The following is a 268,315-nucleotide window of genomic DNA, read 5'->3' as shown; positions in this document are numbered from 1 at the left end:
TTACTACAACTAAAGGAACAGAAGAACCTGAGAATATAGAGCAGCCATTATCAGAAATTCCACCAACTCAAAAGGTAGAAGAAAATGGTGAAATAAACACAGAATATAAAGAACCTGACATGACAATCCTTAAAGAATCTTTGACAGCTGTGAATGAAGAGTATACAGTGACAGAATATTCCCCAATGCTTGAGATAGATGAATACAATCAAATACAGGTAGAACCTCAAAAACCTGATATCACAAATCCCAAACAAATGGTAATACCTGGGAATGAAGAAAAAGGAGAAAGTCAAGGGTCTGATACCATACCTCTTGGGGAAAATATGGAATCTCTCAGTGAGGAAGTGCCAGTGTTAGAGACTCCACATGAAGAGGGAGGTAAAATTAGCATTATGCAAGTCACAGTTAAAACCCCGGATACTACACATATGGGAATACGCAATAAACCTAAAAATAGTAATGAACCAGCATCAGGGAATCTGCCAATGAAAGACATAAATGGAAATGATGTGAACAAAACTAAAATAACACTGTATGAGGAAAACACAACAACAACAATAGGCACTTCAACAGCACACGTAGATGGAAACAATGAAGTCAATGGAGCAGGCAAAGAATCTGATAATTTGCCATTTAAGGAAATACTACAACCTGAGAATGAGGATGGGAAAGAAAGAGCAAGCCCTCAGGCAGAAGTAGATAATAATACTGAGATTAGTGAAATCCAGGAACCTGACATGACTTCTACTGAAGGAACAGCAGAACCTGACAATGAGGAAGAACCAGTATTAAAAACTGCACCAATTCAAGAGGAAGATGTGGAAGGGGAGGAAGTCACAGATGGAAACCCTAATATTACAGCAGCTGACATACACACTAAACCTGAGAATGGGACTGAACCAGCATCAGAGAATCTGACAAAGAAAGACATAGATAAAAATGGTGAAACCATAAAAGAAGAATCACTGGATGAGGACAAGGCAACAGTGGACACATCAACAGAACATACAGATGGAATCACTGAGGTAAATGGAGAAGAAGACAAAGAATCTGATATTCTACAACCTGAGAATGATAATGTCAAAGGAACAGAAATTCCACTGGAAGAAGTCAATGACAATGTTGGGCTGAGTGAAATCCTGGAACTTGCAATCACTCCTACTGAAGGAATGCCAAAGTCTAATGATAAGGAAGAGTCAGCATTAGAGTGGCCTCCAAATGAAGAGGAAGATGAAAAAAGTGAAGTAAACAAAGAAGAGAGGGAATCTAATAGCATATTAATCAAAGAACCCCTACAACCCAAGAACAGGGATGAGAAAGGAACAGAAAGCCATCATACAGAAATAGATAATAATATTAAGATGAGTGAAATCCAGGAACCTGACATCAGTCCTACTGAAGGAACAGCAGAACCTGACAATGAGGAAGAATCAGCTTTAGAAACTCCACCATTTGAAGAGGAAGATGAAAACAGCAAGATGCAAGTCACAGGTGAAAACCCCAATATTACAGTGACTGATATACACCCTAAACCTGAAAGTCAGCCTGAACCAGCATCAGAGAATCTACCAATGGGAGACATAGATGAAAATTTTGTGATAAAAACAGAACAACCACTGGATAAAGAAGAGGCAACAGCTGACACTTCACTCAGCAATAATAGTGTGCTAAGTAAAATCCAGGAACCTGCCATGACTCCTGCTAAAGAACCTTCACAATTTCACATTAAACAATGGTCAGCATCAGAAAAAGAACCTAACATGACAACCCCTGAAGAAACTTTGAGAGATGATAATGAGGAATATACAGACAAGAAATATCCCCAAATGCAAAAGGCAAATAAAAACAGTCAAGAAAAAGCAGCACTTCAAAAACCTGATATCATAAATCCTGAAGAAATTATAAAACCTGAGAGTGAGGAGAAGGGAACTCTACGTGGTCCAGCACAAGAAGAATGGTATGCAAATGAATATGAGCAAGGAGAAGGTCAAGGGTCTGAAACTATACCTCTTGGCCTCTTGGAACCTCTCAATGAAGAAGAGCCAGCATTAGAAACTCCATCAATTCAAGATGTAGATCAAACCAGCAAGATGCAAGTCATAGATGAAAACCCTGATACTATATCCATTAACATACAGCCTAAACAAGGGAATGTGATTGAACCAGCATCAGAAAATCCACCACCAGAGAACATAGATGAAAATGGTTTGATAAAAAACAAACAGAAATTGAGTAAAGTAGAGCAAACAGTAGACACTCCAATAGACTATGGTGATGTTAGTGATGAAGTAACAGAAGGTACAGAATCCCAAATTATGTCACTTAAAGATATCATTCAACCTGAGAATGAGGATGAGAGAGGAACTGAAAGGGCAGGAATAGAGGTCAACAATAATGATGAGCTGAGTGAAATCCAGGAACCCATCATTACTTCTACCAATGGAACAGAGCCAGACAATAAAGAACAGCCTGCATTAGAAAACACACCAACAGAAGAGGGAGATCAACATGGTGAAATAAATGCAAAATATAATGAACCTGACATGATAAACCCAGAGGAAACCGCAACAGTTGGGAATAAGGAATATACAGTTATAGAATATCCCCCAATGCTTGAGATATATAAATACAATCAACTAGAGGTAGAACCTCAAAAACCTGATATCACAAATTTCAAAGAAACTGTAAAACCTGAAAGTGAGGAGAAAGGAGAAAGTCAAGAGTCCAGTACCATACCTCTTGGGGAAATCCTGGAACTTCTCAATGAGGAGGAGTCAGTATTAGAAACTCCACCAATTGAAGAGGCAGATGAAATTGGCAACATGGAAGTCATAGATGGAACCCCTGATACAACAGCTATGAGAATACACACTGAACCTGAGAGTGAAACTAAACTAGCATCAGAGAATCTGTCAACAAAGGAAATACATGGTAATGGTGTGAACAAAACAGATATAGCACCATATGAAGAAAAGCCAACAACAAACACTTCAACAGCACCTGTAGATGGGAACAACAAAGTAAATGATAAAGAAGATAAAGAATCTGATAATTTGCCATTTAAAGAAATACTACAACCTGAGACTGAGGATGAGAAAGGAAGAGCAAGCCCTCAGACAGAAATAGATTATAATATTGCGATGAGTGAAGTCCAGGGACCTGATATGACTCCTACTGAAGGAACAGCAGAATTTGAGGAAGATCCAGCACTAGATACTCCATCAATTCAAGAGGTAGATGACAATAAGGAGATGCAAGTTATAGATGAAAACCCTACTACTACAGCAGCTGACATACACCCTAAATCTAAGAATGGGACTGAATCAGCATCAGAGAATCTGCCAATGAAAGGTATTAATGAAAATGGCTGGATAACCACAGAACAAGTAGAGAATTTTGAAGAGCTAACAGTAGATACTTCACCAACAGAACATACAGATGGAAATGGTGAAGTGAAACAAAAAGAGAAAGAATATCATAATCTGCCAGTTCAAGATATTCCACAACTTCAGAATGCTGTCATCAAAGGAACAGAAATTCCACTAACAGACATTGACAATAATGGCGGGCTGAGTGATTTTGTGGAACCTAATATTTCTACTCCTGAAGAAACTGCAGAGACTGACGAACAGGAAGAGCCAGTACTAGAAAGGCCTTCAAATGAACAGGTAGATGAAAACAGTAAGATGCTAGTCATAGATGGAAACCCCAATATTACAGTGACGGGACTCCACCCTAAACCTAAGAATGGGTCTGAAACAGCATCAGTAAATCCACCAATGGAACCCATCAAAAGTCCTGTTAAAGAAACTGTACAATTTGACATTAAAGAACAGCCAGCATCAGAAATTTTACTGACTGAAGAGGTAGAAGAAAATGATGAAATAAACATAGAATATAAAGAAGCTGACATGACAACCCTTGAAGAAACTTTGAGTACTGGGATTGAGGAATATACAGCCACAGAATATTCCCCAATGCTCAATAATGAGGAAGGAAAAGGTAATGGGTCCAATACCATCCCTCTTGGGGAAATCCAGGAACCTCTCAATGAGGAAGAGCCAGCATTAGAAACTCCACCAATTCAAGAGGAAGACGAAAACAGTGAGATGCAAGTCATAGATGGAAACCCTGTTATTACAGTGGCTGACATGCAACCTAAATCTGAGAATGGGACTGAACTAGCACCGGAAAATCCAGTAATAGAAGACATATATGAAAATGATGTGAACATAACAGAACAGCCATTGGAAGAGCCAACACTACACACTTCAAAAAAACCTCTGTATGAACATGATGAAGTAAACAGAAACGACAAAGAAGTTGATAATATGCCAGTTAAACATATCCTACAATCTGACAATGAAGATGAGAAAGGAAGAGAAAGCCCTCAGACAGAAGTAGATAATAATATTGAGATGAGTGAAATCCAGGAACCTGAGATCACTCCTACTGAAGGAACAGCAGAACCTGACAATAAAGGACAACCAATATCAAAAATTCCACCAACTGAAGAGAGAGATGGGAATGTTGAAATAAAGGCAGAACACAAAGAACCTGACATAACAACCCCTGAAGAAACTGTGACAGCTGGGAATGAGGAACATACACCCACAGAATATCCTACAATGCAAACAGTTGATGGAAACATTTCAATACAAGCAGAACCTCAAAAACCTGACATCATGAGTCCTGTTGAAACAGTAAACCCTGATGATGAGGGAAAAGGAACTGCAGTTACTCCACTACAAGAAGAGGTGAATAAAAATAGACAAGATAAAGGAGAAAGTCAAGGTACTGATACCATACCTCTTGGGGAAATCAAGGAACCTGATAATGAGGAAGAGCCAGCATTAGAAACTTCACCAATTCAGGAGTTAGAGGAAAACCATGAGATGCGAATCATAAATGAAAACTCTGATATTACAGCAACTGACATACACCCTAAACCTGAGAATGTGACTGAACCAGCATTAGAGAAAATGCCAATGAAAGATATAGATGGAAATGGTGTCAATATAACAGAAAAAACACTGGATGAGGAAGAGCTAACAGTGTACACTTCAGTTGATGATAATGGTGAGCTGAGTGAAATCCAGGAACCTGACATCAGTCCTACTGAAGGAACAGCAGAACTTGACAATAAAGATCAGACAGCATCAGAAATGCCACTAGATGAAGAGGTAGAGGGAAATGGTGAAATAACCATGGAATATGAAGAGCCTTACATGACAACCCCTGAAGAAACCTCAACAGTTGGGAATGAGGAACATACAGTCACAGAATATCCCCCAATGCTTGAAATAAATGAATACAATCAAATAACAGTTGAACCTCAAAAACCTGAAATCATAAGTCCCATGGAAACCATAAAACCTGAGGAGCAAGAGGAAGGAACTCCAGTTACTCCACCACAAGAGGAGGTGGATAAAAATAAACATGAGAAAGAAGAAAGTCAAGAGTCTGATACCATCCCTCTTGGGGACATCCTGGAACCTTTCAATGAGGAAGATCCAGCATTAGAAACTCCACTAATTCAAGAGATAGATAAAAATAAGGAGATGCAAGTCATAGAGGAAAACCCCAATATTAAAGTGACTGGCATACACCCTAAACCTGAGAATGAGACTGAACCAGCATCAGAAAATCCAGTAATAGTAGACCAAGATGAAAATAGTGTGAACAGAACAGAACAACTATTGAATGAGGAAGAGCTAATAGTGGACACTTCAACAAAACCTGTGTATGAACATAATGAAGTAAACGGAAAACACAAGGAATCTGATAATCTGCCAGTTAAACAAATCCTACAACCTGAGACTGAAGATGATAAAGGAAGAGAAAGCCCTCAAACAGAATTAGATAATTTTGAGATGAGTGAAATCCAGGAACCTGACATCACTCCTACTGAAGTAACAGCAGAATTTGACAATGAGGAAGAGCCAGCTTTAGAAACTTCATCAATTCATGAGGTAGATGAAAATGAAGAGGTGCAAGTCGTAGATGAAAACCCTGATATTGCAGCAACTGACACACACTCAAAACTTGAGAAAGGGACAGCAGCAGAGAATCTGCTGATGAAAGACATAGATAAATATGGTGTGAACATAACAGAGAAAACACTGGATGAGGAAGAGCCAACAGTGGACATTTCAGTCAACAATGATGGTGAGCTGAGTGAAATCCAGGAACCTGACATCAGTCCTACTGAAGGAACAGTACAACATGACAATAAAGATCAGACAGCATCGGAAATTCCACTAGTTAAAGAGGTAGAGGAAAATGGTGAAATAACCATGGAATATGAAGAGCCTTACATGAAAACCCCTGAAGAAACCTCAACAGTTGGGAATGAGGAATATACAGTCACAGAATATCCCAAAATGCTTGAGATAAATGAATACAATCAAATAACAGTTGAACTTAGAAAACTTGAAATCATAAATCCTGTTGAAACCACAAAACCTGAGGATGAGCAGAAAGGAACTACAGTTACTCCACCACAAGAGGATGTGAATAAAAATCAACATGAGAAAGTAGAAAGTCAAGAGTCCAATACCATCCCTCTTGGGGAAATACAGGAACCTCTCAATGAGGAAGAACCAGCATTAGAAACTCCACCAATTCAAAAGGAAGATGAAAACAGTGAGATGCAAGTCATAAATGGAAACTCTGATATTACAGCAGAAATTCCAATGGCAGAAGTAGATAATAATAGTGAGCAGAGTGAAATTCTGGAACCTAACATCACTCATACTAAAGGAAAAGCAGAACTTGACAATAAACAACAGTCAGCATCAGAAATTCCACCAACTGAAGAGGGAGATGGAAATGGTGAAATAAAGGCAGAATATAAAGAATCTGACGTGACAACCCCTGGAGGAACCTCGACAGCTGGGAATGAAGAATATACAGCCACAGAATATCCCACAATACAAATGGTTGATGGGAACATTTCAATACAAGCAGAACCTCAAAAACCTGAAATCATAAGTCCTGTGGAAACCAAAAACCCTGAGGATGAGCAGAAAGGAACTGCAGTTACTCCACCACAAGAAGAGCTGGATAAAAATAAACATGAGAAAGGAGAAAGTCAGGACTACAATATCATACCTCTTGGGGACATCCTGGAACCTTTCAATGAGGACGATCCAGCATTAGAAACTCCACCAATTCAAGAGATAGATGAAAATAAGGAGATGCAAGTCATAGAGGAAAACCCCAATATTAAAGTGACTGGCATACACCCTAAACCTGAGAATGGGACTGAATCAGCATCAGAAAATCCAGTAATAGTAGACCAAGATGAAAATAGTGTGAACAGAACAGAGCAACTATTGGATGAGGAAGAGCTAACAGTGTACACTTCAATTGATGATAATGGTGAGCTGAGTGAAATCCAGGAACCTGACATCAGTCCTACTGAAGGAACAGCAGAACTTGACAATAAAGATCAGACAGCATCAGAAATGCCACTAGATGAAGAGGTAGAGGAAAATGGTGAAATAACCATGGAATATGAAGAGCCTTACATGACAACCCCTGAAGAAACCTCAACAGTTGGGAATGAGGAACATACAGTCACAGAATATCCCCCAATGCTTGAAATAAATGAATACAATCAAATAACAGTTGAACCTCAAAAACCTGAAATCATAAGTCCCATGGAAACCATAAAACCTGAGGAGCAAGAGGAAGGAACTCCAGTTACTCCACCACAAGAGGAGGTGGATAAAAATAAACATGAGAAAGAAGAAAGTCAAGAGTCTGATACCATCCCTCTTGGGGACATCCTGGAACCTTTCAATGAGGAAGATCCAGCATTAGAAACTCCACCAATTCAAGAGATAGATAAAAATAAGGAGATGCAAGTCATAGAGGAAAACCCCAATATTAAAGTGACTGGCATACACCCTAAACCTGAGAATGAGACTGAACCAGCATCAGAAAATCCAGTAATAGTAGACCAAGATGAAAATAGTGTGAACAGAACAGAACAACTATTGAATGAGGAAGAGCCAACAGTGGACACTTCAACAAAACCTGTGTATGAACATGATGATGTAAATGGAAAAGGCAAGGAATCTGATAATCTGCTTTTTCAAGAAATCACGCAACCTGAGAATGAGAATGAAAGAGGAAGAGAAAGCCCACAAACAGAAGTAGATGATAATATTGAAATAAGTGAAATCCAGGAACCTGACTTCACTCCTACTGTAGAAACAGCAGAACCTGATAATGAAGAAGAATCAGCTTTAGAAACTCCACCACATCAAGAGGAAGACAAAAACAGCAAAATGCAAGTGATAGATCAAAACCCCAATATTACAGCAACTGACATACACACTAAACCTGACAATGTGCATGGACCAGCATCAGAGAATCTGCCAATGAGACACATAGATGGAAATGGTGTGAACATGACAGAAAAAACACTGGATGAGGAAAAGCCAACAGTAGACACTTCAGTTGATGATAATGGTGAGCTGAGTGAAATCCAGGAACCTGACATCAGTCCTACTGAAGGAACAGCAGAACCTGACAATAAAGGACAACCAACATCAGAAATTCCACCAACTGAAGAGAGAGATGGGAATGTTGAAATAAAGGCAGAACACAAAGAACCTGACATGACAACCCCTGAAGAAACTTCAACAGTTGGGAATGAGGAATATACAGTCACAGAATATCCCACAATGCAAACAGTTGATGGAAACATTTCAATACAAGCAGAACCTCAAAAACCTGACATCATGAGTCCTGTTGAAACCATAAACCCTGATGATGAGGGAAAAGGAACTGCAGTTACTCCACTACAAGAAGAGGTGAATAAAAATAGACAAGATAAAGGAAAAAGTCAAGGTACTGATACCATACCTCTTGGGGAAATCAAGGAACCTGATAATGAGGAAGAGCCAGCATTAGAAACTTCACCAATTCAGGAGTTAGAGGAAAACCATGAGATGCAAATCATAAATGAAAACTCTGATATTACAGTAACTGACATACACCCTAAACCTGAGAATGTGACTGAACCAGCATTAGAGAAAATGCCAATGAAAGATATAGATGGAAATGGTGTGAACATAACAGAAAAAACACTGGATGAGGAAGAGCTAACAGTGTACACTTCAGTTGATGATAATGGTGAGCTGAGTGAAATCCAGGAACCTGACATCAGTCCTACTGAAGGAACAGCAGAACTTGACAATAAAGATCAGACAGCATCAGAAATGCCACTAGTTGAAGAGGTAGAGGAAAATGGTGAAATAACCATGGAATATGAAGAGCCTTACATGACAACCCCTGAAGAAACCTCAACAGTTGGGAATGAGGAATATACAGTCACAGAATATCCCCCAATGCTTGAGATAAATGAATACAATCAAATAATGGTAGAACCTCAAAAAACTTATTTTACAAATCCTGAAGAAAGCATAAAACCTGACAGTGAGCAGAAAGGAGAGCGCCAAGGGACTGATAACATACCTCTTGGGTTAATCCTAGAACCTCTAAATGAGGAAGAGCCAGTTTTAGAAACTCCACCAACTGAAAAGGTAGATGGAAACACTGAAATTAAATCTCAATATAAAGAACCTGATAGTACCACCTTAGATGAAACCCCAACCGCTAGGAAGGAGGAAGATACAACAACAGCATTTACAATAGCTATAGAAAAAACACAGAATGCAGGAGAAGTAACAGGAACTTTGTCAACTGAACATGGACATGAATTTGGTGATGTCAATGTAGTAGACCAGGAGTCTTATACTACACTACCTGAAGATGTCTCCAATAAGAATGAGGATGAGGAACCTGAGAAACCAACAGCTGGTAAACCAATGGAATTAGATGAAAATGAGTTACATGAGGACCAGAAGCCCAATGTTGCCCAGCCTACGGAAAGCTCAGAACCTGTGAATGAAGAAGATGCAGAAACAGAATGTCCACCAGCAGAAGGTGTAAATGAAAAAACCACAATAGATAACCAAGAACCTGACATTCCTCAGTCCACCAAAGTCCCAGAATCCTCCACTGAGGAAGAAGCAGAAACAGAATGTCCACCAACAGAAATTGCAGATGAAAAAACCACAATAGATAGCCAAGAACCTAACATTCCTCATTCCACCAAAGTCCCAGAATCCTCCACCGAGGAAATAGCAGGAACAGAATATCCACCAACAGAAAGCGTAGATGAAAAAACCACAATAGATCACCAAGAACCTAACATTCCTCATCCCACCAAAGTCCCAGAATCCTCCACCGAGGAAGTAGCAGGAACAGAATATCCACCAACAGAAAGCGTAGGTGAAAAAGCCACAGTAGATAACCAAGAACCTAACACTCCTCATTCCACCAAAGTCCCAGAATCCTCCACCGAGGAAATAGCAGGAACAGAATATCCACCAACAGAAAGTGTAGATGAAAAAACCACAATAGATCACCAAGAACCTAACATTCTTCATCCCACCAAAGTCCCAGAATCCTCCACCGAGGAAGTAGCAGGAACAGAATATCCACCAACAGAAAGTGTAGATGAAAAAACCACAATAGATCACCAAGAACCTGACATTCCTCATCCCACCAAAGTCCCAGAATCCTCCACCGAGGAAGCAGCAGGAACAGAATATCCACCAACAGAAAGCGTAGATGAAAAAACCACAATAGATAATCAAGAACCTGCCATTCCTTATCCTACCAAAGTCCCAGAATCCTCCACCGAGGAAGTATCAGGAACAGAATTTCCACCAACAGAAAGCGTAGGTGAAAAAACCACAGTCGATAACCAAGAACCTGACATTCCTTATCCCACCAACATCCCAGAATCCTCCACTGAGGAATCAGCAGGAACAGAATATCCACCAACAGAAAGCGTAGGTGAAAAAGCCACAGTAGATAACCAAGAACCTAACATTCCTCATCCCACCAACATCCCAGAATCCACCACCGAGGAAGCAGCAGGAACAGAATATCCACCAACAGAAAGCGTAGATGAAAAAACCACAATAGATAATCAAGAACCTGACATTCCTTATCCTACCAAAGTCCCAGAATCCTCCACCAAGGAAGTATCAGGAACAGAATTTCCACCAACAGAAAGCGTAGGTGAAAAAACCACAGTCGATAACCAAGAACCTGACATTCCTTATCCCACCAACGTCCCAGAATCCTCCACCGAGGAAGTAGCAGGAACAGAATATCCACCAACAGAAAGTGTAGATGAAAAAACCACAATAGGTAACCAAGAACCTGACATTTCTCATCACCCCAAAGTCCCAGAATCCTCCACCGAGGAAGTAGCAGGAACAGAATATCCACCAACAGAAAGTGTAAATGAAAATAAGAAAATAGATGTCCAAGACCCTGCCATCACACGCCCTTCAGAAAAGGAAACACCAACAGAATATGCACCAACAAAGGACACTGACAAAAAAGCTACAGAAGCTACAGAAGCTCTGATACCTGACATTACACCCTCTATAAAAAGCCTACCTTTTGAAACAACAACAGGAGAAAATCCACAAACAGATGTGGTTAAGCCTGGTACTGGTGAAGAAACAACAACAGAAAGTCCACTAATTCAAGGGGGAAATGAAAAAGAAGAACAGAAAATGCCTTGTACTGCAGCCCCTGGAGAATATCCAGAGCTGGACCATGAGGACGACCTGACATCGGAATGTCCACCTACAGAAGAGGTAGATGAAAATGAGAAAGACCGAGAACTTAACAATACACTTCCTGACGAGAATCAAAATGATACAACGCATAAAAATGGAACTTTGTATGATGTACAGAACATAACTCAACCTCAGAATGACAATATGAAAGAAGGGAATGATACCAGCAATAAAAATGTGGTCCCAGATGCAGACAATCCAAATAATTCGTTCCCAGACAGACTTAATTGTGTCGGATTAATTCACCGCACCGAAGAAGGTTTAAAACGATGTGCAGAAAAGGTTATTGCAATGGAATCAAAGAACAATAATACTAGAAATGTCTCTCCAGCAGATAATCAGAAGCATGCTCATTCAGAGAAAAAGGAGGGACAGGAACCCAAACCTGACAGAGAAGATTCAGAAAAAACAAAGGGGCAGGAAGAACCACAAAAAGAACCTTCTAATCAGCCTACACCTCAATCAATCATGGGTAGCTCAGATGGAAAAGAGCAGGTGGAAACACAGACTGATAAACCAAGCTTGGACACTGTGGGGCCACAAGGGGGAGCTGTAGTGCAGGAAAACCTGAATGAACACAAAGATACAACAAGTACACAAGTCCATTTTAACTCTGAGGAGGAGGAGAAGAATAGCCATTTTTATTATTTTGATGGGAAAATAAAGGGGAAAAGACCTAATTTTGAGCCAGAGGTGAAAAAAACATCTCATCCATGTAGGGGGCTTGTTCACCATGAAGGAGACTGTGATAGAAGTGGAACAAAGGATCAGGGAATGTCTTTTGATATTAACAATGTGGAAATCCCAAAAGAAAACCACCCTAGACAAGAGTCACTGCCAGAAAGTAATGAAGAGTCTGAAAGTTATGATTCCTCTCCTGGAGCCCTAAAAGAGTCACAAACTCATGAGAATTGGAGGGTAAAGAAACAGAAACGTGATATGTGGGTCTCAGAGAACAAGGCATACAACATGGAACCATTAGCTATAGCTGCAACAAAGCAGACACAGGCACAAAAGGCTTCAAACCCATCTTTTGAAAAAAAAGCACAATACAGAAAAGATGGACAGTTTGATAGGTCATCACAACTTGTAGATACAGATAAAGGCTTTGTCAAACCTGATGTAGGAAAAGAAGTAGATTATGAAAGGCAACAGAAAGGTACAGAGCAGACATTAGTAAACCAAACTGTAAATGAGGACATAGAGTCTGGGTCAGAGACACCAGCAGAGAGGGTGCAATATACCACGCTTATTAATGAGAAACAAGCTCCAAACCAGCTTAGCAACACAATACCAGGAAGGCAGACATTAAAGATGTTTATATGCCGAGGTCTAATTCATAGAACAGGATCAAGGATGCATTGTTTATGGAAAAAATACAGAGCACAACAACGTATCATCAAATACCAAACAGAGGAAAGTCATTTCCTTTCCAGCCAAGAGGACAACTTGCAAATTCATTACCAAAGCCAAAAGCAAGTGTTCGAAAATAATGTTTCTTACACATTGCAGCAATTGAAAGCAGCAGAAAACGGACAGAGCCTCACACAGCAATCCAGCCCTCCAGCACAGGAAATATCAAAGAGCTCTCTCGAACAAGCCAACACAGCACAGGAGCCACTGGAATTGAGAGGGCAATTCACATCTACCCAACTGAAGGGTAGCACAGGAGCAAAAATGTACAGCAAACAGGACGAAGCTGAAGGACATTCTCACAGCAGGCCCCTCCGTATGGATGGGTTCCGGATTTGCAGAGGCCTGGTCATCCGGGCCACTCTGTCTCTGAAACGGTGTGTCGTGAAAATGAGGGAGCGTAGCGCGATAGAGGAATAACCTCTCACCCTTCAACACCAGTGAGAGAGGAGGCTGATGCAGATTTACCTCTGGTCTACAGCCACATATGAAAAAACGCAACAAAAAATGCACAATGCTATCTGAAGTCACACTATTTACAACATGGATGCACTACTGGACATTTCTCAAGTCCTCCACTCACCACAAGATCCACTCAGGATCATGATGCTTTTCATCAGTGAATGTTTTTTATCTCTTGTTTATAATACTATGAACAGTAATTCTACAGAGACTGATTTCACAGGCCTTGGACAGCTCATTCTTCATTTCAGAAAAGCAAATGATTCATGCAGCCAAAACAGTTCTACATATTAACTACATGAAAGAGGAAGAGTGCAAAAAATATTAAGAATGTTGTAGATTTTGTGTAACCAGTATGCGAATGTAAATACTGTATTTAACAACTGCTAATGCTATGCTAGTATCTAGCTGAAGAGATTCAAGGAGAAGCATGTCAATGTGCATGCAGTAGAGTGCATCATGCTTACACAACTGGTTGTTCTTGTTGATCCTTACACAGCTGGCCTAGTTTCAATGTGAGTGTTTCGTTTGTATTTTGTGTGTCATTATTTTGTTATGTTTGCTTAGCAAAAACCTTCATCCAAAATGACAAATGATGGATTTCATCCATCCACACAGCTGGATATTGAACTAAGCAGTGCAGTTTAAGTACCCTGCTCAAGGATACAACAGCAGTGCCCCACCTGAGGATTAAACCCAACAAACACTTCTATATAGCTGAATGAATGGCTACTAATTAAAGCTGGGACATATGGTTAGCTGGTTTCCATCTTCCTTGCCTGTGCCACCAGATCACTGAAACCCCCATCTGTAAAGCTGCAACCTCCCACAGTGTACCCACACTCTCATCTTCTTTTGATGGGTCCTAATCTCAGCTGTACTCACATTCGAGACCCTGGTGCCAATTGACTGGGCAGTCACAGGCATGGCTCAGTCCTCCCTTGGGTCTATCAGCAGATCCGACACCCCTGCCTCAGCTCTGAAACATCTTACTGCCTGTCGCTTCCTCCTGTGGCCACACCTATTCTTTTTTTCCTTACTGGCCCCTGACCAGTGGACTGATCTGTCTTCAACAAACAGAACTGCAGAACTGCTCACCGTCTTTTGAAGCTGACTTGACAAGAATACTGTGTTGTTGTCCAGAACATTTTCTATGCTTCGATATTCGCTACATTGTAGCGATGCCAAATCTAAACCTGAGACTCAAATGAGATGAAATGAAGATGAACAGTGTGGGGTGAAAACACCATCTCTGAAGTGCTGTGTAGTCAAGGACACATCAATCAATACTGACCGTCGCAAGCCATACTGTTTTTGTGCTCATGCCATCATTGACACCTCCACTGACGGATGCATGGACAGCTATATATACACTACTTTCCCAGATAACACAGCAATTTAGTAGCTAGCTAATTAGCCATCTTGAAATTAAATGTATATCTTATTCTCCATTTACTTGATATTTGTTAGCTGGCTAGCTAGAGGCTTACAACAAGCTGGCATCAATAAAGTGCATTTTGACATTTTAGAAGTATGTAATACTACATCAAAATGATACGGGGGGTAAAATGTGAAAAGAGCATTATTCATTTCAGAACTTGATACCTGATCCCAAAACATCCATGTCAAACAAATCCAACACACATAATAAAACATACAGATCTTAATTAGCTACTCTTCATTTTGTCATAATGTCATGTCACAATTCTTGTACTTAAAGACTATTGTTTTGTCTTTAAGTACAAGAAATGAAATGTACCAATAAATATTTGAAAGACTCAACAAAGTACTATATAGGGTGGAAATAGTGTGTTGTTTTGTTCAGTAAAAAGCTGGATCGAAAAGCAGGACAGGGCATATACCAGTTTTCCTAGAGGTGGAAAAATCCGGGTGTAGAGTAAATTTAAGTTTTCCCAGCATTTTTTCCAATCCTTGGATTTTTCTAACAACTCTTCAGCCAGAGGGGGAACCAATTAGTGAGATCATATTTTGTTATGTTTTGCCCTGTCACACAAGCAAACTCTTAACTAGCTAAAGGATGGCAGAGATGAAGCTGAACAAAGTTTACAGTCCTCAATCACTTAAAAGCTCAATGAACTGATCCTCTTGCAGTTCTGGTGAAGAAAAGTACTTCCTGGCATTTAAAAATGGATCACACATCTATTCCCCTCCAATCCATGGGTCCTAGGAAGACGGGAAGTATGGCCTCAGACAATTATGTTAGGTGGTTGTGTGTTGGCAGGGGGAGTCAATTAGCTTCTCCTAAAAAATCAGGCAAACAGTTAACATGTTAAACGCTCCCACGTCTATGTGCTTTTTCCCCAGTTTTACTTTAGAAGCTGAGGTTTTCTCTTTTCTATTGAAAAACCACTGCTTTTGCAATTTTGCTGCTGTCCATGCCACAACCCATCTGCAGACCTTTGCAGGCTTGCACTGGTTCATGGGCTTGTGACTGGGGTCCAAAGCCTTAAACAAGGTCTGCTAGCGATAAACCAGTTCAGGCAGGTTCTCCTTTACCCAAAGGTAGTGTCCTTTGACCAACAGGTGAAGAAGTGATATACAAAGGATGTTCAGAGGAGAATCTGGGAAAACTGGAGTGTTGTTTCTGCTGCCATACAGGTGTGAGGTTGTCTTTCATAGTAGCTGATAGTGTTGATAGCTGAACCTTTGAGGGACTCTAAAGTGCAACAGTTTCTTTCCCGAGGCTTTGAACTGGGATGCAGATTTAAATTAGGGATGCTAACAGGCTGAACTCTTTACATTGAGCTCTAATTTTGGAAATTGCTGCATAGTTTGATGGTTAGATTGCTATCTTGAATATAAATTGTGATTAAACTCAAAAAATTTTTGCAAGTCCCTGATGGGTATGCATCATGTACAATTAATTTTCTTTCTTTTGGCCATAGAAATTACACTGAAACTAAATGAAAGAAGTAGCTATTTGCAGGATGTTTGAAGTACTTCAAAACCATACCAAAATCCGTCATTAACATAAACGTCTTCTTGCACCACACTTGTTGATGAGTCATAACAATCATCTCAACGTCGCCCATGTGGCCAGTTAAAACTGAAAAGGTATGTAGAGGGGATGCTGTATACAGGCTATAGAGAGACTATCTGGTTCTCTTGTTGTTGGAGACCTTTGATCGTGGGCATCATCTTCAGATTCACACACCACATCTTACCATCTTCTCGATATCGTCTGAGCGCGTGCGTTCAGTTGACCATATACCCGCACTGCTGCGAGGGGCAGCCCGTGCTCACTCTCACCGGAGTGTGCGGAATCACTGCAAGCCCTTTACTATGACAAGCACGCACACATTTAGTTAACTTAAATGTTCAATCTTTTGTTCAGATCCAGGAACTTTATTGTCCGATTACGTGCTTTTTACTTTTTTTTCCCCAAATGAAATGGGCAAAATGAAGTAATGAAAATGAAGTACTCTGAATTGACAATACAGAGGGTAAGTTTGGAAATTTTAATGTATTTTAATCTGCAGGCCGGGCATTGCTTATTTCAGCATCGTTTATTTGGACTTTAATGTGTATTGTTCATTTGATCTAAGTAACAATATAAGAATTTTAGAATCACATGTAGTACACAGTGCTAAAGTTATTCTCAACGATTTTGTATTTAGTACAATTTAATGCTATCTATAACAAACAATATGACATATTATATATATATATATATATATATATATATATATATATATATATATATATATATATATATATATATGACAATATTCTGCAAACGGTATATATTTACAAATGTATTTGTCGACAGCAAACAAAAATAATTAACCTGTGCTCGGTTTGATGGTTAGCGAGAGGTGTCGTCAGCATGATTTATACTGATTTTCTGTAGTGTTTGACACATTTCCTTGTTGTGTATTTAATGCCTCCCGTATCGTTCAAATGATTAACTATGTGTCTTATAATTGACATGGACAAGATAATATAATATACACTTTTATATAATGTTAAGGCAGTTACACAGGATAGAATTCAATTTATCATACAGATCTGTGTCAAAACAGTAATGGATATGTAAAGACTAACTGTTACACCGGTTGAAGCACTTTGACCCATTTTGTTGTTATTTTTAAAAATGAAATAATGAAATAAAACGCACTAATAGCATGCATTCAGAAGTACAGCTAAGTCCAGGAATAGCAGTCACAGCTGCACCAGCCTGAAAACTCATGAAAAGCTCCTCTTCATAAAACTGAGAAGTGTGGAGTCAGACACAACAGGCAGACCAACACAATGACACAGCCTTAAGATTAAGTCAATAATTTTACCTATTAGTCTAAACTGTCACAGAGCAAATGTTACAAGGCAGAAAATAACAAAATGCATCTTTTTTATATTTTTTATGTTTTTTTTTCATCAATTTCACAGTTTCACTGCTTTATGACTGATTGAAATAATGTTTTTTTTTTTCCCTGTCCTATACAACTATTTGGGGTTTTAGAAGGTGTCTTTATAACTACAATGGTTCTTCTTCCTCTTCTTCTTCTTGATATTAGTATTAATATTTATAAATACTAATATACAAATTTAAAGTAATTATTTATTTTATATTTTTAAATATTTTTTCTTTAATATTACATTATTGCATTGCACAATTTCCTCATTTTAGGTATTGTACTTTGAAGTTGTTACTAAATAATTTAATTATTCTTGTCTCAACAGAATCCAAAGGAACCACATTTTCTGAAACTGCTCCAGATTTATATTGTAGTGGCTGCAGTCATTTTTAGAGAGAACACCGCTGTCAGTACATTTTCAGTAAGCAGAAGAGAGACAGCCAGAAATAGACACAATTACTAAGTCACGATGGGTGGTCAGTCCTGCAGGAGCATCCCTAGGGCAAGAGAATATGATGCATTATTATATGAAAGTTGATTTCTCTATGGGTGGATCTCATACCACAGCAAATCAGCTGTTTTTTTCCCCAAGTAATTTAATTTATTCATGCTTATTATTTCATAATTGACTTTCCAGTTGGAACAATGTGTACTGCACTCAGTGTAAAACTAATTTGTAGTCCAGTGTCCATAACATCTGACCTCATATTTCTAAGATAAAGCAGAAGCCCATGGTGGGTGCAAATGAAACAGTAAAGCAAACTGAGCTCCCAAGGTGATGTAACGAATCAATTCAAGGTAAGAAAGTTCAAAAAGCGTAATCAATTCAACAGCTTCAGGGGAAGCTATTACAAAATGCTGTGGACTTAGACCTACCTCCTCGGGCTTGGAACACCTGGCACCAGTAAAATTTATTTCAGGATTAATTCTTGTAAGTTTCTTTCCAAAGTGACCCCCCACCCCCCCCCCCCCACAACATGAATATCACACCCCAAATTTTGGAACACTGGCTTGAAGCCTCCAACCTCTCTAGACAGCAGTTCATCCAGAAGTATGCCATTCCTCCCCTGGTGTATGTGCCCAGGATGCCGGACACCTTGCAGCCTGTCTTTGGCGTTCTGTACGTGCTGATCTTCATCCTGGCTCTGACAGGCAACGCGGTGGTGCTCCTCCTGCTGTGTCAACGCAAAGCTGCACAGTCTCCCAGCACCCTCTTCATCAGCTCCCTGGCGCTGAGCGACATCCTCATCTCCCTCTGCTGCCTGCCCGCCACCTGCTTCCAGAATTTCTTCACCAACTGGCTTGCAAGTGAGCACACCTTGGGTGATTACCCAAAAATTAGACAAAAAAAAAAGAGAGAAAAGGTTGGGGAATGCTGTTCTTTTTCAAGTCATTTTTATGTGTTGATTAAAAAAAAGAGCCAGCTTAAGGTAAGCATAAGTGTTTTTTCTGTATTTCCTGTTTCATTCTTAAGGGCTGTTGCTTATGATATCGGGATTCTGTTGTAAGGTCGCCTTTGAACAATTTCATTAAAAACTATCCGTATTGTGTTTTTCTGTGATCTATTCATTCACGGACAGACTGATCTCGTTATGAGAGTCTTTTCTAAACAAAGCCAGTAGTACGTATTGGAGGTGTTTTCATTGGCAAAATATTTAGTATCCCTTTGTATTGTCAGCATAAAAGATAATGTTTCAAGCAATATTTTTAGAATTGTTATGTTTGGCCAAATGAAAGTAAATGTTGAGGCCATTCAGAGAAATTCAAATAAGAGCACTTACACACTTCAATCAGACCTTTACATCCCAATCCTGTTTGAAGAGTGTCTTATGTATTTTGCTTTGCTGGGTCTTGGTAATTACAGTACTGCTAAACAAAAGGTTATGCAAAGCATAGGTAGTAATGTAGCAATGTATTGTTGGGATAAAAAGAAATGTTTTATTCAAAACCTTACTTTTCTCCTTTGTCTCGCTGGACAATGTATGGTATATATTGTAATATATGGTGCAAGCATGGAAGATAATTACATTGCTATGTGACTGCTGGTGGGTTGCTGTGAAAATGTAAAACCTATTGTCCCCTAGATGTAATCAGGGACACAAAAGCTCTGAGAGACCTTTGTTTAATGAATGGTTCATTATTATGGCTAGATTGAATGCCATGTAGATGACTACTTTTAGGCAATATGTGTGGAGGGAATGGAATCATTTTTTTTCTGTTTGTATTTACAGTAGCAGTTTGTATATAGTATGGTTTTGAGCAGCATCTACATGCTTGCAGACTTGGAACTCCATTTTAGAATTCAAGGCATAGCAATGATTCTTCTACAATACCCTTTCCAGGACTAGTTTTGTACTTAGGTTTACATACTTTTTTGTTATAAAAGGTTTGAATAACTAACACAAAGCTACAACATCTAAATCCTCCATGCCTGTTTAACAAATCCAGCAAAAGAAAATGACTGTATCTTTAGAAAATGTAATAAATAAATAAATAAATAAATGAATAATAAACCAACATACAGAGTACAACAGATTAATTGCTTTTCCATTTGGAAGAATTGTCCAAAATCATTTTGAACAAATGAAAATGGCCATAATGGACATATTTTGGTACAATACAAGATAAAGCAAACACATGCATAATCTTGATGTTACCAGTTTGCATGTATTTTATTTAATTGAAGCAACATATTTTTATCAGGCTCTGATACAATATCAGGACCACTTCTGCTGGCATGGTTATAATAAATACATGTCAGAGCCTAGACTGTAATAATAACAATGATAGCCACTGAGTAACAGTAACAACAACAACAACAACAACAACAATAATAATAATAATAATAATAATAATAATAATAATAATAATAATAATAATATCAACAATCTGTGAACTTTTCAAGTTTTGGAGAGTATGGGAGAGCTCATTTGCAGTTTCTTACAAAATATTACAAGCTAAAATTATGAAACAAGAGATGTAAGAATTTCATATTTATATCCAAATTTATGTGGCGGAGGAAAAATACATCAAATGTAGACACTCTCTTACAAAAGATTGTAGAGATTAGGAGGGATAATAGGTATTTTATGTGCATTCCCATCCAATGCCATATATATTATATCTCCACAAAAAATTCTATCCTCTATAGTTTATGGTTTAATCAAACAAATGTCTGCTATTTAGATTATTGATAGCAAAATATAGCCACAATGCCCCAAACAATTTTGGCCACAATAGCTCACATAAACTGATCAAGCATTCTTCCATAGCAATTATTTTGTGCAACTTTGTCACAAAGATTTCAAAAGGTTGTGCTGGCAGCAGTTACACCACTTCCTTAGTGCTGTGACAGCATAATGCTTCTCCATCTCCATGCCCAGCATTGTCATGAAGTTGTCATTGAATAAAAGTGACATAATTTCTGCTGTGGTTGTGGCTGTGTGGTGTGTGATTGTCATCATCCCCATGCTCAGTGCTTTTGCAATGTTGTCTGAAGTTTATGGGCTTTTAAAATGGCTCACATATAAACTGAGAAGCAGCTTTACAGAAGGAGCTTGAATGCACTCTGGAGCCTCTAGCTCTTACATAAGCATCCATACAACCATCACTGTCAGATTTGAAAGAGGTACACTCATTTATGAAATGCTCAAGTTCACAAAGTATATCATGCACAACCATCACATTCAGTACTATTTATAGTCAACATATCTGTAGTATATTCACTCCATAGATTGGTGGAGGTTTAGATATAGGTTGCCTTAAATTAATATATTAGTTGTATTTACAAAAATGATCAATATAGTTAATACATTCATTACATTAAATAGCATTTGTAATCCCTGTAGACAGTAGGGAACATATGGAGTATTTCCTGAACTGTATTTATTATGTAAGGGAATGCCATCTCTTGTGTGTCGGGCTACCTGCTTATTTAGCTGTCTTGTGTTATTGTAGGCAGCTTTCTCTGCAAGCTGGTGCCTTTTTCGCAGGTGACTGCGGTGACGGCAAGCATTCTCACCTTGACCTGCATCGCCGTGGAGAGGTTTCACGGAATCCTGTACCCAATGCGGTTCCAGAACAGCTGCTCCACGCACCATGCCACCAAGATGCTGTGTGAGTGAGCCGCTTGTGTGTGTACCCACAGCAACTACAATACGAGACACAAAGGATTTTTTTCTTATTCCAAGCCATCATTACTCAGCTTGGTGTAGAGAATTTTAAACGCAATCCAATAAAATATATAAACCTTATTAGAAAACATGCAAACATAACAGAATCACAACAGTGGATCTTAGTTTGGAGCCATGAGGGCCGTGTGCATTCGGAGGTTGTGTGCCTGGTGCTTGATTGCAGTGGTGCCCGGACTGTATTCCCATGTGTACACATTCATATCCTCCTCACTGTTTCCAATTTCCCTTTCAGTGGCCGTGTGGCTAGTTGCTCTAGCAGTTGCAGCCCCAATGGGGTATGCTCAAAGAGTGGAGGTATGTGCAGGTCTCATTACTCATTACTGTCCAATTTACATTTGATGATATTCCGATTCCGATTCTGATTAAGGGCCACACACGCTTGTGCCAGACATGAAATCAGCTGAGTGAAACAGCAAGTCTGTTGTGCTCTTTACATGTCCACCAGATTCCATTAGATTTAAACCTCTGCAAACCTGCAGATTCTTTTAGGGGATGCAGCAATTTTAGCAAAAGCACAAAATAATGATAAAAAGAGGACCAAAAATAAGCACTGAAATAGTCCATACAATTCAACGAATCAATGCAAAGTAGTTGTAATTTGCTCAGAACACACTGTTGGTAATATTTTGTTAATATGTTAACATTTGAAATGTCTGCTTCTTGCCCAATTGTCAGTGGCATTTGCATATATGCTTTATGTCATGCAGGTCAAGTATGACTTCCTGTTTGATGTGCGCTACATCTGCTGCCAGGAGGTCTGGCCGCACAACCAGCAGCGCCGAGCCTACACCACTGTTCTCTCAGTGCTGCTTTTTCTCATTCCCATGGCAACCATGGCGGTACTGTACTTCAAGATCATTAGAGAGCTGTGGGGTAAACACAGGGTTCACGCCATCATGTTAGAGACTCTAGAATCAGAGATCAGTAAGATAACCAGGTAAGAGCTAATCGTGTTTGTTGTACACAGCCCATTTCCCCCCTTTTGTTAAAGAACAACAAACACTATAATTATATGCATCCTTTATAAAGAGCATTGTGTGCAGTCATAACAGTGACTAATGCACTGGAAAGAGTGTCTTCCCTTAAATGAATTTTGTTGTGGCTGTTGGGTCAGTGGTAGTTGCCCTTTGGACTGATTTCAGGTGTGAAATTCTGAAATGTTTACATGAAACAGTACAGTTATTTTATTGTTTTACTGAGGAGTCTGATTTAATTTTGCCTCTCCATTTAACCTCTTGCAGTAGGCGTTAGGTTTAAAGGTAAGAGTACTTGTCTGAGCTTCACTTTTCACAGTTTCAAGATTGAGGTAATTTTTGTCATCATGCTTAAAGAGTGCTAGCAAGCTGGCTTTGCAGAATTGAGGCAAGAGGTCACACACAGCTACCCCAGGAATGGAAGAAGTCCAGTAGTGAAGGTGTGCTGATGGGACTGTTTTTTACACAGTGGTGAAGTCTGTTTCTACCCTCAGGAGGAAGAGGCGTGCTGTGAGAATGATGGTTACTGTCGTGCTCCTGTTCGGAGTGTGCTGGGCCCCCTTTCACCTTGTCTCTCTGCTCTCCGATTATGGTAAAGAAAAGAAAAGACAGTAAAAGTCAGCATCCTTCCAAGTCTTTTTCTTTTTGCGCTTTTTTAAACTTTCATCTGTTGTCATTACTCTAAGCACATGTGTATGAATGCAGCTAGAATCTTTATTCTGTGGTATATGTAACACTCACCCACAGTTCCATGCAAATGGAGGTATGGAACAATGTGTCATAAGACTCTCACATCTGGAATTCAGTTGCTAGTCCCTTGATGTTGCTATAAGTCTTATAAAAGGAAGACCAAAGGCAAAATATGGTTTAACTGGGGAAGTGAAGATCATGCACTCCATTCAAGAAAATAGAAACTTCTGGTTAAAAAAAGAAAAAGAATAACAAATCACTTCCCACGACACTTAATTGCAAGGTGGTTCAGAGAATACGTTAAGAATTCACACTATGGTGTTAGGTTCAGAAGGCAGTCCCAGCCATGACCTACAAAGTGAGGCAGAGAGGGGACAGCTCTCACTTTACAGGAACATTTCAAAGGTCAAATACATGATCAGAGAATGGACAATCTACTGTCATTACTGGAGCTCACACAAGGTTTAGCAAATTTTTTACTCAGCCCCCTCTCTCCCTCTTTCTGCACTCTCAGTACTTTCCCTTCTATTCTTTATCTATGTCAATAACAGATTATTTCCATAGGAGGGCAGGAAATACTGGAAAAGAAAAAGCTGTTCCTGGAACAATGTAGTACCACACAGTCTAACATCATTTCATTTTTATACAACTGATTGTCAGGAGAACATGGTTTGTAGTTTGTAGTACAGTATATTCATATGGTGTTGGCCTTAGAAGTAATTTGTTCCTTTATTAGTGACTTTTGTAGATGACGTTTGAAAAGTAGACATCAGATGAGACTATATAATGAGCTATGTGCCATGTATTAATAAGATACAGTGTTTATAAGATACAGTTGAAACAGAGTGTGTAATGAGTCTGCATGCTTGTTTGCCTGTTATCCTGGCCAGGAATGCTGCACCTGAATTCAGACTCAGAGTTTGTGGTGTTCAGCGTGGTGCAGCTCCTGGGCTTCAGCAACTCCGTCTGCAACCCCGTGGTGTACGTTACCCTCGGCGACAACTTCAAGAAGGACCTGGTGGGCCGGTTGGTGAGAGCCAGAAAAAGGGCATGGCTGCCCACCTGCTGCCTCAGGGGCAGGTCCCGGGTGGACGTCTGGGTGGTGGAGCCGCCCGGCCTGAGGAGACGCTCGGAGCAAAGCACGCTGGAGGTGGAGCTGCATCAGTGGAACAGGGAGGCCTGGGGGCCGGGGCTGGGGCCAGAGCCAGCCTCCTCCAGCCCATTCCCCAGGGTGCACCTCTTCAGGGCCTGCTGCAAAAAAAGTAGCAGCCCCCTGCTTCTCAGTGTCACGGATCCCCTCCACAACAGCACACCAGACATCTGACCACCAGCAGCCTTCATGGTGGGGTCAGAGAAACTCAAGGTCATCCCTCACATCAAATGAAGACACAAATCAAATGAAGACACAACCTGAATTGTTTTAAGTAACAGGAACTGAGGTGTTGAACAGGTCTGAGCATAAAGCTGTTTTACACCAAGGTTACTGCTCGGTAAATATACTGACCCAGATATTTATGCCTGTGAAGCATCTCTCTCAGGCCATCACCACCACCATGTAATGCCACTGAAAATAGAGAGAAGACTGTTAGTTCTTGTCAGATATTTTAGATCAGTAAATTTGTAGTTTGTGCTTACGGATATATATTGGGATTGTGAATTAGTTTTTGTTGAGTGCTTTGTGAATTTAAAAACATGTAATTAAAATTCTGATAGTTTATGTAGAATTAGTAACCTAAATACTAATATTAATGCTGCTTCTAGAAACAGTTAATTTGATGTCATTTTTGAAACTAAGGGAGTAATTCGGACAGAAGGTGAGTCAAATCCATTGCCCCTGCTTAATAAAGTGACACTTTGACCTGCTGCTCAGAGACACTGAAACTCTAATCATAATCAAGAACTGCTACATTATTACATGCATATTCAGATGCGAGACCATTTTCTGTTATTCTGTTTGCATAAATGTTGTTTAATACAGGTTTTATTAACATTTATCACCATGGGACAACAATTGGGAGAGTATGAAACTTTGATTTGTTAATCATCTTTATTTCAAAATTTTTTAAAAAATGATAACCTACCAATGAACAAATACTATATCAATTGTTCTTTTAGTAATGTATTAAGGTAAAGACAAAATGATATCACATAATGTAAAAAATGAGTTATGAGACCAACATGTACCCCAAGCACCTGGGTGGTTTGCTGTTGTGCAGTGGTGGTTATAACTGTACTGATGATTAGGTGCTGTTTGATGTGATCTCTCCATGATGGGGACCCACTGCATTCTTAAGTGGTGAAGTGCTCACACTCACACCAGGGACACAACCTTTCCAAGCCTTTGTCCAGGAACACCTGTTTGTGATATTTTGGTTCACTGTCAGTGTAATTAGAGGCAAAAGAATGAGACACATTTCCTGGAGCTGGTTGTTTCCCCCAGCATGAGGAGGTTTCAGCGTTTCCCTTTCGCCAGTCTCACTTCCTGTGCTTCTCCACGGCTGGCTCCCTGCCAGGAGCCACAGAGGTCAGGGGAGCTGGGAATTGGCTTTTCAGGTAATCTTCTCCAGATCTTCTCTTTTCCTGAGGACTGCCCACCCAACAACACAACAGTGGGAATTTTCAGCGCATAGTTTTGTAACTCACAGTGTTACTGTTTTTTTTTTTTTAATGGGGATATAAAAAGATGGTTGTTTTTCTACTGCTTGCCTTTCCTGAGGTGCAAAATGCCTTTTCATGTGAAAACATTTCCCCATTCCCAACACAAATGCAGTACACTGCTCCAACCCATCTAAGAGCAGATTTCAAAATACAGAAAACTAGAATAGCAGGGCTTAGAGGGGTGCAAAAATGCTTTTAGGATTCTTCATTCACAAAACAAGTACAAAAAATACAAACTGCAAAGTCCATCTGTACACATCATTTATTTAAAATGGGCAGTACCAAAAATGAGCTTTGCTGAGGTGAATATACATTTTGTACAAGACACCAGACAATTGTCTAAGGGTTAAAAGATCAATGTGAGTTAGTTTTCCAAAAGGCATCAGCTCAAAATAATACAAATCACTTAGCTACATTTAAGCATTGCCAAAACTGCGGAGTAGCAAAACATGTGAATATAGCTGGCTAGACTTTAATGTTTTTTTGAAGTTGAAAACTATAAAAGTACAAAACTACACACAAAACCAGCACACTCTCCAGAGAGCCCCCTAGTAATACATCTGTAGGAGCAGGAACAAATGTTCAAGGCCTTTCAATGTATAAATCAAGACATTTTTAAAAATAAATAACATTTTCCAAGAAATAACCTGTCTTGATTGAGTGTAAAGGTTTCTACCAAAAACTGAAAACTGTCCAGCAGGTGGCGATACAGTTTTTTTCTGAAAGGTTCCTTCATCAAACACTTGTACATTACATTACGTTACATTATTGTCATTCAGCAGACGCCCTTATCCAGAGCAACCTACATGGGTTACAATTTTGCATGTTCTTCATTTAAACAGCTGGATATCTACTGAGGCAACAAGTACCATGCCCAAGGGTACAGCAGCAGAGCCCCAGCAGGGAATTGAACCAGCAACCTTACGGTTGCGAGTCCTGCTGCTGATCACATCACACTGCTACCCACTTGTACTCTGAACACTTGTCTGAGCTGGAAAACCTGAATCTGGAAAACCTGGTTTAAGTGCCTCATTAATTTCTTTTGATCACAAGTTACAGATGTCTTTGTAATCTGTTTTCTTTTTTTGTAATATTTGGACATCATTTCAGAAACTCGTGTTTCAGCTGTTACTCGTGCGTGCGTGTTTACATGCAAGGAAGCAAAGTCAATTTCACTGTACTGGGTATTACATTAAATATTACTGACAGCTTGTTTGTCCAATCCTGTCCCTTTTTAGCGAACAGGCACTGATTAACCCTCCTGTGCCATACCTTTTTGATTTTTTTTCTTCTTTTTGAGGGAGAAATCCTTTGCTCCACACTGATCAAGAGAAAGGCTCCTGTTACTATGCCATTTACTCCCCGGCAGATGAGAGCAGGGAATACATTCAGCCCTTTCCTCTTTATGTGCAAATCTCAATCAGGCTTAAATTCATGCTGAAAATGCTGACTGATCAGTGCAACTGAAAATATCACCAATGTGTTGATCTGCTGCTGATTTGTTCATGGTCATTTGATGCCAGTCATTTTACCACTAGGGTAAAGTGTCAAAACTGAACCATCTGAATACTGCAACATCCTCATGATTTTATGATGGCACAATGGAATGAACAACAATAGACAGCCATTTTTTTAAAAATAAATATCTCACAATAAATAATAAACCTATACAGCCAAAGGCTGAGAGAATGGACGATGAACCTGTGGCTGGTGTGGTCAAACAATATATATTCCTTCCAAGAAGTAAAAAGACACTTATGACCACAGTTGTGCTTGTCTGAGAACACCTGATTCTTCTCCAGGAAGTACCAACTGTTCCAGCTTGGGCTCATCCAGTTCCATCTCTCCAGTTAGTGAAACGGCCCAATCACGCGCTCCACAACACGCTATGCGCAAAACACCCACACCGTCTTCCAGATGGATCTGTACATGCACCTGTAGGTGACTGAACCAAGTGTGATCAGTGCAGACATCAGAGTGGAGCCATTACAGCAACCCTTCAAAGCCAGTGTATAGCCAACCCCTTGGGTCATTTGCTAGACCCCTGTTGGGTGCTGCAGGTGGCACAGGTGTATACACCTGGTCGCGTGAACCAGCTGTCCTCTTATACCTGAGGTATTTTTATGTAACCTTGACCCTAGGTCAATTAACATGTCAGAGGTAATTTACAATTACCGACCATTGGTCGCCTTACTATGTAAGTTTTTTTCTGTGATTTGTTTCACTGCTCTGGAAAGACTATTATAATTCATATTTATCCTCATATTTATAATATCTTTTGGCCACTGCCTTACAGCTAATGTTTTCTGCCGAAAGCTTTTGGTCTAAATTAAGCAGCTCCTCAATAAGGTAATTGATGTCAGCTTTTAGGCCCTCCCGCTGCATCCAGGTTTTGAGGAGCTCGTAGACCTTATCGTCAGGGTGAGTGCTCTCTGCAGTTTTGATCATGTTGTCTGTCAGACCGATACTCCTGAAGAATCTGTTGTGGATCTTAATGTCCAGAAATTCGTGGAAAAGGTCAAAGCTCTTCTTCAGCGAATCCTCTCCTGGAAGAGAGCAAGAGGTGCAGTGGAATTATTTGCTGCCCTGCTAATACTGTGGTATAGGTTCTGTAAGCACTCTACTGTACAATATGCATCATACCATTTATGTGAACTTCAGATATTTTCCTAGTAGCAGTTTGCCATTTGCTAGAACACTGCTCTCCAACAGCCACTTTACGTTACACTCAGCTGTAACTACAAAGGCCACAATGAAGACATCCTACCAACACCTCTGATATGCTCTTAGAGCTAAACCTCAGGCTCTTACCATTCAAAGGAATGAGCCTTCTGTGCTGGAACTCACCCTACAAAGATGGGAGAAACACACAGCTGTGACATCACATTAACATGTCTTTCTGACATTTTTCTCCTGAAAGGAACAAATGCGACACTACAGTTATATTTTTGCTCAGCACAATTTCATGTGAAAAGGGACATGCAATTTCTTTAAACAGCACGTCAAGTCATCCTTCATAAGGGAAGGGTTTTCTTTTTGCTTTTTAAAAGAAGCATTGAAGCCTGAGAAAAATAACACTACAGAAACTGAAAACGGATGATTATATGGATAACCAATGAGCAGGCGTAATGTATTAAATCAGTTGGGTTAACAGAAAAGTGCACAGATGACTTCACATTTCTTGTACAAAATCAAGTGGAGGTAAACATGAATATTTCCCCTCTTTGGTAGCTTCCCCATGATGTCCTGTCCTTCTTACACAGACAGGTAAACAGATCATATCTTAGTGTCTTTTTATGGTGAGTGGTATGACAAGTTAATCAAATGATCTGTGTGTTGGTGAGTGGTGGGAAAGGTCGCTGACCAGCCTGACAGTGTTAGCAAAACCACCTCCACACAGATAAAGCCCATTAGGGCAGGAGTCCCAACTATACCCATACCGCATGAAGCAAGGCCAACTTTCAACTTAATAATGAAAAGGAAATATAAATTAAGGGATGGCTGACTGGCCAGGCTTAATGACTATTCTCCATGCTCTCCGATCATACCGGTCATGCATTTCACAGCAGCATCATGTGTCCTATATTGCAGACAGTTACCATTGTGATGTAATTATTACTCTGAAAAACCAGCCACCACTGTAACATAGATATAGGGATAGCTAGTTAGCGTCCTGGCCACTGCTTGTGGTGCCATTTTGGGCATTATTAGGTTGGAGTGTGGCCTGCATGCCGGCGCATCCTGGAGCTCCCAGCATCCATTGGGACCGTGCAGTGCTGCGCCAGGCTCACCCTGCAGGGGGTCTGTCTCTGCGTCTCGGGGCTGTGTCGGGGGGAGCTGCCGCGGGAGGGCACGGTGGGAAGCGCGGACAGGCTCGTCTGAGACGAGTTGGTGGTGTTGGGCAGGCTGTCGCCCAGTCCCTTGTCCTCGTCCTCCATGGGCAAGGGCTTGGCGGCCGTCTCCTGCAGTAGGGGCTGCGACTCCTGCTGCGGCTCCTCGGTGCCGCTGTGCTGGCTCTCCTGCGCCCCCTGTGGTGGGCCGCTGCTCCCGTTTCCCTGAGTGGAAAACACCCACCCGTCAGTGCGGCAGCGAGTGCGTGTGGGGCCTTTACACAGGCCCAACACCATCCCCACTCTGTCCCATCCCATGTGCCTGCTCATCACTAAAGTTATTAGCCAACTTTCGAACAATTCCCAGTGAACTCCAACGACAATATGTCAATAACTAGCGGTGATACAAGTCTTTTTTCTGCTCTGAAATGCCCAAATATGTTTAAAAATAAAAATTTCATGCCAAGCTCAGGGACAAGGATCTGTGATTTTGTTGTTCTGGACAACAAGGCACCCAAAATGCAATACTGGAGATTAATTACTGGAGAGGCCAATAAGTGGGTTCACTTGTAAAAATGGCTGAAAATAAAATTAGTTAATTTAAATACGAAAAGGTTACCAGGAGTGCACTTTAAAGATAAAAAATAAAAAAAACATAATTATAATAATTTAATCCTTCTGCTTGTATCTTTAAACCTCAGGCTTTGTACTCCTGCAGCATGGCTGCTAGTTTCCATTAAAATACCACTGCTGGCATAGCACACAGGTATCTGACTGTTCACTGCTAATGTTCCCTGGATTTTGTACTGTCAGCCCCTCAATTACCTCTGGTAATAGAGGGCAAAAATGGCAGAGATAGAGTGAACCCTTGGGTTACTCATGTTGCAAAGAAATCTTTTTACACTAATTTGATGACACTTAAATGTAACTTCCTCCAACAGACTCCTCTCCCCATTATCACAATATCAGTCTCCGAAACATGCAACATGTCTAAGGCCACATGTCTGAAAGGAGGAAATATCACATGTCAAATTACATGTGAAGGAAGGAAAAAAACAGGAAACTCTGCTGAGTCATGGTGCTCCCCATGTCCGTATGAAACAAGCCGTCTGGATGGCAGGGGACTGCCATGGCCAAATGCAGTCCTTGACAGACAGATTTGCTGTACCTTTCACAGCACTCATTCACTAGATGGAAACTATGGGTAAGACTGGAAAGAGTTTGGAGAACTTACCAACTTATCAATCTTCACTTCATTCGGATCACTTTGGGCATCTGTAACAGAGAGATACATCTTTATGTGTTACAGAATACATCTTTATGTATTCTGTTAAAGCAACTCTTAAATGTTAATCAGCACACATGGATCAATCCTTCTTTCAAAGCTGTATAATATTTAAAACAAATGAAAAACAGCACAACCATTAAAATAACAACAAACTGAAATGTCAACAATTGTAACAATGAGTTACAATTAAACAGCTGTTCTGCTTACTGTGGAATTCCTATGCAAATGATAATTACGCATGGGAGAGTGAGAAAGCATAAAATTAAATCCAGTTTTGATATTACAAAAGACAGGAAGTAATCATCATTCTGGTGCACACGCACTGTCATTACAGCACTGAGGAGTGAAGAATGATCTGAAGATCCTTCCTTCCCACACTGAGAACAACATGTCTACTACACCAGTAAAATGACAGAAAACAGAATTAAGAGGAAAAAATAAGCCACTCGAAAATACACTCCAAATTCTAACCTACTTTACAATTTGGAAAAGCCAGCGTTATCATATTAAATGGGTATTTACATGCTAACACACTTAATTCCAGGTATGAGACTTTCTAGTTTCTCTTGAACATTTATATTTGTCTACATTTAGTCCACAGGAACATGGGCTGGAAGAGAATGAAGGCCTCTGTTTTCACTGTACTCAGTGCTTCATTCCCACTGAAGGTAACAAGTGCTCCTTTGCTTAACAGCATGACTTGGCCCACACTGTAAACAACCTTAAAAAAACAAGAGGCAGAGACAGAGGAAAAGAAATTCCAATGAAAGTGCTGAGAGATGACTAATACTGTAACCACTCCGATCGACGTGGCTTGCTCAGTCCAGCATTTCTTAGCCTTCCCTGCAATAGCAGACAACACACTCTTGGGTGATTCTGTGCTTTGTAAATGGCCACCGTTTCTATTTATCTCATTAATTAAGCACTAGCAATCACCCCTCAGTGACAGTAAACGCACTGGTCGCCCTGTGCTCAACAGTGACGTACTTCAAAAAAAATACAGTAAGGCTGTCTGTAATGAGTGCTCATCACGTAATTAAACTGTACTACTAAAATGCCGCCATTTATAGTTGGTGAGGACAGTCAACTCAATTTATGAGGATGAAAATGCAGACACTACTGGGGGAAGTAAAGTGTAAGAAAAAAAAAAAGGCCTCAGACATTCATTCACCTCTGACCACAGTGCTGACTCACTCAGTCAGATGATCAAAGCGGACTGTATGGAGACAGGCAGAGGAGACACTTGGCTGAGGAAGTTTGGACCTTGTGGAGAGGCTGATGTGCAGAATGACTACACCCACCTACACACTCACGGATGAAGACCACCAAATAAAAATGGGCAGACAACATACATGTTTTACTGCAGGAAAAGACACTTAACTCACCTGCCATTTTCTTGGACTGCCATTTCTTCCAAAGCAACAGGCCACTGAGGAGTAACACGGGGACAAATATGATCGGGAGGACAGTCGCTGTTTGAATGAAACATGTGACATACTGTTATTTCTCCAACAAAATGCACATTAAACTGCACAAATCATGCTCGACACCACCAAAATGTTTCTATCGTTGTTATTATGAGTTTTTCCAACTGTGAATAACAGATGAAAATGCGAGAGTGAGGCTGTGATTTCATATGGGTGAGTCCCAAAAGGAAAATGCGCAGCTTGAATGTGAAGCACGCAAGGGTTTTTAGCTCTGACCAGGTCTGCAAACCGGCAGCAGTACCAGCACACTACAGAGGAGACCGTGCTGCCGAGGGACGTGTATCGTACCGAGAACAGTGGTAACAACGGAGGACGACTCTGGGGTGTCGGTCGGGGATGGGGAAGGGGTGGACTTCTTCCTACAGATGGTTTTGGATGTGGGGGTGCACTGCTTCTCCATCTCCTCATCCTCTTTACATCTTGAGGGAAAAAAATGTGTATTACAGAACAGATAGGAGTGTTCCTGTGAACTGATTCCATCCACATCTCAGGTCTGAAAATATCTTGGCTTTATTATAAAATGATGACTCACTTTTGTCACCACACCAGTAACAACAGGGGGGAGGTTCAACAGGCAGATGAACAAGTGAACAGGTAGGAAGAGCTGTGTAACAGTGCAGGTAAGTTCCTGAACTCACTTAGGGCACCGCTTGCACATCTCACAGGGCTGGTCAGGCTCGCAGTAATAGCCTTTTCGACACTGGCACTGCGTGTCTCGAGTACTGTTGCAGCTCATTGTCACTTCCTGATCTGTAGAGAGAACACACACACAAGCGCGCACGCACACACACACACACACACACACACACACACACACACACACACACACACACACACACACACACACACGCACACACACACACAAACCTCTTAGCATACCCAGAGATCATATACATACACACTGAATACGCTCATCTATCCTCTCGCTAAACTGTATATGGCCACTTTTTCTCCCATTTTTAAACTGAGATCCCTAATAAAAGACAAAGAAAGCCTTACTGCTGAGTGTAAATAAGGAAGCGGTCTCACAAGGGTAGATCCTACAGGGCTGTTTGAAGCACATCTGTCATACTTATTTGGGTTAAAATGGCATTTTACAGCATCTCATGGCTGTGTTACCAATGTCCATAAACAGCTGCGCACCGCCTCAATGAGTCAGCAGTTATCGTGCTTGAGAAACATTCATTGGCTCAGCCCTTGAGGTTAAGCATTTAGATTCTTTTATGACACTGTTTGCCACTGTTCCATGGTAATTGGAGACACAAACACAGCACAATAAGCCCTCCCCCTCACAGGTTCCCCTTGTATCAGTGACTCAGTGCTGGAGTGGCCTCCTTTTCTTCTGTGAATGGATCCTGAGAGTGGGAAATGCAGGCCTCTTTCACCAGGCCCCATGGGATTCGCTGGAGAGGACAACACCGACTGAATGAGGCGAATCTGCTCAGTACCACAAAAACGGCCAAAGGCGTGACACTACACGCTTTTGAAGTGAAATCTCCAAATTCAGCACTGTGAATCAGTATTCCAAACTCAGCCCTCTCAGACCCTCTGAATGAGGAAGGCCATTTTCATGGCATGACATGCAAGGACAAGAAGTGTGCAAACAGCACAGAAGAGGTTTTATGTGAATTTATTAATTAGGGCTATTATTTTGAAGCTACAAAAGAGCATGCTTTTTTGGGTGTGTGTGGGGGGTTCTCTTCTGTGGATATGGTGCCACAATGTATCTGTGCAATCTCACCCCTTTGGCTGTGTGAGGCGTGCTACGCTAGTGCTAAAGCTGATACCAACACTAACCCTAAACCTGCAGTGAGACAATGATGAGGGTCGAGGCATGTGGGGGGTAAGTACCTTCGTGGCGGCAGGACGAGCACGGCAGGCAGCTGGTCATCCCGTTGGGGTGCTCGGTGAATGTCCCGGCCTCACAGGGCACGCAGGTTCCCGCCTCTGAGGCCCTTGTGCAGGCTTTCTTCACATAGGTGCCTGTGGGTCAGACACACACATCATTAACAGGGAGATGTTTTGTGCCTTCGGTCACCTCCATTACATTACATGCATTTAGCAGATGCTCTTAACCAGAGCAACTTCCAGCACAACAGAACAAAAGTGTATCCATTCAATTTAAACCTCCAACATTCAAAACCTGTTCTCTGCCTTCCACAGCTGCCACACAGCTACAGGCATGAATGGGACTGAGAGTATAAGAAATCTGATGGAAGAATGTGTTTTTAAACAGCCATTTCTAATATTACAAATCTGATGATAGAATGTGATTTTATATTTACTTGCAACCACTATCTTTATGTTGCAGGGCAGTTTGTGGAGAGGCTCTGCGATGGCCTGAGCTCATGGCAAACTCGTGCCAGAGACACTACAGTAAGCTTGATCCCTGTGGGCACACAGTCTCCTCCTGTTCATAGACAGACAGACGGACGGACGGACGAGGACACACACACACACACACACACAGGATGGGCTTGGGGCATGTGTGCTATATACTCATACGGCACATCAGTGCACAGGATCCTCATCTCCTTACCGGCTTTACAGTTTTGGCAGCAGAAGCTGCCGTGCAGGTACTCCTGGTTTTCCACGCACTGGATCTGCCGGGCCGTCCTGTTCCCGTCCTCGTCCCTCGACCACACCAGCCCCTGGCCCACTCCATCGGTGGTCACGCGGACGCTCAGGCCCACAATTAAAACTACAACCTAGGACAGAGGAGTTTCAGTCTCAATTACCAACACATAGGAGACTCAGTATTCTTATAACAGACCGTGCGGGAGCAATCACCCGCTTAATTTGAAGCATCTGATCTGGACATCTGCAGGAAAGCGAATCAAGAAAACAGTCTTGCGTCAAAAAATAAAGACGGAACAAGCGAGAAGGGCACAGTTAAGGCCTGACTAAAGGGTTACAAAGATTCCAAGCAGCACAAGAGAGCAAGAAGGCTTCAGTCAAGCACAGGACAGCCGGCCAGGGCACAATCACCTACTGGTGACTGATATGTACCAGAGCACTCAGGGTGGTTAGTCCATCCCTGAACAAAGGGTAAGCCAGAAGCATGTGGGCCCCACTCAGGGAAAACCACCACTAGACAGATCCTTTCCCTTGTGGGGGAAAAAAAAAAACTGAGGAGAAATGGCATCTTCAGTACAGATGAGCCAGCTTAGGACATAACTTCCTTTTCAAAAATGAAAACGCATCTAGTATCAGATTACAAAACACGCCAACATAATTCTCACACTGCTAATGTCAGATAATGCTGTATCACGGTCAGAAGAGTAGTCTAGTGTAAAAATAACTATGCATGAAAAGGGACTAACAAAAATACACACTGTCTGTGCAAATGGAGTTTTCTAGTCCATAGACGAGTTATCTTCTGATCCATATCGAATTGCCGGCTGATAAGTGTACAGCGTTCTCACAGGACTCCAATTCTCCTGCCCTCTTTTCCATGTTCTAGAACTGTAATGGTAGAACCTCGAAATTGTGTCCTAGCAACAATTCTATCTTAACAGCACAAGAAAACGTTTTGTAGAGTGTTCACTGATTGCATAACTCTTTATAAAACAAGAGTTACAGTCAGTCTGGAAGTTGGATGAGTTAGCTAGGCTGCTATACTGTAATTATTTGCACAACAGAGAGCTAGCTAGCAAGCTAAATGACTTTAACGACGTGCAGCTAGGCAGTGAACTATCCAACTCTAAGCATGGCGCTGACGGACGGCAACTCACAGTACCGCGCTATGTTAGCACATGCAGACAGGCGCCGCAGTGACTGCTGTGCACGAAAATGCGCGACAGTCCATGACCACACATTATCACGCAAAATAAACCAAACTAATAAGGCTACCCAGGTCAAAAAGCAAACCATTAGAAGCAGTTATTCTTTCCTCCCCAACAGTTACGCGGCTTGTGATTTAGCCCTGTTAGCCAGCACACGAGGCTGGGGCCAGAACAGCGCCATTGTATGGGACGCGTTCGCTTTTATTGGCGGTTAGCATCATGACCTCGCAAAACAAACAGAGGCAGTGAACAAACCCCATGCTTTCACTACAGGGGACAGATATCACTAATGGACATTACTCGAGCAGCGTGGTATAGTAGTAAAGGACAGGGCGTGTAATACTGGAATCGCTGGTTGGATTCCCTGGTGCAAAGTACTTCATCTGAACTGCTTCAGTGGATATCCAGCTGTATAAGAGTTTAACATGTTAAAAAAGAGAAAAAGTTATGCAACTCACTCTGGAAAATACTATGTGCTCAGCATCTGTAATAATAATAACTGGTGCTTGGAATCAGGGGTCCTGCATGTATGATGGCCGATTCTTGGATCCTGTGCTCTTGTGTCTGATATATAGTAGTATACTTGGCCTCCCTTGTCTAGTCAGGTTGCACAAGTTAACTTAAGGTAAGGCTTTAATAGTGTTATGCTCACACTAACTGGTGTGGGAGTGTTAGCCTGGTCTTACAATCATTCACTGTTGCTGATTCAACTTGAATTGACAGACTTCTCTTGGAGCCAATTCTTCACATGCTACTTAAATGGTAAGAAAATGAGGTTAGGGAAGTAAACATTATCAGGAAAAATATTTGTTTAAATCCCATTTTATTGATCATGAAGCAATCCTAACCACGTGCACACCGACTTTGCTACATTTTACTGAAAGCCAATGTGGAGTGAGATGTACAAGTGCTATTTCTAATATGTGGCGGTAAAAAAAAAAAAAAAAAAAAAAAACTCTTGACATGTCCTATCCAATTTGCTCATTTTGCTTTGTAAGTATGGACAACATCCAAATGTTGGGTTCTACAACAATGAGAACAGAACACATAAATTCACAACCTATGTCCTCTCCGACACAACTTGGGAGAATTACTGCTTTTAGGACAGATAATTTAAGACAATGGTACACCCTGATTATAGGCATAGCTCACTAGCGCTTTAGGTGTGAGGCACAGCAAAGCACACTACTTTCTGCGCTCATCCATAGAAAGCAGGCTGTTTAAAGTTATCACAAATTGATAAAAATGTCATGATGAATGTTGTGCATGCTGAACACATTTTGTGCGACACAATGGTTGCACCCTGTTGCCAAGACAGTTGTGCCAAGACAATATAGACTACAGGTGACTGTCTTTTATTAATTTTGGGGAAAAAAAAGTCCAAACGTAGGACTTTGTACTTTTTCTGACATTAGTCTGTCTGTGACAGTTCACAACATACCACTTAATTTCCCCTGGCAACGTGAAGATCACGCTTCTAACTAATGACAGTTAACATCTATCCTGGGTTAGTCAGAAGAATAACTGTTGTCCTAATTTTGCTAAAGTTTGAAAGCAGTACTGTTCTGTAAATAAGACGTAAATATGCAGGATAATAAAAAAAATGGTTTAACTAGTATGAGAGAATGTTGCCATGGATGTAAACTAATAATTTAAATCAGAACAGTTATGTGATCAACTGAAGAGACGTGCTGCCCTGGCTGTTGGGTGTAACTGAGCTCTACACACCGAGCTTCTGTGTGAGGGCCCCTTCAATGGAGCTAATATTCTTCTCAGTTCTGTATTTATTACACACTCAAAATTCTTGAACTTTAACTGCGTCCAACTATAAAAATCCGCAATGCCGCACGCCGCACCTTGAGAACAACGCCGCGGCTTTAGCGCTGGTGCGTCCCCGGGCGTGAGAGCGCCGAGTTCATCTCAGACGGCAGGGCCTGTTAGCTCTGTGGCTCCAGCGGCATGCTCTGGAATGCTGCCATGCCTTGTTATTGTAAGGGAGTTTCCTAGACAGTAACACCGTTCCCGGCGCTCGGGCAGACGTCATAATTTCCAGAGACCGGGTATGGCGCTGGGACCAATGAGGTTACATTTACAATCGCACCATTTTCATTTATCCAAACAATCTGGGAGTGCAAAGACGCTCGCAGGAGGGGAAAAAAAAGAGCAGCCCAATTTCCTTTCCTGGGCCACTGGAAGCGATTCAGAACAGCTCCAGACGCATGAATACATTGAACTCAAATGCCAACAGCCCAAATGAAAGCACTTGCGTGGGCTGCTCGAGGGAGCAGGCAGAACTTTCTCTTCCTGAAGCTAATGAGCAGTATCTGCATTATCCATTTGGAGAGCTGAGATCTGACAAACATGTAAGGGCTTATGCAAGCAAAAAATAAACTCTCACGTTTTTAGTTGATACAGTACAGCTGAATGAGCCCATTATTCTTGTTCCCACCAAATGAAAGGACCTAGGGCATGTTTTGCACTGCTTCCCATAAATATCAGTGCTTCACCTTACAATTATTATTTTAACTCATGTTCACATTTTCAGTTCAGTGGTTGTCCTGAGCTGAACAGTAAATGCAAAGGTGTGAATTCTCATCTTGTACTGCTGAATCACTGCCCAATGTGGGCATGGTCCACGTGAAGCATCCTCATAACCACCTCTTAACCAAGTGTTTGCGAATCCTACCAGAAATCACTATGTTTGTACTGTGATGCCAATTCCTTGCTTACATTTCCTGATAACTCGGGAAGATGAAAAGATTAATGAATCCTCAGAATACGAAGATTTGTGGATTTGCATGGCACTTGCAAATCTTAAATCAAAAGCTGTATCTCACTCAAAAACAAACAAAAACCATAACATCAAAACAGTCTGGGCGTCACATGACTAGGGGAGAGCACTTCCTGTACTGAGCAACCAGAACCTAAACCACCTTTCACAATCAAAGCTGCCTTGCTCATTTACATCAAACCACTTCAAAAAAAAGCTTCACAACCACACCCACATCAATTTCTTAAAGATAACATCTCAAATTTCAAAAGTTATTGAGACTAATACTCAAAATGATTTCCCTTACGTTACAGTTGCCATTCAGTACCAATAAACAGACTACAATATTTTTCAAGACACTTGCTGATGCTGGAAATGAACCGATTTTGTGAGGTCATCTGGTATACTGAGCAATATGTATGTTGCAAGCCATCTCAAACACATGCAACATGATGAAACTGCATAACATTTTCCATCTTCAGAGGTTGATTCGCTGTAGATTGCCCCATATGAGGCACTTATTAGCAGTTAACTATCAATTAAACTTATGGATCTGCATCCAATAGGATATCAAAAACCTATTACCTTATGCAAATGCAGCTAATCATCTTACAGGAAAAACTGGTTATTAACATTCTGTGTAAACAAGTGCCCATATTCAGTGATGCAAGCAATCAGACCTGTTTGCTTATCACTATTATACAAGTAATAACCAATGCATTAGGCCTAGCAAAAATGTTTGTAAGACAACTATGTATGCCTACAATTAGTCATTATTGGACTTTGGGTCCTTACTCTGAAACAGCTGTATATCGTCACTTATCTTGGGATGATCAGTAGGCTGTACCTTGCCCCTGCTCTCAAGTGAAACTCATTTACATTTCACTCATGGACAGCTACAATAATTTTGGCCTCACTGGTTACTTACACATCCTCCAACTGCCCTCCAAGACAGCATCCCCACTGACAAAACCACAGCCTACACTGTTTTCGGACTTTCTAAACATTACAGCAGTTTGTGTCTCAGAGTGTACTTTGCCATCTTGAAACTAGCTCTGTTGTAGAGCCTTCCTGATTTCAGGCCATTTAACTGCAGCAAACAGGCTTGTGAGGTGACATCACACCATGTCTCCTCACTCCTCTGACTCACAGGGTTCCTTGGCGCTCCCATTTTAGGAAACCTGTTTGTCCAGTTCTGAGGAGAGGTCTGAGCAGTCAAATTTAATAACATATGGAAAAAACAGGAAAAGTCAATTCAGACATGTCATGAGAGGATTTATACACTGGCTGGTCCACTTCAGAATGCCTCTTAGTTAAAGGACACAACTTAGGCACTTCACCCAAGATACCCTAGAAAATCAAGGTCCATTCCACAATGTGACTAGAGATTTTTTTTTCTCTCATTGGGACAGATTAATAAACATGAAGGCCACTGCTTTCAGAAAGGGAGCTGTATTTTCCCTTAAATACAGTTGAGGGATGAATGAACATTAATGAGTACGTAAAGACACATGCACACGTGCACACACTCGCACAAAACCTTTCTCACCAACAGCCGTAACGTGGTATGGTTTCTCTCTCCGAATTGTACATAAAAGAGTGAGAGCTGCAGCCATAACCTCAATGAAAGAGATTCCTCAAACCCACAGTCACTGAGAGCTGGCTCCCTACCACCGTACAATAGTCGTTTTCGGAGTCAAGAGATCTGAATGAATGAGCCACAGTCTAAAACGCTGTACAGTTCTTAACAATTATCTCCTCTAATTTTCTTTTAATTGGTGCTTGGCAATCTTTGGGAAGCCATAGGCTATTCATTCTGCTGCTCTCAATGACAAGACCTGATCCAGATCTCCAGGCCTCTAACCGATTTATTGAATTAACTTTGCGAGCACAGTGAGCTTCTTTAGGCTGCAAAGACTGAGCCCAGCAAACCTACTTTTAATTAGAGACAGATGACTTCAGTCAAAGCAGTGAGATAAGGAAGAGCGTGCAGTACCTCATTGCTCCTTGATTCCAAAATGTCTACAACTCGATGAGCTTTAGAAAAATAAAGTCCATTCTATTAGACTATCTCTTTTGTGAGATATTACACCTATATTAAAACACCTCCCACCATTACTTGTGAGTGAGTAAACCACAAGTTTATAGGAAGCTGTTCCATATTAGGTTGCCTTAAAATTGTACTCATTTGACTGCTGATGGAACAAGATCAAACTGAAATTAAACAATTACCACATTCACATGCCTTCAGTAAATGAATAAATATATTGTGGGAGACTGGACGTCAAGCATGTCTGCTATAAATGAATTTAAAGTTATGAACACCATCACAAAATGGGTTAACTGGACCAGAATCGCAATTCACATGGACTGAGGAGAAGACTGATGCAACTGTTGAGACGTGTGAGACGGTAGATCTTGGATCTGTCGTTACAGGAACACAGGAAACCCTAAAACAATGAAGGTTCCATGAACGGTTCTGGGCAATGGTTCCACGCATGTGTGGAAAGTTATTTATAACTTATGGAAGCAAACATGGAGACGTTATCGGGCTTCCTGCTGAATTGTTCACTGTTTAGTGAAAAAGGGCTAGCGTTAAATGAAATCTCTCAGAGGATGTGGTTTGTGCTTAAAAATACAGCTGGAAGCACACATAAACTGGAATTTAGCTTACAGTACACTATGCTGAATATGATCTAAAGTGTCTGTGACGTATCACATAATCAGCAGTAATCAATAGTGCATCTGGTACTGACACAAATCTGCACCTGTCAAAAACAATTGTTTTAAAAATGGACCTTCAGCATTTAGTCCCTGTTGTACAAATAAAGTCAATTTTTTAACACAACAGCATTATCAAAGCTGGGACTATCAGTTTAAATCCCATTTACTGCAAAAAAAGTAATTTCATTTAGTTAGCTCAAGTTTTATCCAGTTCAGGGTAGTACTGAGCTGGTAAGTTAATTTAGTCCACAGATTTAATTATCTGAAATTTCAATGAGATAATTTAAAGCAGCATGGTCTAAGTAAATTTCAAATGGCCTTTGAGGATGAATCCTCGAAAACAATGAGGAAACTGAACTTCCCAAACTGTGGATATTAGCTAATGGCCTGTCAACCCACAATGCACCAGGGCAAGGATAGGAAATTCCAATCCAGGAAGTGTGAAGTTCCGCTGATTTACAGTGAGGCCTATCCCTCCAGTACAAACGGATACATGGCAATTCAGAGAGGCAACTTCAACAGATGACTTCAATCAAATAATTTTGTGTTGATATAGGATGTACCTACAGAACATGGATTGCTCCATGACTAGAGTTACTTGTGAGGTTCTTCTTATAGACCTACTCCACACAACATTATGGAAAATCATTTTTACAAGTCTTCAGCATCATTATTTAATGTTCAAACACAGTAAACGTGCATGTCTGCTGAAGGTATGAAGAGGTACATTGTGATGGTGTTTTTCATTTTAGCTTGTAAAAGGCTGAAATCACAACTGAATATGTAAGATATTGAGCCCACTTCATATTTTTTCATAGATTAAACTTGCACTACACTGGTACAGTGTAAAAGAAATAATCAATAAAATGTTAGGTGATTTAGGAATTTAATTTATCCTCGATGAACACAATTGGAGAATCGCTAAATATCACTATGACATCTTCATGTAGAAAAATACAAACTCTCTAAATTCAGACTATAAATTTACATGATGGATAGATTGTTCATTGATTTGAACCTTTACAATCATTGATCATTTATGATTTGAATGTCATTTGCACAACAAAACACTACATAAACTCCCTTAAATAACAGGAATGGAAGAGACTGCTATAGAAATCAACAAACAAAAAGTCCTCAAGAACTGATATTCAACCCACACAGGTATGGGTCTACCTGCGTTACGCCGAGCAGTACGTTTTGACCATTTATGGTCTTCCTCCGGAAACGATGACATCAATCATTCGGCCGTCAGGTCTTCATATAATTCTATTAGCATTAGCTTAGAGCTTAAACAACATTACCTAAACAGGTTGTCAGTACTGATGGAAATGCATCTAGCAACTTACAATGATGCATATTTAGCAACGTATGACAGTGAGGCAAACGTAGATCTGTCCGTAATTTTGATTCCTCCCCAGGGAGGTTGGATAAGGTCTGCAGTTAGCATCCAGCGGGCTAGCTGGTGATGCTAGCTATCAAATGAAAGAGCAGGCATACAATGAAGCAGAGGTTCGGGCTAGCGCAAGTAAGCCCTACAGTTTGTTACAAACCACGTTTGATGACCAGCTACTGTTTCTAGCTGCAGTGATGACATTCCGGGACATTTATGCGTTTTACGATGATTACACTTAGCTTGCTGAATTATTTGATAATAACTAATTTACCAACTAAGTTACTTTACAGAAAAACGACAAGAAGGCTATAACATTAGCCACCTAAATTCAAAGTTGTGGCTAGCTAGCTCTAGCCATGTCGATGATGGTTAGCCAACATAAACGTTGCATGAAAAGTTTATTTCAGACATCATTGTTAAAAAAAAATAAATACTGTTATCGTAAAAACTGGCAGACTAGATGTAGTTGGCAGCTGACAGACTAGATGTAGTTGCGATATCTTATCACAGTGAACGCAGCCCGTCTGTCTAGGTAGCGAGCGAACTCTTGGAAAAGTTTAAAGCTAGCTATCGAACAAGGAAAAAGAACCGCCTGTATTATTGTAATCATCGCCGCTTACCAACTACAAAATTATCCCTTAAACATGACATTTTATTATATCTCACCGCATTAAAATAATAACGTAAAATGCACTTACGATATTGTGAAAAAAGCTCATTTTTGAAGTCCTCGCTGCGAACGCCGGTTCAACTTCTCATGTTTCCTTCGTGTAAATCAATTTTAGAAGGAAAAAAATAAAATAAAAACGAAACAAGGACACCAACTACGCGACTTGTTTCAAGTGAATGAAAAGCTTTTAATCCAGTTCAGTCCACTACAGGCTACAGAATATTCCTCGTTAGATGCCGATGCACACTGTAGGCTTGACGCAACCACCCAGCAAACTTCTTAAGTTACTCGGGCGTTCTTAGCACTTTCAGTGACGTCAGGAAATATTACTCCCCTCTGACGCAAACACCATGGGAACGCCTCTCCTGGCTTGCAAAGTGATTGGTCGTAAAATTCCGAGATTACCCCAATTCACCAATAGGATGAGAGTGCGCCACTGATGACAGCGGGACGGGTACCACCCCGCAACATGTTTTACCCCGCGAATTTTTCTTCGTGACGGGCAAAGTACGGGTACTGTCAATCATTAAAAAAGAACACATGTAACTGGTAGGTCAAATAAAGTTTTCTGGTAGACAAATCATTGTTTCTTTCTGCAATTTCATGTATGCGTCCAATGACCTAGTCAGTATGGTCTTGAATGAAGGCTGTCTTCCTCCCCAATACAGAGATAACAGGGTGATGGAGGGGGGTGAGGGATGATACTGTGTACAGGTGGGTATATAAAGAAACTTCAGACTTTGCCTGAACTTCACCAAAGTGAAAGTTCTGGTTTGCGTCTAGATGTGCTCCATATGTACCATAATCTGCAGCAGTTTTGTGTAGCAAATCTGGGTCTATCCATCTCTCTGAGTTGCATTTATATTATGTTACAGTTTCTTAGCGACTCTTATCCAGGGAAAGTTACATAGCTTACAATGGGAGTTCAGGAGGATTGTCTTTCACTGAAAACTCTGATGGAGGGATGTTCCCTCAATACTATATTCCATACCTTTCTAAGATCTCGAGTGCTCACCTCCACCACCACCATCTCTTCAAGCTCAACTCAGCCACCACCTCAATCATCACCAGGTTGTGTGTGGAGTTTGTATGGCCCCCTACATGGTGTTTACATTAACTGGTGCCCCAGACTTGTGTCCTAGCCGCATTGGAGTGTGTACAGTATGAGTGCTCTTGGATGGCCTGGCATCTTATCCAGTGTGTAGAATTGCTTTGCACTCAGTGACTGCTGCCTGTGGCTACAGCACACTGAGACCCTCACTGTAAAAGGACAATGCGATTACTGAGAATCCTTGGATGGATGGATGAACAGGGAGGTAACAACGAGGTTACAAACACTATGGCATTCAGCAGGGTCCTGCTTCAGGCAGGACTGGTAAGGGCACCTGGAGGCCATCCAAGGAGGTGGGCGGACAGAAGAAAAAAAAATCCCATGATTGTTTAAGCTGCCTCCATCCACTGATCTCTGATTGCTTACTGCACTGAGGGTTGACGTCTGACACTGATGCTGCAGATGACCAAATTTTACTGCTCAACAGCAACCGTTACTCTCTTTGAGCAACGTCTTCATCTACTATCCTTTTAAAGATTAAAGTGTGATCTGCAAGCACTTCCTGGAGCTACATGCATTGAGCCTGATAGCAGAACCATGCAGGATCTAATTTAATACAAATCAATGGATCCAACTTACATGCAGCAGTTAAATCTCTTCCTGAAGGGACAATATCAAAATGGCCTCTTCAGCAATGATAAGAGTGACACTAGAGTAAGGCATGCAGGTGCTTCCTGATACACAGTTCCAGTGGCCTTAGTGAGATCTATGCAGGCTTGCCCTGTGGCTGTTGTGGAATGTGTTATTTGCCCTGCCTTATATCATCATACGTCATATTGTGTTACATACATAAAATGGAGCTGGAATGCATTTCTGCACCCACCTTGTTTGACAGGTTATACTACTGCTTGTTTAGCAGAGAGCTACTTAGTCCTTATGTCCCCTTTACAGAGAGCTCTTCAATCTGCATATCATTATGTATGTTATGTTGTACCTCAGATTGGCGCAAGACAGTACTTCCCACGTCCTCACACCAATTTGGTGAGCTCGGCTTTTGATGAAGTAATGAACTTACTGGCTGAATCAAAACCCTTGTATCCCTCCACAGCATAGTCACATTGTAAGGGTTCGCCTCTAAGCAAGGCTGCATTTTGCTTTTAATGGCCAAATGCAATAGAACAAACTGGATTTTTGGATTTAAACAAACTAAATGGATCCATGGATTATGGATTTAAGTCTTTGAAGTTAAAACCTATGGATATTGAACACAATATTTTAAAAACAACAAACATCTGAAATCTGCAGTAAAAACAATAAAATACGCACTTTTCCAGTTCAAACTTGGACAAGTCCTGTCATTACAGATATAATACATTACATTTATTACAAATAGCCTAAATAAATGTAAAAATAATTTTTAAAAATTGGCTAGTGGGGTGGCCCTGCAAGGCTGGAACATATTATTGCCAAGCCTTCTTAGCAATATTGCCCTGTCAGATGGGATGGTTACTGTGCTGATATTCATCATTATATTATTGTTACACAATACCTACTAATCTTAAAATTTTGACATAATATAGAAGTATTTTAGTAGCTTATGATGCTAATTATGTAATGTAATACAATGTAATTGAAATGATATATTTGTATGAAAACATGTGAATACTAGCTGTGATATATGGAATATTGCATTTATTATGGTCAACATTAATGTTTCTCAATGATTCCTTTGGTCTGACACACTTGGGCACATTGTATGGAAGGCTCATGCCAAGGCATGCTATGCAATCCTTAATTCTGCAGCAGAGATTACACCTTTCCATTTGTTTTGTTAAGAAGTAACAAGTGATCATTATACTTTGTTGCTGTCTCTCTTTCTCTCATTTAAGGGGGCTTCAAATGAGGAGCTATATCATCAGTTCCATAAAATAAATAATTAAAAAAATAAAGAGGAAAGTTAAGACATTGGCTTACTGCACAGCTAAATTGCCTCCCAAAGGGGAATTTTCATTCAGTGGCTTTTAGTTATTGCATCATATCTCCTTATTCCACCAACAGTGCCATCCAATAAGCATACAGTATGTTGTGCAATCACCATTTAAGGACTGCCTCCAAACGCACATTTAGACCAAGCACCTCTTTCATCTTCATGCCCTCATGTAGGTCAGTGTCAGGTTTGAAGCATTTATTCGAGTCTGTGATCTCCTGATGTAACGCTGAAACCACAGAGAAAACAATAATCACTTTATTTTTCAGTGAAGAAGCTGCCGGTCACACAGAACACCTGCTGCACAGTCACTTTGAAACAAACAATTACAGGTGTGTCAGTGCATTATCTAGAAAACAACTAGGCCAGGCTACATTACAGTGTAGCTGAGTCATTCAGTCATAAGACAGGAAGGGCTCAGGAAGGGGGCGTAACCAAGGATCACGAGCAAACCTGAAGAGAGTTTTACATGATCATTTATTGGAGGGCAAGAGTAGAATTTGTGGGATACTGTCTACAATTGTGAATTCTCTGCAATGGTGTACTTATTCTAATTTGTTCAAAGAACAAGATAAACTTATATTGCAATCAATGTTTTAAAAGCAATCCTTATTTTTTGTGACTTGTCAGTAAAGCACAGACTCTTAGCCTGCTGATAGGAAACGAGATAAAGTGTTTGCCTGAGTGTTTCAGAGCATTGACCTTATGGAAATGCAGGAATTGTTTCCTCAGCGTCAGGACTTATCTTGTGACGTCTGCTGCACATTGTTTCTGGGGCTTTTTGGGAAGATAAAACACGCAGGCTCTGATTTGTTGTTGTCATTTCCTTGAAATGCTTAAATGTCATTACTGTACCTTCCAGAATGCCATCCTTTGAAATTATCCCTATAGCTTAGGTAATAGCTTGTAATTTTAACAAATGAACAGCTTAGAAATAAGGAAAATCTTACTTAGTGGATTTCATCTGAAGCAGTTTATGAGAAGAAGCCACCTAAGAGTTTCAGGTGACACTGAAAATGCGATATTGAAAATGAATGATGTCTGTATTTCTAAGCACAGAATGCTCTAACATCATTAGAAAACAAATGCAATTCACATGTGAAGTTCGATTCTATTCAGTTTTATTTTGCAGACATCCTGGAGCCTAAGCCTCCAAGAACAAACCTACAATGACAGTGGTATACTGTATAAAACCTGTTTACTAAATGGAAGAAACCTTGAGCAGAATACAACTTAAAGGGAGAACCCATTTGCCGGGCAGGTGAATTACAAGAGTGATAGTGAGGGAAAGGTCTGAGGAGAAGGGAATGGCCAGGTCAGTGGGACTACTGGCTGGTTGGACCAGGTTACTGTGCAGGGTCAGGCAGGAGAGGAGGGGAGGCATCTGGAGCTGGGCCAGTAGAGTAGGGGTGGGCTGCTCCATACTTTCATATACAAGTGTTCACATTGTGCACTGCAAGTTGCATACACTGCTCAAAGTGGCCATGTACTTTACATGATGGATGACAGTGCAAAGGTCACGCAAACAACATCAGGCACAAACTGGTCAAGTGGATATTAATGTGGAAAGGGTCAAGAGGGAGGCACAAAAAAACAGAAAGGAAACAAAATTATTAACAATTTTCTGATCATAATTTCTGACCCCTGGAAACACACAGAGATTTTGATTTTGACTGGCATAAAGCTGGCACATGGAGAGCATGGGCCAGTTGCATTTATAATGCCTGAAGCATGTGTTCTCCCTTTAACCACAGAACCACTTTTAGCCAGCGAAGGTGCAGAGGCTTCACCACATGAAATTCCCTGTTTGATGGAAAACCAAAGAATGAAGCAAACAAACAAAGAAACACATGCCATTAAGAACAGCTCTTCCAAGGTAAACACAGATATCAAGGGTAAATATTGAATTCAAATGAGTTATTATGTTGAACTGTTGGTATCTACAAAAATGTCTGACATAGTGCCGGAACTGGGAGTGATTAGGAGCAATGATCATACTCCACAGGTGCTGCAAACAGTAAGGACTTTCCTTGACTTTGATGTGGTACTTTATTTGGCCCCTGTCACCTGCACTGACCTGGCCCCACCCAAGAGCCTGTGATTTAGTCATTCTGCTGGTGAGTTACTCAACAGGACAGATGCTGGATAGAGTTGGTTTAATGTGACAATTCTTGAGAATAATACGCAGCACAGCCTGAAATCAAAGTGCAAAGCATGCACCTTAAAATGTGAAAAGTTTTTTTGTAGGTTCCAGTATAGACATAGCACTGTGGTTCATTGTGTGGGACCGGATTTGTAACCAGAGTGCTCTGGGTTTGAATCCAGGCTGGGTTATTTCTATTGTGCCCTTGGGCAAGATATTGAAAGTGAACTGCTTCAACAAGTATCCATTTACGCTGTGTAAATGATGCCATGCAAATCTCAGGTATTATCATCTCAGGTGTGTAGGTAAACCTAGATGAGGGTGTCTGCTCAACAAGCAGATATGATGACACGTTTTTATTGCATCTTCATCCAAACACTGCCCATGTAGCACCATTTACTTAGCTTCTATAACATTGTTGGCATTTCTGAAACTTCTCCATTCTTAGGGCACCACAACAAAACTGACTTAAACAACCTTTTCATAGACTACACAGCATTAAAAGACTTGTTGATGTCAGGCTATTCACACTGAATGGTGAGGCCACAAAGGCTGTGTGCTTATCAACCGGGCCAATGTGGTCAATGGTACTCTACAGGAAATGCCATAAAAGAGCAAGAGGATTTTATACAACTGTTACAGCAAGGGATGTGATCACATCATTTTTTTGTTTGTTTTATTTTCAGTATTCATAATTCATTTTTAATACTGTTTACATATTCCTACTGAGAGATATTATGATAGCTGACAGATGATACTTACTGTGTTGAAATTTTGATTGGTGTTGTACTTTGAAATCTGTCTATATTTTCATAATGGCAATAGTGGATGTAAGACTGTGTGATGTATTGATGCTAGTGTAGTCTAATTTGTATATACACTATTGGCCAAGAAGTCTAATCATATATACACTCATATACCTTTGCTCTGAAAGTCACTCTGGGCAAGAGCTTCTGCTAAAGGAATAATATACATGTGATGTAAATGTTGCAATACAAATATTGCAAAAACGGAAAAAATTACATTGTATTTTCCCCAAAACAGAAAGTCAGTAACACAAAGTAATGTAAATACAGGCTGTTGACATAAACCTTCAATGAAAAGGCTTCTCTAACATTTCTGCCTGAGAATCATACTGGACTTCATTTCAACACCCAATGTATTTTATGAAAGTGACCCATGGAAACTGTTGCTGTTGGTTACGCTGTAACAACCCCAGCCTATTTGTCACACTGTAAACTGTATCACAGATGATTCTGATCCTTAACAAATACAGTTGATTCCAAAAGACTTTTTTATTTTTTGGAAACAGCACAGACAAGCCACATTTCCAGCAGCTGTTTCGTGTGGACAGCCAAGATGGCTTGTACACAACCCCTAGCTGAGCTTGTGTCAGATGGTACCCCTATGCCTCAGGAAATGGCCGGGGAGGGGTTGATGGGGTTAAAACTCTGCAACTGTGCTCTGACCCCTCCCCCCAGGCTGCAGGAATGGGGGATGACTCACTCGGGGGCTGCAGATTAGAGCAGTTGGGGAGTGTTGGCAGAGGTCCCTGACTGGCTCTCTCTGGACCGGGGCCAATGGGGTGTGTCCTTTTGAGGTTAAGTAGACCGCAGCACTTACCAGAATTCAACAGCGTTCAGCACTCCAGTATTAGCCTGGCAGGATAGCCTCCTCCTTACACCTCCTTTCACTCCAGAATTAGACTAGCAGGATAGCCTGCTCCTTACACCTCCTTTGACTCCAGGATTGGTGCAGCAGGATAGCCTGCTCCTTACACCTCCTTTTACTCCAGGATTAGCCTAGCAGGATAGCCTGTTCTTACACCTCCTTTGACTCCAGGATTGGTACAGCAGGATAGCCTTTTCCTTTCACCTCCTCTCTCCTTGGACTACATCCAGTTACAGCCTGCTCCTTACACCTTCTCTCTTCCCTGTACCCTGTAAGTACACAAGCATAACTATGAGGAACAGGATACATGCATGATCACATTTTTGCTAACAAGGTATGATCACCCTCCTTATGTTTTTTGTCTCCCAGACTTATATACATCATTTTAAACTCCCCAAGAGCAGCTAGCTCATAAACACTAAAGACGCCATAAGAGTTAGCTTCCAGCTCATGCAGTTGGATTTGCAAACATCAGTTGGCCTGTAACCCCTGGGAGGATGACTAACAAAGCTCAGTCACTCTGAAACAGCGAGGAGCATTGGCCATAATGAAGCAGAAATGCGCTGTGATGTAAAGCATGCGGATGACGCCAGTCTGGGGAATGAGAGCGGTCACATAAGCCCATTACAGCCTGTCTGAACTTCACAGAGACACATGACACACCTCTCCCACAATGCCTTTCTCCCCCACTGTTTACTGCAGCAAATGTGATTGTTTCATTTATTCTTCACAGGATTATGTAGAAGAATGTAAGAATTCCCCCAACGCAGCACCCAAGTCTTCAGCAGATGCCTTGTGAGGAGAGACTTGAGGCACTTAATCTCTTTAGTCTCAGCAGAGGAATCCCCGCAGGGATTTAATTGAGGTATTTAAAATTTCAGAAAGGATTAATAATGTGACCTGCCATTTCAAGATAGATTCTGTGTACAAAACCAGAGGGTACGGGCTGAAAGCAGATTTCACACTGACACTATAAACTGCTGCTTCACACAGAGAGCTGTAAATGCATGGAATAACTTGCCTGGATCTGAAGCAGTCAGGGTCAGACTCTAGTATAGATAAGAGCAAACTCAGTGAGGTAATAGATTCATACTAGAATATAAGCAAATAAGGTGAAATTTTAAGTTTAATGGGCTGTTCTCAGTATTACAAACTATAAGTACTGTTTTGAAAATGGTCGATTGAGAGTAGCCATCACCATTTTTAATCTTATCTTTACAGTAACATCAGGGAAAAGACCCTCTGAACATATCAGGCAACTATATGAACTGAAATGGACCGAACAAAACAATCAGCTATCTGAGAAATGACCAAATTTCTCAGCATCATTATTATATGTATTGTGTAGCATTGGAAGTGATGGTTTCTTATAGGTTGAAAGAGAATTACTGACTCTCTATGAGTAACAGATGAACAGATGAAGATTACAGAACTTCATCAGTTATTGAAAACTATTTTGCTTTACCCTATGGAGTCTTCTCTTACCATGACCTGACCATATCAAAAGCCACAATTAGATAAATTAGGAATGTACTTCTACAACACGATGTCATAGAATATAAACTGCAATAGAGGATAACTTAGATTTGTGTCATAGTGTTCAAATTAGATTTAACAATTTAAAATGTACCTTATTAAAACTGAAATTACAGTAGCATGCCTTTGTTGCAATACACACAAAAACACATACACACAGAAACATTTGCTACTTTCCCATCGATTAAATGCATCAACATAACAAGCAAGAGACTACTCTTGTCCACAGGACAGATGAAGTAAGCAATTACTGACATGGTAGGAATGCCAGCCAGCCAAATTACAAGTAGTATACTTCCCATACCTGCACAGCACCAAGAGTTAAGCTCTTGTGGAGTTTCCTACAGAAATAATGACCTAGAATTTTAAATCCTTACAAATAATGTACTTCTGTACCAACTAAGCTAACTTAAATAACAATACTTCATAATAAATAAAACTTCATAATACCGCATCATACATTGCCAGACTTTGGTGAAAAAACACAGGCCCAGGGTCTGTTAAAACTTTTAGAAAACGTTCAGGAAAAGTTGGATGCTTTGGAATGGTCCCTGTTTTGTTTGTGTGAGGTAATGAGGTCCAAATAACATAAAGCTTGCATTCATTTTCATATCAATACTTTTGATATGCAGACCTATTTTTTAGTGTCCAGTTACTGACTAAGAGGATATATCCTTTGTTCACGTGACATTAAAATATTTGCTTATTGAAAACCTTTATTTTGTAAAGAGTTTTAAATATGTTTAGGACATAACCAGCATTTTAGTCTGCTTGGTTAAAAATGAAAGCTGTAAAAGGAGTGAGTGACTAGCTTTTTGTGTCTGGTTACACAAGACACGCAGAGTGAAGAGGGGCTTCAGTCCTGTTAGAGGGAGGGAGTGGGGCTTTGCTGGCGCCCCCTCCTCCAGGAGTGGACCTCCACTCCTCCCATGAGCTCCTCATGACTCGCATTATTTGTCTCTGCAGCTCTCTCCCCTCTGTCTGGGCAGCAAACAGACTTCCTGTGTGTTCTGGATCGAATGGTATGCGGAGAGAGTGGGCGGCTGGGAGGCCTTTCATTCGCCCCGCATACGAAATCTCCCAGCCCTCCGAGTGAGCGCAGTTGTCCCGGCGATGGAAAAGTATCAAAGAAAGAGGTCTGAATTAACATGGAAGTGTGGAGTCAGGGTGGGGACTCTTGTCTCAACTGGTTTGGACCAGATTTAGAGCTGAGATCATTCCCTCTGACTCGGCAGCAGCAGCAGTGCTTGAGACATCTGGTGAGCAGAGCTCGGTACAGTAAAGCTGCATGCATTAAGGCTAAAAGGCCCGGATTCTGAAAACATGGTAGCCACTGTCAGCACAGGGCCATCTTCAGTGCCACTTCAGCCATGTAAAAGGACCTTTTATTTGGGTATGATGAAAGCACAGGATGTTCTTTCTACTTTTACCTCATGAAAAATATGCACTCAACACAATGTTTAAAAATTCTTCAGCCTTATATCCATTGCTCTCTTCTCATTTTTTTGCTGAATTGGTTTGTACTTCAAGTGCACAAATGTCATGGTGTGCATAGCAACAGAAAAAAGACCTTGGATTTGTCCCTAGAAAAAGAAAAAAAAAATCAGAACCTAACAATGTGTCAGAAATAATAAAACAGAGCCTAATTCCCAGAACAAATTGATAAAAAATAACATCCTATTAAATGGCTAAGCAGAGATACTGTACTCTTGGTTTTATTAATGATGTTAGTGAAAAGTATGCAACAATCACAATACTGCCACCTGCTGGTCATATACATGCAGCAGTTTGTTCATCTCTCATTTGTACTCTACCTCACTTGTAAGTCACTTTGGATAAAAGCATCTGCCAAATGAATAAGTGTAAACGTAAATGTCATTTGAGCTTTGAGCTTGTATTTTAAAACTGGTCCAAATCTGATTTACTGACTGCTGCTTGAGTTAACATTATGTGGCAATGGAGTATGCAGATTGAAAATATGATACTGCGCTGAGACTCAAACTGGAATGCTAGAAAAAAGCTAAAATTTATGGATATTTTTGTTTTACTGTACATTTATTAACAAAAGTGTGCATACAGTATGCATGTACATTTACAAATGCTACTGGAAAGAAAACATTGAAAAAGCCCATAATTATATACACAATAACACTTGCAGCTGCCCTGGTAATACCAAATATGTATCCTCAGAATGAGCTAAGGCCATGAGTGAAAGCTTAAACAAACAAAAAACAATGACTTTTTATGTGTGGGGTGATGAAATAAGTGAACAGCTGTTACTCAAAGATCTGGTTGGTTGTACAATTACACGCTGAAAACCGTGGATTATGACACTGTGCACATGTTTACCAAAGAGAATGCAGCTGTACATCTGGGCCTGTATTTATCAAGCGTCTCAAAGAAGGAAATAGGTTCTATTGCTCAAAAACTGTGAGTAGTGTCGGTTTGGTTCTACTCTTATTCCTAAGAGTAAAAGCAATTTGAGATTCATTCAGTTTAAAAGTACTCCCACCTCTTCAGGTATTGAGGAGTCCTCACGAGCTGTCTTAACTCTTTAGGACTTTCCAACAGGTGGTGCCAAGAAACAAGCTTTAAATTGCTTTTAGTAAACTGGTAAGTGGTGGTGTTCTTCTCACATAAGAATTGACAGTATCTGACTGGGTCAGCTGTCTAATGGGTTTGGACAGCTCACAAGGACTCCTGATTACCTCCCAAGGTAGGCGCAATCTTGATAAATCAGTTTTACTGTTAGAGGTAAGAGGAGGATCAAAATGTCACTCACAGTTTTCTAGCACTAGGACCTATTTCCTACTGGGAGACACTTGATGAATACGGGCCCTGGTCATTTGAAAGCACACAACAGCATTAATGAAGTATGTTGCATTTTTTCCTTTATAAATAAGAAGAGGTGTCTGATGAAATAAGAAATAAATAAGAAGAGGTGTCTGATGTCTGCTTGTCTTGAAATGATATAGTGATGTGCATTTTGACTGGAAATAAGAACGTGTGGGTGTATACAACCAGCAGTCAGGACAAGATATGCCCAGTAAAACACTGGGAAACAACATGCTGAAACAGTAAACATCTGAACTTGTGTATGCAACTACAGGAGCAAATCCAACTTGTTTCCCTTGACACGTTTCTGCAGAGTTAAGCCAGAGGGGGCTGGGAGGCCCTTCCCACAATGCAGTAGGCTGGGTGGTGCTCTGTGAATTTGCCACAGAATGAGTCACAATAAGACATAACAGGTCATGGCCAATCTTTCAGACTCGACAGGAATTCAGGCAACACATGGGGCAATGTTAACCATGGTTACTTTGTAGAGTTCTCTACTATCTGTACTAAATATGAAAATGAAAGACAATAAAATGTCTAAAACACAGTTAATAAAATGTAAAGGCTTTCACATTCAGAGAGAGAACAATTAAGGTCTTGTAGCATACTAGCCAGTGTACTAACCGTTGTGCACAAGACCAAGCATTTGGAAAGAAACTGCACACTGTCCACACATTACAGAAAAAGTCACTGTTTTGAATGTTACTTTTTTCTGTCGTGTCACTGAGCTTCTCAGCTACATTTGAGATACTAATGAAAACACATTCCAGCACACTGTAAAGAGTGTGCTAGACCACAAACAGACCTGTTCCCAGGTAAGAGATGTGGTGGATACATACAACTGAATGAGTCAGACTCAAATGTCAGTCTTACAGTGTGCGAACTGATACACGTTTCAGCATGCTCTTGACAAATGTATGACATTCACTTCAGGTCATCTCCGATAATCATTTGCAAAATAATATTTATTCAGAAATGGTAGCTTGTGAGAGATACACATGATAACATACATAACCTCTTGAATACAATTACTAGGCTGGCTGTTACAAAAGACACAGAAGGAACTCAAAACTGAAATCACACACCATCATATTTGTACCTATTTTTTCTTTCTTTTTTTTTTTTTTTTTGTTTTTTTTTTACAGCAACACACGTTTTTGCCTGTTTTTGCAATGTCAAATCCATTGCTGATTGTTAAATCTGTGCCTGAACCTTGCAGGGGAATCATGTTTAGCTGTAGCAGTTTCAGAACTGTATACATGACATAGAAGTTGATTCATAACCCAGTGATGTAAAACTCACACTGTGTGTAATGGGCTTCATGATCCTTGTTGGCTAAGATCAACGCAAAGTTGTAATGGGTGGCTGTCAGATCAATGCATCATCGTCAGTATAAATCAACAACAGTGCAAACATACAAAGGGATTTATAATTCTGGCAGTTTCTGTCAGATATGTCCTGGGGGAGGGAGGGAGTCTGTTTAGGGTGTTAACAATTCATCAATACTGTATCTGTTTTTAATTTACTCCACTGGAAAGAGAGCACGTTATTAGACACTCAATTTCAACACCCATTACATCAGTATGACAAAGCAGGCCAAGGCCATGAGGCCATCATTTAATGAGAGTTCCATGATATTGTACCAAGAAAGTTCATTTTCTGCAAGAAACCAAATTCCAATGAACGCCAAAGGACTGTACCATCAACTTTGCCACCACACAAATCCTAGGGACTGTTTGATAGCACTTTGATGATGTTTGGATTTTTCTCTTTTTAACAAAGGTGAGATGTGGTCTTCAAACTGCTGGTATCACACTCTCTTAGCTAGAATGTCCGAATGCAATGCAAATGCAATGTCTCCTTCACAGAAGTGAACAGCCGATAGACAGTCCAACTGCCAAGTCCTCTGTTTCCCTAAATATTTAAAAAAGGGGCTCTTGGTGGGTTTCTTTGAATCGTGTACACCAGCGAGCACTGAAATGATTTAAGTGGATAATTTGTTTTACATGGGCGAGAGCCGTGGCACGCTGGGTCTCGGCAGACTCTGGCTTTGGAATTGCTTTTCTGGCTTTGTCTGCCTTTAATTGCGTCTGGCCCTGGCGGCTGCTCCGCGTTCCCATTGTTTGCGAGGCTGAGCTGAGAGAATCAGCCAAGGCAGATAAGCGCCTCTGTCTGACACAGGTGCCCGGGGACGTGGCTCCAGCGCTCCATGTCAGGTTCAAGGCTTGTCTTTGTTGTACTTAGACCAGTGTTTTTAGACACCACAAATCTCTCAAGGCAAAGCTCGGTGGGCAGCTGTGGTGGAGCTCCTGGTGAGTTCCTCACATTAACATTTATGTATCGCGCACTGAGGTTTGGCCCCCCTTTTTTCCTTTTCTTTTATGGCGTGCGCGAGCATTGAATGGGGATTCATGGCTGCTCTGTGGCTTTGATAAAGATGGGTCATCTGTAGCTGTGTAATACAGGTTAATGGCTCAGATGGCATGATCAGAGACAGTGACACACAAGTCACGGTGTTAGGCATGGGTAAACTGGAAAAACCTAAGCCTGCCCATGGTCTTCTACCTTACCTCTCTTGCCCTGGGAGACATGCCCAGCTCATTCTGACACATTTCTGGTATGGTTACCTCAGCAGGACTTGCATGGGTTTACTTCTCTGTCTCCTGTTCCACTTGCATGACTCTATTTGTTGATTAATATCAAAATCAGAATGAAAGGACATGGTTTGTAAGGTCATGTGATTGTCTTTCAGTCCCACAGTAATATAGTTGAAAGTGGAGGGGCAGGAACTGTCACAACAAAAGCAGGAAGTGAAACAGGGAAAACCGAATGGAAAGAACATCTTTGCAGTGCATGAATTGTCCCGGTAGCGTGTGGGCGGGAGGCTGATGGGAAACAGGCCCACCGGACGTAGAGACACTGATCACTCGACAACACCTCCCCCTGTGACCAGCGCTGCATCTCTGTCCATCTCTGGCATGTCTATAGGGTTCATACCTGCCAAATTTCATCTGATACGCCATGGACAACTTAGCGAACTTTCATCAGTATATAGGCTTATGTTTTTTATTTGATCTGAAAAGGTTCCTTTCTCAGCCAATCTTTTTGTTAATGTACTGTCAGAGAGCAGAGGGAGGAGGGGTTCCTCCGTGAGGACTGTGGGCGCTCCCTCTGCTAAGCACAGCCTGAGTTCTTTCCTCTGTTCTCTGACCACTCCGATTCGGCCCGCCCGCTAGGGGAAGTCTGGGCCAGGCTCGTCTGAGCTCTTGCTGTTCCCTGGGCTTTTGGACTGGACTTTGCCAATTTCTTCCAGTGCGCTGGCTAGAGAGTCCAGGTCGCCGCCGTCTTGGTGTTGGGCCTCCCAGAGGCTCAGTATTACCGCTGAAGGGCTCCGCTGCTTGGCAAAATAGGACAGGTTCCTGCACAGCAAGACAAACGGGGAGAGTCAGTCACTGTGTGATTTCTCAATGGATGACGCAGCAGCATAGCTCTGAGCACTGCCAAAAAGCTCTGCCGCCACTACAGTTAATCGCTAGATTTAAACCCATTGATAAAATGCGAATTTTTAGTCTTGCTGCCTTGGAGGGACATGTCACGCTATATGGTTTTGTGTGCTTTTGAACTAAGTACTACTAACCAGCAGAGGGCAGTGTTTCACTACATTAGGAATATTAAGTCACGCATGTTATTCCTTTTTTTTTTTTTTTTACTTCTGAAGTGTCCTCAGACCCAAGGAAATTAATTCTAAATCAGCTTAACAAGGTTGAGACATTCTCATTATTTGCAAGCAGCAGGTTTGACTCAGTTGAAACCTGCCTTTAAATCCCAAATTCCCACACACTAACAGCAAATGATACACTGCACACTTCATCTTCACAGAGGCAACATTAAACAGCACCGCCCAACCTTCCCTGCAAAACTGCTGAGGAAACCAAGCGTCAAACACAGACAGAGAGGTTACGCCCTGATTCACAAAGCAAATTTCTCTCCAGCGTAAAATATTTTCATAAAAGTGGCCTCCGATGTGAACTGAGAGAATGGTATCAGTCTAAGTTTATGTTAAAAAGGGAAGGACTTTGAATGCATGTTCACATCTGCAAGGGAAGAAACCAGTGGACCAAGAACATCCCGTTTTCACATGTGAGCATAACCAAGCCCCGTGTTTTTGGAGATCTATAATTAAATCTACACAGCACCGCTGAGGGGTAGCATCAGCCAGGAGTGTGACTCTGACCGCTGATTGTGATGGTAGATAGGGCTGCTGTATCATTGCAGATAAAGAGGCTGCTGCTACCTATTCCATGGCTGCCCTGGAGCTCTGGGGCTCTGCAGTCAGAGCTCACTCTTGGTTGGTACCAAAACAAGCCACTCTCCATGGAAAGGGACAAGTCCTATAGTTAGTGTTTGCTCTAACTACTGCAGAATGAGCTGGGCATGTAGCATGGCTCTGTCTGTCTACCGTGGGTGTAGCTGATTCAATTCCTGTCTATCTGGGTGTTTTTAAGTCAGTGGAGCTGGATCCTGTCAAAACATGCTAGAGGGCAGGAGGCTTGGGGGAGTAAGGAGGGGAGGCACAGGAGACAGGCAGGCAGACAGAAAGACAGACAGACAGGCAGACAGGCAGGCAGACTGACAGGTAGACAGACAGGCAGGCAGGCAGGCAGGCAGGCAGACATAGACAGACAGAAACACACATACACACATACACACACACACACAGACACACATTCATTGTTTTTCAAATTTGTTTTTCTTAAATAATGATTTCACATAATTTAAGAAACATACAAGCCCAAAGATGCTTCTCCTGGTAGTAAAATAATGACCCTCTTAAATGCCTTTGTTCTCATTTAATTTAATCTGCAACCGTTTGTAAGTAAACATAATCATAATTTAGCAATGCTCGCTCAGCAGACAGGTCACATCTGTTCAAAACTGTATTTTGTATTCATTAAATTTTAGAAGAGTACATATCCAGGTAATGCTAAGAAACTATTACTAAGATAAAACCAAGATTTACTTAACAACTGCATCTGAGCTGCAATAAAAAAGCAGCACTAATGACTTGAAAAACAGTGGGATTTAACGACTTACCCTGGGTTGTCACTGTTTATCTTTGTCTTTAATGCACTAGTATGGTATGGGATTTGTTAAGAAAGGTGTATTTTCCAGAACTTACTGAGGCCTCTGCTAATCATGAGTATTGTAGCTGAGCTGAAATTTTAAAACCTCTGAAACGCAGACAATAACGCGTGCTGCCTGAGCAAAATGTTTCAGTTAATGAGCTTGAAGCGCCATGAAGAAGCTGGGAAAATCTTTTGTAATTTGGAGATCAAAGGTAGCCGTTCTGCAGTTTTGTTGTAAATCAGAAATGCACACGTTTATAGCCCTCTCTGCTCGGCTCAGTCTCTCCACTTCTATCGGGACGAGGGAAGTGGTTCATTTGATGTTGTCATCACATTTATAATGTGTTTGACAAAAGCACAAAGTGGAAGCTATCGTGGAGGACACAGAATACAAACTGATTTACAGAGGGCCTTTACCTTTACCTTACCTTACCTTTAGTAATACCTAAAGGCAATTTGGGAGTCAACTGTCAGCTGAAAAAGCAGTATCTGGAGCTTGAATTCAACAAAATATATAAAGTCTGACCCTCTGATTGGTCCTGACAAAGAGTTCAACAGGAGAAGAATGTGGCAACTGAAATATTGAAAAGCAACAGTCTTAAGGCAAGATCTAGCTACAGTGTACCTAGTATGGAACTGGTATGGAGGGGATGAACTAGATGAACCAAACTGGATGGGGCTAAGCTATGCATGGGTTTATATGTTAGGTCAAGCATATCAGCAGTCATTTTTAAAGATACTGGTGTAAAAGGAGAGAGAAATAACCCTTAGACATTAGCATGGAGAAGAGAGCTGAATTTTCCATAAACTGTAGGTTGATTTTTGACAGACCAGAGAAATTAAGACATTAAAAAAAATCAGACTTTGGATAAGAGTGGCGTATAGCCTGGTAGTGCATATGCAACAATTGTGTTCACTTGATTCAACATATTTGAATACAGATATTATGGCTTTGGTGCATAGATTTGTTGTTATGTTACCACATGTAGCTCCCACTATGATTGGCTAAGCACAGTTAACTTACATTGGTAATCTGAAGCCAAATGACAGGTGGCTTCCATGCTACCTAGGTAGCTATGGGCTAAGCCCTCCTTGTAAAAGAATCCTGGTGTAAAAGCAGACTGACCTCTCTGATTTAGCCAGCTACTTAGTGTTACAGTATGTTTCACCTCTGACTTTCATAATTGCCTGCATTCCTCTCTCTGCTGCCTCTCCCACTCATACAGATATAATGCCTCCCTAAAAATAGTGCTGGAGACATTCTGATCTCATTTTATGTACACATTTTAGAGCTGAAATTATTACATATTAATATTGATGTTAAACTTTTGACGTTTTTACCTTTGATGTAGTTCTCTGCGAAATCTTTCAAAGCTGAAAAAGTAATGAGCACTGGAACAGATGCCCTTTGAGGTAATAGTAGATTTTCTTCTATAACAAGTGTGTGGCTACAAACAGTCTGAAAATGTTTGATACTTCAACATGCAGGAATGTGCTGGGATATAGTCAGGCAAAGTGAATGGATGAAAGGGAAACAGAAAATCAAGCAAGTAAGATTTTCTCTTTCTGTTCATGTTGGGTTTCTCTCTGGTGGAGGCGGACAGTGGGGTCTGACCTCTCGATACGGAGCTTCTGCGCCAGGAGGCGCCAGTCCTTGCCCTTGGCATTGGCTGTGTCGAAGGTGGCACAGATCCTCTGGCGGATGGAAAGGGGGATTTTGAAGGCTTTGGGCCCAGACAGAGAGGTGACGGTACAGTCAGCCTGCGTGAAGAATGGAACCGCCTCCTTTTCTCTCTAAACCAATTGAAATAGTAATATTATACATTACAATGGTAAGCATGACAACATTGTCAAACCTCTGTATTATATTTTGAGAATATTTAAAGTACATTCCTTGCATCTCAGATTTCATTTGAGAACATATTACCATTATTCATTTTATAAAGCCCTGATTTCACTCTATCGGAGTAAATGACAAATGTTTGCTGACAGCAAAGAACTGACACAGTAAGCATTCATCAACATGGACTTTCCCCATAGAACACAGAATCTGAAATGTAGTGCAACTCTAAAGTCCTTGAATTAACAGAGTTCACAAATGCAGTGTCTGCAGCCATAACTCACTAAGATCCAGTGAGCACCTCACCTCCATCACAGAGGTGTAGACCTGGAGGATCTGCTCGTGACCTTTGACCTGCCGCACGCTGATCTTGCAGGAGAGCTGGGTGGTGGTGGGGCTGTATCTCTCCAGAGAGAAGGCACAGTGAAGAGGCTGCTGCTTGCTGCACCACACCTGGGAGAAGGAGAACTCCTGCGGCAGTAGGAAGGGACAGAAGAGAGCCTAAAGGAACACTGGGTTTTAAAAGGCAGCTCTGCCTCTTTCACACAGTCCTAGGCATATGAGTCACCTATTTGACAGGCTAAGCAAAGCAGTGGGCCAGGTTTTTGATGTCAATCATACACCAGGAAAAAGATGAGAGCTTTCTACAGGCCGCTGCCACAGAACTGCGGTACAGCCCTCTCCAATATTCATTCATCTTTTGAAAGGGGATCCTCATTGACATGCTGGACTAGAAATATTGGCCAGCTGTGTTCATAGTGACTTGTCACAGGGTGAACACACACAAGATATTGCAGTGAGAGAACGAGAAAAAATCCCTAAAATGTATGGTACATTTAAGGTGGCCTTGACCTTCTGGTGATCTCTTGCACTGCTCAGTGACCCATATGGATATCGAGGGGGATTCTGATGGAAAGATATGCCCGCACACCTTAAAAGACGGACCTAACCTCCTGAACCTTCCCCAGACCATGGAGTGATAGGGACAATCAGAGACAAAGGGAGCATGGAACTCTTTCACAGTGAAAGCTGGCAAATGGTGCTCTAGATTCTGTATGCACTGAGCTCCTCCTTCTCCTTCCAGTGGTCTTTATAAATATTGCAAGGGATGAAAGGATGTCTTTGTTTTATCATGAGAGGATCTCTCCTCTCTCCTATCCTGTCGTTATTCTGAAATGTACTGTGTGATGGTATATAGCCCTTCAAACAACGATAGAAACAGGATGTTCCAGACAATTTCTGCACAACTTCAACAGAGCCTCATGGCTTAGTATGACATAGGAAAGACAGAGCCGTTACTGTTGGGAGAGGAGATCCCTTACTGTACCTGGCAGGTGGTGAAAGGCTTGATGTTCCACAGAAACTGTGGGACGTCCTGGATGGACACTTGGAGGCTGAAGGTGTTCCCTTTGAAGAGTAGCGTCTTCTGCTCTTCCAGGAGCTGACCACCCTTACCCTTCTCCAAGGCAACCACCCCCTGCAGGTAAAGGGCAGTCATTGACGTCCACTCACTGGCCATACACACCCTCTCAGGGCCAGGCTCACAAACTCCTGCTGACATGCTAAATATGTGGCTATAGAGCCTGTGGCACCATTATAGACAGTATTTGCTCAGTTTCAGAACAGTAATTTAGCAGTTCTTTATGAAAGAAGCACTTAGGCTTTTTAAGAGCTCAACTGCTAAACATGTGGGCTAAAATACTTATGATGTTGACATAGTCAAAAGATGTATGTTGTAATATAAAGAGGGGTGAAAAAAGAGGAGTTTAAATGACTGATTATCTTTCAGGATTAACCAGTTTATCTTAATCCGTGTAAAATACTGTAATGTTCAAACATTAGATTAGGAACTGTGATTCCCTGGATGTTTTCATTTCAGTGCATCAGAGACACACGCACGGTGAAAATGTAACAGGACACAAATTCAGCCCCCTTCCCAAATTGATTTTATATTAATGGAAGGCCTTTCTGATTTCCAGCTCTCCAGTATTCATTCATTCATCTTATTGCATTGTTTTATGCTCCTCAGGGAGGTTTGGGAGCATGACCATCTTTTCTCTGCCATCTCAATCACAGAGAGAGCAGACAGGAGCTGGATGCAGCCGCGGATTACACTGATTGATTCTCACACGGGTAGCTGGCCAATAGAAATCACTTGTCAAATAAATAAATATACAGACAAAAACACAACCAACATTTTGTAAATTTAACTGCTGAGATTCAATTCACTACTTCTTTGTTTGGTAGAATTGAATCTTGGCCATCCCTGGACCAAGGCCACTTCACAGTACATCTTTGCCCTGTTCAAACCTGCAACCTGTCCCAATACATAAAACCCACAACCTGCATCAGGAGACCCACAATGCAGCCATCTGTGTTCCTCAGAAAAGGAAGGCAAACTCCCTGCATGTGGTGATATCTAACACCTCCAGGATCATTTACACTACCACATTCCGTCCAGTTTTACATCCGAATTTTACAACCTGAACATTAAAAAATGTTGCTGCCAAACTTCTTTCAAATACCAGACAAAATCAATCTACAGTGGGCTGGTCTGACAGGTCCAAATGTCTGTATTTTTTCTCGTTATTGCAAGCATTTGCTAAATAAAAGCCCCTCATATATCAGTTAGCACCGAGTCCAAAGAGAAACTGCTCATCATTAATAAATGTACCACAAACAGTATGACCCCAAGAGGAGATAATTGCACAGTGAATGTACAAGTACCAACTAACTGAGCTAACTAGGCTGCCCAACAGACGGTTACACACTATTAGATACTTCCCTCTCAGTCTGGAAAGGGTTGCCGTATGTCAGTTCAGTTTGATACTGCGTAAATAGGACAATGTTTCAGTGTTACATCCCTGTGAAAAGATTACATTTCTGAGCCAAGGTCCAATTATGGAATTACAACAGCAAGATGTCACCTTTTTCTGCTCTTCCCTGCCCTTGCCCTGAGGCATGTATGATTGGCAGGACAAGTCAGATACTTTGTGTAAAATACAAGTGAGGAGTGCACAAGGTTAAATGCTAACAGCCTGGTCCTCACCGGACAGAGAGACCCTGACACATGGCAGGAAGGTAAGCTCTGCAGGAACAGCCATAGAGCCAGATTCTTAGTAACTAACTCACACTACCAAAAAAACACCTTTATCTCAACACAACACAGAATTAATATGCCCTGAGCCAAGTCTCAGTGACACAAACAGGACAGCTGAAAAAAGAGCAGCAAAGGTGAGCACAGTGAGTGGGACTACGGGGAGCCAGAAGTCAAGGCCTATGCTGCACACTCCGCTCCGCAGCTGATTACCGAACACCTGATCAGACTGGACTCTGCATGAGGCTATCTTCCGCACTCAGGCACATGAATATGGAACAGACCTGAGTGAGTCTAGCACACTTCCAAGCCTTGCTGTCTACAAATAAACTTCAGACATACTTGAGCTATTACTATTCTTTCCCTCTGAAATCAAAATATGCTTTAATTAATGGCTCAGCATCTTTCTTCAAACATACCTGAATTAAATCTTTCACACAAAAATCATGATCAGGGTTGAATCTAAAACAGATGAAATACTGTGTGCTGTTTCTCATCTGAAAAAGCACTGACCACACCCTGTGGAGTGGTGTTGAGGGCACTGACCACCAGAACTTTTCAATGCCAATCCCAGGTGGTGGCAGTGACATGACTGCAGTACCCCGGGGCTGGAGGTACTTAACCACAGTTACTTCAGTAAATATCCATCTCTACAGATAAATGGATAAAATATGAAAAAATAATATCAGGACTGTTAAGGATTTGCCTGGGTTTATTATTTTTGCTATTTTATTATTGTTTCTATTTCATATTTTGCAGAAATAAGAGCGGCTACGCAGCTATGCTGAGCACCATTTGAAGGACATAGCTGAGGGAAAAAGCAAACTGCATTATACAGCTTGGAATGTTTCCTTCAAGAACCTGAATCACCGCCTGTCACAAATAATACAATGTTAAATCATGTTTAATTAATGCGGCCAAATCATTCAATTAAACACAAGAACAGAAGCAACCTTGTAGCCTCTCCTGCTTTTGTAATCAAAATGCTCCACCACATAATTGTCATTCAGCATTCTGGGTATCTGCGTGACTGGCCCAGATGATCTTCACTAGAGCACAGAAGGGAGACATAAATGTCCCTGTGAGCTGTTTTAATGGGCGGCACAAAATGTCCCTTCAGCTAACATGCTGTGCAAGCTCAACCGAACCTGCTGAATCTGGTGATGTGCAACCCAACCTCTGTGGATCCACTCGGTTCCAAATTGAGCAAGACATTCAAACACTGTTGTGGGGTGGGTGATATCCTAAATAAACTAAACAAGCCTGCAACCATGAGGCAGCTGACTCTCCCATCCTGGAGGGGTTGTTCCTCTCAGACACAATCCCTGTCTGTACCGATGCAGACTGAAGACCCACCTCTTCAGACCACAGCTCGGTTCCACGTCAATCCCCACCCCCTAACACCTACTACATGTATTTGCAGTTTATTTTATGTGTAGTATAGCAATGTGTTTTGGATTCTGTGATCTAGTGACTGATGTATGGCAGTATACGTGGCTTCCCTTGTCTAGTCAGGTTGTAAAAGTTAACTTGTGGTAATGCTTGAATGGTGTTGTGCTCACACTTTTGTGCTGGAAGTCGCTCTGGATGAGAGTGTCTGCTAAGTGAATGTAATATAATGTATTGTAATGTAATGTAAGCCTCAGTGTGCATGAGTATTGTGTCCAAATGTATAGTGTTTCTCTTGCTGCTCGCTGCTCGCAAGCTAAGTTTGATCTGCATTTGCGGATACTCGTAATCCTATTGATGAGATCCTAACTATGAAATGAATGATGGCCTTTCCTATTTCTATGCTTTACAATACTTCAGGCTTTCTAGAATAGGTAAGGCAGAAGAATGAGGGCCTCTGTAGCTTGAATTCAAAGCAAGCTGGCAGTGGACTGTGGAGCTCTGGCACCTGAAAGGCGTTGGGGGTGTCATCCACGCAGTACACCCGCAGGCTATAGTCCATGTTGGCGCCAACGCTGCCGAACACAGCCAGCTTTAACCTCTTCACGGCCTGCTCAGTGAGGGGCTCCCCGACCAGCGCATAGCAGCCGGGCCGGTCCAGCAGCAGGTGGCAGCTGTGGGAGTCCATCAGGCAGTAACAGGAAGTGGTTTCATCCTCCACCGACATCACTTCCTGCAACATAACCACACACATTGGTGGGCTAAGAGGAAGTTTTTTGAAAATATGATTCCAAAAAGAGGAAAACGTACATGCACACATGAACACACAAATACACTTTATAATATAAATGAGAAAAAAATGTAGCATGTGTTTTCCAATGCTGTGAGTATTGAACCTTGTTTTCTGTAACTGTCTGGCTTATGCTCTCTTCATATATATGCATAAATGCATATATAAGCTGCCTCTTGGCTCTGTGTGACAGACATTTTTGGCATTCTGTTGCGGAGTAAATGAAGGTAGAGACCCAGCCACAGTGCAGGACCCTGCCTGCACAGCCACAGAGCTAACCCGGCTACTGAAAGTCAATGATATGCAAAGCTGGGATGTATAATTTAAACCTTGTGGCAGCTTCAGCTTGAGTCATTAGCACAGTAGACAAGACAGATTTCTATTCTGTAGAAAACTCCTCTAGCAGCTGAAGAGAAATAATGGAGTCAAACACTCTGGCACAAAATCCGTCACAAAAAAAGAACTCAATTTTAAAAACGTCATTTGCACTCTTTTTTTTAGTTTTCAAATTGAAGGAACCGGCCTGACACCCCTCGTCATTCTGTCCCTGAAAGGGCCGGAGCTGGGGCGGCTTTCCATGCTGTGCCCGAGAGAGGCGCAATCCCGCAGGCCCTTGCCTAGCGACCTGCTTGCTTCTTTTGTGTTGTCCATTTTTTCGCTCCAGAATTACATTGTGCAAATGTAAATTACAACAGGTATGACGTTACCAAGACCTGGGTGGAGCCAGCTTAATGGCACCACAGCACGCTGTCTTTGGGGTCACTTTGGCCCGCTCCTTTAAGAAGTTAGTTGAAAATCACACACCAAACCGAAGTGATTGGGAGATAATCTTTTGGATCAAATATGATGCCCGGTGCACCGAGAAACAATATCTTCTAAACAAAGAGCAGTTAGCTGCCCAACAGTCTGCTCAAGTATTTCCCCACTGACTACCCTCTGCACGAACTGCGGGGTATGTAACCAGCAGCCCTGTGCACTGCATGTGTGTGACAGCGAGCCAGACAGTGTAACGTATTATAAAGAGCAGTGGGACCGAGGCGCAAGGCTGTGTTTATGTGTGTCGGGTAAGAACAGAGCAGCTCCTAGGCAAGATAAGGCTCTCTGCTCCTGCCTCTATTAAGCCTATGGTGCATGAAGAGGTCTGTGCCCCAGAGGTGTAATTACTTTACCCAGAACATGCGGCTCGGTTGGTTGTAAAGACATTACTGGGACACAGACAGTATGACACAGGGGTTCAGGTGAAATAAACCCAGCCGTACAGTCTCCGCTGAACTCAAATAAAGACGTAATGGATTAAATAAACAGACAGAGCGGCCCACAATAAAAACAGCAAGGCAAAGTAAGAAATTTCATTGGGCGGTATAAACCGCAGAGGTTTAATATCAACAAGTATATCTATAACACGTACTTACACAGGTTTTTCTCCAAGATTACTTACAACCTCTTATGAACTGAATTAATGGGCAAATTGTCTTTATGACATGCAAATGCTAAGGAAGAGGCTTCAGCCGTTTGGTCCTGGATGTGGCCAGAGATGACAGGGTCTTTCACAGCCTTACCTCCCACTTCTTCTCCTGCGTTAGTCTCTTGAGTCGGATGTTCCAATTCTCTGTGTCAACCTCGGCGCAGTGGGCTATCGTCATGGCAACCGGGCAGGACAGGTCAAGTCCGGGTGGGCCGTAGGTGACCTCTGGGCTGAGTAGCACCTCGTAGCCTTCATCGCTCTGAGCACTGCGAGAACAGACACCTGCAGTTAAAGACCCACACAGGGGCTCCCGGGTGCAGAGCGAGGCATAGTCATTTTCCTTCAGACAGGGAGAAGGCCTTATCTGGATTTTAATAAACACTACAGCACATCAGAAACCTTGCTGTGCTAATTCCTTTCAAGGCCCGGATCCTAAGGTTGTTCTAAGAACAAACTGTACTTATACACGTCACTTGAAGAAACATTTCTTCAAGTGGAGTCACAACAGCCAGGGTCACATTCACTTTAAGCTGACTTCTTCAGAACTACAATTTTGACAGACACAGACAAAGGAAAAAAATCTACCCATTATGTGACTTCAGGGAGACTTTCATCCAAGTCATAATATCAGTGGAATTTCAAACACACAGAATATGAAATCTCTATTAATAATGAAACGTTGGTACTCCCAAGAAGCTCAGCTGTATAAGGCACTCATTCCAAGCATACAGCCTACAGCACCTACAGTCAAAGAAACTGCAAGCCTTTGGCAATGCCATGTAGTGCACTTATAACTGGCTCTGTTCTGCAGGGGTACGGTGGGTTGTGCCAGACAGAGTCAGTTATTCAGATGACATCAGCAGGGGATGCGCCTTTCCTGTGTTCGTTATCTGGATTCCTGTGATATATTGTGGGAGTTATAGTATGGAAAATAGGCTTTGGCAGTATATGAATGTATCAGATAACTACATTCATGGTGCTTCAGCACTCCTGTGAGAGAGCAGAGAATTCTGGGGTGAATCAAGTTTAGCGTGTATACACTGTCAATTCCAAAACTGAATTGGAAATGGAAAAAAATATTTAAAAAAAAAACTGAAAAACTGGACAGAAAACACCCAAAATGAAGATTTTTTAAAATCGTATATATCATAATTGCATCCACCTCTTCCAAAGCATATATGTGTCAACCATGGAAATACCTTTTGTGACAACAGTTTTTGAAGAGTCTGAAAAGGACCCTGTCTTTCATAAACAGCAGATAACCTTTTGAAGGAATGCACTGACTTGTCATTCACTTGTTTGGCATTTGCTCTCATAATGTTTTAGCTTAACTTTAATTCCGATCACGCCTCTTTGGAAAAAAGCAATTAGCAAGAAACAATTGAGCTCGCATTCCACTGTAGAAAATCAAAGTAAAAGCACAGCAACAGTTAGCAGCTATTCCCTTATTCTTCCATTTCACCACTGAGCTGCAACCACCAACCCTACACCTGTAAATACGGCCTCCACTGTTAATATTCAGAGTGACATACCAAAGCCTCCTTGACAGGAAGCCTTTCTCTAAAAGCTTGGGAGAAGCAGGAGAGATAATTAGTGTCAGAGTGCAAAAGAGAGGGGAGAATCCCCTTGTCAAAGCTCTTCCCTGATTGTATAATATTCCAAAAAGGTCAACAGCAGACCACCGGCTTTCTTTGTCTTGCGGTTCTTTAAAGGTCTGAAGCAGTCATAACGACATCATCAGCCAAACTATGAGTACCACACCCTGAGGGCTATTCATACATCTTAAAACCAGCTCTTTAGAAAAGAAAAAGAAAACAGACTAATAGTATTTTCTGATTTATATAACTTCTGTCAGACTGACCTATCTCCACAATCACACTGACTCTCTGCATGAATAAATAACTGTAGTAAAAGACAATGGGAGTATGAGTATATTGTATTTGTTTTTTTGTGAAACGTTTGGAGAAAATTAATCCACAATCAAATACATTAATGACTTTAATCTAATACTTCAGTCTGTTTTAGATCCAGTCACTCTGTCACTAGAGTTAATGAGATCAAGGTAACAAGCAAGCAAGGTAACAGGCTCAGTTTTATTGAGCTTAATTTAGTTGATAATACTGTTCTATCCAAGCTAAAAAATGAAGTGACTGGTCTCTCTGAAAATACATTATACTGATTCCATGCATACTATGATAATAGCTAGCACTTTGCTGTCACAAGAGGATATCACTCAAAACTGTCATCAGTGGAAAAAGGTGTATGCCATGGCTAGACAGAAATATTGGTTAGCACTAGGTATACTGCACTGTTACACTTTAATAAAGCATTACAGAATGCCTGACACAAACACACACAAGCTAAAGCATAACTCTTCACATCTACTAAAAACATCAAGACTTTGCTCAATAACATTACATGATGGCACAACAGCAAAGTGGTGTAGTGGTAAGGAACAGGGCTTGTGACCAAAGCTATATAAATAGATAAAATTATTTATGTCATTCTGGATAAGAGCATCAGCTAAATGACAATAATATAATGCAATAGAGAACATCAACCTAGTTTTAGTCATGTGTATAATTAACCCCCATGCACTTACATGCACATCCATAAATGTACAAATACACGCATACCGACACACACATACACGTTTACAGACACACACACAACGGTCAGCACAACACTGCAGTGTGCAGAGTGGGGAAATTTAAACTAAACAGGCATGTCCTTCACAGCTACATGCACCCAGCATGCTGCTGGTGCAAGAGTCTACACACTGAGGAGATCCCCCCCTCATTCCTGTTCAGCCTTGGCACACTATATCCTTGTCCAGAAGGCAACTGCCCAAAGTAATATGCCAAAGTGTGTGTTCTGTCAAAACCAATGAGCTCATCTTTCATCACTGCCTGACTGCTCTATCTCCCATTTAACCCCTGTATGGCATCCTGAACAGCTCTGATCCTAGAGCCTTGCTCTTCCTGAGTCCTCTCTCACTGACAGGCTACCCTGCCAGACCCAAAACAAGAACGTCATAATGCTGTTAATGTGAAAGACAAGATTAAAAAAAAAAGGTATTTTAGGGTCAACATTCAGTTCCCTAACCCTCTCAGATGGTATGCATGCTGTTACCACCTCTTTGTGATGTTCAGGGTGTCTATGCTAGTAAGGTGCTTAAAGACTGCTTCTCTTCCCGCTTGTCTGTCACTGATGACCAGGTCTACAGGTTCTGCTCTTTCAGAAAATACTTCTTTTCAAAATCCTTGCAAAGTTTACAAAGTATTGTTTGAATGACTCATGTACTAACTTTGCCTCTGTTTCCATGTGGTCCTCTCTATTGGAAGGGTCTCCATGCACTGCACCATCAGCAGACTTCAAAGACACACAACTATCATGCAATCCTCCAGGGTCACTGGTTTATATCAAGGTCAACACAGGAGACTCCTGCTCCCTTAGCAGGTGCCTGTGGATGAACTGACCAGTAAATGAAGAGTCATTCATGGTGACAGACCCCAGTCCATCACTCATGGGGTCGGCCTCTACCATCAGGCGTTAAAGCGTATTACCCTGGACATGCAGCTGCATACAGACAAACAAAAGTCCAGGAAGAGATCAGCATTAGGGCCTGTAATTAAATGCAAGGCATAGAAGAACCTTTCTTTGTTTTGTTATTACCCTGCAGTTCACAGCAAACACCAGCTCTGTCGCAAAACACATCAAGGCTGTGTAAAATCTAAACACAAACAGCAATTGCCCTACTGAAAAAAGCAGTGGGAGTAGCTTCTTCCCCTGATCATGTGATCCCGTTTCAGCTCTGCAGAGCTGCTGCTGAGGTATTCATGGCCCTTAGTGTACTCGGCACATGGAGGACCCTCCCCGCTGATTCTCCCACTTGAAATGCATTGCATCGGGTGCTGCGGAGCACGGACACAATGTGGCGGGACTCAGGGGAAGCGTGAAGCCCCTGGAGCTCTGATCTGTGCTGAACGGCCTGCCTCAGCTCAGAGTGGCTGTGAGCTCTCAGACCTGCGCCCGTCTTCCTCAGCGCCTCCATGGGCCAGCGGCCACACATAATACAAGAGATCTATGCCCATTCACAAACGATGAGAGAAGCACTGGCTGAGGCAACACGACATCATCTCTGTCTACTGTGGAGGTCGAGACAGTGGAGATACTTGTCATGAATGTAGCTGCTGCTTCCTGGGCCAGCCACCAGATGGCCACCTAACTTCCTGTGTTCTCTATGTCTCATTTAGTTCGCTTTTTTCACCTGTGTTAATTAGCTATTGTTTTCATCTGTGTTCCCTGTTGCTCACTCTTGAGTTTCCATGCATAGTGTGTGTGTACTCCTGTGCCAAGCCTGTTTTGTATCCCCCATGTTTCCAGTAAAAGGTCATTTTATTTTCTTTGAGCCAAACCTCTTGTGCCTCATCATCTCTGCATTTGGGTTCAACCTGCTCCTGGTCACAAGACCATGAAAAGGGAGGCATCACTGGTGGTAGCTTTCATTCCAGCAGAAAACCACGGTGAAACGTGCTATCTTTACTCTTCTGCTGGCTCATATTAGCTCCTAGAAGTGTTTGCTTGGCCATGAGCTATTTTGTTGAATGTGTGCACTGTCACACTAACACAATTTTACAGATTCCTCTTCCTTATGGTGAATCTGTGTCACGTGAAATCCACGTGAAGCCATTTAACAACTCATTTTCTTCCCAGTGTATGTGACGTCTAATCGACTATGTCTTTATTGGACTACTAGCCCTAAGCTTGTCAGGGCATCTCTAATGACCATGCTGAGCGCAGTCATTTTGTTTAATGTGGCCTTAAAAAACAGGCCCCTCTTACAGCACAGTGTCCCTATAACAGCTCCAGAGGACTGGCTTTTAGCTTGGCTTAGAAGAAACAGCTCTGTGCTGGCCCTCCCACTCTCCCTTCAAGTAGCGAAATTGTGTTGCATGGAGGTCTAGTGTAACATTCTTATCAGGCCGAGCAGTGCTTTGCTTCAGCCACTTGGAGAGAGAGGGCAGCAAGGTGGTATAGCTGCTGGCAAAAGTGCAAGCAAATTCCTCAAACCTGGCGCCAAATTACTGTATCAAATTGATTTCTATCCTGCCATAGAGAGGACTGTCCAAAATTAGATGGTTGGGCTGAGGAAGAAGAATGGATTCAATTCGCCACTGTCCCCTTTAGCCGTCAAAGATACGCCATGATTGACAGCTCTCTGCCTCGCACCCTCAGAATAACTCGGGATGTGAGCTGGGAGTAAACAGCATTACGCCTATCAGGGGGAAACAGCAGCCCCAAAGTAGGGGGAGCTCAACAAGATTAGGCCTTGCGCAAACTGTCCAATTCTCAACCAGTTAAGCTTTGCAACATAACCAACACCATCAGGAATGAGTTAAGAAATAGTATTTTCCCTTACTTCATATCAGGTGACAGTGAACTGTGTTTGTCTCCCTTAAGCCCACTGACCGGTTAAGAAAGCTGCCTCATTGTTCAATGTAGAATCTCTTGAAAGAGTACAGAAAAAGTACAAAGATGTCAATGCATGTTTGCAGTAATATTGCATTTTTACGTGGTATAATAGAGATTGTAATGGAGGTGAAAATGTTAACTGTAAATGATGCACGTGGATGACATTCAATTGTTTGTCATTGATTTTCGGCAACTAAGTAAAAGAAAACACTTGTGACAGATGTACTCATCCCGTACCTCTCCAAAGTGTTTTGGTTATAATAAAAATAATCTGTTTACTGACCCTGTTTGTGTGGCGGAGGCACTCCACAGGATAAAGGCAATCAGTGGTCTTTGAACAGGACACAAAGGTCCCATGACCACAAAGGCTATTTTCAGCTTTCTGCATGCAGTTGTTGGGTGCTTTAAACACATCAAAATAAATGTAAAAAATGTGACCACACTGAAGCTTGTTCTTTTATGTGGAACAGCCAGATGTCCCATGGACACTGCTGCCATGCTCTATGGAACATATATTAACATAATTATAATAGCGTAGAGCAAAGAGGCAATGGGAAACCATAGACATGCTCTAGTCGTTATGAGATGTACTCGGTAATGGGCTGCTGTGGAAGAATACAGTGATATTCAATGGGGTTTAAAGTATAATGTTATGCATTTATAACCTGTGTACATTGCATTTTATCATTCAAAAGCCTATATTTTATGTATGTGCGAATGGCTTTTATATAAATATTCTCCTCTTCAGCTGTTGTGAAACAGAAAATATTGAGACTGCCCAACTCACAATTTTCAGGTCACAGTTCCTTGGTTGTAATTTGCGATTAAATAGTTTTTTTTTCATCACCCTTCTTGTATTAGTGTGATATTCCCCAGACATAGATTCTGAAAATAGAAATACTACAGCCATGAATACTACAGCCATGAATCTTTTATAAAACAGAGTAATCATCCCTTTGAAAATGTATTAATTGAATGAACAGCTTTGTATTTTGTACCATTTTAAATCACATAGTATAAGGCTTTTTCAAGAGAAGACTATCATTAATAAAGTCTCCTATCTTTCTTAAACACCAGTGCACAGATCTTTGTTCTTTTTCATGGGTCCTGTAAATTGACAGCACCTGGTTGTGCGGTCACTTAAATGCATTCTCATAAACATTAGAAAATGAAAAGAAAAATAGATGCAGACATAAAACAAAGCGTCAAAAAAAAAAAAAAAAAAAAAATGAATCCAAAAACGCTTAGACACGATATCACAAAACCTAATGTGCTCTCCTGGTTCAGCACTAACACACAAACATACCCCTATAAATCTAATAAAAAAGCCCACTCCGGTCTCCGGTGTGTGATGACACGAATGGCACAGCACAGACGCCAGAGGTGAGTTAGTGAGATGACAGGCCAGCGATTCGGCTGCAGGCACATGCTGGTACATGCCCTGGCTCAGCGTCTGGGAGAAGAGAGATCGATTTCCATCATGCCAACTGCTTCTGCACAGTCAGTGCTCTGCGTGGGAGAGGCCTGTCCACATCGATTGAAGACTTTCTTTTGCATTTGATCAGTTAGTCGCAATGCGGAGGAACAAATTAAAGGGGACAGGATCTATTAGAGAGATTAGATCCGACGCTTCAGTGAACACAAGGCCGGGCTCTCACTAGTGGCAGCGACGTCTCTGTGTGTTTGGGAGGCTTTTGTAATATGCCGCTTGCTTTAATTTCTCAGGACTGGTCTGAAGACAGGACTAGCTCCTTAGCTGGCCTGGATACAAAAGGGTCGCAAATAGATGTAAAGGATCTGTTAAACACCTAAAATGAACTTAGTTATATTAGGATAACAGTATAGAATAGTGGTCAGGAGCAGGACTCATAAATGAAAAGCTGCTGGTTCGATTCCCCGCTGGGGCACTGCTGTTGTACCCTTGGGCAAGGTACTTACCCCACAATTGCCTCAGTAAATATCCAGCTGTATAAATGGGTAACATAAAAATTGTAGCCTATGTAAGTCTCTCTAGATAAGGGTGCCTGCTAAGTGACGATGTAATGTAGGGGAAATAATGCTACTGGTCTCATTGCCATTGGTTTGGTGTTACTTAATTTTGGACAAGGCACTACGACATTACAAAGTACATTTTGAAATAATCACACAGATGCTAGCACAGAATATTAGGAGTGTTGTGAAGATGTAGGTTAACCAATACCATTCCTCAGAACAGTTCCAATTCCACCACAGTACCCTTTTTTCTGCTGTCCCAGATGCTCAGGAAGAAGCTGCAAAGCTCTCCAGGAAACAGCTGTCCTATTCTTCACACATATCCCATGGAGAGTGTATGGTGAGCTGGGAAGCCGGGTGTTTCTGCGTGTGTGTGTGTGTGTGTGTGTGTGTGTGTGTGTGTGTGTGTGTGTGCGCGCACAAGACAGAGAAAGACAGAAAGGGGAAGAGGGAGAGAGAGATAGAGGGAGAGAGAGAGGAACTGCTGCCCTTGCTGGGTTCACTGAACAAGCCATCCTCACCTGGACTTGTCCTGATTGATGATCATGTACATCTCCCAGGTGGTGTCCTCACTGATGGCCCCGTGCGGTACCAGCAGGCTGACTCCTGCAAGAGGACACAGAGGACACGGTGCCAAGGCCCCGGTCACACTTCTGGGTGATAACAACAGGCTTATAAATGATGACTACCATAAATCGTTGAATTACGTCACACCAAACAATGTCTATTTGTTCTGCGCATCTATCAATGGTTGCTTTCTAGTCACTTTGGCAGAGGCCAGCAGAGCACAAAAGTAGATAATCTTCACTACTTTAGCCAATAGCTACACGAGTGGCTTTCTGCTACTAATGTACAGGACATTCCAAATTACTGCTCTCAGGTTCCTTTTTTAAAGGCATTTGAAAAGCGGCTGTTTTTTCCCCACAGAGTTCAATTTTTCACCTTAAAAATTTTTGAGTATTTGGTCTTACATTTTTAACCCATACCCTCTGCATTGATGACATTTATTGACTGATCACAATAATTATATTGCAACCATTTTTTTGCATAGTCGTAACAGGTTAGCAATATAATTTCATTGATGATGCAGTTAGAAAAATCAGTGTGACCCCAAAAAAATCTTTTGTTGTTCAAGGTTGTTTTTATAGTTATCATTGTTATGTGACCACCTCCTTTAACCTAACGAACTGATATTTTTGTTTCTATTCCAGGTCCCACCTGGTGCTTTAGACTGTGAGCAGGTGGGTGGGAGTGCCCGTTCATTGACCAGTTGTACCAGTCCTGCATTTTGAATGTCACAACTGTGCCACTTCTACTGATGTAGAAATCATGGCAGATACCGGAGTATAATTTACATTTTACTAACACATGCTTATCAATAGGATGCCAGACTTTTGTGGACTATTTGATTTCAGTGACATGTCTATATACATTACATTATTGGCATTTAACCAATGCTCTTATCTAGTGACTTATTTTTACTTTTTATTCATTTGTGCGGCTGGATATTTACTGAGGCAATTGTGGGTTAAGTACCTTGCCCAAGGGTACAGCAGCAGTGCCCCAGCAGGGAATTGAACCAGCAACCTTTCGCTTATGAGCCCCGCTCCTTACCACTATGCTACACTTCCACCCCTCATATATAAAATATTTACCTTGTCCATTATCATTGCAAATGAAGTACATACAAATGTCATATTTCCTGTATGATCACAGTCGCACACATTACACATAAGCACCGAGCATGAACAGCCAGGCTGTGAGGCTGAGGGAAATAAAAGAAGGAGATGAGAAATATCACCCCTGCTGTGCTTCCATCAGGACACGAGCTCGGGAGAGTGGAGTTCCTGATTTCTCCCCCTGCACTGTGGCGCTCCACCAGTTAGCTGTCATTAAACAGGAAAAAAGTGGAGGTGACAGCGAGAGCAGGCCCCCGGAAACCTCTTAAATCCTCACTGCAGTGCTGACTGCGACAACACCCCAAACCGTTACTCTCCTGGGTGCCAATCTAGTCTGCCAACTGATGGAGGTGCCACAGGGTAGCACAGGTGATGTGTGTGAGTATGTGTATGTGTGTGTATGCCTGTGTGTGCGTGTGTATTTGTGTGTGCAAGCACGTGTCTGGGTTCTTAGGCTGGGGAGTGGACTGACATCTAATCATAACTATCTGCTGCTTCCATCCTTTGCCTGCTTGCTTTCTCGATCCCTGTCAGGTGAAGGATGACTGTTCTGACCCTGCCAATTGTTGTTTTGGTCGTTTTGGTGACCCCCGCTGGTTCTTTCCAAGAAATGTCAATGTGACAGGAAGTGAGAGCACCCAGGAAGTGAGTGCAGTAGGAGCATTGCTAGAGCATGTTGTTTGTATCCAGGGAAAATCCTTGCCATCCTCGCTTGTTATCCCTTAAGAAGGCATTCCCTGTAAGGAAATTTGTTTGTTATCATCCATCTTTAGTTTGAGTACATCTAAATAAGTGAAATGTTAGTTGAGTTGTTATATTTGATAGCACTCTGTCGGGTTCTGTTGAGCGCATGTATATTGCCTTATGCCTTTACAGTATTTTACAGTAGTTTTTACAGAATAACAGTTAATTTCTAAATACTAACCTGGCATTTATGTATGCGAATATGATTTATGTACACGATACTTATCAGTGTATGTATCTGTATTTTCAGTTTCACACCGTTCATATGATAAAACACTCTCAACATCGCATTGTGGTCCCGAGAGTCATTGTATGGAGGTGTTTAACTTTCTGGATAAATGAATGGGAGATTCATTGAGACCAGTACAATGACAGAACTGAAAGGAATATTGCACTTGTGGTGAAGCAGTGGGTCTGGCTTGCGTTTTGCGAGCTGGAGGCCTGTGGGCTCGTCTGATGAGCTCCAGTTGGCAGGTGTAGGCAGAAAACCATCCCTCTCAGCAGCAAACCACATGCAAAGTGCACCCTTTAAAATGCCCTGGAGAGTAGGGCTCCCCCATAGCTCAGTGGCTAAGGCATTTCTTTTGGGCGCAAGCTGAGCTCCATGGCCTTGGATCGATGGTAGCCGTATCATCAGCCGACAACACCCTGGACCCCATGGCGGTGGAACAAATTGGCTTTGTTCCGCCAGGGGATAGGGGCAGATAGGTCGGCCAGGGGTTTGTCCTTCTCATCACTCGTCAGCGACCCTTACTGGTCAATCTGGCACCCGCAAGCTTGTCTGTATGAAGCTGTGAATCCTTTGACTTCCTCTGTGTCTGTGGCTGATGAAAAAAAAGCTGTGTCTTCCTCCGACTCATGTCTGTGCAGGCTTAGCATTGGGACTGTGGTGTGCAAAGAATCAATGCTTGCGGTCATGTCTTTTGGAGGACAGCATGCGTTTGTATGTGCTCCCAGCTTGTTAGCCAGAACTGTAGCACTGAGCAACTGGGCATTCTAAATTGGGAGAAAAAAAGGGAGAAAAAAAAGACTGACAAGCACCATTGTCTGCACACCTCCAGAGTGGCACACAGTCTTCGATTCACAAAGACCTGTGCGGACATGTCAGTAAAGCGCTGCTGACAGACTGTTAACTGTAACAGGAACAGCAGCCTTTGCAAAGGTACCCACTGGATAAATTTGTTTTTATCCTTGAGACACACTCTCAAAAGGTGACCTCTATCACAGAAAGAGAACATCAGGGATAAGAGCGATCCACAAGTATGTGCCTAAGATGTGGGAACAGGAAGAAAGAAGCTTTCTTTCAGCACTTGTCGCCAACACTGTTTGTGTACTGCTGTGATTATGAAAGCAGTGAGCGGAGAGGAATTCTTCTGTAGTGCGTGATGTTTTCTTTGACTTTGAAGGCCATGGCAATACCATGCTCTGCACTCAGCTAAAGCTGCATACAATTAAGCGCAATGAAAGTGCAAACACTTAACAAGGTGCATTCATTATGAAGATGATCCTTGGAACAGGGTGACATTGAAATCTTTGGACCAAAAGAATCGTGCAAATGTCTGCAGCACAACAGAGTTTCACAAACAGGAGCCTGATTCACTGGATTGGCTGACCTGTTGTGCGTCACTTTTCTTTAAAAAGCATGAGAAGTGTGTCTTTTTCACACTACAGGTCCCACACAGCACCACAGTAAGACGGATGCTGTTTGGAGGCTTGGTGCTACTCCACAGAGTTCATCCAAGCAACTCACAGGCAGCAGAGCAAAGCCAGCCTGTTCTGCTGGTGTGGGCTGCCTGTTATTGTTGAATGGCGACCGGGCTGGGTTCAAACCCAGGTTGAAGGGTAACATGTAAAACTGTAACCTATGTAAGTACAAAAACTCACCCGTGTTTGGCGCCACCAGCCGGCCCCCCGTGTGCCCGAACACGCCCACAGTCTTCAGCGGGGCCCTGGAGTGCTTGTCCACGGGGTCCGGGCTGAGCAGGCTCTTCTCCCGGCTCTCGGCAATGACGTAGTCCCCGTGGCGCAGCCCCCGGGGGAGGGTCTCGGGGTGCTCCTTGGCGTGGAACTCCGCACGGTCTGCCATCCCCAGCGATACCATGAAGGAGGTCTGAACTTTGACCTTAAGGTCTGGTAAGGGGTCGAAGAGCGAGGACTCGCTCATCAGCTCCTTGTCCATGGAGTCCTGGAAGCAGATAGGGCTGCTGTAGGCGCGCCCCACGGTCAGATCCGGGGGCATAGAGGAGTTGATCAGGAGGGGGTTTCCTGGGGGAAAAGGGAAGAGGGCATTCTTTAACCTCCACAAAAGGAGTCAAGCAGAGAAAGCAAGGGATGGCATACGCTGCACGCATCTGATTCATGGATGAAATTATGTCTCAATGATAACATGACTTCAAACTACACAAGCTTAGTTGTCTGTCTGGTCCTTACAAGGCCATCTAAATGCTGGGATGCTGGGTGTCTCAGTCATCAAAGGACACATCCTTTGGGAAACACCACCAGCCAAACCTACCTCTAATCTCATACCTCTAGCAGATATAGCATTGTTCTTGTTCAATACTATATTCCTAACTACTGGTACTCACACAATCCCAGAGTTTTGTCCAATTGCAGCAAATATATAAATAACTTAATTGACTTTATATGATTTTCCTGCATGAACACAATTTGCTTGTTCATAGGCATCGGTTTGGGACAGTCTTTTTTTATATGGATGTGCTGATATAATAGTCAAGTCAATAATGTGGACTATCTTCCTGAGATTCAATCGATTGGCACAGTGCCTGCTAAGAACTTAGGCCTGTGAAGTAGACAGTAGACCCAGCTAACAGATAGTGTACGTTGGTCAGTAAAGATAAAATGCTCCATACCACATACAATTCTGCAGCAATTATCATGAAAGTGCACAGGTGATGATAATTTTTTATTCATTATCGATTTCACATACTGCTATTTCAAATGAGCAATTATCTTCTCACATTTACAGTATGTCCATCAGAAAATCCATTTCATGCACTCTGCCTGCTGAAGACCAATCATGACCAGGTGTTCAATTTCACTCAGCAACCTCAATGATATGCAAATCAAGAGCATTTTTACTGGGGTCACAGTCTCTGATGGTATGAATGACGAAACGGCTGGAAAACCTCTTTTCTGTTAAACTTTTCTGCATGAACCCCACTGTCACAGGTTCTCCTTTAAAAATATATCTGCAGTACTTCACACTACAAATAATGGTACAAACATACTTTGCCAAGGGAACTGCTTTGTTGGATAGGACTGGAGAAAGTGGCCCCAGAGGCAGAAGTGCCTGCTTCTGTCGCTCACAGATTGGCTCCCTTACTCGCTGATAAACTCTCTCACATGCTGACCGGCTCCCTCTCTCACTAACTGGTTACTTGCTCGCTGATTGGCTCCTCGCTTGCTGATTGGCTCCCTCACTCTAACTTTGCCCAGTTCTCACTGAGAGGCCCCCTCATTACCATAAATTCACCTCTTGAGGGAGAAAAGCCCAGCAAAGCTGCAGCTGTTGAACACTGTCTGTTCAGTTCACCCTTTTTTTTTAGCGAGGGTCATTATCGATGTTGGCATTCCGTTCAAGAAGCACATAAAAGTTAAGCACTTGGGAGGGCCAGATGTGCTTCCCCCTGGTTTCAGGGGCAAGAGGGATTCGGCGACCTTCCTGCAAGGGAAGAGAATGAGTCCTGCTGCTCCTGAGCTAGCTGAGATGTGCAGGGGTGCCATGCCGTGGCCCCGCCCACTGAAAGCCCATCTGAGCCACCCCCCACCGGGGACACACTCTGGACCTCTCTGTCAGGACTGGAGGAGACCAGGCCACACTGCCTCTCTCTTTAAGACAACATTGATGTTAGTGAGGCCTCACGGCCCAACTGCTGTCTGGCATGGACTCTGGGGGGAGCGGCGCTAATGTACTCTATTTTTAGGGAAAGCTGTTCATTATTTACGGGTTTGATCCCTTTCATATCTATGTTTTGCTGAAATGGAAGTGAGAAATGCAGAAACTACGCTGATGAAAAAAAAAGGCTACATAGACTTACTAAATTACTACTATTAGAATTTAGTGATATTTTAGAATTAATTCAAAATTAAGACTAATATCAAATTACACTAAAGATCATGTTTCTTTGATTTTTCTCTATCTGTACAAATTTCCATACACAGTGGAATCATTTGAGAAAAAAAACTGTATAAAATAAAATGTATAAAGTATAAAATGCTTCATGTTTCATGGCAGACAGGCATATACTGTAAGTCATGGAGTGTATGTATGAAATTTGAAATGTGAATATTAAAATGCTAGCTGCAAAACAGGCAGTGGAGAAACAGATAATGGAAAAAGGCACTCAAAGCAACAATGTAAACGTGATCAAGAACTCACTGAATGTAAACAGACAACACAATTCTACTCTAAACAAACCAAACAGCAGATAGAGATACAGCTATTTCCATTGTGTCACTTTATTTTTCACAGTAGATTTAACCTCATGGATTACTTGCTAAATGTCTCTAATGCCTCTAATTGTCGGATTGTATACATGGCTGCTCTCCACGTATCTAATTGAATTTTAAATTGTTTAAATACGCCATAGTGTCGGCATGTGGGTGACATCTTTGACACTGTTATAAAAGCACTAATTCTGCTGTGAGCCATATGCTTGTGTGACTCATAGCATGATTAAGGCTGGAAAACATTTGCTCAATAGTAACACCTAACTACAGCAGTGATCAAACTAACATGCTCATTAAAGTCCTTGGCAGTGCAAGCCCAATGGCAGCATTAGCACAGTAGCCGTCAGGATGATCCAGGGCACTGGGACAGCTGACCAGCTGCTGCAGGAACACATCTAACAAGCCTGTTCAAGAAGAGTGGAGGAGCGGGAGGATTCACCTGGCTGGGCCTGTCCCACACACACACACATACACACACACTGATCCATCACACACACACACACACACACACACACACACACACACGCACACACACACACACGGGAAGATGTGGATATGAATGACTTCCCAGGCCTTTGAAGCAGGAAGTGTGAGGCCAGGCTGAGCCCCATCTGGCCCCTAGCTCTCATAGCGCTATTGAAACAAGGCTGAATTTACAGCCCCTCTGTTGAGATGGCTATCGTTCCCGCTGCCCTGGCGCGTCATGGGCAGAAATATTGGTCCCTGCGGCCCAGCAGCTGCAGAGGTGAGGCTGCAGACACTGTGGAGAGCAGAGGCTATTACAGCACCTTCCAAAAATGGAACCGATGCTCTGCAATCCTTGATTTTCACATTTATCCATCTCTGCCGCGCACTGCTGCACAACAGGGATCACGCAAGGTGACCGCGAGCCTGCTGGAGCGGTCGGCAGAGACTGGGAGTGAGCGTCCTTCAGAGGAGACCCGAAAGCATAAACCAGGGGGCAGCAGTGAACTTAGCAACTGTTAAACTGGAGATCATCCTGAACCTTTTTCTGATTGTCTGCGATGACTAGCAAGCTTCCCAACTCAAAATAAAGACAACCAAATATCAGCTGATTCTATTTCAGTTAATGGTGCCTGATATTGCAGCAACACAACACCATAGCGCACACCACCTCAGTCAGTTTAATTTGAATAAAGACTGGGCAACATGACATACGTCTGATTACGTCAAAGAGATTACGGATCTGTTGCAACTTATTATGTTGTAACGGCATATGCTTTTATACAACTAAAATTACTGCTTGCTAATATAAGAAATCAAGCACAGTAAGAAGGACTTAGCTGCTAGCTAAGACTTATTGAAATTCAGCTGCTTGTTAATTCTCTGCCTTTCCCATTTGTAGCTCAACAGGTGTCCATCAGTGATTGGTTACCTGTCCCACATGCAGCAGTGGGCCTGCAATTATCATAAGAAAAACTGAAGTGGATGGGAACGCACTGTTGTGTTGTGTATGCACAGTAGTTATCTGGGGCATCAGCATTGCCTAGAACTGAAGCCGAGGGTTTTGCAACCTCTGTTACTATTTGGATCTCAGACAAACTCAGACTGCCTTTTCCCACAAGCCCCTGTGCTCACCTTGCCTGGTGGTCTTAAAGTTGAATGACTGGAAGCCCCCAGTGAGCGTGGATGAGTCGATGACGTCCACCCCGTACTCGCTGCGGTTCTTTCTGTACAGCATGACGGCCACCACCAGCACAGCCACCGCGATGACCCCGGCCGCCAGGCCCGAGTAGAGGGCCACTTCGTTGTTGCCTTCGATGCCTACAGGACAGAGCGCAGAGAGAGGAGGGCGAGGGAGGTCGGCGAGCAGCAGGGGGACTGATAATTGGCCATAGACACAGGAGATGAAGGATGTCTTTGAATAAGAGCTGTGAGAGTCTAGCGCAACACTGCTCTTGAAGCTTCAGCAAAAGCTGCATCTCTGGGAGAGGCCCTCATGCTGTGAGCCCTAGATCAATACAACTGCATGAGCACGATGATTCATAAGCCTTTATGTATACTATATACATCTTTCAGAAATGTTTTCCAAGAACTTTCCCAATGCAGAAGTCTTCCATAATTTCTGGGTCAAGGACTTACATCAGAGCTCATACCAAAATTTCAGCGATTCATTTGATATTCTGATAACAGAATAACAAAGATAATGTCTATGTGTAAGAAGCAAACAGATGAGTCTGTGTTTGAGCTCTGATACCTGGGAGGGGGCCGATTTATAAATGAATGCCTTGCAGCACTGTATTTAGCGTGGGCCGGCAATGTAATGCTTGTTAAAAGAGTGAATGCTGTTAATGAGGTCTCTATAAATACATGGGTTTGTGCCCACTGTAGCACCTGACATTCATTTGAAATGTGGCACTGCTATGCATGAGGATTCCAAAAGTGTATGATTTATTATGTAATTATGCACTCAAAATTTCCTGCAATGTATAATATGACATTGCTCTATGGTGGAGGTGGCTCTATAAGGAAAAAAACAAAAACAAAACAAAATTAAAGAAACCCTGCCACATGTCCAGAAAAGACTTTTGGGGGCCAATGCTGTTCAATAAAACATGTTTGAGCACACCTACAATCCTCATAGTCTTCCCAGAGTTGCAGCAAAAACTGATTTCTTGGCATTCTTGTGGAGATGCTTTGATGATATGGATGAAACATTGACCAATCAAATGGAGCAGAGTGAGTCAAAGACATTGGTACTTAATTGCTGAGGATTTTAGTGCGATTTTAGTGTGTAATCTCTGAGTATTTTACAACAGCTTCCAAAATGAACCAATTTAGCGAGTGGTGTTTTCCCCTTCCTGATGGAGATCACATGTGTCTTGTCACAGATGGTACGCACATTAGAATTCACAGTGAGGTTGTAACTGAGGGAGCTAAACTGCCGACAAATGCAGCCCAGTGCGTAAAAACTTTACACATTCAAATAGTTTAGCCGAGTGCCTGGAGTCAAGAAGATAATAAAAAGTCTGGTTTTTGATATCGCTTTTGTTTTGCCAGGTGAAAATCAGAGTGTAAACTCTGAAACTCTGAAACTGAATGCTGCCCAGGAAATGGTCCTCTAATTCCCCAACAGTCACCCCAAACACCCTTGTATTTCCAAATCTAAATCATACAATTCCTATTCCGGTTGGGAAAATAATCAAAGAAAAAAGGCAACGGAAAAAAGGGGTGAGCAGTGGCAAGTTTCTTGGAGATGAAAATGTTTGACAAAAATAACAAGCCAGCAGAGAGATCAACCACACAAAGCTGCCCCCAGAAAAAACACGTGGGCAAACATGCAGCTGCGTATCAACAGCACCGAAGCTGACTAATACAAGGGAACTTAAACCGATTGACAAAATTTACCTTCTAATTGGCAATTAGCCTGTGGACAGAAATGTCTGTTCAGTGCCCCTGCCGGGCTGGCGGGGGCTCCTTCCTGCTCTTTTCTCTATTGTGTGTTAAAAGCTGAGCTGAGTCATGTGATTACAACGTGGGACTCCTGCAGTAGAAACTGTTGTTAAGGGGAGGAGGGGTGGGCGTGGCAGATGTAAGACAAACAGGTGGACTCACTCTGAGGTTTAACGTCATGCAGCAGCTTTCGATCTGCAAAGACAGAAACACAGAGAGGTTACCCACCCCTGCACCAGCGTGCTCATTCAGTGCATGTGCAGACGGTGCACTCTGTATCTGATTGGTATTGTTACTGTTTAGCACCCTAAGACTGCACAGATAAATCCATAAAATGTGTTGGCTTTGACTGTCTTTCTTCTATTGGGAGATATGGGAGATATATCGAAACTGCCAAACTGTCAACGTCCTCGTGTTAATGTTTGACTGGGATTAGCTGCTACCTATTCAAGCTTTTGTCTCCACCAATAGAGTTACTGGTGAGGCTCATGAATGTGAGCTATTAGGTGGTGATGGTGATGAGAATGCAGATGGAGGCATGTATGGCTGAGAGGGGAATGATGGGATGGGATGAGGGGCATGGGGGTACTCACTGTGGGTGCAGAGCTCTCCCGTGCAGTTCTCCGTGTCCTGCTGGGCCCCCTCACACTCCCTGCCCCCATGCTTGGGTGCCGGCGCGGTGCAGGCCCTCCGTCGCTCCCTCTCGCACCCGGAGCCGCACACCGTCCACTCGCTCCACTCCTCCCAGCCGCCGTCCACTGCAGAGACGGAAGGCAGGCGCACAGGCTGAGACAGCAGACAGCGCCTAGGCCTCGGCCTCCAGCCACCCCCTCTCACTTCTCCCTCTCCCTTTAACCTCCCGAATGAAACCAGCTCACATCCCTTTCCTCAGGTTTCACAGTGAGGGAGGGAGAACACTCGCTGTCTTACACTGTTACCTGCTGCACGATTCCCTCAGGGGATGATCCCATATTAAGCTCAGCCAGACACATCCTGTCATGCAGCGCTGGGCTATTTCTCCCGATCCTCCGCTGACAACCGCCAGTACATCCTTTCTTTGCAAGCTCTGAAAAAGCCTGTTTGTTTTGGTTTTGTCTACTAAGCCTGTACCTTAATGTCTCCATAGCTTTTAAATGTTCCTTCCCCGCTAATCTAAATGCAAATTGCGTGTTTGCACATTGGAGCTGGTGCAGAGGAGTCCTTTGGAAAGTGGCTTGGGGATGTAGATTATGTCTCTTAATGTGCTTTGCGCTCTCAAGATAACTTTTTCCAATATGATGAGTGCTTCCCCTGCGATTGACTTTGGCGGGGAAAGCCATAAATTTTGCCCGTGCGAAGCTGCACCAGCAGCGAAGATTACCGGGCTGCTGTGATAACAGCTGGGTTTTCTCGGGAGGGGCGCGACGTTAACTTCACTGTCCTGGAGGAAGCGGGAGTCACATAGCCTGCATTTGCACAACTATGTGAGGCCCATTACCCCAACAACAGCAGACAAACAGACCGTGAGCCCCAGTGATTTCAGTCATAGCGATCAATCCGCCAACTACAAAGAATAATTAAATTCCACATAAACGCTTTGTAACACATTTAAATTCAGGCCCTCCTAAGAATGAGCAAAGTAAGAGTGTGCCAGGAAAGATAGAGGGCAGCTAATGGAAGTCTGGAACACAAAACAATTACAATGTTGGCTTTGTTGACACGGGTAGCAGCGTTATATGCGGCACAAAGCATTCTGGGGGAGTTTGAAACTGAGTTTTTTATGCATGAACAACAACGATTTGTTCTGTAACAGTGATTTTTCTTCTTTGCAGAGGGATACCACTACAGTCATACAAAATCAATTCAACTCTCCTGAGTAGCTCACAAAATTGGCTTTCATTTGAGGGAGTTTGAGGGCCCATGTGCAAATCTGAGTCTAATGGAAATGTGTCTCTCCTAAAACCACAACCACCACCTACTTATTCTACAGCACCCATTTTTGTGAACCTTTTCTTATTTTTTTAACCAAAACAAATCACTTGCTTTATAGGAGGAAGCATTAAAATGCTGTATTATTAGTAAACCTTTCATTTCTGCTTTTACAATGGTGAGCAAGCCATGTCTTTCACAAAAGCAAACTGGAAATGTTGTAATTATTGGCAAAGACAATTTTTATTCCAATACATTTATGTCTAAATGAACAACTGGTCTCCTTCTATTTTTGCCCACTGGTCATTTCTACCAATGCAGGACAAGCTGAATACAGTGTGTAGCAGTTCCTTTCACCATCTTTTACTCCACATCAATAAAGTGAAGTGTAATTGCAGTCATTTGATTTAACATATTGCAGAATACCCTTTCCATGCTGTTACTCTAATGTGTTGAAGTAAGTTATGAATGGAACTAAATGCAACTTTGATAAATATTGTACTTTCTGAAGATCTGAGAAGAACATAAAGGGCAGTTCAGTTTAGTGTTACCGTACGTCAGTGGTTTCAAGTCCTGACCCTGGAGATTCACCATCCATGCTGTTTTCTATACCTACCTAAACCATCAGTTTTTGGAGGAAGGGGGCTGCTGTTAACCCCTGATCAGTTAGCTTTTTAACTTCTGCGAGTGGTATCTTAATTACTTTGGTGTGAGGTCTTTATGCCCAAAGCTAGAGACTGCTGTTCTGCATTAAGGCATGGATATTTACACATATAACATTGTACCCACATTGCTAATCTAAAACTTGAAGCATGAAATACAATGGATCAAGATACAAAATACTGTGTATGAAAGCACAGCCTATGTTCCACCATGTGACATTAATTATTATGAGTACAATGTCACTTCAGATAGTCCAAGGTTTTCATGACCAGAAGTAACTCTGTAATGGTACGACCTTGGATCTCTCATCCTGAGAGAGTGAATGACAGAGTGAGGCGCTCTCACCTGGACAGAGTGCGTTGCAGGTGATCTTCTGCATGGACATGCCCTCGCAGAAGGAGCCCCCATTGAGGGGCGCGGGGTTGGTGCAAGTACGCGAGCGTTTCTGCACTCCTCGCCCGCAGCGCACGTTGCAGGGGGACCACTCCGTCCAGAGAGACCACCCTCCATTCACTGAGGGAGGGGCGCAGGAAACGCAGAGATGGGACACAGTGAAACCCACACAGGAAAGGCGGTGGGGACATAGTCTGCCACGCTAATTCCCCTCTCCACCAAACTGGCTGTGTCCACTCAGACACCCTATAGAGTAGTTAATGTGACAGATCCATTTCTGGTTTTACCAGAATTACAATCAGAACTACAATCACATGGCTTATCGAGACTGATAAGCCAAGTCTCAGCTAAATTTGAGTCACAAAATAGAAAAAAACACAAAAACTCCTCACTGAAGTATTGCATTGCTCAAAAGTTCTGATGCTCCACCGCCACATTGATATGGTATGCTTCTAACCTGTTACAACCAGAGATCACCGGTTTTTTCCAATTCCTTCAAGCTACTCAAGACCCACTTATTTTGGCAATCCATGTCAAACCTTGCTTTCCCTCTTACTGAGTGCCCACACTCCAAGGCTTAAGCCTCTGTGCGCACTTTAGCTGGAATAAGAGCTGCATTACTCATGAATCACAATGCTGTGTGACGGTACTCAGATGATGTTGGCAAATTGTATTTGAATACATTTAAAAGCCTGCATAAAGGCATCAGTCAGATAAATAATTAAGAATGGCAATTTCAAAGCCCTTAACGGTAATAAAAACATTCTAAATGAGATTAAGACACAATGGCTGATTCCTTTTTAAAACCCACATTGGTTTTTAATGGGAGACAAAATGAGCCTCTAGCTAGTCAAACTAAAAAGAGATTTAGCTGCCTGTGACTGGAAAGATTCATCACTCAACAAACAAAAAAATAAAACAAAAAGAGAAAGCATAGCAAGCTAAGGATTTCTTGATGTTTTCTCAACCATAATGATATTGTTCATGTAGGCCTATATAGGGTTCCTAGAACTGATGTCTTCTACCAGCCTTACCAAACACAACCACGGTGGCGGTGGCGCTGCGTCTCTTGGCCACAATGTTGCTGGCCAGGCAGGTGTAGTTCCCCGAGTCAGACAGGCGGGCTTCATTGATGATGAGGTTGTGGTCCGCTCGGGTGTCAATGTTGTCGTCGCTGAGCGAGCTGACCGCCTCCTCATTCTTCAGCCACTCCACCTGCAGGACACACGGCGAGCCAGGCCCGAACACAGGTCACGTTTTCGGCCATTAGCCTCTCGGCAGAGCCCTGCCCTAACCGCCGGCACCGCTGAAGGTGAGGGCGGCATCTCTGAAGGTGCAGTGATGGTATAATTACAGTCTTGATGACATTTTGCCGCTCCTGCCTCGGACACAGAACTCACAGAATTCAGCCACTCACTGGTCAGATTTCATACATGTCCGGGCCAGACAGGCCTGACCCGCAGAAGTGTGGTGTGAATTATAAACACCCCCAACATCGCACACCAGGAAACTGCTTCTCCTTCCCACCTCATGAATACTTTGAGTTGCAATGTTGCAGATCACTCTGCACCACACGCATCTACCCCTGAGGAATAATGGATGCTGGGAAACCGATTAATCAAGTTCCACACTGTTGCAGGCTTTTATTTTCATTTGGCAGCCGAGAGCCCCGCGCCTTCGGCTTCATCTGCGGCTGGGTTCCGCATGGGGTCCCCCGGAGCCGAGGGAGGCTCCCCGCGGCCCCGGCCCTTTGCCCGTGCTGCACAATTAAAAGCCGCTCATCCCTTGCAGCCTGTCTGAATTGGGTTTTTTTTAGGTGTCCTCAGTGACCCCGCCATTGTTACTTTGTGAAAGTGGGTGTGAGTGAATTGTTCACCTCTGGGATGTGTTTCTTTTTTTTTTTCAAATTAAACAGCCCTGAATGTACGTGTGTCTCTTTTATAACCAAGAATATTTTATGACATTGTATGAGATGCCTGATATGTGTGTTCTGCACCAAGCACAACAAAAGAAATTCTCCAGCATCAATATACAGTTTTTTTTTCTTATCTGATTTAATTATCTAAAGTGGTTTTCACTGAAGCAGCTGTATTAATAAGTCTCATCAGAGGCAATCATTTTCCAAGTGTCATGAGAGGTTTGGAAAAACAAGACCTCCTGCTTGTGTCCTTTGACCATCCCTCCCCCACCCATACACCCCCCCCCCCAAGGCTCTGTGTGAACAGCCTCCTCATTCTCACCCCCTGCTGCTAGGATGAGTCACACAGCGCTTTCAGACCAGCGGAGCCCATCATCGTGTGTCCGCTCGGCTCTACCTGCACTCTTTCAATTTCCATCAGTCCACGGAATGGATTTCTGACTAAAACTCCTGCACCCCTGAGACAGCACTTACATGTATAATGACGAATGCTTCACGACACAGTCCTTTCCCCTATACTTGGCAAATTATGATTGTAATTTAAGTCACCGTTTGCACTATATACTGTATTGCAGATTTAAATTTACTAATACTCTAATACTGTGAGGCAATCTGACAAAGGCCTCAATCATAAAAACAAATACATTGGAAATGTGAATGAAATGACCACATACACATGTGCATACTATACAGACATACATACAAGAAACAGACTTTTTATTTCTCTCTCTCTTGTTCAATTTGGGAGAGTCCCAAACTGAAAGATGTTAAAGGCTGGGCAGTGCCATCAGCCCCCCGCGTGGAGGCAGAATGATGCCATAAGGAAGGCGATGAGCAGATCCACAATACAGATGACGATAAAGGCACGGATGCAATTAGCCTGATAAGTGTGCGTCTGCGGACGCGAGAAATGAAATTATCCCAATTAGCTCTCCGGTTTGAATTAAAATCAGGCCGTCCTCGCCAGGGCTGGAGGCAGGGTTTTCACATGCAAACAAGGCCCTCTAATTTCCTTTCTGAAGAACATTGGTGCTGTGACGGTCATTACTCCAAGCCACTGCTGCAGGGAGGGTCACACTGTCCTTCTCCCTCTCTTTCTGTCTGCGGCGACATTTGCCCTGAAGATCTGATAGGTCTGTGGATGGTGAATGATCTATTATGCACAATTCAATCTACACAGTCTGGACTGCAAGTGCAAAAAAAGGGCACACAAGTCCATCAAGAGGTTCAAACTCAATGTGTAGGGGGGTCTCTTTCCCCTATGCTACGATCCATAAACCGAGCTATAGTTTCACTATGATCAGCATGGTTAAAATGACACCAGACTGTTCCCACTTTTCCCCCTCCTCCTACTTCTCCTCCCCACCCAGCGAGAGCAGTAATGGATGAGTTCTAAGCCAGAGTGGCTGGCTCTGTGAAGGGGTTCAGACTGCTGCTCATCCCATGCAGGCAAAGGCAAGGATTAGCAGCTCTGACAAAGCTCCTGGGGAGGGAGCTCTGCCCAGTGTTACACTACAGTACCTAGAGGCACACATTACATTGCATTTCAATTCATTTCCTTAGCCTTTGCTTAACGCCTTTATACGGGACTTGCAACAGTCATTTTTTTCTACATATCCTGCTCTACTGCTGGCTATTTTCTGAAGCAATTCAGATGAAGTACTTGGTTAAGCCAGACCACGATGTGGATATGTGACTTTCTTAAGTTATGTTCCCAGATCACTGTGCTGCACTGTGCTGGCAAAACTGTTGTAGTGCCCCTGGATACACTCACACTCACAAGAGAGGCACAGCGACATCTACTCTGCTGGTGCAGAGGCCAAGTATGGGCAGCTCCCACAGTGCTTTGCAGTCCCTTTGAGCTTCTATTTCCTGATCTTAGTGAAACGAATACAGAGGAGGGAACTGACCACACTGAACCAGCTTGGAAATCTGATTGGATGGTTTGTATTTATATATATTTATTGAAAGATATGTTGGGGTTTATACATGGCGAAAATACAAAGGCAGTATGCATTTTCCTTCATGTTTTCAGAAATTTATCAACATCAAAAACAACAAAAACCAACAATCCCCTTACCATCAGCCCCCCTCCCGCCCGCCCCTCGAGAGAAAAGAAAAAAAAAAAAAGGGAAGGCCAGTGTGAGAAGGAAAATTACATTCTGACAGTCAAAATGATGCACAAGACTAAGTCAGGAAAAGAAGAGAAAGGCCTCAAGTGCTAGGGGTGTCACAGTGGGCAATGGTTTTTCTCACTGGCTGCTGCCCATTTGTCCAGCAGAGGTTGCCATGTTTTTTGAAAGAATCTATCTTTGTTGGTAATCTTATGGCAGAGTCTTCCCATGTGCAGTACATTACCTAACTCCCTAAGCCACTGCTGGAATAGGGGGCTAGCCTATTTGATCCCCTGGGATCAAATACCACTGAACCAAAGATGGCATAGAGTGGGTCAGGTGTAATAGTTTTATGGATGGCCTTTGAAATGTGGTCAAATATAAGAGACCAGAAAAGAGTTAGCTTAGAACAAGACCAAAACTGATGAGTTCCTGTTCCTGTTTGTTGTTTACATTTATCACATAAAGGAGAAATGTTGGGGTATATGCCATGGAGCTTGGCTTTAGAGTAATGGAGTCTGTGAACTACTTTAAATTGTAGTAGGGAATACCTGGAGTTTACAGAGCTACTGTGAATTCTATTGAGAATTCCCTCCCAAATCGTTACTGAAATTTCCATGTTAATTTCCTGCTCCCAATCATTTTTCAATTTGTCAGTGGACGCCACTTCATGAGCTAATAGGATACCATATAGAGCAGAGACTACACCTCTACTTCCTGGTACGAGGTGTCGAAGACTGTCCAGTATGTTGTGTTTAGGCATATGTCCGTAATGTGGTATATGAGTCCTGATGTAATTCCTATACTGGAGGAACCTGAAAAAGTGTGTTGACGGTAAGTCATATATCTGTTGTAGGTGTTTAAATGACATTAGGTTTCCCTCCAGGTACAGGTCCTTTACAAAGACAATATTTTTGGCTTTCCACATGGAAAAGGCTGGATACATCAATGCAGGGGAAAAAGCATGGTTGTGACAAATTGGACTATCTATGTAGACTTTAGGTAAATCGAAAAAAGATTTGTTATTCGTTAAAAGATTTGTTTCCAAATTCTTAAGGAGTAAAGTTTAATAGGATTATTTATATAAGGGGGTGTCTTTATTTTTGCTGGGTTATTAAGAAGTGCTGGGAGGGAGGTGGTGCCACATGTAGTTACTTCTATCTGAAGCCATGAGGGTACGCCTCCTTGATTATGGGCTGTCAGCAAACCATTACGCCAGTATAGTAGTGCATTCACATTGGCAGCCCGATAATACAGCCTAAAGTGCGGTAAACCAAAGCCTCCTTTTACCCTACACTTCCGCAGGTGTTTTTTGGATATCCTGGCTAATTTATTGTTCCATATACAGGAAGATATGATAGAGATATGATACTTTTTAAAATAATAGAAGGGGATAAAGACAGGGATATTTTGGAAAATGTATAGGAATCTAGGAAGGACAACCATTTTTATGCCGTTGATGCGTCCCACCATAGAAATGGGCAGCGTGTTCCAGAATTGAATATTTTGTTTCAACTGTTGTATTTTCGACTCCCAGTTTCTGTCGAGGAGTTTCCCATGCTCCCTTGTCACAATGATAGCCAAGGTTTTGAATTGGTCTCGTAATTTTAAAAGGAGTTGTGTGTAGAAAGTTTAAGTCCACTTTGTCTGATATGGGCATCAGTTCACTCTTTCCCCAATTGGTCTTATAACCAGAAAACTACCAAAAGTATCAATTAGCTGTAACAATGTTGGGATGGATGATTTGGGGTGTGATAAGAATATTGTGATGTCATCTGCAAATAGGGATATCTACACTTTTGATTGGGGCAATCCCCTGGCTCAACCTAATTTGGCTGGCTAGAGCCTCAATAGCTAGATTAAATAGATAAGGTGAACAAGAGCATCCCTGATGAACAACCCTGTATAGATGAAATGGTTGTGAAATGTCACCATTAGTAAGAATTGAAGCTTGAGGGTGAGCATAAATAATTTCGATCCATTTAATAAATTCTAGACCAAAGCCAAAATATTTCAGGGTAGTCAACATGTACCTCCATTTGATGGAATCAAAAGCCTTTTCGGCATCTAAGGCAATTACCACAGACTCCTCCTTTTGTTTCTGATATATGATGTTGAAGAGATGTCGTAGGTTGAAATATATATGTCTGCCTGGGACAAAGCCAGTCTGGTCAGGGTTAATTAAACTGGCTATGTACAGTATTTACAGAGTCTGTTAGCCAACATTTTGCTGAATATTTTTGTTTCCATCTGGAGGAGAGATATTGGACAATATGATGACATTTCCAAAGGATCCCTATCTTTTTTAAGGATCAGAACAATGTTTGCTTTGTAAAGTGAGGGGGGTAGTTCTGACGTTTCCTTGGAATAGGCGAACATGCGCAATAGAAGAGGGGCAAGGCTGAATGAGTATCTCTTATAGAGTTCAATGGTGAACCCATTGGGGCCGGGGGTTTTATTGTTAGGGAATTGAGAAATAGCTGTTTGGATCTCCTCCAAGGTTATGTCAGCATCCATTGCTTTAGCCGCTGCTTCATCTAATGTAGGGAGCTGGCTATTCTCTAAAAAATGGTTCATTTTCTGGGAATAAGTGGATTTGACTTTAGACTGGTACAGGTCCTCATAAAATGATGCAAAGGCCTTGTTTATCTTGTCTGGATCTGTTGTGAGATGGCCATGTTTGTCTCTTATTTTATGAATGGCACGTGTAGCCTGTGAGTGTCGCAGCTGCCTTGCAAGGAGTCTGTGGGGTTTGTCTCCCAACTCAAAGTATTTTTGTTGTGTTTTAGCAAGTAATGAGCCAACTCTTTGAGAAAGGATGGTATCATATTCATATGTTAAGTTAATGATTGTCTTGAGAATGGCATCCTTGGGGTTATTCTTATATAAATCTTCTTGAAAAGATAGGCCATACTCTTTTCTATCTTTTAGTCTACTGCCTTCACTCTTCCTTCTACTGGAGACATAGGCTATGACAGGGCCCCTAATAACAGCCTTTAGTGCTTCCTAGAGGGTGGAGTCATTGACATCGCCAGTATCATTCTCTGTGATAAAGTGAGAAATCTGTTCTTATAGGTAGTTAGTGAACTGTTCATCGGATAGAAGTGTGGGGTCAAAGCGCCACTGATTACGTCCAGCTCTTCCCTCCCCTATTTTCAGTACCATGGACAGAGTCGCATGGTCTGATATAGCTATGGGTTGGTATGTTACAGTTTCAACAGTTGATAACAATTTAGAGTCCACTAAAAAACAGTCAATGCGGGAGTATGACTTATGCACTGGAGAAAAAAAGGAATAGTCCCTTACGGTTGGATGCTTAAGCCTCCATATATCAACTAAGTTGAGGTTGTCCAGCAAAGTGTTTAGACGAATACAGGAGTTTGATTCTTGAAGGGATTTGGAAAACTGCTTATCCTGAAGGGGATCTAACATGCTTCTACTTTAGATTGAATTGTGGCCAGTTTTGACTCGAGGGTTGAAAACGCAGATCTGAATTCGGTTGAGAGGGCTGCTCTATGGTCTTCTAGCATGGCGGCTATGGCATCCATATCAGTCCGGCTAGGAGCTGCGCTATCCTTGGCTGTAGCCTCTTCCTTTCTTGTAGTTCTGCTGGTTTTTGAGGCCATATTCTGACTGGGGTCGATCATTAGGGGTTAACAGTTGTAGGTGAATATTCATAGAGTTGTAAAGAAGGGGATAAATTCTTAAAATTTATATAGTAGGTGGGAGCGTGAAGTATGTGTGACTACTCCATGCTCGAGCAGACTGGAAACACTCCATCTGATTGGCTGGTTAAATAAAGAAAGTTATCACATGCACTGACTTGAGACAAAAACAACAACAAGAGTAACAAACAGATGTATGACAAGCAAGATGACAATGCGCAATACCATTAGGATAGAGGATTATCAAACTGTAGAGGCCTGATACAGACTGTTGATGCTCATTTAAAACAGTGAATCTAAATACAAAAACGTGGTCTACTCTAGGGCATCAGTAATTTCCTCATCTTAGTTTGCAACAAAGACATGTTTAATAGAGGTTATTCCAATCATGTACAATCAGGTGCAAAACCGTATTGCATTGACACTTGGAAAAGAGGGCAGTATATAAAATTATCATTAATATAGAAGGAAATTAAAGTGACAAGAAAGGAATTATGAGTGAGGTGCAATAACCGGTTTTGTTTCATCCGATTCAATTAATATGGCATTTCATTAATGTCTCTGCTTTGTTTTAGCTCAATCATGTCAGCCACTCCAACGCAACAATGACTTTCAAGATATTATGTTAAATAACACAGCTCTTGACAGCAACATTCAGGCGCAAGGGCAGTTGAACCTTTCAGTGTCCTTTCTTTATGACTGCACTTGTCTCTCAAACACTGCATCTATTAGAGAATAATTACACTCAAGCACTTCAAATGACTTTGTATCTTTAGACATAAATGAATAATTAGACATCATAAAGAAACTGATAAGTGCTAATAAATGGCTTTTTAAAAAGTATCTGATTTTTTTTTTTTTTACCTGGTTGAAGTTTTTCGTGTCTTGAGTAAAGCGTCTGATCTTTACTTTCCTCCTTGTTTTTGGTCTTCTGTCTGTTGTTCTTATGCATTAAAATTATGCACCAGAAAATATTTGTACTGTTTGCCAAGGCATTAAACTAGTTGGGGTCACTGCTGAGGGTCAACTCAGGTGACTGAAATCTTCACTTCAGTAGGAATACTGTCTCAACCAGAGATGCAAAAAAAAATCTGCAGAGACTGAAATTCAGGTAATGCTCACACAGTAGTCACTGACCGGGCCAATAATGGCTGTTTAGAAAAGTCACCACTGAGAAATCATTCTGATTGAACACATACTGCAGCAATAAAAGAGCTAAGCGAACATCAGTTTGAACAAATACGAATCAACTATTCCTATTTATCAACCTTGGCCGAAGCCTGGAAATTTACCTTCCTTAGTCATATACCGTCCCTTCTGGATGTGATCTGAATGTACAGTGGGGGGCTTTTGTCCACAGATTAGCCAGTACCAAACAGACGCCGTTGTGTCTATGACTCTTTTTGACAAATGCTGGTCGAATCCCAACTGGACAGAGCCCACATGTGGTAGCTGAAGGCAGGACTCAGCTAACTGGTGCCTAAAAAAACAGGTGACTCAACTTTCAGCACCTCAGCCTTTTATTGAAGATGCTGTGGTCTTACTGCATGCCCAAAGCAAAGTCCACAAAGCCAACACTGAGGAATCCGCCAACAAAGCCCTGCAGATGTGCCCCATACCTCACAAAGCAAAAAAGCTCGGGAGACCACGGCCAAGGCCTCTCTTTCATCCTGGCCTGGTCAGGTACTCCTGCTTCACCGGCAATGTACTTTCTTTCTCTCATAAACTTTGACCAAATTTATTCCCTGTTCAGCAACATTCAAAAAGAAGAAAACTTGTCATCTGATGCACAAAAAAAATCCAGCTGAATTCTGTCACTGATTCCCTTGAGCCTGACATACAGAAATAGCATCTTAACACCTCAGTGACAGAGCATGGGATGAGCGCTGATCTGATATGACATCTCTCTAAGGATTTGAGAGCAGGAACATACTGTTATAATATTGAGTAAGCTTCTCTCTAGTGACTCGAGGCAAGCTGGTATAAAATAAGTACAAAAATGGTCCAGCAAGACACCTTTAGCGGTCTGTATGGATTGACTCAATACCATTGGAAGATAGTTACACAGAAACTTCTCCACTTGCCAAACTACTAAGCAAACATTTCTGAGGGATCACACACAGATTTCAAGGATATATACATCGATTTGTTTTCCTGTCTGCACTCCATCTATGATGCTGTAAAAGAACAAACAAGAATAACGAAAATATAGAGACTATTTCAGGCCTTCAGGCTATGTATAACCATTCACTCTCTCCTGAACAGATGCATTCACACACTGTTAAGAACTGGTTTTAACCAAATGAGAAGTTTAAATCGCCAAAAATTATGTTAATGTTAAATTCTGCACACATCACCAGCCCCACTTGCTTGTCCCAGATGCCTTGCTAAATAAAAATTTCATTCTGAGCTGGAAGTCTGGATTCCTGAAAGGTGTGTAAAACCACCCAGTCATGTTGTATTAGTGGGTAACGAGCTGCTGCACTCAGACCTTGTCTGAGAGATGCTGAAAGTTCATACCACTGCGTTCACATCTGGAGTTTCAATATTTCATTTCCAGAGGTTTGCTGGAAATGACTGGGTTTAGAGTTGGCCTCTACATTATTCACATAGTCTCTTTTGCTGGGCTCATATGTGAATTTATGAAAAGCCGCATATCTGATGGCCACGGCGCATTGAGGGAGACCGCCGTGACATAAATCTTCCATTTTGGGGCTGAGGCATTAATTATGCACAGTTTGCCCATAGTTGGAATGCTCTAAAACCACACACTCACATAAGACCTCATTTCATTGTAATCTGTAGATGCAAATTGCCATGGACATGACAGGAGATGTAAGCACATCACTTTCATCCATGGTATTTAAATAAATCATCATTGTGTAATCTTTCATGTGACAACACCCACCATGACAAGCAAACGCTCAATCTCATTCCCAGCCAAAACAATGTTATTGAGAGAATGGGCCCTTTGAGGAAAGGAGTTTTCAAACAGCATATGCTAAAGATAGAGAGCACCTTCAAAGAACAATATTACAAAAAATAAGAAAATAATTAAAGGTAATGAAAAAACCCTCAGGATGTGGAACAGTGCTGATGGTGTAGCTGCCACAGGACGCCTCCGGCCAGCAGGTGGACACACAGAGCAGAGAGTACAGCTCTTACCTCTGCTACTGGTACTCCCTCCGGGGGGCGACAGTGCAGCACGATCATGCCCTTGATTGGCACCTCCTTTCCCTGGGGGTCCTGCTCAAAGTTCTTCCGCAAGTCTGTTAGAGGAGATAAGGAACACCTGTCACTCAAGGGTAAGTTCATTCAGCCTCTCTGTCCCCAGGACCAGCCCTGCTTTCCATGAACAGTGACACTGGCCTGGAAACCCCCAGCAGCAGCACTGGTTGTTGCCACTCTTATTTCCTCAAAGATTGGCCTTGGGTTCATGTACCACAATCTAAAGCCATCTCCAGTATTACAAAGCCACAGTGGCTTCAGTTATGATAAGAAGTCAGATCATTACATACAGACCAGTATTTACTTTCATGGGCAGATGCCAGTTTTTTGGGTTTTTTGGTTATTACATCTTACAATTCCCATAAACCCTTTAGACAGCTGTGTAACAGCAGTGGGGAAACTGGGACACGAGGCTCTAGAATCAAAGATTCTCACCACAACTCCACATATCCCAACTGTGCTCCATGTCTGAGTCAGTTAGTGACAGAAGACATTCTCAGAAATCTGCAAGAGCTCATTCTCAGAACAGTTAGCCATCGCTTTGGTCAAAATTCTCTTTTTTCCCCAGTTTCCATTTGTCAAGATGAAATGCATTCATTATAGATAAGATAAACAGATAAATCATATTTTGAAACAGAATCAGAAACACACACACACGCACACACACACACACACACACACTCAAAAATGTGTTCAGTTATTCTGTTTAGCTGTTTACTCCCCCCCCCCCTTACCCCACACACACACACACACACACAAACTCATGACATGTTCACAGTTGATGAAAACCATAAAGTGAGTCAGATGGGGCATAGCTCACATGCAATGCGCACGGTGGCCTTGCGGCTTTTGGAGGTGCCCAGGTGACTCCAGGCCACGCAAAGACACCAGTAGTCCTCAGGGCCGTGGAAGTCCTCCACCTGCTGCCGGGACACGTTGATCATCACCTCCCGCACTCTCAGGCCTATGAAACAGGAAGTTACATGCAGACACCGGTCTATCTGGTCTTGGCCTGTGCCACCACTGCTCATCAACTCTCTACAGGAAGAGGGGGATGAAATCATAAAAATCATAAAAACATACAGAGTCCTTTAGGACTGTTTTTCCTGAATGCACAGATGAATGCGGCTCTGCTCAGGTTTTGCAATACCAATTTTTTGAACAATTTGTCCAGATAAGTTTCCACATATTTGTTTCAAATCAGTGAATGAGGCTTTTTTCAAGCTCATGCACAAAAGTGATTATGTTTTATTCTTGAGTTTACTTGAGCATAAATTTCCGCTTGCTGCATCTATTATTTATCTTGATGATCCATTTTTGAGATTATTTTAAATGTGATGAGACATATAAACAGGTCATCTAGCATCTTCTTGCAGCTCTGAACTCCACTATAGTGTACTTTGATGTTGTCATATTTTTACCACTGAACTACAAGATTAATTCTCTTATCAAAATGGAGGGACACATCAAAGTCATCTATTCATTTTATAAATAAATGGCTACATTTACTAAGGACCCATGAACAGAGCACTGTAATATAAACTTCATTTTCGGGTCCCAGCTGCCCTGTTATACTTCTTTTCCTTCCCTTGGGTAGGTAAGCCTTTCATTCCAGTCAGAGTTGGAGGCTTAGGCTTTGTCATATAGGTTTCTCCATCCTTTTCCAAATCTCTACAGCCTTCACAGCTTTCACAAATTCTGGATTTGAGAAATAGTGCAAGAGAACAGGACTAACTGGATTTGAGGAACTATCCATCTGTAAATATCTATCCACATAGTTTCACAAAAGTCCACTACTTCATTTCATTAAATTCCAAGGGCTTTTGGAAGAGTTTTTTTTTTTTACTTACTGGACTGAATATATACCGGTTTAAATTCTCAGTTTGACAGAATATATAGAAACAACATTACTTTTATCCACGGATTAAATAAACTGTCCGGCATTTTGTTTGAACCTGGCACAGAAGTTAAACAGTCAGAGACATTTGCATGACGTATATCTGATCTTTCTCTCAGAATTTTTTGCAATTTTTCAAAATGTTTTCTGAAAAAAGAAAATCAGAGGATGGGTCTGGCTTTTCAGGACATACACAGCTGCTGTAGCCAGTGCTTTTCTGAGACAGAACTTTCTGTTGGAAACCTAACATAATGTATCACTCCCCTGGAGATGCGTTTCTGTTTGCCTGCGTGCAGGGAGAGAGACAGAGGGAGCTAATCCAGACTAATGAGAATAAATAATCCCCCAAAACCAAAGCAAGAGTGATACTCTGCTGACAAGGGCCTCTCTCTCCCCAGCGAAAGGCAAACATCCCCCAGGAAGAGCCATCAATGGCAGGTGGAGCGCTGGAGCGCCTGTCCCAGGCTACGCTGCCACCTCATCTGTTATCCCCACGATTTAATACGCAGGCCAATGCCGACGGAGCAGGCCTCACAGAACCAAAGCTCTCCGTTTGCCTCCTCCGCTCTCTTTCACGCCTCTTGCCAAGATGCGTAACAAAGCCGTCCAAAAGGGCCCGGTTACAAAGGGAGGGGAGAGCAGCCGGTCAAAAAAAAAAAAAAAAAACGAAGGCAAAGGGACTTGGGCTACAATCAGCAGAACAGGAGGGGAGTCTGAGGCCGACTGATCTGAGATCCCTGGGAGGTCCGCTCCATTGTCAGGCTATGGCACAGCTCGCAGGCTTGGAACGGGAGGCTCCCTGTGCAGGCTGGCAGGGGCTTCCGAATCGTGGGCTAGCGCTGCGCTTATCACCACGAGAGCTGCTCTCATTGGCTGAACTTGAGGCAGTATGGTATTATGCTTGCTTTATGTGGCTTAGTTAACATATGCATGATTTGGCTTTTTAATTTAAAAAAGAGCATGTGGGAGGTGTATTGAAAAGCTGTAAAGCCAGGCGGCCCTGTGTGTTCAAAACCCTGCTCTGTTTCAGTCAGTCAGAACCCTATAGTGAATGTGTTTTCAGGTTATTCTTTATCTTAAGATTTAGCAAAACACACAAAACCACCTAAAAGGCTGAGATGCTCTCTTTCACATTTTTACACAGTTTTACTTTCTCTACCATCAGAATATTACACTGTACCTCTGGTTCTTTACAGTTTCAGTATGAACCGTGAACAAATGCTCACATGTTCTCCCTTTTTTGCTGTTTTGGCCTAAATTATATGCAGCTGTTTCTTGGTCACTCCTAAGGCTGAGTAATGGAAACTACGTGTCAGTTTACTGGCTAATTTCAAGGAATACCTGCATTTGAACAAAATCCATAGGCCCAACCAAAGAGAAAAAAGAGCAACAAATATAGTAGTCTACTTTTTCCATGCAGTCTTCAACAGTAGGTGCAGGTCCTGCAGCCATAAACAGGCAATGTTTGGCACACTGTTGGCAATCAGAGCAGTGTCAACAGAGGAAGAATGGCTGAGCTTCAACGAGTGGGACTGAGAGCAGCCTTTAGTGGCTAACACCTGGGGACTGAGCAGATTTGTTTAATGGAACACCAGATCTTCAATGCCTGTATCGACCATCTGGTGTGCTAGATATATATTTTAATATACCTAATCTCAAATGGTGAAGGCGCCATGCAGCCATTGGAGCCAGGAGGATGGATTTCACACATTTTACCTAAGTGTCAGTAATTAGTTAACATTACCAAATATATTCAGGACAATAATGATTATCATCTCAATATCACTTATTCCAGGGTATATTGCATGCAATACCTACATACCGTAGATAGTCATGGTCCTTGACATTGTAATCTCAAACTCAACACAGCTCTCAATTCCAACAACACAGATTCCATCTTCACACCTTCCACATTCCTTTCCAGCACTAAAAATGGACAATTAATTGGTACAATTATCACACTAACATTAAGGTCTTTGACATCACAGTCATACTTGTGATAATCAGTGGTAAAACCTAATGAGCTCAAGTCTTTTTTGGACTCAACAAATATAAGGCTGATTCATATTATCTATCAGTATAATTTTACACAATCAGTGGACAATTTTATGACTCCCTTCATAATTTAATGTAAAATATATACACTTGTTTTTATGTTAGAAATTCAGATAAAAGTGGTAGTTTGTAGTACTGTGCAAAAAGACATCTACATGTTCATTGAATGTCTGACAGTTTGAAAAGACCTGGGTTTGAATCCTTGTTCGGAATGTTTATTGCTTTTTCCCTAGTGAATGCCATACAAATCATACTCAGTTACTATTATAGACTTTCCTTAAATCAAACATTTAGCTTGCATATCTTGTTGCACATATAATGACAATTAACAGCTCCAATATTAAAAGGGACAATGGCAATGCTCCTTAAATATATAATATTACGTTGACTGTATACATAACCAGCCCCAAGAGTCTTTTCAGCAGCGCTGGTTTGGCATTGGGAGCTAACAGGGTGAGTTGCCATATGGGTGATTACTGACCTCCTTGGCACACCATACGGTTGTTACTGTGGTGCAACTGTTTGAGTGCTTCGAGACAACGGATCTGTGTCAGAGCAATTGATTCAAATGGGAAAACCACATGGAAAAACCTCATTTTCCCAAATTTTGCAGGGCATGCAGCACACTGTCAATTTGCATATACACGCTTTGGCCAATAATGGCTATGTGGCACACACATGCCCTCCCACTGGAGATGAAAGTCAGCTGGAGACATTTCACGCTCTGAATTAATGAAGCGTGATTCACACATTTTCCGATACAACATTCCAAACCTGCCAGCAACTATTAATTGGTGAAGAGACAATAAAATACATGAATTGGTGTAAACGAAGAAAGAAGATCAATGCTGATCAAATTATTCACATCTTTAATGATGCAATTATCTCAACATACATTTATTGATTGACAGACTCATTGAATTATGTAAATATTTATTTATTAATAGATTATTTAATTGCATATTTATTTACTTTCTCATGTTGTCAGTTATACCAAACACATAAAAAACACTTTCAGCAAACAAAACTGCTTAAAAGCATAAACAGATGTGTTGCCTAAGAATCCTTACAAAATACTCACAAAAAAGGTCTGGCAGTAAAGATACTGATACAAAAATGAAAACAAGTTACCCCTAACTACCTCACACAAACTGAATGAGCACTATTCCAAAGAAATGCTACCGACATCCTCCCTAAATTCTTTTGTGTAACTTTTTTCATCTGGTTCATCCACATTCACAGAATTCAGCATGTTTTGTGTGAAAGGCTTTTCGTAGGATTGTTCGCATTTGATCTGCTGTGGTGCAGTGATTCCTGGAAAGGCCTGAGAAAGCAGAGGTTCCTGGTGTCTCTGGCAGGGGGATTTCAAACTCAGTTTGCTAGACAGCCCAGATCCCTGACAGATGTAAAGAGCTGCAGGACAAGTGTATTCTGACTATTTTCCTCCTACACAGGCCTAGCTGTTCTCAAGGGGATCCTGCCTACTTAGCTGTATACTCAGCTCCTCACACTGTCTGCTCCCTCGTCAATCAAAAGGGGATGGAATGGCTATAACCGAGATGTAGATGAATTCCTAACTATATATGTGTGTATATGTATATATATATATATATATATATATATGTATATATATATATATATATGTATTATATTTATTTATATATATAATTATTTTATGCACTGAATGTAGTCTCATTAACCTGGCTGATGTAAAGCTTTTTCCAAAGGACACTGAATGAAGTACCATCCTTCCCACCTGAAACCACCTGAAATCCACTTAACACACTGATGACGCCTTCTGAAGAACTGCAATGATCCGACTGCACAAGTACCAGCGCAAAAAAAAATCCCGTCTGAAATTGAGTTTGGCTGCCCGAATCCAGGGAGAAAATGAAAACATTACAGTGGCACAAATGAAAGGGGAGTGCTGTTTTGACATGGCACGGAGAGACAGCCTTTGTTACGGAGGAGAGTCAGGTACCTGCCATTTTCCACGCCACTTTATTAGCTGTACCTCGCACTCGCCCTTTATACGTCGCTCCAGATGAGACTGCCTGCTAAATGACAGAATGTAAAAATGCAAACAAGCAAACCGGATGGGAGTCTGCTCTGTGACATAATAAGGCCAAAAAGCATTTTTTTTTCTCCACACAGCCCTGTGAATCCAAAGGGCCCGGCATCACATGCATAAAGAAGCTGCTGAATGCTTTTGGAGAAAAATGCAAATGCAGGAAGAGCAATATGCCCTCCTCATAAGAGCGGGCGATTTGTTCTGCCTCTTTTGCATAATAAGGCTAAAAACACCCATCTTTGCAATGTCCATTTAGGTCTATTCATGAAATGTGTGTTTGTGTTTTTTATCAGAGTGTACCTTTCTGCCTGGGCTACAGAAAAGTAAATCCAGCACTAAGGTCTGTGCAGTTTGGTAGAAAACCAAATGCGTCTCATGCATATGAAAAGAGCACTTATCCTCTCTAAATCTAAAGGCATCCTCAGTCACAAGCACTGTATGTTGTGTGATATGACGTAAAAGATTCATTCCTATGGTGTTTCACACTTTTGTTATCTGAGGTTTTTCAAAGCTGAAAGGACACCTCGCCCTGGAATGTGGTGACAAGTGAGACACAGAATGGAAGGTGAGTTACCCCGCACATGGGTGTGACCACCAGGTATCACTCTGTAAAATACAACTGAATAGTTATTGAGGCACCTGTACCTTAAGTGCCTTACCTAAGCGTACAACAGCAGTGGCTTGGGGGGAAACAGTACCAGCAACCTTTCGGTGACAAGCCCTGCTCCTTACCGCTATGCCACACTTCTGCCTTACCTTACTTAAGCTTGGGCTGTGTTTATGTTTATGCTATCCTCATAATTCTCTGACAAACTGTCCTAAATACAATTCTCTCACAATCCGGTTGGTGCCATGCTCATGGGAACAATGGTGTGAAATTATCAGCTGTTTCACTGATTAGAGGTAATTGTTTGAGGCCTTAGATAAGTGTCACTTATTGCCATTGTGTTCTTTATTATCTTTGTTCAGGCATTTAAAATTATGTGGAGAGGATTGTTGTGCTAATTTTCAAAATGTTCTGAGTACTGGTGTATAGCCTCAGCTTTGAGCAGTACATTACTTTCATCTTAATTATTTGTGGCAGATTGCAGTGACTTGTCATTACAAGGACAACAAAGTCATGATACAAGGAAAAACCCTGGGGAAATTTAAATATATAAGAACACATAAAGATACAATTGACTGTGTTTTGTCATTATAACCACCTTGCGTTATGTTGATAGACTCCCTCATTAAAATAGAGGAGACTGTCATACTGTGGAGGGAGAGATTACTACAGACCCAGAATCTAAAGTCTGATCCTGGAGGGTAAAGCTTTGTGAACTGGTTTCACAATATTTTTGTGTTTCACCAGTCACAAATTTTATATTTTCATTTTTCAAGTGGTCTACAATGCTACGAAAGCAATAAACTGTATTGAATGTATTAACTCTGAAGCGATATGTCAAGCCTTGGTTCATAGTAATTTGATCCATACTGTTGAGACCCAAACTTGACCAAGATCATCTTACTCTGATAAAACGTGCAACTTAGGAAATATGACAATGATCTGCATGGCATTTGTAACACACACAGAACACAGTGCCAGACACATCACATCAAGCAGTTCCCAAAAGGTATGCTTTAAGAATCTGATGATACAGACTGATGCTAAATTAGATCACCATAACGTTTCACAACCATAACCTGCTTTTAAAATGTAATTGTAAAATGTTTTGTAAATTGCTTTGGATAAAAGCGTCTGCTAAATAAATAAATGTAAATGTAAATGTAAACCTTGCATTCTTGAAAACCATTCAATCCATATGTTATGTTATGTATATTCAATTCATCTGTGTACAGGCAGTAAATATGGGCCAAAATTAGTCAGCACTCTCACTTTACCTGGCGCAGGAGACGTCTGCTGATTGATGGTACTCCTTTCTAATGTACAGACTGAGACCCAGATTCAATTAGCACATCGTTTGTATTTAATGTAGTCCCAAATGCGAGCAGTGCGGCACAGTAACAGCACAGCATTTGATTTGCTTGTAAAGAAAAATGCAACGCTTGCACTAAGTGAGAATTTGCAATGATTATACTGTAGCAAGGTCAGTGATTACAGGGTAGGTCTAATCTCCCTCTGCTTCAGACTAAGATGGCTGATGGCTCAGTGAGAATGCCATCAACAACGCCTGTGCTCACTGCGTGGAATTCTTGCCTGGGGCAGGAAGGGGGGGCTTCACACACCCTTTATTGTGTTGTGTGAAATGATTGCAGTCTGAGGCACATTTCAGGTTCAGGTCTGTTATGAATAAAAATCATATGCAAGAACATGAGCTGTAGGTATAAAGGATTAACGCTCAGAAAAAAACTGACTGCTGCCTGTAGTCCAGACAGACATACATAACAAATATGATTTATATCACAATGATGCCTTTTCAGTGACCTTTGAAATGACTAAGAAGCACTAGGTAACAGGATTGTGAGGGCTATGATAATATGAGAAATCTCAGTGGCTAAGCCATCTACCGTCATTGCAACAAATGAACAATAATGGAAGAACATGAATATTTCATACTGTCATAACCCCTAAACCACTACGGCCCTAGTCTTTAATAAAAGACCTTGAAAATGAGCAGTCCTTTTCAGCCTGCTTCCAGTTTTATGTAAACAGGTCGACGGTGTGTGCATTATCTCTAATCTGTCACTAAGCCAATTTATGCTGATCAGTAGACATTAAATTAATTCACCATGTCACAGAGATCTGATCAAGTGAGCAAATGTCACCCAATGAGGATCTTGGGATTACTTGATCTGTTGGGTTCTCCTCTGTGCTGGTAAACATTTGCCTGCATGGTCTTTAAGCAACAAAAAGAGGCTTTTCAGTTTTACACTTACCGGAACATCAGAAATGCAATGACAGAGGCAGCACCGGAATATTAGGGTGTTCAAAGCTTTGACAACATTGCCTCAGGCCTTATATTAATCAAATCACTCCCAGCATTCCAGTTTAAGTGCCAGAGAGTTTAACTGACTGAAGGGTAAAAGGGTAAAATGGGTACAAGGGTGGTTGTGGTTGTGGTTAGGGTTAGGGTTTGGGTTGTGGCTGTGGTTAGGGTCAGGGTTTGGGTTGTAGTTGTGATTGTGGTTGTAGTTGTGATTGTGGTTGTGGTTAGGGTTACGGTTAGGATTGTGGCTAGAGTTGTGTTTAGGGTTGTGGTTAAGGTTAGGGTTAGGGTTAGGATTGTGGTTATGGTTGTGGTTGTGAATTGTGATTGTGGTAAGGGTTAGAGTTAGGGTTGTGGTTGTGATTGGGGTTAGGGTTAGGGTTGGGGTTGTGGTTGTGATTGGTTTGTGATTCTGATTGGGGTTAGCATTAGGGTCGTGGTTGTGATTGGTTGTGTTTGTGGATAGGATTAGGGTTAGGGTTTTAGGGTTAGCATCCTCACAGATTTCCATCTTTCCTGAACTGCACCAACATGCGAACAAGTGCAATAGTTTGGAACTTGGAAACATGAAGGAATACAAGGAAAATCAAATCTCCTATGATTCTCCCTCATCAGTCTTACTCTATAGCGATTTACCTGGTCTAAGGCAACACCTTTCTAAGTGAAGTTAGAAAATTAAATCAATTCCAAAAAACTTTAGCTGAAGCTTGAACCTTGATCTCGCCGCTGACTGGCTCTCTCCTTCTCACATAAAGCTAGTCTGGGTTATATATCTGCGTGAGGATTCTCAGGTTGATGCGCCTGTATCTGGCAGACATTGCCCACATGCAGCAAACTGCAGCTGTCAGTGGGCCGGCTGTAATTCTAACGTACGTGACAGGACTCCCCCCATCCCGTTGAGGCTGGTAAGGGTAGCAGGGAGTGGAGCAACTTTAATCCCATGGATTTCTGGCTCACAGGCTTCCTCTCTGCAGGGTTCTTCCTGCACTGCAGAGACAGTATCTGATATCCACTCCCCGTTCTGCCTCCTTTCCACAGGGCAGTCCAGCACTGCAGTGACCTGGCTATCATTCCAACATCTCCACTGAACGTCCTCACACTGAAGCTTTAGTTCACCCTGAGATTCGGGACATGCTTTTCCTTTTCCTGACCTTCCCAAATTCTTCACTGATATGAACTAGTACATTTTTCTGCTATATACCCATATTTCTCCAAGGAAGGTGTATGTAGGGTTAGGAGAGTTTTTTTATCAGTTAACAAGCTATAATTCCAGATGTTTTAGATTGCTTATTCCTTCCAACTGAAAAGAGACCAAAAAGCAAAATAACTCTTTGACTCACTCTGAATATCTTTCAGGATACAAGCGCTTGTTCTCCATGCCTAATGGCAGCTATTTTCCAATGATGTGAATATTCTTTTTTGCAATTAAAGGGAAGGTAATGTTAGGAACACTAAGCAGCATTGTTTTAAGTGTGGATGACAATCCTAGAGAACTTCCTGCCCTGACCCTGACCGCTGCATTACCACTTCCAGCTCATTCAAAGCAACCAGATGTAAACCACACTCAACTGCTTTCCCTTCAGAGCACAACTGCTTTTAAAACAGAGCAGTGCTGGTGCATTACTGTCACACCAAATTAAGGCACCGTTTCCTCTGCCTCAGCTTCCTGCAGAGTGGTCCTCATGCACACTCACAGGAAATCATGGCAATGACCATGAAATGCACTGTGATTAAACATGTGCTGTTAAAACCAACAAGCATTTAAATCTTTCATTCAAAATACACTGGGAAATAAAATGGCACACATGCACAGACACATGCACACAATAACCACACATACATACACATGCACACACACATGCATGCACGCACACACGCATGCACACACACACATGCAAACACACACACACACACACACACACACCAAATCTGTCTCTTCAAGACACATGACCCTGCAGAACATGGTTATAAATCCATAATTTAACACACTCAGATGAAGTAAATTACATACTAATGGCTTAATCTTACATTTCCCTATGTGTGAACCAAACATTACAGTACGAATTTAAAAATACACTTGGAAAAAATAAATAAAGATTGTGATTGTATTATATAGATCTGAGCTTCCCTGCAAATGCTTCAAAATATTGGACAATTTTATACAACTATTTTGTCAAAGAGGTATGGTTTCCTGGAATTGTGTGAATGTAAACTGCATACCTCAATAACATGGTAAATCAGCATACAAGGGAGACCATTCCAAAAAAATGCCCGTCCCACCCACGGTTTAGCACCATCTTTGATACCACATGCTCCCATACAACGCACCATTGCTGTAGAGACGGACAGCGTGCCACTCACAGTGAAGCTGTCACTCACAGCCCCGGGCAGAAAGTTAATATCGAATCAGAGCTTCGCAAGATGAGACGATCTACTTAGCTCATTAGACTTGTGGGCCTTTGCTCTGTGTCTAACATATGTCCACATCAAAGCCGGGCACCTCATCAGAACTGCCTTTCACAGGTTTGAATGGCATTTGCAAGGGGAGATGACCAGTGACAGATGTCAGCAGCGTGTCAGATGCTGGAGTTTGCTGCGCTGACCCTGGTCACTCCTCTGCCGAGCACCTAATTGAACCATCCGAGCTTAGCACAGCCACAGGCTATCTGGGGATTGACAGATGTGAGGCATTTCAAAGTTAACAGTGACAGGAAGGTCCAAAAAAACCACAAATACTGTGCAGCGCTCAACTTCATGAATCCTCTGCTGTTCACAGTGACTGGTGTGGCCTCTATAGCTGGCACAGCGCTGTAACGGAAATCACTATGTTCAGCCTCTCACAGCTGTGGAAATGAAAAAAGACAAATCTCCACCACCCCGCAGTTTATCCATCTGTTTCCAGATTTTAAAATAAGTATTACATCAAAGGATATCGCTCAGACAGAAGACCCACCACTCTGGCTATCTCACCTTGTCACATTTTTCCCAAATCGATCAAAGCTGGTGATAAAAACAGTATGGTGATATTGTCTCTGTGCTCTGTGGGTTCATCTCTCCTTTAAAGGCAATCTGAGGTCAGGGTGAGGTCTGGACTCCCTTTAAGGGCTGTTAGTGTGGCGGAAGCACAGATATGGCACATTGCTGTGATGAGTGTGATGTCACTGAGCAGATTCACAGTGCTGGGGGCTGGAGGGAGCCTGCTGGCTCACTGTGTCTGCAGTCCTGACCCTGGAACATCCAGACGGGCAGGGGGACGAGACCGATGTTAAACTTCAGCAGAAGAAGAAATTGTGCTCTGTCCTGCAGCATGGTAGCCCTCTGCTTCTGCCGAACTCCCTCAGAGCAGTCATGGGGGATCTGTCTGATCTCCTGACCCTTGAGTACCAAACAATCACACACAGAAAATCTCTGCTCATGCTCAAAAACACAACGGGGTCGTTCTGGGCCACCATGTCATGGTGGATCTGTAACCCACAGGGCTTGTGATAGCCAATTAGCTTTTCATTTTGGGGGCTTATGGGTAGAAGCAAAACAATGGCACAAAAAACATGAATAGCTTTGACACTAAGAATTACCCTTCTGCTGAATGTCATTCCTTTGTGTAGTTTTGTTTTATACTAGCCAACAAATCTTAGATTTTTTTGTACTCTAAAAGCACCTATATAAAGTATAAGCACCTCTTTGTCCACCGGGGTAAGAAAAAAGGCATTTATTATGTAAGCATCTATAAAACAATGAAGGGGTTGGTTTGAATACAAATAAAAAACACTTTGTACCGCAAGCAGTGAGAAATAAGTAATTCTTAATCAGCTTTGCAGTGATTTAGTGAGGACGATAGAACAGTAGAACATACATCACAGCGCTCATCCCATAACACTACACAACACTCTCTGATGAGAGAGCTGATGAGAACAAATATTCTGCACACATAATATCATATATATATATATATATAGGAATATCATATAGGATGGACAGAGACATCAACACCATGCATAAGTTACGGATTAAGGATGTGTGTGTTTGTGTGTGTGTGTGTTTATGTGTTTGTGTGTGTTTGTGTGTGTGTATGTGTATGTGTGTTTACAACTGTAAAAACAACGAACACAGATTTAACTGCACAGGGTACATGCAGGCTCAGTTGCATAGCCTACACAAAGCCTACACACACACACCATTTTAAGTATAAGAACATGATGTAACCCTGATGTAGTGACTGAAAGATTTTATGATGTGACATCAGAAATAGATTAGATAAAATGATCTCATAAAATATATATCAGGCGTGTCCCTCAAGCGCCAGCAAATCTGAACGCGGTTATTTTTAATGATCCCACTTAGAGGGGAATGTGCCTGGGAAGCCCAGTGAGGGGGTTATCAGCCCCAAAGGCCTCAAGTGTGTCTGTCTGTTTGCTCTGACAGCCTGCCAATCTTTGGAGGCCTGTCCACACCGGTGATGCAGCCTGCCTTAGTGGCAGAAGACTCTGCCTGCCTCCAGACTCATGCAGCTACCTGAGACCGCACTTTGCCAGGGGCCTTGAGGAATCACTGCAGACTAAATCAACTGCGGGGAAAAAATGTCACGAGGAGTCTGTTCTCCACTGCCACAGCATGTTGTCCAATCTGTACTGTGGATCAGGTGGATTGGCAAGGACCAGAAACAGCTTCAACCCTATGAACCAGAAACATTCAACTTCAACCCTATGGATCAGAAACATTTGGTTTTAATCCTATGGATCAGAGAGATTCAGCTTCAAACCTATGGATCAGAGAGATTCAGCTTTAGCCCTACGAATCAGAAGACCCACATAAAAAGTTGACATTGAACTACAGTATGTTTATTGGCTAACAAAAAGTTTACTCTCCTCTAATAATGCTCATTCAGTTAAGATCAGAAATAAATCTTTGCCTTTTTGCTACTGGTGACAAAATAACCCATGACTTTACTATGTCGTTTGTCAACCTTTACCTCTTAATTTTGATTTCTCCTTGGTTCTACTGTGTCTGTACACCACAATTCAAACAAAAACGCAACCATTTAGGCTATGGAAAGTGTTACTCTTAAAAGGGTGTTCATAATGTTGCTTGCACATCTGTACCAAACAGGCATTAACATAAAGTCAACAAACCCAGAGCTCAGAGTGAGACACACAGAAAAGGGCCTTTGCTGGGCTTCACCAGTGGCCATCTGTCTGAGCAGCCTAATAAAAGTAAGTGTTGTATTTCAGTATTAAATAATCATTAAAACACAGCTGCAGATCATAAACAGAGCCCTATGCAGTTCATACCCCTGTTTACCTTTCTGCCAAAATTCACTTTAAACTGCAATCCTGAGCAATCTAAGCTGGATATTGCACTATAACTTTACCAAGTATGACGTCAGTTACCTCACAGTAGGAACAACAGATTTTGTGGTAGGAAATCACAAGAACCCTAAGAAGCAATAATCATGACAGATAGTAAGAGATGTGAATGACATCACATGAAGACTAATAGTGTTCCTAAAATACATATCCATAAGACAATAACTCCATTTCCAGAGCTGCATTCATGTAGAGTGAGATAAACAATCAATCACAAGAAATCTGATATCAAATTTCACTCAGTTTATGAACCAGATAGAACCTTGTACACATGTTGTGAAGAATTCAGAAACTCTCCAGTTTTCAATTTGTGTTAAGTCACCAAGCAAACATCACATTGACGTCTCTCTACATTAAATCCCACTGACGCTGCTGAAGACGTGACAGCGGTAACCTTCTCTGCTTTTCTGCAATCATCCGCCTCTCTTCCATGCAACAACGAATCCTCTTTCACCGAGTTCATCACAGAAACGGTCATGTTCCCTGTCAAAAGTTTTGCTGAGTAAACAAGTAGAAAATTAAAGTGGACAAACTGTCATTCAGGCCACATTCAGTAACACACAACATGGGCTGCATTGTCCATCATGCCTATATACTCTACACTGAACTTCCACTGTGGGCAAGCAGTAAGAAAATCATGTCCAGTTTGAAAGCTGCAGTGTGCAATCAATATAATTCTGCAAACAAGTTGCATGGAGTGGAAAACTTGAATTTTTCAGAATTGGAATGCAATTTGCTGGTCTGAAATAATGTCAACCTGAATTCAAGGGAAAAAAAATGTTTGAAAATGCATGTTTTGACAGTCAGTGAGTTTGTACAAACTGTCTTAAATGTAAAATCAATTATTAAAATCAATAAATTGCTTAGTGTCCTCAGGATAATTTAGAACCATCACAGAACATTTGAGAAAATAACTTGGCTTTGTTTGCCTTCATCATTTAAACACTATCAGTAGATTTCTGTATTTGAGGATTCTCTTGAATGTAATAACATCTTCATATACACAGAACACTGGAACTGTGTTTCTTTTTTATCAGCCTTACAAACTTCTCATTCTGCTACCTGTCCCAACAAATCCTGCATCTGTGTCTGGCCATATCTCTGGCCTCTGGGTGACTAAATATATATTTGTAAGGAAATTTGTTTGTAACTTCTGAATTACATTTTGTAATAGTTACATCACGTCAAATATTCTTTGTCTGAAAAATATTAAAGCATGAACCTATTTCTAGTTTTCCCCTCAACCCGAGCAGAAATAATCACCACAGCAAAAAGCACAGCAATCACACAATGGCAACGTCTAGAAACAATTAGCAATTAGCTTGCCTGATGGCAGGAGTTTTCATGAATAGAAGGGCTGGCGATTTCATGGACTAATCAGAATATATTTCAGAAGCAGTGTCAGTTCATTTAAATACCTAATGAAAAGCCTTCAGGAAATGAAAGTGAAGTCATCCTATAAACAACATCTATATTTTCTGATATACCTGCATCTGTCACAATCTTAATGGGACTAACTGGATGGCTTTATGACCTTTTTTGTGTCTCTTGTAAAGAAAAATAGAACATCAACTCTTTTTCACATTTTATATCTGCAATCTTCTAAGCAGAAGATAAGCTTTTTGTGTCCCCAGAAAAAGAAACTACTCTATGACTTTACATAGTAGCAGAGTGACTATTCATTTTTAATTAACACAGCTTGCTTTTAGTGAATTCACTGTTTCTAAGGCTTAAAGTGGTCTCAGGAAAGTCTTTAATATTATTCACTGTTGTTATCTGCTGTTATGCTGTGAGTTCACCCATGCAACTCCGTGGATCCGCAGAGGATGTCATTATATCAAGAAATGATTTTAATTCTAACTGATGCATACTCTTTGCAACAATGCCGCTGTGTGACTTGGGTCGGAAGCTATCAGAAATCATTGGTAAGACCTGCGACGAGGCCTGGGTCGAGACAGTGGCCATCATACCTGTTTCTTCATCCAGGTACTCCTGGGACATGTGCTGGTTCTGGTGGACCCACTCCCCGTTGCACTTAAAAAAGATCTGCAGGGCGGGTGCGGCCCGGCACCGAAGCTTGATTGGATTGCTCTTGATGATGTAAGCATCTACAGGCTCCTGCAGGAAGTGGGGGAGCGTTCCAGGCACGGACGGCAGGGAGTCTGGGAGCGCATCACTGCTCGTTCCTGCAATCGCACAAAGAGGAAATCACCCCAATCAGAACTGCCATCGACTAGCCATCACACGGTGCAGACATCACACCCCAGCACTGAAATACACAATACAAGGTGGGCTACTGTTTGAAGAAATTTCACAGACTAAAAATGTGTCAATCAGCTCTATGAAAGAGAGAGTAGAACAAAAAAATCCATGACTGATAGATATGATTTGGTATCAATCAGCACTTGTCCTGAATGTTGACGTAAAAAAAAATCATGCAAGGGTTACTTTTTTTTTTTACTTACTTTATTTTTTTCAATACAAACACTATTTTTTCTTTATATTAATACACTTCTTGTGAGACAAACACCTGCTTTTGTTAGTCAAAATTAAAGGCAGCTGTTTACTGAAGCCAGGAATTTGCTCCGGAAAATGTGGATCCTTCAATAGAAGATTCCCCTCCTTGTACATCAGGCAAAAACCTAAATTTCTCAATGAGTGACATGAATCCCATGCTCGCAGCATCCCTGTGATTCATGTAGGAATAAAACCTCAAATCCATCAAGGCTCGCTGTAAGCAGTCTGATACCGCCAAACCCCTTAAAGCCGCCGTGTCCCACCATCAAATCCAATTGTGTGCACCGCAATCTAATCTGCCAGCTCCTGCAACCACCTACCCACATGCTTCAGAGAGAGAGAGAGAGAGAGAGAGAGAGAGAGAGAGAGAGAGGGACAGAGGGACAGAGGGACAGATGGACAGATCCACAAGCCACCAAGATCACTGCTTTCATTTATCCACTCACTGCACACAACATTTCCTATATTTCCTACATTTCACCGGACAACAAGTCCAGCACATTCCAACTTAATTAAGCAGTGTTTGCATCTGTACACACTGTAGTGTTTGACCTCAGGATAAACACATACTATAATAGCATCCTACACTATGTCAAGATTATAGCATCACACGCAGTTGTTGCTGTGTAAGAGACAACCTCTTCTTAAAAACAATGATTCAATAATAAATTTTGCAGGTTATGAGCACAGCAGTATAACGCAGACAATAAGAGAGGGTTTGTCACAGTGTCAAACGGGACAAAGGTTATTTAAAATTTGAAAGGGCTCTTCATACTTAAACCCTTCAAAGTGTTCAAGGGCTACTCCGGCTACTCACAGTTACAAATAATGCAATGCATTCTGGGAACAGCAATGCACAGTGGCTAAAATGCTCTTTTTGGCAGGGATTGGATTTGAGTTGTGGTGGGGAGAAGGGAGAGTATGGCAGTCACATTCCATTCCATCTATTCATGCCTGAATGCATGTATGCAGAGCACTTTTTCATGACAAGTGTGGCATTAGTTCACATTGAAACAATTACTGTAAAAAGCCCCAGAGTAGCTTTGAAATGCATCTTCTGGGCTGTAACCTCTGTTGAACCATTTTTATAAGATAATAAGGTACCACTTTGCATAATGACTCCTGGAGATCAAGTGCCATGCTGTTGTGCCTCTTCAAACAGAACACTGAGTGTTTGGTAGATGCTGTAATGTTGCCTGTATTTCCATGGCCTTACCTTACAGCCTCACATCCAAACAGAGACTAAAGTACACCACAATTAAAGGAGCCTGCTGACATGACGCAAATTGTGGCATTACTGTATGTGGAAAAAGGCAAGGAAGGGGCTGTGGAGCTGTAGATAATCTGAAGTCGCAGTATCCATGCACAAATATGTCATCTATAGGCTGCTTCTTTTGACCAGTGACGATGACTTAGGGTGATCTCACACATGTGCCTTCAGAAACCTGTGTCCCAATATTTTCTCTCCTTCAGGCGTGTTATATATGAAATAACCACCTGTCATCTGCAAGAGAATGGCCCAATTAACCAAGGCAAAATGCAGACCTGTAACTCAGGCGCAGAGGCATTCACTATCTGTTATGTCCTTATTTTTAGCCTTGGGGGCTCACCCACTATTTACACGTTTCATTAACGTGTCCAGCAAACAGGTGCCATCTGTCAGAGTGTGTGACACCTTGGTGGTTAGATATGACCAATCAGTCCTGCCGGTAGTAACAGAAGGGTGTACAGATATTCGAGTGCGCGCGTGATTGAGACCTCAGAGTCATGGGACGTGAGGGATTGTTCCTGCGGAGGGGACATCCTGCCCAATCCCCGCTGCACCCCTTGCTGCAAGTCTGAGTCTGTAGTCTTGTAGTACCTTGGTTGGACATCCCAACCCATAAACCTGATAATGTGGCACAGTGATAAGGATGAAGCTCATAACCAAAAGGTTGCTGGTTCAAATCCCTACTGGGATTTGCTGCTGTACCCTTGGGCAAGGTACTGAACTCAGAATTGCCTCTGTAAATATCCAGCTGTATAAATGGATAACTTGAAAACTGTAACCTGTAAGTCGCTCTGGATAAAAGCGTGTGTAATAAAACCACCATTCTTCATCTGCACCTGGGGCGCGTTGTGGAAGGTGTAGCACACCACTGTCTGTTTTAACAGAATGAGATGAGCAGCAGCCATGCGGCCCAGCGACGGATGCCTTGGGGGTGTGGGAGGGGCTTGCTCATTTAGAGAGGTTACATTTTAAGCACCAAATGACTGAGAACTTCTAATCGCATGTTGAGTGCTAATTGCTGGCAGTTTTGGTGAGAAAGATGGCTCTGCAACAGATGTGAATACTTCGATTTGTTCAGTGCTTTGCATTTACTGGATAAAAGGACAGAATAAAAACAAATTAAGAATAAAATCAAATGGTGAATAAAAAATGGTAAATGGTACACTTTATCGATTCCTGTGGGGAAATTTGCAAAAATTTGAAAATTTCTGGTTTTGACCCATCAAGGGTCAAAAGGCACTGACATGAGAATTAACCCTAACATGCATGTCTTTTTGATGGTGGGAGGAAACCTGAGCGCCTGGCAGAAACACAGGGAGAACTTGCAAAATCCACACAGAAAGGACCTGGGACAGCCAGGATTCAAACCCAGGACCTTCTTGCTATGAGGCAACAGTGCTAACCACTGATCCACCATGCTGCCCTCAACAATGGCAAGCTTGTTCAGTTATCTGACAAATTAATACAAAGACTCCATGTGCATATTGGCAATTAAACAGGTTCAGCATTTGACACTGTAAAATACAGAGCATATCAGTGTTCCTTCCCTTTATTTCATATAGCAAGTCTAATATAGACACTACACTGGCTAAGGAAAGCTACTCTGTTCATAGATTTCATGTTCATAATTGATTATGTGCATGGTGTAGTTATTTCTTTTTCATTGTGTCAGGTCAAAGTTATTTTGAAGGCCACTATGTACGTGAGTCCAGCAGCCAGTGCAGAATTCACTGATACAGAGATTTGAAGTCAATTTCACAGACAGGAGTGTTGAGTCACTGGATTGACTGTGAAAGGCAAGATATAAAAGTACACATACACACACAGACACACACACATAGAATGCACAGGACCTTGGTTGACAAGTAGTAAATTGTTTCGGCCTCGAGAATAAATGCGTTTTCTGTAGTGGTGTTGGGTGAAAGGAGGCGGGGTGGGACTGGGGCTACCTCACACAGAAGCAATTCATTAAGCACAATCCCGTCCACGCAGGGCGGCCCATGCTGCCACCACTTTTTGAAATTGATTCTTGGCGGATCTTTAATTTCCCTACAATTGATGTCTTCACATCCTTTTCCCTCTCCAGTTCTAGCAACAGCATTTGGTGTTGCTAAGGACCCTGGCACTGTAGCTCCAAGCATTTGCATATTGAGAAATAAATTTCAGTGATATTGGTGTTGTATTTCAGCGATGATGATTTGTGCCTGAGGAAGCAGACTGTCAATATCCCACCCCCCTCCAACACCTTAGCTCATACGCTCAACAACTGTTCTGCTCCTAGTAGTTCCCTCAACAATAAGTTGAAGCAGAGCACAGGAAATCTCATCTCAATCTCTATGGAGTCTGTGTGCATGTTCAATATTATCTGCTGTTGCTCCCATGTATGATTCATGCAAGCTACTTTGCTGTGGCAAGTTTTTAACTGGCCATCCATCACTGATGATGGCTGTAGGAATGTGGGGAAAATACTCAATAAGCAGGTAGGTGTTCTTTCCATTTATAAGTCACAGAGAAATAATGCTACTGAAAGATCAGAAAAGGTGACAATTGTTTTTTTTAATCACCATTCAAAAGAATGGGTTTTTACTCCTGTCATGTAGCCTCTGTCCCACATATACTATACATGCTGATTTATATTAATTTTGAATTTAAGAGCTTATTATTTTAATACTCACCAAACCTGTATGTATTTGACCTGACTTCCTTGCTTATCTTGAGCTACCCAGCGTACTTGATATCCTCAGTGTTAACGAGAGTGGAGCAAGAAAGACAAGAATGTATGTTTTCCTTATCTGTGCACTTATGCCTCTCCTCTCTGAGGATAAATATTGTTTTTAAAAAAATATTCTGAGCACACAGCGGAAGGACACCTCCCTCCGCTGGGCCTCAGTTATTCTGGGTTCAGTACCTGGAAATGTTCACCCAGAAGCACCTTAATTAAAAAGGCGAACTTTGATGAGAGCTGTAATTAACTCTTTGACATAACATTAACATTTCCTTGTGAGCACACAGAGGGGAAATGAGAAGGCATATCTCTGATGCTGAGGCTCCAGCTGAAAGTCAGGGAGACGCAGGAGGTTTGATGTGTGGTTTAGGCTTTAGGCCTCATATGAGTTAATATGTGGAAAGGCATGTCAATTACCAATAGCGCATCACATCTGCCTCCCAAAACACAGGGGGACATGACTAAGCAGACTCCCCACTCCATTCAAATCACTGACTCCAAATGTAATGTGTGCACATGTATGAGTAAACACATTTAGGCAAGCAACACTGGCTCAGGCATTAAAAATACAAGTTGGCTGCTGTCTTTGAGAATTTGTGGAATTGTTGAATTTTGTTCTGTGACTCGTTTCATTCATACACCTTCCCAAAGCATTTTGCTACAAGAAATAGATAAAATGGGGTGAAAAATAATTGACACTGTAAGACACCTGCTTCATTTAGTGGCTGACACAGAGGCATCATGGAGCTGTCAGTGATTGAAGCGTGCTCCTCCATGGCTCTGCCCACTTCACAATGGCTGGCTTGACAGTCCGTCAGAAATCCTTGAGCTAAGCAGAAGAAAGCCCCCCTGAGCTGGAGATGCTACAGATGGATCAGAGCTCAGATTCATTCCCCATTCACAGCAACTAATTATGAACGCCTTTGCACACCGCCTGCACAGTCACGGCAGTCAAAGGCAATGGGTGAGTGGAGCACGGTGACACTCCATGCTCCATAAAACCCACAGCCGCGCGGGAGGCCAGCTCTTGCGTCAGACGCTCATAAATATGAGCGCTAATGAAGGTGACAGGCATGCCCCCAGTAAGTCACTCATTCACCCATTACAGCAGGCCTCTTGGTGTTCCCTCCCTTCGGCTGCCAATCTTCATCTCACAGAGGGAGAGCGTCAAATGCTTCAGATCAACCAGCCGATAATAAGGACATGTGCGGAATGCTTCAGAGGAAGGCCTCGCAGGACACGTTAGATCCCAGCCCATGGAGATCAGGATAAATGGAGAGATCTGGTACTCAGCTTTGTGACAGCAGTAAAGATATTGGAAAGGCTCCTGCCTCCTGACTGAAGCTGGATCTTGAGCGGTTAAAACGAAATCAAAGTTAAACCACATCCAAGCCCCAACAGAAACCCTTGCATTCTCTCGGAACCAGACAGACATTTGCCGGACTAAAGCTTGCTACATGGGGCGCTTTTGGCCCCCTGAGAGGAGGGAGTGGTTTAATCTGAGAGTTGCTTTGCTCACTGTTTGAGAGCACGGCCTGCTTTATTCCTGTAACCTCATTTGGAAAGCAGTCTGCCGTTGCGCGGGCTGAATCTCAGAGGGGTTCTTAATTTCTCTCCTTTTGACAGTTTGCCCAGCTCCCATGTTACCGGCTCTGCTTCATCAGCCTCTAGCAGTCAGAAGCAGTGCGTTATGGCAGAGGAGAGTTACCTGGCTGGCAGGCTGACAGGGCAGCAGGCTACAGCTTCCCTCTCTGAACTACACAAGTTACCCAGCAGCTCCAAACCTGCAGTTATCCACACATCTGCAGTTGGCCCTCCTAGCACTGTTACTAGCCTAAGCAATGGGCTTGGTCCCCTGTCTGTAAATTTGCACAATGTAGTTAAAAATCTTGGTGTCTTCTTGGACTCTTCTTTGAATTTTAACAAACATGTCAGTAGTGTTGTGAAGGGCAGCTTTTATCATCTTAGAACCATAGCCAAATTACAGCCATACTTTCATCACCTCTCGGCTGGATTACTGTAATTCCCTGTATATGGGGTTGACCCATTCCACCCTTTCTCGACTACAATTGGGGTCAAAATGAAGCTGCTAGACTTTTAACTGGAACTAAGAAAAGACAACACATCCTGTTCTGGCTTACTTGTCATTGGTTACCAGTGAAATACAGAATCGATTTTAACTGATTTTACTGTTTGTTTTTAAAGCCTTCAATGGATTAGCTCCACAATATATTACTGATCTGCTGATTCCATATTCTGCCGCCAGGTCACTTAGGTCATCCTCACAACAACTGCTCTCAGTCCCCCACTCAGGCCTCAAAACCAAAGGTGACTAGGCTTTTTCTGTTGGTGCCCCCAAGCTTTGGAATAGTCTCCCTTCCCATATTAAGTCCTGTCCCACCGTTGACAATTTTAAATCAAATTTAAAGACCCACCTTTTTTCTCTTGCTTTTAGTTCAGTCTGAGGTTGCCCCATGGTTTTTGTCATGTCTACTCAATTTATTTTAATGACGTTTTTTTCTATCTGGTACTTTTTTCCTGTTCTTTTGCTTCTATTAATAAATTAATTAATTATCTTATGTATTTTCTCTTAATCCTGCTTTTACTCATACTCCTTTTTTGGGGTACTCCACATTTCCTTTTATTCATGTATACTTGTATTGGTAATCCATCTGCCTTGACTGGAAAGCACTTTGGGTCAACTCCTGTTGTTTTTAAATGTGCTATATAAATAAAAGTAACTTGACTTGACTTGGCATACAGCAGTCAGACAACCCAGGCAGCTTTCATGGACTTCAGCTGTGCTGTCTTAACCAGAAGTTAAAACAGATATCCAGCAAACACTACTTCAGTGTTGCACCTTAAATTATACAGTGGAAACCCTCATGAAAATATAAAAATACTGATTACCGAAAACATACTTACTGTGAAAACATACCCCAAACATACCCCAAAACCCTAAAGAACATATTCCCTATAGAGATCAATGTATGCGGCAGATATTATACCATATCAGCTGTTGCCACATTCATTTCTGTGATTTTAACATTTTAAACATACTGCACTATCCAAGCAAAGATTGTGGCATGCCCCATCTGACTGCAGTAAAATGGATGCAACTACAGGTGTGACTACACTTGGCTTAAAGAGAATAACACTAGAACATTGCAGTGACCAGCACAGACTCCCGACCTCAACCTGACAGAAAATCTATGGAATGAATTGGAACATGGTATCAGGGCAAGGCCAAACGGTCCTTTTCAGTAGCGGAATGCTTTAAAAGAGGGGTGGAGCACCGGAAAATTTCTTCCTGAAATGAACATACAGCCTTAAATGGTGTACTGAAGCAGTCATTGAGCCCAAAGGCAGGTCAACACACTATTCAATTCGTGTAAATAAAACATGTTTTATTCATCACTACCATTGTCCAATGGCATTTGATAGGATATTGTTTAGATTGTTTATAATGTGCCATTAGCAAGGACATATGTATTTTTGTAGGAAGATGTCTGCAGCTGCGTTTGATAGCAACAATGTCAGTAGGCCTCACACTTTACTCCCAGAATGCACTGAAAGTAACATTACGGGGATAAATCTGGAATGTGCTGTGAAACAGCCTCACCCTAGAGACAGGGGCCAGCTGTTTAAAACATTTTAATGGGATGAATTGTGTAATCTGGTACTAATGCCTTGTACCTGCACTTGCCAGTTGCTGGGAATCTCATTTGAGCTGCATGCTCTCGTGCGCTTTCCTTCTGGGTTTGTTTCTGTGAAATCACACAGTTCCTAAACTCACAGTGGACCTGACAGCTTTAAAAACACTGATAATAAAATCAACTTTTTTACTGAGCCTCAAATACAGGCCAAGAAAATAGTATATTGTAAGGTAAGAAAAACAATGCATCTAATATCAATACCTATTTTCAAGATACTAACAAAGATAATGTAATTTCCCATAAAGTGTGTCTTTATTTATCTAGGAATGAACAGCAAATTCCCCAGCATAATGCAACCATTGAGACCTCTGCCTAGAGCAAAAACAACACAGATTCTACAACACAGACTTATATCCTACCTTTCTGATACTCAGTCCAATATAGATCTATGGTAAACACTATGCACGTGTAAATATGTTCAATCCTGAGCACCTGCTTCTTTCTCACTCTGCATGGCTGGTGATTCTTTCAAACCTCCACAGCAGAAGTATTGAGGTATTGAACATGCTACTGAAGTGATTTACCATGGAACCAGCATGGAAAAACAACAAATGCCCCTGAAGAAAAAGTAATAGGAGAACCTAGAATAGGGCTCTCGAGAACTACAGAATTTGACAACTTGTCCAAAATGTTCAATATGGCTGCCAAGCGTTTAGACACTAATGGGCTGTAGGCTAGAGCTCCTACAGTTCTGAAAATTTGGCAAGTCAGGGTACTTCATGGTTTAATGACATTTTCTATGTTCCCACACCCCCACACCTTCCACGCTGTTCTAAAAGGAACTTTGATCACTTTGATTTAAGATGGTCCAAACACTCTTGGTCAATAAAGTCTAAATTGAAATAGAATAAGCTATGTCACAGCTCTGACACCAGTGTGGGGGCCAAAGGAGAGAATGGTGACTTATGCAGTGCACCTCTACACTGGGGAAATAACCAGAGAACCTGAAACAGGACAATGAATGAGACCACAAAAGAAGAAGCCTTGAAAAACATTAAAGTGAAATGAAACAGTGCTGAAACCCTCTCTACCTCTCTCTGATCCGGACAGACTAATAGAAAAAAAAAGTGACGTAAGAGAGACCATAATTACTAATTTGAATGCTCGACAATCCTTTCATAGAATATTTCTTATCTCTCACTGGAAAAAAGCTGGAGGTAATTGTAATTTGAATCCTTTTGTCAAGGGTATGCAGTCTGTGCTCAGGGAAAGAAAAAAGTAGCAATCAATCTCTCTGCAGTACATTTGCTTTTAAAAAGGATGCTAAAATGAATTAGTAACATGTAAAGAAGTTTGCAGATAACAAGAAGTGAAATTAATATAGAGCTACATACACTGAATACTATCTATGGACATATAGACAGGCTTTGGGGAATCACTCATCTATCTTAAATGGGGTAATTTTGTAACTTTATTGAACATCTAACAAAAAGAATATAAATAGTCTATGAAAATGGAATATGCCAAAAACGGTAATCCAGTTCCATCTGTCGATTTATTAATAACATTGCTCAACTGTGAACCAATATATAAAACAATCTATGTATCTATGTAAAAAATGTCACTCAGAAGCTTCTGGCTTTTGCTGCTGATCTATAAATGTCTAGAGAAACACATTTCCAGTGCAGGGCAAAACATCAATGGCTGTTCAAAATAACTGTTGCAAAACAAATGTAAAATCATATGAAATGGTACAATAATAATTTACTAAATATAAACAGAGCAGTATTCATTGATTTAATATAATTTGACTCTAACAGTCCTATGGTAGATGGAAGCAGAACACCCTTGCCTGTTGTTTCTGCTGCATATGATCATTTAAACATTCAAAACATTAACTTCAACCATCTAAGTACAGGCAATATTGAGCGTACAGTAGCTTAGTTTACCAGACCTGCCTTGTTCAGCCAGCCTTACCGACTGAGATAAGTATGCACAGACCAGCCCTAATTGCAGAATGGAGCAGTGCTTATCCTCTCCTTATTCACTAAATAAGAAATACCTACTGTATGCTGATTGATAGGTTGAATCATCTGCTGCTTTTTATACCTCCTCATTATTGCGCATACATTATCTCAGTTTAGACCCCTGTTTTCACCTGTGTTGAAAGGCTTGACACATGGTTTCTAAGTGAGGCTATATGTGGTGTTACCATTCGTCTCTCACCTTCACAGAGCAGCTGCTGATTTCAGCTGGCAATTCTGTCTGACACTGAAAAATCTACCCCTATGGCCTCTCTCCAGTTCTGTTGCTAACAACCTGGGGAAAAGAGCTCCAGCGGAGCTGCAGCAGTGAGACAGACCTGTGAGAGGAGGGTTTGGAGCAGATGACTTCGCAGGGTAGAGGCCAGCCCACCTCTGCCCCCAGGGACCTATCATTCACCTGCAGTGCCCATGTCCCCCCGGGAGAGAGGAATGGGAAGTGAAGGCAGGGACAGGCGGTGTTAAGCATGATGACACTCTGAAACAGGCCACTGCTTACATCCTCCGCTTCACTAACCAAGACCGCCCCCCCCCCCCCAAAAAAAAGACACATGCCTGTTGTATGCGGGTTTTGATTAAGACTGTCATCACCTCTTATCAGTAGCATTAGTCAAGGACTGGCTTTTGCGATCGAGAGGAGAACTTCACTCCACCCGTGCAGGGGAAAAAACACACCTTCTTCAGAAACACTTAGGACAGCAATCAGTCAGCCAAGAGAGATGTGACAGTGAGTCAGGGTTTGTTTGAAAGCAGCAGTGGGTACGGCCCATCCTCCCCTCCCCTCCCACCAGTGAATTCCCAGGATGTTTTAAAATGCCCTTGTCATGTGACCTTGGACACCAGTGCATGAAGCCACCCCAGGAAGCTGAATGCAAAATTAATTTTCCATATGCAATGCGGAATCAATGGGAATAGGACAGAAAGCGAGTCCCGCTGTCTGGTAAATTATGCTTCTCACCTGGCATGAGACTAAATATCGTGATATCGAATTTCACAAAATCAGAAAATGACGCAATGTTTTGTGGCTCTGATAACATGCGCTGAAATCTAATTAGATTAAAACTGGCTAATACATTTTTTTTTTTTTTGCACAAAAACATGTCAATGTAATTTTTACTTGCTTTTTTGTTCATTACTCCTCCCCAATTATGTTTGCATTTTATAGCCATTTGAGCTGCTTCGTCCTATCAGTGCCACCACGTAACGCCACTGAAGGTTGACAAAGCTAGCAGGCAAGCCGCACTGACGGAGATAGAAAAACTTAATACAAATCTGTATTTTTATTTTACCAAGCACTTTATTTTGAATAAGAATGAATTTGTACTGCCACTACTGATTTAACTCGATTCATGAGAAATTCACAGGGGTCAAAGAAAAGAAAAGTTGCTCAATCCCATCAGCATAATTTCTCAGGGGAATATCGTTTCCCGATCATTTGTTATCATGAGCTCCATTTCGTGAAACGGAGCGTATAGTCTCATGATTTTAAGTTACAGAAGCTGGTGTAACAGATGGTACACTACGAAGAAGTTGAGATTTCACATCATCTCATGCCCTTTTTCTATTGACTTCAGTAACTCGCTGGATCTCCAAAAGGATTGGCCATTCATTTGCGCGTGTTTTTTCACCTCATTCTTCTCTGTCTGTGCTTCGCGGAATTGCAACATTATAGCTAACGGGCTAACTGGGAGTCACCAAATGAATAATGTGAAACAATGATGAAAGTCAATAGATATTTATAATAGGCTTTGTCCAGTAATTGATATTTATTAACGTTTCCATCCGTCAGTTATGGAACCATAGTCATAGGAGATACTGCAGTTAGCCGAAGAGGCAATGGGCGCTCGTTTCATGAATTAAAGATTACATCCTGTTTGTGATCCTGCGTTAAAGATTGGTGTATTCCCTTTCATTATGCTGAATGCATTTACTGATAGCACGATAATGCCAGTGTATTTTACTTTCAAATTACTGCTACGACATGATAATGGAATGCACTGCAGCCTCTGAAGCCTTTTAGAAAGCGTCATCTTCAACTTGAAATGTGAATATATAAACGAGTAACTGGAAGTGCAGTAAGCTTGTGCTTTACACTTGTCAAAAATATCCTCTAATTCATATGAATGGCCTGACATACTGTGCTATCAGGAAAATCCTCAAGGGTATTTTACGTGTCAAGAGCCACAATTAAGTGCTTATAAACACATTTTGGGAAAAGTATTTACATACTGTTTTCCTTGGGCTCACCTTGAATGTTATGTCTTATGTGTACCCACTGTTCTTTTCATGCAAGCATACCCTTTGAAAAATTTCAGGGTTTGAGTAATGTAATGTAAATTCAATAAACACACATACGAAAACAACAGAAAAAGAGAAAAAAAAATATGCATGTTTTGGTAGTGTCACTCTACAGGAGAGGCTAAGCCTTGTATGTACAAATTGTAATTTATGGACATTGACCTGAGATAGTCCTAGACTAAATTCATGCACCAGCCTGTGTCTCATGCTGTGCAAAGTTAGACCAACTAACCAAGAAGCACAGCCTTTGTGTTGCTTTGTAACTGGCACTGAGAGAATGATAACCTCAACAGAGCAAGAATATGCCTCCATCTTGGCAGGGTGGTGTGGCTCGTGGTCTACCTGATTATGGTCAGCTGTCATTAGACAGTGTTCAGCCATAACTGGTAAAGTTAGCAATACCTGGCTTTGCAATGACAGTGTGCTGACTTAATCCAGCCTCCAACCTACAGCTACACAGAGGAAATGTTTCCTCAATAACAGGAGAATATCATTCCCTGCCTTTTCTTCGTGATTTTTACTCTTGGCTTGACACTGTGCAAGTGAAATGGCCTCATCATCCACGTTCAATCGTCTGTGTGGTTAACGAGGTGATGTAACTCCCACGCAATGGTCAAAGTCACATTTGTGTCTCACGGACATTTACCATTGATCCGTTAATCAAACTGACATCACAAACATTTAATCAATATGAAAAACTTGTATCCCCTTTTCTCCAAAAAGCAGACCTGCATGATTAGAGTGAGAACTTTCTTTTGATGCTTGGTGTCATATTCTTCAAAGGCTTCTCCTGACTCATCTAAAAAGCAGCATTAATAGCTTTCCAATTTAAGCACTGTCTTGATGGTCATATGATGCAAGGGCATGTGTAACGAACTTAAAACACTGTCCAGCCAATCACCACTCCTTTACAGGATGAACTTGGACTTTGTAGTGCATGACATACTGTGGATGTGATGTGGGGCTACTTTTTCACCCAGCATGCAAGGTCCTCAGTTGTGATGTCAGTGCAATGTGTTGACCCACGCAAAAGAACTGACTAGCCTGAAAGGCATCCACAGCCTCACCTTTGAACATGCAGTGTGATACATCTACAGGGGAAAAAAAAAACAATTAAAAATTAAATATTCATACACCTTGTCCTCTTTATTTTTTACATTGAACTCTTCCAAAAATTTTTAAATCTTTTAAATAAAAGTGGCTGAGGAAAGGGGAAGCTAATTTAGGAAGGCTTTAGCTGATATTTGATGTTTTTCATCATGAATGAAAAAAATAAAATCAACATACCTAGTGCTGCTCATTTATTAACACAAACTGTTAATGTAAAAAGTGCATTTTAAAGTGCACAAGCGTGACATTTTTATGTTAAAGTGAGGCTGACAGAATGAAACCATGCTGCTTTCATAAGTGAAAGATCTCACTTCTCTCTCAAACCAGGGGTGTAGAAGCTAATTAGAGAGGATTTGGCAGTAAGAGCATCTAATTTTAGTCAGAAAGTTAACATGTTCTCAACTTGTGACAGGAAATCCAAAAATGAGCATTATCCAAAAATGTAATTATATAATTCTCTGAATACATAGATTTCACTCTAAATTAAGCCTGTGAAAAACAAATGCTAAAAAATATTAAACATTAACGTTTATATCACAGGTGTGTAGACCAACAGAATGCCAGAAACAACATCCATTAAAGATGAATGCACAAGCTTTTTTATATAAAGATGAGGCAAAACTGATTCAGCAACTTTAGCTGTACTAGTGATGGGAGGAGAAGATCAAAAGGTTTTAATAGTTGCTGTTCACAATGCTTATTAAGGTTATAAAGGTAAAGATCACCTGAAACAGAATTAATAGTTTATAAACTGGGGAAGACACTCTTTTTCAGGTGTGTCTGGGGTATATGAAAGGTTGTTAGTTAATAGATCAATGTTTAACAACCAGAAAGGCTATTAAGCTTATCACATAATGATTCAGCAGGCACCGTGCACACTTAACACACTCATTTGTAAATTAGCACGAGTAAAAATACATTGAGGCTGTTTTTGATATAACTCAAGCTGAACTGCCAAGAGCCACTGCTTTGTCATAAATATCATGCAAGCCTCAAAAAGCCTTGAGAATGCTAATTTTTACAAAAAAAAGAGTGAGTGTTACTTACACTGACTACGGCATTGCCTTCCTAACATAAAAAATGCTAAAGGGAAACGCCGGTCTTGATCCATTGGGGCGGCATCAGAATAGAGAAATGGAGTGCGATCTCTCCTGATACCACCAGGGAGTTACACTCTAAACCTACACCCTCAGATCAAGGCCTGGCACCAGATCAGTCATTGTCACATTAATGAATTGCTTGACAAAGCACCTCTTTTCCCCCGAACCCGTTCTGGTGTCAGACAGACAACGGAATGTTTTATTTGCCTCAGAGGGCTTCTTCTCTTTCCTCTATCCACCGTTTCTGTGCTCTGATGCGCAATTCCTTACCTTGTGAAAAAGAGGCTCTAACGGCTCAGCAGAGCTGAAGTAAATTAAATCCTCATCGAGGAAAGCCTTGCGGTCGTGGCTGATTTATTTACAAGTGGGAGATGGGGGATATTGAGGGCCTGGGGTGTGATACTGCAAGAATAGCCCACAGACCACATTTGAGGCCTGCTAGGATAACTCTTAAGACTGCCTCGCAGACTGCTAGGATAACCTAAAGATGTTCGACCTGATGTTTGAACATGTAATTGACATTTTTCAAGCTGTCCGAGAAATGATCAACTCTTTTAAGCCATAGACAGCCACAACTAGTCACAGTATTGACTTATAAGACTAGATTCATGAAGCAAAAGAATTGTTAGTTACGCTATACACAGAGATTTTATCTGCTGTTACAGGCTTCAAAAGACATTATTACATATATTTGCAAATACAGTAGACCTAAAAAGTGGTAGCTTGGGCACCATGTGTAAAGCTGGGAAGGTAGCCGGTAGCAGAGCAGTTACAGAGATGATGTCACTGCCTGACGTTAGATTGAGTCCTTGCCAATGGAGCTACGAGAATATTGCTGTCAGCTATCTGGACCTCTTTCACATTTATTACACAGCATTACTGCAAATGTACTCCTGTGGTGTTTAACAGACAGTCATCTCCTCAAACACTACAAAAAGCCTTTACTGAACCCCATGAGTCAAACAAAATAGACTGCCACAAGTCAGATGTAATCTCGGGATAGTTCTTTGATTGGTTCTATTAAGAACTACACATAAAAACAAGACTCTGAGCTTATGAATAAGTGAGAAAAGTATGAAAGAATGAAATGAAAAGAGCAGGAGAAAATCTTGATCTTTCAGAGCAGAGTCGTTCATTTGAAAGAATCTTACAGTATCATTAGCATTGTGTAGCACTGTCTAGCATTTCACTCAACAAGTGAGTTTCACGCACTCTGCTGAATATCTCTGATGGATAGAAAGGCCAGTTTGCTGCATCAGCTGGAGAAGAGCTGAGTTCTAGACATACATGACGAGGTTATGAATGCTCAATTGTGCACTTTGTGTGCTAGATACGTCTCATCAAACACTTTGACTGAGTTTTAATTGAATATGCTGCGTGTTTTCAGTTACCTTTCAGTTTCAATTACCTTCCAGTGTTGACAGCTGCTGACTATGCCTTGAATTGCAGTCTCAAGCAAAGTGACTGAGTGATTTCCTCAGGTTTTTTAAAAATGAACTATATAAAATTCAGCTCTGCTGTCAGTTTCACCATCTCTGTGGATGAAAAACATGCCAGTAATGCCACTGTATGTCTGACAGCAATTTCAGAAATAGAACTTAATGAAAAATTCAACATATCTGATACCATTATACTCTTGGAGGGAGAAACCTACCCCCAAAAATAGATTCCAAAATCCAGCCTGAACCCCAGTATAGGCCAGATTCCCTTCTTAACATTCTGTTATTATGCTGCCTTATTTTCAGTGATTAGGAATTTCTCCAGTTTCTGCAGCGTTTCCCAAACCTCTCCTGGATGACCTCTTGTCCTGCATGTTTTAGATCTCTCCCTGCTCCAGCACAGCTGATTTAAATGATCAGTTTGCTATTAAGCAGCTTCAGGAGTTCATAACGAGTTGGTCATTTGAATCAGCTGTGTTAGAGCAGGGAGAGATCTAAAGCATGCAGGACAAGGGGTACTCCAGGAGAGGTTTGGGAAACGCTGGTGTAATGCTTTTCACTAATGGTACATGAATTATGTCTAATTCTTTAAGCACTGTTAAATGATATATACAGTTACAGTTCACCCTTCCCTGCTGAAGAGTTAAATGAACAAACCAATGAGTGTATGTGCAATTTCTGATACACCTCATCTTCTGTCTAAAAATCATTTTAGAAATTTAGACATTTTAGAAAAACATTTTTTAGGATTATTTAGACATCTTTATTGATTGCTTCTAAAAAGTGCTACTTCCACCATTATTTCCTATTACACAAATGTTCTGCAACTAACTGAACATTGTTCACACTGGCCTTTTTGTATGTTTGGCAAAACTGGCATTCTGTATTAAACTCATTTAATTAATTAATCCAATCCATAATTAATTAATCCATCCATGGTGGAGGCCCCTTACTCATCAGATTTTGCCTATATTTTGAAAGGAACCTGCATTGCACATTGACAGTCATTTCCTAGAATTTCTTATTTATGGTTATGCAGTCTAGATGTTGAACCCTGTCTACATCCCTGCTTAAAATTTCCCCATTCTTCTTAAAACTGGTTTCCCTAAAAAACTCCAGAGAGGAGGGGGTAGCTTTGACTTGTATACATCAAATATACCTAAAACAAAAGTAACCCATGCTATACTCTGATACATTTCATTCTGAAACATAGTCCCATTCCACACTTCTATTTAATTGGAGTGAAACTTATAGTATCCTGAGGCTACCCACACCTATCTACAAAAAGGAGGCTGGCAGGAGTTGGGAGCTATATGCAACAATAATATCACAAGGTAAATAAAATGTAATATCCACAAAATTTTCCCTCAAAATATAAGGTATTATCCTGTGATGACCAACCTGACCTGCCATTGCTAAGTGTACCAAATACAAAAAATATAACACATAACGTAGTTTCTTTGTTTTTTTTTCTTTCTTTTTTTAACATTTCTGCTCTTGAAACGGCCTTCCATTTCCTGCTTCCACAGCAGACAGCACAGTGAGCCTTTCCTGAGTTACCACTGAGATGCCCTTCATGTCACCTCAGCCGGGATGAGAACACTCGAATGGCCAACCGCCCCCCACCCCTACAAATGCGTGCTTTTAATGGGCTGCTCAGCATTTTTCTCAGGTCATTTGAATTGAAGATGCTGCAACTGCAGGAGCATTTCCGCACAGCTGTGCATTTCTACATGTCTTTGGGTGTAGAAATACATTTGTATTTCAAGAGAGAGTGAAAGCCATTACATTAGGTACTTTTGGGACTGCTTAGCACATGCTAAAAGTTACTTTTCCTCTTATAATTTTCATGAATCTCCCAATATGCCAATACATCAAACAGAGCTTGGACCTTTACTAACCGTGTGACAATTTTTTGAGGTACTTATTTAACAGTCACAGACAACACATTCAGCAGACACGTAAGATTTATTAGCATTAAACTGTTGACTTACTTTTTTCGCTTAAAAACACAGTGAGTTCAGAAATGATAATGTTTGTATTGAAAAAAATGTGCATTAATTTGTTTTTTAGTCAGCGTTGAATACTAATGTTGGCTGGATCTCTGGCTGGGCTCAGCTGTGGTGAGGTCATACTAATATCTATATGGGAAGGACACAACAAAAACAAAACATTTAATAATAACAGCTTTTATAATAATAACAGCCATAATGGTGATTTGCACATAGTAAGTTTAACTCAAAGGTGGTGGATTGGAATGGACTGTTTCCTGTGTGAGCCAGTAAGCACAGAGGAAAAGAACCATATTGGATGGGAAACCATCGTGACCCACTGGACTGTAATGCGCTCTCAGCTTATACTCTCAGCAGGTGTTGCACTGATTGAGGGATGGATGCACTGAGAAAGACTTTAAATGCTTTCCTCCTTTAGAGTCATCAACAAAATGGACAAGGATATGTAATGAATCTGCTGGAGTCATTAGTGTACATGTATAAAAGTTTACTGTGACCCTTATCTTGTCTGTCTGCTTCTTCACACAGTAATGTGCTCCCCTGCATAGTGAGGTAGGAGTTGCAAAATTTGTTACAGGCAGCTTCCTATAAAATGATATTTAGTGGTGAAAACCACTCTCAAATAATCTTGAGAATGTCAAAGTTGCCAACACATTTAAATTCTATGGAACTTTGGAGAGTGAAATTGTTTTTAAATGTTTTATATAATCTTCATGAGGAAGAAAATGAATAATTCTGAGACAAAGTGATATTGTGTGCATTCCCAGAACAAAAGAATACAGGTATACTGACATGCATGTGTGAAAGGAATAGGCATGAGAGATGTCGCAAGGGTTGCTGGGTCTTGTCATCAATTACACACTTTTCTGTGTAACACATTTGTATTTTAAGTGAGCAGACATGTACATATAAAGTTGAAATTGCGTTGATTTTTGAAGTGTTAAATGTGATCTTTGTTAAGATTTCACCAGCACATTGCCCATCCTCATAACCAGCACCAGACACAGAGTAAGGCAGGGGGGTTGAAGTTGTCCTTCCCTGTGACACTGAAAATAACAAACACGCCTTGAACACGTCAACCTCCGCTGAGCTGAGTACAGCCCTCTTCACTGCTGCATCTGCTGCCGGCAGCGCCGGAGAGGTGGGAGGAGATCAGAGCCAATTAAGGCAGGCTGGGGAGAGAGACAGACTCATCCCCTGCTCGCTCTGGCTGCCTCCTCCCGTCTGTTTCTCCGGGGCCCACTCTGGATCTGAGCACCCTGGGCTTGCTGCGTTGTAAGGGTTGACACGTACAAACACGGCCTTTCGCGTGACTCACGCTGCCGGTCTGCCTCCCGCGCTACACGCATCTACAGCTAAAAACAGCCAGCGTGCTGAGAGGGAGGCTGGCGTTTGTGGGGGTTTTTTTGACCTTTGACATTTCTGCTGCCAGTTCCTTACCGACTCGCGCTGTGAGAGCGTGGAGGCATGTTGCGCCAGGAGTGGGCTGGGGTGCTGTGAGGACAGGTATGGCTGAAATCGGGTGACGGTTCATCATCAAAGCACCACAGTGGGGTGCTAGCCTTTGCCATAGACACGTCCTCATACCCAATGATAAATGCTGATTTCTGATGAGCCACCCCGCTGTTGCCGCAGTTTGGAAAAAGGAGCCATATCCGGGGCTTTGATTTGTCCTGACTTCGAAAACTAAATGGGCAAAATTAATTAGGACCAGCAGTGCCGGCGATGGAATGAGGTCATCCACGGTGTTGCATTGCAGACACTGAAGGGTACTGCAAGCAGAAATTGGAAGACAAGCAAACAGTTAACCTAGAAAGTGCTCACTGTAATAGAGCCATCAAAAGCACAGAGATGTACTACGACACAGCAGCAGAGAGTAATTAAGGAAACAATGATGGAGAGTAGATTAAAGGCAGAGTAGGAATATGTGTGGTCCAGTTAATCACCAATTAACCACATAATGATACTGCAATGTAGTAAAACTCACAGAACTGTTTTAACTTTTAACCTGACCTTGACCTGCTAACTTTAACTTTATATGCTCTGAGTATGTTTCTCTGAGCGTATAAAGTGTACATTTATATCAGTGCCATAAAAAACGCATTTTGGGATTCATCTGAGTGATTCATTCAGAGCCAAAATGTTAGTAAAAGCCAGCACTGGAATGGCCCTCCAGCACCTGACTCAGCAGGTGTCCCTGCTGCAGGTCTTTTGCTGGTTCTTTGCAGGCTGGCAATCACATCTTGCATGATTTCATATTCTGCACAACCTGTGTGCACTCAATGATGAAATCTTTCCAAGTAACGAAACAAACTCATACTGCTCAGCAGCAAATACCTCCAGTGAGAGAGTAATTAAGGAAACAATGAGGGATATGAGATCAAAGGCAGAGTAGCAACACATGTGATGCAGTTAATCACCAATTAATCAATAAATGATACTGTGATGCATTAAAGCTCATAGAACTGTTTACACACAGTGAAAACACACTGCCATACGCCTTTGGAGAATGTTAATCAAACATCTGATAAACTGTGTGTTTTCTTTGATCTTACAAATTCAGCTTTCCCATGTGTGGAAAACACCCCATAGTCAGCAGTGCCCGGGTGAATTCCTTCCAGTCACAGCAGACTCTTTACTCCTCAGATAAGCTCTTTGCTTTGCAATCATGAACTGGCTGCTGATCAGCTTGGTCTTTCTGTGCTCAGAGTTTCTTTTCCGTGAAGGTAAGGTTAGAAAAGAAGTGATGGGCAGCAATGTAGTGGTAAAGAACATGTGTTGTAACCCAAAGGTTGCCAGTTTGATTCTCAGGTGAGCTGCTGCTGCTGTAGCCTTGAGCAAGACACTTAACTTGAATAAACAAATATCCTGCTGTGTAAATGGATGACATGTAAAAATTGTAAATTGTAAGTCTCTCTGGATAAAAGCAACTCCTAAGAAACTGTGATGTGATGTCTGAAATCATTGTCGTATTGTACTGTGAGACAGATTGAATGATGTGCATCTTCTGAGAAGAATGCTAAGACCAAAACACATAGCATAGACTACACTATGTGATGACAGTAGCTTGCAAAATTTAATGTCAGAGAAATAGTGGTAGTGGTTGTGACTGTGGGAGGATGTGTGATTGCTATGGAAATTGAGAGACCTGGCTGACACTGGTATTGGAACATTACCCCCCCGTCCTATCTGGGAGAGCGGGAGTCTGTTACTCATACAGCTTCCACACAACAGTGCACATAGCTCATACTCCAGCACATATAGGCACTTTATGGGCCATTCCCCCGACTGCGACGCTAGCAATGATGAGTGGCACTGTGTCATTATAATTCATAATCATTCCAAGTGCTTCCATCCCTAACCCTGGGAGGGCCAGAGAGAGAGATTGCTTTCCAGCTGAGAAAAAAAAACAACAATACGCTGGGAATGAGTGCCCTCACATAAGCATCACACATTCAAGGAGGAAAAGAAATGCACCTTTCCTGCTTCCAGCTTTGGAATACTCTCATGCTGTGGGGTCCACACAGCCCCATGTTTGCTCGTTGATCTCTGATGGGCTTCTCACCCAGGTGAGACAGCAGTGCATGTTGCATGGGCTTCACCTGATGGATAACGAGGGCCCGTTCAGCAGTGGTCCTAATTACCCTCAGCTCAGAAACACTCTGCTCGTTACCACCCCTGCACCATCAGACAGGCCTCACTCCCAGCAGCTGCGTCTCTGAAGTGATCCTCACCTTTTCCTGCCATTTGTGTAATCCCACTTAGGTATCCAAATTGAGGAAATTTACCTGATTTTAAAATTCTCACCTGTCCAACACCCCACTCACAGCTCTCGCGAGACAAACTCTGTTCAAAGCACTTTTTGATTCAATTCTTCCATATAATGAGTTTTCGGTATTGCAAGACAAACTGAAAGCTAAAATCTGAGTTTCAAAAAGTGGTTTAAAACTGTAAATGGGGACTGAAACGTTAAGATGGGTTGTTGCAGAGGCAAGTTGACACCTTCAGTGATAACACTATGGAGGACTACCCGGGTTGGCTCCTCTGGCGGGTAGAGGCGCAGAAGGGCAGAGAAATGCAGGATTGTCTGTTTCATCATCTGAGCCATTATTAACCTCAGCGGCCGCTGGCTTCAGATAGCCCCCCTCTGCAGCAAAACCGCCACGCTGGGACTCTATCAGTAACACCGCTGTCCTGCTGGCTGCAAGATTATATTATACAAGTCGTTAGACAGACAGCGCTTCAACTTGGAGTCCCAAAAGCAGGCTTTTAACAGAGGCCAAAGAGGGTAAACAGGGATCCGTGGGGTATGCTCTGTCAATATGTGTCCTCAGAAATGGCCCCGGATCCCCAATTTCACACAGCCCTCCCCGTCTGTGTCTGTGGTTCTGTTCTTGCATTGGCAGTCTGGAGGGAACTAATTATGTACCCCTCACTTCCACTTTACAGCTCTCATCGCAACATGGTGAAATACAGCAGTCAGAGACTATAGACTGGATAAAAACCGGCTCTACGGATCTCCCACCTCACTGAGTCCTGAGGTGTTCTCTTTCCAAATGTCTTCAACATTCTCTCTGGTTATTTCAGTGTTGGTTTGATAGGCACTATTTAGTAGGTTTAGAAACCAAAACTCCCTTCATAACATTTTGGACATTTCTCTGTGATCTATTATTTTCATGACTTATCCCTCCAACAAATGAATGCATAATATACACAAAATAAGAAACAGATTTACAAGCACTGAGTAGCTTCACATATTAAAATAAATTGACTTAATTTATCATGAATAGAACAGATTTATGCAATATTAACAAACACTGGAGAACTTTTTCTATCTGCTCTCGAATGAATTCAGCTACAACGGTGGCATCAGTTTATATATGACATAAAAATAATATCTGAAATTGGAGAAAAAAAATTGTGTAGACTTGGCTAAGTGCAAATTCCAAAATCCCTTCAGTCTGCACATCAACCCCCTTCCTGTAGGTTGTGGGTGCTTCTGTAACTTTATTCCTCTTATAAATTGCTTATCTGTAGTTGTATTACTGTTGCAGATGATCTATAGCTCTGTCAGTCATTATGTGACTAAAGCTGTGGTTCATTCATACTTCCATATTACATATTGTTTTCATCTGTGTTATATCATACATCTCTGTAAGTCCCAAGCGTTGGAAATAAAACATCACTCACAGAACGTTATGCAGGAGAAACAAAAGACATAGAGGCAATATTTACTAATCTTTAATAATTCAGCACCGTGTGTCGGTGGTGATAAATCAAACAGTATTGCTTAATCAACACCTTCCCCCTGAACAAATCAAGCAAGAATACTGGGTGGATGTGTGCTGGAAGCAGTTCAATGCCTGCAGCAGTGAAATCAGTTGATGCCAAATTTACACAACTTCCACAACTGACTTTTTAAAGCTTGATATACATTTACAATAGAACAGCACAGAGATTACAGTATTCTCCTGGAAGGGATACTTTATGCTGCAGTACTAACAAAATGCAATGTGATGTCAGACAGCAGATGTTATGTTATGTTATGGTACAAAATATCATGTGTAGTCCATGTACCAATCTGATAGTGGCTAAAGCTTAATATTCTTTAAAATTTGTCTTTAATTTTACAGTTTCGGTGGGATTTTAGAGTCTGAAAACAGCCAGGATATGAGTAAACACTAAACTTTGACCTCCTCTCCATTTGTGGACCTGCTGTTAAGTCCAGCAACATCACAGTTCAGCAAAGCTGCAGGATACATTCTTGTACCACTTCCAGTGAACACCTTTCTGAATCAACAGAATCAACTGAAAAAGAGCTGTAATGCATCCACTTGTTCAATCCGCAGTTCAACATGCCTGCATAGCAATGCCACAGAACCTTTCCATTAACCTGAGCACAGAGGGCAGGTGGAGGCCCAGAATTCCCTTTGCGCCGTGGGTTTCTGGGTCACTCACTGCACTGCAGGGAGACAGAGTGACAGGCAAAGTGACAGCAAGAGCGGATTGGGAAAGTCACAGCGCAGTGGCAGAGTGACTGAAACGGCAGCAGGGAGGGAGATCAGAGCACACCTCTACATGCCACTTTCAAACGCTGCACCACCTGCCAGAGGTGTGCTCTGTTCCTGAAACTCGGGTCCCGCCCATATGGAAGCGCTGAGGAGCCCGGCTGGTATTGGGGATGACAGGTTGACAGACTCTCTCTCTCGGGCAGCGCGGGAGAGGGAGGGAGAGAGAGAAAGAGAGAGACAGAGGGAGAGAGAGAGAGAGAGAAGGGCATGGGCAGAACTGAAGCCACACCCCAACATGGGCTAAGCTGAAGAAGTACAGAACCACCCTGGTTGAACCCTGGCAGCCCAGGCATCAGACACTACATCCAACACCCCACAAGAAGCAGAGGCTACATCTGGAAAGACAGCATGGTGTGATTAATACAGTCACTGGGACAGGGGGATCTAGAGGACTGGACTGCGGACATCTTCCTGTGGCTCCTTCTGCCCATGAGGGAAATTCCTTTAAGATCAATTAGAAGACTAATCTTGAGCATCTGAAAGGTATCACTTCAGAAATTGTCACTTACAGATCTTAGAATGACTACTATATAATGTGGCTTCAATTAAATTGTCAAGACGTTTTTTATAGAGTCATAGCATTTCCATGCTGTAGAGGTACAGAATAGATGGTCTTTTTCAGACATTGCTGACACTGTCATAACATAATTATTCTAATGGAAAGCACAGCTGCTTAATGACTGTGCAGCAGTGTGGCTGCCACGGTTCTCTCCGTGCGGTGGTAACCCTGTGTTACGCCGGAGGGACCGGCATGGTTTTGAAATGCGGTTCGACCTGTCAGCTGCTTCACGGGCGGCTTCAGAGCCGCACAGTGGATGGTCAGCGGTTACTGCGGTCGGCCTGACAGCGTCTGAGAGACGGGGCTGCCTGCCCGGGGCTCAGGAGCTAATGACGTGTGGGAAGCGGCCGCTGCAGGGCTGGGGGTGGGGGAGCGGCGTTATTAAGTGTAATAAATGTCAGCGCGCCGCGCATGCCAGGTACCTCTGCCATTTACAGCAACAGGCAGAGCTCCGCTCACCCCCCACGGCGGGAGGAGCCCTGGCCTGGTGTGTCCAATGCCTGCCTCATTAGCTGAGAGAGAGCAGCCAAAAGGTGAGCTGCCGCTCTGGCCTAGGCCCAGCCCGGAGCCCAGTGCTTGGGCCGGAGGGAGACATTTATGGAACATTTTCTTTTACTTCCTTCACCCTGAAGTGTTGTTGACATTGCAGAAAATTTAAATTAGTGGCCAAATGAGAAAAGACATAGATGGCAAAAAAAAGGTGATGGTCCCACAGCGATGCCTCTCATTTAGTCTGGAGCCTTTGCTGTGGGACCTTTCTCCCATTTTAACTGCATGTGAGGAAACGCATTAATTCATCAACGTCTAGCACGTCTCGGCAATGCTGAATAAGTAAACGAATGCATTAATCAAAGCATTCATTAATATAACTGCCTCAGGCGTACAAAATAAACACCTTTGATTTGCTGCTTAAAAATGCACAAAGATAATCTGCGGATGACTTTCATCAGACTGTAACAATATGTTTTATTCCCAGAGGGCAGAAGGTGGATATGCTGACTGCTGTATGATTTTAATGGATGTGCTGCTATATCTTAGTAAAGATGTGAACACGGAATTACTATTTATGGTGTTGCCACTCAAGGTCCCAAAATATATGGGCGCAGCAGGAACACCAGACAGAAGTATTTTGGTTGCAAGCAAAGTTTTTGTTCGAATGTGCGTTTGAGTCAAACTTTTCAGGTTCAGTTCTCGCTGCTGAATGTATCTATATTTCAGCACTCTTACCTGCAGCAGCCAGCACAAGCTGTGCACCTCTTTAACAAAGGGAACAAACTGATCCCTCCTGTAGGCAGGTAAATTAAAATCAGACCCATTAAAACTAAGAATTGGATTCGGGCTGTCCAGCGAAATCACACATCGGCTAACGTGTGCTGTGCCTTCCCTTCCCGTACCAGGAGATCCTGCAGGGCAGTGCTCGGCCGAACAGCAGCAGAAACACAAACAAGGGGACTGCCTCAATCAGCTACTGAGTCCCCCGGACCAACAACACAAGTTCCTGAAGTCCTCAAATACTTTTCTCACAAATATCAAAACTTTTTTCAGTCACCCCAGAGCACCTACATTCATAGTCACCAAAAACATGAACTAAATTGCTTCTAGGATGTTTCTGACATCACAGAGCCTGCTTTCTTCACTCGTTCAAAGTATCCTTACATATAATATTTCATGATTCTAAAAATTCATAATAATCAATGCTACATTGCCATTCATGAGAATGTACTTGCAGAGGAAGCCCAGAGACATCTGAAGGCTGTGAGTCACAGTGATACCTCCCATTCGGGCGCAAAATGATGACAGAAAATAAAAAGCGGGCGACCTAAATAAGAACTCTCTCACTTTAAGTCTAGTGCTCATCAAAAGCTGAGGGCCCAGATTGGGCTGTTGAGACCGAGTGCCTTTATCTGCATGGGAGTGGAATCAGCCTAGAATCAGCAGAAAATGACAATACTTGCTCAAGCCCTTTTTTCCCCTCTCTCTTTTTATATTTTCTGTTTGGTTTTAAGATAACGCAGCTGCTTTGATCTGGAAGCCTTTCTTGCTGATGAAATTGGATCTCTGGGCTTCTTAAGCTGCGTCTGATTTTTTAACACTGCCTTTCCTGTTACTGTACTTTTAAAACTGAAAAAGCCTATGTCTAAAAACAGAACAGTAAATATTTTACTACACCCACCCTCATTCTGTAACAACATTTTTTTGCTACAGGTACAGTTTTAAATATTAACGACACATGCATAATGCATTGGATGTTAATTACACTATTAAAATAAACTGTGACTGCTTGCAATGTGCCATATAAAAGGTACAATGGGTAACACTGTATTTGGAGAGACCCAATAACCAGAATGATGCACATAACTGTTTCTATCAGCATATCAACAATTTATCTGCAACATATACAGAAATACTGCATTGTACGCAAGTACAGTATATATACACTTTGAAGACAGTGTTTTTCAAATTGTCAATGCCTTTGATGCAAATTGCAATTTGCAATGATGTGAATAAATGACTTTTAAGTCAGCTGGTTGTCTAAAACTTTTAAGTTTCACATGTCAGTCCATCATCTGTCATATGACCATATCAAGCATATGGACTTTATATTCTGAAAAGACTGCAAAAGCATGTCTATGCTACACCAAAGATAGTGGTAGTTAGCATGTAGCCTACCTCACCTAGCCTGCTTCAACAAGCTGAATTGTCATGATGTGAGTTTTGAAACAATCAATCCCAGCCGAACATTTTTGGGATACAAGCCTGTTCATGCTCAGCATGTGTGTATGTTTTATTTGCATGCATGAGAGAGTGAGACAGAGAGAAAGAGCAAGAGAGAGAGAGAGACAGACAGAGAAAGAGAGACAGAGAGACAGACAGAGTGAGAGATAGGTTGAAGGAAAGTGCACTGACTGAAGTACATTTAATAAGAAAAGTCTTGTACTGCACACTCTGAATACTGCTTGGAATTTAGAAATTGTATCATTGCGTCTAACAGTAAATCACATTTAGAAAATCACTATAGCTGTGGAGAAAATTTAACGTAAATGGTCAATTGCTCTAGCATAATCAAATAAATCTCACCACACAATGGCTTTAATCTGCTGCATGAGCTCCTTATTGTTAGGATGCTAAAGCAGGTTGAGCTCATTCTAGTGTTTGATGTTTTCCTTAGCTGCATAATATAGAAATTACAATCCTATTACATGCTTGTGGAAATTGATCCTTACATTGCAGTTTACTTAAAGTGTGAAGTTCTTTAATGTAAAAGCTTTCATGATTTTTATTTATTTATTTATTTTACAAAAACAAATGAACTCCTGCCATGTAATCACAATCGGCTGTAGTAGTTTTTCCAAAAACATTTTTAATCAAGAACTTTCCCCAGAACAAAGCAACATTCTGTGTGGCAGGGTTGCAGGGGTGACCAGCATAATTGGACAAGAACACAACTACCAGGGGATGAAACTGGCCGAATGCTGTTTAATTCTCGCCCCGCCCTGGGATATGTTAACAGGTCAGAATAAGCACACTACAACAAAGCAGTATCCCAGAATAACCCCTCACACTGAGGCAGGGGAAAAGCCCTGCTTACTGGCAGTACAAAGCAAATCAAAACTCTAATGCAGGTTTCATTCAGCAACAGGCAAGAACACTCCCCACACACAGCCTTCATCCAGGGCTTCTAGCCCAACAGGCACAGCAGTTTGTGTATCAATATCAGGTCTGAAAAAGGCTTTAAGGAACACCAAGCTCATTATTTACCTGTCACAGCTATCTGTGTGCCTGTATGTGAGCCTGCCTCTGTCCAAGGTCCTGATAGCCAGACCCACATGGTCAGAGACAGGGTGGGAGCAGTTCTGCATTGCCCTATCAGAGCCCTCTCTGCTTCCAGACCACACCCCCCAGAATAATAGTTCTATGCTACCTTATCAGAGTCCTCTCTGCTTCCAGACCACACCCCTCAGAATAATAGTTTTACACTACCCTACCAGAGCCTATTACTTTAAGCACTTAATCAAGACACTTAATTAAGCACTTAATTAAGGGCAGCAGTGTAGCATAGTGGTTAAGGAGCAGGACTCGTAACCGAAAAGTTGCAGGTTCGATCCCCGCTGGGACACTGCTGCTGTACTAAGGTACTTAACCCACAATTGCCTCAGTAAATATCCAGCTGTATAAATGGGTAACATTGTTAAAAAAAAAAAAAAAAAAACTGTAATGTAAGTCGCTTTGGATAAAAGCGTCTGCTAAATGAATAAATGTAAAGATGGACAGGGTGAATAACTAGAAGCCATATGCTGTATGGTGATACCATATGATGGGGGTACATTAATATGGCAAGAAAGTATTGCTCCCTTTGGTGAATTTTAAGTTTACTGTAATAGACATTCTAACATTCTGCACATCATTTATTGTTAAGAGTATTTTCAGCCTATTCTAAAATGAATGGCAGACAGTAAAGACCTCTCCTGTGTGGCTATGACATATATGTATCCCCAGCAGATAAGCAACCTGTGTACTTACCCTTAACATTCAGCAACATGTAATTAGTGGAATTACCTCTGTTTGTGTCAAAGAGAATACTGAGCTCATCTTAAATTCACCTCATAGTTCAGTCGGTTCAGTTCGGTCCAAATATCTCCTAAGCCTGTTTATACAATGGCTCCCAAATCTATCCAAAACCTTCAGAAATTGTAACAAAAAAATAATCAAAGATATAAGATATTCAAAAGTACAAGCAATGTTATACATTTTATTAACACTGCACACTGTTCTGCAAATGTTTTCCAGAATGATCAATTACTTGTAAGAGCATGAAAATGAAATCGTGCTAGAATATTCCTGTGCAAACTGTCTGCACTCTGAAAGTTAACAGGAAGTTTCTGGTAATTTGGAGAATCTTCAAAAGGTCAGTAAGTTTCCACAGGGCATAACAGGAAGTGGCACAGAGACATTCCATTAGCACCATTCATCATTCATGGTCAGTTAGAAACTTGTCTGAGAACTGCAGCAAAGGGTCACTGACCTCTGCAGGTTGGAGGATGACTTAAAAAAAATAAAAAACACCAATACATGAACCAGTCACTACTGTGTCCATCCCCAAGAGATTCAAGGCTACAGTAACAGTCATTACCTTACCAGGAAAAGGAAGTGTAGCATCTTTGGGAAATTATGTTGGCTGTATGGCTGTTTATGGCAGAGCTATGATACTTTCTCTGAAGCTATACTACAGAAAGAAGAGGTAGCTGTCCATGGTGACATGGGGCCCTGCTTTACAGTTGCACAGAACCAGAACAGACACATTCTCATTAGCATCATGTTTGATGCCAAAGAGGTAAAGCTCATGTTGAGGAGAACATCACTGATGGATTTCTTTTGATCTGGGATTGCTTCACATCTTCTGGGCCTGGTGCCCTTGGTAGAGTCCAGGGGAAAATGGATGCAAGCAGGTGCCAGGACATTTTGGACAAAAGCCTTGCTCTTTTTGCTAGGAAGCTGACACTTTGTAGAAACTGGCCACTCCACCACGACAATAATCAAAAGAATGAACCCAAGGTTTTAAAAACGTTTTACGCCAACAAAAAAATCAATATTTCAATATTTCTGACTGTCCATTGAAACCACTGTGGAAAGAACACGTTTGGATTGAGCTGAGGGTAGGGTTCACAATAGAAAACCATAATCTCTTTTAAAAAAGGAATTCTTGTCAAAAAATCCCTTGAATCGGAAGACAGCCACTACAGCCACAGATGAGTGCACAGAGTGCTGACCGTGGGAAAAAGAATAAATGCAATTAAAAATATCATGAAAGAATTTGTAATATTTCTTTGATAAACATGTCATTATCTGTAAATCATGTTGCTCTGTGAAGTGCTGTTAGCATTACAGTTTTACATTCATTTACTTGGGGGAAAAAATGACCACCCTTCATAACATGTGATAAGTCATTATTAATAATATTTTAAACACTCAGACCATTCATAACAGCAACAGCTTCTGTCTGGTCACAGCATGGTTTTGAGTAAAACCATATTAGAATTTGTCACTTTTTCTGACCATAACAATCAACTCTTTGTTTCAGTAATTAATAAGGCCATTCCTAGTCTAGTCCATTCACCAGTGTCTCAGTATGATTTCCTGTCACAACATAAAGGAAAGGAAATGTCAAAACACAATGCTTAAAATAAGCCTTGTGACCCTGCTGTTGTCTTGAAACTCTGCTCCACCTATGAATCATCGCTTGCATATAGCGACCCATTGGAATAAAAATATTGTCTAAAAACTGAACTGTCAAAGGGGATCTTTTTAAAGAAATCAGGGCAGGAAAACAAATCAATAACAACTAGGAAGTAAAGTTTGAGGACAAGTTGGCTAGACGAAGCCTTGCATGGCAGTAGGAAATAATTAAAAACTTTACTCGGGAGACAAACTGTATCTGTGGCCCATTTTGACATCAACTGCACATGTTAGAGCAGATTTTGCACATTCTATCCATGTTAGTCAATGAGGACTTTTTTCAATGTAAAACTGTAAATATGTCAAAAAAATATTTTAGGCATTGGCACAAAAAAACACAAGCAATGCAATCGCATAGCTGAAGGCATTGGCCAAGTGTAGCTGAAAAGCTGTAAGAGGAGTTATGTACAGAAAACTGGATGGAAGAAGGAGAGCAGTAAGCTGGCTTTTCAAGCCAACCAATATAAAAGGAGAAACCTGTCTCAGCAGTTGGAGGGAGGAAGAAGCAGAGACCATACTTACAGTGCCCTCCAGAATTACTGGCACCCTTATTTAATATGAGTGAAAATGGCTGATGAAAATTCCCCTTACTGTTTATCAAATGTTGTCTTTACTCAGCAAAAAAGAGAATATATAAATTCCATATGAGTCCATTACCACAAGAAAAAAGTCACAGGTGATCACAAAATAATTTTTATTCAAAAAAACATGTGTGTTGTAATTATTGGCACCCCCTAATTTAGTATTTTGTGCAACCCCCTTTTGCCAACAGAACAGCGCGGAGTCTTCTCTTGTAATGTTTTATAAGACTTGAGAACACAGAAGAAGGGATTTTTGACCATTCCCCAATGCAGAATCTCTCCAGATCTTGCAGAGTCCTGGGTCTTCTTTTGTGCACTCTCCTCTTGAGCTCAACCCACAGGTTTTCAATTGGATTTAGGTCAGGGGACTGGGATGGCCATGGCAAAAGCTTTAAAATCACCTGGTTCTTCCTGGAATCCATAATGCCATGCAACCCAACAATACTGCCAGGGCCTTTGGAGGAGAATAGCCCCACAGCATCACATATCCTCCACCATATTTAATGCTTGGTATTAGGTACTTTTCTCTGTAGCCATCTTTATTTCTACGCCAAGCCCACCTTGAGTGTTTTGAGTCAAGGAGCTCAATTTTTGTTTCGTCTGACCACAGCACCCTGTTCCAGCTAAAGTTCCAGTGGCGTCTGGCAAACTCCAAGCGCTTTTGCTTGTGGCAAAAACTTCCAAACAGGTTCTGGCATACCTTCAAAACAGTTTGCTGGTATGGAGGTGACATCTTATGGTGGATTTGGAGACATGGTAACCCCAAGATTCTACCAAACTCTGTAATTCTTAAACTGTGGTCTTTGGAGATTTTTTTTTACTTCTCTGACCATCCTCCTCACTGTGGCTGCTGACAAAATAGCCTTGCGTCCTCCTCCAGCCTGGTTCATGATGGTTTTGAATTTCTTAAACTTCTTCATGATGGCCCTAACTGTTGATATGGGCCTTTTAAGTCAAGCAGCCATTTATTGTATCCATTCCCTGATTTGTGCAAGTCAACACACTTTTGCCTTATTGCAATGGAATGGATTCTTTCCCATGGTGATGGATGACTAAGGGATTTGGGCCCTGTGTCACCTCATTTTTATACCCCAGTGAAACAGGAAATCACTGATGACTGCTTAAAATTTCCTAAACACTTAGGCCAACTTAAAATTAGTTAAATATGCATGGGATCATACATTTACATTTCCTTAATTCAAATTTTTTGGGGTTCCAATAATTGTGACATATGTGATTTTGTTTTAAATATTTATTTTTCACTAATGGTTGCTTTATTCCCAGACTAATAACTCAAATAAAGGTAAGACTTTTTTCTATTTTCAATATAATAATAAGATAACTGATAAAGTTATAAGCCTTTTCAATCATCTTTAGCAAGGGTGCCAATAATTTTGGAGGGCATTGTAAGGTCACCAAAGAGTTAAACAGTGCTGTTCATCAGATGAGTTACCCAGCATACATTAAACATGCGGCAATCTGCAGTTGCTACATTCATTAAAATGGCTGCCATTAAATTTCTGTATTTACAGAAAACAGTCTCATCACTTTTTCCCCAGTCCCTTGAGAATCGTCTATCACCACTCTCCACTGCAAGAACCAGCCATTTTTAAGAGTAGAGTGACAGTGTACATTTAGATTAAAAATAATAAAAAAAAAATCATACCTCATTACTTATTAGAAATTTTAAACCTGTAGAATTCCATGTAATAAGTAGACTCAAACCAAATCTCTGCTCTGGTCTACTTTCCACAGGCAACTTGTTCGCAACATTTACTTGGTGTGACATCTTACTGCATGATACTGTATTTAGTGCAGAGCATGTTTATAAGAACAGCAGTCTTCAAGCTGGCACCACCTGTGAGAGCAGCTCTAACTACACACAGTGAAACACCACCGATCTGTGACTTCACCGATTTCCATTTAGGCCTAGACAGCCAACACCTACACACACTGATAAACTCACACACTCACACACTTATTCACACACACTGATGCACTGATTCACTCACACACTCTCACATACTCTCTCTCCTTCTCTCTCTCTCTCTCTCTCTCTCTCTCTCACACACACACACACACACACACACACACACACACACACACACACACACGAGCAAAGCTAAGGTAAGCTTATTATTTTTACCTTTTTTCACTGTAATTGTGCATGGAATACTTAGAAAGACATCATATGGATAAAGACATTTCAGAGATTTCAGGTTCAGTGTGGCGTGTTCTTGAAATTAATTTCACGAATCCAAATTCCACGGTGAGAGTCACAGGTGGATGGGTTCCCAGACGTGAGTGCAGCTTCCAGCTGTCTGACTGAAGCTGAGTATCACAGCAACCAAGCGTGCCCATACCTCCTCACTGCTTTCAAATGATGCCACAGTCAGACACAATGCAGGCCTATCACAAGTGAGCCAGCCCTGCCAAATGCTGAGACACAATGACTAAGACACATGTGACTATAGCACAAGTAATAAGTAATAATAACACATGTAATTAATTTAACTTTAAAACTTGGCATCAGTGGATCAGGCTCTTTTTGGACGTTATCCTTTTAGAATTGTCTACAGCAAGAATCAATCAGTCTTCCATTGCTGTTTTGAATTTATGGGAAAAGGCGTATGCCTCAGTCTCTGACTATCTTGTGTAAGTGGTATAAGTTATTTGCCTCTAGTTTTGTTTTAATACATGCTATTCATTCATTTTACTTTCGGTATATGTATGTATGCATGTATGGCCCAAGGGATGGATGGGGGGTGGGGTTGCTCAATTTGGGGCATATGTTTTACATGTTTTAAATGAATTGTATGGAAGGAAAAAAACTGTTTTTTTTTTTTTTTTTTTTTTTTTTTATAGTAATGAAGCAGGAAGATAACATTTAGATACCATTAAAGGAAAAGGGGAGAAGAAGGAGGAAGGGGGAGAGAGAGGAAGAAAAAAAAAAAAAAAAAAAAACGGGGGGGGGGGGGGTCAATTTGTTGGAAAGTTCAGAGCTACAAGGATGGGTTCCCAGGTGTTACTGAATAATTTGGTCTGTTTATTGTTTTTAGCTGTGATTCGTTCCATTGAGAGGTAGTCTGTTAACAGATTAAGCCATTGTGATATTGAAAGTTTGTGCCTGTATTTCCAGTTTAGGAGTATTGTTTTTTTGGCTATTGTTAAGGTGACAAGTATGATCTTGTGGTATTTGTGAATCTGACTGATGGGTGTGAGATCTCCTAGAAGGCAAAGGGACGGGGACAGTGGAATGCTGTGACCCAGAAATTTGGAGAGTTCAAATATTATGGCTTGCCAGAAATTTTTGGTTGGTGTGCATTGCCAGAAAGAGTGATAATAACAATCTATTGTGTTGAGGGTGCATTGTGGACAGATATCTGTATTGGTGAAGCCCATGAGGCGCATTCTACGGGTGGTGATGTGTGTTCTGTGCATGACCTTATACTGGATTAGCTGTAGTTGGGAGTTGTTTGTCATGGAGAAGATGTTGCTACATATTTGTTTCCAGAAACTGAGATCAGTCTTAATTTTTAAATCTTTTTCCCAGTTTGTTATTGGTATAGGTAGTGCTTCTTCTTTTGGTGATGATATGTGTTTGTATATTTTAGATAAAGGTTTCTCAGATGTTGAAATGGATGCTATCTTTTCTATTAATGGTGGTGGTTGTAAATCAATGTTGGAAAGTTGTATTTTATTTTTTAGTGCATTTTTAAGCTGGAGGTACTGTAAAAAGTTTGGTTGGGTCATGTTATATTTCTGTGTTAGTTCATGGATGGTTAAGAATTTATCATTTGCAAACAGGTGTTGTAAGTGGGTGATTCCCTTACTTTTCCAGGTATTAAATGTGAAGGCGGTCTTATTGATTAAGAAATCGGGGTTGTTCCAAATTGGTGTGAGTTTACATGGTTTAAGTGGGTGATTTGTGATCTTATTGGTTTTCCACCAAGCTTCCAGGGTTGTTGAAATGGTGATGACCTTATAGCAGTTATGTTTTTTGATTGATTGGGGTAAGAATGGCAAGTCTTTAATAGAGAATTCTTCACAAGCTGACTGTTCAGTTTCAAGCCAAGGATCTTGTTGCATGTCTGAATATGTCCATTTCATTATGTACTGTAACTGATGAGCTAAGAAGTAATGGAGAAAGTTTGGGGCATTTAAGCCACCAAGCTGTTTGCTTTCCTGGAGTGTTGAGAGTTTAATTCTTGGTTGTTTATTTTTCCAGTAAAATTTTGTGATTATTGAGTTTAGAGTAGAAAACCAGTTGGGTGTTGGGAAGACGGGAGTCATTGAAAAGAGATAGTTGATTCTTGGTAGGATTGACATTTTCACTGCAGCTATGCGGCCAGCAAGTGAGAGTGGTAAGTTATTCCAACAACTTAAACACTTTTCAGTGGTTTTAAGAATTGGTGTGAAGTTCAATTCAAACAAATCTGAAAGGTTGGAGGAAATATCAATGCCAAGATATCGAATGTTACCTGTAGGGATGTTTAGTGAGAGCCTGGGTGTCACAGCATTCCACTGGTCCTGGTTAACTGGGAGAATAATGGATTTTGACCAGTTGATTGAATATTCTGAGATGGCAGAAAATGTCCCAATCAGATTGAAAATGGCTGGGAGTGATGTGAGAGGGTTTTGTGCATATAGTAATAGGTCATCTGCATATAGACTGACTTTGTGGGTTGTGTTCAGAGTGGTGATACCAGTGATTTGGGTGTTTTGGCGGATGGCAGCTGCTAGGGGTTCAATAAACAGGGCAAATAGTAGGGGTGAGAGTGGGCATCCTTGAAAAAAACTGTTAATAGCAAAAAAAAAAAAAAAAAAAAAACTTAACTTTAAAACAATAAAATTTCAATTTTAGTACAGCAAAGACTTTAACATGAAATGTCAAATGCTACAAAACTTTGCAAAGAAAGTACTTAGTCTCCATGTTGAGCCCATAGTGGGGTTTTGTGTCCAAATGATATCAGTATGAGGACATCCTCACCTGTAACCATGATGAAACAGACCACTAAGAGCAAAGAGCTTGGGATGGCATTGGACAGGAGAATGGGAAACTCCTTTAATTCTGATCTGTGTCTCTGGGCTGAATGTAATCATGCAGTAACTTTGGATCAAAATGTCTTTTGCAATGTCTCCTATTTCTTAGGTTCTGCTATTTAGAAACCTATTTTACTAAGATGCTGTTATCTCAAAAAGATTGCAGGACCCTTGAAATCTGATGTTTCAAATCTGTCCCAAAATGGGCATATTGGAAATTACTCTCTCAACTGATGGAAGTCTCAATTTAATTTCACTTTATTTCTGTCCAAATAAGAAAAAAAAGTTAACTAAGTGACTTCTGTAATTTACATACAATAAATTACATTTATTCATTTAGCAGATGCTCTTTTCCAGACATGCTTGCAGTGATACAATGATAGATGTCACTGTGTGAGATGACACAGTATATCATCTGAAAGTTGTCTTTTTATAGCCTTGACAGGTAAGAACACATTCTATATATTGGTTACTATATCAAATAAGCAATTGTTACTAACAAATACTGGTGAATATTATACCTTATAAATGCAGAAAGTGCCTTCTTATAACTGCAGTATATTTCTAAACCAATGATTCATTTTTTGGAAATAACATGCAATATTTATGCATCCCAACACATGCTTCTGTGTCTAGGCTAATTGGACAAACCAGCTTTGCCTCTGAAGCCTGAAAATACAAATAAGAGTAAAAAATATGTTTTCAAAAATTATTTACACGTTTTAGAAGAGGGCTGTTCAGAATTTTATATTCTGACATAAAAGTACTAAATCTGTCATGCATGCTTGTACGTGTGAGCTGCATCAGGTCTTTAGGCTATTTAGGGCATGGGGATAGGCTGATTAGGGTTTCCAGAGCATAGAGCATATTTCAAAAATTGACCATCACATTGTTCATAAATGCAAGGTCAAGAGAGAGAACTTCAGCCAGTTTGTTAGTATTTTATTTTCAGGCACTCTTTATTAGTAATTGACCAATAGCTTAAACTAAAAGTTGCTTACAGCAGAGTGTACACAGATGAGCCAAAACATTATGACCACTCACATGTGAATCGAATAACATTGATCATCTCTAAACAAGGGCATATTTCAAGGTCTAGGTAGATTAGATGGTAAGGGAACAATCAGTTCATGTAGTCAATGTGTTGGATGCAGGAGAAATGGGTAGGTGTAAAGATCTGAGCGACTTTGACAAGGGCCAAATTATTATGGCCAGATGACTGGGTCAGAGCATGTCTGAAACAGCAAGGCTTGTGGGGTGCTCCTGGTCAGCAGTGGTGAATACCTACCAACAGGGGTCTGAGGAGGGACAAACCACAAACTGGTGACAGGGTGTTGGGCGCCCAAGGCTCATCGATGCACGAGGGCAACGAAGGCTATCCCATCTGGTCTGGACCGACAGAAGGAATTTTAATGATGGTTATGAGAGGAATGTGTCACAACACACAGTGCATAGCTCCCTGCTGTGTATGGGGCTGTGAAGCCGCAGACCGGTAAGAGTGCCCATGATGGCCCCTGTCCACCATCAAAAGCGCCTACAATGGGCACGCGAGCATCAGAACTGGACCTTGGAGCAGTGGAAGAAGGTCACCTGGTCCGATGAGTCCCGTTTTCTTTTAGATCATGTGGATGGCCGTGTTTGTGTGCACCATTTACCTGGGGAACTGATGGCACCAGGATGCACTGTGGGAAGATGACAAGTTGGTGGAGGGAGTGTGATGCTCTGGGCAATGTTCTGCTGGGAAACCCTGGGTCCGGCCATTCACGTGGATGTCAATTTGACACGTGTTGCCTATCTAAACATCGTTGCAGACCAGGTACACCCCTTCATGGCAATGGTATTCCCTGATGGCAGTGGCCTCTTTCAGCAGGGTAATGCACCCTGTCACACTGCACACATTGTTCGGAAATGGTTTGAGGAACATGATGAAGTGTTCAAGGTGTTACCCTGGCCTCCAAATTCTCCAGATCTCAATCCAATTGAGCATCTGTGGGATGTGCTGGACTGACAAGTCTGATCCATGGCGGCTCCACCTCGCAACTTACAAGACTTGAAGGATCTGCTGCTAATGTTTTGGTGCCAGATGCCACAGGACACCTTCAGGGGTCTTATAGAATCTATTCCTCGGTGGGTCGGTGCTGTTTTGGCGGCACACGGAGGACCAACTGCATATTAGGCAGGTGGTCATAATGTTTTGACTCATCGATGTATGCACTTAGAGCTAACTCTAAAATGAGAATGTACAATTTATTTTGATTTATTTGAAGATTTGCAATTTTATTCTCACTGCAACTTTTTATAAAAAGTGAGGAATGTGAATTATTACTCATTAAAGTTCCTTTATGCATTTTTGTAAACATGGATCTCATTCCCATTATTCATTACTAACAATTTTAAAAGTAATTGAAGGATATAACTTCTTGCACATTGTCTGAGGAATTCATAAAAATACAATTCTGTTCAGAAACAGACACACACAGAAGAATATGAACAATTTGTTCTAGACTAAATGATTTACATGTGAAAAGTACTATTTCATCATGGTGTTGCATCCACACTTACACTACCAATGTGTCAACCTTTGCATGTCTACACACCTATGCAGTACAAATCACTACTGTGCAACTGTACACACTTAGTTTCTTATGGCTGTTTCACTTTCTAACTCCAAAAACAAAGGGATAAGAGTGACACCACAGACGGAAAAACACGGTCTGACTTATTTCCCTTATGGCTCAACAATATTTCTGATGTTACTCCTTTTTGTCATACATTCTGTTTACTGTATTTCTCAAATTGGATAATTTTTGCATCGGTAGCCATTTTAGAATAAACAAGTGTGAGGCTTAATTTAGATCTTAGACAATCCTGAGCAGAACATTTTTTCCTCTGGGATAACACTGACACCAGAGGAACACATTTTTAAAGAGACACCTTAAAGGGAAACATTTGCATAATTTATTGTAAAACAATTTACATAAGCAGAAACAACAGCTTTGCAACGTGGAGCACTTACCTAAAATATGACAAGGGCAGTTTCGGGAGACATCCATTGTACATAGAGAGAGGAGAGAAAGAGAAAAAAATATATAAATAAATGAGTTCAATTCTCTTCAAATTTTCTTTCCTAAAGCTGATTCTATGAGGTACACAAATCTTTAAATTAATTATAACCTCGAGTGACACACACTTAATGGACACATGGGTTGGACTCCTATTACAGCAGTGAGAGTATGAGAGTCAGAGTAAACAGCTACAATGTAAGCTACAAGTCCAAAGAAAGGACTGGGCAAAATGTTTACTGCACCTCTGTTATAAAGAGCCTGCTTCCTGGCCCTGGGATTTTCCAGGTATGGGAATCATAACATGATAACGTAGCAGAAGTGGAATATGTTTATTGTTGTCATGTGGAAATAAAATTTGGAAAAGCAATGTTACGAAGGGGGAACAGGGCTGGGTCCGATCCAGAGGCTACTGTCAGAGGGTCGAGTGGGCGGCTTTAGCTGATGAGACAATTAAGCAGCTGGCTTCCTTCTTCCTGATGCCCTAAAAGCCAGATCCATAAAGCAACAAGGTGTTGGATTTGAAAACCGATTTCCTGAACAATCGCCCTGACAGGCCTTGTTACTGCTCAAGCCCTGTCGGGGTTATGGCAGCGAGTCCGCAGCCGAACCTCACTGATGGCCGGCGTGGCCCAATTAAACGCTTTCACCTGCTGGCAGACAGATCGACAAAAAAATCCCCATCTGTCAGGATGGCGTCCCGATTGCTGTCAGCCCTCAAAATCGCTGAGAGAGAGACCCAGCTCACACGGGCCCTGAAGGCCCTGCATTTCAATAAACATCATCGCTTCCCAAAAGCCCACGTTACTCAGACAGCACTTACTGTTGCACTCTCTCCCCATGACAAAAAAGAAACAATAGTCTTTCTTCAACAACAACATCTGCTGTGGAGACATTTCTCTTATCCTGGGCCCATAAAACTGGCAAGACAAGTGATTCTGATCTCAGTGGTAGAAAATTTAGTACAAAAACAAGGTGGAGAAAAAAATAAAAACAACTTGACAACAATGTAGGCACTGTCTTCATCCTGTACTATCTTATTGGTGCAATTCAGGCAATGCCTTCAAAGTGCCTTACATTTATATTTAAATGTATAAACATTCTGAAGTGTATAATAGATTTTGGATACACCACATTAAAACACATTCTAAACTACATATTATATGAAAGCACAGAATGAGAGATTTTTTCATAGTCTTCTTTCAATTTGCAGACTACTACACTGAATGTAATTTGGAAACGGGCTGCAAAGTGTGTTTTTTGGGGTGGTTGGCCTACTCTGTTCTGACACAATACATGTTGTTGATCCAGTTGTTTGTCGTCTTATTATTGCACCTGGTTAAAGGCGACCCCAGCCGCGAATGGAATGAGCAACCTTAATGCAGATCCTCCTCCACCACATCGTGCTTCCACCCCAATGAAACACCTTGGTGTGCAGGAGGGCTCCTCCTGCTCACAGGCTGCAAGAAGGCTCACTGTTCATGTACAGAAAAGGATATCAGCAAACCTGTGTGTGGATTTCATTCAGGATGTTTTCTTAGAAAAAGTTATACTTACTACCCCATGACAAAGCAATGATGTTCTAAAATACACAAACACACAAATGTCTCCAAAGTGAGATGTCCTCCCCTCCCAGCTCCGTCATGGCTTTGTGCTTATGTCAGCTTGACTGTGATCCTTCAGATTCTGAACCTCCTTTTGTGCCACATAATTTAAAGGCCTTTTTGGGTGCATGTTTGTGTGTGGGGGGGTGCTGGGGGTGGGAGAAGTGTAGAGTCAGCGGGTTTCAACGTGCCGAGGCTGAATGACTTTGCCAGGCCGATCGTGATTCCACCCCAATGCTGCCTGGAGTAATTACCTCTCCCGTGTGCTGATCCATCGCTCAGGGCGGAGCGCACTGCCAGGGGAGGGAGGGAGCCAGCGAGGGGGCCGAGGCCACTTCCATCACTGCTATTTGTGCAACCGTGCAACACTTCATTGTGTATTCATGGAGCCCATTAGATCACTGCTTGTGTTTTTTTTTTTCCTCATTACATAACCATCACACTAGGAATTGAGAATGTGCCCTGAAAAATTAATATTGTAAATGCTCAAGCGGACATGATCAAGTGTTCTATTAAGCCGGCCTAAATTAGTTATGTGTGACTGTGTTTCTCTTAAACTCGGCTCACTTGTAATGAGCTGCTTTCTGTTTTCTTTTCCGCTTGACATACTGTGTAGACAACATTTTACTGCACACGATACAATGCTAAAAAGAGACATTTGTTTCAGCAGGCAGCTTAAGGCTAGCACAATGAGCATCAGTCTTATCAAGTCCTATGGTGTTAGTCTACATTATCACCTCCAAGGTAGCTAGTGGTCTGCTTAGGGCAGCAGTGTTACAAAGCAGTAAAGAGTAGGTCTTGGTACCCAAAAGGGAGAATTCTACACATCAATGGTATGTAAACTATGTAAGCCGCTCAGGATAGGAGCGGAGACCTGCTAAGCAAATAATGCAATGCAGTGCACTCCAAACACCTGGAAATCAAGCGAAACGGCTCATGTAGTTTTATGCACAGTGGGGACACCTGGCAGGCAGGAGTGGCAGGGTCAGCCCACTGCTGCGCTGCTGTTGGACTTCCCTTCTTCACACTCAGCTGGGCCCTTCTGGCCCGGCAGCCTGTGCTGGCATGCAAATGACCAGCTAAGTCAGAGAGAGAGACGGAGTCTACCTGACGGTCTTTAATTAGCGAGCCTGCATTGGTTCCAACCCATACTCACAGCTGCATGCTTCCTGTGTCCCACCACAGGTGGAAGCTTTCATGTCCATTAGCAACACAGTGGTAAGCTTCCCTGAGTCTTACCATTGCTGACTCACAGAAGTCTACTGGGATGGCATATATGCCATCTGCTGAGATGCGGGGGTGGGGCAGTGGGGGGACTTAGGCCCTTTTTTTGGAGTTTCTTAAAATTACCACAATAACCCTGAGGGCTGACTCATTACAAAACATCATCTTTCATGCCATCTAACCACACAAAATTTGCAAACAGTCTCTCACAGCCACACGATAAATGCCAAACCTTGGACCAATTTCTTCCTTATATTCTTCTCTGTCTTAGTTATGCTGTTAAATTATATCTATTCAATACTCTGGACCCACAGTTTTATAGTTTTTACCATGGGTCTGACCCCATATTTAACCTATAGCAAGATCTTGGCACTGTAGACAATTGCAAGTTGCAAGGAGTAATAGGAACATCACTGAGTACAAAGAAGCAGCTATTCATAATAATAAGTCATATTAGAATTGTAGTTATGATTCATCAATGACTGTGTTCTTGAGAGGCCAGGAGATGGTTATGCTCTTGACATAGTTTTGTTGTACAGTTTTGGAGCAGTTCAAACACAAGATTATAAGAATCTGGCCAAAATATGAATTGATATTGCTGTAGTCTAATAATTGGCTTTCATTGTATGCAATGTTGTACTTGTAAGGATGTAATGTTGTAATAAGTTTAATGTCCAATGTACAAGAAAAGATTCAAATATCTGTTCTGTCAGGTCCTTTTTCTCAACCCTTAGACATGTTCATACATAAATGCTTTGAGCACATTATTCTCTCACAGCGTGGCATGTGACAGTCGACAAATGTCATGTTGGGAAAAGGGGAATACGTGTCAAGGTATTGTTACAATATAACTGCTACAAAGTGTAGGTCTTTATTTTATGAGATGTAACAAGCTGGGACTATAAAAGGTGGTAATGTGAAGCTATAAACAAATTAAAAGCAAGGAGACATATCACTTCTGGAGAATACTTTTAACAGTTGTTGATAACATTAATAGAGAAGATAAATTACACAGTAACACTTTAAACCATTTGAGATGTGACACATGAATATCATATTCTCTTCATGGAGATGTAAAAAAAAAAAAAAAAACTAAAACCAACCAAACAAATGAAAAAGACTAAGACTCAAGACGCAAGACTAAGTTACAGGGATGAATTTAGAAATAGTAATTCTCTGGTCTGTGTGATGTAATGTCACCTAAATAGTTTGGTGTAGCTTTATTTTAACACCAATACATTTAACAGCAGACCCAAAGTAACTTGGTGTTTTTGTACAATGAAAGTGTTTCTTCAGACATTCAGTGCAACAGATGTAATTGCTAAATAACTCATACACTAAGTAATATATAAACTTAAACTAAGTAAGGAAGTTATTTTACACAATCTTTGGCAGTGTCAAAACATGAAGTCCTGCAAATAACAACAATTACAAGTATTTCTTAATAATTAAGGCCAGAGTACATAACAAATGCATTGAATAGAGGCCAATAGTTACTGCTGAAGATCCTACAGAAGGAAAGACCTTGGTTTGCTATGAACTAATTTGACAAACAACATGAACCCCTGTGCCTCCTAAAATATTAGCTCCGCTCTACTAAGCACGTAAGGTACCTTAATTTGCAGAGTACATTTGCATGATTTAACTGGTCGGCTAGAACTGTTAGTGCTGCAGACAGAAAAAGACCACTTACATGACAGAAACAATACAAAACCATTACACACTTGCTTATTCTTACATTACAATATAGTGCATAAGCCACGCAGAAGGTCTTATCCAGAGTGGCTTACTTGGCTTACAATTATTAAAAGTTATTCTTAAGTATAGCCGGATATGTCCTGAAACAATTCAGGCAAAGTTCCTTGCCCAAGGGCATGAAAGCAGTGCCCAACCTGGGAATCTAGCCAACAGCATACAGCTATTCTTGACTGCTTTACCCAAAATTATGCAGCATACCTCTGCCTGTTTCCTTACGTGTTTGAATGAAACAATAACAAAACTATAACTAAGGTAACAGGCATATCAGTAACATCATCTATTAACGCTTGACTGTTTGAGTAATTGAGGGCACTCTAATTTGACTCAAGTTTCTACTGGCATTCTAAAAGCAGGCGGTTTCACTGTAAAACCGTACATTAAAACTGGGGGTTGAAATTTCAGTACACATCCATGAAGGTTCACCTGCGTAATCACGAAATTCTGTCTGCCTGCCTTCTTCAGCTTACCAGGAACATGCTGCGTTAAAGTCCGCCGGGCCCTGTATCTTATAAACAGCCTCTAGACAACGGCACTGACTGTGCAGAATAAGTCACCATGTTATTCCTGCTTGGCTTGTCCTGTTTGAGGGGAATATTTTACATGCATCATTTCAATTACTCCCAGGGGAGGCAGAACAGAGAGAAGCTGAGGGACGGCCGCTGTAATGTCTGCCGTAAATAAATAACCAAGCATGAAAATTTAATTGGTCTCCCTCACTCCCGCTGTCACATTTTTTCTTCTTGAGATTTGGTCTCCAGGGAGGCTTGGTGGTCATATCGCAGGGAGACGACGGTTGCAACAGATTCCATGTTCACGTCTGGAAGAGTGGACTCCGTGCACTGGTGAATCCTCAGGCTGACCTCCATTTGCCAGCCACAGAATAAGGCTGCACCATTGCACAGGCCACAAGGCCAACCGCGAGAGGTGAATAACATCCGGTTGCCTGCCATGTTGCCCCTGTCAGCCTTGACTCCACCATTAATTACAGTCAAAGTCTGACAGCCCCCAGCCTAAAGAGCATGCAGAAATGGCTGGCCTCACTCTTTAAAGGGTGAATGTTATATTGAAACAATATGAGCTGGAAGATTTAATATGTTAGCACTTGAAAAAAATGCAACTACCTCAGCTCTAAGAACAATTTAATCGCATTAATTCAATAGTTAAAAACAAACAAACCAGTGGGAATGACTGTAATGGCCACTGTCTTTCTTCATACATACTCTTGAATGCTGTATACCCATGTTTCCCATTATCCATTATATTTTCATTTATTTTTAGCAACAGTGTGGTAACATAACAAGTACAGTATAGCAGAGCCCCAAGGAGTATATGAGACAACTACAGAAAGTGACATGCCACTTGATGGAGTGGCTAGGGTTTGATTCCCATCTCTTATCATGTCAGTTACACAAGCACACCAAACAAATACGTAACAATGTATGCATAATACGTAGACAGAGCAAATCTTTATCACTTGGAACATACCACTGTGTACAGCAGCATTGGGATTCACAGGCTTTGCCTGTTACAACTCATATTTACGACAATGGGAGTTATAAGAGCAATGATGTGCTGTACTGAATGTGCACGATATGTCCTCCCTGGAAATCCCTTTATCAATATTTCATAAAGAGGGAGATGCAACAACATCACACCCTACCTGGGGAATTAAGACCTAAAGAGGTATATGATCTCAAACAGTATCTGCAAAGGTTTTGAGAGTTAACAGAGGAATCCCCTGTTCTATATTCATTATTTAACAGAAATAAGATACTGCTCCCCATTTTTTCTTGTGATTTCTTCCCCCATATACAATGGACTGCTCTATATCTTCAGAACATGAATCCTGTTATCCACCTCCCCCACACCTAATGACAACGAGCAGGGTGAACCCAAATGCAGAGATGATTCGATACAGAAGAGGTTTGGTTCAAAGTAAATAAAGTCACCTTTACTGGAGGGTTCAAAATAAGCTTGGTGCAAGAGTACATACACTAGGCATGGCACCTCAAGACTGGAGCAAAGACATGAACAAAGCCTAGGGCTTAAATAACAGAGAAAACAGGTGTGAACAATAACCAATTAACACAGGTGACAGACAATAACTAAATGAAATGGAGAACACAGGAAGTTATGTGGACATGTGGTGGTGAACCTAGGAAGCAGCAGTTATATTCCTGACATATATACCCTAAACCTGTTCTTGGAGCAATGAAGCCTCTAAATGGTATGTCAGCCTAAAATTGTGAGACCATTTCTCACCAAGCGTGTTGGGATTTCACGCAGAAATTCTGGCCAGCTGAAGGACTGTATCCATTTCCAGGCTAAAAGATGACAGGATGCCAGCTTTATCTCTACATCTTCCCCTTTCTGCCGCAGCCATTAATTAAGGCCACATTCCGGTTCTCCATTTGCAGAGATGAAGCTGTTAAATGTCCCCTGCCAATGCATAATTAATATTCCCTCTTCAGTGCCCTCAGATCAGTTTGCTGTTATGCTCTGCTTCCATTGCATTTGGGCGAAAAGGGCAGGAAGTCTGAGGATGTGGCACTTCCCTCAAAGACTGATCCAAGGTCACCCTGATCAGAGCAGTATCAAAAAACTCCTCGCTGCCAATAGTCTGGCTCCAAACCCAGAAGGTGCACAAATTCAGTCGAGGCATTAACAGCGGTACAGTTGGCTGCCTAACACTATGAAACACAATGTTGGGTTCTGTCACATACACACCAACGACAAGTGCACCATTGCCAAGTATTGATCAATTGACACCCATCAGTGTGGTCTGATAGCCACTGGGAAACATGATGTAACTTAACACTGAAAGACAAAAAAAAAACTTTGCCACGAGAAGGTTAACTGACAGTGGTAAGTCACTTTTATTGTTGTCTCTATTAAATACATGATTATACTTAAATGGTTGTTCTGTTTCAAATGATTTGCAAAGACTGTTGTTCTTTCCATGTTTAAATCCTCTTCCCATGGGACATGTACATTTTCTCCCTGCAATCTGTGATCTCTGCTGCTCACGTTGGCTGTGACAACGGCTGTGACTCCAGTATTTATTTATTCAGTGCCATTACTCCCATGAGGGTGATTCTGTTGCTCATAATGAGAACATTCTTGGACATGTTCCAGGTTATCTCACTAGAATTAACTTTTGGACAATTTATAATATATTTTCAATGCAAATTACACAGCAATGCTGATTATATTTATAGCAGCTGTACCCTGTTATATAATATTACTTTTAGGTATTTTTATTACATATTTGTATACATATATGTACACAATCTGTAAAGAACTAAATAAGCTCAGAAAATAACTATGAATATATTATATTGCATAACTGAAGTAAGAAATGCATAAATAAATGAGACCACAAACATTCCATATGTGAGATGATTTTGGACTGCTACAGCTGTAATGTCCAGCAGTAAAGTCAAGGAATGCTGCTCTTAAAGGTAAAAAAAGGTAAAATAATTAGTCTGTAGTGTTTCACTTAAACTATCAAGCTAGAGTATATTGGAGTTGCAAAAACATTGCTTTCACTGGAGTTTTATTTCAAAACTTTTAATGTGAGCTCTTTGTATGTTTTCTCAGTACTTGCACATCTTGAAAAGGAAATCCTTCATTTCATGGGTTAGAGCAAAACTGAATCGCACAACATGGAAAATAGGATACACATAAGTTTAATTTTCTGGTCATTAAAAGGCAGTTATAAAGCACGATCCATTTTTTTTTCCTTCTAGAAGCCACAATTAAAGAATACTATTACTATTAAAAGCCCTGGATTATTGTGGCTCACTGAACCTTTGGATATTAAACACTTTGGATATTAAACTGCAATCACTGCTAATGCAACATGTGAGGGTTGACAAAAGCAATTTTCTGTGGCAGGCCAGAAAAGGGATGGAAGTTAATTGTAAAAAAAAAAAAAAAAAGTGCAGTGTGTCTAGCAACCTACGGCTGTTAAATCCACCATAATGAAAGAGGCCGTGCATTTCCTAGCGGTCAGTCATTTGAGAAGATTCACTAGGGCTACTGGAACATCCTGGGCCTTAAACTGTTCTCAGTAAGCAGGCGCTCTCAAAAATACTGATGAACATTGGCATAGGTGATGGAATTTGTAGGGACAAAGCCATAACACAAAATGGTGAACTAAAAAATAGCCCTAAAAGCTCAAAGAGAATAAAATTTTTGGCAATTCATTTTCTGAACTGTATTAAAAACGGTTAAGAAAATCTGAAGCTCCATTCCAGACATATTCCCATTTTAATCATCTCTGATAGAAGATAAACTGACAAAAGACCCACAGACTCGATCAAATGGTACAGATCACTGGAGCTGAAGGAGCTGATGGAGCTGAACAAGCCAACTTTAATGCTTTTAGAAAAACATGCATTTATAAAGCAATGGCACTTAGGAGAGTGAATACAAGGGTTTGTTTTCCAAGGAAAAATAGGCAATTCAGTCCTTTAACAACAACAACAAAAATGACCTCATACTGTACTTGTGAAGTATAATTAGCAATAATATTCTGCACTGCATATATGATGTATGAAAGAAACAAGAGCAAAAGACCTTAGTTAATAATGATTATTGTATTATAGCAGCATTGGTATTTATTACAGAAATGAAATAAACATCTCAGTAATTATGTGGATTGCAGGATCCCTTTTGCAATAATCTTCATACATCTCAGTCTATACATTGTTAGGAAAACGTCATTTTCATTACCTATAATTGAGTGAGGATGGCTTGAAGGTGTGTAATCGCTGAGTTCCAGGCTGAGAGATTAATTTCACATATTTAGTTAGTGAGATGATTTTACCATACCAATGTCAAATTCTTCACTTATCACACAGCCTAGTGGCAGCAATGTGTAGGGTAAGCTAACACAGAACCTAGCAATGTATAGGGTAAGTTAACACACAGCTTAGTGATGTGAAGGATATGTTAACATGCATCTTAGCAATGTGTAGGGTAGGTTAATACATAGCTTAGCCACATGTAGGATAAAATAACATGTTTAGGGTATGTAGTGTAAAGCTTTCTACTCTCTTGGGGTAGTGGAGGGTAGGGATTCTGTGAGCTTGAAGAATGGTTTTCAAACATGCTAAAAATAAAACAAAAGACCTGCTGAGGATTGGAGGTAAGAGAGACAAATTAGCAAGCAGCCCATTTTGAGTAGGGGCAAAGTCTAAATTTCAGCATACAGACTAATGTTTTGTTCCATTATTCAAAACATTAGTTGTTGGGAGACATCTCGCTTCAAATTCAGGTGTAATTGCAAAATCAAGTGTAATTGCAATTCTCACAACAAGGGCCTCCTTTACACACCACAGAGATTTAAACGCACTTTAGCTAACCTGGGTAAACATCTCACTTCACTGCTTTCTGTTACATATGACAACTTTAGCAGGGCTCATTACAGTCCCATCAAATGGTACACTACTGACGTGCTCCTTTTATTGAGCACGGAGACTCAGCATCTGTTTAAACCATGCATGTCACAAATGGCACAAAGCAAAGGATAATCATTTGTATTGACCATTATTCCCACCATTAGTGGCATTTTCTAGTAAGACGTTTTCTCTGATTGCACCTCATGCAGACCTGTGCTGAGGTAAACACACTTAAATTATGCACATTGGGAATGCAGTGCAGTTCCGTCAATAGAAAGCATTTTAATAGCAGCCAAAAGATCGCTGGGCTTTTCTCCGTCTCCAAGTCATACCTTTACATCTCCTTTTCAAATTAATTTGCTCTGTGTTGCCGTGAAATTTGCAGCAAAGGTCAATGCAAGACAGCGTAGATTAATGAGCTTAACTAGTTTAATAAGCTGCTGTAACATATATGACTGATGGCCGTTTCATCTGCTCTGCAATTCTAATCATCAGCATGCACAACTGCTCAACCAGAAAGATGATTGCTGCTGACAGATTCTTTATGTTGGGTGAGCAGTTCTGTGGGAAGCTGGTTATCAGTACATGAGCTGAATGAAAAGACTGGCAGCATGAGTCCATCCTTACAGGGATGTGCACCAGGTTATATATATATAGATAAATAACAGCTTGGCAATGGATTGTTTCAGCACAAAAGCTGACAGGAACCTGATGCCATTCAAATTTTGTAAAAGACACTTGATTATTTGGCATTTTAGACACATTATTTCAGGAATTCAGAAAAGTCCAGAAAACAAACACAGTTGGGGGCCTTTCCAACTTTCGTCATGTGCATACAGGGCACAATGGGAGAGCAGCCAAGTAGGCTGTAGGTCTTTGCAGGAAGAATAGTCAAACCTCTAACTCGATTCACATGGGGCTCAACAGGGTGAAAAAAAACAAGAAAAACAAGAAGATGTGGGAATGCTGGGATGAAGGGCTCAGAGCAGCATCAGCATCACAATGCTGTTGGGAGGCACATGGATCCTGAAAGAGGCTGGGATTTCATTGAACAAGAAAAGCCCATTAGTAAAATTGTTAGGCTGTCTAACCAGCTTTTCCAATCCAGCTCATGGATGGGATGAATGACTGGACTGAATTAAACTTTAATTATGTTGATGCCTTCACACAATTCTGGATTTAAAAGCACACTGGCCTCCCCCCTCCACCTGGAAAGCTGCAAGCAAAGAGGTCAGGAGGGGGGCTTTTTAAAATGTACCTCTTTTCAGGTACCAGTTTTTTTGTTTCTGTAGCAGAAGGGGGGGGGGGGGGGGGGGGTTCTTTGGGAGATATGGCCACTGAGGGAAAAGACACATGGGAGTGAAACACAATAATCTTGGGCAAACAGTAGTTCAGCAACAAATGGGTTTATTTCCCTATTCTTAGCCAGAATGACACCAAATAAATAAATAAAATACATATGTAGAAAACCACATGAATATGCACACATTTGAAGGGGTTGCTTTGACCGGATTTCACCCTATTCCCATCATAACGCAGAATCATATTAATATGTTAATATTTCAGAAAATATTTGAAAATATTTCAAATAAAAACAGGAAACAGGCATACATATTGCCATAATAAGCACTACAAAAATACAGGAGGGCAAATATAGTTTGTGAATTCAAATGTTTCATACATATTTAGCCATGGCAGGGAAAAAAAAAACATAACAAATAACAATCCATCAGTCAGTTTGAGAATATTAGAGTCAATTTTTCTGAACTCGGCACTTTAGTATATCTGCATCTTCCAAAGAAGCGGTGCTCCGTTGTTATCTTTGATCTTATCCTGAAAGGTGTGGATGCTATTCACAGCTTTCATTATGAGAGGTGTGGGGATGTCTGTCTTTGTCCTCTCGCTGCCATTATGGTGATGAATGGCCCGGTTGATTTCTCCCTCACAGTTTCTCAGCAGCCCCATGCTTGGCAGCATTCTACCTCCAATCTGCCACTTTGCTTTCTTTATCAACACAAGCATTCCCTTTCAAAAAAAGACCTGCACCTGAGGCCCTGACAGATTAATCAACAGGCCATTATTGGACCTTAATGTGTGAGGGTTTTTTTACCCTCCATTCAGAATTGTCATTTCAGCTTTTGAATGGCTTCAAGCTATCATCTGATACAAAATTATGTTTCGTGTATGGTAAATGAAACATCTCCCGAGCTGCAATTGTCCTGTCATCAAAAACAAGGTGTTTACCAACCAGGGGTGTCATTCACTGAGGAAAATGCTCATGTGTCGCACTGATGCTCTTTGTGAGAGTCTTTACTAGACTATGCAAAATGAATGGCATGAAAGGCATCATCATTACTTGATTCAGCTGAAAATCTCCCCACTCAGAAACTGGTCTCGTTGTTAAGATGAATGGATGGACCAACAACTTTGCTGAGGCTTCCCAAACCCAACAATTTCATTGGATTGAATACAACTTTCCACATCCCCATATCAACTTAAAATGCTGTTGACAAATGAATGAATGAATGTAATGTAATGACAACACTCTGCATGATATCCAGCCAGGTGAAATTGCTGAGGAAATTTTGATTATCATTATCATTCATACAGTTTTTAAACCTTAATTAGCTGTGAGTGTGTACTGGTATGCCATGAAGCTGATTATCCACATGGGAGAACTATACAAAGATATAATGTGAAACAAACTGTGGCTTCTGTGACCGCAAAGCACAACCATGTTTGCAATAACTGATGACATTACAAGGCTAACCTGTGTTTAGTAGCAAGATGTAAATTTCAATAGAATATGTATATATATATAAAAAAAAAACATCACCACTTTGAATTTAGGCTCTTAATCTGCGTGAATCTGCAAAACTGTGAGTCTTTTGATATTACAACTTATGTAAGTAAGTCACAAAAGTGGTTGTGCTACTATCAACATATGGGAACGTGTATACAAATCCATTGTGAGTACAACTATATAATATGACATTCAATCTCAAAGTCACAACTGTGTCTGTAGCTGGAGCTATTTACCTGCCACCACTCTTTCTTGGGTCATGAAGATGGGTTTATATCAATATGTTTGTCCCTTTCTTCATAACTCTGGAGAAGGCATTAGATTAAATTAGGTGTCAGTCTGAAGCACCCTTGGGATGCTCCTTTTTTGGAAGCATGGATTCCTCCTGGGCCTGACAGACCCTTCCTAAGCTTTCCAAAACAATTAAACATTTCTATACAGACCTTTTTGGGTTTTTCTGTCTTTTTGACTTTTCCTTCCAAGAAAAGCTGCCTTGTACTTGAACAAAGTCAATTTCAGCAGGAGAAGTAGAGAGTGGAGTTGAAGCTGAATGCTGAGACAGATAAGGACTGCATCTGCTGGCCTCCTCCTGACTGCCCTATAGAAAGGGAGCAGATGCAGTCCTCTGTACCCATGACTGTCGAAAGGGAAATGAGGAAGGATTTTCACAGAAGTGCAGGATTACTTGCCAGTTTGTTTGTTTTTTTTTCTTCCCTACTATATATTCTATAAGACAACACAAGTGTGGATATCTACGCCACAGAAGTGATACCTTCAATCCCAGGCAGCAAGAGTGGACTCTTGCATCTTTGCTCTTCAAATGAGTATGGGTGTCATGGACTCTTGGGTCATTTTATTATTGCAGCGTATAAACAGATATTGATCTGGGGAACAGTCAGAGGTCAGCAACTTTATTGACAAGAGAATTCATGCGCGTCTTGTTGATGGATGCACCCGTCAGCAAAGAAACACCAATGACATCAGAAAAAAGATACAGAATGACTGCAATGACCATGACATTTGGTTACTGCTTTAGAAGACATCTTCTTATAGAGCGTCTGCCTATGAAGACATTGGCATGTTCATTCCTAACTTTGTGCAGCTGGAATGTGGAAAGCCTTAATAACCCTGTTCAAGCTGGAATTCTAATTCATCAGGGTTAACCAGGTCTGACAGATACCCCATGCATTAATCTGCTAATGAGTTGTGTGTGATACTTGTAATACGGTGTGATATGTTTTAATGAGATATCTAGGGGGCCAATTGTCCATAACTAATTGTCATATGTTAATCAGCATATCCAAATGAATAGAGAAGATGAATAAGCTCATTTATTTCATTTCTGAGTTGCAAAGCCCTACATTCAAAAAATGATTAATGAAAAAAAAGATAATTTATTCTAATATTGGTACTTTGTTTAGAAATGCCAGCTTAATTTGAAGACCACCTTCATTTGGACATTCACTTGATGCTGTGAGTATGAGTTTCGGTAGAGACTTTACAAAGACTTACACTGACAGGTTGGTTATGTGTCCTTTTAGGGACGTGTAACAATGTGTTCGGGGGAGATGGTTTGTGTTGATTTCAATGACTCAGGCAATCTGTGAATCATACAGCCATCCACTGTGGTTTAATTAAGGCAGGATGAGCAAATGCTTTGCATATTTTATCACATCAAACTATTCCTCCAATAATCCTGCAATGCCCTTATGCAATATTTCAAATACTAAAAAATTCATTATCTTTACATTTTGCATTTCCTGAAATTGTTATGGCAAGAATCCTATAAGCAGTGTTGTTCACACAAGCAAATCTAAATAAACAGCTTTGCTTGGTTTGTGACATTGCAGAATGTACCTATACCCATTACTGGACTGATTAAACTGATCAAATACACAAAAAGAAAAAAAGACATGAATCATCAAAGAGGAAAGATGTGCAGTGTAAACAGCACTGCATGCATTTTGGTTTATCTTATGTGAAAAAGCCAGGCACCAATCCAGCTCCACGGTAAAAGAACCTGAGACATTCACAGAATCACACAGAGCCGAGATCAACCACAGACCAGAATGGAGGAGGAAGTTATATTTATGGTGCAACCCACACTGATGCTCAGCAACCTGCATCACTGTTCCGCAAATAGGATGAATATCATTCAGCCTTATGAAGGTAAAAGACTGTTAAATTAAATGTAGATCAGGGAAGATGACACTGAGACACATTAAAATTCCATTGCCTCGCTCACGGCCATTAGCCAGCGCCTTCAAAGTGAGGAGGGAAGGATCAGGTGCTACAGCGTGTTACCCGAATACCAATTCCCCTGCAATCTTTCTTTGTTTCCCTCTCACCTTGTTGTGCATCTGATCTATGCTACGATAATGGGACAGTGGGACACAACACTGCCGCCGAACATGTCCGCAAAACACAGAACATGTCCTGCAGCGCTGTCGTTGTGACGTTGTGATAAACTACGAAGAATGGCAACCTCTTGGTAAGTATTCGCCGATTACAACATTTTATCTAACTCAACTGCCAGCTGGAATGTAGCAAAGCCGGCTCAAATTTTCAAATGCTACTTTGTCTTGTATAGGTTGTGAGAAAGTGCCATTTTTTTTAATTAGTGAAAAACTGTAACTTCGTGCACCAGAGCTAAATGGTGTATATGTGCATATGTCCTCCACTCAGGGCTAAGAAGTGTGAAAAACCGTGAGAAGAAAACATTTGGAGGCTGTTAGAGGCAATCCATGCTGGTTCACTGGTAGGTCAGTGCACTGAAAAATGAATAACTGGCTATATGAAACCCGTCAGGGGATTGAGCTGACCCCAGAACACCATACCGAGCCTTGCTTCAGTGATACAGCAGCACCTTCTAACCACTCAAAGATCGGCAAGCACTTGGTGCCCTACTGATGGCAAGGTTGCTGCAGCCATCAGGCGAATAATCAGACTGCCGCATGACATTAGAAGGCAGAGTTCATTCTCAGACCGCAAATGACAAAGAGCATTGCCCCTAGTTGCTTGCTGCCCAAAGCTCAATCCATATTCCTTAATGCATGCTTCCCACATACGTAGTTTGTTCAAGATGAACATAAACAAGAGGCCACATTCTCTTTTCCTAATTTACATGTCCATTATCATTGTGATAGTTAGCCATGGGCAATCAGTTTCAGGACTATAAATGAGGCATCACAGTGTATTCTCATTAGGACATTTTGCACTGCCCCATTAGTCAGATGGGGTGTGGGACCATACTGTCATCCAGTATCGCAATGGAGACACTGAGGCATTCAACAGGAAATGACCTCAGTGGCTCTCATGGCTCTAGTGTTTACTGTCCTGTGGTCATTAATGGACAGGAAGCTTCAGATTTTGGTAATAGGTTGGCAACAGTGTGCTGTTAAAGGGCACCAAAGACAGTCAAATGAAGGTGAAAGTCAGCTGGGTAAAACTGGAGATATGCATATTGATATTAATGTCACAAAGTACATGTGGTATGCTTTAAAATAAAGTAATGGTAGGAATTCGAATTACTTATTGGGCACCAGTATCTGCCATTTATATAGGATGGATTATCTTTGGTCCAAGTCATGTGAAGTTGAGTATTTTTCCTCCGTTGTTGGTGGTAAGATTGTAGAGAAGGCAGCTCCCACTGTTTGGTGGCTGTCAGATGGTCCCACTTGACCCCAACAGCCTGGAGGGCTTTCAGGACCGCGGACAGCTGCAGCCTCACACAAAGGCACCATCACGTGCTTAAGAAATACAATCTATCGACTACTGTACTATAGACTCCTGCTGGAAACTGAACAGAACACTTTAATGTCAAAACGATTCAAGGACTGATATCAGGAGATTTCTATTGGCGCTTGTGTAGAAAAATCCCACTGACACCTGATCAGAGGCAGAATTCCGCCTCTGACCCCCCCCCCCCCCCCCCCAAGCATGCAATTCAGTGAATGCCAATTGCAAACGGAGCAAATCTGTGCCAACCAATGGATGTTGCAATCTTTGCCTGTTCTGCAACATCTGTTTGGACACATTGGATTGCATGAGGTCAGTATACAATTATACCATCAGCTGTTTCCATAACAAATAGGGAGATTTTTTTTTCTGAATATAATAGGAAAACACAAGTATCAAGTATTGCTATGCTATGCTGTGTTTAGAAAATGCAATACAGCAAAATGCCAAGAGGCTTTAAAAAAGCTTAAAAGGCTTTACAGCTGGGTGATTCCTGACATATTTTGCCTGGAAATCATGAGGAGGCTATGAGTTTGTGTTAAGGGGATACAAGTTGTACATGGAGGAGAAGCAAAAGGAAAAAGGCTAACACACACAAATAAAATTTGGGACTGACGCAAGCCTTTTCAAATCTAACCAGATCAGGGCGGTAGAGGCAACCAGAGTCCATTACAACCCAATTACATCCATCAAGCAGGCCCGCTCGCTTGTGAACACCGGTATTTAATCCACAAAGAGAAACTAATGAGAAATTTGAAAATGGAATCCACACCTCGATAACTTTGGAGGGATTTGCCGGGATTAATGAACTGCCAACTACACCATCAACATGCTAACACACATTCCTCGCTGGACCCATTCAGCATCCAGAGAAGGCAAGGCACACTGCCTCTGCCTGCTCCTCACGCTCACACTCCTCTACAAAGCTTGAAAGCAACCTTCTCTCTTTCCCTGTCTCTCTTTCTATGTACAAGGGACATCTATAAACAATAACAACAACAAAACCTAACTTGATGGTAATTTTAATGACTTCACAAAACTATCTTTACCATTATGAGTGGGTCAAATTTTATTCATTTTATAAGTACAGTTATATATTAAAAAGGGTGCCTCTGGGTTTCAAACTTTCAAAATTTCTCAAGGCATTCTCAATCTGTTCCATGGAAATGCATGTGGCTCTGAGCAATCTCGTATCCATAAAATAATCATTCATAAAATGAATATCTTGCCATCAGCCTTTTTGACTGTATTAATGTATTTCTCCCCCAATCTGAGCCTGCGAGGTGACTGCGATGTGAACATCTGTCCAAAGATGGGGAAAGATCTGACCAACAGGCTTTGCTGCTGCTTCAGAGGCAACTGGCCCAGAGTCTGAGGGCCCAGTTCAAATGAACCAAAATGATACGCATCACATGGGGGCTGTATCCTCCCTGCTTGCAGACTCAGTATCTCTGACAGTGAGGTAAATCCTGCTTTAAATACGGAGGTCCTGCAGGGAGGTTCCTGGAAACCATGGCAAAACAAAGGTGCAGAAGCTCGTTACCCATGGAAAGCTGCCAGGATCAGCGGCGCCTTGGAAAAAAGGCCCATTCTCTTAATCACATGATGGCTCTGACAGCAGCAAGGCCGATGGGCTGAGTGGATCTTTACACGAGCCCCCGAGGAGCGACGTGTGCACCTGAAGCCCTGCATGTCTGACAGAAGCTCTTTAAAGCCACATGCCATCTCTCCACTTCAGATGCATATCATCCAGTGCTTCTCCAGTCTCCCCTGCCCCTGGAGGGGCTGAAATGGCTGGAAAGGAGCTTCATTCAGGCTGCCACTGTCTTTCTCTCAGAGAGTACTGTACTCTGAAATGTGACTCAGGCTCCTTAGTGCCAGCAGCACTGTTGGAGACATTGTTAAGGGGTGAGATCATCCATGAGGAAATATTGATACTTCTGACATGGAGTTGATATATACAGCACCAGCATTACAACCAGTCTGGCTTCCAAATGCACTTTGAGCAGCACTGCATTCCCATAACTCTCAGAAAACACTGTCAGTAACGAGGGGCCGAATCTGAGGCAGGCTCTTGCATCACACTGTGCAGATTCATTGTAGGAAAAGGTACTGTGCAACACCTTGCTGCTGGGCTACACCTCTTCTGACCACAGGCACCAGACTCTTAAAATGTACTTTACTGGGAGTCTCACATTAATACAGGGCATATTCAATTTAAGACACTTCACTATTTGATCAGGAGAAAGTGTGATGCAGATTACAGCAGCATTCTTTTCCAAGTGAGGCTGAATATTTGCAGATTTAATAAAATGCGCATTGAGCAGCTGAAGCCTAATGGAGCAGGATGCTAAATGACTGGAGTGAGCTTCTGCAGGTGCCATCGTTCTCAGCCCCCCTCAGAAGGCTGGTCCCAGAGTTAAGGGTTGCCTCGCGTGCTCCGTTACCAGATGGTTACAGTTAATTTGTAACACTTCATCTAGCAGGGGACAGACTTTGTTTCAATTAACCTGTTGATCCATAAAAGCACCATCAGTCCGAGATGTTGTTCAGACATGTAAATGAGGGAACTGTACTCCCCTGCTACAGACTAAGTAGTCCCCATGTCTGGGACCCCATCATTGACTTCTCACCACAATGCTACTGAAGAAGCCCGCTAGCAGGTGCTTGGGGATAATAATAATAATTATATTATTCAAAAAGAAGAAGATGATAAAGATGATGATTAGTAAGAAGAGGAGGAGGAAGAAGGTCTATTACAGTGAAAGCTTTTATTGTATATGACCAAACAAAGGACTCAGCAAACCCTCACATTTGCCTTAACAGGTTGTCAACCAAGACAATTTTCATTTTCCTTCATAAATCTATTCAGAAGTGTAATGGAAAAAATGTGAAGACATTTTTATTGACTGGCAGGTTTCTGCTCTGTTCTGTTCCCAACAGTGGACCTCATAACAGGCCACAGAAAAGTACAATACTGTTTCCTTAATGGTGATGCAATGCAGAGGTAGAGACAATCTACCCAGAGGCCTTCTCGGTAGACAGATCTTTGCCTCACTTCTAAACCTTGACGCTGAGACTAAAGTAAGTTTGATTTTGGTGCATTGTGCCAAGAACAACTGGAGTTTAACAACAGAACCAAAATAGCTGCATGAATCAACAGTGCAGTCTTAACAGCAGTTACCAGAGGGGGAGAGACAGTGACATACTTTATTTACTTATTAGGAACGCGTTTTACCATTAAAAAGAGAACTGAAAACATTTCAGTTGCTTATTACATTAGCACCAACAACTTCAGATCATCAGCTACAGTCATTAGGTGATGTGTTGATTCGATTTTGAATAGAAGGGGGTGTGTAAAGTGAGTGTTTTATCTTGATAAAAGAATTCATTTATTGATGGCAAAAAAACTCTTTGCTAGACAACATGCTAGAAGGACAATATTGGAACTTTAAATAGCTTCTAGTTCCTTATAAATGGCCTTTGATCAAAATGATAAAATGATTACATTACAATACAGCTTATTTGAATTTATGATTGATGCTTTTATGGTTATGAGAGCCTAAACCCTCTTTCTCAGTCCTGCATTTCTTTGATAAATTCAGCAGCCCTTTGTGTCCACGTGGGTGTGTGCGTGTGTATGCACGCTTGAGGCTGAATCGAGAGTCAAGAGACTGAGCCATGTTGTCACTTTTTTTTTTTAAACAGGAACCTGAGCTCGTTCCCATCGCCTGCGACAGCAGCGCTGAAATTAAGGGAGTTGCGGCGGCAGTCCCGCTCCATCACTCTGCAGCTGCGCACCCCTGACACAGCCAGGAGGCTGCTGCACCCCCCCTCTGATAAATATTACAGCTGTGCCTTAAACTGCGAGCCGCCGAGGTCTCTGAGACGTCCCGCTTCATCTGCTACAGACATCAAAGTGATGGGCCACATGCCAGCACTAGATTACACAGCTTCACTGTTCCCATCTGAAGCTGACTGACATGTCAATACGATTTCTGAAAAAAATAATAAAAAAGTTACCATAGGATATCAATTTCCTGTGGTGTGGGGGTGAGGCAGGCTTTCTGAAACCCCCCAAATTACAGGGCACAGCTCAAATTCCCACCTTCTTCGCTCGATTGCAGTGATACGGGAAGGCCTGCTGAAATAAAATACTGTGTCCACCTACTTGGGAACCATCTCATCTCCCACTGTCCAGCTTTTCTGAAAGTACTCATGCAGAGAGAAAAACGACCTAGATTTCCTTAGTCTGGCATTACGCACAGCCTGGGAAACAAATTCATTTAACAGCAAATTACAAGTTGGTTAGCTGTCTTGCACTGTTTGAGAAATACAGGAGTGGGAATGGGAGGTGGCTTTTTCAGGCATATTGATGTGTTGATGTGTGACTGTACAAAAATCACACTGGAAATTTAATTCATACTGTCAATTGACCACAATGGCAAAATAATATGCTCGGCGAACATACATGGCAGATCAGCAGGGCTTACTAAATGCTTACAGGGTCTGAAAGAATCTATTAATGTCAAAAATAATGGCAGAGAAAAGTGAAGGAAATGTTGATGAGTAGTGCGTAATTATAGCTGTTTGTCATTCAAATTTCCTTAAAAATCTTTGCAAAACACACTGCTACTTTGACATAAAAATTTGCAGAAATGTTTTAGGAACCTTGGTAATGGAATTTTGTTGAACTTTATCCTGCAATTTGTCTCAGTGTTCAAACAGGCAATTTCACAAGGTTTTTTTTTTTTTTTTTTTTTTAAACCACAGAATATTTCTGTGTATATTACTGTCGTCTTGTTGAGGATGGTCAAAGCATACAGAGACACACCACTTCATCTCAAGAGCTTGCCCTAACTACAGAGATGTCCCTCATGTTCCATAGGTTAAAAAGGTTTGGCTTCAGACAAAGTGGGATTTATAATTGACACTCCATTACTGCAAACCGCATAGGAGCTACTCTTTCTGAGACAACATAAGGGCTGTAATGGGGACGGATCAGGGCCGAAAATTGTCATTGTTATTCACTTTATAGATCTCAGCCTCTCTGACCCCCTCTCTGAGATTATGCAGGCTAAGTGAAGGTAATCGGGTTATTCACAAATCTGTGGAGAAGAGGCTAATGTAGATCAAGTGGTATGGGACACACTCCACACACCGGGGAGTGCTGAGAAGAAGCCATCTAACGCCTGCCTCCCATTGACTGTTGGTCCCCAACCTCGGTACGCTGTGTTCTGGTTGTCCAATTCAATGCCGGTCTGATCCATGGCCATATTAAATCAAGCAATCAACGCGCTGATGTCAAAAGGAGTGATTAAACTGGAGAGCGGCTTTTACAAGCAGCAGAGAAACCCTTTGCTTTCAACGCGCTGCTTACTTTTCCCTCCCAATTTCTCAGCACTAGGTCTTTCATAACAAGGTCAATAAATTACCCTGAAGGTTCCGTTCCCAACTACTCACTTTTTCCCTTTGAAATACCTGCCCTAAATCTTCACAAACAGCCTTGACACCTCCATCTTTAATGCTGCGAGTGCCAATTTGTGAGGCCTACTGCTTACTGGAGAGAGCTCCAGCACAAATCCTCTTTAGAAAGGAGGGGAAAAAAATGGAGGTTGAGGTTTTCAAAAGCTATTCTTGCTTTTACGGCAGTTTCCACCACAAGATTTTGGTCTCTCAGGGCCCCAAAAGCATGCGCAAGACTTATTCAATGTTTGCATTATCTCTTGGGATGCAAAGTGCGAGTCATATCGTTGTCAGCAGTTTCTTCATGAAGGGAAACCAAAAGCTCGCTCCTGATAATGCCAGACAGAAATAAAGACTGTGCCTGAATGCTATTGGCAAGGTAACATGAATTTTTTTGCCAAAGCAAGAGTATTTTCCATAACAAGTGATGTACACTCTGCACTGCTCAAAACAGCATGCACTGTATGGGTAATCATCTCAGGCAGAATGCGTAGAGGCTCCTTCAGTGAGCATCCAATTCGATTCCGTGTGACAGGAGACTCCAGGTGGTTTCATTTTCTTTGAGGTATTGTATCAGCATACATGCAGACTCTGCCTGGGACTGATGTGTGCACAGCGTGGGGACATGTTCATTGCTACAGCTCAATTAAAAGCACATACTGAGTGGAGGGCTTGCTGGGATAGCCCTGGTCAAATGCTATTGTTACCTCATTAGAAACCTGCATCCTTCCTCCGAAATTGGGAAGCTTGGGATGTCTTGCAGCTAAATCTGCTTTGATGTTTCGTGTGGAGAACAAAAAAGACAGCGACACCCCAAATGAGAGAATTATGCAAATCCAAAAAATGTTAATGACATCCCAAGGGTCAGTTCCGCTCCTTTCTCAGATCCCCAACTTTAATCTGCTTCTGTTTTGAAGCGGTCTGATTTATGGTAGCCGCCAAATTGTGGTACTTACAATGCTTAGAAATAATCAGTGCTGCGCATTCGGAAACATTACTTGCTCTCCCTTGTAATCAAAAGTTACATAAACCCTTTCATTTTTAAGTAATTGCTAAGACTACCACTGCCCCAAGGCTGAATCACAAAAGCAAATGAAGCTGTCAAATGATGGATCTCTGCACTAAGTTTCACTTCTGAAAGAAAGACAAAGACAAACATGGGAGCTACAAAACAGTAGCCAATCATTTGAAATCATGTTAATTTGGAGATGAAATGGAAATGAAACAACTACAGCACAGGTATTTGTAAGTTCTACTATAAAGTAGTTCAAACTTCTGTAGCACTGCAGTACCAGCATTGTACAAAACCCATTTTATTATCACAGTGTGTGGTCGGTTAAAAGTAGAATTATGTTTGATCTGTCTGGATTAATAAAAATACTCAAATCCAACACCCACAAAATATATTATTGTACATATAAATGCTTCTACTAAGAAATAAACAGTTTTTTTTTTTCCTGAGATGACAGCAGGGAGATCATATCAGTAATTGTCATGCACTTTATTCGTCCTGACATGCCAGCTTCAATAACAGTCAACACTGTGCAAGGGGCCTCCTGTGGACATTGATTAAAGCCAGACACACCCAGCTCAAACGGCAATAATCCATTATCCAGGACATTCATGTTGATGCAATTCCCAGCCAACTGACTCTGTGCTCAATACGCATCGGCCTTTGCTTATTCACGTCCCTGTTTCCCTTGTGCTTTTGTTCCTGGGTTACATCACCGAACCTGACAAAGTACACAATGCTGTGGTATCATATTTTACAGAACAATAACTGAGTGAACACAAGATGCAAACTGTTCTGGTGCTGCGAAAGCCAAATAAAAAGCAGACGTGGTTATCAACTGTGAAATAAAAAAAAAAGAGCTCAGCGTTGAGGATGATTTTAAAATGTGAAAACTCAAATGAATAAACCCTTGAAATAAATAGAACAGATAGATAAGCAAAGAACTCTGAATTTACCACCACAAATACCAACACATTAACCTAAACTGCTCTGTCTATTATATCATATGGCAAGTTTCCTGTTGTTTTCAGCAGTTACATTCTGTAGGGAAAAAGCCACTCTGAAACAAGATCATTAAAAATAATATTAATTAAGTCAGAAATGTCCTCCAGATCTGCTTAAAAAAAGAAAGAAAAACACAGAATATCAATTTCATATGTTTGGCACGACTAACTTCCCTGAAGAGCAAACTGCTGAGTAAGAGATCCTTCAGGGTAATACTTAGTGTCTATGGACCATGGACAGTGGATCATCTTTTCACTTTCAGCACACCCACACAAAAAATCTATTTCGTTTTAATTATATTTACTACTTCATATTTTAGATTAAATTATGCATGCACAAGTATATATATGGGAAGTTGTAGTGAGAAGCTAATGAGAGAGGGAGAAAATGAAGACATAAATGGACGCATATCACATAATCGCACCAAGAAATCTGGACTTTGGAAGACTTAGTGAATGAAATGTAGTGGAAAACAGGCCTGGGACTAATTATTTATTATCAGTCTCCTCTCTCTGAGACTCAACGCTGCAGCAACGCCCTTCAGCTCTGGCATTTCAAAGCAGAACGATGATGGCAGGTGACACATGGTTGGCCAGATTAGCATGGGAAACTAGGTCATTCTCAATCGGTATCATTTCTGCATGTAAATCAACCATGTGGAAAACCACTGGTTACACAAAACAGCTGCCAATGCCGGAATGTTCTCTATGATTTTACTCACGTGTGCAAAATGAAATTGACTTCCCCTTCCCCTTTCTATAAATTTGACATATTGGTCACTGAATAAGGATGCGTAGGGGGCCAGGGGTTAAAATAGTGGCATTCAAATAAAGTGTGTGTCCATTTATGTTAAATGAAGACACTTATGTGGAATACCTGAGGAACATGCAAGTAGCATTTTGTAAAGTTGTGATTTTTTTTTTCCTTTTTTGGTGCACTCTATCTGCTGTAGCTGCTAGGATGGATGTGAGGGTTTTAAAAGTGTCGGATGTTCACACTTGGGCTGCTACATTTCCAAAGAAATTCATACCAGTCTCCCTGGACAATGGCTTCGGCCAGGCAAATAAATATGAATAAGAGCTTTCTGTCAGTAGTTTGCCATTTCATTCTCCTCGCTCTCTCAATCAGCTCACCTAGCTGGGCTGTTAAGGCATAACCCAGAGGCTGCAGTGCTTCCACTCAATACTTCTCCATCCATGGGATTCACCATCGAGCAGCAGGAAAAATAACGTGGGGGGCCCACACATTAATGCCAGCCATCATTAAAGTTGCATTTTAAACCCCTTAAATTCTCGGAATAAGAAGCTATCAGTTTCAGATGAGAGGAAGCCTCGTGTAAGCTCTCCTCTGGGAGCGTGAAGGAGGGGTGGGGGAACTGAGGAGGCAACCCACTGGTCCCGTCTGGGGTTACTATGGCGATTCACATCCCAGAGCTTAAAAGTAAAGGACTCTAGGCCTGACGATCATCTGTTTGAATCCTCTCAGAGGGACCCTGTCATGTCTTACCTCAAACCTGGTTTGCTTCAGTAAAAATCCATCTGTACAGAGGTGTTTAGCTTTGTAAGATGCCATGATTACAGATTGCTGCTAAGTAAAAATGCAAAAAAGTGAGGTGGGGGTATACTATCTGAAGATTAGGGGTTCAGCACCCAACCCAGTCTTACCAAAGGCTTAAAGTGATGGATTGTGGGTAAGGACCCTGCAACAGACTGGTGTCCTGACCAGGGGAAACCTGTGGGAACTTGGACTCATTTAGAAAATGTTCTGTGAGGACACGAAAGAGAACATGCCTCTCTCTTTCTGCCAGTCTCAGACAATAACATTTCTTCTGTCTAGCTGTATGTCACAAGCTATAAATAGTTCAGCAGCTAGCCAGCAATGTCTGACTTATTCTGGTAAAATGGTGTACACTTGGCAAGGCTGTAGCAAGGCAGGATGTAGCATTTTCTTCACACTATATTGAAAGACTTAAGCACCTGTTAGATGATGTTAATGTTGCAGTAGCCAAAACATATTTGGTGCATTTTTTACTTACAGGTGTGTACAAGACAAGGAATTTTTGTAACTTTTATTTTACCCCCCCCCCCCCCCCCTTAATAACCTAATTAAATCAAGCTTGATAAGGCTACCTTGCGTAGCCACCAGAACTGTAGCAGTTAGTTATTCATTGTTCTTCCGTAATACATGCCATGACTTCATACTTCATAAATACACTGACCACAAGACGCTGATGAAAATAACTTGAAAAAAGAAATTGGCATACACAGTATACAGTTCCTTAAAGTTAGAAAAGATGGCATCATCAGTTTTAATATCCAAATTCGCCACTCAATTAATTTGCTAATAACTATTTAGGGAAGCTGTAAAGATAATATCATTTTACAAGCTGAATTTCGAAAGCCAGCCAAGCTGAGAGCCGGAACATTGCCATGTCTGCAGACCAGCAGTTCACACATCCTTCCTCCCCCCCCCACCCCCCTGCCCTCTTTCTTTCTGCTCAGACGCCATCCGCGCTGCAAGCAGCTGGAGAAAGAGGAGAACTCAGAATGCCCAGACAATCGCTCTTTTCAACCTGCTGCCTGCCAAGCCGACACGCTGGCACCGCCACTGTGGCAGTGTAATTCCTACACGCTGGGCTTTCTCACAGTTTTAGTGGCAGGAGCACTGGGATGTGACTTAAAGAAGTGCTATCTGTGGTCAGTGTAATAAATCAAAGTTCCTACTTGCAGCCCATGCGATAGATACCTGTGCACTGGTCTTGCACCTCCTGCAACTTCCTTCACAGTATGTCTGAACACAGGAACAGAGGAACAGCGGGTGGGATCATGGTCTTAGAAGCATGTTTCAAATATTGATTGCTGCAAAGCAGATTACAACAGGTAGGGGTCAGTGCTTTGGTTATAGTCATACAGTGCTGCTCAAACGACACCTCAGGTTACGGCATAGAGGACAGCGGTCAGAGAAATAACCTGCTGAATTTTCCATGGTCATATCAACCGACCAGGCTAATTCAGTCCTCCCCCATCTGCTTTTGTGTATTTGTGTATCTGTGTGTTTGTGAGTGTGTATGAGAGAGAGGGTGAGAGAGAGGGTTATTTGTATGGCTTATGTATAAGACACACAGGAATGAAGCAGAGGGTTAGATACTACTCCCACTGCAGCCTTGGCCTTCTTTATTCCTTATGCAGTTTGTAAAGCCATCTGGGAGCAAACAGCCCATCTCCCCTGCCATGTGCAAGGGGTGAGGATTAAGACTGAGGAAGTAATAGGATCGCTACAAATCAAGCTGGCTAAAAAGTGTCTGCTGGTGAGAGCTTACTGACTTAATGACTCCACTGCCTCACCCAGACACAGCCAGCATCAGAAATGGCTAAGACCCATTAAAAAAGGAGCATTCAAACTCAGGCCATTTTCAAATGTTGTCTCCATAAAGCAGCAAATGAATATGAATGACCAGAGAGTCTATTCTACAGTTTCACTGCGACGTAGTGAATCCTAAATATTAGGGATCTTATAACTGTGAGGGTGCAGGTTTGAATTTTGGCTGGGATGCAGCTAGGGTAACCCTGGGCTCGGTAATTAAACCGTACTATATCAGTAAACCATCCTGCTGTATATATGGATGATATGTAAACTATGTATGTACCCTGGAAGTCACCTGGGACCTGCACAGGAAATTAATAAGCAGGAAGTAGAGGCAGGGAAGGAGAGGAGAAAAGGGAAACGAGAAGGAGTAAGATAAAAAAAGAGAGAGAAATAAAAGGATGTTACAACTCTTTACACACAGCTCTCTGCTTATGCTCTGCAGGGGGTGGAGCTCCAGTGCCTCTCCCCCATGCTCTCCTAAACTCAGGCCTCCCTGCAAAAACACCAACTAACATTATTACACAGGCAATGGGCCAGCGAAAGACACAAATTACACCAGCTGTACAAAGGCCCCAAAAAAGGCCCTTATTCCCTGAATCCTTCTTAAATCACAAAGGGAGTTACAAATGAACATGCTCCACTAATTACAGAGTTAAAGGTAGGGATAACCCCAGGTTCTCAAAGGAACTGTCCAAGGTTATGCATGGTAGAAACTGCTTGGGTTCTTCAGAATTAAACGTGTAGCTCTTAGAAATAGTAAGAGAAGTATCTCAGTGTATTACTTATCAGCTACTACTGAAAATCTAAACAATCCTTTCAATTTTGGAAAGCAAGTAAACTACTGAATGCAGATTTTAATGATGATGTACCATGATGTATGGAATCTATGACAATCTAAAAGAACTGAATTCTTGCACTATTTTAATGATCATTATGTTTTCTCTGCTCCTCTGTTTAAGATTGCAGGCTTTCACTGTAGCGGTGTACTGGTAAGAAAAGGTCAGTCTTTTTTTGCCATTTCTGTTTCTGAGGTGTGCAAAACTAGGCATAAAAAAGGCTGCTGGTCCTGACAGTTTGGATCCATATCTATTGACACTTCCTTTTAATCTCACCCTTCAACTAAATGTCATCCCTAGTGCATGGAAGTCAGCCTTTGTTCTGTCCCTGTTAAAGGGCGGTGATCCCTCTAATCAAAATAACTACAGGCCCATTTCCCTGCTATCGGCTCTAGCAGAAGTCCTAAAAAGCCTACCGTGTAATCAGTTGAAGGAGTTTTTAAGTGAGAATGAAATTTTACTTTCTGCCTGGTTTTAGGAAAAAGCATGGCACTACTACAGCTGCAGTAAAATTAGTTAATGACATATTGGGCAGCAGTAAGGAGTCGGGCTCGTAAACGAAAGGTTGCTGGTTTGATTACCCACACTGCCATTGTGCCCTTGGGCAAGGTACTTAACCCACAGCTACTTCAGTAAATACCCAGCTATAAGTGTGGATAAAAATGGTAACCTACCTCCTCCTAGGGCCCAGGACCGATATGTGTAAGAAAGGCAGTAAGCAAGCTATTACTCGGAAGTGGTTGCAAAAAAGCTCCCCAACAAAAAAAGACTGTATTGAAATTGTCAATGAAATACACTGTATGGAGAGGCTGACCTTTGTTTTAAGATTATGTAATGAACAAGATGTAAGATACTGGGAAAAATGGAATTTATATATGAGTATGTAAGATATGTAACCCTTTATTATAGTATTATAAACCATTAAAGAATAAAAAAACTCAAGAACTGAAATGTCAACAATTAATGAGTATTCATCCCCCTCCTTTAGTACTTGGTTGAACCACCTTTTGCAGTTATTATAGCTATCAGTCTTTTTGGATAAGTCTCTACTAATTTTTCACAATGTGATGGAGCAATATTAACCCATTCCTCCTTGCAAAAAAAAAAAACGGGTTAGTTGGGGAGCGGCAGCGGACAACAATTATGAGGTCTTTCCACAGATGTTCAATGGGGTTAAGGACAGAACTCTGACTGGGCCACTCAAGGATGTCAATTTTTTTTTGCCAATCCAATGTTGCTCTGGCAGTGTGCTTTGGGTCATTCTCCTGCTGAAACACAATCTTCCTCCCTAGTTTACAATTTCTAGCAGAGAGGAGTAAGTTTTTACCCAGAATTTCCATGTGTTGTGCAGCATTCATCTTCCCATCATTCCTGACCAGATCACCAATCCCTGCTGAAAAGCAACCCCATAACATGATGCTACCACCAGTGTATTTCACTTCAGGGATGGTGTTTCCAGGATGATGTGCACACTGTAAATGTTGAGAAAACTCAAATTATCAAAGCAACACAATGCAAGAGATTGAGTTTTCTCAACTTTTGAAGCTTTTACGCTTGGTAGAATGTCTGATGTGTTAACTATCCAGAAAGGGGTGCCGCAGGGCTGTGTTCTTGGACTCCTCTTGATTACTAAAGTAAAATGTGAGGAAAATGTGGCAAAAGTTAGTTCTCTTTTTTATCAAGACAAGGGTTATTTACTGTTGTGCACCTACACTGGATACAGCTTCAGAAGAAATTGCTTTTACTATTGTTCTGGTTCAGCTCTGTCAGCTGAAGCTTGTTTGAAATGCTGATAAAACAAAGCAGATTTTTTTTTTTTTTTACAAAATCCAAGGAAGAACCCCAGGCTTTTCCAAGTACAGTCACTACACAGGACAAGCAAATCGAGAGTGTATCAACTTACAAGTACCTTGGTTTCTTGATAGATAGATCCCTCAATTTTAATAGTTGGTGTAGTAAAAAGAATGCGAGAAGGAGGTGAGAAGAAGGCTCGTCTCTTGCTGCCCATTTTAGACTATGGAGATATATTATAAATATGTGCCCCTCGGAGGTTGTTAGATATGCTCGGGACTGTATAGTGCTAAGATTTGTTATAAACTCCAAAACTCTCACCCACTACTACAATTTATCTGAGAGTAGGCTGACCTTCCTTAGCTCTGTGTAGATGATGTTTTTGGTACATTTTCACTTATAAGGCCATGCTTAGGCAGCTTCCATCTTACCTGGGTACTCACAGGTAGTGAACAATAACAATTGTTTACATTCACAAAACTATATAGTTCTGGCTGTACCCAAGAGCCATACAGAGTTGCACAAAAAAGCACTCCAGTTCTCTGCCTCTCCTAGTTGGGAGTTGCATTTCAAATCCAGTCGGAGTCGTAGGAATTTCTGAAATTATAGGACCTTGTCTCTCTGAATGAGCAGTGGTAGATTTAGGTATGGGCAACAGGGGCATCTTTCTGGGGGTGGCACGGGGCGCCCGCAAAAAAAAATTCAGAATGGTGACATTTGCGCAATAGAAAACCTCATTTGCACGTCACGTCAATGATATCATGTCATCGTGTGGGTCATTTAACCTTGTCGGAGTGGGCACCCTGATTCTAGATTGTGAGCTAGACAGGCTACTGCCTGCGAAGGTCTCCCACTCAGAAGTATGAGAGGGGGAGGGGGGCGGGGGTAAGTTGACCTCACGTCTCCTCACTGGAAGCCCGAGGTAGGGGGAACGGGGACTCTATCAAATAGCACACCTCTAACTTTGTACAGTACTAATGCAATTAGTAAAATCAGTCACACTACAAACCACAATTCATTCATAATACTGTGAATATATAGTTTCACAGACATATTGTTGCATTCTTTTCTGGTTTGTGTGAAATCGTTAAGAATAATATAAAACCAGTCTGCACACTACCAAGGTGAATTGGTGTAGTCTTGACTCTTGGTTGACAGCGTTGGGGGATGGGTAATGCATTAATGCTCGAGTGCCAAATCAACACAAATGGACAAGAAAAGGTCTAAGGCATCAGGTGCCCAGTTTAGGAAAAGGAGGAAAGAAGAAGAGAAACGTGCAAAAGATAAAGGTATGCAGCTATGTCATCTCTTTATGATTGTAATATTATGCATGTAATGAAAGAGGCTAGTATAACACTTATGTTTGTTAGCCTATGTTGGTATGTTACTAGTGTGGCAAAGCTGAAGTGAGTAGCTTGTGTGAACCCTGTGTAAAGCATGTGGGGTAGCGGGTAGCACGTAGCCGAGCGGTTGCAGCAGTTACGTCGCTCCCTGAGACCTGGTTAACTAGCACTGTTGCCGACAGGCTAGGGGCAATTTGCCTTTAGCTCAGCTGGCAACAATGCTGGCCGTAAGGGGTTGGCATTGAGCAGTAAGAACCCAGGTTCGAAACTCGCTCGCTCTGTGACCCATGTAATATTTAGTTAATGTACACAACGCAGTCTACACCCGTTACACTTGCTATGCTATTACACACATGGCATCAAAATTCCATTTTCTGTCCAACTAGCTTTCACAACATTGGATATAATTTCACACAGTTTCATCTCGATAATGTGTGTAGCCTGCAGCAAAACGATTACAATTTAACTAGCACATTATTGATTTGGTTAACTATCATTGAGGTGACATCATAAAGGTTTGCTGTGATTGTACTGACTAGGTCCTGAGCTCAGTGAGGTGAATTTCCAATGTTGTAGGCTAACTTAAAAGATGTCTACATTATACTGATATTTTGTATCTTTTGTGATATATTGAGTCTTTTGGGGTGTCTTATGCCTAGAATTAGCCAACAAGGTTGTATGGTTCATTTGGTTTCTATTCTGAACGTTTGATAAATATACATGTCATTATGCACAATTTAATTGTGCAACAAATGTATATAGGGTGTCAGACTCATACACTGTATTTTAATGCAAATTCAGAGGCACTTATGAAATATTTTGGACTTTCCAAATGTCTGAATAAATGAATAAATGTCTGAATAAATGACAAATGACAAATGTCTGAATAAAAATTACAGTTAGTGCAGAATGGTGTGTTTTTTTTTGGCTGGGGGGGGGGCTGAAGGGGGGGTTCGCCCAGGGCGCCATACAGGGTAGAACCGCCACTGCTCCTGAGCATCACGGTTCATGGATGTTTTCTTTTAAACTGAGATGCTTTGGGTTTTATGTTGTAAATGTGTCACTGTCTGATACTACATGTGCTGCTATTTTTGGGCCAGGTCTCTCTTGAAAAAGATATTTTTAATCTTAATGAGAATAACCTGGTAAAAGTTTAATAAATAGTAATACTCAAATGAACACAAGTAATGTAACACTATGATACCTTAAGGGTTTCAGTGTGGAAACAGCAGCTCTCTGATCAAAGCGAAGCTACAGTCAGTCTATGGATATGTTGGAAATAGATGGAAAATAACACGCCCACCTATCATCTTGCTCTCGTTCCCTCTCTCCCTCTTTCTGTCTCTCTCTCTCACACACATGAACACACAAACACACACACACTTTGGCATGTGGCCTCAGTGATACAGTATCAGAGCTTTTCATTTAGAAGTTTGGTTCAGAAGAAGCGAAAACAGAAAAGAGTGAAACTTTATTAATGTAACTAGCCCTCTGCAATCCCATTTTCTGTTGAGGGTTTCAGCAAAAAAGGCACATTTTATCTACCCTGCAATACTGACTCAGTTGACCACCTGCATGTAATATGCTTTCAAAAGCCTCCGCACCAACTTCTCCATTCTCACTCATTCAGCCGCTTAATGCGCCACAATGACTTCAATGAAGTCTGTGGAAGTCCACATACTCCACTAGGTGATAAGGTTTTAATGAAGAGGGTTTCTTCAAACCAGCTAAAGTGAGCAGACAGTTGTGATTAGTCTATGTCACTGTCTCTGGTTTGGGAATTTGTTTTAATCATTTACTTATGAAGCAATGAGGTGGCTGCTCCACTGTGTGGCTGTGGATTTGTGCTCAGAAACTTCAGAAGTCTTCAGAGTAACATTAGACAGATAAAAAGCACTATCAGGGCTTGGCAGCTGGCCCATCCACTGCCTTCCCTTCTCTCCCTTCCCTGCGTGAGTCTGTAAATAGCCAAACGTAAAGCACCTTATTATAACATGGTTCCAGTTAACTCCCTTGGAGCTGCTTTAAGAGCTTTATTAATTAACAAAAAATTAGTTTATATTTGCCAAGTGCTGTTCAAAAAATGTATCAGCCAGTTTGCATGACTTGGGAACAACAGTCTGCTCAGAAGTCAAAGACAAAATGACATCACCTGTGACCTTGAAATTTATCTCGAAACATGAGATAATGCCAGCCTAATTTTTAGTACATGTTAGTACTAAACTGCAGTACAACTGCTAAGAACAGACACATTTGGGGTGGTATCATGCAGTCAAGTGTTGTCTCATGTGAGGGAGGGAAAAACTACAAAACTGAGAGAGCCATTCATACAGTGTAGTGACACAGTGCTACTAAACCAAGGTACTGAAGCCAGGGTCTCCTGGGTATGACAGCACAACTCCATGAAATGTTTCCATTCCCCAAAGAGACCACAAACACATATAGGCAGACAATGCATGTATATTGCCACAAAATCAGTATGCTGAAGTCCATTAGAGGTTAATGCTAGCACCTGAATACTTGCCATCAGTAGGGCTGACTGGGAACAGTGAATTACAGATACTATTTCAAGCAGAGCTCTCTCAGCACAACCAGAGGACATGGGCAGACATTACTTACAGGGAAATTTCGCAGTGACGCAAAAAACGAACCTTGAAGTGTTTTATTGTTGTAGCTTGACAGCATTGTTTACCAACATGAGTAAGTATTGGGGGTTTTAACTTTATTGCTCGACTCAACAGTATGCTTTAATGCCTTTGAAATACAAATATGTCAGGACCACAGAATGTACACTTTTCATTCATGGATTAGTTTTATTCATCAGACAATCTGGGTGGCATTTATTGATTGTTTCTGTGTGACTGTATGCATTAAAGACAGAGGGAGAAATTGTGCCCTTCAAGACTGCCAAAGCCCTTGCAATTTCAGTGTGTTGAAAAAAAATGTATGTTTTTCACATGGTAAAATGATCATGTGAAATCCCTTTTCTTTTTGTAGAGTGGTATAACATCTAATTTGCACAATTAGAGCTGACACTGTTAAAGCATATACAGAGCTGAGAAATGTAGAAGTAGGGCAGCCTCAATCTACCCAGCTTTCACCGGCTGATTCTACATTAGAGCTTAGATGTACAGCTTTAAATAATGAAATTCTCACACTCGGTAGCCGTGCATACAGTATGTAAGTGTATATATGTACTGTATTACATATCATATATAGGTTGAGCAGCAGCAGGACCACAGTGAGGTAAAGGCTTATTTTTCAGAGTTTTGTTTTATTCAGCATTACCTGCACATGATAACTAAAAGCCAAAGTAGAATGTGGAATGTCTCACAGGACTTGATGCCAGAGAACTGTTCCTGATTAGGTGGGGATCCATCATGTCAAACTAAGTCACTGCCAGCCAGGCATGTGTGTATGTGCGTGTGTGTGTGTGTGTGTGTGTGTGTGTGCGCGCGCGTCTGTATGTGTGTGTTGTCTACATGTCAGTGTGTGTACGTGTGTGTGTGTACACATAAGTGTGTGTGTGTGTGTTGCAGCTCAAGTTATGAGGAAGAGACAGAGGAGTATGCCATGAAGAAGTTAAAAAGCAACAACAGCACTTCAACAGGATGTGCAGAAATTCATGGGCCATCTGTCTTTTTGCCTATACTACAGTACATGATAGGGTGAAATTACTCATGGGTGTTACACAGCTTTCCTTTTACACTGCGGTTTAAAAATTGATATGGTGCAGTTTCCAGGGGAAAGAAATGCTGATCTGAAAATCACTTTCCATTTTCTCCGAATCATTTTCAGACAGCTCCTCTGTAGCTTACCAAGATAACACATCCATATCTTTTTAATGATCCATTATATGAGCTCCACCCTGACTTCATTATATGTCACCACTAACTTGAGAAACGCAGTATGGAATATTATTCTGTGTGGGGTGACCTCAAAAAGAACACAAACACCATAAACAATGCCCACTGTCAGTAAAAAATCCTTTCTTGGTAACATTATGATTTTCTGATTAAGAGCACTGTAAGGTGTAAGGTGATATATAATGCCACAGTTACAAGACCCTTACAGACACCATAGAATATCAGAATAAAAAGGAGGGGCCTTGTTAAAGTCACGCATGCTATCCCACAGTTCCCTGGACTGCTGGAGAACATTATCCCTCACTTACCACACAAACATATACCAGTAGCACTTCACCCTGCTGCAGTGCGCACCTAACCTATCCACCAGCATAGTGTAAGATAAGATAGAACCAAGCAGCCCCCAATCTGTGCATGACCATCTGCATGGATTTATGCATGGCTACAGGGGCAGCATTGATATTCCCCAGCTATGATGGGTACTGTCAGGTTTTTAATGCGTACACACAGCCTGTGGAACCTCATAGCTGCTGGGCATGATGGTACAGTGTAGGAGTGTAAGGAGACCCCACACACACACACATCTACAGTGTACAACGTAACCCACAGGAGACTTCAGATACTAGTTTTCATTAAGGCCTTTACCTTTGTTCCCATCTCACTAACAGATGTTGGGATTACCTTCCTCAAGCTGAGAGAGGCCCCACTGAATGCAAAACTAAGGTGGACTGATCCAGTCTGAGCGCTTACACCATCCACAGCATCACAAAAACACATGGTCACATGATCTCACGCTGGTTTCTCAGATCAAAGTGCACTCTGTCCGCTCATGTGCTATCATTTAAGTATTTCACCTGCTTTAGTTGGAGAGCAGGTCACCTGATGCATCAGTGTTATATTGCGTGAAGAGCAGTATATAATATATCAATATATAATGTCAGTTATGTAAGTCGCTCTGAAGAGGAGCATCTGCTAAATGAAGTATCAGGTAACGCAATTGATATTGACAAATACCAGGACAGAGTGGGGATTAGTGTAGGAGTAATTCCATATTGTGTTGCTGGTGCAATTTCATTTCATTACAATGGCCTCCACTGAACCCTCAACAAAACCAGCATCTGTAGCATTATTAGATCTTCTGTGCAGCTCAAGATTGAGACCAACCTAGCAACCCGATGAGCTACACCTTTAGAAAATCTCACAGCCTGATAAATCGGCGTAAGTAGCCAGGATCCACGTCAGAAGGAGAAACTAAGAAATTGGTTCCTTTCCAAGAAGCCTTTCCACCGCAGCTTCTGCACCTCAGAATGCAGCCCTCACCACCACACCTGCACGCACACCTTTGGGATTTGAAACTCATTATGTGTAAAACACACTGGATTATTAGAAAATAAGCAAATGCAGAAAAGAGAAACTCCCATGCCTCCCAAGACTGCAGATGTAGAAATGCAGTGGAGATGTTGACCCCTTCAGAAGTGCGCTGCCCAGAGGGAGGACTGAACGCAGGAACACCTCAGCACTGCCGAGCCTTTCAGCGTCCGTCTCACGGTAGCTGCACGGGGCCATGCCAGGCCCCATTTCTGCATTATTTATTTCCCTTAACGACTTCAAATTCCAAAAAAAGAGAGAAGGAAAAAAGGGTCTTCAATGAACGAATGCAGCAGGTATCGGCAGAGCGGTCATGGAGGACGCAGGTAGAATGCTCCTGCTTTCAGAGAAAGTGAATAAAAACAGAATGTGCTGGCTGTGGAAACAGAGAGCTCCTCATTACCTCTGTCCCAGCGCTGCCACAGCTGTGGAAATGAACGTAATCACCACACTTTGCTCTCCTGACCGTATCGCTTATCATTATTACTCTCCTCCCCCTTTGCTGTTTCCTGATCTAGGATCAGTATCTCACTTGAATCTGCACCAGCCTCCTGAATCATATTCCTTGATCCTAACCGAGACCTTTCACAAAGCTAAAGTAACAAGTGGCACCAACACAAAACATAAAATCTCAGTTACAGAAGCTGGTCTGGATGAGGCCATTTGCTCATCAAATAATACAATAATATGAATGAGGGTGACACAGGTTCATTCAGCAGTGCCACCATTTTGTTGACTGGATTGATGATACCAAGGACTTATAACAATTAGCTAGGATGTTGTATGACAAGGCACTGATTCCATTCTGATAAAAATGCTATGACCACCAAACCAAATTAATACGATTCAGCTTATGGTCTTCTGATTGAGAACCATTCTCCTCAAACATCTCACATTTAGATATTTTTCCCCTCCATTCAGGTAATTGGCTTTGAAATTTCATCCCTTCAGTCCCAACAGTTTGTGGACACAAAGCACACACAGTTGAAGTGAAAATAAACCCCTTGACAAAGACAAAGTAACAGACTTCCATTCTGTGGATGAAATTTCAAGAAGTGGCAATATTCACTTCAGGAGAAATAAGAGGCATTATCAAGCAAAGCTGCACATGGCAGTCAATGAGAATGACAAACAAACTAGCCTAATGACTATTTAGATGAGGGGAAAAAAACAGCTTACATATTTGGCACCACTTCAAAGAACAGCTGACAGTCATAAAATTACTTATTATAACAACCAAAAAGGAAAACTCTATGAACAGTTGGGGGTGTATTTCCTTTAGGAATTTTCCCACTGGTACAGCATGCACCATGGGGTTGCTGTCAGCAGAAAATGAGCCAATATGATATTAGGAACCACAGCTTATACTGAGTAGATTACAGGCAGGGCAGAGAGACCGGTATCCACTATAAAGCAAATCTGCTTTGGAATGCACTTCAATGACTTTAAAAATGTATAGGTTATAAACCCAAGCACATGAGTAGCTGAGCAGATATTCCACGAGAGAGACACTCCATGCTGGAACCCCATGTTTCTTGAATATAAACATGATTAGCATAAACAAACGAATTCTTCCCCAGGTAAAATTGCTCTTATGTCATAATTAACAACCTGAATCACAACAAACCACTTCTTTGAACTTGTGCAAACTTAATATTCAGACGGTTCAGTTTCCGTCATATGTCCTATAGCCATTTTTTCTCTAATCTTACTCACAGCGATGTGAAACCCTATGAATGTTCTGTAACAAGCAGATCAATCATCACAGTGCCTCTAGTCAGGAAACAAAGAATAATGTGATTATATATTCAGCTTCAAATTTAAACTGAATATATCAGTGAACAATGTGCCACTGCATTCCTAATGATTTGGATCTGCATATGTACGTGTATACATATCAATGAGTATAAATGTGTTTGTGTTTTAGGAGATACTTGTACATTGTATTTAACTGCATACTATCAAAATAACACATGAAAACAGGGGAAGTTGTTTATCACCAGTTTAAATTTATTTCATTCAAAATCACAGCTTGGTGGATGTATCTGGTGCAATGAATTGTCACTGCAACAGGGAACAGGTAGAATTGTTCATGTCCACATTTCAGCAGTCATTACTGCTTGCAGGAAGATTGCTACACATATTTGCTGACAACAGATCGATTGGGAAAACTGCTCTCCTAAAACATTCTCTTCTTGAAGCCCAATTTGGAGAACTGTTAACTGATCAATCTAATAAATCTGAAGTTATTCTGAATTTTGGATGGAATGTAATCACCCAAAACTCTTGGTGTCCCTTATAATTAACCATTTGCGTCTAAAATTATTATCATTTCTTCAGCAGACACCACCTTATACCATCTAGATATTGACATACTAACCATGTACACAGCTAGGAATTCTTACTGAAGCACTTCAGGATAAGTACACTGCTCAAGGGTGCAGACACAGCGCTCTGCCCAGAATCTGAATTTGGAAACATTCAGTTACAAGCTCTGCTCCCCTGCCTACATACAGCAGGCTGCTGCATGGAGACATGAGGCTAATTATTTTAGGTTCATGTTCAGTGTTCCATATGGGTTTATTATTGTTTTCTCTAAATAGTTCTTAAAATATGTGGAACATGAGCTGCTATGTTTTTTTTTTCCTCAGTATCACTATTGTCTATGTTAAATATTCATGTTGTATGTCTTGTCTGAATATTTACTGTATTTTTACTGCTCAGAGGTGATTGCTGAAAGTGGCACACTGAAACAAGGTGACAGTGACATAATGCAGTAATGGAGCCTAATGCTGTAGTTTGGCTCAAACGCACATGCGGTTCCATCTGACATCATGGGGATACAATCAGCCAGGGCAGTAGGGCCGTAAAAGTGACACATGGCAACAGACAGATAAAAGTGCGGGCAAATGTGTGCCTCTCCCTACTCTTTGTCCCTGGTGCTTAACCGAAAGGCAAACATGATCATGGACGAAATAAATCATTGGATGTTTTAAACAGTGCGGACATTCCCTGCCAGTCACACTGGAGATGGTGTCCTGATAGCAGTGACCTGAAGGTGAGGGGGAGATGGAGTTTTCATTTTCTCTAGGTTATATCTACTGCTCTCATGTTCACGATCACCTGACATCAAGGCTAGCTCCTGCACATTCCAGGAAAGTGCACCTTGGTACACAATGAGACCAGTTACTGTTTTACTGGCTGTTCTCTCTTTCTTATCACTCTTGTTACTCCAGTGATATTTGTTTATAACATATCTCACCATGGTCGCTTCGTCAGTCACTCTGGATAAGTTAAAAAAGCATAAATCTTTTAATAATCACTTTTTAAATAACCACAGTTGTATCATTTGTATTCTTATTCATATTTAATGTTTTTCCCCCCCATGTCAGGAGCATAAAGCTACTCTTACAGTAATCTGGTGTGGGTGCTGAGGAATGGTGTCTTTGTGATTACCAAAACTGCTCAGAGAAAAGGCAAAGCCACCTTGACTTGTCCTTCTCTGACAGGAAGAGGCGCCACATAAAAGAGCCCCATAGGCTTCGTATGGCCTGCGGGTATTCCAACAAACCTGGCCAATGTGAGTAAATGTGACATGTCTGTCTCTCGGGAACAAGGCAAAGATATTATTTCTCCTCCTTTCACTCTATGGTTGTATGGTTGTAAAAAACACCAAAGACAAAGAGGTGATGCAATGTCAAAATCTCCACAGTATTCAACTCCTCCTATTACATTCTGAAACTTGTGAGGTTTTGTCATGAGCCCTAATTCTGGTATATGTGTTGAACCTAGTAAGCCAGTACCCCTACAGTAAGGATAGGAGGGGTCCATTAAGACTCAGTGTCTGATACAGACTTGTTTCCTACTGCTAACTGAAGTTATCTGGATCTCACATCTGCTGGTTTCTTGGCTCATCACAGCTGGCCTTAAGTACTAGCTGTTATAGCTATTGATTGCCACTGTTCTAAAGCAACCCAGGCCTATTTCTGTGACTCTGAAGTGGAATACCTCTTGGGTTTTTTAAGGCAGCAAGGCATGGTTTTTAAGTCTCTGTCTGGAACAGGCAAGCATGAAGCTGGTTTATTTTCATGGGGGAGGGTAAGTATTCTCATTCTACCATATTGATCTGGCTAGCAGAACACTGACAGAAAGACCTCCTGGCAACAAACGTGTAACAACACAGAGTGAGCCTCTCCATTTACTCAATTTAGTCTCTTTAAAGTACACATAAACACACACGCACGCACGCACGCACACACACACACAGGAAAAGGACCTTATAGATTCTCTTTACCTGTGGGAACACCTTGTGTGTCCTCTCTCCCTCCACCTCTGTCTAGCTCAGATCTCTGCTGATCCACGGTATGTTACAATCTCCCTGTGACAGGTTAACAGAACAAATATAAAAGCAAGGAGAGAAAACAAACAGCACATAATGGACTGATGCTCACAGCATTCTTTCCCTTTCTCTCTCTCTCTCTCTTTCTCTCTGTCTCTCTCTCTCCCCTCCCCCTCTGCTTTGTGACTGGGCAACAAAAGCTCTTAACTGTTGATCTGAAGCTGAGCTCTGTGACCTTATTCAGGGCTGAGAAGATGAATTCGGCATTCTGCTGCAAGTGAGCTCATGCAAAAATTGAATTATCTACAACACGACTAATACAGAGCTCAGTGCCATGCAGTATCCATCACATTGGAACCTACTAATTTACCTTTTGCTCCATTTGCTGCTGGGTAAATTTGGTCTCATTCTTAACAATAGAGATTTTATTTTCTTCTGAACTGGGATCAACCATTCTTTGATCTTCTGTTCAAGGAAAAAAAAATCTACAATTTTTAATGCAGAATTTAGTACATCTGCAATAACTTGAGAGGTGTGAGCAAGGTGTGAAATACGGGGGGTCTCGGGGGGTCCAAGAACTCCTGATTGCCACTTGAGAGCCTCAACAGCAAAATTTTGGGGGGGTCTCTGGAAAAATCTTTAAAAAATTATGTCACTTGCAATTGCCATTAAAAATGTCTTTTAACCCTTAAAGCCCGACAGACGCAGCCTGCGTCCAATTTCACATCCCTTCTTCTCGGTTGAATTGCTCATGAAGTATTCATCACTAATGATGCTAGTTGCTTTTCTATGTGACAAAGTGTTGGCGAGAAAAATAATTTTGAATTTACATCAAATTTAATCATAGTTACAATCTGTACACATCTCTTCGTCCATCTCCACACCCATTACTCTTGTTTGAATTACTCATGAACTCGTCATTGCATAGATATGGAACACATATCACAAGAAAGAGCAGAACTGGAGCTTTGTAATGATGCTAGTCACATATTTGTACATACCGAAGTAATCACGTTATAAAGACAGATCAAACTTCTGCAAAGTGATATATTTACGAATTTCTTCACCCATTTTCACACTCCTGCTTTTCGGTTGAATATGTCACGAAGCCCATATCAAAATAAACAGCAGAACTTACCCTTTCCGATGATACTGGTTGTTTCTCTGTGTGACAAAGCAAGTCAGTTGAGTTTTGAAATCACACCAAATTTCTGCATTGTCTCCAACATAGGGATGACATTACATCCCACTTTGTATGAAAAATAAACACAAAATAATGTATTTGCTTGCAGGGCATAGTTGTTGCATGGTTGTGTAGTTGTGTGAGTGGCCTTATTATTAACGATATTCAGCTCCAGTTCTGTCTCACCCCCTCCTTAGGGCAGCTGTGACTCATGTCACTGTAGGGTTTTGGCTTGTGTCTTGTGAGTGGTCACTCACTTGTGAGTGCTCTTGTTTTTTTTACTTATTACTTACTGAAGGGTAATGGCATGATCATGTGTCACAACCTTTCACTCTGTGAAAGCGATGCTGGAGATGGGTGTGTGCTCTTGGACAGCTGAGACTACAGATGTCCTTAAGGGCAGCTTTATTAATGCCAAAAACAGAGGATATCTCCACCTTGACTGTGATTTACAACGTTTCTACAATGTCTGTGAGAGAAACCGACGAGTGTTGAATGGAAATCGAACATGCAAATTGTGTATGGCAAAGTTTATGACTTGTCCTATACGAACAATCGCTCTCGGGCCACTTGCCCAATACAGTAACTGTCTGTGACCTTCACTTGCACAGCTAAAAGAGGCTGAATAAAGCCTTTTTTCTCCTGCTGTTACCCATGGCAGAGGGAATGGGATGATGAATTTGGCAACAGCTGGCCTCCCTTCTACAATCCACACAGGTCCGCTACAGCCTCTCTTGGGGCTGGGTTACCATCACTTTGACAGGCTCCCCGAAATTAAAGAGGGCTCTCCTAGCAGAGGTGGCTTGCGTCCCATTTAGTCAGGTCTGCAGAAGAAGCATACAGTACATACCACAGGCCAAAACTCTACCATCAGTGATGTCTATTAATGGAAACTCTAATCAGCTCCGCCTCTCAGCTAGTCAAGGTCTAATTTTACATCTGTAAAAAACAAAATTTAAATCAGCCATTTTGAAAAAAATGTCTCACAGGCTTTGCTATGCAAGTCAAAAGAAGAGCACTTGAATTGATTCCACTGCGTCTTTTTTTATTTTCTTTGCAATCAGTTCAAGTTTAATCCTGCCGTGTTGTGCTGTGAAGGGGATCTCTACTATGAGAGTCTACACTTAATTTAATTGAGTTCATTATTAGTCCTCCTCTTTAAAAACATGACTAACTGCTTCCACACTCACACATCTTTTAAATGCCTTTTCCAAACGGCACCAATTTGCTTCTGCTAGTGTAACTTGCAGCCCATTCTTTGAATCTAACTAATTTTGGTGGAGTAAATAATTCAGTGCTCCATCAATTATTAAAATTCTGAGTAGGCAATCAAACTATTTGCATTAATTATGCCTTCTTGCTGACATATACCAGCAGTTCTGCTTATTGATAAATGTGCGCAAAAATTGCAGTGTCTATTAATCATGTCTGCATTATTGATGAAGAGGCTGGTGCTCAAATATAGCGACATGTCCTTTTGTGCAAGGTGAAGGTGCTTACACCAGTGAATCCCATTTCCAGGTACAGGACAGGCCGTGCTCTCTGCAAACAGAATGGGAATGTTGAAGACTTTTTTAATGTTACAGGCATTTCCTTCTACCACTCCATGAAAAAAAACCCATTCCCAATGACAAAATTAGTTCCACTGGACTGCTAGCGAATAGTAGGCTTATATCCACTATTAAACAGTAGGCTTACAGTGTTCTTCCACTGAGTGCCTGGCATCAAATTGCTGTGAGTGTGGGCACTTTCTGGCTGAGCTGCCCGGCAAAACAGCACACCACACCACCAAGAACCCTATGAACCTAAGATGAGACAATGCATTGATGTTATCCATCTTCCTGCCTGAGAGTGTGAGTGAACACCACTTCCTATTCACTGAGTCACTATTTACACAGGAGGAACTATTTCATACGGTGCCTGGTGGAAAGATCAGGGATTGATTGTTTGATTTTTAATTGTTGATGGCTTAATTATTCAAACACAAACACGTGGGACCAATAGAATATTTGAATGCAAATTCACTGGAGATGCAGATCCCTAATTTGCGGCAACACCACCTTTAAAGAAAGAGAGACATCTGCAAATTCAAATGACCTATCCAGTGCTTTCCCTAGCAAGAGTCTAAGAACCTGGATAAAAGTATAGGCAAATATGGCAGAATGAATATCTCCTGTACTTCTTTCTCTGACCACTTACTGACATAAGTGCATTTGAGAGAGTAAGCCAGATCAAAGGAAAAGCAAGAGCTGCAATATCTTAGCTACAATACAACAAAAACATCCAGGTAAATATTGTTAAATATTGTTATATTGTTATGAAATTGTTACTTCCAACTATGCACTCAAATACATATATACAGTTCTAGTCAACATTATGGGCACCTCTGTATTTTAAGTACATAAATACAATATCTCCTAAAAACAGTGTAGTGAAACAACTGTGGTTGATATACACTCACATGTTTGATATAAAACACCGCAGGATAAAACAATTTAAAAAGAAATGGTTGTGAAAAGTGTAAAAACAGTAACATTGCCATATACAAAATGACTGGCAAATCAGATTGAAAAGTAGTATACTGTCATTGCAGAGAAATTAGACTCACCTGTGATAAATTGTCAGTGCTCACATGACTTGAATTAACCAATGAATGATGGCTTTAATGCTTAAAAAGGCCACCCTTATACCCTGTACACAATGGTGAAGACAAGAGAGCTGTCTGAGAGCTTCAGAAATGCTATTATCACCAAACACAAAAATTCTAAAGGGTTTAAGGCTATCTCCAAAGACCTTGGCATCCCTGTTTCAACAGTTTGCAATGTTATTAACAAGTTTGCTGCTCATGGAACTGTCAAGAACCTCCCAGGACGAGGTGGAAAGAGGAAATTTGATCAGAGGAGTCTTTGGAAGTTGGTGCGGACTGTGGAAAAAACACCATGTAAAACATCCACAGAGCTTAGGGCTGACCTGGAGCAATCTGGAGTGATGGTTTCAACCTGTACTATATGCTGCACACTATGTGGGACGGCAGTGTAGCATAGCGGTTAAGGAGCAGGGCTTGTAACCGGAAGGTTGCTGGTTCAGTTCCCCACGGGGGCACTGTTGCTGTACCCTTAACCCACAATTGCCTCAGTAAATATGCAGCTGTATAAATGGATAATAATGTAAAAACCTGTAATTGATCTAAGTTGCTCTGGATAAGAGTGTCTGCTAAATGCCAATAATGTAATGTAATGTAATGTAACACAAAACTGGAAAGATCTTTATGGGTGAAGGCCAAGGAGAACCCCAATTCTGAAAAACATAAGGCAAGACTGCTCTTTGCTAAGACCTACCTAGACAAACCACAATCCTTCTACAAAAATGTTCTATGGACAGATGAAACTATCTTTGGGAATGCAGACCAGCAATTTGTTTATAGGTGATGAAATGAAGCTTACAAGGAAAAGAACACCCTACCTACAGTTAAATATGGTGGAGGATCCGTAATGTCATGGGGCTGCTTTGCTGCCTCTGGTACTGGATGCCTTGAATGTGTTAAAGGAACCATGAAATCAGAAGATTGCCAAGGCATTTTAGAGCGAAACGTGCAACCCAGTGTCAGAAAACTAGGTATGGGTCAAAGCTCACAGGTCCTCTAGTAGGACAATGACCCAAAGCACACATCCAAAAGCACAGAAGAATGGTTTAAAAGGAAAAAAAATGGTCTGTTTTAAACTGACCAGCAATGAGTCCTGATCTCAATCCAACTGAAAATCTTTGGAAAGAGCTGAAATCTGCTATTAGGAAAAGGAACCCTGCAAACATATTTTACTGTATGTGTATGTACTGTATCATATGTGGTAACCATATGATTGCGTGTTAGTCTTTAGTCTTAATAATCATATATTTATATAATCATTTTATAATATATGATAAATATATAGGTCTTACATATGTAATTTTTTTACATTTATCTAGTAACTGAAAGTTTGTGATCAAGGGCCAGCAGCTAACCCACCAAGTCTGCCTGGCAGAGCAGGAAGAATAAGAAGACTATGAGACACTCAGATCTAATTGGGACATTCACCCTTTTCACACTATTCCAATGCTTTAACCCGTTTCTTCTACACATCATTATTACCTCTACAGCCTGTTCCGTCGACAGTGCTGTATACATGCTGACCTATATACTACGTATGACAAAGGACAAATTATTTCGAAAAGGCAGCCATTTTGGATTTTAATGCCTTACAACAAGGGCAACTGCCACTCCATAATTACTTTCACTAATTGTGAGTGTGGCTGTTACTAATATGGTGGGATCCCTCTTTGGGAGAGAGAGAAAAGTCCGCCATGGTGTCAATTTAAGACACAGGAGTGGAAAAGAAAGACAAAATATTCATTAATAATTGAGTCCCCAGACATCCCTGGAGCCAGGCTTTGTCAGCTCCAGATGTGACAGCTTCAGACTTGACGCCACTAACACACACATATCCCAGGAGGCTGTGCAACACCTCACTCTCCGTCTACCGTTGCATACGATGCGTCCCTGCAAAGCTTTCTCGCTGGGCGCAAGTTCAGGTGAACAAACACTTATAAACAGCATCACAGATCACGGTTTCATTCTGGAGGGTTTTATACCCGATTTCAGACATCAAACAAACAGCGAACAAGATCAGCCAAAACACAATTTGAATATGCACACTCTACGTTTAACTATTGACACCAAGGATTTGAAACCACTCCAGGCAGAGCATTAGACAGGGGAGACTAATGGTATCTGAAAGGCGCTTTTAAATGTCTCAGACTTCCCCAGGCTCGTAAAATTCTTAGAAAAGCTCCCTTTACATGCAGATTACAAATGTGTTGCCCTATGCACTATGACACCAAAATGAGGACTAAGTGAAGGCTACTAAATCTGAAGTTAAATCAAATGCTTGTAACAGTTCATTTTTCAGCAAATATGGAAAAGGTTTTAATGTTGGTAGAAAGAATGCCCGTGTCCTGTTTTAAACTATGCAGATTTTGAGTAAGCAGTTAGAGTTCAGTACAAACAGAAATACTAGGTACACATTCAACACAACATGCACCATGATATTTAAATTGAGGAAGTTAAAATGCATTTTCTTTATTAAGGAGAAACAACTAAAAGGTATAATACAGGTTATGCACTGTCCAATAAGGAAAGCATACTGTTATGCACATGCATGCAGTACTGTTGCACAAGTATGTGTTGTTTGTGGCATACTTGTTTTTAATAGGAATGACATTCAATGTTAGAAAAAATGGAGGAATAAGGCTGTCTACTCTTAACCAGCTAGCTCCCAGCAAATATGATTCATCAATGATTCCAAAATGCATGCTAATACACAAAGCACTGAAAGCAATGGAGTCACACACAGACATGATTTACCATAGTCCATTTGGCAGAGTGGTTGGGAACCAGGATTATTTCACACTAGCCTTTTTTTAAATGCAGTACAATGAATGTAGCCTGTTCTGTCATCTCAGATTACATCTATAGGTCCTCCATGGATTCTATTGCTGGCTTAGGCCTCCTGTAGAGAGGAATGTGATTACAAACATAACACATGGGCATCCTGGAGGTTCCACACCAGCATGCAACTGCTATCTGGTGTGACAAGAAAACAACTAAAGCAACATACTCTGGAAGAGCCATCTTTCCACCCCTGGGTTTGGCTTTTACTTTTTGATTTATTTTTCACTTAATTAACTAATGTCTCCATGCAGCAGTAGTTGCCAAGCAATTTTATCCTTCAGCAATCAGTTTTAATTGCACCTCCGCAGTTGTTGTGTTTAATTGTCATTCGTTTAACCTACTGGTCCACTCCAAATGCTAGCAATATGTAAAATTACACACACCAATGGTGCTCTGTTGGAGGAGCAACCCTTTGCTTCAAAAAGAAAAAAAAATCATATAATAATATCCAAACAAATAATGAACAGCCACAGGGCAACCCGCTAGGCCAACAACGCATCCATGCCCAGCCTTCTGCGTGCTAATCTCCCCCAGAGTTTGGCACTGATAATGTCAACAGAACACATGAAATATAAATGGAGCCTCTATAGGAGGGCAAGACAAATACTCCCCATAACTGAGCTTCCACTTTTCCTGCATTTTCACTGCAATTCCATAATAAAATGGTTCAGGAGCCTACTGACCATATATAGGTTGAATAGTCTTTCAGGAAGATGCATCATATCACAGTCTGTCCCCATGACTTCCAATGGCACTAAGCATAATTAAAATGCAAAACCTTCTGCATATTAATTAACTGGGAGGGGTTGTTATAACCCCTATTCTCCCCATCTTTATCATAGAGAAAATGATTATTTTATTTAAAAATGCAAAAACTTCAAGCACACTTGCCATGGTTATGCATTGTAAAACTAATAAAGAAAACTGAAAGCATTCACTGTGCACACTGAGGCAGAGAACTAAACTTTGTTATACTCTGTAATCCTATTGTTATTTCCTCAGGGGTTGACAAAGCGCTCTCAGAAGTTACCCAGCTGTACTTTTTCTTCCTTTCTTCTCAGTCCAACTTTGTGACTGGCAAATGAGGCTTCAAATAGCAAGGAATAGCTGACCTGCGGCGTAGGTGTGTGTCATGGTGATCGTGGTGGTAGTGGTGGGGTGGGGGGGAGGGAGCAACAAAGATGCATGTTGCTCTGGGAGGCTGAGATGAACCCAGTGTGAGCTGAATAAAGGCATGGAGAAGAAAGCAAGGGAAACCGCATTGGAATGGTGCCTGCAGGACAGCTGAGAGACAGAGCCACTTCCCAACCCAAGTCCACAGAATAAATATGAAACCAGCGAGTGAGAGGCACTTCACGCAGTCTGTGTCTGGGCGCAGGTGGCGCGGCTGCCCTGGGGACCTCCTCAGCCAGAGCCGAGCCGACGAGATCCCCCGCAGGTGATCAAAGCTCGACATCTCCCACCACTGTCAGCCAATCCTCAGAACTCCCCTTTCCAGGTCGCTGCCCCTCCCCCCAAATTTACAGAAGTCCCTCAAATTTGAATAAGAGAAATCAGGAAAAAAAATAAGCGTGGTATGAAATACGGACTGTTGAATCGCTCTGTGGAGATGAGGGATTTTCAGACAGCAGCTGCCTGCAGTCTTCACATGGCTTTGTCGTCTTGTTTGAAACCAGCCTGAAGTGTGCTGAAACAGTTTCGGTTCCTTGTAAAGCGCAGGCACCACTGTGATGGTTTTTAAATACATTTTCATATTGCTCTCCATGTTACCAGCGAGCTCCCATGAGTGTTTCTTTATGCTATCAATCAATCCTGGTCCAACACACAGAGAACAAGTTATACGATGAGAGAAGGAGGTTAATGTCAAAGCAGGAAGAAAGGAGGAAAACAATCTCCCATGCTCTGCTGCAGCAACGCTACTGCTGTGACTAACTGCAGACACAGATAAGACCGAGAACAATGGCGGACAACATTTTTTTTTCTCCCCAGAGTAAAAGCACACCCAAAAAAAAAAAACTTCCTGGCATTGTGCAAAAGGGCAAACTCTGAAGACATAATACAAAAACAAAACAAAAACAGCAGCATGATGTAATATGGGTATAAGCACTGAATACAATCAAATCCACACTAGGCAACAAGACAAGCCGTTTAAGTATGTAAGTACAGTAATCTCTATGTAACAGAGTGCAACACATTGTCTTACAGCCCGAGTGGACAATGGCAGCTTCTCCACAGAGACTTACTGCACTGAAAAACAACAAGTCAAATATATGGACTATGCATGATGTTGGTGCATGTTTAATTTTTTATAGGACATATAAAGCATATCACACCACCTTTTAGAGTGACTCAAGGGCCTTTGAGACTGTGCTGATGTGTCCAGCTTTAAGTAATCATTTATAGCTCCTCTACCTAGCAACTCTTTAACATACATCAGCAAGGTCCCAAGTGCTGTACTTTTTGATTCACTGGTGTTCTTCACTACTTCCAGCTCAGAATAAAGTTGTATCAAACTGTTTCAGAGCAAAGGGGGAGGCAACCTTTAAGCACACTTCTGATAGGCCTCGGAATGACTGCAGATATTGGTCATCTTGATGCATGTACAAAACACACAACACCCTGTACCTCCATGGAAGTAAAAAAATGGAGGTACAATGTATATAGCCTTTTTAGAATATTTAGAACAGTGTGGTAACTTTTCTAGCTACATGCCAAAAAAAATCAATTTGAACTGAAGCAGATATAGGGCTACAGCAAGTAAAGAAGTTGCTTATAGAGATGGTGAGGACTTTAGCCAAAGCCATGAAAGGCCACGTGCTCCAATGTAGCCAGAATTGAAGATGCCCCTCTTCTGACATCTATGTTGACTCATATGACAGAAACAAAGATATCAGTGATGACTTTTCAAATGCTGTTACATGACATTACCACTGACTTCTATCCATTCAGATCAAGTCCCAGAGTTACAGCTCTATGGCACTGCAGCAGCATTACACTCTTGCCTTTTTTGGACAATTCTGTGTAGATTTAAAAGTCCCAGTAGTTCCAATGAAGCATTTTATTCCTTAATTTTCTGCACATTTACACTGAAGCCACGCTATGATTCAGGTTTATAAAATCAATACATCCACACAACAGCACATTTTTGGATTCATCTGGTAACTTTAGAATTTTTGTTCCAGGAGAATTATGAAAAAAGCAGGAAGTGAAAGATAAAGCAATACCTCACAAAAAACATAAAAACGTTTAGGGAACAAAAACATTGCAAGCAAGATTTCTAAACAACTGGGGTCTGGAAATAACATTTCTGAACTGAAAAAGCTCTTTGGCATTCCAGGTAGCCAACAGCGAGGCCAGAAAATCTTTACTGTAATGTTTATTCACATATGCTAAAGGTTAGGGCTTATATGAAATACCTCATGAAAATTAATTCCTTTTAAAAGTATAATTAGAATTGTCAGACAGCAACCCAGTTCTACCATGAAATCTGGGAAAAGATAAGAAAAATATATGCCCCCCCCCCCCCTACTGTGATGTCCATGTGATGTCAGTCACATCCAACAAAAATGGGTCCATCTAAAATGAGGCTGCTTTAAATCTTTGATACCCACATCTTGTAGCTCAAGCAAACTTGTGCCAGCTGAAATGAGTGTCTACAAACATTAGAAGAGCGACATTAAAAACATTGCTCCACAGAGTTGCCTGTGGAATGAGATTTAGTTCCACAAGTGACTGCAATGGCCAGAGCATAATGCTACAACACACTGGCATCACACAGGACAGCTACTCTGAACACAAAAGAAAAGGCTTCAGTGTACGTGATAAGGAAATCTGGATCATTGTGGCGAGGTTTCTTCCTTTAGAGATTAAGACGATATCGTGTAACAGAGTACCAGGCATTAAGACTAAATTAAAACTCCAGGATTAAAGTGCTTAACTCACAAAGACACATCGCTTGGATTTGCTGGTTCCAGCAAAGAATACAGCAAAGAATAGGCCTGAACACATGGCACACGTAATTTCCTTAATGGTCGGAATTAATTTGGAATACGTTGGCATTAATTATATATCCTCAGAACAGAGGATAATTAATCTATGATAAAACAGCTTGAACCAGAGAAATTACTTTCGTGCTGTTATTTATTTGTTTCATAGCATTACTGTATATGAAGCTTGATTATCCCCATCTTATTGCTGCAATGTGCACAGGTAAAAAATGGGTTTGTGCAAAGCAAGGTAACTATTGGCCTATATAATAATGTGACTGTAAGGTGTTCCTCCCCTGAGAACACACATAATTCACAATTTCTGAAGGGCTTAATCAAACTGGCGAGTTCGGCACAGCCTGCTCTACCGCACTTTAATCTGCCTGCAAACAGCTCCACATGCAGGGAGCTGGGCTTTGTCCTTTCATCATTTGCTGTTCCCTTGGATATAGCATATTTTCTAAATATGGCATGGGGCAATTTTGCTGAAGTTAGCCCCGCGGACAGAAAAGCCTGTCACAGCGGTTACGCTGCACTCTCCCGGGCTGACAGCAGCCCCTGCACCCCTCCGCTCACTCCGGCCTCTTCAAAGGTCCTGCTGCGGCCGGGCGGCTGGGGAGAGTGCCGGCAGATCAAAGGCGGCCTCTTGGTGGGGGGGCTCCCCGCTCCGGGCCCGCCTTGCAGGGCTCTGAGGCGAGATGCAGACAAACCCCCTGGCCTCATTTTGAAATCGCAGCAAAAGGTTAATGCGGGCCCACCTGCGGAGGAAGAGTGGGGAGGAACGGTCCGGCTACACACGCCACACATGAAAGACCGGCCAAGGCGTCAGCCTACCAGTCAAGGCCGATGTCCAGATTTATTAAACACAGTCAGGGATTTGTGAATAACTAAACAGATTGCCTAGCCTTAATACACTGATATTTACATGCACTGTTGAAAATGCAGATCTCAAAAGCTGCCCCTGCTACTCAAAGAACGAAACAATTCATTGTTATTCATTAAGTACAAATGCAGTGGCTGATTATTTTTGGATTATTTTCTTCAAAAATGCTATGTTTATTTTTTTTTTTTTTTGCTTGAGTCTCAATTTTTATACATTCAATACATGTCATGTACTTCTTAGTTACTGTAAGGTGTGATCTGAATAATTCAGCATCAGATTTCACAAATTTGAATCAAGGGGATGACAATAAACCTTCACACTATCAACTGCACAGCAGTGACATCATGACAGTTTTCTTCCCTCTGCCCTTGTGAAACATGTGATGGGGTCTCTTCTGCTAGCTGTGACAGAACTGTTACATCTGGGTAAAAGTGCATGCAAACTGTGAAAATGTCATTTCCACTGGAGGAGATCAACCCTTAGATGCAGTCAACACGTGTCTTTAATTTTGACTTACGTATTAAATATAAACAATCTTCTGAAAGCTGTCCATTTTTGGTGACAGATGAGCTCACCTGTGACACTGGGAATGGAGGTGCAATGCAGAGAGGGCTGTTCCTATGCCTCAGCACCCATTTTCACTGCTGAAGACCAGGACCAGGACAAGACTCTGGACAGTGGTGGCCTCCCTCAGACAAGGTACACCTTCGTTCAGTTCATCCATTACCTGTTGTATCTGTAGATGCTCCTCTCCACCTCATCCATGCTCAGCTTTAAAGCACAGCCTTCGGTGCCCCTGTTTGGAGTGGATCAGGAAGGCAGGCCTTGTGTCTGTGCTCCCTAACCCGAACCTTATCCCCAGCATCTTTGGTTTGGGAGAATTTTCACTGGGATTACCTGAATTCTGCCTTGTGTTCTCTTTTTGTCCCCATCCAGATGGAGGAAATAACGAGTTCAGTGGATGTTTTTATCGTGCATGTCTTTTGTCTCAATCAGTACCCCACAGGTTGGCTCTATGTCACACTGCCACACCACCAAAAAAGGAAACACTTGTGTTTAAATGTGACTTGAATGACAAATGTTGACTGGATCCACACATAAATATGCCTCATTTCTTCAGCACTGTCACTTGCTTGCCACAGCCCAAAAAACATGACCTTACTCACTTAGTCACAAGGGATGCAGCTGGGTGACAAATGTTATCTAGAATGGATCCACAGTCAAGTCCATCACAGTGGTTACTGTATCTCAATATTTGATCAAAATTTTCACAGAACAGACAACATAGAAGATCACATTTGAATAATGTACAACAGCCACAATTCAGAAATATTGACTTAATTGACTTTGATTTAAGAACTGATGAGGTGTGGTTCCTCTCAGATAATTGTAAGACAGCCTTATGCTTCCCTTTCCCAGATCACTGGTTTACTGCAAAGTGAATATCTGCTCTGCAAAATAAACTGTAATAAGACCATGTACCACAGCTCCTCTCCCTTATCTTAGCACACATAAAACTAACTGGATCATAGTGGAGTGTTTTGTAGCACAAATAAATTTTGCAGCCAGACCCAAACTTGTATGCAGCCAGTAGGAGTTATGACTCCATTTGAAAAAAAGAATGTTGTTATAAACCAGAGGCCTCTGGTGTATGTTTACTGTAAACATTCATATTAAATCACTTGCTGAGACATTGTAAGAACAGTGAGCCTCAATATTTGCAGGAAATAATTGAGTTTACCACACATCTGTTGTGAAGACAAGCAATACCAGAAAATCAACAAGGGCATGCACCTGACTAACACACACCACATTTGTTTTATTGATATGCAAGATAAGCCTGCAAGTAAATCTCAAAGGGGTGGGCCCAAGTTGACTCACACACAAAAAATGTGAGTTGTGTACAGTGTGAAATATTTAGCAGAATGAACATGCTAACCATCAGCTGGCTTTCAGTTTAAGATTAAAGATTTGGATAAGCTAACATTTGATTAAGATAAAACCGAAAACAAAACAACTAAACTTCACAGGAGAAGATCAGGCCTGAGTTTACATTTAAGAAATATAAATCTGGTGGTAACTTTTTTAATCTTGAATGAGAAAGTCTACGTTAGCCTGTGCCTTGCTGTAAGGCTTGAGATACCATGAGGAATGATAATAAAGTAACAAGATGTGACAAGTTAAATACAATATCATACTATCACAGTCTCCCCCCAAACACCTCTTCTCTGTCCCTCTCCCTACATATATGCACACAAGAACACATACACACAATAAGCACAGAGAAAATCGTGTTCCACTGGACCACCCAAAACCACACACACATAAACCCGGGCTAAGACTAAATCTCCACAAAAGATAGTCAGTATACCAAATGCAATGCAAAAACAATATACCGTAAAACTTCCAATAAACGCCTCAGCATTTATTTGCTTTAATTGCTTAACTTTACTGGCGTTTATTGGAGACTCGGTGATAATAAAAGACCTGCATTTATTTCACCTAAAGTGGGGGTCGGTAACCTTAGGCACGCGGCAGCGTAATCATTGGCATGCTGGCGATAAGCACGTGAGAGAGGATTTTTTTAATAATTTATTTTTTTTAACCCTTTCGCATGTAACTCATTTTTATGCTATGTAGCGTGCATGTTACGTTACATGGTTTGTTATGCTTTAATTAGCATTATTAAGCTTCTCATAGTTTTCAGTTAGCATTTACTATATTTTTTAGCGTTAAATCGTTGTTTCCTCAAAGCTAAAATTAGCTAGAATTTTTCCAATGTAATGTTGTAGTCGCACCGGTTTTAGCATACGCGCTAAACGGCTAATCACACCGGTGTGACCGTACACACGAAAGGTTAAGAACGTCAAGTGTTAAGTGCCATTTTGAGACAAACCACTATAAAATTCCAGGTGTGTTGGAAATGTTTGTTTGATGTGGTGTCATAATTAAACTTAATGTTGATATGGCAAACTAATTAATAAGAACATTTCAAACTGGCACTTCATGTCAAAAAGGTTGCCGACCCCTGACCTAAAGCCCTCAGGCTTCTGCAAGTTATTGGTGGCTGAACTGAGCAGGAAAATTCACCATGTTTTTTTTTCCCCCAAGTAGCCTACTTAACAAACATTATACAGTGCTCTTTGGTAGCAACTCAAACAGGAATCGCTAATTAAGTAAGTTAAGGCGTTTATTTCACTGAAAGGGTCAGCATACCGGCGATTATAAGAGGCCTGCGTTTATTGGAGACTCGGCTATTATTGGAAGTTTTACGGTAATTAGAAACAGGTACTAACATAAACAAAGAAAAATAAACTTATAGGAGATAGCTGAAGCACTTGGCTGCTAAACCCTTAAAGGCCTCCAATGACAGGGCCTTCCAGCAGCTCTGGCCTTAAGGATCATCTCAGCTCCTACAAGAGAACCAAACTGCCAAACTATCCCATCAACATTCACAAGACATTAACAAGTAAAAGCTACAAAAAAATTGTCTGCTCATCACCACAAAGGAAAACACGCACATGTCAGCAATCCATACGTTATGTGAGCATTAACAATGCAATCAATGGCATGAAATTAACTATTCAGCCAAGAAAAAGTGGTGGATGAATGTGGAAAGATGGTCATGAACAAGGATCTCTGATTACACAGATTACACAAAGCAGCTCAGAGGTAGAGACTTAAAAAAGAGTTAAGGTCAATATGGAGTTGTTAACACATGACAAGGGACAGTTTTTTCTGGAACAACACAACTACTGCAATGCAATCAGTGGCATTTGTAGTCTGCAATTTCAGGAGTTCTGTGCGTTATTAAATGATTTCACTTTTCTTCTCATACTAACCCCTGCCTCCTCCTTAGGTTGCATCGCTGCTCAACAGACACATAGAGACGCTAACATTTTTTTCCTTTTAGGGGTGAGAGGTTAATTTTTCTTTTCTTCGTCACCCACTCAAAACCCGGTCGAGCCGCTCGCCTCCATCCATCACCGGGAACTCGTTTGCAAATAATTGCATATTTAAGGCCACGTGGCACGTCATTACTTTTTCATTAAAAAGCCATCCTTTGCCTCAGATCGCCCCATGGCGTCAAGCTGAAATCGTGCCCATCAGCGTAATGCGGAATTAGGGGGAAGCAGGACCGCCGGCCACGGCATGCCTGCTTATGCACACATAATTCCCCATTAGCGGGCACGGGGGACGGCAGGGCCCGGCCTTCCCTCCAACCTCACTGATGGATTGCAATCGCTGTGCAGTTACCTTATTAGAGGCGACTATCAACCCCCGCTGCCCCCCCCCCAAGCACCCACGGCACGGGCTCGCTCCCCAGGGTAAGCACCAGGAGGTAATTTAATAACACCTATACCTCGCTGTGACTGTACAACTTCAGATCTCCAGTATGGTTACACATGCACCAATGGCGTAAATGTGGGTTAAAAGGGACAAAAACAAAAAGGCAAATTAAAGCCGAGGGACTCTCCACAGGAGGTGTGAGCATGTACCCAGCCCATCTGCGGGAGCGCGGGTCGGGGGGAGAGGGCAGAGCTGCTTTTTAGCGCACTGCCGGATTACCGCATGTGAGGGAGCACTGGCTCTAATGAGGATGAATGTCAGAAGTTGGGCAGGTCGCCGCTGTAATAGGAGGGTCACCGTATCGGCAGCGATACTCCAACCAGGAAGCGCAGAACAAAAAATCAGCACAAATAAATTATTATTAAATTAAATAAAGCCCCCATAAGGCAGCCAATTACCAGTCCTCTTTGAAAGGTCAATCAGCCTCCAGCGTGATGTTGTTCAGTATGCTGGAGCCTATGTTCTCTGCTCTTTCTGGGGCCTTAGGGCTGGTAACACAGCAAGGGGAGCTTATCCTGCACTGATAGACTCTGATAAAGGTAAGGGAAATCCATATGACTACGACCTGGTCAACAAAAATATCTAAGAAAAAGGAAAATTTAGGAAAGTCAATGAGGGGCTTTCCCTTACATACCTTATTTACAGTTCAGGATGGAGATGTTAGTCAAAGCTGATTGCTTACCAACTTGTTCCTCAACCTTATGGTTGACTATGCCCAAAGATGCTGGTAAAGACTGACTGCTTATTGCATTGCATTATTATCATTTAACTGACACTCTTATCCAGAGGGACTTACATAGGTTACATTTTTATCCATTTATACAGCTGGTCATTTACTGAGGCAATTCTGGGTTAAGTACCTGGCTTAAGAGTACAGCAGAAGGTCCCCAGTGGGGAATTGAACCTGCAACCTTTCGGTTACTAGCCCTGTTCCTCACCACTATGCTAAATTGCCACTATGCTACCACAATTTGTTTCTCAGTCTTATGCTTTACCATGACTAAAGATGCTGGTAAAGAGCGACTGTCACGGCATAGGCTACCCTGCTACCAACTGATGCCTTGGCAAAACAAAGACAGGGAATACCTAGCTAGCCTAAACTACGGAAAAGGTCTAGGGGATTCAATCTGCAACTATGTTATCTAAGGCTGTCCATAACTTACCCTGCGGTGTGCAAAGAACGTGAACTTCAGCCTTTGTCACTGTGACCTGGATATTGGATGCACCTACCGAAGGCCACAAGAGATCCAGCTTACCTGAGCCGCTTTCAGACATGCACTGAAAGCCAAAACTTATCTAGCCATTACCTGGAGGAGCTGTATGTGAAAACGCAAATGTCGGACTGGACATGAGACGGACTTCACTCTGCCACCTCTCTAGTACAAAGCCCGTCTAATGTCGGATTGAGTCCATGTGTGAATAGAGCAGGTCATTTTCTGGAGAATTCACAGCGAGCGAGTGGGCATGTTGATGACGTTTCTGGCGGGACTGGCGCAAAACCAGAAGAATACACACATCTGCTTCGTACTCTTTTCTGCTTGCCTGTATATTGCTTTCCACTCTTTTTTTGATATTGCGGATACGTCCAAATACATGTTATTTTGAGTCCAACGATCGTTAAAGAGACAGTGAGCTATAGCTATACTGCCAAAACTTACGATGATTAACTACTACGTTGGTTAGTAGTTTATTATCTGGTTAGTAGCTAACTAAGGTGTAGCTAAGTAATAGTGATAGGTATAGTGAGACAGGTGAACTGGTGACCTAACATTACATAGTGGACAACAAAAACTTACCTTCCTGTTATGATAAATGTATAATTAATAATAAATTATGTGTACCGGTAGCACCATTTGGATGGCTATGTGTGATATTTTTTTATAGGCTACCCAAAAGTACAATAGCTATGTTCGCCCTCTCCTCCTCCGTGCCACATTATGTGCCCGTACCACCGAAAGGTAAGATATTGAAAAGAAATAACCTGAAAATACTTTTCGTGAACTTGTCAATACTTTTCACTCGTGAGAATGCAAGTGGCGTCTAACTGGAAAATACCACGAGGAAATCTGAATGTTTCTAAACTCGCAATTATTTCACGCGACAATGTAACATACTACAAATGTAATGATTAATGGTCGCATATTGGGTACTACACTGAAAAATAGCATGCAGTATACAGTACTTGTGTAGTATGCAGTACACAGTATGCAGTGGGCAGTTTCAAATACAGCCACTGAGATTTCTGTAGCGTACTTTTTGCATCATGTCCTCCCTCCTGCACGCTCTACCCAGGCGCAGCCCTTCGGCTAAACCAAACGGTGAGAACGCATCTGACGATCTACTGTTGTGTGCTACATGTGTGAAAGGGCAACTCCGGACAATGTCCGGACCTGATTCTCCGGACATTGTCTGGAGTTCATATGCGAAAACGGCTCTGAGAGCTTCACAGCGTCTCCCAATACGAGCACCGTCTTAGCTTCCTCTTGAAGCGGCGTGCTCCAGCCTGGTATCTCCATTCACGTTTATTTCACGTGTCCCGAAGTGATGATAACAAGAAAATGTTACCATAACATTTAACAAAACCATAAACAAATGTCTCAAAAACTTCTCACAAGCGTGTAGCCTTTCGCAGGACTGAGCAGGACAAGTTATCTGTCGCCACCGGAACTCTTCCCGTCAAATTAAAAGACACTAGCCATGCCTCTAAATCAGCTGGCCCCCTGCAGCCTTCAACGTCAGTATGTAATAGGCTGTCCCTAAGCAGCTCCCTAACACTGACTACCTATTAAATTGTCCCTCAGCCTTACAACTGACAATGCCTAAAGGCTGCTGATGATCCAGCCTCACTCTCAGGCAATTAGTCCTGTAGTGAACCAAACTTGCACTGCTTTAAAAGAAGATTAAGAGGAGAGGTTCCCCTGGTGTCCTCTGCCTTATCTTTTCCAAATCAATTTTCACACACTACTACCATTTTCTTCCTTGAAGAAATCACCTTCAGCAGTCTGTACAAACTACACAAGCAAAAGATAAAGAGGAGAAGCATCAGAGGAAAACATCCACAACAGCAGGAAGAGGACACTGGTAGGAGCCAGCTAATTGCATTTTATCTGAATTTTATCGGCAAATAGTTTTCCATTACTGATATCAAAGAGATACACCTTTTCAAGCTGAAGGGGATGTGGCAGGCAGGCATTCTGTAAGTGAACCTGTGGAAGCTTCCATTTAGACTGCTTAATAAATGCTCTCTGCTAGGTATTCAGACTGAAACACTTTCAAACACTTAAGATGTTTCAGATAAACACAGCTGTTAGCTAGAAGTAGATCTAAACTTTTTCTTCTTTTCCTAGAATGGGAAGCAAAATCATTTCTCCTTCATACAAAAAACATCATAACCAAATAAATAAATAAATCTGGCAGCACACACTGTAATAGGCAGTTGGATCTAAGAAGTCATATCTTCAAACACATGTGCAAGGACACACCTGTTGGTTTGAAATGGCTGGTGCTGAAGGCATTAAATGCATATGCACAGAGCTTTACATCGCATGTCAAAATGTCAGTGATGCACTGCTGCTTACAGGAGGAAGAGATCTCGCTTACTTCCTTTTCAAAGACTCATCTATACAGACACGCACACACGCAAACAGACAAACATTTCTAAAACTTGTATTCTGTTTTGCCTCTATAACTGGCTGTATAACTGTATAACAGTTCACATCTTTACCAACCAAAAAGTTTGAAATTTGACTAATTGCTCCTTACTTACCACTGTAGTGCATATGAATACTGAAATGATTTCATAGTGTAGACCCATCTATCCTATTCTAGTTCTTACTTGCTGCAACATCAGCATATTAGCTGTCCAATTTTCAATGTGTAAGCGATCAATGAATACTAAACTCGGCAAGAAAGTAGTGTATGGGTGACTGCCCTTTAAAGTTTTAATTGATATTTTATTTTACTAAAATGTCGATATGTCTTACATTTTTTTGGTGAAAATCATATTAATTCTTTATTTATTTACTTCTCAGTCTGTCCCCAGCATGTACTGGGAAGCCAGTCTCACCCCCTCTGCCTGTGAGTGGACAGCCAGATTAGCACACAGATAAAATAAAATACCTCTAAACATTATAATTTGTAATTTGTATCACTTTGCAGCGAGAAGAGAAAGGTGGTGCAAAGTACTCTGTGCTCTATTCAGATTCTGGGGACAAAAAAGTACAACTTACACAAAAAACTAATGTTCAAGGATAAAAGGGCACTTCCATTTTTTCAGTCTTGATTGTTGTATCTCTGTGGTTTTCATACCCAATAAAATGAGCAAAAAAGATCCAATCACCACCACCTTTTTTAGACCATAAAAAGAAGATTTTCAACTTTGTGATCTATGACCTAAACATGACAGAAGCAGAACTCAGTAAGAAGTCATTTAGCCAGCTTCTACACTTGTTGGAAAATATTGATGTGTCAGAGGTATTTACTTGGTATGAATATGGATGTAGTACACCTTATGTCTGGATGAAAGGAAGGCTTGTTGTACTTTGCCAGTCATACCCAAGGGGCCCATTTGCTGATCCTGAAGTATTCCAGTTTGCAGAGTTAAAATGAATCCAGTAAATTTAAAACTCACATGTACAGAGTTAAGAGCAGTGCTTAACTTAACACACAATTAAATAAAAGGAATCCAAGCGCAGCTTTGCAAGTCACCACACTGAATGGAAATGACTGTATCTGTACTGAGAAAAGTAACAAAAGTAAGGTCAGATGTTGCAAGAGTTCATGTGTCAGTTTCAATATGTGTTGTTGCTTCTTTATCACTCTTTAATGTCTGGAAATTACACAAAAACTTCAAAAATAATCACATCAGTTGTGCTGGGAGAGGTTTCATGTGTTGAATAAGCACTTTTAAGTCAAGTAAGAAGAGGAAAAAAATGCTGTAAATCTCCTCTGCTAATATTAGCCCTAATCACCGTTACTCCGTGGAAAAAAAGTTTCAAAAAGAAAAAAATGTTTCAACTCCGAGTCAAGCTTTGGCCTGAAAGATGAAACAACATAACAGACTCCATCAGGAGAAGGGTCATTACAGAAGACACAAATATGTGCCTTTCATTAAATATCTACACATTTAGTGAGAAAATTCAAGCAGAATTTCTTCTCACGAACAAAAGGACACACATTCTCATCCCCTGACCAAAAGAAAGTTTGATTAAAACCACAGTATAATATGCTCTCCTATTAGACCGGTGCCTTGTAGTGGTGGGATAGCTTGCGTGCCTGTGTCACCCCATGGGCTGTACTGACTGAGGCTAATCTTGAGCCCCTGGCAGGTTTAAACAAGCCAGCTTGGTCATGAGGTAGAGACCTGTCAAACATCAAGTCCTTCGGTCCTACGGGTTAGGGGTTGTGTGCTAGGCTAACAGACAACCATGTAAAAACAACATAATTACAGAGACCTCACCAATGTAACCAACAGCCAGACAGTGTAAGCCTCAGTTTCTGCTCTGAAAGAGAGCCTGTGATTAATTCAGTAAGTCATATGTAACAAAGGACAGGTTGTATAGTAAGAGCCCAGTGAGTCAGAGATAAATAATACAGAGGTACTATGCAATGCTTCAGATTTAACACTCTGACCAAGGAGGCCATTTTAGCATCCATTGATTAGCCTCTTCTTGGAGGAACTTAATGAAAACCTTAGCTTACACAGAAGATAAATAGGCCCATCACATTCATAGCCTTGTCTAATGCAATTTAAATAACACATTTCCTCATAAAAACAGCATGTGTGTTCACTGAAGGAGAAGATCAGTAAATAATACTAGGAATAACAGCCACTATACACATACCTTATGCATTGCTTCATTTTCCTGAGTAAAATGAATTAGGGGAAAATCCCCTATTTAAATATAGGGTATGTTTATTGCAGTAGTACAGTAATGTGTCATAAAACCTGCCTGTCATGGACTGCAAAGCCATGTCCTAGACCAAGAAATCCTTGACCTTAAAAATGACTGTTTTCCTGCATGACATCACAAAGAAATCACTGCATTCAATATAGTGCATAACTTCTCCTTTTTAGCCAACATTATTATACTATATATACTACTCGATTGTTAAGGCTTTGGCCTTCTCAGGACTAGGGCATGGGTTTTCAGTCCATGAAAGAGAATGTCTTTCAAAGATATTGGGAATAAGAGGGATGCGTGGGTGGTAACAGTCATTCTCAGAAGATGAGTGGTAGCTAGTTATCAGCTCATGCGTGTCAGATGGTAAAATGTGACACTCCAGCTACTCTCATCTTTTTGCAACCCAGAGTGCAAGGAAGGGAGCTGACTGACAGGCATGTTCCACCATAAAACATACATACACATGTGACCATAATGAAATGATTCATAATTGTCATTTTTACAGTTTCCATTCACAAGTGCAACTGGGGCATTATACTGGCATTGTTTGTGCTGTTTAAATAATTAGGCTCTAACTGAATGATTTTCATAATTGTAGAAATAGATAACAGAGGTTCTGAATATTTTGGTGGTAGCTGGCATTTAACTTGTATTTAATATCTTAACTTATTTTTAGTAAATGTGGTTGATAGATTACAGATGTATAAAATGGTAATTATTAACATTGCTTTTTCCATTGTGAACTGCACTATTCTTGGCATAATTGGTTTTAGATGTATGTTTTACTCTACATACTGTACATTGACAAAAAGAAAGCAAAGCAAAAGTTGAAAGGCTGACAAGGCTGAAAAGTTAATCACTAAATGTTCCTGGAAATATTTTTTATAAGCAAAACACAATCAGCAAAAAGCTAATAAGTTGGATAGACGGGAGAAATACTAAATGAAAGTAGTGATCTGTAGTACCAAACTGCATGTTGTTGAAATCACAACCTCTGCAAGTGATGTGGAAAAAACAAGGTTTTGTTAGAATGATGGTTGTTGATTATTCCACAGTGAAGTCATGCAATGAGTTTATTTAATATCAGTGGAAGATAATCCACTAACAACCAGTAATGCACGTGTTTTAAACGTGATACCTTAAGTTGCATATACTTATTGCATTGTTGGGGTTTCTGTAATGTCGTCTTTACATGGTTGTCTGTTAGCCTAGCACACAACCCCTAGCCTGTAGGACTGTACTATAATTTAATTTCATTTGGTATTATTAAGCAATTAATGTTGCGCAACAAGTTTATTTTTCTGTAACCTAGCAAGCTACAGTACAGTATATGTAGTAGCATTGCTATATACAAAGTGATGTCATTTTTTCATTGCCTTGTATTTTGTTACCAGGCAATGCACTATTGACTCCCTGAAATGATATTAAAAATGACAAACTAATGTCTTTAGAGATGATCTGGCCACGATGAACTTTTCTTTAATTTTCTTTAATTCCAATGTAAAAGATCATAATAAATAAGAAAAGAAAGAAAGAATAATAATAACAGCATGACAGACAACCAAGCTGTCTTTAATTTAGCCCTTTGTCACATTGCTATTTCCACACCATGGTGTGTGTGTGTAAAGCATACACTTCATGTGCACTACATATGAATGTATGACACATAAAGTATCCCAGGTAAAGGGTGAAACGGCCTTCTCTACATCCCCAGCTTGCCGTTTTGAGTAATGAGCGAGATTAATCTAAAAGCTCCATCTTTTTGAGAATGATATGCTTGGTCAAGCTCAAAAGTGGACATCTGCATCCCATGCATATGGATGGATGCCTGTCAGTGAATGATTTACACAAAAATCTGCACATTTGGCGTTCCCGGCACTTGACTGATACCCCCGCTAAACTGATTAGTGTCTTGTGCCTTTTTAATGGATGAATCAAAATCTTATACGGGGGCTTTATTAAAACCGCCGCCTACATTGAAATGAGGGACAAATAATTTGGCTGGGTGGTGGGTCTTGAATGAATCATGATTAGGTGTGCTCTCTCTGGCATTGCAATACATTTTAAATCAAACCGGCTACACAGAGGGCTTGGATTGCATATGCACCTTTGATGCTTCTTATTGGTTGATGCTCCGTGAATATGCCTCAGGGTAGAATTTAAACCTGCAGGTTTGTGAAAGGTAATGCATGAATAGTAATCAGGTGTTTCAGGTTGGATTGTTATTCAGTCTCAAGCATAATGCTATTAAACAGCATTTACTCATTGGGCTGGGAGTGGTTTGGAAAAGCTTCGTGTGTAATGGGCTAGTAAAACTCCATGCAGAGTTTAATGTCTTCCTGTCTTCCCTGTTGATCCTTTGATAACATGTCTGAGCCTTTAAGCATGTCAGTTTTCCCATGTTCCCTAGCTAGCTTCTATAAGCAACCCTTTCTACCCCCACTCTTTTTAACAACCCTTGCTACTCTCATCCTCCATCTAGCTCATTATCTCTATTCTTCTCCAGAGCCAAAATTCGCTCTTCATCGATGGACTACACTCAACCATACTCAGGTTATCCGCTGCTACCCAAATCCTTTCATCATTGCTTAATGCCATTGCCTAATTGTCTGCAAACCTCACTTCTTTGATTAGGACACCCCCCCCCCAACCCTCCTGTCTACTTCTTCTGCACGTACACTGAAAAAAGCACAGAAAGTGACCCCAAACCCATCTCACACCTCCTCTAAGGGTGCTTGGCTCTGTCACACCAGTAATCTGACACTTCTATACAGGGGTCAGAACAAGTGCAGTCATGTTATATGTCATACATGCTTTCCACAGCCATTGCCTCCCTTGTCTTTCTTCCTTTTTTGAGACCAGCCTGATAATATGCAGCACAAGTGTATTGTTTGTAAGGGCCTAGAGATTAAGCCCAAAGTGTGATCTTCACACTTGGCAGCGTTCGCCTTCTGCTTTATCTGTACAAGGACACCTCAGGAATTCCTCGGGCTGTACCCCATTCTCATGCATCGTCGTGCAAAGCCCCACTGTCCTGTAAAATGCTTCAGTGCCTCCCCCGGAAGGCATTCTCAGCATTTCGCCAGGTATTCCATCTGTTCTTCATGACTTTCCTTTCTGCCTTTCCGCATCTCTACATCTAACTGCTAACAGTAACTCCTTTTCAAGCATTGCTGGTGTGAGCAGGTCACTTTGAACATCCTCTCCATCTGCCTGTAGGATTTCCTCTGGCTTCCCAGTCTTGTCAGTTTACTCTCTTCAAGGCGCTCTTTCCATCTTCTCTTCCTGACCTCTGGCTCTTTTAGAGGGCTGACATATTTCTTCTCTCTTTCCCATCTCCTTTCTCAGGTTTCTTCCCACCTCTGGTACCAGCCAGGTCTCTGAATATTCGATAATGCTAGGACACCTGTCCAAGCCTCTCCAGCTCCTCTACCTCCTGGCACTGCTCATTCCAGCTTGCCTCTCTGGCTGAGTGGGCTGACTGCACCAGTTGATTGTTTAGGCACCTATACTAAGTTTTCCTTCCTCACTGTTCACGTTTTCGGGTTCCTTTCTTCATCCATGCTTATCAGCTCATCTGCTTCTGTGTTCAACTAAATACAGTGCACACCACTTTTGAGAATCATGTCTATGCTGACTGGGATCCAGGCACTTAACTGAACTGCAACTTTTCTGGCAAATATTTTAAGCACTAGGTGTTTTGGTAATTAGCAAGAAATGAGATTCACTTTATTTGAATTCTAAATGGCTTTTTTCATTTATTTTGCTCCATTGCACTTGATTATCATATTACATGTTTTGAGTAAATTCACAAAGTGAATGAAGTATTAACAGTTTTACTTTATGATTCTAGCCTTTGATAAGTATCTCTGACCACTACATTGCAGTTATTTCTTTTATCAGTAATTTGTATAATTAGAGTGCTCTGTATTTCAATAAAATGATGTCATTAGACTTGTGAAAACACTATTAAATAGGTAGCAATGTGCAGTCTCTATCAAAAGCCCCAAACACTGAAAGAAAGTGAAATTTCATGATTCAATATGTATTTATGGTGAAGAACTGATCCATTAATTTAATTTTCCCATTTTCCTTGGGATACATATCTGCCTCTACCTTTCAAACTGACAGTTGCACATTAGACTGTCATTGGAACAACACTCATACAGGAGTGCTTAGACATGGAGAATGCAAGCTTTAATCACACTCTTGCCAACAAAACCAAATTTTCACATTACTAGTCCTACAGTGCATCAGGATAGCAAATACTAAACAGAAGGTAGGCACATCACCACAAAGTCATCTGCGAGACTCACAGGTGCTGGACGAGTCATCGGCTCCCAAGAGAGGTGTGACAAGAGAAACCTGGCCTACAAACTCCACCATACCCTTGCAGAATCAAGCCAATTATGCTTGACCCCAACAGACTCCCAGGCACTTTGGCTGAATGACATAGCTGAGACTCAAACCCAGGAATGTGCTATAGGGATTAGACTGCACCTCGGCATAACCTTAGCCAACATAGCCACCTGGGAGCCCTTCCCTTTGATTTCTCATATACTTACTATTAAAACAGATTGCTCTTTTGCTATTGCTGGCAAAGTCCAGCAATCAAATACGAGGAACACTCAGGGAACATTTCAGCAGATTTGCTTTAACTCTCTGCAATCACACCGATGTCATGTGTTCTCGGTCTTGGATTACATCAGGAGTAACATCAGGATACACTGCAAGAAAGTATCCATTACTCAATGAGTAATGGAAGGAGTATATCAGGATTCCATCAAGAGTAAATCAGGGGTTTCTTTTCTAAGCCTCATTATTTGCTTATGTGAAAGGATCCATGGGGAAAAAAAGCAGTTCTGCATATAACACTATGCATGCTGCTATCATATGTATTCTGTCTTCATACAGACAGTGTCTGTGGTGATGTCAATGAAGGATTTAAGTGAAACACGCCTCAGTAACCCTCCAGTGCAGCCTGACGAGACCTGCAGGGATGGATGTGCTGCTCACTAATGCCTGACTGCAGCTTATGCTGCACTGTTCTAAGCGTGAACTGATCTCATGACTGTAGTGTGAGACAGAGGAAAATGTGTGTCTGTAGATGTATAGAAATTGTAAATAAAAAGCTTATGGTGGCATTGCTCTCTAAACTCTTGTAGCATTTTTTGCAACAGATCTCAAAAGGGATTTTGACCATGTCATTAACCCTGATAGCTTCTGTCAAACATTGTTGGAATTGTACATGACACCATTGGTTGAGTTTAACCTACTGGTGCACCCACACTTACAGTAATTGAATGAAGTCCAGGACATGCTTTCTGCTTTCTCTCGTTGAGTAATGGATGCTTTTCCTTATTTATGCCCTCCTTTAGCCCCCCACCCCCCCACCGCCACCCACACACACACACGCACACGCACACACAGCCCATTTGCCCTGTATAATATTTACTCCTGATTACTGTGAAATCCATTTGTCAGTGATTGAGGCGACAAATGCTAACTGCTATTGACAACACTGCTGTGGCTCTGACAAATGAACCCCAATTTTCCTGTCCCCCCCATAACATATATACACACACACACACACACACACACACACACACACACACACACACACACACACACACACACACACACACACACACACACACACACACACACACACTCTCACAAACATGAGAAAATGTTTTTGTCCAACAGATGAAAAGTGAAATGAAATTGTTTTCAAAAGCATCCATATTGTATTGATCACAAATGTTTGGATCATTTCTGAGTTGCAAAGCCCACGGTGAAGCATGTATGGTGAACAGCCTCAAAGTACTGACATTCATCTTTTAGGAATGTTTTACAAGAACTTCAGTACAATAACAGGGAGCGTTTCAAGGCTACAAACTTGGTCCTGTACTGAAATGTTCTCTTGGAGAGCAGAGGTAGCCTTGGCCATGTGCATCAACAAAATCTAATGGTTGGATTGCAGGTACACTCTCATGTCAACTTTCATAGCCATGAAAATGTTTGTACATGCTGTCAATTACAAAGTACATTAAACCTTTTGCATCAAAGCTATTCACATTTTTAACTGAAATTCCTGATAGAAATTTCTATAATACCTGACATTTCATTTTTAGTTAGTTTCTGTATTCTGTAGTGTGCAGTGTTGGCTGTGAATTGTATCCACCTTTCTGACACATCACAGTGGACCAAGCAGGTCAAAATATACACTATATGGACAAAAGTATTTGGACGCCTGACCATTACATTGTAATGACATTGTATTCAAATACATATACTTTAATATGGAGTTGGTCCCCCTTTTGCAGCTATAACAGCTTCCACTCTTCTTGGAAAGCTTCTGTGGGAATTTGTGCCCATTCATTCTGTAGAGCATTTATGAGGTCAGGCACTGATGTTGGACGAGAGGGCTCGCAATCTCCGTTCCAGTTCATCCCAAAGGTGCTCGATGGGGTTGAGGTCAGGGCTCTGTGCGGGCCAGTCAAGTTCTTCCACACCAAACTCATCAAACCATGTCTTTATAGTCCTTGCTTTGTGCACTGGGGCACAGTCATGTTGGAATAGAAAAGGGCCTTCCCCAAACTGTTGCCACAAAGTTGGAAGCATAACGTTGTCCAAAATATCCTGGTATGCTGAAGCATTAAGATTGACCTTCACTGGAGATAAGGGGCCTAGCCCAAAACCCTGAAAAACAGCTGTGGCCAAATACTTTTGTTCATATAATGCATCTCAAAGTCCTCCATCTTTTTCAGGCCATGTAGTCATATACTTTGTTATCAGTACAGGTGATCAAATTTCAGTTGCGAAATATAATATAATGATAATGACATGGCTAGAGCATTTCCTCAACCAATCCGAATACAGACCTGAAACAACCCGTTCTATAAAGTGTTATACTCTACTCAATGTGAGGGATACATTGGTAAATATTGACATGATGCAGTTTGACTAAGAGTATAGAAATTGTTCTTTTGTTGTGAGACAAGAAGTCGGAGTTTGTGGGGGGTACAATGATCTTGGTTGTTTTGGATATATTGTTTGTTTTTGCTGGTACCCCAGCTGACAGTGTTTGTTTGGGCCCACAACAAACTTAAGCACCAGGTCATTTTCTTTTCACTGTTTGTTGTCACTGGAACTCACAAGCCTGCATTTGTCACCCGTCTCACTATATGCCAAATATTTCAGAAATAAAAAATGGGGAAAAAATATGGGCTCACTCTGAAATAAGGATGGATTGAAGGATGAAAACAAGGATACAGCTAACAGAAATGAGCTTTTCTGCTTGGATGCTTTTTTATTTCCCTCTGTCGACAGTCAAAGACCCCTGTCGATCTGGATTATACAATGTCTACAGTAATAAAAAAAGTCAGTGCATTAGTTCCAAAGTCCCTCCTGCAGGCCAGGGAAATGTGGAAGAGAGTGGGATCTGAGCACAGTCACAGTGTGGTCTGAGTGGACATGACCAATTCGTCAGGTACTGGTCAAAAAAATTGAGAAAAATGTTCACTAGCGCTTAGATCAATGCAGGACTACCGTGCAACAAGAACCATTCTGATAATATAGTAAAAAGGCAAGGCATATGTTGCAGTTTAATCCTCTCCTCAATAAGTTATGTTCCCAGCTTACCCTTCAAAAAAAAAAAATAATACATACAGTGAAGGGTCTTTTCTTCTTCAAGGTCAACACAAATAGCCCTGGCAAAATGCTCCGTTCTCCACCCTTTATTCAACCCTGTTTTGGAATCATCAATAATATATTAGGCTCGTCTCACTGTGACAACCCCTGCACTCTCACAAGAGCACCGAGGTGAGACTAAGGCAATCCTCCAGCACACGTCCTTCCTACCAGCCAATCATTCTTTTTCACAGTACAGGTTACACAGCACACTACACTGGACTGGTTGCTCATTGGAGAACAAGCGCTACTCCACCGACGTCATCCGTGCAACTCGCAGGCAACCGACGAATCGCAGGATACCTGAGAGCATTGAGAAGCGAAACCCCTGCCCAATCACTGTCCCCACCAGAACGAATCAGGTCTGTTCTGCCGCTGTGGGCTCCTGGCCATCATCAATGACTGGGATCGTGACTGGGCCGTACAGCTCAGGCTGCGCTCAGGGCGAGTGCATTAACCACTGTGACACTCAGGAGCCCAAAATGCTCCATATTTTCAAGAAATATGTTATCATTTCCCAATTAATAAGCAAGTCAACACAAAACATTGCGGCAAAATCCACTAACTAGATATAATGCAATGATTTGTTTCAGTTTGCTGTGTTGTGTTTCACACTTGAATTTGCTGTTTTCATTGAGCAAATATATTAGGGGAGCAAAAGATTTCTTTATTTCACACTTTGAATGTGAGAGCTCTCACTCCCTCTAATAAAACAGCTGTCTGTTGACTGTCCTGTTTGTATCCTACGACTCCTGTCACAGAGTGCATGTCACAGTACTGAATATTTACACTGTACTTCATGTGTCAGTGTCTTCCAATGTGCATAAATTTATGCAGTATTAATACCTTATGAATGCTTTTCTTGTAAATAAATTGTGCAAGTCCAGGAAGGTAACCACTGCTTTTAGCATTTTATCTATGTGATTCAGTGCCTGATAATCCACTTCATGGGATGTCCATAAAATTCCTTTAATTGTCATAAAAGTGGGGACCACCTGTGGTTTAAATGAATCGTAAAAATACCTTTATGACAAGAGGAATAAATGGAATATAGGTTATTAATCCGATACCTCAACCTATTTTGACTCTTCAGTCCTTTTAAAAGATGCAAGCATCAAATGCTTGCACATCTTATCACTTCTGCAATCTTCTGTGATGCTTAATGTCCTCACATTTTTAATTAAACCTTCGGGTAGACCTTCATCACACATTTAATATTCAAAAAATGGTTCATTGCCCCCAGCCATAAATCATACCATAACAAAACAAGCACAGAAAACTATTGGAGGCAAAACTGAAAAATGTAGAGCAGCTGTGTAGCTACCACTCTATTATCTGTTGAGCAGAAATGATGAGCTATTTACTTTGTCTGCATTAAACATTCAGAGGCTGGGCAGGCAGTACACAGTATTTTCTGATTGGTGGCATTCAGTGGACAATAACAATCCAATAGTGGTTGCTGACTCTGTTCATGTTTCACTTCTTTACCCATAGCCTTTTTCCTGACTTTTTAAACATTAATTATGAATATTATGTATTTTCAGATAGAAAGAAAAAAAAAATCAGTCTGTTGTAGTCAGTGTGCAAAAAAAATTAAATCCTCAGGCATTCTCCAGATATTTGAATTGCAAATATAACTTGACAAGAAAGGGAGTTAGCTGATCAAATGCCAAGAGGTCAGCACCGACACTATGTAAGACCAATAAAAAAAAAATCGTCCTGGTCTGTCAGATCTCCTGGTCTGTCAGAACACCATCTTGAGAGTTTCAGCCATACTGAGCTCTAAATGAAAATAATGATGCCCTGGTATTTGTATGCCCCACAAAAGAACCAAACTTTGCTATATAGGTATTGGTATTCAGCTCGTGAATATAGTATCTTCAATAAATCGTAAGTCTTCTCCACCAGCCACTTGTACAAAGCAATTAAATATCTCAGTGCTGTCAATGATAATGGCAGGTTAGGTGGGCTCAAAACTCCTGTACCGGAGAAAAATGCGCACATATGACAATCACTACTGTTCATTGTTAAAATAGGCGGAATTCCTTCATTTTTCCTTCCATTGCTCACAGACCGACGAAACGACCCTGAAGGTCTGCAGCTTCACGCCCTAGGCGGTTGTGTTGACATGGACTGTATCAGCAGGCGGTACAAATCATACTCCGATAACATCACTTCTGTAGGTATCCGTTTAGCAGCTAGACGTCAAAGTAGTTGTTTTTGGTGACCAGTTAGTTCTCCTAAGAACTCATGCCGAAAAAAAAATCTTTATAGTTTGAGCGCAAATGCTGTGTTTATACTATGCAATCATAACGTCGGGTTATACTGTATACAATGTGGAAATATTTCGAAAGTCTAAGCATACATATTTTAAATATATATTTAAATAGCTTAAAAAGCTTTCCACGCAGTGTATATAATCGCCATGCGAAGGGGACGAAGAATAACGAAGCGCTATAGTACAAGTAATCTCTGTTTAAATCCGCTTTCACTGCGTGTGAGCCTGTTGCATTCTACAATTCGCCTTCAAATTCTACGCAATATATCGCGGACGCACCACGACACTCACCTCAACGCTCGGCTTTACAGTAAATCCAATAAAACTGCGCACGGACAACACCCTAAAGTTAAAATGTCATGTAGCTTTAAATGAGCCAGTGAGAGAAAACATCAAGATAATGTTCTCACTTGAAAAACAACCTCACATAGGGACTGTCCCCTAGCATGCCCACTGTATAAAACCATTGCAGTTGAGAAATCGTGTCTGTTGTACAATATCACTGCAGCATATGAATACAGAGTACTATATAATCATTCCAGTCCAGCTGTCGACCATTAACATGAAATTAGTGAAAAAAAAGATAGGCACAAACTGAGAATGGAGCAACAAACAATTCTGATTGATTTCACCTGATCCTTTCCTCCAGCAACCGTTTCACTGTAATTTTATCACAGAAATAAATAGGGCTTTGATGAATTTGGGAATTAAGTCATGTAAACAGATTTTGTTTTTTGAGCGACACGCTGGTGATGGAATTCATTGAGGAATAAACGTTTGCGAATACGAGGAAGGAAGTGGTATATCATGACATTCGTAGCATCTGTCACAACGAACACGCACTGCAGCAACTTTTGGGGCAGACAATTGCTACACCAAATAGCATTGCCTTAAGTGGGATCATTCAACTGTGTGCCTTAGACTCGCTTTAATGACCTCCTATCTAAGTGAAGACCAAGTGCGGTATCTTTAGTTTACGTGATGAAAAGCCACGCTGGGCAGTTATACGTGTAACTATGAATATAGGGTAAATAAACACACGAGGTCCTTTTCGCTTTCCTACCTTTAGCTGTCGCAGGTGCAGTATCGGACAGAACGAGTACAAAGACAACCAAACAGAAGTAATGTTCCTTCGAAAACCGTCCCACGGCCCTTCTTCTCCCCATCTTCCTTTCTTCCCCCAAAGTAACACAGGGAGAGTGTGCCCCGAATTCACGAATTTACCACCATCGGCATTGTGACAGTAACATGTTCCCCTGTTGATGTTGTTTTCTGACGATGCAGGTCAATGTCTCACTTTCTCGGGCCGACCTGTTAGCTTAATCAGCACTTGGCACGCTCATCTAACTCATTGTTTGCTCGCCGAAAACGCGCCGGGCATTCTCCACTTCTGTCCTGAATCACAAGCACAGCGTGGAAGTGCTGTGGAGTGAAATAATTTAAGCATCGCTGCTAGCCAATGGCACAGCGAGGTGGGCGGGGAGCATACTTTGCATGTACGCTCCCCAATTTCAGTTTTGGTGACTCAACGCGTGCAGCTGCCAAGGAGCGCGAAGACCAGCTGGATGCGCACGGAACAGATCTGTCACTCCGAGATTGCAATATCATCAGAACGACGTACGTTGTGTTTCGAACGTTATCTTTTTAAACTCAGCGATGCTTGCAGAGCTTGGATGCAAAGGTGTTCAATGACACAAGCTTTGGTGGTGTAAATTAGTTATGGCGGTAGCCAAGTCCACTCTGCATTTAGGATTCAGTCAGTTTTAAGCGCCATAAAAACACCCGATACAGGTGTAGCGTAAGCCATACTATAAAAATGAAAGCGTACCTTCTTAGTCGGCTGTAACGAAGCAGCAGACAGGAAATTGATATTGTTCTCGTTCGGTTAAATTTATATGTAACGTCTGTAGTGTATTTACAATGCCCAAGAAAAGGGTGGCTTTCTGAATTGTTCAAAAGTAGATGTTTTCACCACGCGAGATATTTTGGATTGAATATGTCGCCAGTACTTTCTGGCTGGTAGAAGATAAATACGAACATCGAATTATATTCCACATTCTCTCCTTTTAAACTAATGGCTTTTGTGTATTTTTATTCATTACGAGAGCTTCAAAGTACTTAAATAAATTACTCTACAAGAGCACGTAAAAGCAGTCAGGTTTTTTTTTTTTACATACTGTAACATACTGATGGTTTAAAACGTATTTCTCTTCTTTTTGGAAAAAAAAAGATCCCTGTCCTCAACCAATCCTCATCAGTGTAAAATTTAAAACTGATTTAGACAGGTGTGTTTTCCAAGGCACAGCTCAGACGGACCAATGGCCCTGAAGTGCAGAGCTATGAACTGACACCTGGAGATCACCAAAACAGACACAATTTTACATTTCCACCACGCAACAGCTTCACTGCACACCCTCCCAAAGCCACCCACTGTGCTACAGTCAGAATGCTGCACGCATGGCCAGTGTCGATTTTATAGCTCATGCAAACCGTGGGTGGACTGTACATTGGTCTAGCATGATGTAGAATGGCAATTTAACGCCATCGCTAGACCGGCAAAGATCCCCCAGCTGCTCTACCACTGAAGCTCTGTTAGAGCGTCCGCGAAAGCCGGGGCTACCGATCACATTAGCATTCCATTCAGATCTCCCTTGCGGAACCCGTTTCCAGCACACGAATGTAAGTCGTAACGATTTAGACTTTTACTTTCTCGTCCAAGTCAGAGATCAGACTGCCAGATCGAGTTAAGTTCATAACAGCATCTTTCATTTAGGACAAAACGGATATTTAAATATCTTTTTTTGCCTGGAGCAGAGGGCACCATTACGACAAGGAAAAGGCCATTGTCAATGGAAAAGTGTGCAAAGTGCAATGTCTTGCAAAGTGTGGTCATTGCAAGCTATGTAGTGATGCTAAACTCACTATGAACTGTATCTTTAATTTAAGATTTATTAGGCATGGTTAAGAATACGCATCACTATCCCACAAAAACACCTGAAATATGGGGGGTGGGCATCTCACATGTTATTCCCACAAAGTCCTGATTCTAATCAAACCCATTCAAAGATTTTCACCGGCACTCTTTTGAGCCTCATTAACTTATTGCCTCAGATATGCATTATTAATACATCTTTTATCAGATTTTCTGACTGCAAAACAGAAAATCTTGTCAGAGTTGAGTGTGGGCTAAAAAAAAACTGAGCTTGTATGTCACTCTCACCAAGCTGTTCTGAGCAATTTCGTGTATCTCAGTGCATGTGTCCCACAGAGATAAACACTAATTTCTTGAAGGGAACATGAAGGAAATGCACGAATGAGAGCAGTGGGGGTGCGATAGGCAGACTGCCTGAAGGCTCTGTCCACTGGAGGAATACTGTACTGCAGGTCCCAGTGGAGAGAGGGCCACTGTAACAGATGAGGCAGGAGCAGACATGAATACAGATGCACTGCTACTACTACAGGAGCTCAGTTTTGCTGTGCAGTACCAGGTACATACTGTATGATGCTGCTCTGCAACTCAACGTCCCTGATGTCACCTCCTATGGCTAAGTAAGCTATCATGCTTTGCATGCAGCATCAGGTACAAGTCCATGTCTCCTATCAATACAGAACTGGTATCTTTGGAAATATATACTATAAGTTAAGCTGTGAGGGTGAAATGGAGATTTAATTAAAGAGAGGCACAGTTTGGTCTTTCCTTTCAACTCTTGTTGTAACTTACAATGTTTTATATATATATATATATTTCAATTCAACTTGAACTGACTTTATAACACTGCAAGAAAGTTAAGTGAAAAAAATAGTTCTGCTAAAATGTTATAGAAAACAGAGATAGTGTGTTAGCTTGTGGTAGATACTACCAATGACACTTCCCTTTTCATCTTTGGTTGGAACAGCTAGAGTCCCGGTAAATGTGTGTGGAGTTTTCCTTTCCCATTATGCTTGAAATAGTATTCATACAACTCGTATTTATTTTTACAGTGTTCTGAAAATTACATTTTGAAATAGTGTTTTTTAAGATGTTATCTACACATTGCAATTCCCAGACACAAACACAGAATCTGTATCCTGAATGGTTCCCTTGGAAACAGAATGGCATACCTGTGTAGGGGCTATGCATATTGTTCTGCACATGTGTAGAGTAGGCGGCCTGCAGAAAACAAATATTCAGTGTTCAGATCACAGAAGCGAAACCCTGAGAGAGAGGCTGATGTAGAACATCTGTGGTTGCAGAAGTCACAGCACTTGGCAATCCCATCTTTAGCATGCACTTTTAGCCTTCTGGGGCTTGCATGATGGACCTTTATTCTGTGAGAAGGAGCAGAGAAAAAACAACAGGAGCTGGAAGAAACAAAGAAATAAGCTAAGAATAAAATCTCCGCTAGCCTTACAAAACATCTCAGCTAAGGGGTGTGTATGACTATGTCTATCTCCTCTCTAGCAAATTTAAAATATGATGTTCCAGTTAGCTTTGCCACCATCTTTGGGCATTACAATACACCTTATACAGTGTACCTCTATGCTGTTATGCAACCTGTGTTTTTGTGTTTTGAATCTTATTTGATTTACATTCATGACTGACTTGTTGATTGTTGCTGTTTTATTATTTGTGACATTCTTGTAAGGAACATTGTGCTTAGGCTTGATTGATGGTACTTTGAACCAATGGATTTTAGCCAAAGGCAGCAACAATATAAAAAGGCATGAAAAATGGGTGTTATTGGTGGGTTGGAAATGGTTTCTTTTCTCTGACTTCCCCACAGTCAGCTTATGAAAAAGCCAATCAATGATCCATTTTTTGTCAGCTGAAATAAAGGAAATTGCAGGAAAACGTAATTACTGACTATGGTTTAAATGGCTATAGATTGCATAGCTTTTGTGCACTTTCAACATTTTCTCCTTTGAATGACGAATGACTGCACATTCACACATGGAAGGCATAAAATCTTAAATGCTGTAATATACACTTTTGTCTGAAACAGTGCAACAGTAGGATCAGACTGTACTGTGGCTGAAAGATAATGAGCAGCACTTCTCTCCATTAAGTTCAGTGTACTGTGCATGTGTTGTGACAGGCAAAGTTATTTCAGAGTGCAGCTCTCACTTGATTAGAGATGGCATGATTCATCCTCATTTGAGTCCAGTATTTTTACACATTTTATTCATTACCTGATGTTTCAGAAATCAAAAAGTCATCACTTAAAGTGGAAAGATGTTCAGAGGCAGTGTTAAGGCTGTGCAAACCCAGCAAAGGTAATGGGTGATACTAACAACACAGAAACTCTATGCGACAGACTGCACTCCTCTTGCATTTTCTCTGTGGTCATGATGATTTCAGTCTTTACAAGCTAGTACTGGCAATTGTAACATGCTCAATCCTCCAGTTCTTAGAGTGGAGTATGCATCATTGGCAATCATTCAGCTGGTTTAACCGACAGGCAAGCTAATGTGTGCTCTGAAAATGCATCTATGACTAACGATTTGAACAACAGTCATGTGCATTTGTGTTACACTACACTGCATTTTGTATGTTTATTATAAGGCCATGGACATTGGGTCCAGTTTTTCTTTTAAATAGTGCATGAATGTGAAGCAGGCATGTGTGCCTACCTTCCACTTCTATGCATATTAGCTCCTATTGCATATTAGATGATCTAGACATGGTGTGGGGTTATGATTTTACATTACATTACTTACATTACATTACTTCATTTAGCAGATGCTCTTAACCAGAGCACCTTCCAAATAAGTGTATCACTATTGTAAGAGTTGTTTTCGCAAAGTATTACAAGAGGCCAGTAAGATACTAAGTTAAGTGCTAAGCTAGTGTACAATGCTTTTTTTTGTGAAAATAGGGATATATAGGATAGATAAAGATAGACAGAGAGGAAGGTAGACTAGAGATACAGTTTGAAAAGATGGGTTTTAAGTTTTTTCTTGAAGGTGACCTGAACTCACTGCTGCAACCCTATGTTCCCTCCCGACTGCTATGCTCTGCCACCGAATGGCACCTAGTGGTCCCGTCACATCGTGGCGTTAAATCACTATCCAGGACTTTCTCTGCCGTTGTCCCCCGGTGGTGGTGAACTTCCACACCTCATCCGTTCTGCTGAGTCCCTCTCTGTCTTCCAGAAACATCTGAAGACACAGCTCTTCCGCTCTCACCTGAGCACCTGAAACACTTCCCCCCATCTCCTACTAAACTATAAAAATATGTAATGGCATGGTTGTAATGGTATGGTTGTAATGGTTGAACACACTCGCTAACTTGACCTGCTAGTTGGTACCTCACCTGGCTAACCTTTGGAACTTTGCCATGCAGTACTTCTAATATTGTTGACTCTGTATGGTTTTTCGCTTGTGTTTTATTGTACCTCACTTGTAAGTCGCTTTGGATAAAAGTGTCTGCCAAATTAATAAATGTAAATGTAAATGTAATAGGCATTTGCTGAAGTTTGAATATATTGTAATATGCTTTGTTTGAGTACTTTAAGTTAAGGGTACAAAGGTACAAAGAGGTACAGATATTTTCAGTGCATCTACAACAAAGTGTGTCCCTTAGATAAATTCAGGAAGTAGCCAGATGGAGACTGTTGATCTTTGAATAATTAAATGGTCAATTGTGCTGACAGAGAGAGGAGTTAAGGTCTAAAACAGGATGTTTTAGATCTTAGCTCCTCTTTTAACCTTAACTCCCTCCTCTCTTAACCTTAACTCCCCCCAGAACAAATAAACATTCTTAGAAATAAAAAAAATGTGTGATCAAACTGATAAAGAAGCATCTACCACTTTCAATTGATTTCCCCTGGGTGTATAGAACAGAAGAAGTATAGCCTGAATCTAAATCATTAGTCCTTGGTGCTTTATACACTCAAGAGATGAGTTGATGAAACTTTAAAACACCTATGTTTGTGGAGCATTCACTAGCAGTCTCAGTTTTTATAGATCAGTGGCATAATAAATGGCTGTGGTTTATAAGTCAATCTGCTCTCAAAGGTCTTTGAGCATCTGTGTTACTATATTAAAGGTCATCACTATGCCGGTTGGCAAAATGGCTTCTTCACTCTCAACAACCACTTTTGGAATTGGCACATTTTTCTGCAGTGACCTAAATGCTTGTGTTCACTTGCATGCTGTTTTTATATTTTGTTTTTCAATTACCCTTTATTTTGGCCGGTAGTAAAGGCCGAAGGCCTTTGCTTATTTTTATCATGAGTATTATGGAATATCTTGAATATGCAAGAGTGAGGACTCACTTTACTTCTGCATTATTTCCAGAGCTCTGCATTCTACTGCCCATATTTTCATTGCTAGATCTGAGCATAAGAGGTAATTTTGCTTAAAATATATCTGGCCAGTCACAACCTCTGAATCTGGTCAAAATATCACAAACTGAAATGTAACATCATTGTTTATGTTGTAATAATAAAGCTGATACAGCTGATATAGCTGATATAGCTGATATAGCTCAGTCAGTAAAGGTGCTCATTCTGAGCAAGATTTCATCTGGGCTATATCATTAGTCAGTAATGACTGGGAGTCTGAAGCAGCAGAATGTAGCTCCATTTTGCCAGAGCAGATTAAAATCAAAGCTTCCTTGTCATACTGCTCTTCAGCACCCTCTAGTGATTTGTCAGGTGCAAACGAGTTGGGCAGTTGATACTAACGTCAGCAAGAGTTGCGGCTATCCTACTCACTATTCATTCTCCCATGACGCATTGTGGGACTTGTGGTGGTTCCAGTGAGGTGGCACTTGTAAGGCCTCCCTGTTCCGGTAGGAATTCACTAGATGTAGCAGTGAGGTTAGCTCAATGCACACAATATTTCCAAAGTGGATAAATTTAAGGGAAGCATTAAAAGGTGTCTCACAGCAGAAGTTTTCTGATAGGTATGAAACCCCAAGGGCCCCTTTACTGACCCACTCAAAACTGTTAGTAAAGGCTTGAAGCATACTCAGGTTTAATGATAAAGTTTATTGTGATATTGTACCTGTGTATCCTTTGCTGTGGGCTCCAACTTCAAACTGCATGCAATGTTCATTTCTTTTATTTTGGAATGGTTTGCGAATGGCCAAAAAACACATCTAGTGTGCTGTTCCCAGAGAAGCGTCTATTATTGTTCTCTCTTTATGGGGGTGTCCAGCCTCAAAAAGATTGATAATTAACTTGCAAAACAAACATTCAATGGTATACTCGTCAGCCTCCTTTCTCACTCTCTGGGAGCAGAAATGGCAGTCTGTCACAGAAGCCTCTTTGTAGAGGGCACTAGAAACACAGGCAGGTAAACCTCAAGCTTGCATGAAGCTGTGTTCAGTACCGAGCAACATCTACTGTACAGAGGGCGGTTTAAGAACTCAGGAATCAGATGTTGCGTCTCAATAATTCCAGGCCCACTTGGACTGCCTGACTGGGTGACTCATCTACTTTGGAGCAGCATAATCCAGGCGAATGTGGCACTTATCACTTCTCAGCTGAAATGTGTGTACCGCAGACAGGGATCCAGAATTACTGCACATTGCTAGGCTTTCCATATACCTTTAATCATGGTGTTATATGAAAAAAATGGAAAACAACATCATCTGGGAAGCAGTACGCTGTAGAAATTATCCAAACTAATTTCCATGTGTGCAGGCACAAGCGGGTCCTTACTGTCTTATTCCTCACACAATAGAAATATTGATTCATGATTGATGAATATAGCTATCAGAAATAGGAACCAATTCTGGAACAAACAGTGGTTTACGATACAGTCACCGGCCTGAGAAATCCATAAATCACTTAGATTACAGTAATAAATCCTTGGAGCAGTCAGAAGCACCTTCTGTCATGGCTACCCCTGGCATTCTAATGTGTGCCACATTCTAGAATGTTCCATAGATAAGCTACAAATGGATATTACCTTCTTGGGGCATACACCTCCACACACCTCTGATCAACATATATACACACATATACAGTATATGTGGGTATTTGTCTTGTGAACAAGATACAGTTCAAAGATAAACAGGTTTTACTCATGGAGAGTTGATATAATTCTGGCTCCTCTGATTTTATGGATGTGTGACATTAGCTATGGTGACACATTATTCTATGTATCTATATGCTGTGCATGTTTGTCACCACTTTAACTGTAGTCATCCTTAAATGGCTAATATATAATGGTTGATATTATATGTATAGTACTGAAACAACGTTAAGTAGTTTTGTTTTTTGTGCCGCTGTCCAAATGGTAGCTCCAAGTCCTTGAAGAGCAAGGAACCTGCAGAGTAATGAAGTCTGCAAAACGCATTTAGGACAAGAGAGAAGGTATTAGTGCCAAGGAGAGGTTAGAAGAAAAGCAATTACAAAAAATGCCCTCTTAGATAGTGCTGCACCAACATAAAAAGCTTTGCAGGTGTATCATCCTGTACAGTGTGGCCCCTCGGAATGCATGGCCTCCAGCCGGGTCACCGAGAGAGCTGAGCTTAGGGGTTATCATCTCCATTTTAATGTCAAAGCTATTTGTTTTCCCAGAAGTCACCTTTTTCCAGAAAATACTCCACCAGACTCACTGGGCAAAACAGTCTGAAACTGGAAGTGAAAGTTATGTTATTTGTTGTCAAAGCCAGTGAATACCAGTTGCTGCTGGTGTGAGTATTGATTTTTTTTTTCTAAGCAATATGACCTTGTCAGGTGATCATCATAGGCTTTTCACTGCTGGTGTTTATCTGGTGTGTTCATCAGCATGGAAATGACATTTCTTACAGTCAGGGAAAAAAAGAGCAAGGCAGAAAATAACCTATCAAGATGCTGACTTAAACACTGTCAAATGACATTTACGCAGAGACATGGACACTGTTCTGATTTGCATGGTCGCATAGATTGAAGAATACTCCAAGTGGGGCACTGGTTCTTTGTGAACCCTCACTCTAGAGAAAGGGAGTACTCTCTACATGCACTGTTTAGTCAGACCTTTGCAAGACCAAAACTCAAATCAAGGTGTCATTTTTGCTACTTTTGATGAAGTTGCAAAGGAGAAACATGTCTGTCATAAACTAGAGGTATGCATGGGTCTTGCATTATATTGCTTTCTTTATTCTGTACTGTTGGGATTTCTTTCACAAAACCCTGCATATGAAATCTTGACTGCTGGAATTTACAGTGGAGGTTAATTTTTGCATTATTCAGAAAGCACTTAGGCATTTTTACCTTTTTGGTCTGGTTAATGTGTCCCTTTCCCCTGTTCTTGCTCTTCTTTCATTACTTTTGGTATGATGTGCTATTATTTTGAACACCTCCCATTCTAGTATGTCTGACACAGGACAGTTTTCGTCTCAGGAGAATCCAAATCTGTGACTTTCTTGACATGTTGTATATCTTTCTATTCTTGGCAACTTTTTGCTTCGATCCTTGCTTCCTCCGCCACAGAGAGATTCCCAGACTGGCAGGAGAGTTACAGGTAGGCAGAATACCATCACGTTATACAGGTAGCTCTCTCAGTGACAGCAGAGGCATTTTTCCTGTTACTGTGAGTTTCAGTGTCTTGACTGTTTTCCTTTTAACCCATTTATTTGGTTAACCTGTTTATTTACTTAACTCACCTTTCTTTTAACCATGTGATGTCCCTTAATTTACCACCTTCATTTCTTTTAAATGTATGCATTTTCTCTTTCTTTTTGAATGTACCCCCCACATTTCAAAGCATCATTTCTGATTTTCTCTTGATATTTCTTTGACTTTTGTGCCATTGTTGTTGGTTCCATCTTTTACAAACAAAAAAGAAAGATGTCTACAAATGGAAATGATTGCTGTGCACAACATTTATTATGTGAAGTAAAAATTAAACTCACCAGGCTATCAAGCACACATTCTCACTGCATGGGGAGAGAATGGCCTTGGCTTACCCCAGGAACACCCAAATACCATTTGTTCTGAAATCATGTGAATGACCTTTGCGGCCAACCAGACCACAGACCACACTCTGGGAACCACTGATTTAAGGGGAGTCCTTAATGAAAAGGGTGTGAGGAAGGATTTTTCCACTTCTAGATGCCTATTCTGTGAATCTACCCTGATATGTAATTACATGGCATAGGATGTCAATATCATAGACTCAAAATGATAATGAGCACAATGTAAGAACTATAAAATGAGATGCATTACATGAAGCTGCATGAACACACACAACATAGCAAACATTTAGAAAAAAATTCAACAACATAAAAACAATCATCTTTGCAGTTAACCAAGGTAATTCTCCCCTAGTACACACATCTTCATAGAATTTCCACAGCTTATCATCACATCATATTTTCACAGCTTATCATCACAGCAGTTAAGCTCTAAATAAGCAAATGGTACATACAGAGGCTGGCAAATTTAACCAGTTATAATTACCACCAACTCATAAAACATGTATAGCTTCTTTTAACAGAGTGGGAGTACAGTATACCAATGAGTGAACAATGTAGAAATAACTATGCACATTTATCTGCATCTACATTTGAACTTGTTGGAGCCATATATCCCAAGATGTAAACAAAATTAAGCTAGGCACTAATTGCCAGCTATATAAACAATAGGTTGTAATACACTATTCTTAGTAATCAAGCAGTTTGAATACAGGCGTTGGAAGTGTTTGAGACTACCTTGTACTGAGTAGGTGTCATGCAACATGAATATAGTCTCCTTAGCTGCTATATTAATGTGTTTTTCTCAAAAGGAAAGTGCTAATTGGACTTTGGGGATTCAAAACAAACAAAGAAGACAAGGAAATAAGCACCCATCAAGCCCTCACTAGCTGTGCGTTGCCATTGAGATGATAGCATATGGTAAGGTGAAACATGAAGGATATTTTACTCAATTATCCTCAATGCTATTCCCATGGGAGAGATTTCTTCTTCATTCCCAGAGTCTTTAAAGGACATCCTAAAACTGATGAAAATCAAAATCAGAGCAACCTGTTAGTTCCTTCATGACTAAACTCACCTGCTCATGTTTACAATGCATTTGATGCTTACTACTTCATAACTATGGTCAGTAATAACAATAAAAACATGCTTGTGATGATAATTATTGCACCAACAGTACGCGTAATAAAGATACAGAGGCAGGGTGAAATTTTAAGGCAAGGGATAAGATCAGGGCAAGGGTTAAGGCTTAGGGTTTGGTTGTGGACTTACTGTTTGAGGAATCAGCTTTGTGTCTGTAATGCTGTAGTAGTGGTAGGCCGTGGATAGTATTGTCTCACAGTGTCATACTTGATCATTCATCCTTTACTCTTCATGGAGTGGAGTGTATATGTACATTTGCTTGATAGGTGGTGGATATTGGACATGTTAATAAATTTTATGAAAATACGTGTGTTATGCAGATAGCAAAAATGTCATCTAAGAATATGCAATAGATGGAAGTTGAGTGGGTACACTTAGTGAGGGCTGTTCTCTCCCACACTGCTGTGCAGATATTGGCATAAGCACATGCAAATTTTTTTTTACCCATGACTCTTCCCCCCACTTGCAGGTAATATTGCAAGTTGAACAGAAAATCATTTCTGGTGAGACACATTTCTGAAAGTTGTAATAAATCATGATCCAGGCTCTTGGGGTTTGGAAGTCTGGAAAATGTTTCAAATTGCTTGTGAATCTGCTTGACTGTTGATGTTAGTGTACCATAAAGTCTATATCTAAAGTAACTGCACAGGTGTTGGAGGTTTTGGGTACTATAGTAATGTATTTTTTGTGAAATTTTGTATGATTCCCAGTCTGAAACAATGGGACTGTCAAAATTGACCGTGTATTGTTGTGTAATTCATTGATGGCTTTCTGCTGTGTTTTGTATCGTCTATGTTGCTGTCTATCTGATGACATCTATTCAGCATTGATTGGCCTTTTATTTTTTGATTTTGTCCTCTCTGTTCCAGATTCCCAAGTGGATGCTAAGGTAAAAGGTAAGGGTAAGTGTTTTTGTAGCTTGAAGTAGTCCAGCAGTTTGAGTTGTCTGTGGTTATGGATATCCCTTTTGAGATCTCTCTTGTTCTGTTTGTTGGGGCATGGAGTAAACATTAGCCTTCTCTCTGATAGATGTAATAGAGCTGTTGTGAGTTTGATGGTTTTGGAAAGATTGGTCATGATAGATGTGGTTGTGAGGTTCTGTATGTTCAATTCCTCCTCTCCTGTAAATTTAACTGTTTACACCAGTGTGTAAAGATAGTGTTAATGTGGGTGGTAGCAGCAGTCCTGTGTCTGTTATCAGAAGTGGTATGAAACCGGCCCTAATGTACAGGGCCGGCTCTAGCCATTTTGGTGCCCTAGACGAGTTTAGGATTTGGTGCCCAAATCTGTATATTCAATCTGTATCTGAGTCTAGCAGCTATTGTAGCATCATTATCTAGCATTATCTTTATTGCTACTTAGCTAGCTAGCTACTACAAATGGAACGTCTACACACAAAACGGCATTTTAGTATTAACATAAGATTGGGCTTTCTTTTTCTCCTCCTCTTTTCTCCACTTTCTTCCTTGCGCACCTGAAGGCTTGGACCTTTCCATTATGAAATAAAATGTGAAAATAAATATCTGCCTAAATATCTGTCCATCAGTCAGTCAGTCTAGAAACCTCTGGCACTTCATACGTCCCAGACTTCGGCTGTTTGTGATGCGCATCAAACGGTAACCCATCCCCCACTTTCAGTGCGCACAGTACAAGTGCAGGCCAGGGCAGATGAAAAATTGTGAGGAACAGGTGGGCAAAGATTATTTCTTTCTTTATTTGTTCACTTGTTACCTTAAGGGTGCCACCAGCGTTTTTTTTTTTTTTTTTTTGTTGAGGGCGACCAGCGTCCACCTAGGGTTGGGTACTGAAACCCGGTGCTATATGACCAGTATCTACCGGACCGAATTACAACGCAGATTTCGGTCCCTCATTTCGGTGCCACTTGCCTGAGTCAGCAGTTTGAAATATTTGCCCTCTGGTGCTCTGAAACGGATGTTACAGTACTGTAACTGGTGTTTAGTGTTAAATTATTGTAGTTGGGTTAGGTTTTATTTATTATGTAAATTTGTTATGTAAATTTCCCAAGTGTTTTGTATTTATTTATATTTATATATTTAAGTATACTTTAACCCTTTCGCACATATGGTCACACCGGTGTGATTTGCTGTTTAGCACGTATGCTAAAACCGGTGCAATTAGAACACTAGATTGGAAAAATTCTAACTAATTTTAGCTTTGAGGAAATAGCAATTTAACGTTAAAAAATATAGGAAATGCTAACTGAAAACATTTTTTGTGCTTTTTTTAAAGTATCGGTTCAGGCACCGTCTAGGCATTGGTAGCATTTTAAAAGTATCGCTTTAGCACTGGTATCGGAAAAAACCCAAACGATACCTAACCCAACGCCCACCAGAAGGTGGTGCTCTAGGCGACTGCCTATATTACAGTTTGTTTCCACTTAGTTGTGAGTGGATGGAAATGCATGGTTGTGGTTTGAGATGTACTGTTTTGTTGAGAGGATTATAAGCCATGAAGATGGAAATTCTGGGAGGGAGGTGATGGATCTATAGGTGTTGTATCAATATGGCTGAGTGGTTAAGAGGGCCCAGCTCACTGTGGAGCTTCTTCTAAAGAGATGTCAATGGTGAATTGGTAAATATTTGCATATGGCCTGAATGAGTATGAAGTAGGTCTTACAGATGTGTTATCAGTATTCTATTCAGTGAACACATATTGAACATATATCAGTATTATTTTGCATTATAGGTCCTAATCTGACAAAATCACAGTGTCATCAAATGCTAGAGACTACTGGCAACTTCTTTCAGTTCATTCAAACAGAAATATAAACGTGTGGGAAAGTCACTAATGGGCATATATTTTTATCATACGCTTTGTAAAATAACTCATTTTCTCATTTTTTCCCTTTGCCTGTCAATGGTTAATAGTAAAAGAACAAAGGAGAATTTGTTAGCTCCTTCTAATGATACAATGAGAACAAATTCTCATATCAGGCTATTCTCAGAATGCACTGCAAAACGCCGACTGTCCTAAATAAAGCAGATGCGGTTGTCATTTAACTGCAATTAGCAGTTTCCCTGGGAAACTTTTCCCTCTAAAAGTAAAATCGTTTTCATAAGTAGGCAACATGTTTTATTAGATGTTCCATTAGCAAATAATATGCACACTTGTAACAAATTAATTGGCACATCTCTGAATTATGAACATTTCCCAAATTAACAGTGCTTGTTAGACAACCACTGTTATGGATTTAATTTTTTGTTGAATTTCAAAGCTAGTGTTTTTGCATGCTTTACCAGTCCGGCCATGGGTTTTGCAGAAGAATAAGCTCAGCTCCTTTGCTTTCTGCTCTTATTTCCAGTTTAAGATTGCTCAATGGTGACCTAAATGCGATTTCATTTGCAAATTTTAAAAAAAGGGACAAACCAGATTCACTGTTTCTCGTAACACTCATCCCAGTGTAATCCAAACCAAAACTGTGTTAAAAATCTACTAACTGCCTAGTTCTACCTCATGGAGAAACAAAAGACTTGTGCTGGACAGTAATGTGGCATAGTGGTAAGGAGCAGGGCTCCTAAGGTTTGGTAAGGTTTAATGGGTGCTGGTTTGCTTCCCCACTGGGACACTGGTGTTGTACCTGTGGTCAAGGTACTTAACCCACAATTGCCTCAGTAAATATCCAGCTGCATAAATGGATAAAATTGCAACCTATGTAATCTGGTTAAAAGTGTCTACTAAATGACAACAATGTAATGTTAAGCTTGTCATCTGTTACAATTCATTTGTGTGAGGTAGCCCTATCCAGGGCAATTTACACCACGTAGTATACATTTTATATATTATCTATGTATAGCTGTTTATTTTTTGTACACTACTGTATAACGTTACCACAGTTTTCAATTCAAGTGTTTAACTCAAGGGTAAAATCGCAGTGCGTCATCTGAGATTTGAACCACTACACTATACTTATACTGGCTGAGGTATTGAGGCATATGGTGGTAAATTGCTGTATATAATCAAGGACAGAAGGTCAGGTTATAAAATCAAAGAAGCTTTCATTTCATACGCTGCGGTACACAAAGCATTGGCCCTCATAACCTTTGAGATACATTACACTGTAGATTTTTGTGGAGATATTTTTTACTCAATATTACAGGCCTGCATGCCAATGGCTTTTAATTACACCCGTTTTGAACTACTAAATTACTGTTTACATACTGCTCAGAATGGCATGAGTGCTGGGGCAAGTTGGTACTGATCCGATTTTTGCCAGAAATTATTTTATCGGGACTAAAATAACAGAATCACAAACCATTAAGTGCGGAGATGGATCTGCAACAGTTTTTGTAATTCTTGATATTATACTGTAAATCCATGACATCCATAGCCGAGCTGAAATGAATACATCCATTTGTGTCACCTCATATCAGTGGAGGACTGCCCACCGCAAGCTGTATCATTTCATAGAGAGCCATGACAAACATGCGTTTGAATACAATAGCCCCTGTTCATTGAGGGAAATGCGATCCTCGCTGACAGAAATGTGATCTGCACAACAGGGACGCAGGGCTGCAGATAAAGCCCAGAAATCATGCAGTGTTTGAACAGGCTAATGGGTTTGGATGCCTCTACTATTCTTCTGCAAAGCAGTAGTGTATGACTCCATTTGAATTACATTATTTTTAAATTTAGCTTCTAGACAAACAAACAAAAATAATAACCAGAACTTTATCATTTTCGCCCACACTTCACATTGAGAATGCAATTAGAATTAAATTATATGATGCACATGAATTGATAGTGTACTGCACACATACAGATGTATACATGTTAAATCTCTGACTATTACAGTACAGTAACTTTGCCTAATGTAATTACCATATAACACTGTCTTAAAGGAGAATAGCCTGCTTTCCTTGTAATGGCCAAACCAACATGATCTGTATTGAATGCTTTATTACTAAAAGGACAGGATGAATTTGACTGTTCTGATGTTTAGGCCTGTCATGGACTGGTTTGACAAATGTTTGAAAACATTATCAGGTGATGAATATTTTACTGCTTAAGCCTGTCCAGTAGTGTCAGAAGTCTCCTGTACTTCTGCAGGGCTTGAGAGAGGATGCATCAACGTGGTAAAATGGAATGTGCCTGCTTTCTATTCCTCCCTGAGGCACAAAATATAGAGCCAACAGATGAGAGCAAAGGTAGCAAATGTAACTGAACAATGACATTGTCAGCTAAAGACAAAAAACGTTTCCAGCTGATTAAGCTTCATGTATATGCATAAAGATACTGTGTGTGTGTGTGTGTATTTAAACATTTGACCCCATCCTTACATTTCTATCTTTAACTTTAATAAAGTTATTCTATGTTGCAACAGTAGGTAGGCAACTGTTTTATTGTTACCAGATATACAAGAACATAGTACCGTAAATAATTAATTTGCATTCCTATTGCGATCTTTTGCCTATGAGGTAGTAAGCTAACCTGATTGATGCACTAATTGTAAGTCGCTTTGGTTTAAAAGCGTCTGCGAAATACCAAATTGTAAATTGTAAATTGTAAACTGTGTATCCAGCCAAGGTACTGTGCACCCTGTGACCTACCAAAAGGAAACGGACCACTTTCTGTTAGTATTCCTCCTGCAATTATTCATCGTTTGATTTTGTGTCATCATCTTGGGGTCTTACAGAAATGTATGTGTAATCACGCCTCACATAATTCATAAACATGCAGTCAATAGTGCTCTGTCTGTGTCACAAAAAACAGCACATGAGCTAAGCTGCAGAATGATGGGTAGCCTCTCTCACTGGCACTGAACTGCAGGGAGAGAGAGAGTCATCAGCATCCCACATTGAGTGACGCCAACTGATACGCTGTCAGCCACAACTGGCAGCTCCCGGCGATAGCATCGTTTATCTTTGCTAAAGTCATCTGGGACTAAAAGCAGTCTGTGCATTATAAACCCAGGACTGCAAGTGTTGCTCTTTGTCATGGGACTGGCAGCTTTTTAGTTGCAGGTGTTTTAAAATAGCCTATTACAACCTGAGTTGTAATCATATGTGTTTATTACATTACTATGTTATTACATTGTTATTAGTGCGGGGGCATACATTATTATGTTTACGCATGAAAAACAATGTTGACATTTTCAAAACAAGTACAATGTTTCATCTGCAACTCAAGCATTGACTTCAGAGGTTCAAGCTGGAAAATTATTGAAGTGCTTTAACAGAAAGATTTAGTTTGTTGGTTGTGTGTACTGTATACAAGGCAAGTTCAAATCTGTGGTTCAAAGGTTATTTTGTGTCCCGCTTTGTGGGCTCTGGCTTTTCTTGATAATGCACGGCACTTCCATTTCTCATTTACTGTAGTGCATGAGCAGAAACCCCAGAGGGGAGTTTGAATTTGCAGAACTGAAATGAGAAAGGCTGGTCTCATTTTCATCCCTTTACAGGTAGACAGTGAGAAATGCTAAAAAAAAAAAAATTGCCACTTAGTGTCCACCCCCCTTTCTCACCTGACAGTAAGAGGAGACAGATAAACAAAATAAATTGATAAATTATATGGTGTTATATGGTGTTTGACTTTTGGGAAAAATGCTCCTAGCCAAAAAAAGAAAAAAAAACCCCACAAAGTTAGGCTGTAATGAAAAACTGATGCCCTGATTTTTTTAGCAGTAGTATCTATTCCTATCACAGTTATAATTAATTTGCCACCATACAGTGATCCATATCTCTGATTTGGAAACATGTCAGAAGAGGAGGGCATGCATTTAGTAAATTATTGAAACTCTTCAAACCTTTTTTTGCTGGGGCACAGTTCCAAACCTGCTGCAGAAAAAAAAACTTCACCTTCAAAGGCAGATTCTTGTTTGAATGTATGCACTCTTCTCATGTTGCCATGGAGAGGAGAGGTTTGGACAGCAGCATTTTAAATATGTATCCCATATCTAAATGTGACTAACATGCATCTTTGAGGGGATATAATCTTTATCCTTTCATTTAATGTCTTGCTTTCAGTGTCTAAAATTGAAACAATGTTGTATTGTCACAACAACACTTATCAATACGCTGGCTAGCTATCAATTGCATGATGTGACTATATGCATGGTTTTCTGTTGCTTAGCTTTCTGCTGTGTTTCACCTAACAGGGTTCCTATTTCATAGGAATCCATATTTATAAATGTGCTAGCTGATGGTACTAGTCAAAGGCAAAGTGCTAAATAATTTGTGACTTTTAGCAAATGAAGCCATGTTTGTTAACCTGCACCTCATCTGGAGATTACATGACATTAAATTACATTACTTCATTTAGCAGACGCTAATCCAGAGCAAGTTCCAGCAAAATAGAACAGAAGTGTATCCATTCAAGTTGAATGAGCAACAGTGTCAGACCAACTAACAACTCTCCCAGACAAGTGAGTGTAAGCATAACACTATCCAAGCCCTACCACAAGTTAACTTGTGTAGGAAATAACTAATGTGCACATTTTTATTAGCCTTCATTGCCCATATGTTAAAAAGTGTTTTTATTGGGTGGAGTAACACCAGATTCATCATATTTGGTGGCAGTCAGGGAATGTCACACTTATTTGTAGCAGCTGGGTCTTGATGCAGGGAGATGGAAGCACCTGGTCATGGAGCATAGCTATACCTATATGCTCTAGGCAGAAGGCAACAAAGGTACCTCTAAAATGCCCTGCATCAATTTTCATAGAACTTAATTGTATTGACTTCCATTGAGGTATCAAATGTCTGTCTTAAATGTTTTTTCCCTCTTGTTTTATGTTGTAAACATTTTTTATTCAACAAAATAGCCCCTTTTTGTTCAGTAGCAATCCTTAAAACCCTGCTTATGTCCCTTTATTCACACACTCATTTCAGCCCATTATAACAGCACAAATATCTGTCCTGTGGGTATTTTGGCATTGCATATGCCAATATTGACATGATACAGAAATAAAAACACACAATGGCACTTATCATCTGCATGTTCATTTCCCCCTCCACTCTGCTGTTCTATTCAGATCTGATTTTCAGATTGTTCATCCAAACAACACAGCATTTATTCTGAGGGCTCTTCACAACATAAACATTATTCAGGTTTCAACAAACAAATATTCAACATTTTTTGCTCAGCAATATAAATGTTGAGCCATGCAACAAAGATCTCCCGCCAGGCTTACCTGCTGTTCGCCCACCACCATAAGTTATATCTTTATCTGACACACTGTTTAGTGGGAAGCATCAATTGCAGTGCAGTTTTGGCTCTTTTGGCTCTAAGATACAGGTGGGCATCTTAAGATTTGCATTTCTACAAAATTAGCACTTGGAAACTGGTCCAAACAAAGGAATAACCTTCAAATACTACTATTTCTTATTTCAAAGGAAAATTGCACTATCCCTTTATAGTCAAAATATGTGCAATGGAAGGTACCTCAAAACAGATCCTTTCATCAGGGAATGCAATGCAAATACTTGTCACAACAGTTTTAAATTGGATTCAGAACTGTTGGTAGAAAGACTGTTGTATAAACAAAGACAATGATAATATGTCACATGTCACTACACAAAGAAAAATGTCCTTAAAATTACACACACACACACACACACACACACACACACAGTACTCAAAAGGATGATAACAGATGAATCACATGCATTTTTTGTTAATACAAATTAAAGTGTCAAATGTAGCCTTTCAAAAATGTTCAAATCAACAACAAATTTTACAAATGAAGGTATTTTTAAAATACTGTGATCACATTTATTCTCACCTGAATCAACTGCATCCAGTATATCCTGTCTGGAAGATAACAATAGCTTTATAAATCTGTGTTTTCATCAGGCATGCCGTAAGCATGTTAGTAGTTACATTCATTGCTGTGATTAAAACGAACAAAAACGTTCAGACAAAGGGCCATTGACCTTCACCAGTTGGGTGATGCCCATAAAACAAAAAGAAAAAAGAACCTGCTGAACCTACCAGTTTCCGTGGCAGTGTCAATTATGAAAAGGTTGAAAGTTGTAATATTATATATTTTTCACTAACATCTGATCGTCGTTTCTGCAGGTTATTTGTAACCTTGACAGGACATGGTCTTGGGGGATCAGTTTCATTCCTTGAGTCTCATGCTCTCAATCAGTGGGTGATACTGAGACATTATATACACCTTTATGGAGTCATCAAACACTTTTTTGGATTTTGACTGACAAGACCACAGAGAGGAAAAGGAAGTCAGCTTTTAATAAGCTCAGTTCTTATGAAAGCTGAGGAGGAAGCAGTTTTTCCTCCTGTTTTTCCCATTGAACCATAGCTCAGTAACAGTGCACTTACATTTTCTTCCTTTATTTATTCACTTTTTAATGTGAAAATGTTTAGGTATGTTTTTATTCCATTACAATGCATGAAACCATCTGTGAGGGTGACATATGGAGCTACTACTAGAACTGTGTGAAAAGGAAACATATTATTTCACTGCATTCGCTTTCTTATGGCATTTTTGTAATTGCCATAAATAATCTGACCCACTTTAGCATCTTGTTATGTAACATTAATAAATTCACAAACTTCACTAAGTTCACTGCACAGACTTTGGGGATTTTGGTTAGAATAGACTATAGTTATCCAATGGGGAGAAATAAAATTTTTATGAACAAAAGGACATAGCAGTTATAAAAGTGACTTACGGCTTATTCATAAATGGTATACAGTATATATCAGTTATATAAAGCACTGAAATGAATAAGAGACACATAATACCAAATGTCTACGTCAGAACCAACTACCTTAGTATCTACTGGATGCTGTATTTTTGCTGATATAAGCGATAATGAATATCATGTAATCATAAATCATAATTGTATACAAATAACATGGAAATATATTCAAAACTACTAAATTCATATAGTGAACAATAAATAGATGACATTTTTACAATCCCGAACTCCACCCAAATAGCTCTTGTTCTTTCTACTTTACAAAACAATAGTTTACAGACAGGATGTTGTGAATGTAAGTTTTCTTGACTAGATATCATAAGGCATGCATGTGCAGCACTTTTCAGGTGAAATTCTACCCTGTCTTGAGGGCTGTGTTCAACTTTGTACAATTCAATGACTTGCAGTAGCACCCTGCAGAAACCCTCATCGTGACATCACAGTTTACTGAATATTACACTGACTCCCCACCACCAGCCTCTACTCCCTAAAAGCTCAGAGCTGTTGGGCTTTCCACTTTGCAAAATGCCATAGATACTCAGAGTGACTGAACCACCACAGCTGCCCCCAAGTCTGCAGATCCGTACAATCTGCTTGTATTCATTTTAGGATGTGAAGAGTAATGATGCAATATGTGAGTATCTGATATATCGAAAGGCCACCATCCTTTCAGAAATTAAACCCTTGTGATAATGCAGAGGATATGAGCAGAACCAGCAGATAATGGTGAGCTTAAAGGGGCTGCACCAACAACCATGGCTTCACCTGAAAGCCTGCAGGCAATCTTTACATTGCACTTCGTGAGACTCTCTATGTAAGAGACAAATTTGAAACTTTAATCTCCTTAAGTTATAAGGGAGAGTGTTATACTGGTAATACATGACCGCAGTTTACGGACTTCTCTTCATTGCCTTCATGAATACAGGGGCTTAAGCCAGTGGATTTGAAAGGTACACACAACCATGTTCCCCTCACCTGATCAGAGATCAGCTTGCAGGCTGCATGCTTACTGCTAATATGGAGGATTTCCCTATCCTCCTGTGTGCTGTTACTGTGGTGTTTATCCTCAGGCACAGCCCAATGCTGGTTGTGTTCCTGTCTGTGGACAGAACCTACCAGGTCTCTAAATTGTAAATTGTTAACTGTCCCTCCATCCCCATCTTTTCATGACTGTTGTACCACAGGGTTTGGTCCTACAGGAGACTTCTTGGGGCTCTCATATCTTCTCACACTCTATTATGCAAAAGGCACAGCTTTCCTAATGAATCTCTGCATGTCCTGCTGAGATTTTCTCATGGATGACAAACTAGTTCAATACAGAGCTTCAACTGTGGAGACATTAAGATCAAACTGTATCTCCTGCAAAATTTCACATCAGTCTAGGATCTCAACATCATCCAAAGAAACCATCACATCAACTCTCTCCTAGACTGCAAATCACCTGTCAGAAAACACAACAAAATACTTTCCCCAGTGCAGTGTGTCAAACACATCCCTATGGGCTCCTTCTCCAAAGAACAGGGCAAGAAGAGTGGTGGTATTCTTATGCCTAGCCTTTCCTAATCTCATCATTCTGACAATGGCAATTCTACATCCCTAATTGCATATTTCTTCACCCTAATCCATTACTTCTGATCTTCTGACCATTATTGTATTCCTTACCTATCCTGACCCTTCAGTGGTTGATTGTTTACCAGAGTAAATCAAATCCATTATCCACGGACACTGGAAAACCAGTAGACCTAGACTTCAACATCAGTGAAAAAGGAATGTGGCTTCACGAAACAGAACACAAACAAATCTGCTCATTTATAACAGAGAAGTAGGTTTTATTTGTAAGGCATTACAAGCATCAGAGATAAACATAACAGTGCATTGTTTAAAACAGATGTCATGTTAAACATGCAGTGGATGACACCATGAACAATAATGTATAGATCTCATGGAAAACTAAGTTTGTATCTGTGTTTCTAGAAGATGTCCTCAATAATACAATAATTGATTGGAATCATTCAATGTCATTTAAAAGCCCCATTTTTTTATTTTTGAAGAATGATGAGCATCTATGAAGTTGTGGAGTGGTACTCATTCTTCAGTCATAATTTCCTTGTATGGACTGGGAGGTCTTGTACTTGAGCATTGGTGATTTTCTGTGCTGTGATTGTACCGTATAACAATTTCACAGAAATATAATCACCCTTTTTAAAAATGAAAATAGTAAAAATATTACCTTCTTGAGTCTTGCCTTTCAACCTCGTGAAGGCTGCATTGTTTGTTCTATATGCTGACATGAGTTTTTTAGGACTGACATGAGTTTTTTAAGACTGAAATGGTTTCCCTCTGCAAACTACAAAATCAAATTCCAAAATTATGCAGGCTTTGTCTATGACAGTGTTTATCAGCAGCACAACAGGCAACAGACACCTGCTCTTAGTTTATGCAGTTTAGTGTTTGATGGTTTCAGGCAGAATGTTGTCTCAAAGTGCATTTTGCATTCTTCTCCTTTTAAATTACCGAGTTTACTGCATCCGCCACCTGTTTACTTTGAGATATGCCAAGATGTGCCACATCACATTGGTCTCCTCATCTCAGTATTCAAAATGCCTTTACTAAACTGAGGGATTTTTCAACTGAATCTTACAGTTAAATATTAGGGTTCATACCTACTGTCATGACTACTGCTTAGTTGTTTTTTTTTCTCAAACATGTTGAGAGTTAAGAGTAATGTTAAGAGTAATAATTAAAATACTTTTAAATATGGTCAGTTGATGAAATGTATGTTAAATTTAAATGTTAAATGCTTGAGTCATTTTCAGTGTCATCTTCAGTGATCATCATACTAAAACACACTTCCAGCTTGAGGTGAAATTTATCTTCATATTCACTTAGGTTTCATTGTAATATTGGAGGAAGAAAATTGAATCATAGGCCTATAGACCAGCCGTCCCCAACCACCGGGCCGCAGAAAGGTACCGGGCCACGGTACATTCGCTACCGGGTCGCACGGAAATTATTTATAATTTCTTTTTTTTTTTATTTCTTTTATCGGTAGAATAAAATAATAATTATATACAATTATAGGCTATTCGTGCAGTAATTACACTGAACTTGCAGTCTATTGGTCCTTTTTGCGCCACTCTAATATCTCTCACACCCACAAGTTTACAGATTTTGAACTTGAGTAACGTGCGCGCCGCGAGTTCATCACTTACTATACGGTCTGCTTGAGCTGTGTTGCCAACTTTGTACTAGCTAGCTAGCTGACTTGATTTTTAAAAAAAAAGTCGTTAAAATCAAGGCTGAATATCCTGAGAAAAGTACAAAAGCACTGAAAACGTTGCTTCCATTTCCAACATCCTATCTTTGCGAAGCGGGGTTTTCCGCAAGGACGGCAACAAAAACGAAATTTACGGAGTAGACTGGACATAAGGAACACACTTCGGGTTGCAATGTTTTTAGTATATGGTCAATGAGAGATATATGCACTTATGCCCACGCACGTTTTTTTAATAATATTATCACGTTCGACCTACTTAAACTACAACGTTATGAAAAAGCGGCCATACTAGACTTATAGGCGTAATCGATATTCCGGTCGTGTCGTGATACTCGCACGCCCTACGGCGTCAGATTTATGTCAAAAGTCGCGAGCGCAGAAAATATTCTCGCGAGCGCAGGAAACCTGCTGAAAAAACCTGCTAAAAATTGCTGGGTTGTTAGACGAAGCTATCTAGCCGTATCACTTACATGTAAATCTTCAGGTGTCACCGCCATTGTTCCGTCCACCGTGTCTTCAACTCCGAACTTGTCAGGACTGTCAGTTGTTTGAAATTACAAGCCTCTGGCTAAACAGTGTCTGCCTGTCGTTCAGTTAACAGAAGCTGTCAATCAAGGTTCAAGGAGGTCGTGTGGGTGTGAATGCGTTGAAAGTGACCAATCATAAGAGGGCCAGTGACTCCCTTGGTTTCCGCTCCCAAATTGTCAAAACTCAGGTCGATTCGCGCGAGCAGAATTCGACTTCGCGCCAGCAGAGTTAACCTGCGCGAGAATGTTTTATACGCTCGCGAGAATATTTTCTGCGCTCGCGACTTTTGACATAAATCTGACGCCATAACGCCCCCCTCCCCGACGGCCGATCCGGGAAAATATTGTCTATATCACTGGTCATGGTCTTAGGGGGCCCCCTACTCTGCATGTTTTCCATCTTTCCCTGCTCTACCTACCTGACTGAACTCATCAGTGGCACTTTTGATTAGCTGAGCACACCTGAGTTAATCAAGAGCATGTTAGTCATTTCAATCAGGTGTGTTTGGAGCAAAGATAGATAGAAGATGTGCAGGACAGGGGGCTCTAGGAGTAGGATTGAGAAACACTGGCATATGAAACCGGTCCGTGGTGCAAAAAAGGTTGGGGACCGCTGATATAGACTAATGGGCCTTATAATTGTTTATTTAGTGTTTATTTAAAAATCCAGACCCCTTTCTCATCCCACAGACCTGTGTCCTACCACTTCCTTTTTAGGAAAAGAAAGCAACCCCTAACACCATGTAACGCTTTACAGAGTTAAAATAATCATTTCTATACTTGAGTTTGTTTTTTGAAGTTTTTTTTTTTTCAGCTTCTTGAATTTCTTCTTATGTTAGAGGAAAAAACTGACAGTGACATATCAAAGAGACAAAACTTTAGGCTATCTGATCCCCAGAGTGCTGAGAAAACAATTGAAAAAATTGCATTTAACACACAAGCCGTCATCAGCTCGTTCTACCACAGTTCATTCTAGTCTGCCTGTTTCAGTGTCTTTAGTGGTAGCTAAAGGCAGGCATTGATTCTCTGGTGTGTCAGGACAAACAGTCCAGACCATTGTCAAAGCCATTGTCTCTGAGGGTGATGCACGGGACCCAATTTTCAGCACTTATCTGTCATTTTACATGACAATATTTTCCCTCTTCTGGGTTTAACTGCCAGGGTCACTGGACCTTATCAGTTGGAATTGGGATAGAAAATTCTGCTTGACAAAAAACATGTTTACTAAATGTAGCTCTAATCCGCACAAACATTACTGACTGACGTGCCTGGTGGTGAACATGTCTATGTTATTGTGTGAATGTCTTATTCAGCTTGTGATCTTGTTTACCTTACCCTACATTTCTGCTGTTAAGGTGTATATATACAGTATATAGTGTATATATACAATATATAGTGAGAGAAAGAGAGATTCATAGCCTTGCAGCAGTACCCCATATCTTACTTGCACATACATATGTGAAGTGATACATACACAGATACACAATGTATTGTTTCATTTGTGTGAGCAGTGTGCTCTTGCTATTTAAACAGAAATTGAAGCAACCTCTAACCCTTGCAGCTGGATTGCTGTCTAAGCTTTTCCACACAGCTGGTCACCAATAACTGGAGTGTGACTGCATTCAGTTTCCATCATCCAGGAAGTGCAGTGGCAGGTGCTATAAAGCCTCCAGGCATTATTGTTTGTTTTTTTTTTACTCTGTATTCTTGTTGCTGCATGGTGTGGGCCATCCCTGGGGCAGAGGGGAATTCAGTCTCTGCTCTGCTCCGCTGGGTCAAAATACCCAATAGTTATTCTTCATATAGATATGAAGACACATGGACTAAAATTGGACAGATAGATAGAAGATTAGCATGGCACACCTGCACAAGGATTACATGCATAATTGTGAAGTGTCCAACTGTTTGTGCGGCAGTGTAGCATGATGGTGAGGAGCTGGGTTCATAACTGAAAGGTTGCTGGTTCCCTAGTGGGGCACTGCTGCTGCACCCTTGGGCAAGGTACTTAACCCTCAATTGCCTCAGTAAATATCCAGCTGTATGAATGGCTGTATGAACACGTAAAAAAATTGGTAACTTATGTAAGTTGCTCTGGATAAGAGAATCTGCTAAATGAGTCATGTATATATATTTTGCTTGCTTTAAGTCATTTCTCAATTATTCAGGTGCCCACCCCTTAAACTGTTAAAAAAGACAGGCATCTTGGCTGGGAAGGAGGGGGGTGAGTATGATATTGTAATACATCCAGGCTTTAAGAATACAACACAAGATCTTAAGCAGCAAATGAACCGGTGCTCACCTAACTGAAATATACAGCTCCTGCGGTGGGCTAGTGGGGGGTCACTAAGAGTGCTTCGACCACACAGACTCAATAGCCACCCCATCGGCAGGCCTGTTACTATATTTGCTGTGGCTCCTGCTGGAAGTTGGACTAACACTGAGGTGTAAATTGCTTCTAAAGGACTATCTTCAACCAAGGGATATTTCTGAATTATTTTCTCCCTATGCTCTATCGAGACTGACATTAGTGGCCTTATTGCTTTAGCAACACAGAAACCTTTTAAAGTTGTGGTCTTAGACCAATGCTTGCACTTGTATGATTCCATCTTAAGCTCAACTTGCAAATCTCTCTCTCAGACATCAATATGATTTGATAGGGGCACAAGTTGGTTATAATATTTCTGTCCATATTCATGCACATATAGGACTAGGAATATATCACACCAAAGCATGTATGTTCTCCTATATGTGCATGCCCAAGGGGTGTTGATATAGCTAGAGGTAACACCAAGGGCTGGTGGGGGTATGTATACATTATATCCGCAGAGCTGAAGCAGTTAATTCTGCCCATCATTTCCCGCCGAGAGGGATCCTGCACGGAACAGCTTATTAGGGTAGGTGGCAACAAGAGGATGTTCTAGTGCTTCAGAGGAAAGGAAAGAGAAGCTTTAGAGAAAAGGTGTGAAGAGCTGACATTTATTGGTGTCATATGATCGCTCTTGTGAGGCATTGCCTATTAGCTTGAATCTGTCTAAATTATGCAGAAATAGCAGTTGATTGCTAGAGAAAATTTAATGTGCAAGCCAATGTAGCAGGCTAGCCAATAAGGCTTTTTATCCTTTACACTGTTTTATGTTGTACAGTGATTTTAAGGTGAAAAACAATTGACTAATCAAAGTAGAACTTAAGTGGCAATCAAGTTAATCCTCGTTAGGAACATTCATTCATTTTTTTATATATGATTATACTACTACTACTACTAATAATAATAATAATAATAATAATAATAATAATAATAACTAATAATAATAATACTACCTTTCCAGCTGGTGACAGGGAGGAATATGATCTGAACACAGAAAAGTGAGAGGTGGTAATAATTTAGCCCTGGTAAATAACATTATCATTAGACACTACCATACAATCAGCAGCTCCAGCTTTTAAATGCTAAACACAAACAAGTAAGCAAAGTTGTCAAAACTTGCTTAATGTGGATTTTGCAACCAAAATCTCTAATCAGCCAATTTAACATTTGCTGAAATGTCTCACACTTTTGCAGGAAATTGTAGGAGTTTCACGAAGCAGGGCTGCAGGGCATATTCCGCCTCTTCTGTGGAGACCTCGTCTACAGAGAGCTGAACCTTCACACCGCAATTTCCCAATGACAGGTGCTAGAGTAGTAATAAGGCTCAGAGGAGTCACGCATAAGCAGCCCTTTTTGTATCGACTTTAAGGCATTCTCAACACACAAAAGCACAGTGAGACACAGAGTCAGAGTTTCCCTCTGACGCCCTATATTGACGTTGACCGTCCAGTCAGTTTGGAGAAGATTAATGGAAACCACTCAATAAGCTTTCCTTGCTCCGGCTGTCTGTGTTGCTCCAGCTAAAACGCTTTTGATTCGCTCCAGTGTTGAAACACTCAGCACAGAGAAAATTAAGCACCAGAATGGGTCCACCAATGATTCCCTATGTCTAAGAGCTGTGTGGTGAAAAGGGATGTTTATTCTACAGAGAGTGAGCTTCCTCTTGCTGTGGATATGGAAATATACAAGCCAAACCTCAGCTGGATTCCCTGGCCTTAGGCTATATAATCAAATAATACTTTTTTAACCAGCAGAAAAAACATATGACATTTAAAATGTGGACTTCAGAGGCTGATGTATGAGGAGGGATTGATGGCTTCTAAACAATGAGCCTACTATTGCTGCTTATGGAAACTCAAGTTCAACAACCAGTTGAAATTCTGCAGGTGAACATAATGAATTCTCAATATGTATGGCATGAAGGCATTAAAAGGTATTTTCTTTGAGGTCTTTGCTTTTGCTTTGCATCCAGTCCCTACTGCTTGCAGATACGTTTGTGATTATAATTAATAAATTTACCTCTGAGAGATAAAGTAAATAGTAAATGCTCATAGTGTCACTATGTACATACTCAGAGGACTGGAACTATAATGGTTGTACAAAAACACAAACTCAGTTTGAATACCTACATTTGCCAATAAAATATTCCAGAAACTGCTCTGTTTTGAGCCTGGCATGACTTCATAAATCACATTCCTAGAATTGTGCAGCAAAATAGGAATTGTTATTCTGTTACAGTCACAGTCTCTAGCAAATACATACATTACAAGGAGAAATATATAAACACAATATGAGTAATCTCCTTGCTGTATTCAGTACCATCCCTGTGGACACTTGCATTTCATATTATATCACATATCTGTTCTCCATGATTCTATAAAGAATTGAATATGATGCTCGGGTCCTTCTAGTGTGGGCAGAGTCAGACAGACAGCACTAGGAGGAAAGCATTGCTATCTCATTGTTGTCTAATGTCAGTAAGGAAATATTGCTAATGACCGAAAGAAGCTACATTTTGCCAAACCTCCTTCGTACAAAGGGTCGTGTCCCCCCCATATTAGTAATAGATGTGTTAGCGAAACAACAGTGATGATGGAAAAAAAAATATTTTCATAATAGCCTGAAGTGATTTCGAAATTCAAGGTACTTTTCGTACTCACTCGCCCTCTCTGAATTGCCTCAAACGATGTGCGGATTGTTAAAGTAATGTTTGTTGACCCTAACGTGACGCTTTGACACGGAGCGGGGGAGACTGTGGAGCACGTTGCCTTATTATGCCGGCTGTGTCTGGGTGGGTGATGGCTCCAACAGAGAGACAGTTGACCCCGTGCGCGTCGACCTACTTGAAGTTCTGAATGCGCTCAGACTCTCATAAAAACACACACAACTCTATCAGTTCAGGAGACTAAGTGCATCTGGGCGAGGTGCCATCTATGCCTGCAGCATTGTGGTTTGAAAAAAAGAAAGGGACCATCTTTTCCCAGTTCATTACACACATCAGTTCTTCTGAGGCCAATTAGCCAGCGCTGTTCTACAGTATATATGTGCATTGTTTGCTATCCACCTTACTGTTGAATGTGCATTTACTTAATGCATTTGAACTTCTAATATGCTGTGGTCCATAAACACAATGAACTTGTGAAGGGAATTTTACACGCAAATGAATTTCAGGCTTTCTGAGAATTTGATGCATGCGGTGAGTACAGGATGAAGTGGAAAGAGTATTTCAAGACAAATTTCCTATTTTTCCAGGTCTTTGTTTTGTCTTTCTCTTTACCTCCCTTTCTTTTTCTCTCTTTCTCTCTGTTTTACTGCTGTTACATCATAGAGCCCTGGTGCATTGGCATGCTGTCTGATGCATGAGACAGGTGATGAAACAAGGATGAATGGAGAGGATAGTCACAGCAGTGAGCAAACTAGCCCCTTCCCCACTGCTGCCAGAACCTGCACCCCAACCCCTGCACCTGAAGCCCCAACATCCCTCCCCCTGGCTCCTTCCACCCCACGCACAACCTAAGCGTGACAGACAGGGACACCGGTCAGCATCAGACACCTCCGGAGAGGACGGCTCCGCTGTAAACGGTGCTGATAATTGTGAACTCCCTCCTGTAATGCGAGCATTGATGGATTGCCCGGACGGAGGGTTGTGGCAGGAGGGGTAGGTAGCATTCAACAAAAGCCACATGATTCATCATGCTGCCGGCTACTGACACCCTCATCTGTCCTCGTCAGTGTAAAAACCAAGACGACAGGAGTCTCAGACGCAGACACATTGACCAAGCAGCGCCAGCGATGTCAGCCGTTTTCACATGGCAAACACCTCCCTGCTGAAATAGCGCCAGATTAGAAGACAGTTCCTCCAGGGTCTATACACGTCTGGGTACTTTTGGTGACTGTTGGAAATTCTGAAATTAACTTAATTCTGTCAATGAGGAGACTGAACCATCAAGCCCTATTTTTGACTGGGGTGTCGGTCCCCTGACCCCAGTTCACATTTGTTCTTATCTCAACAAACATGCAAGTGTTTCCCCATTAATTTTTCAGATTGCTGAACCCACTGCTTTTGTGAAGCAAAACAGTGACACTTGTACTTAATTGTGTCGAAACTAATGGCAGGTGTTGGTTGAATCCAGAGGTCCAGTATGTCTCTGATACTGAAATAATGTTATCAGGGTGTCAGCAGCAATGCAATAAAATCTTTTTCAGGTGCCCCCAGCAATACAGCTTTTATTCCTCTGAGACGTCAGTATTGCACTGCAATTCCGAAGCACCGGACCTTGTTTTTTATTGCCTGAGGGCTTTGTTGTCAAAACTTCTGCTGTCATTAAAACATCACAACAGGGAGGAAGGAGAACATAGAACATAAATACTATAGCTCTTGCATTTAAAAGAAGGTGTTCCTTAACATATCACATATTCTGTAATTAAATGCAAGCAAAATATTGAATCTGCAAGTTTGTCCATTAACATTTTATGCATGCAAGCCTATCAGCTGCAGTGTAATGTCTGTGCAGAATTTGACCTAGTCTTGTTCATATTCTACTTGTGTTTAACATACTGCATAAAATAATTGCAGTTTGGGAGAAATAAGAGTGGATATTGCTGACAACTGAAGCAAGATTTATCATAGGCACAGTAGAGAGCATTCAGTGAGTTTATTCCATAAGGAATAATCAATGTGTCATCACATGAACGTTCAAAACCTTAACGGCAAGTGGGACAAAGTCTGTTATATCAATATCCTGGGATTTTGCTGTTTTAAAAAACACAATGCTCAAAAAATAAATCAGCATGTCGCAGTTTGTAGGGCAGCGTATATGAGTAATGGCAGTGCAGTTCAGAGTCTGAACATAGAGCAGTCTCAGGTTTTTGAGAACTTGAACAGAGCTCTTTTTAGACATCCCAGATGTACAGCCTAGACAGCATCATCACCTGAATTTTCAGCACTGCTGCAGCACCTCAACTTCAGTGATCCAATTTATTCTCAGATTCCTAGATCTGTACTGCAGAAACAAAGGAATCTTTGATGTTACTCCCTCTCTTAAAGCTAAACCTAAGTGTCATCCTAAGACTGCATGCACAGTTGCTCTCATGGTGGGTAATTTAGCAGAAAATCAGTGCTGTTGTGCCTGCTTGGCCAGCCTTGATGATGATGATGATGATGATGATGATGATGATGAGGCCCCTCCGGGCAGGTCTGTTAGAGGTTGGCCAGATGCTGACAATGCCGCTGAAGGCAGAAGGTAAGTGGGGGTGGGGGGCACTGGTAGTAATTGAGATTCTGTGCCCATCTTTGAGACCAAGACCATACCATAGCTGCACAACAGTGCATTGCTGGGGACTACTGTGAAGACCTGCAGGTCTTTGAGGTAATGGAGGTGTCAAGAGATGGGACTAGAGAACATGACCCCCCCCGCCCCCCCCCAAAGCCTTTGGGCAAAAAATGATCAGTGCTGACCCACTGAGACTTTAGGCTGTGTTCACTTGGGATCAGTTTTCCAGAAATCCTCAAGGTGTTTATAGAATTTTTACTGACCTGTTAAAATTCCTTTGTGAATTTGCTCGTTGTTTTTTCTTTAGTTTTGTATCCCACCACTTGTGAGCATTACATAACTAACAAGCATTCTTACATTGTTATAAAATGTATTTGAAACTGTATACAGAAACTGTAACCTCCATTTTTCAAGCAGCTATAAAATATGCTGTGATTGATTCATGTTCATCACCAGTGCCTTTTTGCTCTGCTGAACATTAACTGGCCAGTCAAAATGTGCAAGTCTTTAAATAACAGAGGCTGAGGGACTCAATGTTGTGTCACCCGATGAAAATGCCATGTTAATACTCCAGTTCCTGGGCTAAAGGAAACTGTAAAAAACTGAAAACTGAAAAAACTGTAAAATGTGCACAAACACAAAAATTACCAAGGTAAAATATTACCAATTTTAAGTAAAACACAAGAAATACCAGGCTAAGACAGCCACAAGGAAAATACCTTGAAATATTGTCTTTGGCTGTGTTAACAGGGCCAGCATTGTGCAGATCCATTGCATCCATCAATAGATTACGGTTGATAGTTGTAGAGCTGCCTGTAGCTCTCTCTTTCGAACACACCAACGACGGAAGTGCCCGAGTGGCGAAGGATGGCGTGTTGTCTTACCTTTAGCGGTTCGGGAACAGAATTCATTAAATATAACTATACCAATATAGTTACATACCAATAGCATAATGATTCTATTAGCGCATAAATAGCAGTTGTCTTACTGTACAGTGATCAGCTGCAGCAAGTAAGACGGATGGTGAGCATCGAGTTACAATAAATGAATTTATTGTTACAATGTATGGTTATCCAAAATAACAAACAGTAGATAATGTGATGGAAAAGACAGAGTACAATGGAGAGGCAAAGAATAATGAATGGGCTATATGCAAAAGTGTGCAGGAGGTCGTGCTAATGAGTCTCCCCGAACTATGCCAGTTTCCCCCCCATATACTCGAACATCAAATGTGGTATCTGGACTTGCCGTGACCAAATATGGTAAACTCTGAAAACAACAGTGTTGTCATGCTTCAGCAATTACAAATACCGTCGTTACCAGGGGGTACAAGGGGTGTTAGCGAGTGAGGAATGCAAAGATAAGTGCATTCCTCACTGTCCACTTTTGTGCCACATGTTGTAACCTTTATTATGGACCCATCATACCTCCCTGCCATATACATCATTGACATGCATGTGAAATTAGCTTTTAAATGACACCAAACATGATTATGTTGCACCTGAGGATGACCATATTCCATACTTTTGACAAGAGCTGAACAGGGTCCTGAATATGGCTGTGCTGTAGGTTGCCTGGCAGCAGACAGAGTCCAGAGTCCAGGATGCAGCTGCTGTTAGCGTGACCTGCTGACCAGAGACTAGCAACAAGGGTTGGATTGCCGCTACCCCCGGTTGAGTTGCTTAATGGTCACATTTGGTGGGTGTTGCATGGTAACTGAGGTATCCAGATGTCTATTGCACCCTCCTGACCTCCTGCAAGCAGATGTGGTCCTCTAAATTGCCCTACATGATCAATAATTAACTTGCTCTCCAGTAGCTTGTGGTGAATGTCCACGAACCCAAAAACTTGTGGGAAAACTAGGTTTGCATGGGCACTAACAAGCATATCCATAACATGAACAAGAGAATAAATAGATATTTTTATACAACCATCATTGCCATTTCTTTATGATTAAAAAATTAATAATAATAAATAAAAAGGCATCTTGAGGTCCCACTAAATTTAAACCAGCATTCTGTCAAAACTACAAACCTGTATATAGGCTTTGTCAAACAATGATACATCGCCTGCAAAATGTATTTGCTGCTTTGAATATGAAAATGTTTTCTTAGAAAACTGCAAATCAGCCTGCTGCAGCCAGAGTTCTGTATGTATTATGCAGGAGCTGCCATAGTCTTTTGTTTTCCTCCAAGCTGTAAGACTAAAAAGACTATGATGAAGTCAGAAGACACCAACAATAGTTCTGTCCATCTTTGCTGTATAAAAGCCTTCGAAACTGTCACAGTTTTACATTCTAAACAAGAAACAAGTGACTACTGTGCTTTCTTAGATTCCCTTCGATTTAAAAAAAATGATTCAAATCGCTACTTAAATGGATCCTTTGAAAGAATACACATTGGTTCAATTTACAGCTGTGTCAGTATCCAAGAATCACTGAAGCTTTCATGCACAGATGTACATATTGGATAATATATTCTGCTCTTCATTTTAAAAATGCTATACTTTAATCCTAATATCAGGGCATAGAGCAAAGTCATAGTATTCCTAAATAAGGAATTTTTGACCAGGAAAAAATCACCTTTATTGTCCAGTACCATACTTTATTTATTTATTTATTTATTTTTGGTTATATCATGCTGTTTTGTTGAATATTATGAGCAGTTTCATTATCTGCATGTCCGTGAGGAACAGAAGAACTTGATAATAAAATATGATTTGAGTGCATAAGAGAGTGGAAAAGGTTAGATCCTTATTGGCGGTTGTTTGTGCTGTGACACTGGACAGCTTGGATATTATGATGCTGCTGACGAAGGCAGATGGATCTGAATACAGCAGCATTAAGGCAATCAGAAAAGACAACATCTCAAATGTGGTGACGCCTGTTATGCAGTCCCCACATCCTGCACACGTTGCCACCAAATCCCCCAGCCCCTGCCAAAAAAAGAACACTTCAAAAATAGTAGCTGCGCATCTGTCATATGTAATAGGATTACAGCTCAATGAAAACCCGGGATTTGGGGGGCAGGAATAATGGGCAAGCCAAGGTGTACGAGGAGAACCTACCGATGAATAGTGCTGCCGAGACGGTACAAAGCAAGATGGTCTCGGATAATTTCAGATCAAAGGGAATTATCCTAAATGATAATATCCCCGATGTCACAGGAACGATGATAATCTCCAGGGTGGTTTATTTTCCATCTCCCTGGAAATCCTATTCCACTTCAATGAATTCCATTTGGCCCGTCTAAGCCAAAATGAACCCCCAGATACAGATTGTCTCCGTCACAATCTCAGTTTGGCCTCTCACAGACTCAGTGTATGGGTTCACTGTCCATTAGACAGAACGTTGGTGGAAAATCACGACATTTGAACTTATTTAATTTCTATAAATATAGCCTGTGATGTTAACTGTGTGAACTCAGTGAAGGAGCGATAGAGTCAATAGAATTTAATAGACTATACTGCCTCTCAGGTCTGACTCTTCAGCATTCTTGGGAATTCTCATGGCCAAATGATGAAACTAAGTGTAGGTGGCAATGTAGCATAGTGGTAAGGCACAGGACTCGTAACCGTAAGGTTACTGGTTTCATTCCCTGCTGGGGCACTGTTGCTGTACCCTTGAGCAAGGTACTTAACCCTCAGCAAACGTCCAGCTGTATAAATGGGTAACATGTAAAAAAAAACTGTAACCTATGTAAGTTGCTATGGATAAGAGCATCTGCTAAATGCCTGTAAGGTAAATGTAAAATTACAAAATTTTATGTTTCTGGGCAGCTTTTTTTTTTGCCCATCAAATTGCAAGCCTTTTATGAGGTTTGCGGATAAAAAGAAACTGCAGAACGAAGAAAGGCCTTTAAACTACATGCTGCTAAATCAAATTAATAGTGAATTAAACACATGAAATTATATGCTACAGAAATTACATTTTCAAGTGATATCAACAATGTCAATATCATGATTTTTTTTTGATTGTTCACAGCAAACCTGGCTCGTGAACATCAGAGGCTTACCTCTGCATGTTTCCAAACCATAACCATAGCGTATGGAAATGGGGAAGAATAGCAGTTAGCGGTGATATACAGTAGGTGTGTACATGAGTGTAGCATCAGTACAATTCCTTATAATGATATAACTTTAGTTGAATATCTGTTTCAGAAATAGACAAAAACTAATGCTGGATTTAACATTAGCCAGAACAGAACTGTGGAAAAATCCATTCAAGACCAGAAATTCAGCTCATTAACTGAGAAATCTCCATAGGAAATGATGGGAAATTATGGGAAATTTTCAGTTCATTTCTTGAATTGAAATTGACTCTATCTCAACTCAGCATGAAATATTAGGAAACAATTCTCTCTATTTACCTCTTGTGTTTGTCTTTTATTAGAAAGCACAGCGATGTAATAAGCTCACACACATTCAATCTCTGATTTCATCTGCTGATGTTATGGGCAAGGACATAATAATGGTCCATGAAACATACAGGACTTCTGAGATGTTGTTGTTCCTATTCCAAATCTATGAGCATTTTCGTACAGTTAAACAGTGACATAATCATTCTCAAGGGCATCTTTCCATTCTGCTCTCTGAAGTCTTCTTGAAAATACTTGGTGAAGCTAAGAGCACATCTGAAAGGATGGAGAAATGCATTCTGGGTATCTAACGCCCCCAAGTGCTAATTTCTGTTCTGCTGATTGCTTCATAGGTTGTAAAACGCAGTCAAACATAATGTTCACTGCTGTGGTGGGTACCCGACAAAACATTAAAACTATTCACTCACATACTTTTAAATTCCCTTTCAGCATTAAACAAAGCAGGTCACATACTGCACACTGGCTACACACCTGCTGCTTCAAGGACAATTCAATTCAAGGACCTGAACAAAGCAGCAGTTGGCCCATCGCGTTGCATTGTTCCAAAGCCTTTAGCGGTGCAGGCCAGTGTGGGGGTTGTGAATTTCAAGCCACCAGATATTCCAGAGTTAGTGATAAAGCAATGCCTATCCCTTCAATATACAGCATTCAACCCTGCACAAACATGTTTTATATTAAAAACCACACTTTGACAAAGACTTTGCCATCCACACAAATCTGAAGTATAATTGTTTGTTGGCAGTACATCTCTGAATGGTTCTGTAAATGTGGAGGAGGAAGGAGTGGTGAAGAATGATCATCTGGTATGTCTGTCTGTGAGAGAGAGAGAAACAGAAAGAGTGTGTTTGTGTGTGTGTGTGTGTGTGTGTGTGTGTGTGTGAGAGAGAGAGAGAGAGAGAGAGAGGTAGTGTGTGTATGTGTGTGACTGCAAAGAACTACATCCAAGATAAATGCCAGTCTGCAAGCAGAATGTTATGAATTAAAAAAAAAAGAAATATTAAAATAGAATGATGATGTCATGCATCGATTCACATAAACCATTTCTCTGTGACAATCAATAAATGTTTCCTGTGT

General features: G+C 41.2%; 3 protein-coding genes and 1 pseudogene across 3 annotated transcripts; 2 read left to right on the top strand and 2 right to left on the bottom strand.

The window, feature by feature from the left end:
• The first annotated feature begins 18,909 nt into the window (after positions 1–18,909).
• LOC118777598 (QRFP-like peptide receptor) lies at positions 18,910–25,113 on the top strand. The gene is made up of 6 exons (XM_036528695.1): positions 18,910–19,244; positions 21,894–22,048; positions 22,358–22,419; positions 22,833–23,062; positions 23,594–23,691; positions 24,680–25,113. The coding sequence occupies exons 1-6, from the start codon at positions 18,910–18,912 to the stop codon at positions 25,111–25,113; spliced, it is 1,314 nt and encodes a 437-aa protein (XP_036384588.1).
• A 2,615-nt stretch (positions 25,114–27,728) lies between these two features.
• LOC118777884 (tumor necrosis factor receptor superfamily member 5-like) lies at positions 27,729–44,674 on the bottom strand. The gene is made up of 10 exons (XM_036529123.1): positions 44,426–44,674; positions 35,592–35,760; positions 34,904–35,035; positions 33,691–33,802; positions 33,341–33,471; positions 32,951–33,037; positions 31,512–31,552; positions 30,239–30,502; positions 29,259–29,295; positions 27,729–28,993 (listed from the first exon to the last, which is right to left on the bottom strand). The coding sequence occupies exons 1-10, from the start codon at positions 44,444–44,446 to the stop codon at positions 28,689–28,691; spliced, it is 1,299 nt and encodes a 432-aa protein (XP_036385016.1). The 5' UTR covers positions 44,447–44,674; the 3' UTR covers positions 27,729–28,688.
• Positions 44,675–58,401: 13,727 nt separating this feature from the next.
• Positions 58,402–231,107, bottom strand: LOC118777942 (netrin receptor UNC5D-like). Its single transcript, XM_036529211.1, has 17 exons — positions 230,773–231,107; positions 117,277–117,492; positions 101,811–101,954; positions 100,928–101,031; positions 91,100–91,280; positions 90,018–90,185; positions 87,695–87,859; positions 87,264–87,296; positions 85,287–85,472; positions 81,102–81,482; positions 77,316–77,400; positions 69,422–69,593; positions 67,581–67,805; positions 63,914–64,063; positions 62,893–63,057; positions 62,362–62,540; positions 58,402–59,039 (listed from the first exon to the last, which is right to left on the bottom strand). The coding sequence occupies exons 1-17, from the start codon at positions 230,873–230,875 to the stop codon at positions 58,853–58,855; spliced, it is 2,844 nt and encodes a 947-aa protein (XP_036385104.1). The 5' UTR covers positions 230,876–231,107; the 3' UTR covers positions 58,402–58,852.
• Positions 231,108–257,021: 25,914 nt separating this feature from the next.
• Positions 257,022–257,135, top strand: LOC118778601 (annotated as a pseudogene).
• Positions 257,136–268,315: the final 11,180 nt, after the last annotated feature.

This window comes from Megalops cyprinoides, chromosome 5 (assembly GCF_013368585.1).
Source record: "Megalops cyprinoides isolate fMegCyp1 chromosome 5, fMegCyp1.pri, whole genome shotgun sequence".
In the NCBI taxonomy this organism is placed as follows: Eukaryota; Metazoa; Chordata; class Actinopteri; order Elopiformes; family Megalopidae; genus Megalops; species Megalops cyprinoides.
The sequence above is the reverse complement of the archived record's forward strand: the minus strand, read 5'-3'. Positions and strand labels throughout refer to the sequence as shown.

Bases quoted from the DNA above. Each gene is read 5' to 3' on its own strand.
- LOC118777598 (XM_036528695.1), top strand. From the start codon at position 18,910: ATGAATATCACACCCCAAATTTTGGAACACTGGCTTGAAGCCTCCAAC. The intron at 19,245-21,893 runs GCACACCTTGGG...TATTGTAGGCAG, and splicing joins ACCAACTGGCTTGCAAGTGA to CTTTCTCTGCAAGCTGGTGC. The intron at 22,049-22,357 runs GTGAGTGAGCCG...TTTCCCTTTCAG, and splicing joins CCATGCCACCAAGATGCTGT to TGGCCGTGTGGCTAGTTGCT.
- LOC118777884 (XM_036529123.1), bottom strand. From the start codon at position 44,446: ATGAGCTTTTTTCACAATATC. The intron at 35,761-44,425 runs GTAAGTGCATTT...CCTCTGTCCTAG, and splicing joins TGAGCTTTTTTCACAATATC to GTTGTAGTTTTAATTGTGGG. The intron at 28,994-29,258 runs GTAAGAGCCTGA...GCTCTCTTCCAG, and splicing joins AAGGCTCATTCCTTTGAATG to GAGAGGATTCGCTGAAGAAG.
- LOC118777942 (XM_036529211.1), bottom strand. From the start codon at position 230,875: ATGGGGAGAAGAAGGGCCGTGGGACGGTTTTCGAAGGAACATTACTTC. The intron at 90,186-91,099 runs GTAAGGCTGGTA...CCCCTCCCTCAG, and splicing joins CGCCACCGTGGTTGTGTTTG to TGAATGGAGGGTGGTCTCTC. The intron at 59,040-62,361 runs GTCAGACCCCAC...CTTGCTGTGCAG, and splicing joins CAGAAGCTCCGTATCGAGAG to GAACCTGTCCTATTTTGCCA.